We start from the raw sequence: 288358 nt of genomic DNA, 5'->3' as shown, positions 1-288358 counted from the left end.
CAGTGATGTTGTGGAGATGGAACTGGACTCTCTCATGGTGGTGTCTGAAAAGAGGATGCTGTCTAAGTTGCATGCCATCTTGGTCAATGTCTTCCATCCACTACATAATGTACTGGGTGGGCACAGGAGTACATTCAGCCAGAGACTCATTCCTCCAAGATGCAGCACAGAGCGTCATAGGAAGTCATTCCTGCCTGTGGCGATCAAACTTTACAACTCCTCCCTTGGATGGTCAGACACCCTGAGCCGATAGACTGGTCCTGGACTTTTTTCATAATTTACTGGCATAATTTACATATTACTATTTAACTATTTATTACTATTTTTCTATTACTGTTTATTATTTCCATGCCTATTACTATTTACTAATAGTAGTATTACCATTACTATTTATTATTTATGGTACAACTGTAATGAAAACCAATTTCCCCCGGGATCAATAAAGTACGACTATGACTATGACTTTGCGGCTTGACTCCTCCGAAGCCTCTCCGACGCAATCAGCAGCATGATCCGAACTAAGTCAAGCTCCTTCAGTTTCTCCGCCATGAGCAACCCGCTGATGGGGTTCACCTGTAGTACTTCAAGTTCTTAATGTCTAGTAGGATCTTGTGATCATAAAAAAGTGTTTAAAAAAGGACCGCAGAAACCCCACAGAAGCTACTGCGATCAAACGCACTGCCATCGTACCAAAAGTACCATCTTACCATCTTTATTATAGACTTGTTGCATTGTCATTTCTTGTTTTGCCTCACATTCAAAAGAAGTAGAAAGCAGTAAATAGTGGGCATGCTATGGTGGTACTGGAAGCAAGGTGACACTGCAGTCTGTCTCCAACACATCCTCAGATTTTGCAGGATGTCAATGCAAAACAATGCATTTGACTGTGTGCTTCATTGTATATGTGACAAATAATCAAACCTTTGACCTTTGATCTTATGAAGGCAAGTTGCTAGGTTGAATAATTCCAGGGGAGAGGTTATGTTGTAGTAGAATAGAGACTAGATCTTACCTTTTGGACACTGGGTGAAAGGTTTCTTGTTTGAAGATTAACATTTGATGTGATATTTGGTGGGTTGACATCTCAAATTTCCTTGCTGACAGTTACCATTTTCTTCATGCAGGAATGTTTTTCCTTCACATTTCATGTGTTGTGGCGAGAAGAGAACATATATTCTGTTAGTTGACAAAACTCAAGTAGCTCACATGCAGCTGTTTGGCTGATTTACAGAATTTCAACCCATAACACATTGGATGATTTAATTTACAACTGTGAGCAATACCAAAGCTGCAAAAGTGTTAAATTATCTATTGTCACTAACAGAAAAGAAGTAGTAATTGTTGTGATTGATCACACCGATGCTCTTAATAGCTCTATAATGAATAGTCTTGTCAGGAAGGATTTGCAACTTTACAATGAGCTCGTATTCAGTTAATAAAAGTTCTTACGATTGCATAATTGCCCATTTGCAATTAGGCCTGAAAATAAATGATAGAAAATAAATTCCTTCACATACGGCAATGCACTTTTCGGTTTATTTACCATCAGCTGCCTCCTGTGTAGCTGAACCTGGGCAGTCAGCTTCTCCTGGACAATGTTGCTTTGAACCTGAGCAGTTAAGCTTTGTGCTGGATAAGGTACTAGTTGTAGAAACATAGAAACATAGAAAACCTACAGCACAATACAGGACCTTCGGCCCACAATGCTGTGCCAGATATGTACTTACTTTAGAAATTACTTAGAGCCCTCTAATTTTCTAAGCTCCATGTACCTATCCAAGAGTGTCTTAAAAGATCCTATTGCACCTGCCTCCACCACCATTGCCGGCAGCCCATTCCATTAGATTAGATTAGATTAGAGTCAACTTTATTATCATTGTGCCAAGTACAGATACAAAGCCAATGAAATGCAGTTAGCATCTAACCAGAAATGCAAAGGATAGTGTTATTTACAAAATAACTGCGAATAAGTGCTACAGCACACAAATATAAAAGTACTGAGACAGTACAATATGGGTGCAATACTGCTTAGTGCTGTGACGTCAGGTTCAGCAGAGTCACAGCCTCAGGGAAGAAGCTCTTCCTGAGCCTGCTGGTCCGGGAGCGGAGGCTCCTGTAGCGTCTATCGGATGGGAGGAGATTAAAAAGTCCATGGTTAGGGTGAGATGCATCCTTGATAATGCTTTTTGCCCTGCCCAGGCAGCGTTTATGGTAGATGTTCTCAATGGTGGGCAATTGGGTGCCGATAATCCACTGGGCAGTTCTTACCACATGCTGGAGTGCTTTGCGGTCCGATATGGGACAATTGCCATGCCACACTGAGATGCAGTTGGTGAGTATGCTCTCAATGGTACAGCGGTAAAAGTCCATCAGTATCCTAGGGCAGAGGTGAGCTTTCTTGATGCTCTGCAGGAAATAAAGGCGCTGTTGCGCCTTTTTGATCAGGATGGGGGAGTTCAGGAACCAGGTGAGATCCGTGGAAATGTGGAAACCAAGGAATTTGAAGCTTGATACACACTCCACTACAACTCCGTTGATGTAGATGGGGATGTAGATGCACTCACCATTCTCTGTGTAAAAAACTTATCCTTGACATCTCCTCTGTACCTACTTGCAAGCACCCTAAAACTGTGCCCTCTCATGTTAGCCATTTCAGCCCTGGGAAAATGCCTCTGACTATCCATACAATCAATGCCTCTCATCATCCCATACAGCTAGAAGATGAGAAATTCTGCAAATGCAGGAAATCACACAAGCACAAAATGCTGGAGGAACTCAGCAGGCCAGGCAGCATTTATGGAAAAGAGTAAACAGTTGATGTTTTGGGCCCAGACACTTCATCAGGACTGATGAGATGTGCTAGATTCAGTTTTCCATGAACGCCTTACAACTGATGTGTTAACTCACTGAATAAGTTGAATGGAGTCTTGTTACTAACCTAACTAATTCTGCAATATGATTGGCAGCAAGTATATACTTAAAGACTCTGAAGAGCACTATCTGTTAAATAGATGCAAGAAGTAGTCTTTCTACTAAAGGGTCAGATATTAGGTATATCTCCTGGTCACTCTGAGAGACTGATGATTGATTGAAGAGCAGCAATAGTGTAAGAGAGGAACAGGAGACCAACTGGCTGTATTCTGTCTTGAGAAGCAGTGATTATGGTGGCAGGGGAGGGAAAACCAAGAAAACCAACTGGCTACTGACAGCAGACGGGAGACTAAAGGCACATTTAAAGAATTGAAGGGCCCACTTCCACTTCACCTCACCCATAAGGCTTGATTTCAGGAACCAATACTTCCAGAGTCAGTTACTCCAGATTCCCTTTCACAGCCGTATTTCCGGAGGCTTAAAATCCTGCCTGGTAAACCAGTGATATGATTTGCAAAATGGTGACCACAAGATGTTTGCATATGCATAAGGCAAACATAAAGACAATAGTGTTATGTCAATTCTCCTGCATTAAACCAGGCAACATGGCTAAGTTATTTGCAGCATTGTGACTGAGTTCAACTGACAGACCAGGCTGATGTTATCACTTAACATGCCAAATATGGTCGCAGGTGTCAAAAACTGAAAATTCACTGAAGTTAAAACAAAAATCAATTGGGTTTAGATTGGAAAGAAATCTATAACGAGGAGAAGGAATAACTTCTTTTTCTATTACTGTCTTGGTTTGCAGCAGGGTTATTGGCTGTTCCTGAATTATGAATGACTGACTTATGGAAACCTGTAGATAACAATGAGCTCCCATGATATTATTAAATTCAAACATTCAGCATGTGTACGTATGTCTGTTCTTATGAATTGGTACCCTCTCTTTCCTCAATTTTAATAATTACTATTTCTTCCCCCAAACCATCAGACTCCTCAATACCCAGAGCCTGGCTTGACACCAACCTACTAAACCCTCTACTGTGCCTACTGTTTTGTTTATTATTTATTATTGTTTATTGTAGCACCTACACTGTTTTGTGCACTTAATGCAGTCCTGGATAGGTCTGTACTCTAGTGTAGTTTTTGTGTTTTTTCTTACGTAAATCAGTGTAGTTTTTGTGTTGTTCATGTAGCACCATTGTCCTGGAAAACATTGTCTCATTTTTACTATGTTCTGTACCAGCAGCTATGGTTGAAATGACAATAAAAAGTGACTTGACTTGACTCCTTTCCAGCTTTGTATTTTAGATACTATTCATTATAATATTGGAGGTATGGTCACCACAGTGATTTTTGTCTATTTTCCGAATTGTGGACAAAATCGACTTAAGAAAATCTGTAAAACCAGAACCTGTTTATTGTCTGGAGCTAACCTGTATATACTGTAATAGTAGCAGCCCCATTACATGTTGTTGATGTAGTAGGGCTTCATGATAAAGCCTGCATATGTGGATGCAAGCTGCTTTGTAACGCAGGCAACCATAGCCCAACAAGCAACTTACTGTATGTCAATCTCTCTCAAGTCTCCATGTAAACACTTTCACTCAGCAGAAGTCACAGTTCAACAGTTTTGAACAATTAATTCATCTAAGTTTCTATAGTGAGTTCAGAGGCACAGTGCTTAGTACCAATCATAGCACGTTTACTAATATCAAAATGCTACAGTAAAGAGCCATTAATAAACACTAAAAATTCTGCATTTGCTGGAAATCCAGAGCAATACACACAAAATGTTGTAGGAAGTCAGCTGGTCGGGCAGCATCCATGGAGAGGATCATAAGTCAATGTCTTGGGCTGAGACCATACTGGCCAAAAATGTTCTCAGTTTAGTCTTCTTCATAGATGCTGCATGTGAATCCCTCCAGTATTTTGTGTGTGTTAAACCATTACTATTCTTGCCACAGCTTTTGAAGCACTTAGCCAGGAGGTTTGTGGAACAAAGCAAAAAGTTTTATTGCTGAGTCTTCCTGCTGATCCCTGGCAAGAAAGAAATTTCAGCCAGATCTCAAGGGGAAAGTGCCCTCCCTTATGGCCATTGACAATGGCATAAATGTGCAGGTCCAAGACTGCAATTTAGGGTGAGCCAGATTACAGATTTCAGCACAGTTGTCTCATACACGTGTAGGAGAATTGCTCCCTGAACAATCACATCAAAAGTGGCCTCCTGCAGGAAAACCATTGGAAAGGAAGGGGGCAGATGTCAGAATCAGACGGTGGGGGAGGTGAAGGAATACAAGTTGGCAGGTGATAGGTGGAGACCAGATGATGGGTAAATGGGCGGGGTTGATGGGGGAGAGGGGATGAAGTTAGAAACTGGGAGGGGATGGGTAGAAGTGGTAAAGGGCTGAAGAGGAAGGAATCTATTTGGAGAGGACAGAAGACCATGGAAGAAAGAAACATAGGAGTTGATGGGGAGGTGAGAAGAGGAGAAGGCATGAGGGGTAACCAGAATGGAGAACAGAAAAAGAGAAAAAGAGGAAATTGGAGGAGAAATTACCAGAAGCTGGGAATATTGATGCTCATGCCATCAGGTTGGAGGCTACCCAGAGAGGATATGAGGTTTTGCACCTCTGAAATGAGTCTATCCTCATCATAGCAGTAGAGGAGGCAATGGACAGACATGTGATAATGGGAATAGGAAGTTGAACTGAAATGGGCAGTCAATGGGAATTCCTGCCTTTTGTAACAGAGCATCCTCTTTCTGCTTCTAGCAGCTGTCATCCTTTGCACATCCTGTGCATTTTTACACAGACAGAGGGAACAACCATTCATGTGTTCATGCAGAAGAACTGCAAGTTTGTGTGAAATCCTTAATGCCAAGATAAACCCCTTCATTTAGAGGCACATCACTTCTTGTGGACTTCAGCAAATTTAAATAACCTGAGAAGGCACTGAACATTAGAAAAATCTTAGCAACAGCCAATAGAAATCAAATAGTAACACTTGTTAGTAGTGTGTGTTATCCCTTTAAAAAGTGCTAGTGAGGTGACAGTAGCAGGATGAGGAAGGGAATCCTTTGTAACACATACAAAATGCTGGAGGAATTCATCAGGTCAGGCAGCATCGATGCAAAGGAATAAACAGTTGAAATTTTGGGCTGAGACCCTTCAGCAGACTGGAAAGAAAGGGGGAAGAAGCCTGAATAAAGTGTGGGAAGGGGCATTCTTTGTTTGCTTGGGTACATGTTCAGCTATGCAAGGTTAATGAGAGGTGGGCCTCAGAGACCAAAAAGGGCGACAATGGTGTCAAATCAGCATTGCAATCTACTGACTCGCATATTTTGAAATTAGATAGCAAAGGGTTATATTTTAAGGTTTTTATCTCTGCATGTCAATAAACTGTTAATGGATATGATGCCTTGTCTTCTTCCTCCCATGTTCACATTTCCATTTATCATCCACTCAGAAGAATTTCCACACTTTGTATAATCATCCCTTTTCTTATTTAACTTATCCTCCAACCCATCTAATGACAGAACTTTTCTTCTGCTCTCTCTTCCACTCCACAATTTCTTGGTTTTAAAATTGTCATCAGTTCTATTGACAGGTCATTGAACTGAAACATTATCTTTCTCCCTCAACAGATGCTGCCTTGCCCGCTCAGTATTTTTCTAGTTTTATTTTAAATTTGCAGCTTTTTCTTTTAAGCCATTACCTGTGTTATTTTGAAAACCAGGCTATCAAAGTCTGACTTTTCCTGTTTGAAGCCCAATCAAGTTTCTTTTCTCAAAAAATAGAGATTACATACCTCATTTAAATGATGGGAGGAAAATAATGCTTGCATTTGTGTTCAGTGAAATGTGGTATTACTCTACTCTTGATTAAGTCATGTAAAACCCCATGAAATGAGGAACTTGCTGGCTTTTGAGAATAGCTTGGCTGTATGACAGTAATACCTACTGTGAGTTAGCTGTTTGTGAAAGTTTGTACAAGAATTCACATAGAAATAATTGCAGTGAAACAGATTTTTTTGGTGTTTCTATTTAAAATGCTTGTGGGGTGTTATCAGAGTGCCAGTGATTATGTAGAAAATAAACTTAACCACTCAAAATTGTAGATGGCTTCGGGTTAATTTTTTAAATAAATGTTATTTTGGAAAAAAAAGTAAGTAAATTTAAATAAATAAAGGACGGAATTCTGTTTGTAAACTAGATTATTCTCTCTGCACTGTCTTGTGATGGTCTGTTTTTCAATAATAACCACAGCATAAAACTATTACGTTTCATACACAGAATTGTTTCTGCTGCATATTTAAGGGCTGTATAAATAATCACAGTAAAAATAGAGGATTTTACTGAAGAAAGATAGAATTTGCTGTCAGGGCTTGTGAACAGTGGGCAGTCATGCTTTCTCCTCTACATTGGTGAGACCAGTCGCAAATTGGGGGACTGCTTTGTTGAACACCACTGCTTTACTTGCCTCAAGGGAAACTTCCCCCTTCCTTTCCAGTCCACAAGAAGGGGCTCAGCCCAAAACATCGACTGTTTATTCATTTCCATAGATGTGGCCTGACCTGCTGAGTTCCTCCAGAATTTTGTGTGTGTGTTGCCATGGTTGCTCAATCTGCTTTTAATGTACTATTGACTGAGAAGTAAACACATGAAATAGCATATTGTCAACAATCTATATGGCTTGGGCTTCTAATATAATTGGCAGATTTGTTGTTTATTTCCAGTTCTAAGAACTAGAACCCACGTGATAACTGTAATGGTATTGACAGAAGGATCGGGCTAGGAAATGTGTGGAAATAAAATTTTGTTGCCTTGTCTTATCAACTTTAGTACGTTCCAAGAAACAAAGTGATGCAGTCACTTAGGTAGCTCAGGTTGAAATGTCTATGAAGATTGAAATAGATTATATGCTGTTTTTCAATAGAAAGTTATTTACACTGCATGAATAAAAAGTCCTTGCAAGTTGCCACCATAGCCAACATGACTAAAATGGAGTGTGCAGTTGCATTCTGCCCTCATCAGTGATCCAGAAGCAAATGCAATCAGGTGTTCAGATCCCATCTTTCATAATTTTTTGACAAAACAGCTCTAATGCCATAAGGGGACACATTACATACTAGTCTGATGTCAGGGATGGGTTATAATGGGTGAGCAGTTCATTGGATGTTATTAGTCTCTTTGTTTTCTTGAATGCTCTTCCATATCTTTCTGACCATTCCCACCTTGCTCCTATCTGTAAAGGTGCGTTTAATGGATGCAGCACTGCAGCAATATTTGGGAGAGACCAGTGGTAGTAGTTTACAAGGCCCAAGTAAGACCTGAGTTGTGACACATTTTCCAGTTTGGGTCCTGTAGCACTGCTTCAATCTTCTCCTGTGACATATGGAAACCATGCTTGTCAATGACATGTCCACAGTATGAGATTTCATTCTTGAAAAACTCATATTTCTCTCTCTTTCTGCATAGACCATGCTCATTCAGCCTGTTAAGTATTTTACCAAGATTCTGGAGGAGCTCTTCGTCATTTTTGCCAGTGCTGATGATGTTATTAAGGTAATAATTTGTTCCTGGGATATCTTGGAGTACATGGTCCATTGCTCTTTGCCAAATTGCTGAAGCTGACACAATGCCAAAGGTGAGATGATTGTACTGGAACAGTCCCTTGTGAGTGTTGATGGTGAGAAACTTCCTGCTTGACTCCTCAATCTCCATTTGCAGATAGGCTTCTGACAAATCAACCTTTGAAAACCTCTCCCTGCCTGCCAAAAATATTCATGGCAGCAGATACTGCACAATACGCAACACTGGGTTGATGCTCACCTTGAAATCTCCACGTATGCGAATGGCTCCAACCTGCCCTTTCTTGATCACCAGGACAATGGGCATGGCCCTATCGCACCACTGAATCTTGGAGAGAATTCCAGATGCTCCAGCTCTGCAGTTCAGCATTTGCTTTAGGAAATAATGCGTAAGGCACGGGATGCTCTTTATGGAAGCTTGGTGTTGCATTTTCATCCAGTTCAGTTCTAGCCTTTGTGCCTTCGAGTTTACCAAGCACCTTGAAATTAGCATTAAGAAGCTGTACCAGTCTCTGGTTAGTGCTACCATTTGGGTTGCCATTGCCTGTTGATGTCACACTGCAAGCTTTGTATGCGTGCCAGTCTAGTTGAATTTTTCTCAACCATTCATGTCTGAAAAGTGCTGGTCCTCCAGTTTTCAATACATAAAGCTCTAACTGTTGTGTTTTGGCCTCCATATGTCACATGTACTTTCAGTTTGCCTTTGGAGGCACTCTTTTGCCTGTATAGATCTTTAGCATCACTGAGGTAATCTCTAATTGTATCTTAGAAAACATTCTGTTGTAGTTAGTCTCTGTAATTATGGAGAAAGCTGACCGCATATCCAGCCCCATTTTCAGTTTTACGCCAGTTTTGCTGTGATCCAGATAATCTTGTGATCTACTTCAGTTATACTATGCAGTTCAAGGCATGACAGTTCACTTTTGTCAGAATCTATGTTGTCTGATTCTGTTCTGCATTTTGTAACTTTACGCGTTTGTTGAGTTTTTGTGTTTGAGACTTTTCACCTGGTTGTGCTTTTTGTCTGCCTTGCACATTCACTTTATGTGACCTTGTCTGTGACACATTCTGCAGACTTTTTCTTTGAACCAACAGTCATTTGCATCATGGGAGGATTTGCCACATCGATAACATCTTCGGCTTTTTGCACCATTCAAGGACATTTTATGCATTTAACATTCTAATCTCCTTTTCTGTAGTTCTGCTGCATCCTTTGCTGCAGTCTCTAATGATATTGCAATGATCAATGCTCATTCTAAGGCTAGATCTCTTTCGGATAATAGCCTCTTTTGAGCCTGTCCCTGAATGCATCAGAAAGTCCGACTCTAAAGTCACAGTACTGGGAAAGTTTGAACAGTTCGGCAATGTATTCCAAAATGCTTTCATCTTTTGACTGATTCCTTTTGTAAAATCTACTTATCTCAGCTACTACCAAAGGATTAGGGCTCAGGTGATTTTGCAAAATTGTAACAATTTCATGAAATGTTTTGCTTGCTAGCTTTTCACAGGTTACTAGGTAGTGAAAGAGACTGTACATTCTGTCACCCATTCAGCTAAGAGGTGTAGAGGCTTTCTCTTGCTCCTCCACGTTGTTCATGTTACAAGACAGTTCAACCCTGTCAATATATGGCTCCTAGGTTTAATTAGCACTACCAAATTTGTCAACTTTCCCGACTGAAGCCATCGCTTCTTATTTTCACTTTAAATTCAACTCTTCTTTCACTGTTACTCACGTGTTCCTTTGTTAGCGTCTGTGATGGCTTTCTCATGCTGTTTAACTCTCACTGTTTTGTCTCGTAACTTTCGATGCAGTTCATGATAATTTCTGACGTTCAAGTTTGTACTCGTTACCATTTTTTGTGTCTATGCACATCTACATATATATTAAATAAAAGCACACACTCGGGAGATGGCTATAACTGGTGCATTCACATTGCAGCAAGAGAGAATGAGAGAGCAATGTGCATGTGTAGACAACAGCGCATGTGCAGATAACAGATCAATACACAGTGCCAGGGGGCTGAGTCATTGCTCTAAAAGAAATAGATCCATATATTACATATGCACCTCAGAATATCTGTCCCACCATGCTTAAACTTTTGATTCCTGACTTTGTACGTAGGCTTAACATCTTCCTCTACAACCACTCCACTATCTGTTCTGGTGCTTTGGTTCCCATCTCCCAATTGGTTGCTAATAGGAACAATGCATTCCACTGTATGTTTCGAGGTACATAAAGGGAATGATGAATAAAAGGTATCTGTATCCGATTCTGGTTGTTAGACCATAAGACTATAAGATGTAAGAGCTGAATTAGGCCATTCAGCCCATCAAGTTGCCTCTGCCATTCCATCATGGCTGATCCTAGATCCCACTCAACCCCATATACCAGTCTTCTCTCCATAACCTTTGTTGCCCTGACCAATGAGGAAACTATCAATTTTCACTTTAAATATACCCACAGTTTTGGGCTCCTCAGCTATCTGTGGCAGAGCATTCCACAGATTTACTGCTTTCTGGCTAAAAATGTTCCTCCTTACTTCTGTTCAAAAGAGTTACCCTTCAATTTTGAGGCACCCCTACCACAGGAAACACCTTCTCCATGTCCACCTTATCTAGTCCTTTCAACATTTGGTAGGTTTGAATGAGATCACTCTACATTCTTCTAAATTGCTGTGACTACAGGCCCAAAGCTGCCAACCGCTACTCACATGTTAACCCCTTCATTCCTGGATTCATCTTTATGAACCTTCTCTGGACTCTCTCCAATGACAACACATCCTTCCTGAGATATGGGGCCCAAAACTATTGACAATACTCCAGGTGCGGCTTGACTAGCGTCTTATAAAGCCTCAGAATTATCTTCTTGTTTTTATATTCTCTTCCCCTTGAGATGAATGTCAACATTGCAGCTGCCTTCTTTACCACAGAGTCAATCAGCAAACTAACCTTCTGTGTGTCTCTCTGGGGTTTGAGGCCCACCTGGCTTAACTCACCTGTTGAAGCGAGGTGCCCGGGTGTGGCCACTGTTGCACGCAAACAACTACTTGGAGCTACAGGTGAGAGCTGAGTTACCAAAGATAAGCAAGCTGTCCCAGAATGAAAATGACAAACCCTTTCACCAGAGGTTCTACCCCTCCTTGGACACCCATGCACCCCGAAATATGGAAAATACATATAGTGGAACAACAATAAATGAATGAAAGGGAAAATGGATGAAAAGAAAATATCTGTAGTTTTCATGCTATTATCTTGTGCCACAATAATCCATGAGGTTTTCTTCTTGAATCAATAATATCTTAAAATGCAGATATTTTCTTATGATCATCCCACTTTTAACCTTTTCAGATGTTTATGTACAGAAATCCTCGAATTGTCATCTGAATATGGCAAAATAAAATGGTTACAACATTACATTGAAAATATTTAGCTCCTGTCAACTAATAATGATACTATTTACACAGGAATCATCTGCTATTTCCAAGAAAGGGAAGGAAACATTCAATGATAAATAGTGAACAGTCACAGTGTCTCACTAAGGGTGGAAGACAGATCCATCACATCCTATTTTTAGTTTCATAGAAATGAAGCTGCTGTTTCTCTTTCAATTTAAAATAGTCTTTCTGGAAATAGACATGAAGACCCATCTGTACATTCTTGTTAGTAAAGGTTAAAAAAGGCAAACTCTATTATCTTCAGGGAAACGTTTCTATTAATTTGGTCCAGCTTAGCTCCTGAAAGTAAGTGAAGGGTAAACGTTTCAATTGTCCCCATTTGCTTTTATATTTGAATAAATATTGATAGATATGGAAGGGATGCTGCACTTTCCGAATGCTCATTAAAGATATCACAATGACAATTTGAACTCAATAAAGTGGCTCACATTTTTAAAAATACACTGGAGTATTTTCCATCACATTAGTATTGCAGCAAGATCGCTTTTTTCAGGATGTGAGTGAAAGGAATGCAGAATGAGGAAAATGATATAAGGCATAAAACTCATTTAGAAAGTAAAAGGTTTTCCATTGAAAATAATTACTCAGAAGACAAAGACTGATTTTGACAAGAAACACAAAAGGCTGGCTTTCTCAATCCTGTTTTCCAGTTAACAGCTTTTGCAATGCTGGCTTTCTATGAAGAAAAGCATTGACACAAAGTGCAGACACATTATCGAAATTGCTGCTGCATAATGGGAAGTTTGTATGCTCTTTTATTCTGTTTGGATAGTAAATAGAGACACAGACGTACATTGATATACAAAGCAGATGCCACAAGTATTTGGAATATCACAATGCATGGGTCAATTCTTTTTCTAAAATTCCAAATTTTTATTCAATATTATTGGAACTTCACATTAGCGAGGAAGTAAGCCATCAGAATCAAGTTTGATGTTACTGGCATATGCTATGACATATGTTGTTTTAAGGTAGCAGTGCATTGCAATACATGTACAGAAAACTAAAATTACAATTATATATGTATGTGTGTGTGTATATATATATATAAACTTTTAATAGTATATAAATTAATAACGTAGTACAAAAACAGAGAAAAAAAGAAAATAAAATTGGGAGGTAGTATACATGAGTTCATTGTCCATTCAGAAATCTGATAATGTGGGGAAGAAGCTATTCCTAAAACAAGGAGTGTGTGTCTTCAGGCTCTTGTACCTCCTCCCTAATGGCAGCACTGAGAAGAGGGCTGATGAGGGTCTTAAATGACAAATGCCACGTCTTTGAGGCATCGCCTTTTGAGGATGTCCTCAATGCTGTGATGACTAGTTCCCACGATGGAGGGTGACGAGTTTGCAATTTTCCGCAGCTTTTTCCGGTCCTGTGCTGTGGCCTCTCCATACCAGAAGATGATGCAACTGGTTAAAATGCTCTCCACAGTACATGTGTAGAAATTTGTGGGTGTCTTTGGTAAAATAACAAGTCTTCTCAAAACTCCTAATGAAATATAGCCGCTGTCTATATAATTTTTTGTAATATTGGGCTTAGGATAGTTCTTAGAGATGTGGACACCCAGGAACTTGAAACAGCTCAACCTTTCCACTGTTCATCCTTCAATAAGGACTGCTTTATGTTTCTTTGACTTCCTCTTCCTGAAGTCCATAGTCATTTACTTTAACTTACTGATATTGTTGGCAAGGTTGTTGTTTTGACACCACACAACCAGTTGATCTATCTCACTCCAGTACGCCTCCTTGTCACCACCTGCAATTCTGCCAATAATAGTTATGTCATCGGAAAATCTTTAGATGATGTTTGAGCCATGCTGAGCCACACAGCCATGGGTGGAAAGAGATCTGAGCAGTGGGCGGGGGTGTTCTTTCCAATATGCACTGATTGTGGTCTCCCAATCAGGAAGTCAAGGATTCAGTTGCAGAGGCCCTGGATTTGGAGCTTGTTGATTAGGACTAAGTGTACAATGGCATTGAACGCTGAGCTGTAATCAATAAACAGTAGCTTGACATAGGTATTGCTATTGTCCTGTTGATCCAAGACAGGGTAGAGAGCCAGCAGGATTATTTCCACTGTAGGCCTATCGTAGCCTCTGGCAAATTGCAGCAGGTCCGGGTCCTTGCTTAAGCAGGAGTTGATTCGGTTCATGATCAACCTCTCAATGCACTTCATCACAGTAGATGTGAGTGCAACTGGGTGATAGTAATTGAAGCAGCTCGCCTTGCTCCTCTTGTGCACTGGAATGATTGTCGCCCATTTGAAGAAGGTGGGGACCTCTGGCTGAAGCAGAGATTGAAGGTGTTAATGAACACTCCAGCTAGTTGGCTGGCACAAGTTGACACTGCCCGATCAGGACCCTGACGCCTTGCAAAGGTTCTCCCTCATGAACGCTGTTCTGACATCAGCCTCCAAGACAGAGATTACAGGGTCAGCAGATGCTGCAGGGATTCACACAGGTGTAGATTTATTCTCCCTTTCAAAGCATGTTTAGCTCATCTGGGGATGCAGCATTACAGCCATTCATGATATTAAGTTTTGTCTCGAAGGAAAAATTTTGCCTGTTTTCCCTTTCTAATTACCTTATGATTTCCAAAAAAAATTGCACCATGTCATATCTAACCCTTTTATTTAGGTTGTTCTTTGATGCTGCTTTTTATAGCCACCACACAGATTCAAGATCATAACAGATCTATGGTACAAGGAAGCTTCCTTTAACAGTTAAGTACTTCAAGATTTGTCATGTTAAAAAGTTACTAGGCAAGAAGTTCAATCGTGCATGACATGATTTTAAAGACTTGCGGTTGATTTTAAAGAGATGTAATTCAAACTTTGATTGACAACTTGGGAGAATGTGACTCCACACAATATATAGTACATTCTTTGGCCTTGCAGCAATTATATTGACTTAGTTTGTGGCTAACTGAAAATAAATCTTCCTGTCCCATCCTTATTGGGCATTTGTAACTTCTGCCGTGATTGATCATATCATCCTCCACCAGCATCCACCTAGAGGGGACTAAGCTCACCAGGATTCATTCTCATCGCTCTAGTCAGAGAGAGAATCCCTGCAAGGATCTGTTATCAGTCCTTTTCTATCACTTATCTACATGCTGCCCATCGGCAATGTCATCCAAAAATAATTTCTCACCCCTCAACTATCTCCCAATTGTTTGCTTGTCTAACATCTAAAAATTGATCAAGTAGAAATTTCCTCCAAGTGAGAAGATCGACATTATGATAAGGAGTTGGTCCTTTGAGCTGCTCCACCATTCATTGAGATTATGGCTAATCTTCTTCCTTAGCAGTACTTTCATGCATTATCCCCATAGCCTGGACTGATTCGATGACTTGTGGTTTGTTGTTTTTATATTCTGTGTTTCTCGCTCTTTTTTTTTGCTGTTTGCTTGATTTGTTATTTTTCTTTTGCATTAGGGGTTTGATGTTTTTCTTTGAATGGGTTCTATGGTTTTCTTTCTTTGTTTTGTGGTTGTCTGTGGGAAGACGAATCTCTGGGCTGCATACATACTTTTGATAATAAATGCACTTTGATCTTTGGGGCGGCGCTAAGGTGGTGCTAGCTGGGGCTATAGCCCCAGCAGAAATTGCTATAGTCCCACCATGGCACCACCAAGAAATTAACTGCAGCTGCTTTGTTTTCTCTGTATAGTTTTGAATACAGCTTGTTTCTCCAGTTGATCTAGTGAAACAGCACCCCCAATTACCATAGCACCCACGTAACAATAAAGTTATAAACTCTGTCAGATCCACCCTACAATTCTGCTTATTTGTTTGTTGTCAGTGTCTTGCCGTTGCTGTCCTCAGATCAGTTAAGCTGATCTAAGATCACTTAAGATGGTGATGTCACTCATTCTCACTCACACGAGAGATTGATAGTATACATCCAGGCGCAGATCTGTGGTCTCGCGAGACTAACGGATGCCACACGCGCACATTGTGCTTTTACAAGCTAGTGTCAGCCTGGCACATGCATTATTTTGGCAGGCGTGAAAAATGGATCAATTTTTAGTCAGAAAACGACCTCATCCAGAGGAATCAGTGGTGTCCCAGCCTGACCATGTCTTAGTTGAAAGTGACATGCAGAAAGAAGTAAGTGGGGATGAGGTCGACAGCAGTTCATCGAAGGAGTGTGAGGGCGAAGCAGAGGAACAAGAAATGGAGCGGGACGTGGATGAAGCTGCTCTTAGTGCGAGTGGAAATACTGTTAGCGATGCTAGCCAGCAGCCTGAGGAAGGACCCAATCGGCCAGCATTGAAAAAGTACCCTTCGTGACAGTTTGGCAATCAGCAAAGGAGTATTCGTGGCTGGTTTGACCTGTACTCCTGGCTGGAATATTCAATCACAAAAGATGCTACATTCTGCTTCGCATGTAGGCATTTCCTGTGTGGAGGACATGGGTTCCATTCTGAGTCTAGCTTCACTGTCACCAGTTACCGCAACTGGCGGAAAGCTACAACAGCTTTCAAAACCCACCATGTACGTGCAGCTCATAAGTTTGTGATGGAGGCATGTGCCGAATTCAGATTGAGAAAACAAGACGGTTCAAGATTGGGAATTATGCTGGATAAAGGACAAGCAAAGATTGTCCAAGAAAATCATGAGTATATGAGAGCAGTGGTTGAGTCTCTATGCTATACTGCGTGCCAAGGCATTGTCCAGCGAGGACATCAGGAGAACGTTGGAACTGGCAATAGGGGAAACTTTGTTGAGTTGCTCAGTGTAATTCGGAAGTTTAATAAGACTGTAGCTAAAAAAAATAGAGGACAATCCTGGAAATGCAAAAAACACCCATCACGATATCCAAAATGAAATTATGGGTATTATTTAAACGCAAACAACAGGAATTCTGCAGATGCTGGAAATTCAAGCAACACACATAAAAGTTGCTGGCGAACGCAGCAGGCCAGGCAGCATCTGTAGGAAGAGGTACAGTCGACGTTTCAGGCCGAGACCCTTCGTCAGGACTAACTGAAGGAAGAGTGAGTAAGGGATTTGAAAGTTGGAGGGGGAGGGGGAGATCCAAAATGATAGGAGAAGACAGAAGGGGGAGGGATGGAGCCAAGAGCTGGACAGGTGATAGGCAAAAGGGATACGAGAGGATCATGGGACAGGAGGTCCGGGAAGAAAGACAAGGGGGGGGGGGACCCAGAGGATGGGCAAGAGGTATATTCAGAAGGACAGAGGGAGAAAAAGGAGAGTGAGAGAAAGAATGTGTGTATAAAAATAAGTAACAGATGGGTACGAGGGGGAGGTGGGGCATTAGCGGAAGTTAGGGAAGTCGAAGTTCATGCCATCAGGTTAGAGGTTACCCAGACGGAATATAAGGTGTTGTTCCTCCAACCTGAGTGTGGCTTCATCTTTACAGTAGAGGAGGCCGTGGATAGACATGTCAGAATGGGAATGGGATGTGGAATTAAAATGTGTGGCCACTGGGAGATCCTGCTTTCTCTGGCGGACAGGGGCTTCCCTTCCTCCACTATCAACTCTGCTCTTAAACGCATCTCCCCCATTTCACGTACATCTGCTCTCACTCCATCCTCCCGCCACCCCACTAGGAATAGGGTTCCCCTGGTCCTCACCTACCACCCCACCAGCCTCCGGGTCCAACATATTTTTCTCCGTAACTTCCGCCACCTCCAACGGGATCCTACCACTAAGCACATCTTTCCCTCCCCCCCTCTCTCTGCATTCCACAGGGATCGCTCCCTACACAACTCCCTTGTCCATTCGTCCCCCCCAACCCTCCCCACTGATCTCCCTCCTGGCACTTATCTGTGTAAGTGGAACAAGTGCTACACATGCCCTTACACTTCCTCCCTTACCACTATTCAGGGCCCCAAACAGTCCTTCCAGGTGAGGCAACACTTCACCTGTGAGTCGGCTGGGGTGATATACTGCGTCCGGTGTTTCCGATGTGGCCTTTTATATATTGGCGAGACCCGATGCAGACTGGGAGACCGCTTTGCTGAACATCTACGCTCTGTCCGCCAGAGAAAGCAGGATCTCCCAGTGGCCACACATTTTAATTCCACATCCCATTCCCATTCTGACATGTCTATCCACGGCCTCCTCTACTGTAAAGATGAAGCCACACTCAGGTTGGAGGAACAACACCTTATATTCCGTCTGGGTAGCCTCCAACCTGATGGCATGAACATGGACTTCTCTAACTTCTGCTAATGCTCCACCTCCCCCTCGTACCCCATCTGTTACTTATTTTTATACACACATTCTTTCTCTCACTCTCCTTTTTCTCCCTCTGTCCCTCTGAATATACCCCTTCCCCATCCTCTGGGTCTCCCCCCCCTTGTCTTTCTTCCTGGACCTCCTGTCCCATGATCCTCCCGTATCCCTTTTGCCTATCACCTGTCCAGCTCTTGGCTCCATCCCTCCCCTTCCTGTCTTCTGCTATCATTTTGGATCTCCCCCTGCCCCTCCATCTTTCAAATCTCTTACTAACTCTTCCCTTAGTTAGTCCTGACGAAGGGTCTCGGCCTGAAACGTTGACTGCATCTCTTCCTACAGATGCTGCCTGGCCTGCTGCGTTCACCAGCAACTTTGATGTGTGTTGTTATGGGTATTATGGCAGATGTGGTCAGACGTCAAATAAGTGCAGAAATCAAGGAGGCTGGATATTTTGCCGTCATGGTGGATGAAAGTAAAGACTTGAGTAAAAAGGAGCAAATATCAGTGGTGGTGCGGTATTTGAATAACGAAACAGTGCTTGAAGAATTCTTGCACTTCACTCCAGCAGAAGGGTTGGACGCAGAGTCGCTTCTTAAAAGCATTGAACAGACACTCGCCCAGTCTGTCATTGATAAGAACGCGTGTATAGGTCAGTATAGGTCCTCATGTGAATGGAATTTCTCTTGCCTCAGACGCGTCCAAAACTACATAAGGAATAGCAGCGGCAATGCTCGGAACAGCAGCTTGGCTCTGTTGGCCATAAACAGCCAGAGGACCAAGGCACTTGACATCCAGAAAATCATTGATTCTTTCACCACCAATCACAACAACAGACGGATTGTGCTTCTCTGAAATCGTTAATGGTGAGTGAAGTTGATTTTTTAAAAATTTGGGCCAAGACTAATGCTGATTATTGTTATTATTATTTTGTGGTGGATACCCCATAGTCCTTATGTTTCCTGCAAATCCTAAAATATTACATTTACTGCTATTAAGCCTACTGGTTTTGCTTAGACTTCCAAGTGGCGATTCTGTTTATTTTTGTTTTATATTCAATTAATTGAGGTATTGCACGGTCAGAGTACGATTTGTCCAACTCCTGGTAAAGCCTTGCATCTGTTGTTTGCCTTATTTGACTTTAATAACGGCGTATCTTTTGGCATTGCTGTCTATGTAATGCGAATAGCAGTGGGTTCGTGTTGTGTTTTTCAGTTCAAAAGCACGCATTTGACGCTGATTGCGGGATTGGTGCATGATTCACATTGTCCGCTGTTGCTCGGATGCTCTGTTTGTTTTTTTTTGTTTATGCTCCATGTAGCCCAGGTTGTCTCCGATGCCGTCGACACTGTAACAGTTCACTTCTATATTAGATCTATCAATTGCTGTTGCTTGTGGATCAACAGAGGCATTTATAGTAGGCACATAATGCTTGAAACTGACTTTTTAACGCCATGCGTCTGGCCTTGCGAATACATATTACCATACAGTGCATCCCTCAGCACCATCACTGAATCATTTTGCCCCTCCGTAGCACTGTTGATCTTTGAACATTAAATCTTCATTTTGAATGAACTCAATGACTGAACACCCAAAACCCTCCCGCAAAAGGAATTCCAAAGATTCACCACCCACTGAATGAAGAAGATTTCAATACTTCCTTGATTTGCATTGTGTTACGTACCTCGTAACTGGGTTGCCAAACCAGCAGAAATGGATCACTCAGTTGGAGTCTGGATTACTAGAACTAAGAAAGTTTTATTAAAGAAACAAGCAACACAGTAATCGAAAGGATAATAAATGCAACAGTTCAGCAATGATAAACACACATGTGCACAGAATTAAGATAACAGGATCAATCAAGCTCTATCGTTGTCTAGGGGTAAATGACCAATTTCAAAGTGACGCAAAGTTCAGTCCAATTTAGTTCAGTTCGCAGTAATCGTTGCTGTGGCGATGGACAATGTGGGGGAAGGAGAGAGAGAACAAGAACGAATGATCATTCAAAACGGCTTCCACACACAGACCTGCGATATTGCTCACAAGCAGCTTTCGGGTGAGTCCTTTGTGATGTCACCTGAGGTCACCGACTGTGACCCCTCCTCCAGATGCGGTCGATCCTCTGCAGTGAACCCGGCACCCAAGCAAGGGCGGACACACACCGGGTTCCCGCTGATCGTACCTTTCCACCCTGTGCGTCTAAGGCTTGGTTCCGCAACCAGCCTTCCAAACGACTCTCGCCGACTTGCGGGGGGGGGGGGGGGCACCGCTTCCAGGGTCTCGTTACCTCGTGGTGTCGTGTGTGTCCTGCCTTAGCGAACCTGTCCCTTTTTATCCCCCTGCTGGGGTATCACTTGTCCATCACTTCAAACAGTCCAGGGTTCAAAGGGGGAGCCGCTCTAGACAGCTCTCCTTCCCCTTCATTACACATCTCCAATTGCTGCTCCATTGTTTTCCTTATCTCTCCCTCTCCTGAAGAGAGGTGGCAGACCAACTGCTGATACCCCCGGTGCCAGCACAGGACAGCTACATCTTAATCTATGTGTATTCTCGTCACAATTGACAGAGGCTAACTGGTGATTGTTGTGTATGGGTAACTAGTTACAGAACTACTCTCTGTCAGTGACAATAGAGAAGTCAGGGATGTGATGGTTACTATAGGCCAGTGTAGTTCATTGTGAATATTTGAATTCTCTATTTGGCTACTAGATAATCTTTCACATCTCAAACATGAAGGTTAGTGGCAAATCTGATACTGGATTTTAATTTACAGTAATTTTATGTCTTTGCATTTCATTGCTGATGCAAAATATTACATTATCTGAAATAATAAACCTGATTAGATTCAGACATGTCAAGTTCAAAATCTGATCCATTGCAATTAATAGTTTGTTCCTCCTCCAGCTTAACTCTCACTTTGGCACAGTGCTGTGCAGGGTGAAGACCCAACCATCATTACAGACTTACACTTGTGCAGACATTAGAGTTAAGCAGCTATCAGTCCCATCAGGTACATAAATGTCTTATTTGATGAGACAGCTAGTTATCATGTCTGCTACTGCTGATCAGTTGCTATCCAGAGGATACGAAAGCCAGGTTTTTGGTATTCCCTCACCCGGAGGCTTCCCTCCCAGATGAGCTCATTATCCATTATGCTTGCTTTGACAGTCAAACCCATGGAGGAACCTACACAAACTCCCACAGCTCCAGATGACTCTGTGATTTCAGTCTCAGAGGGCATCCTTCAGAGGAGTGAACCCACAGAAAGCATCTGGCTGAGGTGGAGTACCCGGCCAAGCACCAAAGAGCTGTGCTGATCAGCTGACTGGAGTATTCACTGATATCTTTAACCTCTTGCTTCGGTATCCTGGGATACCCAACCACTTCAAGCAGGCTTCGATTATATCAGTGTCTGAGAAGAAAGTGATAAACTGTCTCAATGACAATCATCCACCAGGAGCACTTACATCCACTGTGATGAAGTGCTTTGAGAGGTTACTGATGAGATATATCAGCACCTGCCTGAGGTGTGACTTGGATCTACACCAATTTGCCTACCGTCATAATCGGTCAACAGCAGATGTCATTTTATTAGCTATTCACTCAACCCTGGAACATCTGGACAGTGAAGATACATACTTCAGGATGCTCTTCATTGACTACAGCTCGGCATTCAATACTATCACACCCTCAAAGTTAATTAGTAAGCTCCGAGTCCTAGGTATCATTGCCTCCTTGTGCAACTGGATCTGTGATACTCACTTGAGGATTCCAGTCAGTTTGGATTGGTAACAACATCTCCTCCATAATCACCATCAGCACCAGTGCACCACAAGGCTGCATGCTTAGACCCCCGCTCTATTTGTTTTATACTTATGACTGTCAGGCTAAGCACAACTCCGATGCCATATTTCAATTTGCTAACTTTACGACTGTGTTTGGCCGAATCATAGGTGAAGATTGAAAATTTGGCTGTGTGGTGTCACAACAACAAATTCTCTCTCAATGTCAGCAAAACCACAGAGCTGATTTTTAATTACAGGAGGAGGAAACTGGAGGTCCATGAGCTAGTACTCATCAGGGGATCAAAGGTGGAGAGGGTAGGCAACTTTAAATTCCTTGGCATTATCGTTTCAGAGGATCTGTTCTGAGCCCAGCACATACTGTAAGTACCATTACAAAGAAAGCATGGCAGCTTTAAATTCCTTTGCATTTTCATTTCAGAGGATCTGTCCAGGGTGTCAGCACATAAGTGTCATTACAAAGAAGATACGGCAGCGCATCTTCTTTCTTAGAAGTTTGTGAAGATTTGGCATGTCATCTAAAACTTTGACAAACTTTTATAGATGTGGGGTGGAGAATATTATGACTGGATGCAGTACAGTCAAGTTTAGAAACACCCAATTCCTTTGAATGGAAAAGCCTTAAAAATGCAGTGGATACAGCCCAGTACATCACAGGTAAAGCCCTCCCCACCATTGAGCACATCTGCAAGTTATGCTGTCACAGGAAATCAGCATCTATTAAGAATCCTCACCATTCTATCTGATGTTCTGCACACATGACGATAAATGTATTAACATCTTCTTCATTTATGACCATTAGTAACAGTCACAATCCCAGTCCAAATAAAAAAATATCCTTGTGTACATATGACGAAAACAACTTCCTGACAAGTTCTTCCTGTCACATGACCGATAACACTAAGTGCATAAGATTTAGTTGTACTTGTTAACAAACTATCACATCACTGTTTAAACAGTATTGCACATGTCACAAAGCAATAATAAACTAAGTAGAATGATTATCACCATCCTTAACCGATTCCAAAGTTCTCGCTGTCTTCTGTGTCACCTTAGAAAGAGTACGCTGAGAATAATTACATGTTCATCTGATATATAATCAATTAATCTTAATCTTTTAACTTTAAATTTTAAGGTCACTTTTTTGCTCTGATTCGAGCTATAGACAATGCTTTTTTTTACATGTTAGCAAACATTAGCAGTAGACAATTGGTTTACTTTTGTGATAAAGAAAAGAAAGCTACGTTGCATCCGGAGTTTCTCCAGTTAGCGTACAATTTCCCTCCGCGTCTCTCTGACGTAGTGGGGAATCGCGTACGAGGCAAGTTACAGCAGTGGTTTGCCATTGCCTTCTGCTGAGTGAGTTTCCAAAGAGATCACCAGCTCGTAACCCAGCACGGATGGAAAGCGTGTGCCGGGACCTTTCGTCCCGAAGTCCGACGCTGATGTCACTACGCCACCAGCCGGTCCACTTCTGTGATAATGGAAAATAAATGGGGTTGGAGCTAATGGTTTCCAGAGTTGCCCTTAATGTGCTCTGGAGCTTAGTTGGGTGCAATTGGTAGTTGGAGTGCGAGTAGGAGGTCACCTAAGCAAATGTATATTGCTTTAATTAGATCTGTCTTTGATTATGGATGTGTGTGTATAAGGCAGCCTCACCAGTGACCTTAAATTTCACGTTCAAGCATTCAGATTACATTGTGGTACTATTAAATTGTCCCCAATTTTAACATTTCTGGTAGAAGTAGGTGAATTGGAAGGAGCTAAGATGGCTCCACAGGGTGACTTCTTTGAGTTCATCTGTGAAACAGCTTAAATTCCTCTCTTTAATGTCTCTTCCTTCCTTTTCAAGGAGGCTGGGATTCTGTGGGAGTCCGTGATCTATAACTGCACTCAAACTGTTGTCTTCACAGTGGTGGGTTCCACTCTGAGTTCGCCGAGTAGCGTAGCATTTTCGATAGCTCCAAGAGTGGCTTGGAAGGCGTGTACCTTTGAGGCCCAATTTGGGGCCTCCAGTGGATTCCAGTCATCAAACTGCTGCACGACACCTCAGCAGAAGTAATAAACAAACAGTGCAGCGAGATTTTGGTAGAAAACCTGGGAAAACTTCTCTGCGTCTGTGAGGAGTGTCGAGTTGGCTTGCTGAGAAGGAAATTAACATGCTTGAGGTAGAAAAGAATGATCAATGTGGAAATAATGGGGAAATCATTTAAGAATAATGGAATGCTGCAATGGATTGATTGCAGGATATGTCTAGACCAACGGTCCCCAACCACCGGGCCGCGGACCAGTACCGGGCCGCAGAGCATGCGCTACCGGGCTGCGAGGAAGCGATATGACTTGGTCAGCTGCACCTTTCCTCATTCCCTGTCACGGCCACTGATCAGCCATTATGCATGGGAGGTCATGACCTGCGCGTCATCCGTGTCAGGACGGGAAGGCGATTAACTCCTCGAGCTTGCAAATGACGATGGGCTGGAAAGTATGATTGACATAACATCTCTGTCAGCATTTTGGATCAAAGTCAAGGCTAAATATCCTGAGATAGCCACGAAAGCACTGAAAACGTTGCTTTCATTTCCAACATTTTTCTGCTAAGCGGAGTTTTCTGCAATGAATTCAACGAAAACTAAATTGCGGAATAGACTGGACATAAGGAACCCCCTTCGAGTATCACTGTCTCCCATCACCCCTCGATAGGACGGTGTTGTTGCAGGGAAACAAGCCCAGGGCTCCCACTGATTCAGCGATATTGGTGTGTTGCAATGATTTTATATATTCATACGGGGATAATATGTGCTGTGCGTTTAATATCCAAATATTACTTAAAATGTTATGATGCTATTGACTTATAAGTGACCTATATAACCATATAACAATTACAGCACGGAAACAGGCCATCTCGGCCCTTCTAGTCCGTGCCGAACGCTACTCTCACCTAGTCCCACCGACCTGCACTCAGTCCATAACCCTCCATTCCTTTCCTATCCATATACCGATCCAATTTTTCTTTAAACGATCATATCGAACCTGCTTCTGCTACTTCTACTGAAAGTTCGTTCAACACTTCAAGCTCCCCTGATCATTGACTTAACATTATATCTATGCGAGGAAAATATGCGCTGTGTGTTTAACACTAAATTCGTTAGATAAACCCTTTTAGAAACCAAATTGAGTGTATTACCCACTTAACACCTATATTCCGGTAGTGATTAACACCCAACCCCACGAACAGAATCGCCAAAAACGATTTGCTTGGGAGGGAGACAGAGAGGAATCAGCAGGTCACGACGCGCATGCGCATTGGTGCACGCGCAAGGCCTCATGGTCATTGTAGTCTTTTGGGTAAACAACGCAATTGACTGCTACTCTTGTTCGTTGGCAACCCTACCCCTCCCCCCCCCCCACCACCCCCAGTCGGCCGGTCCGCAAGAATATTGTCAATGTTAAACCGGTCCGCAGTTGAAAAAAGGTTGGAGACCCCTGGTCTAGACAATGGAAAAGTGGTCACTATTTTCTGTACCTACCATGTGAGCCTAACTTATTTACAAGTATCTTTACAACGCCATTTGATTAGTAATAAAACATCTTGTTTATTTCACCTTTTGGGGCCAATTAGATTTCTATATTATAAAGCTTAAAAACTGTTGTTGGCAAACAGAAGTATGTTAATAATACTGCATTTCAAAAGTCTCAGCATATTTAAGGGAACATTGTGTGCCCACAAACTTTACAGAATCACCTCAAACATTCCAACTACCCTAAGTGTGGCACAGTTTGTATAGAACCCCTAAATTACTTAATTTGAAATACTTCAGGCCTCTGTTTTGAATTGAGAGAATCCTGCTTTTATATATTGGTTTCCCTATTTCTGTACAGTCAGCATCTCCTTATCCATCTCTGCACTTTATTCATTGAGCTGGAATGCCTTGGAAAAATGAGTTTTTCCATGGACATGGTACCAAATGCAAGGAAAAGGTTAACTCACTGATAATTTTCTTTCTTTTTCCATTCTTCAAGAATGCAAGCTAGTCATCATAATTCTGATCAAAGGTTATCAAACAAAAACGTTAAATCTGCTTCTTTCTCCAATATGGGCAGAGGCGAGGGAAAGTCGTGGTGAGGCTCGTCCACCAAATCCGAGATCAAGGGAAGATCTGAGGTTTGAACAATCTCAGCGCCAGGCCGATTTGAAAAGGTTAGGTACGGGCTAAAATGTGACACTAAGGTCCAGGCCCAGAGCATATCAAACCAACAGAGCTTGGGTCCTAAAGCAAGCAACAACTTGATGTTTGAATGATTTAAACGCAGGGCCTGCTTGAAAAGACAGGGTGTTGGGACCAGAGGCGAGGGTCAAGTCATTTCTGCTCGCTGCTCTGCAGTGTTTACTCAGCTCTGCTCTGAACTGAGGTGGTGGCCTGCTCTGGCTGCTATGATGCCTGGCTTCATGTCTGCAGATTCACTTTCATTCTGGGTGCTGTTTGTTCCTTTGGTTGTTTGTGATGTTTGTTTTTTTCTCTCTGCATGTTGGGTGTTTGACGGCCTAGATTTTTAATGGGTTCTTTTGGGTTTCTTTACTTTGGTGGCTGCCTGTAAGGAGACAACTCTCAAGGTCGTATAATGTATACAAACTTAGATAATATGTACTTTGAACTTTTGACCTTTGAGTATACAAACAGAGAATTCTGCTGTGCTTGGCCAGCTGCTGGGCATCCTCTATTTATATATTAGCCCAGTTGGTAGCTCAATCATTGTGGAAAGACAACAAAGAGTGGATGTGATTTCCATTCATATGGTAGCTAAGACCATCAATCTAGAGATATGATTTTGACCTGATAATAACCTCTTCCCCACTGTTATTAGACTTCTGAACCAGTCACATCTTTCATCCCCAACTTCCTTAAGCTTCTGCCACATTTTCGTACTCTTAATTCTACCCCTCTTCATTATTCTGATATTGTGATTTTAGCATTTCATTTTGCACTTCTTCAGTCTGCACCACCATATTTACACCATTCTACCTTTCAGCGTTCACTGCTGCTTTTATTATTCCCATGTAAAGTCTTTAGTCTGTAAGCTTCTTGAGAGCAAGGAATTTCATTGCACCGTGGTGTGTATGACAATGATATAATCTAACTTCACTAGGACAGATGGACAATTTAAATTAAATAAAAATCCAGAAATTAAAAAATATCATCTAGGTAATGTTGACCATGAAATGACTGGACTATTTAGAAAGTTAGTCTGGTACGGAAACAGTCTGCAGAACAGGAAATCTGCCATCTTTTCATGATTTGACCTATAGGTGACTCCAGACTGACTTATGCGATTGATTCTTAACTTTTTCTTTAGTTCAGGGAAATAATTATATAGCTGTAATATTACCAGTGAATCTCATGTCCCATTAACAATTTAAATTTAAAAATAACTCCACTATTTTGTCCGATATTCTGATGGCATTGGATTTGCTAACCACAAATTTCTAAACTCAATCAATGAATTTAAGCCCATTTCGATATAAATAGCCCTGGTTACTCTCACTAAAGGAAGATTATACCATAACTACCCAACCTTCAAAGTCTAGTTCACTTCCCTGTTTATCCTCCACTGTGAATTTAGCTGCCGATACCACACATAAGCAATGGGTCCCCTTCCCTGCCAAGGAGAAGATACTTCCAGCTAACAAAGTTGTTTAAATTCAGTTCATTTATTTTCAGTGAAAATGTATAAAACCAAACAACATTTTTAAAATATATTTAAATCTTACAGGGGACTTTTATCTTATAAAATACTTCCAAATTACACACAAAGTATTTTCCAAAACACAAACCATTTCCTATAAGCTAAAAAGATATACCCACAAGCTGCAGACAAACAAGTCATTATTGCAGGAATTGAAGGCAGAGGAATGGATTATAGTTCACCCCGTTTCTGTCATACTTCTTGATGTTCCTGAACTATTCCTAAAAAGCATAACTGCTAGCTAAATTTATTTTTTTTTTTGCCACTTGGGTGATTTCACACATGTGATGTTCTTTCAGATACCTTTTCACACAGGAGTCTAGAAGCTTCTGGAGACAGAGATCCCAGGTGCCCACAATTAATGCTGTAAAACTTATTCTTTGAGCAAACAAACTTTCAATCTTATAAGTAAACCATCTATTGATATTCCATATGATTGTCTCCATCTGACCTTCTGTAAGTTTCCTTAAACTAAACAACTTAGCCTTCTTTGTCCATTTTGAAACAAACCCAATTAAGTAACCAATTGTCTTATAATGTACCTCTTGAGCAATAAGAGAAATGCTGCAAACCAACATCCGGTGTTCTATAGAGAGTGCATCCAATTGCCAAGCTGTCCTTTTAACTTCAAACTGAATACTGCTTGCCATCTACATTAAGAACTGAAGACTGGCTCCTGTTTGTGACCAGAAGCTAAACAAATTATATTAGTTGGAAGTTTAACTTGTTTAAGAACAATACTATGATCTTTAGAAATGTCAGCTGCTGTGTTTAGAAAGCCGAGCTTGGCAAAAGGCAAGACTTTTGGCCCAAAGACAATGAATATCCATCACAATTTTAAGATAGAAAATACTGAAAACACTCAGCAGATCAGATGGTGGGAGAAAACTTTCAAATTCTAATGAAAGCTTATTGACCTGAATGTGAAATGCAGATGTGCCCTGTGGTCCTGGTGATAGATCCACAGTTGCATTCGACTTATACAACTGCATGTCTGCTGACAGAGTGCTGGTATTGCAGTTGTGGTTGAAACGTAGAGGGCGCTGTGAATGGGAACTAGGCCCCAGAAGTAGCAAAAGTCTTATTTAATTATTAGAAGTATCATTATTAATTCTTGTAATGTATAAAAACACAGCCTTCTCTTTTGATAAAGTTCACTTACTTTCTTGAGAAAGGCCAGTGACCCTGTTCGAGTGATGCTGCAGCTCTGGTATGTTTCCTGTTGAAGGAGGCAGATAGAGGTGTTTCCAGCCCCTCAGCTTAATAGGCTATGAAATATCCCTGGAATCACCGATAAGTCTGCATTTGATCTCAGGTGCATTCAATATGTTGAGGTCCACAATTGACTAACACACGGCAGCTGGCCGCCTGTTCTTTATGGAAACCATCAATCCAGCCTGTTCATGTTGCTTCCATCACCACAGATACTGCCTGGTAACCTAAGAGTTTCTAGCACTACTGATTTTATTTCAGATTTCCAGCATCTGCAGTATTTTGCTGGGCTAAATGAGTCACAGTTTTAACATTCGATCTATGTTCCTTAACAGCCTTCCATCAAACCACAGAAAATAAAATGATTCCAAATGTGATCCAGTGAAGAAAATTATCTGACTCCAGCTTCAGGGTCAATGTAATTTCTGCACTTGTCCTATAACAGGGAATAGTTAAGTTCACTTCAGTTTAAACTTTGCCTTTGAAACAAGCAAAGTCTAAATCAACATGTCAATTTAAATGCAAATCATGGTGGTGTGTTTCAATTGTAATGGAATGGCTGCACTGAGCTAAATACTACACACTGTGCATTTAATAAGACCCCCTTCTTCCCATGAATGTCAGCCAGTTCTTATGAAACTCTTGGTCCATGGGATAGGGAATATTTTTTTGTTGAAAAAAAGAAAGAATGTTCTTTCTTGCAGAATAAACAAGGGCATCATTCACTGATCACAGGAAGCCAAGCAATGTGAAGGATTTGTGAGAAATCTTTGAAAATGATCTTGACAATTGAACAATGAAGAATTGTTGCAAAAAGATGCACTTGTTCAAAAGCTGTTTTCGCCCCTTAGCCAAAATGAGGCCAAACAGGAAACAGACCATCATTCAGATGTTTTGTTGCAATGATTGGTACACTGACAGATGTGGGTCATTCAGAAGACTGGCTCGAACCTGTAGCTGCTGGCACATACGGAATATCCAACTGTGGAGAGTGACACTGGGATTGGTGAAACAGTGGCACCATAACTGTGAGCTAACACTGATACCATCAGAGTTTACTGAAAGCAGGTTATTAGAGTACTGGAAATTACTTCCTTATGCATGGAAACCCTATGTTGCTCTTTACTTACATCTCAAAATTAAATAGAACAGAAAAACAATTCCACTTGTTTACTATGCATTTCAGTAGAAATTGGAAGAGGTCAACCACAATCCAATGTACCCAAAAGTGAGCAATATATTGCGACTGAATATCTTCTACAAAGGCAGATCAATTCAGTTCAGCTTGTAACGCACATTTCATTTCTAACAATAATCGATACAGATAATGTCAATACTCTAAGGTCACATTTACAATTTAGGAACTGTTCATGTGCCATATGAAATGTGCTGGATATTGAGTTTCTAGGATGAGTTACTAGTGGGCATCTCACTTAGGTGTTTCAAGTCTGAATATGATTTCTATGGAGCGTGGGTTATCAATTAAATGCTTAATATACAAAAATACTATTTTATGATATTTACAGTATATAATATGACATTTATACAATAGCTTCACAGAGGCAATAGTTAAATAGGTTTATAACATTCATACTTATATTTATGCATAACTTTCTTGATTAATTCTCTATAAGTTCAGTTGTAACAAGGTCAAAGGGTTTAAGTCACTGGATATTAGTGGACTGGAAACTTGAAATATTGCCATTTCTTTATTTGAACCTTTATTTGAAAATTTCTTTTTCATTTAGAGACATCTAAAATAATAGAACTATGTTAATTTAAAAAACATTGAAATAATCAAACAGTATGACTGAACAAGAAAGAACATTGCATTACTTTCAGCCAGACCAAAAGCAATAATAAGTTGGAGTTATAATGAAAAGAAAAATAGTCAGATGCAGTTTAGAACAGCTTTGTAGCTTTTCCAAAAATCAGTAGAGATGTAATTAAAGGATGCATCTAAAAGTTTTCAGCAACCACATGAACCAATGATGTATGCACAACAGAGAGCTGAGATCAAATCATACAGGTCTTGAATCTCTATCATTATTCAGGCCTGTACTTCATTTAGATGTGCACAATGAATACACAGAATAAAGTATGACTTTTCAGCCTGCTTTTCCAGTTATAACTTTGTAAACTTTGTATAAAGAAAGCCTTGTTATTTGCTGAATTGAACTTGACATTTGATTTACTTGGAAACGTTAACAGAAGAAATCAACCCTTGGATAACAGTCCAGGAAATGTCTGAGCGTATTGGCCATAGTCACATACTAACTCCTTAACTTGCAAACAAATTTGCAAAAGTTAGTACAGCCAGAGACCAACACTGCCTTATAAATCCAGCACTTGTAAACTGGTAAATTGGTAAACTGTATAATTATTGTAATGACTATTGCTTCTTTCAGTTAGTCCTGACGAAGGGTCTCGGCCCAAAACGTCGACTGTGCTTCTTCCTATGGATGCTGTCTGGCATGCTGCATTCCATCAGCATTTTGTGTGTGTTGCTTGAATTTCCAGTATCTGCAGATTTCCTTGTGAATTATTGCAATGTACCGAGTCTTGCATACTGTTCATTCAGATCAATTCATTTCAACAGTGTTTTGAATTAGTACAAGATAAAACAATAACAGTTTTCAGAATAAAGTGTTGTAGTTACAAAGAAAGTGAAGTACAGGTAGACAATAGGATGCAAAGTCATAACGAGGTAGATTGTGCGGTCAAGAGTCCATTGTATTGTAACAGAGTACTATTCAATAGTCTTATAACAGTGATATAAAAGCTATCTTTGAGTCTGGCAGTATGTTCCTACAGGTGTTTATGCAGTCTGTGGCCACTTCTGTATCTTCTGTACCTAATAAAGTGGCCATAGAGTGAATCTTGGTTGTCTTCTGCTGCTGTAGCCTATCCATTTCAAGTTTCGAACTATTGTGCATTCAGAGGTACTCTTCTACATGCCATTGTTGTAATGTGTAGTCATTTGAATTAATGTCACCTTCCTGTTAGCTTGAACCAGTCTATCTATTTCCTCTGACCTCTCCCATTAACAAAATGTTTTCACCCACAGAACTACTCCTCACTGGATTTTCTTCTCTTTTTCTTTTTTTGCAGCATTCTCTGTCTCTAGATTGTTGTGTGTGAAAATCCCAGCAGATCAGCAGTTTATGAGCTACTCAAACCACCCCATTTGGCACCAACAATCATTCACGGTCACATTTGTTCACCATTCTGATGTTTGGTCTGGACAACAGCTAAACCTCTTGACTATGCCTGCATGCTTTCATCTGATGTGCTGAGTTGTGTTGACAACTCTACAGCTTCTTGCAGTTTTGTTCAGAGCAGTTGCCATACCAAGAGTTTACACATCCAAATAAAATGCTTTCTATAGTGCATCTATAAAAAACTGGTAAGGGTTAATGGGAACATGCAAATTTCTTTAGCTTCCTGACCAAGTAGAGGTGCTGGTGAGCTTTCCTGGCCATAACATCAATGTGGTTGGACTAGGATACATTTTTGTGATGTTCCCTCCTAGGAACTTGAAGCACTCAAACCTCTTGACGTCAGCACCATTGACATGTACACAAACCCACTCCTGAAGTCAATACCCAGCTCTTTTGTTTTGCTGACACTGAAGGAAATGTTGTCATGACACCATGTTGCCAAGCTCTCTATCTCCCTCCTGTACTCTGACTCGTTATTTGAGGTATAACCCACCATGGACGCAGCTACTAGATGAATGTAAGGCAGTAGTTTATCTCAGTTACAGAGTGTAACACTAGTTTGCTCATTGGGAGTCTTCTGTCTGAATTTGAAGATTTCCCACATCCACAATGCCCGTGCAATATTGCCTTGGAATCTTTGCCTGTAAAATGGAATGATGCATGTTTTTACCTTGGTTGAATCACATACAGTAAAACCTTGCTAATCTGTAATTCCAATGTTCAGAAATCTTGCTTTTTTCGGCATCTGGTTTCTCTCAGGTCCCTTTCCCATGGTTACTTCATGCACAGCAGGGATCTATTTCCCCATTCACCTTCCACACACAGAGCCCTGATTCAAAACTGCAGACAAACACAAGTGGGCCCCATTCCCACACTCCTTTTAATCTCACTAGTGTCCTGTTCATGTGCTTTCCTTAAAACCATCCGATTCACTAGAAAACACACAACAGTGTAATGTCTAAAAATTATGAACTAAAAGTGAGTTGGTTTACTAATAGTCCAGAAAATCTGTTGGTCTGTCACTGAAACATTTCTGAGGGTGATGGATTATTAGAGTTTTACTGTACCATGATTTCACAGCGAGATCGTCAGTATGATATCAGTCCATCATGACCTTTTGATTCTGCAAGAAATGGTCCTAATATGTTTTATGAAATTATTGGCAATTGATCATAGTTGAGTACGGATTAAAATCTGTTTCTGAGCAGTTAGCGTAGTGTTTGTTATTCATGAACAAGTAATAAATTCCTTAGACTTCCTGGGCAATTGAAAAAAAGGCAACCACTAAAGTACAAGTACATGCAAGATGAAAGACACTTGAACATATAGTTTTAAGATCAAAGGCAGAAAATGTACCTGTTCTGTCTTCAAACGCTGCTGGTCATTGTTTCCAACTAGTCAAAGTTGTCTTCCAGACAAAAGATGCCTGGAATTCATACAGAACTAACAGAGATGGATACTCACCAGATAATAAGCAGATGGTGGTGAAGTACAGGACTGTAGTTCAACTCAGTTCTAAAGTGTAAAGTCAGTTTGATCTTTTGGAAGTGGTGGGCTGATTATTTCGTGCATCCAAGTTGCCAGTGCGTCCATAGTGATGAAGCAACAAAACATTTTGCACTAACATATGGAGATTCAAAGTTAAAACATTATAGCATGAGCAATGCATAAACTTGAAACATGAAAAGAAAAATAGTAGAAGATCTGATTGAAAAATGAAAGCAAGATGAAATGCATACATGAAATGAGGTGTAAAATGAAAATATGAAGTTTTGGGGTTCTGATTAATATATTTCTGCGCTTCTAATCACAACAGAGTTCAGTATCATAAGCAGGCTCTTGCTGTTTTAAACCAAGTTTAGTATGTACAGGATTTACTGGACTATTGCCTGCATAAATTTTCAGTTACCTTTGCTGTGTGCAATCATAACAATACCCCACAAGGTGGATATCATGCGTGAGCCATTTGCGGCATACCTCATCTCTATTCTCTCCAGCTCTACCGCATAACCTTTGCTCATGGCATTTAATAGGTCATCCAATCCTCATCTACTTGCAACTTCATACCTTTATTGTTATGTCTGCTTTGGTGATAACTGACGTTCCTCAACCACACACCTCATCATAATGCCTGAGTCTCCTGGTTCCGTCACTTTTGTTCAGTTAGAAACAAGAGCTTTACCTTTGATCCATGTTGGACTTTACCTTTTGAATCACTTTAAAACATTTCAATAGGTGTGTCATTTAAAATATCTGGCTTGGAAATTAGATTGCAAGGAGCTATTGAATGAAATCTAACGAGACGGATAATGCACTAATCACAGGATGAAACATGATAATGACAATTTCCAGGTTGTTTTACATCAGTTGAGAAATTCAGCTGGATGTTTCCCAACATGGGTCTAGCTCCTACGTCTGATGTGTTCTCTGTATCAGATGCCCATCAAATGACATCGTTCTCTCTGCAACACCCCTATTGGTGGAACATTGCAAGGCAAACTAGACCATGAGGCTTTCACTATACAGTCTGAAACTGAAACCCTGCCAAGATAAGTACCATTCTTACCTTTTATATTTTGGGATCATCTCCTACCAATCACCTTAATTCTATCAATCTTCTTTAAAGTCCATAAGTCGCACAGGCATTTCGGCTTCTCCATCACCACCTTTAGACTTCCATCTATTTCCCTTGTACAGCCAAAAGCTCTGGAATTAGGATTCAATTTCCTACCCATCCCCATTTACCACTTGTCATTTACCTGATCCCTGAAATGTAGGCCATCACATTTCCCCAACTCAAACCACAACCTAATCTTGGTAACTTAGAAGGCTGCCAGTGTAACTGCAGGCCCAATACATGGCCCTAGCCCTGGTCCTGGGTGGTATATTTTTATTCAATGCCTGGTTAGTGGTGCCTGGCCTTGAATATTGACCAGCCAGTATTCACTGGAATGCTCGACCAATGTTGTGTTGAAATGGAGGTAGCAGTGAATGACAATAAAGCAGTAGATGACTGAAAGATGTTAAACTCCAATGATAAGGTAGTAAAGAAGGCATATGGCATGTTTGCCTTTATTAGTCAAGGCACTGAGTTCAAAAGTCAGGAGGTAACGTTGCAGCTTTGTAAAACTCCAGTTAGGCCGCATTTGGAATGTTACATACCGTTCTGGTCACCCCATCTTAGGAAGGATTTTGATGCTTCGGAGAGGGTGAAAAAGTGGTTTACCAGTTATTTATCTAGCCCAATATCATATTTCTGTTTTTTTTTCTATTTCCCTCAATTTCCTTAGATCTGGGATATTCAGTTATAATCTTTTTTTTCGACCACTGGACAAATACATGTGCTAACATTCAATGAGATTGTCATTGCCAACTCCTTCACCATTGACATGCTGGGAATTATCACTGAACAGAAAGACACAGGAGCATCTACTGTACCTAAATGTCGGAGCTATTAAAACAGATCATGAATTAGGCATGAAATCCTTAGCTTTTTCCACTGTTCACAGGGCACCACTCCAGAATGTGATTAAATGCTTTTTATTCGCCTGAATAATTACAGTTCCGAAAACTGTTAAGAAGTTTGAAGCCATCCAAAACAAAGCAGATTGCTTAATTAACCACCCTCCACGTGGGACATGGTGACTGCAATGTGCACCACTTAGTGGATACAATGCTCCCCTGACAGCATCTCTCAAACGCTGGGATGTCTACTAGCAAGAAGGACAAAAAAGGGCAAAGGAGGAATAGGAACATCACCTCCAGCAGGTAACCATTCAACTATATATCACTGGCATATTCACCTGAATCTAATATTCATTATTGGTGGGTCTAGATCTTAGAACTTGCTCTCTGGTTTCCTTACACTTCTCGATAATGTGCTGGTTGGTAAATGACTACTATAAATTTTGGATGGCTAAAGAATTGGGAAGAGTTGATGGACATGTGAGAGAGAATAAATTAATGAGAGAAAGGAAATAAATGAGTGAATGGGATTGGTGGAAATGCTCTGAACATTGGCGAAAGGAGAATGGAAACACCGTCATCAAAAGGAAACATGGAAACAGCCCTAATAGAAGACCTTCATCAGAAGGATTGAAGAAGATTCACCTCCATCTTTTGAGGTTTACCAGGACTGGACAATAAATCTTGATCTTGTTAGCTATGCCTCAAAAAAAAGGGAAAAAATATTCTAGCATTATAGCCAATAAAAGCTGAAAGAATTAATTTTAGAATGTTAATTTTATAAAAGGTATTTAATAATGTTTGTGGTTGTGGTTGAAGCACACTGCTTTTACTGTAATGAAGTCTAGAAAATACAGGAGCTCTGATCAAAGGTAAATAATTGATTCAGATATCAGATTGAAAAGGCTTGGAGCCCGCAATAAGGAATAATAATCAAGAAGAAGCTATTCAGATATACCTAGCAGCACTGATTCTTCATTTGTCCATTTACTGTATCTGTACTAAGTGCATTCAAACTGAATTTTCATCAATTAAGTGCCACGTTGCCACAATAACAAGCTTCACGTCAATACCCGCCTTTAAAGTAAATTGGCAGTGAAATCCTATATGGGTTGCTTGATTACTCCTGCTCATCACTCATAAATTAGACAAGAGACTGAAGGATGCCCCACAGCATTTCAAGCCCTTTGAACTTCATGACCAGTAATGTATTTTGATAGCTTGCTGCACAGGCTTCCTTTGTTTATCATACTTCCCTATCAACATTTTAATGGTTCTGTCTCAGTTTAATGCACGTGGATTCATTTACTTAAAAGGTATTGTAATCTGCATCAACATGATACTAATTCACCTGTTTTGACTTTGTACTCGAGAGTTGTTAACCAGCAAACTGCGTAAATGAGGAAAGTCAGCGTGGATCAACACCAGCTGTTTTGAGTGCAAAACAGCCTAAAGCACCAGTCACATGCTGAGGTCTGGAAATAAGAGCTCCTCAGACAGGATATAGATCCCATCTGAGTCTCCCTGGTTGGTTGTCCTCTGTCTCCTATCACTACTATATCATGTTAGTCAGGACAAATTTCATCCCTGACGTCCTGGCATAATGTCACTACTACAAAAACAGTGCTTATCATAATGCAGCACACCACCAGTCCAGATTATAAACTTTAATCACTATTAAGATTCAAATTCACAACTTTCTGACTTTACAGGTACAAACACTGCCAGATGAGCCATTTTATTCAGAATGCTATTGCTTTTTCTAGCTTTCCTAGCAACATGGCTTGAGTTAATGTTTTGCTTATGAGTTCAGAATGGATAATTAGTACTTTAATTCATTATTGTTGTCCCAGATTTTCCTTTGCACTTGGTTAATGGTGACCAGACTCTGGAATGATGGGACCACCACACTCCATAGCGATCAATATAATTCAAGAGTGCTTCAGGTGCCTGATGAAAAAATCTGCTTGGTGTGTCTCCTAGCTTCAGGCAACACAAATGTCCACCAACTGACACAGTTTGCATGCTATCACTTCTCCAACTCCTTAATCCAGGAATAGCAAGGACACAGATACTTCCTAGTATCTCTCCTTTGTACTCCTTTCTGCAATCCTATCCATATAGCAAACAGCATAGCCTGATGAGACAGACTGCATCCTAGCCAGTTCTCCAGCACTTCCAATGAAAATTGGTGCTCGGACAAGAAACCTCAGATCAAGTCCACTGAAACTACATGAAAGATAGAGATACAAGAGAACGCCAATTCTGGAATCAGAATCAATAAGCAATCCCCTGAGGAATCCAGCATGTCGAACAGCATGTGTAGAGGATGAGAAGTTGTCAATGTTTTGGGTCACAACCCTGCATCAGGGCTAAGTGAGGAGAGGGGAAATAACCGAGAAAAGGAGAAGAGGGGGAATGGTGAGACAGGGGCCAGAAGCAATTGGTCCCTGATGTGCGTGAAGGATAATGGATAGTTTTCTCCAGGTAAGAGTGGGCGTGTGTCACAGATTGGAGACAGAGGTAAATGGGTCGTAGAAAGAGGCAGACAAAAAAATGAATGGAGAAGCAGATAAAACCAGAGGGGGCAGGGAGAATGACGATTGAGATATTTAGGCTACGTCCACACTAGACCGGATAAATCCGTAACCGAAGCTTTTTCATTTCATTTTGACCCTCCATCCACACTGAAACGGCGTTTTCCTCCCACGAAAACGGAGCTTTTCTAAAACACTCTCCCGAGTGTTTAAATATGAAAACTCTGGTTGGGCGTTGTAGTGTGTACGGGATAACCGGAGGTTTTAAAAAACCTGTCGTCCCTTTCATCAGTGAAGAGACTATGGCTGTAGGAAATGTTTCCAGGGTGACCCCTCTGTGGGAGTGGGGAAGATATTGGTGGGGCCACCCGGGGGTCTGTGTGTCCATATGTGTCTCTATTGTAGTGGCTGTAAGGCTGCTATTGTGGTGGTGAAAAGTACTCGGGGGGGGGGAGCCATCATATTCCTCATCATTGCAAATCCCTCTGCAACAGAGTTAGTCAGTTTTTCAATGTTTGTCGTCGGCCGGGTCATACTGTCCGTGAACTCCCTGTCGGTTGCCTCCATACGCTCCACTATTTGTTTTTCCTGTTTTAAGTCCTCCTGCGCGAGAGCCAACAGCTGTCCATCATTTGACAATTTCCTTTTAAGTTTTTCTAGACTGTAACTGGACAAACACACACCAAGTATACCGTTTCCTCTTCACTTGTTTTCTGTAGATGTGTCCTGCGCATGCCTAGTAGGAGGAGATTCGCCCAAATACCCATTTTAATGTAGACTGAGGTATTTTCAAAAACGCCTGGTGTGGACGCCTATCGTTTTTACGCAATACCAGTGTTTTCAAAATTATCTGGTCCAGTGTGGGCATAGCCTTAAGCCCAATTTATACTACTGCGTCAAATGTACGCCGTAGGTACCGCGTGCCCTATGCTGTAGGGGGACATGCACCTCCCCAAACATGTAACTCACGTGTCGCGTGACGCAGACCGCAACAACTGTGATTAGTCCTCTTGGTAGCATCGCATTTCCTCCTACACATTTCTGGTTGCTTTTTCTCCGCCATGTCTGTATGCTGATGCGAAATAAATGGTTGGAGATGATGAACTAAATTGTCAAATCTACCTGCCGACATCCGAAAATATTTGAAATGCATTTCCTCGTCCATGCCTCTCATGAAGAAACTCAACACAGTGGCATAGAAATCCCACCGCCAACTAGTGTTTTGGCAATGAATTGCAGAGCGACGCAGGCACAACTACGCATGCTTGCTACGGTGTACGGCTACGCAAAAGTATAAATCAGGCCTATGGCGTAGCCTGTACGCGCAAGTATAAATCAGCCTTTAGGAGGGTGCTGAGCAGAAACACAAAGGTTACCAGGGCTGGAATATGCTAAGGAAGAAGATAATAATGGGGACTATTAGAGAAGACGCGAAGGGCAGATAGAATGAGAACTAGATAAAGGAGTTTAGATTCGATTAGATTAGATTCAACTTTATTGTCATTGTGCCTAGTACAGATACAAAGCAAATGAAATGCAGTTAGTATCTGGCCAGAAATGCAAAGAATAGTGTTATTTACAAAATAGCTGCGAATAATAAGTAAGTGCTGCAGCACACAAATATAAAAGTACTGAGACAGTACAATATGGGTGCAATACTGCTTAGCGCTGTGATGTGAGGTTCAACAGGGTTACAGCCTCAGGGAAGAAGCTCTTCCTGTGCCTGCTGGTGCGGGAGCGGAGGCTCCTGTAACGCCTACCGGATGGGAGGAGAGTAAAAAGTCCATGGTTAGGGTGAGATGCATCCTTGATAATGCTTTTCCCCCTGCCCAGGCAGCGTTTATGGTAGATGTTCTCAATGGTGGGCAATTGGGTGCCAATAATCCGCTGGGCAGTTTTCACCACATGCTGGAATGCTTTGTGGTCTGATACGGGACAATTGCCATGCCACACTGAGGTGTAGTTGGTGAGTATACTCTCAATGGTACAGCGGTAAAAGTCCGTCAGTATTCTGGGACAGAGGTGAGCTTTCTTGATGCTCCGCAGGAAATAAAGGTACTGTTATGCTTTTTTGATCAAGATGGCAGAGTTCAGGGACCAGGTGAGAACCTCGGAAATGTGGACACCAAGGAATTTGAAGCTGACACATATTCCACTACAGCTCCATTGAATGTAGCTTCTAGCATGCCTGAAGTCCACAATGATCTCCTTGGTCTTCTGGGTGTTAAGGGCCAGGTTGTTGTTGGCACACCACGTGGCCAGGTGCTGGACCTCGTCCCTGTAGGCCGTCTCGTCAACCCCTCTGATCAGGCAAACCACCGTGGTGTCGTCTGCGAACTTGATTATGGAACTCCCTTCAGGACAAGTTTACCTTCAGGACAAACTCTTTATTACCAGCTGACGACAAGAGGGGAGTCACTTGTCCTGAAATAAATGCTCCCCAATCCAAGGTTTTCATTATCCTTATACTACTCCTTATCTACTTCCTCTCCCAATATATCCAGTTCACCCTGACTGTATGTACATAGGCTGAGGTCAGCCTTTTGCAATGTCAAATTTTAGTACCAACTGTATATACTATGTAAGCGGTGTGCAGTTCTGCTTTTACCTTCTAGGTGAAATGGAAGGCTTCTGTCCTGGAGTTAGGCTAGTAGCCAGGCTGGATTTCACTAAAGATAAAAGATTAGATTTATTTGTCACATGGATATCAAAACATACGATGAATAATATCTTTGGCATTAATCAAATCAGTGAGTATTGTGCTGAGCTGCACATAGTTTTATGACCCTAACCATGGGAAGAAACCCAAACACCCAGTGGAAATCCATGCGGTCATGGGGAGAATGTATAAACTTACAGACAGTGTCAGGAATCGAACCCCAATCTTACAGCTAGCGTTGTAAAGTGTGGATCTAACTGCTACATTATAGTTCACCTTAGCCTACAGTTTGTGCCTCAGGCCAGTAGAGCATTTTACAGGCTTTCACTGCCTAGTGCGAACCCTGCAGGGCCTCTCTTATCCCTCCACTGCATGTTCATTCGCTGCCTCTCACTCTGCTGTGCTATAGAGCCAAGGACTCACTATTCCCTACTATGAGTTTACTATTCCCTGCTATATGCAGCTGGGATATCAGGATGGTCAATGAGGACAGAGTGTAGATGTTCTGCATATCAATTGCCCAATCATTGCTTGCTCTCCCCTTCCCCTACCTCTCTGCATCTGCCTCCTTTATCTCTGGCTTCATCCATCTTCTAATCACTAATTACCTTTGGCCCCCGTCTCATCTCTCTCCCTCTACATTTTCACAGGCTATCTCGTCTCTCCATTCTTATAGTCCCAATGCAGGGATTTGACCCGAATGTCGACAGTTTCTCTTCTCCCTCAACAGATGCGGCTCAGACCACTGAATTCCTCTGCGGATTGTTTGTTGCTACTGCAAAGATATTTCAATTGTCACCTGCTAGCAATGCTTCCAAATATTTAGTTCACAAGATGGAAATTAATAAACTGTCAAATAGTCACTGATAGAAGCTGCATCATTTCCAGGGATCACAGCTTGGTATCTTTACAACATATCTGGTAATTGAATGGAATAAAGTTCCATTCTGTAATCTTTCTCCAAACAAGTAGAATAAATTGTTTCTTGGAATTACCCTACAGCAACAATCTAATGGAGCTGCATTTGTGATGAAGGTCACTGGAACATTTTTCTTGTTAAAATTACTTTTCTTTTTAGAAGCATTTATATAAATCGGAGATGAAATGAAAGCATATGTGCCTTTATGTAAGAATGCAGATGTGTTCACTCTTTTACTAACTTTGCAATTACATTGCAGCACTAATGTCAAAGCAGATGCTGTCAAAATAAATTCTATGCAAGCTGATTTAAATTCAGGTATATTGACACAGTGGCGTAGCTGGTACTTGTGCAACCTCATGCAGAAGAGATCTGAGGTTAATCCTGACCTCATGTTCCATCCATATGGAGATTGCATGCTTACTCTGTGGCCTTCATCTGCAGGCTCTGGTTTCCTCATAAATTCCAAGGACATGGGTTGGGAGCATAATTGACCACTGAAATTGCTCCTGGTGTGTAAGTGCATGGTAGGATTTCGAGGGAGTCGAACAGAATGTGAGGGGAATAAAGAAAGTGATCATCACATGATTAATAACGTGGACAGGAGGAAATCTGCAGATGCTGGAATTTCAAGCAACACACATCAAAGTTGCTGGTGAACGCAGCAGGCCAGGCAGCACCTCTAGGAAGAGGTACAGTTGACGTTTCGGGCCAAGACCCTTTGTCAGGACTAACTGAAAGAAGAGCTAGTAAGAGATTTGAAAGTGGGAGGGGGAGGGGGAGATCCGAAATGATAGGAGAAGACAGGAGGGGGAGGGATGGAGCCAAGAGCTGGACAGGTGATTGGCAAAAGGGATATGAGAGGAGGCCTAGGGAGAAAGAAAAGGGGGAGGGGGGAAGCCCAGAGGATGGGCAAGTAGTCAGAGGGACAGAGTGAGAAAGAAGAGAGAGAGAAGAAAAGAATGTGTGTATATAAATAAATAACGGATGGGGTACGAGGGGGAAATGGGGCATTAGTGGAAGTTTGAGAAGTCAATGTTCATGCCACATGATTAATGTTGTTGATGGTCAGTGCAGACTCAAAGGGGCCAAAGGGTCTGTTTTATGCTTCACCTTTGTATGACCCAGTTACTATATACTTCCTAAGGAGTTTGTGGAGGTTTGGCATGACATCTAAAACGTTGGCAAACTTCTGTAGACGTGTAGTAGAGACTTGCTGAAGCACAGCCTGGTATGGAAACACCAATGCTCTTGAATGGAAAATCCTACAAAAAAGTAGTGGATTCAGCCCAGTAGATCACGAGTAAAGCCCTCTTAATCAATGAGCACATCTACATGAAACACTGTCGTAGGAAAGCAGCATCCATCATGAGGGATCCCCACCAACCAGATCATGCTGTCTTCCCAGTGGTACCATTAGGTAAAAGGCACAGATGCCTCAGGACTCACAATACCAGGTTCAGGAACAGTTACTACCCCTCAACCATCAGGATCTTGAACAAAAGAGGGTAACTATACTCAATTTCACTTGCCCTATCATTGAAATGTTCCCATAACCAATGAACACATTTTCAAGGACTCTTCATCTCATACTCTCATAATTTGTTGATATTTATTTATATTTTTATTTGCATAGTTTATTGTCTTCTGCACGCTGGTTGATCTTTCGTTGATCCTGTTATAGTTACTATTCCATGGATTTGTTGAGTATGCCCACAAGAAAATGTATCTTAGGGTTGCATGTGGTGACATAAATGTAATTTGATAATCAATGTTACACTGAACATTAATGTTTACATATTAGCATTGGACCTTGATTTTTAGGATTTTTTTAATTGTCTTCATTAGCGTGACACACTGATATACCTGCTGCTCCAGCGACCATACCCTTGAACCTAACGTTCAATGCTCTCCATTGGATTTCACCTGTGTCCATTAATTTCTTTTTAAATCTTAACGATGTGTAAGTTGTTGGGTTACTGGTCCACTGTAAATTGTCTGGAGCTTGGTTCTACATGGTAGAATCAGAATCAGTTTATTATCACTGACATACGTTGTGAAATTTGTTGTTCTGTAGCAGCAGAACAGTTCAAGATATGAAAAAAATACTAAGGGGAAAATGGGGAATTGAGAAGTAGCATTCATGAGTTCCCGGAACGAATGAATGGTTAATTAAGGGGATGTGGTCAGTGAATGAGAAATATGAGAAGGGTGGGGCAAATTTAGAAGGTTAGGGTAAGGGGATGGGGCATAAGAAATAAAAGTGGGAAGAGTATAAATGGATGTTTAATAATTGGTGTATATTTGATGGGCCAATGGGTCTGTTTTTGTGTTGCAATGAATTCTCGTAAAATATATGCTCACCTAATATGCCCTTTAATCTGTTGTGGTAGCTCACATGAATGTGAAAGATCACATTGTATGAATCAAAAGATCCCTTGGTGTCATTCTTTCCACTTCTACACCCACTAATGTTGAAATCATCACTAATATTTCTTTTCATTGCTTGTTGGACTCTATTGTTTGCAATTGCTCTCTGCTCCACTTGCTCAATCATAAATAATTTAAATAATATACCTACAAATTAAGAATGATTTAAGCAGGTTACCCTGGCATGCTTTTGTTTATTGTCACACAAGCATTCATAAATATATGGGAATATGCCTTGCAGAAGAATTTAATTGTCAGCCAGGCAAACTCAGACTTTATTCATCATGTATTTTATTATTGCAGGTTAACAGCTGCGAATTTATCAGTAAGGGGGAAGGTTTCAATGGGAGATGTCAACAAGCAATTGTTTGGTTATAGAAAAAGATCATTTGAAGCTACTATCAGTGTTTACTATTTTTTAAAATAAATGCACTTCAAAGATAATAAGTGCCCTGAGAAATTAGCAGACTTTCTTTTTCATTTTACATGTGGTTTGCTGTTGTCATTGAGTTTAATTTGTGGATAATTGGTGCTTTCAAACACTTCAGCTTTATACACTACAGTAAAAATATCTTCTGATGTTGAATCACTGAAGGAACATTCCTTCAGTGGAACATCACTGAAGTAACATCAATTATAACAAGCAGGAAAATGCACTCAGTAGTCACTTTATTAGGTACAAGAGAAGACCTGGTTTGGTCTTCTGCTGCTGTAGCCCATCTACTTTAAGGTTTGATGAGCTGGGCATTTGGAATTGCTGTTCTGTACACCAACGTTGTAACACATGGTTATTTAAGTTGCTGTTGCCTTCCTGTCAGCTTGAACAAGTCTGGGCATTGTCCTCTGATCTCTCTCATTATCAAAGCATTTTCACCCACAGAACTGCCACTCACTGGCTGTTTTTTTTTGTTTTTCACAGTCTTCTCCATAGAGACTGTTGTGTGCGAAAATCCTAGGAGGTCAGCAGTTTTTGAGATACTCAAACCACCCCGTCTGGCACCAACAATCATTCCATGGTCAACGTCACTTTGATCACATTTCTTCCCAATTCCGAAATTTGGTCTGAACAATAACTGAACCTTTTGACTATGTCTGCATGTTTTTATGCATTCTTCTGTTGCCACCTGATTGGCTGATTAGATATTTGTATGAACAAGCCTATGAACATGTGCACCTAATAAGTGATAGATAGATAGATAGACAGACATACTTTATTGATCCTAAGGGAAATTGGGTTTCGTTACAGTTGCACCAACCAAGAATAGAGTATAAATATAGCAATATAAAACCATAAATAATTAAATAATAATATGTAAGTTATGCCAGATGGAATGACTTCCTATGACGCTCAGTGTTGCATCTCGGTGGAATGAATCTCTGGCTGAATGTACTCGTGCGCCCAACCAGTACATTATGTAGTGGATGGGAGACACTGTCCAAGATGGCATGCGACTTGGACAGCATCCTCTTTTCAGACACCACCGTCAGAGAGTCCAGTTCCATCCCTGCAACATCACTGGCCTTACGAAGTGCAGCTAGAGATTACAGGTATGAGCATAATTGTAAATCAAAATTGCTTTAGAAATTGCTTGTAATTAAGTCTGGTTGATTTTCACTATAAAGATTTATATAAAACTTCTGATTGTTCAGTGGTCCTACCTTTTACTTCCATTGATATGAAGAAAAATACATGGAAATAAATGATTCATGTTATGACCATGAGATGAAGCTATTCGTAATGTAAACAGGTTATTGAAGCAAGTGATGTCAGCAGTGAGAAATAACACCCGGCTTACTGTTTATTGCAGTTAAATGAAACCTAGATTAAAAAAAACATGATTGATTTGATGCAGACAAAAATTCTTGTTATCAATATAGCCTAAGTCCAGTTTCAAAAGGACAAGGGTGCATATTCAACTTCAAATAGATATCACATGCACTGAAGACTCAGAGTGACTTAAATGCTTTCATTCAGGACAACCTAGTACAACAGAAAAGAGCTGATGACATAACTGGAAAGGCAATTGTTCTATCTTCCATTTCAGATTACTGTGACATATAGCTATTCTGAATAGCACTTGATGTTGTAAATCAGTGTTGTTATTGCCATGAGGTATGACATACCTTTATGTTGAAATACACGATGGCTGTAAAATCCATTTGACAAAGTTCTCTGATCAAGCAGGGATATTTATTGAACAAAGTCTGAATTCCCATTGCACAACTTCTTTCACCTTCACCTACCTGGGCTGATAATTATCACAACATTTGCTTCAGAAAGATAACCGAATAGAAGACTGGTCCTATTCAGGCCTTTTATTCTTTGCAATACACCCTCGTGGTACCACATCTCAACTACCCACTGATTGTAATCCCCAAACACTTGGGGGTACAACTTCCAATCATCAGAATGTTTAATCCCTGATTGCCACTGAATTGTATCAGATCAATTGTGAGAATATGGCAAGTGTGCATGTGGGCGATTGAGCACGCGGTAAAATGATGCGGCCTCCTACACACAGGAGGCCCTCTCTTTCAGGTATGGGCTTTCCAATTGTGCATCTTTTCCATCTCAGTGAGCCTGATTCATTGCTCCCTGACTGTAAATTGCCCAGTCTGTACCATTACTAAAATGACTCAGTAAAAATGTTTAATCATGCTATTCCTTGTTCTTGCTCCGTGCATACATGACTGCAACAAAATTCAAAGACCATTGCCCCCCAGTTGTCTGATTTGCTGGTGCCAAGTGGCCAGAATTTTCATAGGCTAACTGCCTAACAGAAGCCTACATTGCTATTCCTGTTTCCTCAGCCTGGTCTCCATCAGTTAATGTGAATTATCACTGTTCCTGAATCCATTGTCAGCTTCAATTCCATGAAATTCAACCCTGCCAACTCATCTTCAGCCCTAAACATCTACTGTCCAACATAAACTCTTATTCATCCACCCTAATGTCAGTAGATGGTCCACCGACTGCTAGCATCTCTGACCACCAAGCCAGCCCTTGAAACTACAAGGTACATCTCCTTTCACATGGTCCATACTATGCAAAAAATATGTGTAATTCCAGTAAATCGTTCAATACTATAATTTCAAGTCAACATATTTATCTTCCAAATCCAAGACCTGGGATTCAACATCTCCCTTTGCAACTGGATTCTTGTCTTCCTGACCTATACACCACGATCAGCAAGAAGTAGCAGCAACATCTCTGCCTGAATTATCCTCAACACTCATGCACTGCAAATGTGTTATCAGCCCCCTACTCTTCTCCCTTTACACACATGACTACATGACCTGATTGGGCTCTAACTCAATCAGTACACATAGGAGATAGAGACACTATCAGCATGCTATCATGTCAACAGCAAAGCAAAAGAGTTGGTCATTGATTACAGGAAATGGAGGGTTGTACAGTACACTCTCTTCTGTTTACATCAACAGCACTCAGCTTGAGAAGGTTGACAGTTTCAAATTCCTAGGAGTGGACATCATCAACTACCTGTTCTGGTCCAATCACATGGACATCATGGCCAAGAAAGTACCTTATTCAACAGAAGGCTATAGAAATTTGGCTTCTTCTTTGATCCTCACCAGTTTTTACAGATGCACCACAGAAAGGATTCTGTCTGGATGTATCACTATGTGTACGGCAATTGCTCTGCACAAAACTGAAGAAACCTGCAGGGAATTGTTGATATAACTCAGCTCATCATGGAAACCAACCTCCCCTCAGTGAATTCTGTCTACACTTCTCAGGGCCTCAGTAAAGCACTAAAAATAATCAAAGACCTTGTCCACCACAGACATTCTCTCTTCTTCCCTATGCCAGAAACCAGAAGATACAGACATGAAAACATGCACCACTGTGCTGAAGAACAGCTTCTAACCTGCAGTTATTATATTACTGAACAGTCCTCTAGTAAGACAAGATGACCTCACAATCCACCATATTATGTCTTTGCACCTTATTGTCGCCTGCAGTCCACTTTCTCTGTTACTTTATTCAGCATTGTTTTGTTGGTTTCCTTTGTACTACCCCAATGTGCAGATATGAAGAAATCATCTGTATGGATAATATGCATAGTGAAATCTTTCACTATACCTTGGAACCTGTAACAATAATAAACTAATTTACTGAATCCTTATTAAAACAATCATTGAAACACTGTTATAAAGAGAGAGCTATGAATGGTGCAGGGTAAGATTTAGAATTAACTCAGACTTGAAAAAAAACAAGATGACATAAATGACTTCCCAGAGAGAAATCACGAACAGTAGTACTAGAAATGGAACTCCTATGGTTGAGCACTGAGTGCTCAGCTCAAGGCCTTTAGGTATAGACTTTTCACGAAGGAATGTGGCAGGCAGTAATTGACAGTCTGAGTCTTAAAAGGACAGCAGCAGCTAACCATACTCCTGGGAATTGGAGCCTCGAAACCTGGCTGTCTTCCGTTGTTCAGTCGAGACCATGACAGCTGTACAATGACCACACACATTACCTATAACACTAAACTATAATGTCATCAAAGCTCAAGTTAGCTTCCACCTGTGTGAGCCAATGCTGATCACTCACAAATCTGTGTCCCCTGCTTGATGCTGAAATTACCACAAATTTCTCCTTGGCTTTAGATATGCAAGTCAACTAATTGCAATCCAAGTCCATGCTTTCCGAGTTTGCTCCCAAGGATGTTATGTTTTCACCTATTAGAACATTTAAAAAATCTGAGTTCACTGTTCTCTGCATGGGATGTAAAAGTTAAAGCTGAATTAAAGGTCATTAACCTTTGTTGATGCCAAAAGACCTCATTAGGTTTCCCTCTTCATGTCATCTGGTCATGATCAACTTCCAGCCTTGCAATCCACCTACAGGGTAAAATCATTCAAACATCCAGAAAACACAATGAAGAGTTTTGCTATTGAACATCTGATGTTAATGTGAGAAGCTTAAGTGCCTCAAATTTTATTATTTAAGTTCACATTTCCATTCATACAATATCTGATCAGAAAGTAAAAGCATTCAACAAAGGAAGTAATGTGGGAGGGCAACTTCTCACGCTCAATTGTTGGCCACTATCTTCAGAGAAGCTATATGTTTGGGATCGGAATTGGTCTACTCTTGTCACATGCACTGAGATACAGTGAAACCCTTGTCATGCACACTATTCATGCAGATTAAATCATTACACAGTCCATTGGGGTGGAACAAGGTAAAACAGTAACAGAATGCAGAATAAAGTGTAATAGCTGCCAAGAAAGTTCAATACAGGTAAACCGTGTTGTGACTGTAACTAATTCACTGGAGAAGCTGGAGAAGTTGTGGATATGAAAGTCAATATTGACCACAACAATAGACATTCTCTTGGAGATCCTCACAGTAGAGTCTCACAAATGAGAATACATCACATTCTTATGTCCTTAAGGCAAAGGTAATAGTAGGTGACTCAATACAATTTAATAGTTACAATGACATTGCTTACTTTAATGCTTTGGGTTGACAAATGGTTCCTTTGAGGTACATAGTTACAATGAAGTCGGAGGCATCCTAGCTGTCTAGAAATGGTGAGGGTCGACTATGAATGTTGCATCCTAGCTGTCTAGAGATGCAAGCCTGGGCAGTACAATATGGAGAGCAAACTGCGCCCATGTAGCACGCTCCCTCTCTCCAACCACCTGATGAACCCAAAGGAACAGCAGAGAATGATATAGTTTGGCAACAGCAGCGTCGCAGGAGTTGCAAGTCAACATTGAACTCAGTGTAGGCCTGCTTTCGGGACTCCAGCTCTGGAGTTTCCCTTCGAGTGTCATGGTTCCGTTTGGCTGTTCCCCTTTAACGCTCCTTTCTCCCTGATTATGCCCTAATTCCAGTCATTAGATTTCCAATTGCTGCTAGTTTACTTAATTATAGTACACCTGGTTTTCATCAGAGACTGTGAAATAAGTACGATGGTGTCACTATCACAGGTTGCCAGTCTGTTGGTCTATTCTCGTGTGATACTTCATTCTCTTGTCTAATTAGAACCGTTAGTTCTAAGTTTAGTTCCAAGTTCAGCTCTAGTTACAAGATAGTCCTTGTAAATCCTGTGTCCTTGTCAAGATTCTTCTGGTTTGCTGTTCTACGTTCACATCTATGCCAGCATACCCAACTCAGCCGATGTGCCGGTGTCCTGCACTTGGGTTCTCCTCAGTCACCCTGTGCAACATTGGGTTTCCTCCTGAAGCCTTCCCTATGAGTGGGTATAGTGCAAGACAACAGAGGTTTGAGATCAGAGTTTTCCTTCCCCAAGATGAGCCATCAACCACAGCTGAGAGCCCCACCTGCCCAAAATATTTCCTTTCCCTATTTAAATTGGAAGCACATTGTAATTGAAAAGACACCTCTGAAGGTTCAAATGCCTTTGCTGGGAGAAACTAATTAATGCAGATATTCCAAAAAATTCTGGTGATAGAGAGCCACATGCCCAACTATTGATAGAGCTAAGTGATAGTATAAGCCTGGTTTGCAAGCTTGCTTGAACTTGTTTACAATGGAGCAAATTACTTCAACCCATAGTTGCCTGCCTGGATTGATGCAGGTCAATTAATACAACCCTATTGTTTTAACATTTGGCTGCTGCTTAAGCAAACATCTCATGGTCACCATTTGAGAAGAGAAGAGGGAGAAATTGCCTCTAAACTCACGAGAGAGCATAGGCCATCCACTTCTTGCTGTTAATGTTTCTGTAGCAGGCAATTTTTTTTTTTTAACGAGGTCGAGTTGCTAGCTTGACGCTCAACCCAGCACGGATGGAAAGCATACCAAAGGAGCCGGCTGGGTTCGAACTCAGAAGCCTTCACTCTGAAGTCCAGCGCTGATGCCACTATGCCACCAGCCGACCAATGGTCACCATTTGGCATACCATATATCTTAGTCTGTGCATGCATCTCATTTCAGTTTCCTGCTTGCCATTTAGGATTTACTTTCAGAACTGAAGACTAGTTCTTGCTTGGATTAATATCTGCTATATTCACATAACTCTGGAATACTTGCTAATGAGGTAGATTGAGAGGTCAAAAGAACACCTTATCATTTTAGGGAACCATTCAATAGTCTTAAGGAAGCATTATAATGTGCAGAGATCAGTACATCAATGAACTAGACCCCTAGTTTGTATGGTACAAGTAATCAAGTGTACATTTCTCAGTTGGGTACAGCCTACAATATGACAATTAAATTTCTCAATATTGGAGCAAAACCTATTCTCAAGAAAGTTGCTTTGCCACGTGTATCTTTGACAGTGTCCACATTTTCCTGATGATATGTTATCTTAATAATATATGGATTCTATTATAATACTTAGAATAGGATCTGGCAAAGTTTTGGGTGAATTGGAATAACTGACAGGTTAAGTTAGTTATTTAGTTAAATATTGCTTCATTTTACAAATGGAAGAGGTTTCAAAAATCAAATGTGAAGTAGCCAAATTTATTTAGATTCAATATTATTCACAGTTCTAGGTCATCTTACAATCCACTCATACTAGTTGGTCCAGAGAATATCTTTGTTTTGTAGTACTTAAAGTATATAAGGGAATCTTACATTTATAGCAACTTATAATGCAGCATTAAAATGTTCTGAGTTAAACAACTCAATAGTAAATGCTGATTATATGGCAAGTTTAAAGGAAAAAATGGAGATGGCAGATCAGTGAAGTCTAGAGATGGAATTACTGAGGCCTGCATTGTTGTTAACGATGGGGTTAACTGCTGGTGTTTGGGGAAGTTTGGATATATTGGAGAATTCAGGCAGCTTGAAAAGAGTTCTCCAATATTTCCATTCTTTCCCAAAGAAAGACTTAACTACATGGTGATAAAGAAGAGTATAAAGAAAGATTGCTTTGGGGTTTGATGATAAAACTCTGGTTAGGCCACACTTGTAGTACTGTGTCCAATTCTGGTCGCCTCACTATAGGAAGGATGCGGAAGCATTGGAAAGGGTACAGAGGAGATCTACCAGGATGCTGCCTGGTTTAGAGAGTATACATTATGATCAGAGATTAAGGGAGCTAGGGAGACATGATAGAGGTATACAAGATATAAGAGGAATAGATAGAGTGGATAACCAGTTCCTCTTCCCCAGGGCACCACTGCTCAATACAAGAGGACATGGCTTTAAGGTAAGGTGTGGGAAGTTCAAGGGGTATATTAGAGGAAGGCTTTTTACTCAGAGAGTGGTTGGTGCGTGGAATACACTGCCTGAGTTAGTGGTGGAGGCAGATACATTAGTGAAATTTAAGAAACTACTAGACAGGTATATGGAGGAATTTAAGGTGGGGGGTTATATAGGAGGCATAGTTTGAGGGTCAGCACAACATTGTGGGCTGAAGGGCCTGTACTGTGCTGTACTATTCTATGTTCTATAACAATGTGCACATTTTGGACCGGGAGGACAGGTGCTTTGAAAGAGGGGTTAAAGAAGCTATCTTTGACAAACTGGAAAACCCATCCCAGAACAAAAGGGGTGGGGTACAACATCACCTATCAGCTACTTACAGTGTCATCCTAACATCTCTACCCAAGTGTCTCCACAAGAGTTCAGACCTCCATTCATGCAAAGATAAGACTAATGACCCTTTCATTACTTCTACGACTCTTAATGGCTGACAGGTGATTGCTATACCCTTAAACAACACAGAGTTTATAAGCCGGAAATCTACCCACCATGGATCAGAACTGAAGAAGCTGCTTGGATGAGTAGTGAAATGTTTTCTGGATAACACAGCAAGCCCAGTTGTCTTGATTCACTGCTGCTTAATATATGATGACCTAGATGATTGAGTTCCTTCATAGACATATTGGGGTTCTAATATTTTTCCTGTCATCCATTCTTTGGGGTTTTTCTTCTGTTTTGTGGATGTCTACAGAGAGTAAGAATTTCAGGTTATATGTTGTACACATTTTCTGATATTAAATGGAACCATTGAGCAATTGAAAGGTTTCTATATTCTCCATGACAGATGCAAAGACAAGGACCCTAACATTAACACTAATACATTCGTACAGGCCTAGTGAACATTAAATACTTTCCAGTGGTTAGCTGGAGGATGCTAAAAGCTGTTTAGGACTGAATTTGAAACAAATAATTTAACAGCATAATCAATGGAAGTATGAAGAAATTAGAACAGTGCAGTGTGAATATCAGCAATATTCTCTTAGCAAAGACCACAGCTCATAAATGATGTTACCACGTGGAAGTGTATATGAATTTTAAGAGGATATGTCAATGATCCTGAAGTTGAAGTGTTAGGAGTTTGCAGAAGATATTATTTCCTGAAATTTCCTGCCTCTTCATCATCTTCAAACAAGAACTGTAGAAAGACAATGATGGTCAACATGCCAATGTCACAGATGCAGTCTCAGGACATGGGGTCTTGGATGAGGAGCATTTTGTTCATGGTGTTTTTTGTTAAGTATATTTTTTTATTTAAAATGCATTATTGCATGAATCTTTGGAATTCTTTAATGCAGTGACCTGCAAATGTTGATGTCAGAATTCACATAGAAAAAAACAAACTGTATTTTGTTTTAAGTGGACATGTTAAAACCTGCATAAAGAAAATAATTGTCTGAATTGTTCTTGGTATAACCCATATCTTGGTTACAATCAAGTACCTTGCTTCTGACAGCTTCATGAGCATTTTTGGCTGCATGGTTCCTGACAATCTCGAGACAGCACACAATTTCTGATAACATTCAGAAATACTGCAAAAGATGTAAATAATTTAAACCACTTCATTTAATGGTTGTTAATTAATTAAAGACATAAATTAAAGAAGGAAACACAAACACAAAATGTAGCTAAACTAACCTTATTAATGACTATCAGTGACCTTATTAAAATGAATGTGGTTATGGCACCTTCAGCTATGGAGGCAGATGGAAAATGTATCTAGCCCCTCAGCTAAGTTCATTCATGACTTGATTCAGTGATGACTCTGGGGCAGAGTGAGAGGTTAGATGTGTTTGCCATTTAACCTCCATCACATTCCATACTTCTGTGACGCAATGTGCAAGCGTGGGAATTGTGATGGTACTGATTACAACCTGAAGAGTCTCAACCTAAGACGTTAATTGTTCATTTCCCTCCAAAAATGCTGGCTGACCCACCGAGTTGCATCAAGTGTCTTATGTTTTTTTAAAAATTTCGCTGATTGTCCTCCTCTAAACCACTGCAAAGTGTAAATGTGATCCGAGCCAATAAATCATTATCAGCAAATGGAAGAAAAAAAGCCAGATTGTAACAGCAAGCTCTCCAGAGGTAAAAGTACACTGATAATATGAAAATAAAGCTTTGAGATATTATTATAAAGTACACAGTTTTGAATCTGATAACAATTATTTTCAGTTATATAGAAGTATTTGAGAAGATAATGTGAGGGTAAAATCAATTCTTGTCTCAGCATTACTAATGTGATATAGGATGAGAAAACTTAACTAAAATGGGCTTGTTTTCCATTTCATCCATAGAATATTGAAAATCAGCACATGTCTAACAGTACAGAAATATGTGCATATTATGAATGCTGCCTGGCATATATAGTACTCATCAGGTTTTGAGAAATGTTTCATCCATTACATGTAAGGAACTTTTGCACAGGCAACTGTTTTATACAATTTTTAAAATATTAGCCATGGCCATGTTATAATAAGATACTTTATTATGTATTAAATTAATTACAGAAAATTACACAACTTCTATTGCAAACAGAGCACTATGTAGATTATCAGCTGAAGAAATTTTAGAAATAAAGGCATTACAACTATTATCCTAATTGTATTTTCAATACTTTATTGAACAATTTTTTTCTACCTTATTGGTTTATTGATGCCTATTCCAAGAAAACCTTTTTACATAACCCTTGGAATTTATATTCTTATTGATAACCTGCCCTTCACAAAGTGGTGTATGCAAAGAATTAATTATATTTACCTGCAAATGAGGTGCTTACTGCTTTTCTATACGTTGTAAGGTAATGTATTTCTTCTGTCTTGTTTTGGAAGAAAAAATAAATGATATCATTGATTTACAATTAAATGAAAATATGAAAAAAGGAATTCTTCAAACATCATTCAGACCAAATCCTCAACCAACTATGAATAAAATCTGTGAAGGATAAATTAGCTTTCTTGGGAACATCTTTGGAAAATAAATCATTTATCTTAACTGGATTTAAATCTCCATGTTATATTAGGTTTACATAAATCTGATCAAAGACTGGAACTCAAGACTAGACTGCTGAAACAAATAAAACCACTGGGCATGTCTGGGCATTTAAACCACTTCAGAAAAAAAATCTTCCTGTCTTTTTTCTCTTTCAAGAGTTTATAAGCTTGAAAGATTGGTTCCCAGGCAAAGAGACAAAGCTTAGTGGCAGCACTCTCACCTTGAGGCCATAAATTGAGGTTACTACAACAATGTAGAATTGAGGGAATGCTGCATTGTCATTGTTACGATCTGCCTGCTTAAATGGACGTAAAAAAATCCCATGGCAATATTTAAGGAAGAGCAGATGGGTTCTGCTGGTACCCTGGCTGACATTTACCTGCCCATTTGTGAGAGACTAGTTACATTGTGCATTCGGCCCATCAGCTCAGTGAACGGGACTCAATCTGTGAGTGCAGTAGAAAGTCCGATGTGCCACCATCTGATCTCCAACGATCCTGTACTTCAATGTGGTGCACAGTTGCAAAAATGCAAAGGCTAACAATCGGTGCAATCTAGACCTTTATGATAATCTGGCTTTACAGGGAGCTGGCATGCAATCAATGGGCCAACTGATCTCCTTCAGTGCTGTAATCTTTCTGAGATTTAAGCACAACATTTTGCAAGGAGTGAGAATATAAAAGAACACTCATAAATGATCTGTGATTGATTAGATAATATGGAAACTTAAAGCCAGGAAACAGTTCCTTCAGCCAACCACATCCACATCCACACCAACCAGTGAGCACCCACTCTGTATTAATCCCATTTTCCAGCGTTTAACCCATAGCCTTCTTACGCCTTGGTAATTCAGATGTTTTTTTTAGACACTTAAATGCTTAAGCAAGGCTGCTTTCGCCACTCTCTCAGCCACGTATTCCAGGCACTCACTGAGTTTTTCTCACCAATCACTGAGAAGAAGGTCCCTCACTGACCTCATCTAAGTCAAATTCAAAATATATTTATTATCAAAGTACATACAATAGGTCTCACCATATACTACCTGAAGATTCATTTTCTTGCAGGCACTTACAGGAAAATAAAGAAGTACGATAGAATTGGTGAAAAACTGTACATTAATAAAGATTGACAAACAATCAATGTGCGAAACAAGAGAAATTGTGCAAAATAAAACGTATATATAAATAAATGATACTGGAAGTATGAGTAGCAGGTCCTTGAAAGTGTGCCTCTTAGCCCTCATCCTAAATCCGTGTCCTTTAGGTAAGAACAGAGATTAAGGGTTAATTTCAGTCATTCTTCATGGAAGTTAAATCTTATAAAATCACCAAAAGAGCATATAAACACATCAGTGTGTGGTAAGTTAATGATGGCTTAGGTCATAAGCCTGCCACTTTAAAAAGAATTACCTGCAGGCTTTAGGCACTGTGGACACACTTTCAGCCTTGCACATTGTGTCATGACAGAGTGCAAAATGGAAAATAGCAGCTAAATCCAGGAACAAGGTGGGCCTGTGCTTTCAGTAGGAATCAGAACCTGTGGTCATCAGGTTGGAGCCAGCAGGAGGGCTAATGTTTGGGGTTGTGGAAGAGAACCTGGAAGTCGAGGGGTTCTGGACAGTAGTCTGGCAAGGGGAAAGTTTGGATGAAAGAACATGCTTGATATTCAGGATCAGGAGAGTGAGAGGATTAGGTTCTAAGGCTAATGGTGGCAAATGTAGAGGTGCACATAGAGTTAGTAGTGAGTGTTTGTGAATTTAAAAAAACAGCTGATTTTAGTTAAGGCTTTTTTTTCCATTTTTTTGTACTAAAATTGAATTTTAAATAATTTTGGTAGTACACTGTAACAAATAAAGTTTATGGTCTTCTCTGTGGATTGTCACCTTGTCGTGGTGGAGAAGCTTGTGTGGTCCTGTGATCCCGAGAGCAATGCTGTCTGGAGCTATGCTCCTGGTAAGGGTCACCCATGGCGGTAAGGTCGAGGGTGAGGTCCCTGACAAAGAACAATCCAATCAAGACCTCAACGGTGGAACAGACGGACGAAGTTACTTCGAACTCAACGGCTGTGAAGGCGAATGAAGGATGTGACAAATCCATCAGCTCCAATTGTCGTGGCTTCCATGCCTTTGGAATCAGTTGGTTGATTTGTGAAGTATCGTGTGCTTCTTGGAGTGCAACATCAAGCACACATTAAACAAATACACGCACAGGTGACTTCACTTTGTGGGGCACTTCTTCAGAATGAAGACCAGCATCCTCGACCTTGAGGGATAGCCACGACGACAATGAAAGTTTATGGTTTAGTGTCTAGATTTGGTTGCAGGTACAGTGGTGGAAATAGGCAGTTAAGAGTGCAGTCTTAAACAGCTGAGTGAATAAATTAAAGAAGGCTTTCATGAGCTGATTTCTCACCACTTGGCTGGGTCTAATTGAAGGAAACCTCTTGTAAAATTACATTACAACGGACCAACCACCAAGTTTAAAAGTTAATTTGGTTGAGAGTACCTAATGACAGGATAAAGCTCAAATTCAATCAAGCAAGGATTATATTTATTGCACTTATGGTAGCCATGAATATAAAATGTGGCAGATAAAACTTTATCAACCAGCTAAACATTATTTTAAACTAACATAATTAAATCCCAATAAGCAGGAATGTTACAAAGTAAGCTTAATTCTTTACTGTTATCATAGTTTAAAACAGGCGACTTTTGAGTGCTGAGTGCAAGTTAAGTGCAACAAAACTTTCACATCATTATCTCTGACTAAATAATAATTATGCTCTTTGGGTGGTAAACTGCCAAGATTTTTTACTCTGTCCTGTGATATTTCTAAGTCAATTCCTTATGCTGGCACAATATTTTGGAAAGAGATTCTGAGTTACAAAAGACAATGAAAACAATGTAATTTATTCATTATTCATCTCAAATCTAAACCACAAGAATTCCCAGATTTCTTACATTTTATCTTCAGAGAAAATAGTAATTTCCTATCACCGTTATTTCAAAAAAAAAGCATCAACTTCTACACATTACGCAGGTGAAGGATTTTCCAATTTCTTTTCCAACTAACCTTTATTTTATTTATCATTACTAAAGCAATTTGACAGATAAATGATGATTTAATTCACCGCTTGATTAGTTGTGTCCTCCATTTTGAAGCTGAATATGTTGTTTGGAATTTATTTGAAATAAGTTTTCCAAGGATTCAATACACAAATCATCTGCATCTCTTGTCCTAAAGAACTCAAGTCAATTTGTGCGTATTTTGTAGATATCAATTGATCTAGTTACAGTATTTGCATTGGCTGATAGACCAGACATTGATTCTTTTATAAGGTCTTAGTAAGTGCAAGATAATGGCAGTACAAAGAGGAGAGCAGAAAAACTAACACCTTTGAATTTAATATTGACTGCATATGACATCAAGACACCCTGACAAAGTTGAAGTCGAAGTTTAAAGTTCAAAATAAATTTTATTATTGAAGTACCTATATATCACCTTATACAACACAGAATAATTTTCTTGTGGGTGTACTCGACAAATATATAGAATAGTAAGTCAATAGGCATTATGGGGAAAACACTCAATAGTTGGAGTCATACCTCACATAAAGGAAGAGGAAGGTGGTTGTTGGAAGTCCACCATCCCATTTCTAGGACGTCACTGCAGAAGTTCTTCAGCAGTGTCCCATGCACAACCATCTTCAGTCACGGGGAGTATGTACAAACACCTGACAGACAGCAGAGGGAACTTATCAAAATAGGCCCATTTACCCATAATTTGTCCTAAGCCTTCTGTGTCGTGGAGATTCATGTGGTTCTCTAGATGCTTCCATGTGTGAGTGTGTTAATATTTTGAAATGGTTTTTTGATACATTTAAAAGTTTTAGTGAAATACAATACTTTACAAGAGTCTTAGGCACATGTATATAGCTAAGGTGCCTAAGACTTTTGCACAGTGCTGCATTTATTCCTTGATGGTGTCTAAGTGTTTCTGAACATTTGTCAAAGAAATTCACATTCAATTTAAACAACAGCTTTGACAGTCGTGAAGTTTGGGGAAGGGGACAATGGTTGTGACACCTGACAAGTGCGAAGGGTAGAGCCAGCCAGTTACACTCACTGAAGCCCTGTCTCCTGTCCAGTATACTGGGGGCCAGCTTTCCACAGAAGTTAACACCTGCAAAGCGTCTGCTTCATGGGCAGTAACAAGGTGAGCTCAGGTAACAGGCTGGTCAGCAGAAAATCCTCATTGTCCAGTATAACATTTGACCAGAAGTTGCATTCTCTATTTTTCTAATGGAATATTTCATTTATCACTACCGATAGTATTATAGCTCTGGAGATCTCTTTTGAAAATAAAGGAGTTACAAATTGGTTGTAGCGTTACCTTTAAAATTTGTTACCAAGCCAGCAACATAAACTGAATAGTGCAATCTCAGTGGAAAATGCTTTCCTGAGCTGATGAGAGTGGAGATAAGCCAGAAAGCATATTAAGGAAGTAGTGTCTGTTATGATAAATCTGGAGGCATTAACTGGCTTCCGACCAAGTACCAGAAGAAAATGATCCCAGACCAAATAGTAGAAAGAATTTGGCAAATGAGATCAAGTTAAATGGCAGGACATTAGTTCTGGAATATTCCATAATCAATATATTCATAGATAGTACATCACAAATGGACTGACTTTATCACTAATTGGCATGTAATTGAGCTTTCTTTGTAGGATCTATTCATATATTGCAAAACATGTAAGGTTAAGAGTGACCATGTGTAAATAACCAACTTAATTGCCGAGCATGAGCTCAGATTTCAAACTGATTGAAATAAGTCAATGAGTTTTGAAGCTCACTCAAAGCAGCCAAACCCTTCCAAACTGGCCAGCCTGAGATTTCAGAATCAGCATCAAAATCAGGTTTAATGTCACCAGAACATCTCGTGAAATTTGTTAACAGTGGCAGCAGTACAATGCAATACATGATGATATAGAAAAAAATAAGTAAATCAATTAGAATAAGTAAGAATATATATGTACTCTGTGTGTGTGTGTGTGTGTGTGTGTGTGTGTATAGTATGTGTATATTAAATAGTTAAATGTAAAATAGTGCAAAAACAGAAATAGTAAAAAAGTGAGATGTTCATGGGTTTAATGTCCACTTGGGGATCTGATAGCAGAGGGGAAGAAGCTGTTCTTGAGTTGCTGAGTGTGTGCCTTCAGTTCCTCCTTCCTGACTGAAACAATAAGAAGAGGGCATGTCCAGGGTGATTGCGGTCCTTAATAATGGACACTGCCTTTCTGAGGCATCGTTCCTTGAAAGATGCCTTGGATACTACAGAGCCTAGTACCAATGATGGAGTTAACTAGTTTGCAACTTTCTGTAGCTTCTTTTGATGCTGTGCAGTAGACCCCACAACCCATACTAGACAGTGATGCAGCCTGTCAGAATGTTCTCCATGTTACATCTGTAACATTTGATTGCTTTCTTAGACTGGGAGTCACTTGCTGTATAATGACTATAACAGTTTGCATGAGACATCCTTGAATGTTTCTTACTCTATAATCAGTATCAGAATCAGCATTAGACTCACCAGCGTTTGTCATGAAATTTGTTGTCTTTCCAGCAGCAGTACAATGCAATACATAATAAAAACTGTGAATTACAGTAAGTACATATATCTTAAATAGTGCAATTAAATATGTATTGCAAAAATATTTTTCTTTAAAGTAGTGAGGTAGTATTCATGGGTTCAATTTCCATTCAGAAATCCGATGGCAGAGGAGATGAAGCTTTTTCTGAATCATTGAGTGCATGCCTTTAGGCTCCTGTACCTCCGTCCTGATGGTAGCAGTGAGAGCAGGCCATGTCCTGGATGATGGGGATCCTTACTGATGGACGCCATTGCTCCCTGAAGATGTCCTGGATACTACAGAGGTTAGTGTCCATGATGGAGTGAACTAAGTTTGTAACTCTCTGTAGCCTATTTCAATCCTGTGTAGTAGCACTCCCACCCATACCTGGTGATGATGCAGCCAGTTTGAATACTCTCTACGGTACATCTGTAGAAATTTGTAAGTGTCTTTGGTGACATACCAAATCCCCTCAAACTAAGAATAAAATATTGCAGATGTTGTGCCTTGTTTGTAGCTGCATTGATATGTTGAGTCCAGGATTAATCCTCAGAGATATTGACACCCAAGAACCTGAAATTGCTCTCTCTCTTTCCACCTCTGATCCCTCTAGGAGAACTGATGTGTGATCCCTCGTCTTACCTCTTGTGAAGACCACAATCAGTTCTTTGGCCTTACTGACATTGAGTGCAAGGTTGCTGCTGTGACACCATTCAGCTAGCAGATATATCTTGTACCTGTATGCCCCCTCATCACCAACTGAAATTCTGCCAACAATAGTTGTAACATCAACATAAAAATTGAAATATTCAATCAATTTAAAGAGTTTGTGAAATTCAGATCACTGGAATAAGTTAAGCATATCAGTACATCCTCAATTCATGGATATTACTGTTTTCATTTCTATTTGTCAGGCCACTGATTATCTAATGTATTTCTCTGGCAAGGAACTTGTCTCACTGGTGCAGTGGGAAATTTGAAAGAGTAGTAATTCCTGGCTTGTGCCAGCAGTACAATCTCAAAAAACAACCTCATTAAATTTAATAGGAGAATATTCCACCCAGCCATTCAAATACATAACATTTGAAATTTATCTCCATTTTTGAAAAAAATGTATTTGTCATGAATAGAAAATTGCACTTTTAAAACAAGTGATACAATGTATTTCCTCATTCCATTGGGAAATATGGAATTGGGTCATTAGCTTTCTAGCAGAGACTTCATTGCTTTGGACTGTCTTGATGCAAGGAGGGACACTAAAGCAATCCTCTTTCTTCACAGCCATTTTCATTGTTAAGTCATACTTTTTTTCAGAAGAACTAAACAAATTATAAAATATCCTTACTAATATTTTCATAGAAGTTGACAAGTGAATGAACCGTGGATATGACACTTTGTTACCAGAACTGTTTGGAAAACTGGGATCCCTCTATGGTTCTGATTCTGATTTCATAGGCTCAAAGTTCTGAACTCAGACAATATGATTCCTTTACTTATGAATTTATTATGTATACTATACTTCCAAGATAATCTAACCCCACTGGAGGTCAGAGATGAAAAAAAGTTTTAACTTTTGCAATGCATGCCTCTCTCACTTCTTCACACTGTTCTCACAGAATAGTAGAGCCATTGCCTTGCAGTGTTAGAGTTTGGTCCTGATCTCTGTGAGGTTAACATGGCACCCTGTGGGTTTCCTCTGACTAGTTGATTCTGGGGTGAGGCAGGTGGGATGTTGATAAGCATTATGCAATCCAGTGTGTAGGTGAGTGGCAGGATCTGTTGGGGAGGAGGGAAGTGGCGGATGGTGTGATGAGGAGTTTGTGTTAATGTGTGGAGAATAAACAGAATTAAAGTAGCATTTAGCATAAATCAAAGACCCCCACTATCCAGGCCACGTTTTCTTCTCTTGACTACCATTGGACAAGTGGTACGAAAGACTTAGGTCCCGCATAACCAGATTCAGGAACGGTTACAGCCTATGTTCCCTCTAAGCTGTGCGCGCACACACATTTTTCAACCAGTGCACAAATGTGCGTATGAAAGTGATGTCTTTGATGAACTGACTGCACTGTGCAAGATTCTGCAAAAGAGTGGCCTGACACCGATTGATTCACTTCATTTTGCGCGAGGCAAAATTAACAAGATAAGAAAGCAGTATCTGGGAGACAATGTTTCATGGAGTGACAAAGTTAAAGTTTTGCTAAGCCAACAACGTGAAGAACATGTCACAGTAGATACAAGTTCGCTGTTGACTTTTATAAATAGTCTTTGTGTTCATTTGGGAGAAAGGTTTCCTGAAAATGAGGTACAAGAATGGTCAGCTTTTGATTTCTCTGCAATTGCAGATTGAGACTTCACATTTGGCGATGAACAAGTTAATGCCTTATGTCTAAAATATCATGATTTTCTAGCTGAAAATACTGTAATAGTTAGACAGTTTAATAATCTCAAATTTTCCGTGCAAGAAAAAATTAAATACAAACTTTGCTTAAATGGTGGCATTTGTACTTCAAAGTAAACAGTTTTGCCACCTTGCACAGTTGATGGACATTGGGGGAAACTTTCCTGCGTCTAGTGCAGACTGTGAGCAAGGTTTTAGCTTAATGAATCAACTCAAAAACAAGCTGAGAAACTGTTTAGGCGAATGTCATTTGGATATGTTAATGAGAATCAAAAGCTATCAATTGGATGGAAGTTCTATTAGTCTAGATAGAGTTTATAAAGAATGGGTAAATGCCAAAGACAGGAAAGAGAAAAAATAACTGAGTGACTTAAATATGTATGTTATTTTGTTGTTATTCTGTGCAGATTTATTTCAAATATTGTGTAAACCTACATAAACTGTGCCATGTGTGCATTCTGTGCTCACATACTTTTGTCACAGGAAAAAAATTTGCACAACATAAGATTTTTGTGCACACTGGCTACTAAAAATTAGAGGGAACATTGGTTACAACCCGACAACCATCAGACTCCTGAACTGGCATGGATAACTTTACTAAGCACAACTCCGAATTGATTCTACAATCTACAGACTCACTTTCAGAGACATTTTTACAACTCATATTCTCAGTATTTTTTTTTATTTGCACAGTTTGTCTTCTTTTGCACATAGTTATTTATCAGTCCTTGTTTCCTGCAAGAAAATGAATCTCAGGGTAGTATGTGGTAACAAAAAAGTATTTTGACAATCTGTTTATTTTAAACGTTGTGATGAGACTAGAATACGGAGTCCATGTGGGCACATCAGTGCAGTTGAAGGCAATCTGTCCAAGATACTTTATGTTCTCAGTGAAATCAGGAGAGCTGAAATTGCTTCTTTATTAACACATCTCCTGAGTGAACTTACTGAAACTCCAGTGAACAGCAAATTGGGAGATATTTCAGCAATCTAATGAATCTCTTTGGAGTGACTGATTTGTGAGGGTTGTTCATAGTTACTGTGAAGTTTGCCTTCATTAAAAGAACAGGAATGAGAGGGATGGTAATGAATGTCATGCATCTCTAAGATGTGAAAGTTTCAGGTAGGATGTGATGTTCCTGACCATATATTTGCCTTCTGCCCACCATTGGAGTAACCAGGACTTCCAGATAGATGGTGCTACTGAATGCGTGTGATAATTCACTGGTAGTTCAAATGGCAAGAAATTTGACTGAAAACATCACTAAAAACACCTTTTCTGAGGTAAATTATGTTAAATTATCAATGCATACAGTGAGGGGGTGAGGTGCGTTTGGGAGCTGAGCCGGGCTGATGCGTTGCAGAATCGATGCAGATGGAGTGAACCATTCAGAAAGGTGAAATCGGGGCTGGGGCAGATAAGTTCCAATGCCCATACAACTAGCCTGGGTGTGAGATTGGATCACTCTGGGCAACGAGAGGAGAAGTTGGGGCAGAGGCAGAGGAGTTCTGATGCCTTTACAACCAGCTTGGGTGCGAAGTTGGATGGCTCTAGGTGCCGAGCTAATTTGAAGAGATTGAGAATGATTTTGGGTTCTGTGGCGAAATTTGGGACCAGAGCAAGTTGCTGGGGGTGTGGTCTAGGCCCCAAACCTTCACAGTGGCCGAGTCTTAGTGCGAGGCATGATGCACTGTTTAGGCAATTTAAATGTCGGCCTAGATCTGAGGCGAGAGCCGATTTCACTCACTCTCTGTGATGTTCAGTCCCCCCTCCAGGGTGCCGGAGCCTTTTGCTGTTCTGTTGTTTGGTCAATTTAAGCACCAGCCCTGATGGACTGAAAAGACAGGGTGTTGGAATTCAAGGCGAGAACCAATTTCACTCACTCTCCACGATGGTCACTCCTCTCTCCCTGGCACTAAGGCTACGAAGACAGTCCTGGCTGCAGTACTCTGTACCCACTAATATGATGAACTGATAAGCAAGGCTTTGGGCCTACTCTGGGCTGCTCCTGGGTTCGGATCTGAGGACTCAATTTGGTTCAGATGTTGTTGCTCGTTTCAAAAGTTTGCATGATTTGTGTTTTTCTCCCCTTTTCTCTTGCGCATCAGGTATTAGTCTTTTATTTTAATTCTTCTAAATTTTTAAAGTAAATTCTTTGATAATAAATGTACTTTGAATTGAATTGAATGTAATTAAACCCCTTGTAGTTTAATGTTAACAGCACTCACCATCCAGGCACCACTGAGTATACATTTCAGCAGTCAAATGCAGAAAAGGAATGCTCCTGGATCTCTGGAAGGTGTTTGAGCAGCTTACAGCCAGTTCTAAAGCTAACCCAGTGTCAGCAGCACATCTCTTTAAGTGGCGTGAAAAGAATTGAACAAACACGATAAACTCTGAGTTTGAGTGAGGCGCTCCCATAGTGTTCTGGTGTGGTGATTTCATCTGAGATTAATAGCAGCATGGGCACAAGGGACATTGGGTGAATACTGCAATCATTTGGAACGTGTCAGGCCCAGAGAAATGTCATATGCTCCCGTGTAAATCACAGCTAGATGTGTCCAATCCAAGCTCACGATTGGTGCACATTCTTCTTGAAGGCATAGTTAGTGTGATTTACTCTGAGTAAAACTGGGTTGAGCGATATACTACTGAAAACGTAGTGGTATACAATCCAGTTTTTGTTCCAGCTCTGATGAAGTACCTTGACCTGCGATGTCAACTATATATTTTCCTCCATAGATACTGTCTGACTTGTTGAGTTTTGTGTGTTGCTCCAGATTTCCAGCATTTGCAGTCTTTCTTGTGTCTTTATTTTGACTAATATCGGATTATTAGCCAAACCTTATACTTGAGGGCTGATTAATATTAAATGGCATTAATTGATACTTAGGCTAGTGATAGGTGCATTATGACTTCTTAACTGTTGATGGCATCATTGAGCTTCATTGTAGGCTGAAGGAGCTCATAATATTTTGCCTGTACACATTGCAGTGTTGCAGATACATAACCATTTGCCTATAGAGATGCAGCACACTTAATGTTGGCCTGCTATTGTTAGACATTGTTTTCTGTTATTTGTACTTCTTTGTGCACATTTTCTCGGATGTGTAAGATCCAACTGATCAAAAACTTTTTTGTTGCCAAAGCTTTTTTATGGTCACTCACCAGTGATCCCGTGAAGTGTACTCTTCTTTCAGACAGCTGTCTGGGACTTGTACACTTGTGGCATGAACACTCAGTGTGCAGCAGTGAGAAACCCTGCAGAAAATCTGGTACTCTCTGTAGGACTGTCCTGTTGAAATTGATACAGATAGTTTTAAGCAGCAGTAATTGGAAGAGCAAAAACATTACTGTAATGTAATGTCTTGGCAGATGCTTCTTCACACTTAACGCCTGAAAAATATGAATGTGAACTTTAAATGTTAATGGCATCTAACCCTCGTCAGGTTGTTATGAGCATGTTTTTCTGATTGTGGGTCTCTCAGAGGTGTTGTGAAAGTACGTTTTAAGTCACCTGCCAAATTAATAAATCTTGCCCAATAGTCTTAAAAATTGAAAACCTGGTGGTAAGAGTGACATACAAAAATTTACAGATCGAAGTTCAAAAGTTCAAAGTTGAAAGTACATTTATTATCAAAGAATGTATACTAAATACAACCTTGAGACTCATCTCCTTACAGGCAGTTACAAGACAAAGAAGAACATCAAACACCTAATGTGCAGAATAAAACAAATCATTCAAACAGTAAAAGTAAGCAGATGAAGTTCCCAAAAGTGAGTCCGCAGCCACAAAGACAGTCACAGCCGATCTAGGAGCTAGCTCGGTAGTTGCAGGGGCCACAGCCTCAGTTCAGCACAGAGATGAGGAAACCTCACGAACAGTGAGCTGAACACTTGTCTGCCCCACTTCCCCGGGCCCGACATGCTGACGTTTTCTATCTGGCCCGGTGCTTAGATCAGCCAAACAGCAGGTCATTCTTTGCTCTCAGACCTGGGCCCTGCCGCTGCGATATGCCATCAGGCTTGGGACCCGCCACCTCGACTCAGCACCTACCTAACTTTTCCAATTTTGCCTGTCACTTAAGTCAGTCAAACATCATTTTTTCCCTCACTCTTGGGCCCAGGCCCTGCCTCCTTGACTCTGCCATGCTGCGCCTCAGTTCTGCTGCTTCGAATCAGCTCCATGTCCCCTCCAACTATGGCCTGCGCTCAGTCCCGGGCCTTGCCATATCGATTCGGCCTGTATACACCACGCTGCAACCATCGTGCACCTTTGAGACTCCAATTCACACTGCAAAAATGCCGGGTCGTACAGGTGGTTCAAAAACTCAGCTCCAAAAGGGAAGTTACAGGTTATTGATTGCAGTGATTGTTCCATTCTCAATCTGTTCTCTACATTGCGAGATTGGCCAAGTCATTGTTCTGACTAACTTTACCATAAAAAAATGGGATGAAGCTCAATTTATGTCCTGTCAACACGAGCATTAATGTTATTATGTGCCCATGCAATTTTCCTTTGCATTGTGGTTACTACAACTACATATCTTCCCATTCCGTTCCTTGCATTGTCTCCACCCACCACTTACCATTCTCTCTTTAGTCTCTTATCCACACTGAGGTCTGGTGTTCAATACAATTTCTGACTATCAATGTGGAATGCTATTAGTTTTCAAATTCTCATTAATTTTGCCTCGGTTGGAGAGCAACAGAGAGATACCTTGCATTGAGAAACACACGGAGAGTGCTGGAGGAACTCAGTCGGTTGAAATGTTAACTACTTATTTCTTTCCACAGGTGCTGCCTGTTCTGCTCCTCCAACACTTTGTGTGTATTGTTCAAGATTTCTGGCATCTGCAGAACCTCTTGTGTTCGTGATTTGAATAGAGGAAGATTTTTCATTTGGAAGTCCACACACACAGGAAAAGAAAAATGCAAGTGTCAACTTATTGTGGAGTGGAAGCTGTTCTTTTAATCAGAAAGTATATCATTAGACGCACAGGTGTAGGGATGGCTCACAGAGATGATCCATTGACCATAACTTCCTTGCTGAAAAGGATCAATTCAAGACCTGCAGATATTCACTGCCAGATTCATGATACTTCTTGACAGTTAACAAAGTTATTTTCGTAAGACTGATAAAGTGGCAGGTTCTTCATCATACACATCTTTCTGTAGAATGCCTGGCTGAATTGCCGACCTAAATCTTCTGCAGTAGAGCACATTTTCATTCCCAGGTTCCAACAAGGTGCTATTTGAATTATCCGTCTCACCCTACTCTGGTTGACCACTGGTGATCCCACCCGTACGTCAACCTGAAAGTTATGCATAGGCTATAGATCAGTTGGAAATCTGTGCGGAGAAAATGCCAATGGAGTTTAATCAGGATAAATCTGAAAATTAGCATTCTGAGAGGTCAGGTGTAAAAGGAAAGTATATAATAAATGGCGGGACCCTTATGAGCATTAATACACAGAGGGATGTTGGGATACAGGTCCACAGCTCCTTGAAAGTGATAACATATGCAGGTAGGGTGGTAAAGAAGACATAAGGCATGTCTGCCTTTATGGATCAGGTTACTGAGTATAAAACTTGGAAAATCATGTTGCAAATATCTTTGTCTCGGCCTCATTTGGAGTGCAGTGTGCAGTTCTGATCACTCCTTTAGAGGAAGGATGTAAAGGCCTTAGAGAGGGTGACTTGCATGGATGTTGCTTGGATTAGAGTCTATTAGCTGTAAGAAGAGGCTGCATAAACTTGGGTTGCTTTTATAGGCTGAGGGATGACTTGATAGAAGTTTATAAAATAATGAGAGACATAGATGAGGAACAAGTGTCAAATGCTAATGAGAGGGGGAATATTTAAAGTAAGTTTATGAGGCAAGTTTTTCATAGAGTGGTAGGTGTCTGCAAAATGTTTCTGGGGGAGTGGATAGGATTGCATTCCTTAAGAGGCATTTAGACAAGCACAGAAACAGGTGGGAACTGAAGGGCTATTGGCCATTTGCAGGTAGATAGGGTCAGTTTACATTTGTATCATAGACAGCACAGATATAGTGGGCTGAAGGGCCATTTCCTTTGCTGTATTCTTCTTTGTTCTATGTTCCTTGTCAGTTTTTGAGCTGTGGCGCAAGTGACATCAGATCTTCATTTTCACTGCCTTCTTGTTTCTCGTTGGTTCTTGTGTATCTGATGTGAAGGAAGATTTATTGGATGTAGAAAGAAGTGGAGAGTTGGTCTTGGTCTGTTTGAATCATGAGCATCAGAGTCTGACAGGCAGAAAGAGACCAGCTGGTCCAGCAAGCCCACCTGATATCCATAATGCCTGGAGCACCATGGCTAGACACTTCCTATCCCTCAGCAGCCAGGCTCTCGTGGGACAAACATAAGCAATCAAAAGTACAAGCATTGCAACAAAAAAGGGAAAGCAAATCTAAAAGGTTCTTCTTCCACTCCTACTGCTGACTGAAACAGCCTATAGGATTCATTTATTATGATCTTACAGTAAGATCAGTGAATTATTGGTTTAAACATGGTGCTAATATCATAATGTCAGCATCATCGCTTACAATGGCAAAAATGCTTAAGGTGCACAAGCTTAAACTCATTATACCTGTATATAGGAACCTATGCACTTGATGTGTCACTCCCCAAAGGAAACATAAGAAATGTGGTTTTCCTATAAATCTGTCTATTTAATTCCAACCAAATTTTGCTCTAAACTGATAAGATTAATTTTGTTTGTGGTACAAAGCGTTTCTCTCACATCTCTGAATGAAATGAATGCAGTTTTTTTCTTCCCTTTAAGCAGGAACTTTGGCTGAAACCCAATTTAGCTTGCCGCTTATTAATTGTCACAGTGAGAGACACACCCTTCTGGGAACATTACCATTTTTATCCCAGTTAAATGAGTTTCATTTGAGAAGATCAATTAGTTGGTGTAGTCAGCTTTGCCAGATGTGTCCCTAATAAGCAATGTCTCTCTGGACTATCAACGCTAAATTTCCTGCATTAAATAGTATTTGTAAAGAAACTGTAGTCCACCTGGAAAACAGTTAGCAGAGAATATCTACTGAGTTGTTCAATTATCACATTGAATAAAAGAAAGCAAAGATATTGATTTTGGATTGATATTGATTTTGTATTCTTGTGTTGCTGGTGGATGAAATCAATCCTATCTTCAATTCTTTTCATGTCTATACACCTTAGCATTTCAGGATTTTTAATGCTAATCTAGTCCTTAGGGATTGAATTCTGTCCTTCTGACATTTTAAATTGATATTATTCATAGTGGAGTTGCTATTTTGTCCTCTTGTGCTGTTCAAACTCATTGCCTATTAATCGCTGTTGTGCAAAATGTCTTGGTTTTGTCTATTTTATTTGCAAATTTACACTTCATTGACAAACAAGGTTAATCACTGATTGTAACACAGCATGCTTCATTGGCTTTTGTGCATTAGGAGCTGGGTAAACTCTTGTGACCTATTATACGTTACTCAGAGACACTTGGCCATTGACTGGATTTTACCTGTTGGATGCAGCAGTGCTGTTCATGCATGGAACTGTTTGTGAAAGCAAGTGGCTCACAAGAATAGAGCTAAGGAGACTATTAAGCATTATTTATTAGTTCCTGGCATACAGGGAGGTATAGGAGCTTTGGAGGTACCTTTGATATCTCCTTTCTTGGTTTTCCTCTCTTTATGCTTCCCAGAATCCTTCCTCATCCTCCTGTGTGGAAACTGGACTGTGGCAGAATGAAAGGCTCTACGATGAGTAGTTAAAACATTTCAAGGTGTCACCGGCATCAGACTCTCCGCCAGCAAGGGCACATATACAGGAAGGTGCTGGAGGAAGGCCTGCAGTATGATGAAGCATCCCACCCACCCTGCTCATGAGCTGTTTCTCCCAGTCCCATGAGGGAAGAGGCTATGCAGCATCCACACCTAGACCACCAGCATCCGAAATGGTTACTTCTCCCAAGTCGGCAGGCTGACCAATACCTCCACCCATTAACCCACCCCACCACACCCCTCACAACCACTACCTTATCATTTCCTCTCAGAGTCATGTTAAGTCCCAATACTCCAGTACCTAGCATCACTTTATGTACATACAATCAATCTATGTATATAAACTATTCTTATGTATTTATATTTATTGTGTTTTTATATATGCTGCATTGAATCTAGAGTAACAATTAACTTATTCTCCTTTACTCTTGTGCACTGATGAATGACAATGAACAATGCTGAATATTAAGTCATCTTTCTACTCTGGTTAGTCTGGGAATTATTTCTTCCCTCTGCCCACTGGTCACTTAGCTGTTCTCATCTGTGATAAAAACAGCTGGAGTAAGTAGCAACCTCATCACCCTTGACCCCACAGATGCTGCTTAACCTGTTGAGCTCCTCCAACAAATTATTTGTTGCTCCAGATCCCAGCATCTGCAGTCTCTGCTGCAGCCCTACCTTGTGTTGAATTCCCCCTCTAGTCCCACATACATCAAACTTTTTACGGATTAAATATTGTCCCAAAGCTTTAGAGGGTGGGATTTGATGGCAATGATTTTGTTAAATATTCTTGATTACTTGGTTGGTATAATATGGTGGAACTCCAATGTATCCTCCAGGTAATGATATGATTAACTGGCATCTCTGATATCACCTTATGGACCATGAATATGATACCAGGATTGGGTGTAATCAGATGTTTAGATGTAAGAGGGAAATATTGAGGTAGTCAAGTTTCAGGATGAGACAGCAAGTGTGGTCAGCATCTTTTGGAGTTAGTGACTGCAGTATGTGTATTGTTTCACTGTCTTATCATTGTGTAGATCGATTCTGTAGAGTGGGTGTCAAGCCATACAGATTCACTGTGGCAGTCAGTAAAGACATCTTACAGTTCATCATTTAAAAAATTAATCATAGAAATAACCTTGCCTCCCGACACATGTGATTTAATGTAACTCACTGTGTTACATTTACAATCTGTCTTAATAAAAGCATACTTTGTGATTGTTCTCCACAGGGACAATGAACAGTTCTGATGTTCAGTCAACCCAGCAACCATCATGCATCACCTATTGATTGGTGTCTGAGTGAAACTGGTAATGGCAGGGTGACAGCATAAGTAGGGAGGATAGAACAGTGGGGGAAAATAATTTGACAAAAAATAAAATATATATTTGTAATTTTGTCTGCAGTTCTACAGCCATATAATAATTTTCATAATGTTTGATAGAATGTAAAGGGGGAGTAAAGAGAAATACATTCAGTGGTCACTTTATTAGGTGGTGTACCTAATAAAATGGGCACTGAGTGCATGCCCGTTTTCTTCTGTTGCTCTAGCCCATTTACTTCAAGGTTTGATGCATTGTGCATTCAGAGATGCTCTTCTGCACACAATTGTTGTAATGTGTGGTTATTTGAGCTACTGATGCCTTCCTGTCAGCTTAAACCAGTCTGACCATTCTCTTCCAACTTCTCTCATTAAGAAGGCACTTCTGCCCACAAAACTACCAATCACTGGGTGTTTTTTTTGTTGCTTTTTTTCACTATTCTCTGTAAACTGAAGAGATAGCTGTGCATGAAAACCCCAGGAGATCAACATTTTCTGAGATACTCAAAGCACCCAGTCTGGCACCAACAATCATTCCACGGTCAAAACCACTTAGATCAGATTTTTTCCCCATTTTGATGTTTGATCTGAGCAGCAATTGAACTTCTTCACCATGTCTGCATGCTTTTATACATTGAGTTGCTGCAACATCATTGGCTGATTAGATTTTGTATTAATAAGCAGGTGTCCCTAATGAAGTGGCCACTGAGTGTATATTATACTGATAACTGCAGTCACTTTAATGTAGATGTACAATAAGTGGATTGGGTGTTGTGCAATGAACCATATTTAATTAGGGACTTTAAGGTAATGTACTCTTCAGAGACAGTTACCATAATAAGATAGAAATCACCCTGCAGTTTGAGGGATAAAAGATTAAGCTAGATGTTTCAGTAGTACAGTGGACCAAAGGGAATTAGAGAAGCTTAAAGAGGAGCTGGCCAAAGTTGATTGGCAAAGGACACTAGTAGGGATGACACCAGAACAACAATGGTTGGTATTCCTGGGGGAAATTTGGAAGGCGCAGGGTAGATACATCCCAAAGATGAAGATGAGGCAACTGTGGCTGACAAGGGATGCCAGGGACAGCATAAAAGCAAAAAAAAGGGCATATATAATACCAAAAAATAGTGGGAAGTTAGAGGATTAGGAAACTTTAACAAATCTAAAAAGGCAACAAAAAAAAACATAAGGGGAAAAGATGAAATATGAAGGTACACTATCCAGTAATATAAAAGAAGATACAGGTACCGAACATTTTTTCAGACATCTAAAGAGTAAAAGAGAGGCGAGTGTGGATATTGGACCGCAGGAAAATGACACTGAAGACGTAGTCATGGGGGAGGGGGGCAAAGAAATAATGAATAAACTTATGACTATTTTGTGTCAGTCTTCACTGCGGAAGACACTAGCAGTATTCCAGAAATTCAGGAGTGTCAGGGGGTAGAAGTGAGTGCAGTTGTTATTACAAAGGAGAAGGTGCTTGGGAAGCTGAAAGGTCTGAAGGTAGATATGTCACCTGGATCAGATGGACTGCAGTCCAGAGTTAGTTCTGAAAGAGGTTGTGGAGGCATTAGTAATGATTTTTCAAGAATTGCGAGATTCTTGAATGGTTCCAGAAGGCTGGAAAATTACAAATGTTGCTCCTCTCTTTAAGAAGGGAGGGAGGCAGAAGAAAGGAAATTATAGGCCAGTTAGCTTGACTTCAGTGGTTGGTAACATGTTGGGATCCATTGTTAATCAATGGTTCAATGGTAATTTAGTATCAGAGAATGCATACAGTATACTACTTGGCTTAGCTGATGATGTCCACATCTTGTAAATAAATAAATAAAAACAAATTCTTACTCTTCACAGACATCCATGAAACTGAAGAAAAACCCAGAAGAATTAATGACAGAAAACGTTAGAACCCCCAACGCCCTCTCCCTCCTCCCATATGCAAGCAGCAGCTAATGCATCAAACCCTCCCCACCATGCAAGCAATAGCAAACCCCCCCCCGCCCCAGAGACCATGATCTAGAGTCCATCAAAGAAACTATTGACCATTCCAATACTTTGACATCTCACAGGCTCTTTCTCTTACTAATGAGGGAGAGAGAGGTATTGTTCCTGCCCCAGAGCGGAGGCCAGCAGTTTACTGTTTTTTTTGTTACAATCTGCAATGTCGCTTAGTTCGACAGCAGTGTACACTACTGTCTTGATGTTTCAATCTTCCGCAGTGCTTCAGTCGGCAACACTGATGAGGAATTGAGTCGTCTAAAGCCCTTATCTTTCTGACTGCTCCTGGAGATGCTGAAAACACAAGGCCGCTCGGTCAGATCCGAGAGGAGAACCCACTGCCGTGAAGAACTGCAGTAGATCATTGACACTGACAGGACCCCAGTCCCCTTGAAAAGGAAAGAAAAAACATTAAGGTGAAGAAATTGAACTGCTTTGTGGATGAACTGGAAGAAGTCGCCCTCTGGCTCCATCTTTAGCTCCTTTCTGAGGTTTCAGGGTGCTTGGACGCACATGATAAAGTAGTCGAAAGTCAATATGGTTTCCTTAAGGGGGAATCTTACCTGACAAATCTGTTGGAATTCTTTGAGGAAATAGCAGGTAAGATAGACAAAGGAGAATCAATGGATGTTGTTTACTTCGACTTTCAGAAAGCCTTTGACAAACTGCCACACATGAAGCTGCTAAACAAGAGAGAAGTCCATGGTATTACAGGAAAGATATGAGCATGGGTGGAACATTGGCTGATTAGCAGGAGGCAAAGAGTGGGAATGAAGGAGGACTTTTCTGGTTGGCTGCCAGTGACTAGTGATGTTCCACATGGGTTGGTATTGGAACCACCTCTTTTCATGTTATATGTCAATGATTTCAATGATGAAATTGATGACTTTGTGGCCAAGTTTGCAGATGATACAAATGCAGTGGGAGGGACAGGTAGTGTTAAGGAAGCAGAGAGTATGTAGAAGGACAGACAGATTGGGAGAATAGGAAAAGAATTGGCAGATGGAATATAGTGTAGGGAATTGTTTGGTTTTGCCCTTTGATAGACGGAGTATCTAAAAAGGGAGAAAAGGGATTCAAAAATCTGAGTTTCCAAGGGACTTTGGAGTCCTTGTGCAGGATTCCCTAAAGATTAACTTTCAAGTTGAGCCAGTGGTAAGGAAGCCAAATGCAATGATAACTTTCATTTTGAGAGAACTATAATATAAGAGCAAGGATATGATGCAGAGGCTTTAAAAGGCATTGGTCAGACTGCACAGAGTATTGTGAGCAGTTTTAGGTCTCTTATCTAAAAAAAGATGTGCTGGCATTGGAGACAGCCCAAAGGAGGTTCACGAGAATGATTCCTGGAATAAAAGGGTTAATGTATGAGGCGTGTTTGTTGCCCCTGGTCCTATAGAAGAATGAAAGCGGGGCAGGGGGGGAGCTCTTATTGAAATCTATCGAATATTGAAAGGCTTAGATAGAGTGGGTGTGGAGAGGAAGTTTCCTATATGGAGTAAGTCTAGGACCAGAGGGCACAGCCTTAGAATAGAAGGATGTCAATTTAGAACAGAATGAAACTTGTCTCAATTTTCTCGTATCTTTGTAATTATTTTCCTTTTAAGTACTGATCCAATTCCATTTTTAAACCAGAATTGAATCTGTGTCCAATACTTTGTCAACCAATGCTTTCCAGATGTTAACAGCTCTTGTGGGTAAAAACAATTTTCATTTTACCTTTGTTTTTCTTAAAATGAGTCCTATTCTTCTCAACAGTTGCATTGTTATAAATAGTTAACCTCTATGTATTTAGCTACAGTCTCTCATTATTTTGATCTTATCTTTTTGCCTTCCGTGCTCAAAGGAGATCAATTCAAGTTTTGAGTCTTTTCCTGTTACTTTAAGTCTTCTGTCCCTAGAAACATTCTCTTAAATCTTGTCGGCAATCCCTCCAAGACTTTTACATTTTTCTTATAGGCCAGTGACCAGTATTGGATGCAAGTTTCCAGCTTATAAGCATCAGGGGAATGCTTTTATGGCTTTTGTATTAATGAAGCAGCCATAAACATTATATTAGAGTGAGATCCTGTGACTGATGAATTCAGCAAATACATGATAGTTGTAAGACATGTTGGTATTATAAGTCTGAGGTGTCTGTTACTAACTTGAGTGAAACACTGGGTGTTAATATCACCCTCTGGGCTTGTAATAACAATAATGTCTTATCAAAATAATGTTATTATTATTACAAACAGAATTGAGATTCTATGTGTAAATTGACTTCCAGTAAATTTTGTTTTGCTGGATGGCAGTCTTGCACTATCAGTATAGTGACAGTGCTCCCCTTAAAGTTACCACTTCTCATATCATTGTCATAATTTTTACGTGCACCCTGTGACTTTATAACCCCAGGTTATATGATCTCAATTAGCTGGTTAGCAATGGAGATATGGTCAGTCTTGAGACATTTCACTGATGAAGAGGTTAGATTATTTGACAGAATAAGTAACACTGACAACTAATCTTCGACAAAATTAAATCTTGCTTTCATTTTAAAGATTGTGGCTGGGAATGTTCCTGTGTGAATCTTCAGATTAATAGCTAAATGACTGAATGAGAAATGCAAAACTACTTTCAGGATTTCTGGGGATTCATTGGGAGAACCCCTAAGAAATTCTAAATGCTTGTTTCATTAACTTGTTATAGATTTCTAATCCCACCACCATGATCTGAAAGGGACAATAATTCAAAGTATTGATGCAGGAACACAAACTCTCTGCTGTCTGAGCCAGGCAGCAAAGTAAGTGCCAGAATATCACTGATGACTGAGCATTGAATCACAATGAGAATCAAGTTTCTTATCGCTGACACATGCGTGAATTCTGTTCTTTTGCAGCAACAGTGCATAAAATAAACTATAAACTATAATAAGAAGTATGTTTTTAAAATTAAATAAGTACTGCAAAAAGAGAGAAAAATAGTTAGGTAATATTCTTGGCTTCATGGTCTATTCAGAAATTTGATGGGGGAGGGGAAAGAGCTGCTCCTCAGCATTGTGTGTGTGTCTTCAGACTCCTGGACCTCCTCTGTGAAGGTAGTAATGAGGAATGGGCCAGCCCTGGGTGGTGGGATTACTTGATGAACAGGGCCTTTTTGAGGCATCACCTTTTGAATTTGTCCTCGATGGTGGGGAGGCTAGTGCTTGTGCTGGAGCTGGCAGGGTTTGCAACCTTCTGCAGCTTTTATCGATCCTGTGCAACATCGCCTTCTTACCATTCGGTGATGCAATCGCGGTACATCTGTAGATATTTGCTACAGTCTTTAGTAACATACCAAATTTCCTCAAAATCCTAATGAAGTATAGCCACGGGAGTGCCCTCTTCATAATTGCATCAATATGTTGGACCCAGAGTGGATATTGAGAGATGTTGATGTTGGAAGGAAAACAAACAATAATAACTACTGCTTTTGCTTTGGGTGAATTCGAGCTTTAGAGTGACCATTTATAGAAAATTCATAAGAACAGTTTGGCTCAAAGCTAATCATTCCGTAGACTAGTAATCTGTGGAAATTCACAAGGCAGGCAAACATTTGAAGGATAAAACATTGACGATGAGATATTGGTATTGCGGTACATAGAAACATTTCACATGAACAAGAATAAGGCAAAGTCAGTTCAGAGTGGAAAGGAAGGAACTGGACTTTATTAGTTTTCTGAACAACAACTCTGATTAGTATGCTGCCACAAATTTGTTAAAATATTCCCAGACCCTTCACAGGACTATCAAACAAAATATGGCACAAAGATGATCAGCATCTTAAGTGAAGAGAGAGAAGTAGTTTTGCTGTGATGCTCAGCAAGAACATTTCACTGCCTAGGATGCAGGCTGAAGGGAAGGTTGTCAGTAGTGTAGCAGGGGTTCTAAAGAGACCGAAGTTAGGGAAGTACAGAAACACTGATGTGATGCAGGGCTAGAGGAAGCTCTCAAAGTGGAAAGATATTCAGCCAGGCAGAGATTTGTATTTTATTTTGAAGTTTTTAAAGTTGGGTCATTTCTGGATTAAATGTCAATGAAGAGTAATGAGCCCAGGGATGATTGGTAATAAGAGCTGGTGTGATCAAGGATCTGTGGGGCAAGCTTTTGTAAGACCATCAAACCAGAAGACATAAGACACAGGAGCAGAGTTTGGCTGTTCAGCCCATTAAATCTACTCTGCCATTCAATTGTGGCTGATCTATTATCCCTCTCAACCCCATTCTCCTGTCTTCTCCCCATAATCTTTGACACTCTTCTTACAAGAACCTCTGCTTTAAATATACCCAATGAAAGCCTCCACACCTGTCTGTGACAATGAATTCCACAGATTTACCACACTCTGGATAAAGATATTCCTCCTCATCTCTGTTCCAAAGGGGTGTCCCTCTATTCTGAGGCTGGGCCCTCTGGTCCTAGGCACCCCATTATAGGAAACATCTTCTCCATGTCCATAATATCTAGGCCTTTCAATATTCAATAAGTTTCAATGAGAGCCCCCCAATTCTTATAAACTCCAGCAGAGGTCAGGCCTAGAGCCATCAAGCACTGTTCAAACATTGACATCATTGGCTGGACACCAGATTCTTGGAAAAATCAATACAAGAGGCAAAATAGGCATGGCTGGCAGTTTAGCATGTTATGAGCCATGACAGAGATGGGATCAGGTCATGCTCTTGAGGTGAAAGTAAGCAGAAATACTCCATTGAAAGACTTAACAACTCCAGTTTTAAAGGCAATATCCAAATGTAACATCTCTGCTGACGCTTAAATGCTGCAGTATTTCCGTACCTCTTAAAGACAATTGCTGATAATTTTGCTGCTTGCATTCCAGAATTACGCATAGTCAGTCTAAGCATATTTCCTCCCCTCACAAAATCAGCTGCCAACAACAGGAAGACTTTGGTTTTGATCGTAACTCCTTCTGACACCAAAAAAGAGGAAGGACCAATTCTCAGAAAGTCTGACAGTGAAAATCTAAAATGAAGGCAAGGCAGGTTTATTTGTATAGCACTTTTCAAACACAAGGCAGTTCAAAGCACTTTACATAAAACAGGATATAAAAATCAAACATCAAATTTCAGACAATATAAGGAGCATCCATTATTAAGGACCTCCAGCACCCAGGGGCATGCCCTTTTCTCACAGTTGCCATCAGGAGGGAGGTACAGAAGCCTGAAGGCACACACTCAGTGATTCAGGAACAGCTTCTTCCCCTCTGCCATCCGATTCCTAAGTGGACATTGAAGCTTTGGATGCTACCTCACCTCTTTAATATACAGTATTTCTGTTTTTGCATTTTTAAAATCTATTCAATATACATAATTGATTTACTTGTTTATTTATTATTATGTTTTATTTTATTTATTATTATCATTATTTCTTTTTTCTTCCCTCTCTGCTAGATTATGTATTGCATTGAACTACTGCTGCTAAGTTAACAAATTTCAGGTAACAGCCAGTGAAAATAAACCTGATTCTGATTTGATTCTGATGAAGTCACACAAAAATTAGATATGATAAATAGAAGTTACAGTGCAGGAGAATCTAATTAAAAACTACAACGAAAAGAAAAGTTTAAGCCTCAATTTAAAAGAGCTTAAAGTTACCGGACAGACTTCAGATCCTCTGGAAGTTATACCAGATATGTGGAGCATAGTAACTAAAATCTGCTTCACCAAGTTTGGCTTTGACTCCGGGAACAGTAAGCAGACCTTCCCCAGACAACCTGAGAGCTCGAAAAGGTCCATAATGAAGCAAGATTTTGGAGATGTATTTTGGCCCTAGACCATTCAGTGCTTTATAAACCAGCAGTGACATTTTGAAGTCAGTCCTGTGACAGGCAGGAGGCCAGTGTAGTGATTTGATAACTGGAGTGATACATACTACTTTCTTGGTCTTAGTGAGGACTCCAGCAGCAACGTTCTGAATGAGCTGCAGGTACCTGAGGGATTTTTTACAGAGACCTATGAAAACACCTTCTCAGTAATGAAGCCTACTAAAAATAAAAACATGGACGAGTTTTGCTAGATCTTGCTGAGACTTAATCCCTTTAACTCTCGCTATATTTTTAAGATGGTAGTAGGCAGACTTTGTAATTGTCAATGCAGCAGTTAAAATTTAAGTCAGAGTCCATCACAACACCAAGGTTTCTGGCTTGGTTTGTGGACTGTAACAACAGAGATTCTAAGTGACCACTGACTTTTAATCATTCTTTTTTGGCACCAAAAATAATTATTTCAGTTTTCCCTTTGTTTAACTGGAGGAAATTTTGGCACATCCAGTCAGTGGTTTGTTCAATACAGTTTTTTAGTGATTGTATAGGCAGATTGGGCTCGTCAGCCATGGTTGGCAGCTCATCAAGGACAAGGAAAACTCTGATCTCAAGCCTCCGCTACCTTGCTGCTATACCCACTCATGGAGAAGGCTTTGGGAGTAAACCCCGAGGGAAAAATCCAGAACTGGACTCCCTAGGGCAGTCCTACATTGAGTTCAATGCTGACTGGTAGCTCCTGCAATGCTGCTGGTACCAAACTGTACTGGTCTCTGCCTTTGGGTTCATCAGTTGCACGGAGAGGGGAAGCTTGCTACATGGGCAACAGCTTGCTCCTCCGTGTCGTACCACCCAGGCTTGTGTATCTAGACAGCTAGGACACAATATCTATGGTCAACTCTGACCCACGGAGGCCCTCACCTCACCTCACGTGGGACCATCGTCACTTGATGATACTGTAATATAAATCTGAGTGTCAACCGTGTAATTATGGTAAGATATTTTGTTGTTTACCATTATTTGAGCTAGAGGGAGTATGGATATGTTAAATAGGAGAAGCCTAGAATGGATCCCTGAGGCACATCTGCATAGCATTTTTGCTTGGTCAGGTACGTAGCTACCAATCGACACAAAATAGTCCCTGTCCTGTAAGTATGACTTAAACCACTTTAGGACTGTACTGAAAAGTCCCACCCAGTTTTCTAGCCTGTCTAGTAATACACCATGATCAGCTGTGTCAAAAGCAGCACTGAGATCCAGTAGAACCAAAATTGAAAACAGAAACGGAGATGACATCTGTTGCAATGAGCGGCTGAGGAAGCGGAAGAAGTGGACCCAAGAGCAGGACACAGGCACGGAGACTTGACATGGAGATGAATTTGGACGTGACTTGGACTCGGAACTTGACTTGGACTTGACTAGACCTGGACACGAAGCCTTGACTTGGACTGGACACTTGGAGCCTTGGACTAGGACTCAGAGCCTTGACTTGGACTGGGACTCGGAGCCAACAAAACAAAACAACCACAGACCTCTCACATCCCAGCTCAGAGCAGCAGCAAAATGGCTGGACCCACTCAGCAGGAAACGAGGCGACAAAAACAAACAACGACAGACAAAACGTATTTGGACACGGAGAAGTTCATAAAGGGGTCCTTTATTCTTGGCGGCTCGGAACATTCATCGCCGCCCAGGCTACAGTGACGGACTGGCCTCTTGACTCGAAGCTGGAACAGCGGATGACAGGCTCTCGGCTCGACCCAGGAGCTGCGACCGGTAGGCTCTCGATTCGACTCATTGTCGGCAGCCTGGAACGAGCATAGTCAACTTGCTGAGGTGACAAACCAGCACCGAGTAGATGTAAGCCGACGCTTTAATGCTGACCCATTCGAATAAGGATCAGGTGCCCTAATCAAGGAGCTCAGTGGAACATGGGGAAAAGGAAATTAACTGAAACAAGGAGTCAACGGACCGGACCGTGACAACATCATGCTGGAGGTGGTACTGAAAGTACTGTTGGATGATCTGTTGGAGTAAAAATAATAGTGGAGTGGAAGAAAGGATGGGACAAGAAAAATGAAGCAGAAGAACTGAAATAGAATAGGTATCCTCAATGGGAAACATATAGTCAAAGTGCAGGGATGGAATGTAGCAAATATGCTGATAAAGAGAAATTACTTGGTTTGAATGGATCTCTGCTGGTAATCTTCACAGCCATCTGTTACCTTTACAGAAGCATACTCAGAATTGTTCCTTCCAATTTGAAATCACTTGCCTACTCTAGGGGAAAACACTACCCTTGTGAATCCAATTGTAATAGTACACTTAAGTCTCCCAGAACTGATGCTTCACAGCCCACTTCATGTAGCACATTAATCATGAAAACTTTTCGATGCATAAACAGCGTTTTTTGTAAGTGAGACGTTACATGCTGCAACATGTGCTTCATGCTTTCAAGGATACTTTGTGTACTTCGCTGCATATTTTGAGTAGTGGGTATTGCTATATTGGTAATTAGGTTTATTATTGTCACATGTACTGAGGGGTGGTGACCCTACCAAGAGCCAAAGCACAAGATCCTGTCTCCTGCCAACATAGCTCTCCAGGTTATCGAGGCACACAAGCCTCTAAACCCTATGACAAGGTAGTGGTACTCTTGAAGACCTCATCCTTCTAGATAGTAAATTATTGTTTATACATTCACAGGATGTCACAAGTACCCAAACCAACAGCTCTAAAAATGAGTGGCTTGCTGGTCAGTTGTTGTTGGACCCAGATTTCTATATAAGCAAGATACAGGTCAAGATGACAGCATTCCTTCTCTAGAGAACAGTAGCAAATTGAATGCTTTTCTTTAAAAACAACTCAGTAGCTTAATGAACATCGCGTTCTTCACTGGATGGCACATGTGTGAAGTAGGCTCAGTTAAGCTATGTTCATCCAGGGTCAGCTGCTCCAGCCTTCCTGTCCTCTTAACACAATCATACAGGAGTTCTGGGCAGACAGTAATCTGGAAATAAATCAGTCATTAGTTGGTACGAATTTGTGGTTTTTTTCTGAAGTGGGAAGGAGCAAAGCTGTTCCTCTAAGCTCTACTGTAAAAAAGTTCAAACTTGGCATTCCATTGGCAGCCTGACTGATTTCCAAGTGCAAGCAAACATATCTATTCAGGTTATGTAAATAAATTCATAATCATGTGATTAAGCATGCAAATATTATTTCATACTCCAGTTGTTTCACTTGTGTATATGTGATCTAATTGTTTAGGGCTCAATCTGTTGCGCTCAAATTACAGGATGACTGGCTACTTGGATGGATATTGAAGGATCATTATAATGATATTAAATTGTGATTGATTGCTTGTCTACATAATCTGTAATTCTTGCTGAGCACATGAAATCTAAGGAGTGGATATATCCGTTTATAAAGTAAAGAGCTGAATTGAAGCACATAGATGACAAAATGCTGCTGACTGAAGAGACATTCAGATTTCAATTTTAACTCTCCAATAGACAGGGCAGACTACTGGCAGGAAGAATGGTGGCCAGTAGAGAGTGACTGATGGCTATTTTTGCAGGAAGTTCTTCAATCTCATCACCACTTTGTCATATTAAATTCTTGTTTCCGAACCAATTAGGCTGATTGGGTGCAGTGATAACAGGCATGGGTATGCACCCACTTTCCTCTTGGTATTTGAAGGCATGTTGCAAAAGGGGTTAGCTCCAGGAATTGTTAGCGGTCAAGGCCCAGAGGTCAAAGTCCTGAAGTTGAAGACTCCAGAGGTCAAAGCTTAGTGTCTGGAATCATCTAGATCAGTGATCCCAGAGGTCAGAGGCTGTGCACTTGTGAGAACAAGGTCTGGAAATCAAAGGCCCGAGGCGGCCTGTCCTGGGGTTGGAAGCCTGACCGTATGTGCGGGTGGGAAAAGGGCTTGCTTTGCTGTCTAATTTAGTTTCCATGTTTTTGTTGTTGTTGTTCTTGTTGCTTGTATGTTGGCTGTGTGATGTTCTGCTGAACATTGTGGGCATGCTATGCTGGCATGGAATGTGCGGCGATGTTTGTGGCCTGCCGCCAGCACATCCTTAACTTGTGTTGGATGTTAACGCAGACAGCATGTTTCACGGTATGTTCAGATGTACATATGATAAAATAAATCTAGTCTAATTTACAGACCAATCAATTGACCAAATGGACAGGAGACAAGCCAAGGTAGTACCTGTAGGAGAAAGGATGAAATCAATGGTGAATAGAAAAAGTATTATCCATGAACATTGATTTCTTGGTCTTCCCCTGTACTGATTCCACTTTAAGTAGAGCTATTTCACGCAAGCTAAACCAGGCAGTTTCTATTCCATGGCTCCACATGAACAACAACCTCTTTTGGATCAAGTAAAATGGTGCCTGCAATCACAATGGATTTCATCAGTTAGGGCCAATTCTATGAGGTGATTTTAAATAATGTTATCGATTGATGGAACAGAGTCTCATTTGTCTGGGCAACACTATCAATCGAAGAGTTGCCTCATTTCTAGATTTGACTCATTTGTAAGGAAATGCAGACTGCAAATGTTACTGCTGTTAATAGAAGGCAGGTCGTTACTACTTTGGTGAGCCTAAGATTTGACAAGCTAATTATTGATTTAAAAGTATTTGAAAGCAACTTGCTGGAGACTGGAACTTCCCTCTCGACAATACTGTAGGAGCATCTTTATTATGCTGGCTGCAACAGTTTGCGAAGGCAGCTCGCTGCTTGTTGCTGGAGAAAAATTATGAAAGGATCATAAATGGGCAACAAATGGTAGAGTTTTCAAAGATAATCAGTGAAGTATCTCTAATCAAAGGAGCAAATTGTTTTCATTCCCATTCATACAACTGAGCCTCAGTACTACCAACCCGTCACCGATAGAGCAGGGTGAGGCATGTCAAGTCATACTGGATATTAGCAGTGGAAGAAAAAGCTGAATCATGTCTGGATGAGTAGTAAGGTTCTTCAGCCTGACTGCAAGGCAAGAAAAAGCTCAACACAACAACTGCCGTAATTCTCTGCACAGTCTGGAACACTGCAGTTTACGTTCAAACATTCACAGCACCAGTCTCCACTCCAAGAATATATAAAGATATTTCTTTCTCCTTACAGCTACATCCTGAACATCTGTTACTGACTTCACAGTTCACCCACTTGCCCACATGTCCTCCATCTTGCCCATTCTAAGTTGCCACCCAGAACTTGAAAATCTCACAACCACTGCACCCCCCATATCACCTGCTTGTGAAACTCACACAAAATGTGAGGTAACATTGCATTGTTCAATTTAAATAGTGGATCCAGCCATTGACCAGAATTTATTGCACCTCATTAATTGCTATTGAGAAAGCTGCAGTTAACCAGTTTTAAAAAAAAAGCTCGCACTCCATATTGTGAAGCTAACTCCACCATGCTCATAGGAGTGGAGTACCAGGATTCTTCCCAAGTACCAATAAAGGAATGGCACCTACAGTTTCAGGTCAGCATACTGTAAGACCTGTGAGGTAGGGGGTCATTTAGAATTGGTGGTGTTCCCATGTGTCTGTCAACATTGTCACTCCAGGCTTCAGAGACCGCAGGCTTTGGGGGGAGTTGCCGAAAAGGTCTGGTCAAGTTGCTACTGCTAATCTTGGAGACAGACCTCTGCTATCCTACCCCAACAGAATTTGAGGAAATTTTACTCACATCTTAATTTAATGAGAGTGTGTTGCTAGAAAATAAAGTCAGCAAATGACACAGTTGGCTCAAGGAAACAGCTTAACTATTTTATATATACATATATAATTATTGTGATTCAGGTTTTTTCTATATTTGTCATGTATTGCATTGTACTGCTACAGCAAAGTTAACACATTTCATCACATATGCCGGAGATATTAAACCTGATTCTGATTCTGATCCTTTTCCAGACAATAACCAGATGAAGATTTAAAAAATGATCATTCAGCTTTGTAAGAGCCATGCATCTGTTCTCAATCCACATTGTATTCTGTGTTGCGTTTTTAAGATGTTTATTAAGGGAACTAGTCACATGAGTGGGGGTGCGGTAAAAGTGAAGGGAATAAATTACGTATTCGTGCTTTATTCTGGACAGTGTGAAGCTGGGAGGCCGACGGATGTCACATCTTTTGCTGACAGCTCGATTACGTTAAAATTCATCCCCCTCATGCCTCCCCACCGATCTCCCTCCCGGCACTTATCCTTGTAAGCAGAACAAGTGCTACACATGCCCTTACACTTCCTCCCTTACCACCATTCAGGGCCCCAGACAGTCCTTCCAGGTGAGGCAATACTTCATCTGTGAGTCGGCTGGGGTGATATACTGCGTCCGGTGCTCCTGATGTGGCCTTCTGTATACTGGCGAGACCCGACGCAGACTGGGAGACCGTTTCGCTGAACACCTACACTTTGTCCGCCAGAGAAAGCAGGATCTCCCAGTGGAGACGCATTTTAATTCCACGTCCGATTCCCATTCTGATATTTCTATCCACGGCCTCCTCTACTGTAAAGATGAAGCCACACTCAGGTTGGAGGAACAACACCTTATATTCCGTCTGGGTAGCCTCCAACCTGATGGCATGAACATTGACTTCTCTAACTTCCGCTAATGCCCCACCTCCCCCTCGTACCCCATCCGTTATTTATTTATTATATATATATATATATATATTCTTTTTCTCTCCTTTTTCTCCCTCTGTCCCTCTCACTATACTCCCTACCCATCCTCTGGGCTTCCCCGCTCCCCCTTTCTTTCTCCCTAGGCCTTCCGTCCCATGATCCTCTCATATCCCTTTTGCCAATCACCTGTCCAGCTCTTGGTTCCATCCCTCCCCCTCCTGTCTTCTCCTATCATTTTGGATCTCCCCCTCCCCCTCCAACTTTCAAATCTCTTACTAGCTCTTCTTTCAGTTAGTCCTGACGAAGGGTCTCGGCCCGAAACGTCGATTGTACCTCTTCCTATAGATGCTGCCTGGCCTGCTGCGTTCACCAGCATTTTGTGTGTGTTACGCTAGAATTTGCCTAGTTTCGTCACTCCAAGATTGTATGTTTGCTAATTGCTAATAAAGGATCGAATACATATCTTTGACTTTGGACCAATCATTACTGGAGCTGAGGGTGGGTCATGCAAGCGTAACAAGTCCTTGGGGTTGCCGCAGTGACAATTGTTTTGGTTAGATTTGGCTGCTGCAAGCTTATTGTGTCTGCGTGAGTCATGACACACCCATTGTATTCTTCCCACACATTATCCTCAACTACCCCCATGCATATTTCTGTCTTGCAAAGAGATATTAAATAATTTCTATTTATACCTTTGTTTTAACTTTCTCAGAGGATATTATTAACTTCAAATCCACATTCCCTTCTTAGTCATGAGGTGTGCCTGTCAAGCTAGTACAGTAGGTATTCACATGAACTATTAAAGGCACCGCAGTTGGATTCTAAAAGCCAGTGACAAAATCACTGAACAGACTGACTACGGGATTTATCACTGCAATCAGGCCATATGCCAATTTGGAATGATAGTAAGAGGCCATCAAAGACAGATGTCAAGCTTTATCCTTCATAAATTATTTCATGATAAATTACTCATGGTTGCTCTGTGTAGCTGGGTTCACAACTGACACTGTGAGAAGAAAACCATCCGGACTGGATAATATGAATTTAATTGTGAGTACCAAAACATGTATGTTTTGTGCTCATATTATTCATAAAAACATTTTACCATGAATTTATGACCGAGCTGTAACAGTTGACAATGAAATTCATTAAGTTTCTATTCATCCATTGCCACTTAGCTCCAGGAATACTTCACCTCCTGGAAATGTGTAAGCCATGGCTGTGAAATGAGCCAAGAGTTGTTTTACTGAAGGCCAACCACTGCCAAGTCCTATTTTGCATAAGGCCCACAGCATTTTGTGCAGTGGAACAAGCCTCGCGAGACTCGTGATTCATGTAATAAGCAAGACTTTGCTCCATCCTTTAGAAAACTGGTTAGGAAGTTTGCTGGTTGTCACAGTGAGTGAGAATCTGGTGTGGGGTGGGAAGGATTGGAGCATCAGTAATGGTGGCTGGAATCAGATCTGCAAGGTTTAGTTTGGTGGCAAGTTTGAGGGGACAGGTCATTATCAATTACTGGGTGGGTCACGAATTAGAGTGCAGGATGTTCAGAGTCACAATTAATCTGAGTGGTGGGTGCTCAAGGAAGAGCCAAAATGGGAATAGCTGTTTTACCTATATGGATCTTTGCTGAAAAATGTTCTGAATCTTAGATTGGTTCAGGCTAGTCTCATTTAATTTTCATCAAAGCATGCTTCAGATTCATAGAACAATACACACAAAATATTAGAACATAGAACGTAGAAAACCTACAGCACAATACAGGCCCTTTGGCCCACATAGCTGTGCCGAACATATCCTTACCTTAGAAATTACCTAGGGTTACCCATAGCCCTCTATTTTCCTAAACTTCATGTACCTTGTACTGGAGGAACTCAGCAAATTAGCCAGCATTTATGGGGGTGGGGAAATAAACTGTTGATATTTTGGGCTGAGACCCTTTATCAGAACTGGAAAAGAAGGGAGTAGAGGCTAGAATAAGAAGGTGTGGGGGAGGGGAAGATGTACAAGGTGGTAGTTAGGAGATGAAACCAGATGAGTGGGATGGTGGGTGGGTAGGTGACGGGAGATGAAATAAGAAGCTGGGATCTGATAGATGGAAAAGGTAAAGGGTTAAGAGCAGAGAGTAGACTATGGGGGAAAGGGTTGGAGGAGGGGCACAGAGAGAGGTGGGAGACAGATGAGGAGAAGAGTGGGGTGAGAGGAATGGCAGAATGGGGAATGGAACATAGGTTTCATAGTGACTCACTTCGGCAATGGCCACAGCACACACACTGAAAATTAAATTTGTAGAAGTGGCACCCAAGTTTGCACAGCATCACATCTTTGTAGCTCCTTCATTATTTGGCCACATGCAGAGGAACTGATTTGATGTTCCTCATAGTAAACCTCCAATCTTTTGTTAGCTATCATTTTATGTAAGAAATTTACATAAGTAATTCAAATGTAAGTAATTGACACCATGAGATAGGATTTTAAAGGCCCAAGTGCCTTGCAGTCTTAACTTCCTTTCCAAATTACTCCTAAATCCAAGCTCCATAACAAAATTTCACTACATTCCTTGAGGAATATAATATATGAAAATTGCTATTCACAAACCTTATTTCTACAACTCATCTGAGAAAAGACTGATGGATAATTCTATTTTTATGAAGTAGTTACTGAACCTAATTTTAATTTGTCAGATTTCTCATTCAATTATGACTTACTTTTTTGTAAGTTCTGTTGTTTTTTAATGTAAACTGAGAGAGCATCAAAATCACATTATCATAGACAGACCTCAGCAAGCACTAAAGTTACACAGCAATGAACAAAGTCCTTCAGTTCACAAGCTACCAAAATCCTCTGCAGTTTTTTGGCAGTCATTTAACTTGTGGGTGCTTCTGAATACAAATTGATTTAATTGGAAATGCAATCCATGCTTATGTGTGCACATAACACACATTCACAGAACACAATGGTACAGTATGTATCATTTTCCCAAATGCAAGTTTAAATTTCACTTACAACATAGAAGTCACACTGGTTCCAGGAGATGCATACCAGCAGTGCAATCCAATCGGTGTCTTTACTCCTTCCTTAATTCCCTGTCTTCTATTCTTTCTCATAAGTCCATCAAGATGCCCTTTGATCCTTATACCACTTACCTATACTAAAGGGGTAATTCATAGTAGTCATTTCCATTTTTCCTATTTCGGTACGACATAGAAGGAGGCTTTTTGGCCCTTTGAGTCTGTGTTGGCTTTCAGAGCAATCTGTTTGCCCAACTAATCCTCAATGTCACCTGTTCTCCCCACACTCCCATCAACACCCACCAGATTTTACCAGTCACATATGCATGAGAGATAATTACCTGTGCTCAATTAATCTAGAAACTTGCAAGTGCTTAGAATATGGGTGAAAACCAGAGCTCCTGGATGAAGCAACTGTAGTCAACTCTATACAGATAGCAGCTGAGGACTGAACCTAGTTTAGGAAATCAATGAGGAAGCAGCCACTGTACTGCCCATAGTGGGTACCAGAATCTCGATTAATCTATTAGCACATCTTTGAGATTTAGAACATAGAATAGTACAGCACAGTACAGGCCCTTCGGCCCACAATGTTGTGCTGACCCTCAAACCCTGCCTCCCATATAACCCCCCCACTTAAAATTCCTCCACATACCTGTCTAGTAGTCTCCTAAACTTCACGAGTGTATCTGCCTCCACCTCTAACTCAGGCAGTGCATTCCATGCACCAACCACTTTCTGAGTGAAAAACCTTCCTCTAATATCCCCCTTGAACTTCCCGCCCCTTACCTTAAAGCCATGTCCTATTGTATTGAGCAGTGGAGCCCTGGGGAAGATGCACTGGCTATCCATTCTATCTATTCCTCTTATTATCTTGTACACCAGGCAACATTCTGGTAAATCTCCTCTGTACCCTTTCCAATGCTTCCACATCCTTCCTCTAGTGAGATGACCAGAACTGGACACAGTACTCCAAGTGTGACCTAACCAGAGTTTTATAGAGCTGCATCATTACATCGCGACTCTTAAACTCTATCCCTCGACTTATGAAAGCTAACACCCCATAAGCTTTCTTAACTATCCTATCTACTTGTGAGACAACTTTCAGGGATCTGTGGACATGTACCCCGAGATCCCTCTGCTCCTCCACACTACCAAGTATCCTGCCATTTACTTTGTACTCTGCCTTGGAGTTTGTCCTTCCAAAGTGTACCACCTCACACTTCTCCGGGTTGAACTCCATCAACCACTTCTCAGCCCACTCCTGCATCCTATCAATGTCTCTCTGCAATCTTTGACAATCCTGTACACTATCTACAACACCACCAACCTTTGTGTCGTCTGCAAACTTGCCAACCCACCCTTCTACCCCCACATCCAGGCCGTTAATAAAAATCACGAAAAGTAGAGGTCCCAGAACAGATCCTTGTGGGACACCCCTAGTCACAATCCTCCAGTTTGAATGTACTCCCTCCACCATGACCTTCTGCCTTCTGCAGGCAAGCCAATTCTGAATCCAGCTGGCCAAACGTCCCTGGATCCCATGCCTTCTGACTTTCTGAATAAGCCTACCATGTGGAACCTTGTCAAATGCCTTACTAAAATCCATATAGATCACATCCACTGCACTACCCACATCTATATGCCTGGTCACCTCCTCAAAGAACTCTATCAGGCTTGTTAGACACAATCTGCCCTTCACAAAGCCATGCTGACTGTCCCTGATTAGACCATGATTCTCTAAATGCCTATAGATCCTATCTCTAAGAATCTTTTCCAACAGCTTTCCCATCACAGACGTAAGGCTCACTGGTCTATAATTACCCGGACTATCCCTACTACCTTTTTTGAACAAGGGGACAACATTCGCCTCCCTCCAGTCCTCCGGTGCCATTCCCGTGGACAACGAGGACATAAAGATCCTAGCCAGAGGCTCAGCAATCTCTTCCCTCACCTCATAGAGCAGCCTGGAGAATATTCTGTCAGGCCCCAGGGACTTATCCATCCTAATGTATTTTAACAACTCCAACACATCCTCTCCCTTAATATCAACAAGCTCCAGAACATCAACCTCACCCATATTGTCCTCACCACCATCAAGTTCCCTCTCATTGGTGAATACCGAAGAGAAGTATTCATTGAGGACCTCGCTCACTTCCACAGCCTCCAGGCACATCTTCCCACCTTTATCTCTAATCGTTCCTACCTTCTCTCCTGTCATCCTTTTGTTCTTCACATAATTGAAGAATGCCTTGTGGTTTTCCTTTTCCCTACTCGCCAAGGCTTTCTCATGCCCTCTTCTTGCTCTTCTCAGCCCCTTCTTAAGCTCCTTTCTTGCTTCCCTATATTCCTCAATAGACCCATCTGATCCTTGCTTCCTAAACCTCATGTATGCTGCCTTCTTCCACCTGATTAGATTTTCCACCTCACTTGTCACCCATGGTTCCTTCACCCTACCATTCTTTATCCTTCTCACCGGGACAAATTTATTCTTAACATCCCGCAAGAGTTCTTTAAACATCGACCATATGTCCGTAGTACATTTCCCTGCAAAAACATCATCCCAATTCACACCCGCAAGTTCTAGCCTTATAGCCTCATAATTTGCCCTTCCCCAATTAAAAATTTTCCTGTCCTCTCTGATTCTATCATTTTCCATGATAATGCTAAAGGCCAGGGAGTGGTGGTCACTGTCCCCCAGATGCTCACCCACTGAGAGATCTGTGACCTGACCCGGTTCATTACCTCGTACTAGATCTAGTATGGCATTCCCCCTAGTCGGCCTGTCCACGTACTGTGACAGGAATCTGTCCTGGACACACTTAACAAACTCTGCCCCATCTAAACCCTTGGAACTAATCAGGTGCCAATCAATATTAGGGAGGTTAAAGTCACCCATGATAACAACCCTGTTATCTTTGCACCGTTCCAAAATCTGCCTCCCAATCTGCTCCTCTGTATCTCTGCAGCTACCAGGTGGCCTATGGAATACCCCCAATAGAGTAACTGCTCCCTTCCTGTTCCTGACTTCCACCCATACTGACTCAAAAAAGGAAGCAAATGGAATAATCAGAAGAAACCCATACGGTCACAGTGAGAATGTGTAAACCCCACTCAGTCAGCACATGGATTCATGATCAAATCCAGCTTCCAAGTGTTGTGGAACAGCACCGCCAACTCGTCACGGTGGCTATCCCTCAAGGTCGACGATGATGGTCTTTGTTCTGAAGAAGTGGCCTACAGAGTGAAGATGCCTGTGTGTGTATTTGTTTAATGTGTACTTGATGTTGCACTCCCAGAAGCACATGATACTTCACAAATCAACAACTGATTCTAATGGCATGGAAACCACGACGATTGGAGCTGATGGATTTGTTGCAGCCTTCATCCGGCTTCATTGAGTTCGAAGTAACTTCATCCACCTGTTCCACCGTTGAGGTCTTGGTTGGATTGTTCTTTGTCAGGGACCTCACCCTCGACCTTACCACCATGGGTGACCATTCCAGGGTCATAGCTCCAGATGGCATCGCTCTCGGGATCACAGGACCACACAAGCTTCTCCACCACGACAAGCTGACAATCCACTGCCAACTGCTGTATCACCGTATGTTGTTTAAAAAGATTATTTAACAACAATGCTTTGACTACTTGCCTGGAGACTGGATTTTTCATGCTATTGTTAATGCACTAATTACTCATTATTAGCAGCATTAATACTGAAGTGGTCATCATGCAAATGTAAAAAAAAACTGGGACAGCCTTGATTTAAGAGACTGATGTAATGGTTTACTCCCATTAAGAAGTTTTAAAGCTTTGCCTGAATATTTCACAGATACTTTTACTCATTGGGCCTGTATATTTCATAGACACTGTTGCTCACTGGACAGGCAGCAACAGCAGCATTCATCTACTGACTCCTGGGAAATGAGCCGATGTTATTAAAGGCCTCTCTCTCCATTGCAGCTGAGATTGAAAATCCCATGTTGAAGTACAGAGACAAGAGGTGATAACGCTGTAATGACAAGGCCTACAAAAGAGAACAAAGAAGCCAACAGAAGTGGTGGGGTTACAGCCCAGTCCATCACAAGCAAAGCCCTTCCACCATTAGATCAGATTATGAGGACACGCAGTCCTCTTTTATTGTCACTTAGTAATGCATGCAGTAAGAAATGATACAATGTTCCTCCAGTGTGATATCACAGAAACACATGACAACCGACTTAAAAACTAACAAAAAACACATAATTATAACACATAGTTACAACAGTGCAAAGCAATACCGTAATTTGATAAGAACAGACCATGGCACGGTAAAAGTCGCAAAGTCTCTCGAAAGTCCCATCATCTCACGCAGACGGTGAACCTCCAGTGCCGCCAACTTGCCAATGCAGCATCCCAGAAGCATCCGACCACAGTCCGACTCTGAATCCATCCGAAAACTCCGAGCCTCTGACCAGCTCTCCGACACCGAGCAGCGAGCACCATCCCTGCTGAGCACTTCGACCCCGGCCCCAGCAACAGGCAATAGGCAAAGCCGAGGATTTGGGGCCTTTGTCTCCGGAGATTCTCGATCGCACAGTAGCAGCGGCAGCGAAGCAGGCACTTCAGGAGTTTCTCCAGGTGTTCCTCTGTGCTTCTCACAGCTGTCTCCATCAAATCCTGATTGTGCACGGCCCCCTAGTTACACATACGGTATTCATTCGGAACGGCCGGCGCGCTGCATCTCGCCGCCATCTTCTCCTCCCTCCCTATTAGGCACATCTACAGTGACCACTGCTACAAGAAGTATCAGAATCAGGCTGAAACATGATGTGAAATTAGTAGTTTGGAGGCAGCAGTATCTAATAATAAAAGCTATAAGTTACAATAAGAAGTATATATATATAAAAAAATTAAATTAAGTAGTGCAAAAAGGGAGGAAAATATACTGTGGTTGCATTCTTGGGTTCATTGTCCACTCAGAAATCTGATGGCAGAGGGGAAGGAGCTGTTACTGAAGTATTGAGTGTGTATCTTCAGGATCCTGTACCTCCTCCTTGATGGTTGCAATGAGAAGAGAGCATGTCGTGGGTGATGGGTATCCTGAACGATGGATGCCCCCTTTTTGAGGCAGACCTTGCAGGAATTGGTGAAACTTGCCAAGTAGAGCCCACATAGGCCATTTGGTCATGGACTAAAATGTCTAGGTGGCATAGTTACAGGTAAGGGATACTTCAGGCTCCTTCACGTGTTAACACGTCTGATTCACAGTGAACTTAATATACATTGGACTCAGCACAAGTCTCCAACAAGTTTTGCCCTCAATTAAATTGCTACTACAAACATACGTGTTCAAAATAATTACACTTAACATGGTTAATTTAAAACAACACCAATCCAATTTTAAGTATATCAAGCCTTACAAGGTTAAGTATGCAGAATGTAATATTTTCCACAAAAAAGCCCACATACAAAGCATTATTTCAGTGAATTATCTGTGCCATTCCCAATAGACACCAACTAAAAATAACATCCTCTCTTTCATTAGGATAGCTGTCAAATACAGAATGAGCAAAAGCTTCCAAAAATATTAAGGCATAGAATCACTAATATATTCATTCAAGAATTATACAATATATAGAATTAATAAATGTATAGAATTTTTAAAAACAATTAAAAATGATCTTTAAGCAACTTTGTGCTGAGGTGATGAGACTTGAGCAGGATATTTAAAGAGGAATGTCTTTGAAAAGATGCTTTCTTTGTTACTTGAAACCAATGACTAAGTGTATCTCTATGGGAGGCACCTTAGCAACAGATAATACCAATAAACTCTACAAAGGAATTGTAAGAATGAAATAATGTGTGCTTGGATAAATTCAGATTAATTGTCGCTGTGGTCTTTCAAAAAGCTCATAGGCTAGATGATTTTTATAGTACAGTGAGTTGTGATCTGGAATGCACTGCTTGAAAGGGTGATGAGAGCTTTTTCTATCACTTTCAAAAGAAACTGCATAAGTACTTGCATTTGAAAATTAGGGGCATAGTAAAAGGAGAGGGAATTGGTGCTAATAAGACTCCTTCAAATAACTCATGTAAAAATGATGAATTGAATGCCTTCTTCTGTGCTGCGATATAATCAACTGTTTGGACCCTATGCTCCTCTGCATGCCTTTGAGTTAAATTTTCAGGATTTCGATAAGCATCATCTTCTCTTATCTTTAATCCCTAAAGATGCTACCTAAAAAGAGTTGGCTTAAGAAAAACATCCCTATCATTTCCTTTATTTTTTGAAAAGATCTACGGTAGGGTAGCAGTTAACATGATGCTATTACAGCTCGAGGCATCAGAGCTTGGAGTTCAATTCCAATGCCAGTTGAAAGAAGTTCGTCCGATTTCCCCATTACTACGTGGGTTTCCTTCAGCTGGTCCGGTTTCCTCCCACATTCCAAAGATGTGTCAATTGGTAGGTAAGTTAGTCATTGTAAAGTGTCTTGTGATTACACTAGCGTTAAATAGGTGGGTTGCTGGACTGTGTGGTTTGCTGGACAGGTAGGGTCTGTTCCATGCTGTATCTCTGAATGAAACAAAATTTTAAAAAAGTGACAAACAGAAATGTCTTCATGTTCCACTGTTAACTCACCGAAGCGGTTTAACAGAATGATGGTGACAATAATAGCAGAATATAGCCCTCAGTGACGAAATCGGATGATTGTAGAATAAATTAAGATGAACAGAAGTTTATATTGAATGCACCTTTGGCAAGAAATTTCTTTAAAAGTAATACAGCTTCAAATTATGTATCACTTTATATCTATTGAATTATGAATTGGAATCTTGAATCTATCGTAACAAAATCAAATCTGCAATTAAATATTTTATTTACTGAATGGCAATTCAGTAAAAACTGCAATTAAATATTTTATTTACTGAATGGCAATTCAGTAAAAACTGCAATTAAATATTTTATTTACTGAATGATACAGAGTGGAGTAGTACACACTTAACAGCCCTTCAAGGAGCACCACCACAGCAACCCCCCGATAACCCTGAATTAATCCTTATAATCAATTTATAATGACTAATTAACCTACTCAATGTGTCTTTGGACTGTGGGAAGAACATAGAACATAGAATAGTACAGCACAGTACAGGCCCTTCGGCCCACAATGTGCCGACCCTCAAACCCTGCCTCCCATATAAGCCCCCACCTTAAATTCCTCCATATACCTGTCTAGTAGTCTCTTAAATTTCACTAGTGTATCTGCCTCCACCACTGGCTCAGGCAGTGCATTCCACGCACCAACCACTCTCTGAGTGAAAAACCTTCCTCTAGTATCCCCCTTGGACCTCCCACCCCTTACCTTAAAGCCATGCCCTCTTGTATTGAGCAGTGGTGCCCTGGGGAAGAGGCGCTGGCTATCCACTCTATCTATTCCTCTTATTATCTTGTACACCTCTATCATGTCTCCTCTCATCCTCCTTCTCTCCAAAGAGTAAAGTCCTAGCTCCCTTAATCTCTGATCATAATGCATACTTTCTAAACCAGGCAGCATCCTGGTAAATCTCCTCTGTACCCTTTCCAATGCTTCCATATCCTTCCTATAGTGAGGTGACCAGAACTGGACACAATACTCCAAGTGTGGCCTAACCAGAGTTTTATAGAGCTGCATCATTACATCGCGACTCTTAAACTCTATCGCTCGACTTATGAAAGCTAACACCCCATAAGCTTTCTTAACTACCCTATCCACCTGTGAGGCAACTTTCAGGGATCTGTGGACATGTACCCCGAGATCCCTCTGCTCCTCCACACTACCAAGTATCCTGCCATTTACTTTGTACTCTGCCTTGGAGTTTGTCCTTCCAAAGTGTACCACCTCACACTCCTCCGGGTTGAACTCCATCTGCCACTTCTCAGCCCACTCCTGCATCCTATCAATGTCTCTCTGCAATCTTTGACAATCCTCTACACTATCTACAACACCACCAACCTTTGTGTCGTCTGCAAACTTGCCAACCCACCCTTCTACCCCAACATCCAGGTCGTTAATAAAAATCAAGAAAAGTAGAGGTCCCAGAACAGATCCTTGTGGGACACCACTAGTCACAATCCTCCAATCTGAATGTACTCCCTCCACCACCACCCTCTGCCTTCTGCAGGCAAGCCAATTCTGAATCCACCTGGCCAAACTTCCCTGGATCCCATGCCTTCTAACTTTTTGAATAAGCCTACCATGTGGAACCTTGTCAAATGCCTTACTAAAATCCATATAGATCACATCCACTGCACTACCCTCATCTATATGCCTGGTCACCTCCTCAAAGAACTCTATCAGGCTCGTTAGACATGATCTCCCTTTCACAGAGCCATGCTGACTGTCCCGGATCAGACCATGATTCTCTAAATGCCTATAGATCCTATCTCTAAGAATCTTTTCCAACAGCTTTCCCACCACAGACGTAAGGCTCACTGGTCTATAATTACCCGGACTATCCTTACTACCTTTTTGAACAAGGGGACAACATTCGCCTCCCTCCAATCCTCCAGTACCATTTCCGTGGACAACGAGGACATAAAGATCCTAGCCAGAGGCTCAGCATTCTCTTCTCTCGCCTCGTGAAGCAGCCTGGGGAATATTCCGTCAGGCCCCGGGAACTTATCCGTCCTAATGTATTTTAGCAACTCCAACACCTCCTCTCCCTTAATATCAACATGCTCCAGAACATCAACCTCACCCATATTGTCCTCACCATCATCAAGTTCCCTCTCATTGGTGAATACCAAAGAGAAGTATTCATTGAGGACCTCGCTCACTTCCACAGCCTCCAGGCACATCTTCCCACCTTTATCTCTAATCGTTCCTACCTTCTCTCCTGTCATCCTTTTGTTCTTCACATAATTGAAGAATGCCTTGCGGTTTTCCTTTACCCTACTCACCAAGGCCTTCCAATGCGCCCCTCTTGCTCTTCTCAGCCCCTTCTTAAGCTCCTTTCTTGCTTCCCTATATTCCTCAATAGACCCATCTGATCCTTGCTTCTTAAACCTCATGTATGCTGCCTTCTTCCACCTGACTAGATTTTCCACCTCACTTGTCACCCATGGTTCTTTCACCCTACCATTCTTTATCTTCCTCACCGGGACAAATTTATCCCTAACATCCCGCAAGAGATCTCCAAACATCGACCACATGTCCATAGTACATTTCCCTGCAAAAACATCATCCCAATTCACACCCACAAGTTCTAGCCTTATAGCATCATAATTTGCCTCTCCCCAGTTAAAAATTTTCCAGTCCTCTCTGATTCTATCCTTTTCCATGATAATGCTAAAGGCCAGGGAGTGGTGGTCACTGTCCCCCAGATGCTCACCCACTGAGAGATCTGTGACCTGACCCGGTTCATTACCTAGTACCAGATCTAGTATGGCATTCCCCTGGTCGAAACCAGAGCACCTGAGGAAAACTCCATGCATTCCATGGGGAGGACATACAAATTCCTTACAGAGGATATCAGGATCAAACTCCAAACTTTGATGCCCCGAGCTGTAATAGTGTCATGCAAATCGCTACGCTACTGTGCATACATTTAAAGCTCTATTTTATGTCAATGACATAGCCAGACAAAATGGAAATGATTGAGTAATTTCTCTATTCAGCTGGCAGATCACGCTATTTAAAGTGACAGAATGATAGAACATAATTTATGTATAACTATCTTCAACTCAATTCATTTTTCTGGAAAAGTGCTTTCATTGGGAGAACTTGCTGTGGTATATCTTTTCTTCAAGCTTTAGATGAATTCTATTTTCTGACTAGGAACATAGAAATATAGAAAACCTGCAGCACAATATAGGCCCACAATGCTGTGCCAAACATGTACTTACTTAGAAGTTACCTAAGGTTACCCATAGACCTCTATTTTCCTAAGACCCATGTACTTGACCAGGTGTCTCTTAAAAGACCCTATCCTATCTGCCTCCACCGCTGTTGATTAAAGATTAAACAGGATTGGGAAAAGGAACTCCATTTGACTTTTATGACCGAGGATTGGATGCAGATTTTGAAGTTGGTTAACTCTTCTTCAGTTTGTGCCAGCCACTCATTGATCCAATTTACAATTGTACATCGTTATCATTTGACGAAGGAGAGACTTTCTAAAATCTTTTCTAATGTTGATAGTTATTGTGATAGATGTAAAACTGAGATAGCTATACTGACACATATGTTTTGGTCTTGTTCTATATTGGAACAGTTCTGGAAGTCAGTTTTTTCAACAATTTCAAAAGCACTTAAAATTAACCTCCAATCTAATAAATTAACTGTGCTTTTTGGAATAATTCCTCAAAATATTCATGATATTTCTGTGTCTGACCAACATGTTATCGCATTTGTTACATTGATAGCTAGGAGGGCCATTTTGTTGAAGTGGAAGGATACATCAGCTCCCACATTGTCACAATGGTTCTCTCAAGTGATGCTATGTCTTAGTTTGGAGAAAATTAGAAGTCGAACCTTTGAACCTTTATTTGATTTTGAGAAAAGATGGGGCTCATTTGTTCGTTATTATCATTTGAGCTAATTGATAGATTTTTTCCATGATCTAAATGTAAATTTTTTGGTATATTTTCTTTTCATGCAAGTGGTTTGATGTTTATTCTTAAAAGCTTTTTGTATGACGCATGGCTCCGGGGTTGTACACCTAATGGGTTTTTTTCACTCTTTTTCTGCTTAGTAGGTTTTTTTTGTTATTACAAATTCTTTCTCAATCTTTAAGATAATGTCTTCTTTGAGACATTGTAAGTGTTGTTACGTCAATGTACTCATGTTATTCCTTTTGTATAATATAACAATAAAAAGATTTGAAAGGAAAGAGGACTTATACAAAAGTCTGATGGTTTTCAGAAGTGCGTCACTGCAGAATGGCCTTTCATCAGACCAATTATGATGAGTCAATGCATATGCACTAATCTTCCAGTGCATGAAAGTATATTGACACGTAAAAGAGCACACAAGGTCAAATTGGCTAAAGAGAAAGGGGAAAAAAAACAGAAACTGTTTCATGACAAGACTGCGAAAAGCCTCCCAGTTCTGAAGCTTGGAGATCAAGTGCAAATCAGAGATCATGGGTTTCGTCACATGGTCCATACAAGGATATGTCCAAGGGGAAATTGCTCCACATTCTTACCAGATCCAGACAGAGCGAGGAACACCTCTGAGAAGGAACGGTGTGGATCTATGACCACAACATCCAACCCATCGGTGTGACGCGACACCTGTCAGTACACCAACTGGGCCAGCAGAGGAGAAAGATAAACCTGCTGTTCAGAGTTCCCAGAAAGATACTAATATTAACCCAGCAAATTAAAGCTATACATCTGTGGAGACAAATAGCAGACTAAAAAGGATCATCAAACTACCTCAGAGACTGAAAACAACAGGAATTCTGCAGATGTTGGAAATTCAAGCAACACACATCAAAGTTGCTGGTGAACGCAGCAGGCCAAGCAGCATCTGTAGGAAGAGGTGCAGTCGACGTTTCAGGCCGAGACCCTTCGTCAGGACTAACTGAAGGAAGAGTGAGTAAGGGATTTGAAAGTTGGAGGGGGAGGGGGAGATCCAAAATGATAGGAGAAGACAGGAGGGGGGGGGATGGAGCCAAGAGCTGGACAGGTGATAGGCAAAAGGGGATACGAGTGGATCATGGGACAGGAGGTCCGGGAAGAAAGACGGGGGTGGGGGACCCAGAGGATGGGCAAGAGGTATATTCAGAGGGACAGAGGGAGAAAAAGGAGAGTGAGAGAAAGAATGTGTGCATAAAAATGAGTAACAGATGGGGTACGAGGGGGAGGTGGGGCCTTAGTGGAAGTTAGAGAAGTCGATGTTCATGCCATCGGGTTGGAGGCTACCCAGACAGAATATAAGGTGTTGTTCCTCCAACCTGAGTGTGGCTTCATCTTTACAGTAGAGGAGGCCGTGGATAGACATGTCAGAATGGGAATGGGATGTGGAATTAAAATGTGTGGCCACTGGGAGATCCTGCTTTCTCTGGCGGACAGAGCGTAGATGTTCAGCAAAGCGGTCTCCCAGTCTGCGTCGGGTCTCACCAATATATAAAAGGCCACATCGGGAGCACCGGACGCAGTATATCACCCCAGTCGACTCACAGGTGAAGTGTTGCCTCACCTGGAAAGACTGTCTGGGGCCCTGAATGGTGGTAAGGGAGGAAGTGTAAGGGCATGTGTAGCACTTGTTCCACTTACACGGATAAGTGCCAGGAGGGAGATCAGTGGGGAGGGATGGGGGGGATGAATGAACAAGGGAGTTGTGTAGGGAGCGATCCCTGCGGAATGTAGAGAGAGGCGGGGAGGGAAAGATGTGCTTAGTGGTGGGATCCCGTTGGAGGTGGCGGAAGTTACGGAGAATAATATGTTGGACCCGGAGGCTGGTGGGGTGGTAGGTGAGGACCAGGGGAACTCTATTCCTAGTGGGGTGGCGGGAGGATGGAGTGAGAGCAGATGTACGTGAAATGGGGGAGATGCGTTTAAGAGCAGAGTTGATAGTGGAGGAAGGGAAGCCCCTTTCTTTAAAAAAGGAAGACATCTCCCTCGTCCTAGAATGAAAAGCCTCATCCTGAGAGTAGATGCGGCGGAGACGGAGGAATTGCAAGAAGGGGATGGCGTTTTTGCAAGAGACAGGGTGAGAAGAGGAATAGTCCAGATAGCTGTGAGCAAGAGACAGGGTGAGAAGAGGAATAGTCCAGATAGCTGTGAGGCAAGAGACAGGGTGAGAAAAGGAATAGTCCAGATAGCTGTGAGTCAAGAGACAGGGTGAGAAGAGGAATAGTCCAGATAGCTGTGAGGCAAGAGACAGAGTGAGAAGAGGAATAGTCCAGATAGCTGTGAGGCAAGAGACAGGGTGAGAAGAGGAATATTCCAGATAGCTGTGAGGCAAGAGACAGAGTGAGAAGAGGAATAGTCCAGATAGCTGTGAGGCAAGAGACAGGGTGAGAAGGGGAATAGTCCAGATAGCTGTGAGACAAGAGACAGGGTGAGAAGAGGAATAGTCCAGATAGCTGCGAGGCAAGAGACAGGGTGAGAAGAGGAATAGTCCAGATAGCTGTGAGGCAAGAGACAGGGTGAGAAGAGGAATAGTCCAGATAGCTGTGAGGCAAGAGACAGGGTGAGAAGAGGAATAGTTCAGATAGCTGTGAGACAAGAGACAGGGTGAGAAGAGGAATATTCCAGATAGCTGTGAGGCAAGAGACAGGGTGAGAAGAGGAATAGTCCAGATAGCTGTGAGACAAGAGACAGAGACTGAATGAGAGTTTTTGAGTGAATAAAGGACTGTATTTGTTCATTGCAATTGAAGTTAATGTAAATATTTTTGTTGGAAAGCAATAATATTTCTGGCAGGTTTATGAATACAATGTTTGTTTTTTTTCTTTAAAGAGGAAAGATGTCTTGTTATGTGTGTATATAATAAAGAACTGCAGCTCCCAGTGTGCAATTTGGAACCAGAAGTGATGTTGGTAAGCGGGTCTGAAGTCATTTTCTGTAAATAATAATGTGTTAGTTTTACCCACACTGTTTGCCTTTATTAAGAACAAACATAACAGTATATGGTTATATACAGTATATGTACTTCGATAATAAATTCACTTTGAACTTTGAACCTTGAACATCCAGAGATGGCTGGTGGTCCCGTTCTTATTGGTTCTGCACTGTAGCTGGCCTGAGGTGTGGAAATTTTCACCAGAGCCCACAATGGATGGTTGGATGGAGGTGGAGAAAAATTTCATCACAACACTTGTGTATGGCTAATGGAGTGGAATAAGACATTGGACATTTGATATTATACATGGGATGGTGGATGAAAATATTAAGACGGTGATTTATGTGAGGGAATATTCTGGGGTATGGAAATTTGCAGATAGGGAGACCAGGGCAATAGTCTGCAGTGATGGATGTTCAGGATATGAATGGCAGATTGGATGGTCAAGAAGTAACTGGAAGATAAGGACTAATTCCACAAAGTTGGAACCTATTATTGAAGTTGGAGTAATGCATTCTAATATACAGTGGTGTTAGAAAGTTTGTTAACCCTAAAACTAGATAAAGAGAACCCAATTAAATAAATAACATGAAAACATTATACTTGTTCTTTTATTTATTGAGAAAAATGATCTGATCTTACAAATATTTGTTGGAAAATGTATGTGAACCTTTGGGGTAATGCCTTCTACAAAAGCTATTTGGAGTCAGGTGCTCCAATCATTGAGATGAGATTGGAGTTGTGGGTTGTAGAAATGCTCTGCCCTAAAGAAAAGACACACAAAGTCAGGTTACTGACTGAGCCTGTTCTTCTCAAAAAAGATCTGTTTATGTGCACCAATCAACTTTCAGAGGACCTTAGAAGAAGATTGTAAAGATGCATGAAGCTGGAAAAGGCTTGAAAAGCATTTCTAAAGACCTGAGTGTTCATCAGTCCACAGTAAGAGAAAATGCTACAAACAGAGGAAACTCAGTACTGTTGCTACTCTCACTAGGAGTAGGGATCCTGCAAGAGCATAATGTGTAATACTGAAGGAGGTGTAAAAGAACCAATGGTAACAGCAAAAGAACTGCAGTAATCTTGAGAACTTACTAAAGTCTCTGTTCATATGTCCACTACATAAAAAAACACCGGACCAGGAAGGTGTTCAAGGAAGGGCACCACAGAAGAAACCATTGCTCTCCAAAAAAAAAACATTGTGCATGTCTCAAGTTTGCAAAAGACCACCTGGATGTTCCACAGTGCTACGGGGACAATGTTCTGGGGACAGATGAGACAAAAGTTGAACTTTTTGGCAAAAATACATTTGCTATGTTTGGCAGAAAAAAGACACAACGCACCAACGCCAAAACCTCATCCAAACTGTGTAGTGCCCCCACCCCACTCTACTTCACAATTCCCCATACCCTTTTCCCTCTCTCACCTTACCTCCTTTCCTGTCCAGTGCCTCCCTCTGGTGCTCCTCCCCCTTTTCTTTCTTCCATGGTCTTCTGTTCTGTCCTGTCAGACTTCCCCTTCTCCAGCCCTGTATCTCTTTCACCAATAAACTTCACAGCTCTTTACTTCATCCCTCCCCCTCCCTGTTTCACCTAGCACCTTAAGTTTCTCTCTCCTCTCCCCCATCTTTTAAATCTATTCCTCATCTTTTTTTCTCCAGTTCTGCTGAGAGCCTCGACCCAAAATGTCGACTGTACTTTTTTCCATAGGTGCTGCCTGGCCTGCTGAGTTCCATAAGACCATAAGACCATAAGACAAAGGAGCAGAAGTAGGCCATTCGGCCCATTGAGTCTGCTCCGCCATTTTACCATGAGCTGATCCATTTTATCCTATTTAGTCCCACTGCCCCGCCTTCTCACCATAACCTTTGATGCCCTGGCTACTCAGATACCTATCAATCTCTGCCTTAAATACACCCAATGACTTGGCCTCCACTGCCGCCCGTGGCAACAAATTCCATAGATTCACCACCCTCTGACTAAAAAAATTTTTTCGCATTTCTGTTCTGAAAGGGCGCCCTTCAATCCTGAAGTCATGCCCTCTCGTACTAGACTCCTCCATCATGGGAAGCAACTTTGCCACATCCACTTTGTCCATGCCTTTTAACATTCAAAATGTTTCCATGAGGTCTCCACTCATTCTTCTAAACTCCAAGGAATACAGTCCAAGAGCGGACAAATGTTCCTCATATGTTAACCCTCTCATTCCCGGAATCATTCTAGTGAATCTTCTCTGTACCCTCTCCAACGTCAGCACATCCTTTCTTAAATAAGGAGACCAAAACTGCCCACAGTACTCCAAGTGAGGTCTCACCAGCGCCTTATACAGCCTCAACATCACATCCCTGCTCCTATACTCTATTCCTCTAGAAATGAATGCCAACAATGCATTCGCCTTCTTCACTACCGACTCAACCTGGAGGTTAACTTTAAGGGAATCCTGTACGAGGACTCCCAAGTTCCTCCAGCATTTTGTGTGTGTTGCTTGGGTTTCCAATATCTGCAGATTTTCTCTTATTTGTGATGTGTAATATTGAATCATTTTTCTCAATAAATAAATGAACAAGTATAATATTTTTGTATTATTTATTTAATTGGGTTCTCTTTATCTAGTTTTAGGCCTTATGTGAGATCTGATCATATTTTGGGTCATATTTATGCAGAAATAGGGAAAATTCTATTGGGTTTACAAACTTTCTAGCACCACTGTAAATACAAATTTACTGATTTACCAAATAGCGGTCTAGTTGGTCTTGCATAAGGAAGACACGGTTGTCCTAGTGATACGCAATGATGTTTGCTCCCAGGATAATGAGTTCCAAGTTCCCATGCAATGTTCCATTGGTACTGTTGCAAGGGAATTATGTCATTTAATGCACCTATGACGAAAAGATGCACGGAAATCTCAGTCAAATATTTAGAGTGACACAATAGGGCCCTGTTGCATTTCACATTATATGTAATTTCACTTCCATAACAATGAGGAAAGGAAAAAATATATTCAATTGCACTTTTCTAGTCAGGGATTCATAAAACACAGAAACAAGCCCTCTGGCCCACTGAGTCCATGATACCAGTAAGCACTCCAGTTAGACCCACCCTATACTTATCCTCTTTTCCACTTAATTCTCCACGTATCTCTATCAACATACCCAGATTCAACCACCCTCCCCAACGCACTCAGAGAAATTTGTTGCAAACATCTCACCTATCTGAAGGTCTTTGGGGTGTGGGAAGAAATTGGAAGACCCAGGAACCCATGCACTCACAATGAGAATGTGCAAGCTCCACACAGAAAGTAATAGAAGTTGAGATTGAACATGGGTCACTGGAGTAAGGAGGCAGCAGTTCCACCAACTGTACCATGGTAACACGTTGACATTTTATGAAGTCCAGAAACTATAAAAATGGTTTCAAGGTTGATCAGTCAATAAATGGAGCAACTGTTTCACAATGGACTGTGCTAACAGCAGAGGAACCAGGTACTACCAGCGAGGCACGGTAGTGTGGTGGTTAGCAAAATGCTGGCTCATTTATGGTCACTATGTGAACGGAGTTTGTATGTTCTCCCTGTAACCCTGTGTGTTTCCTCCAGGTGCTCCAGTTTCCTCTCATATTCCAAAGATGTATCAGTTGGTAGGTTAATTGGTCATTGTAAATTGTCCTGTGCTTAAGCTAGGGTTAAAATTGGTGTGTGGTGGGGGGGGGGTTGCTGGGTGGTGTGGATCAAGGAAGGAAAGCAAGGATCAAAGGGCTGGAAGTACCTATTCTCAATAAATAATAAATAAAACTATTGAGCTCCAGCAATTTGAATTGGAATGGTTATTATTTAAATATTAAGAAAGAGAAATATTTGATCACAATCTAATTTCTGGCAGTTAACAAATGAGGATGGAGATAGAGTGTTAAGATTGGCCCATAGTTAATTTGCCAATGCTCAGAAATTAAAGATTTATAACAAAACCATAAAAAGGCATAAACAATACATTCACCATAGTGGAGAAAAATATCCTGCTTTCCTGTGATGTATTTGAGATCAGACATTACCATTAAGATGAGTTCAATTAACTGTGGTTGCTCTGTAAATTCACACAGCACCAAGTGAAGACTGTAGGAAGGAACATTAAATAGCACTCACTGAGAGCAAGAAACCCTGGTTTGGCACAGTAATGCCTCCAAAAGTACCTCCATCAATGATTTGGAAAGGTATTGAGGGTAATTAAAGTATTGTACATTAGCTTGTTCTAACTTAGCACATTTATTCAATAATGAAGCAGGGATTTATAAGCCTAAGTTGTTAAAATAGGATTCTATGAATATAAAAGTTAACTATATTGATATCTGTTTATATCTGTGCAGTATCAAATAATGAGTGATGGCTTTAATGAGAATTTGAATAATGCAATGTTTAATGAATAAATCAATAGAAATTCTCTGGTGTGAAAGCAATGAAAAGATTATTATTTTCACACATGGTGACTCCGCCGTCGACCTTTGATAGTCTCCTATTAATATTCCAAACTGCAAGAACCAGCTGTGGAAAATAACTCATAAATCCTCTGAAGAACAATAGAAAGCTGTTGTGTAGGGGTGTGGCAGTAAAGATAAGAAGGATTTTAGGAACAAAATACGTCTGTTTAGTCTGCTGTATTAGTGCCACTTGCTTTGACGTGTGCCATTGCAGTGCTTGGGAGAGAAAGTAACAGTGAGGAGAGGCAAGGGAGGAAAGCAAGGATTGACAAAAAGACAGCCCAAGGGACTTTTGTTTATGTTTCAAGGTCATAGAGTCAAGTCAAGTCAAGTTACTTTTTATTGTCATTTCGACCATAAACTACTGGTACAGTACACAGTAAAAACGAAACAACGTTCCTCCAGGACCATGGTGCTACATGAAACAACACAAAACTACACTAGAATAAGTGAGACAACACAAGGCTACACTAGACTATGTAAGACAACACAAAAACTACATTAGACTACAGACCTACACAGGACTACATAAAGTGCACAAAACAGGGCAGTACAATAAAAAATAAAGACAATAGGCACAGCAGAGGACAAATTACAATATAATAATAAATGATGTAGATGTCAGTCTAGATTCTGGGTATTAAGGAGTCTGATGGTTTGGGGAAGAAACTGTTGCACAGTCTGGTCGCGAGAGCCCGAATGCTTCGGTACCTTTTGCCAGATGACAGGAGGGAGAAGAGTTTGTATGAGGGGTGCGTGGAGTCCTTCACAATGCTGTCAAAGAGTCTTACAGCATAGAAACAAGCTCTTTGTCCCACTGAGTTTGTATCAACCACTACATACCCTTTTATACTATTCCCATTATATTCCCCCCACATTCCCATCAATTACCTACAGAATAAACCACTCGCCAATACACTAGGGACATTTTATAGAGGCCAATCAACCCACCAAACCTCATGTCCTTGGGACCAGGGAGGAAGCAAGACCAGCTGGGAGTAAATCCAGGTAGATGCAGGAAGATGTGCAAATTACATTGAAGGTGAGCATCAAACCCAGGTTGCTGGAGTTTTGGGAAAGGGATTTTACTAATTGGACCACCATGCTGCCTGTGTCCATATCTTCTTACCCCATTCCAGATGCTGCTACCCAAGCAGATGTTTTGGATACAACCCACCCACTCTCCCCATAAACACATTTCCTATGCCACCAAGTTGCAGGCTCGGTGAGCCCACCTCGCCTCAGAATATGTAAAAATGGAACAAATCATCCTTGGCTCTGAAGGTATCTACATGATGGGATACTGGTGTTGGATAGATGGGCACAATAGGCAAGAGGTTCAACTAAAAACATTACTAATAACATCTTTTCTGAAGCAAATTGTGGTGAGCAAACACTGCAGGTGGAGGTGAGGCTGGTTTGGCGGATCAGCTGTGCGAGGGCATTGTGAGAAGCAATGTGTTCGAGCTGGGGTCGCAGAGGGAGTTCATATCGCTGTTGCTGTGGAATGAGTGACTTGGAGAAGAGTCGATGCAGAAGAGTTTCGATGCCCGTCCACTTAACCTGGGTGTGAGGTTGGATCGATACAAGCGCTGAGCCGATTTGGTTAGATCGAGAATGGCTCTGGGCTGTGCGGCCCAAGCATACTGTGGCACCTCGATCTGGGTCCTAGAGCGAGGCACCACCTGGTGCTTGGACAATTTAAACACAGGCAAAGATAGACTGGAAGCCTGACTGTCGGGAATGGAGGTGAGGGTCGGGCTGACTTCCTTTGCTCTTCCACCAATTTTCACTCTTACTTTGCGGCTCTGGGGCTTTGAACTGATCTGATCTGCCTGCTGTGCATTTTTGTCCTGCTGGTGTGATGAGCTGGGATCAAGGCTCATTGGGTGGTAGGTAAAGACAAGGGGAACTCTATCCCTATTATGGCAGAAGGAAGATAGGATGTAGGTGGAAGTCCGGGAAATGGGTATGACACCAATGAGGGCAGCATGGATGGTAGAGGAAGGGAAACCCCTTTCTTTGAAGAAGGAGGACATCTCAGATTTAATACATTGTGTTATCATGTGCATTGAAGTGAGATTCTGGGAGCTAGTTTCATTAAAATTGAGATCAAACCATATATGACGCTGCAAATGTTGCATCAATTACAACAGAAGAAACATTTGTAATCTCATAGCTTATTATCATAAATGAAACGTTAGTGCATCTAGATCTAGGGGTAACAGTCTCTAAATAAAGGGATGTCTATTTGGGCAGATGAGAAGGGTAGTGAATCTCCAGAGGGCAGTGAATCCTTAGAATTCTCTACCCAGGAGAGCAATGATGCTCAGTTGCAGAGTATATTGAAAACAGAGATTGATAGATTTCCAGTCTTGGTAGAACCAAGGGTGAATGGCTTAGTACAGGAAAGTGACATTGAAGCAATTGATCAGCCATGAATCAGTGGTTCACTTTTTTTTACATTTTTATTGCACAGAATGAATAATCACTTAGAAATGCAATATTATTTATGGATTTTCAGGAGCTATTTACAGGCTAAATAGTCTTTGAGGAAATAATCAATTGCATTTCTAACACTTAAAAAGACAGTGTAAATCACTGACAAAGTATTTCAGGATGGGTTAGGAGCTGGGCTTCACCATCCAGCATGCAAAATATCAAAACTCTACAGGAATAACTGTTCTACATGAACATCTCAATACTTTTGCAATATCTCTGGCGATGCTGCTATTTAAATATTCAAATGCTTCAATTTGTTCTGCTTATTATCAGAGACTGTATACAGTATGCAACCTGAAGCTCTTGCCGTCGCAGACATCCATGAGAAACAGCACCCAAAAGAATGAACAAGAGAAAAGCATTAGCACCCCAAAGCCCCCTTTCCCCTTCTCCCACACAAGCAGCAGCAACATCAATGCATCAACTCCCCCCTCCCCTCCGCCCATCTCAGCGAAAGCCTCAGTGCCCACCACCCACAACAGCAAAGCCCCCAAAGAGAGACCATCATCTGCAGTCAGCAGAAACTATTGTTTACCCGACAGTTTGACATGCCACGAGCTCTCTCTTTCACTAACAAGGGACAGAGAGTTATCGCCCATTTTCACAGTGAAGGGAGAGACTGGCCTTCTCTGTTACAATATTGCAGTCTGCCATGTCGCTTTTTATTCTGAGATTCTTCAATTCGAGAATTGGCAGCAAACTCTCCCCACATCGAGAGAGGGAGAGAGAAAGAGAAAGCAATCACTCGACCGCTGAGACCTTTGTCCACATCATCTGCTGCCATGAAATCCCGATGTTTCATCTCCCGTGACACCTCAGTTGTCAACACCAGCCTGGAATTGGTCATCTTAGAGCCCCACCCTGGAGGTGCCATCTTCCAAGTCACGCCTGGAGAATATCAGAACACGGTCGACCGGCGAGCTCCTTAAAAAAATGCCACTTAAGTGCCACTTGCAGAACAGAACCTCAGTAGAACCCCAACCACCTTGAAAAGGAAAAGCAGGGGCATTAAAGAGAGTAACTTAAGCTGCTTCTGCAGATGAGATCGAAGAGGCAGCCACTCGACACCATCTTCATAGTTCAAAGTTCAAAATAAAATTTATTATTAGTCTACATACCTGTTACCATATACCACCCTGAGATTCTTTTTCTGAGGGCATACTTAGCAACCTATAGAACTGTAAACATCAGCAATGATAAACTGTAAACAAACTATGCAAGTGCAGATATAAATAAATAGCAATAAATAATGAGCATGAAATAACAATATAACAAGGTCATTAAATGAGTGTACTTATCCCCTTTTGTTCAAGACCCTGATGCTTGAGGGGTAGTAACTGTCTTTGAACCTGGTTGTGCAAGTTCTGAGGCATTTGTACCTTCTACCTGATGTCAGCAGCGAGAAAAGAACATGAACTGGGTGGAGGGGATTGCTGATAATGGAGGCTTGCTTTTCTACGGCAGCGGTCCCCAACCGCTGGGCCGCGGACCGATACCGGGCCGCAAAGCATGTGCTACCGGGCCATGAGGAAACGATATGATTTGGCGATATGAAACGATATGAGCCTCAGCTGCACCTTTCCTCATTCCCTGTCACGAACTCTGTTGAGCTTGAACGCACGCGAGGTCATTACCCGCGCATCATCCATGTCAGCGCAGGAAGGAGATCAACTCTTTGAGCTTGCAAACGATGGCGGGCTGAAAAGTATGTTTGACATAACATCTCTGCCGGCATTCTGGATCAAAGTCAAGGCTAAATATCCTGAGATAGCCACGAAAGCACTGAAAACGTTGCTTCTACTTCCAACATATCTCTGCAATGAATGCAACGAAAACTAAATTGCAGAATAGATTGGACATAAGGAACCCCCTTCGAGTATCGCTGTCTCCCATCACCCTTCGATGGGACCATCTTGTTGCAGGGAAACAAGCCCAGGGCTCCCACTGATTCAGCGATATTGGTGTGTTGCAATGATTTTATATGTTCATACGGGGAAAATATGTGCTGTGTGTTTAATATCCAAATGTTACTTAAAATGTTATGGTGCTATTGACTTATATAACCATATAACCATATAACAATTACAGCACGGAACAGGCTATCTCAACCCTTCGTCCGTGCCGAATGCTTACTCTCACCTAGTCCCACCGACCTGCACTCATCCATAACACTCCATTCCTTTCCTGTCCATATGCCTACCCAATTTTTCTTTAAATGATAATGTCAAACCTGCTTCTACCACTTCTACTGGAAGTTCGTTCAACACTTACTTCAACCTCCCCTGTCCTCCCCTAATAATTGACTTATCACTATATTCACGCAAGGAAAATATGCGCCGTGTTTAATATTAAATTCGTTAGATAAACCGTTTTAGTAATGAAATTGAGTGTATTAGCCACTTATCACCTATATTCCAGTCATGATTAACACTCCCCCCCGAACAGAATTGTTAAAAACGATTTGTAGAAAAAAATCGGCACGTACACGCATGCACACACAGGTGCCGCGCAAGGCTTCATGGTCATGGTAGTCTTTCTCGGGGTAAACACAACGTATTTGACTACTCCTCTTGTTCATTGGCAACCCTACCCCCCAACCCCTGGGTTGGCCGGTCCGCAAGAATATTGTCAATAATAAACCGGTCCGTGGTGCAAAAAAGGTTGGGGACCCCTGTTCTATGGCAACAGTTCATGTAGATTTGCTCAGTGTTTGGGAGGGCTTTATCTGTGAGGTACTGGACTGAATCCATTACCTTTTGTAGGATTTTCCACTCAAAGACATTGGTGTTCCCATACCTGGCTGTAATGCAGCCAGTCAGCACACTTTCCACCACACATCTGCAGAGGTCTGCCAAGGTTTTCAATGACATGGTGAACCTCCACAGACTCCCGTGGAAGTAAAGATACTGTCATGCTTTCTTTGCAGTAATATTTATATGATGGGTCCAGGACAGGTCCTCTCAGATAGTGACACCAAGGAATTTAAAGTTCATGACCTTCTCCATCTCTGTTCCTCCATGGACATCTGGTTCTCTCTTCTGAAGTCTCCAATCACTTCCTTGGTCTCATTGACATTGAGTGAGAGGTTGTTGTCATTACACCACTCAGCCAAGTTTTCAATCTCCCTCCTGGGTGCTGATTCATCACCCCCTTTGATACAGCCCACAAAAGCAAACTTGTATATGGTGTTGGAGCTGTATTTAGCCATACAGTTATAGGTGTAAATCAAATAGAGCAGGGGGCTAAGTACATATCCCTGTGGTGCTCCTGTGCTGAACGAGATTGTGGAGGATGGACAATAGGTGCTTGGTGAAGCGGTTTCCAAATCCATGTCGGGTCTCACTGATACACAGGAGGCTAAACTGGGAGTTTGGACTCCTGACCCGACATAGATTGGTAGACTGCTTCACTGAGTACCTATACTCTGTCCGCCAAAAAAAAAACAGGATCTCCCAGCGGCCACCCATTTTAATTCCACCTCCCATTCCTCTTCTGACGTGTTAGTCCATGGCCTCCTCCACTGTTGTGATGAGGGCACACTCAGGCTGGAGGAGCAACATCGCACATTCTGTCTGGGTAGCCACCAACTTGATGGCATGAACATTGATTTCTCGAACTCTTGGTAATGCCCCCCTTCACTATTCCCCATTCCCATTTCCATCTCACACTGTATCTCCTTACCTGCCCGTCACCTTCCTCTGGTGCTCCTCCCCCTTTCCTTTCTTCGATGGCCTTAAGTCCTCTCCTATCAGATTCTCCCTTCTCCAGCCCTGCTTCTCTTTCACCAACCAACTTTCCAGCTTTTTATTTCACCCCTCCCCTCCCTGTTTCACCTATCACCCTGTGTTTCTTTCTACCCTCCCCCCACCTTCTAACTCTTCATTTTTTTCCCAGTCCTGACGAAGTGTCTCGGTCCGAAATATTGGCTGTACTCTTTTCCAGAGATGCTGCCTGGCCTGCTGAGTTCCTCCAGCATTTTGTGTGTGTGGCTTGGATTTCCAGCACTGCTGATTTTCTCATGATTGTAAATAATAAAAGGAATATTTTGGTGAACTTTGTATGTTGCTCTCCCATATATATTTTTTTGCAATTTTAAGGAACTCCATCAGGTTGTTCAACAGGTGAATATTTAATTTTGCTTATTCTTAAAACATAAATTAAAGGAATGTCAGTGTACAGTTTAATTCGTATATTTTCAGTTTCTCCCTTTTAATGTGAATTTAACAAAGGTGAGACTTAGTTTAACATATACAAGTCAACATGTTGTGATTTTGGAAAGAATACAAAATTGTATGTCTGCACATAGAAGTAATAAAAATACAGATGTATTTAAAGATTGAGCATTCTTGTTTTACACAGACGTTAGCCTCACCTCATTGATAAGTTGTTAGTTGTTTACTAGTTCCAAAATAAAAGTATATAAAATCTCAGAAAAATGAATCGGTTTATTGTTTCGTGTTCCATCTTAATGTGACTAAAAGGTTATGTGCATACAACCGTGGACTCAGCCCATTTGCTTATATTCTGTGTTTACCATTTGCAAATTCTCACATGATATTTAGGGGACATTTCTTGTTGCTGATGACACCTTGTTGATGGCTTGATGTGCTTTGGAAATATCTTTGTTTTGCTTCATCAATGTTTGTAGGGAAACTTTGTTGTTATAGTTAACCCTCTTTACTATGGTTTGAAACAAACATCTGACATAGCCAAAAGCTGGCCTGAACATGTTGATAATATCTTGGGCTAGGCCTCTACAAACTCTTGCTTCATTTAGCACAGAAAGGAGCCATTCAGTTGTAGTGCACGCTACAGGTCCATGAGAGAGTAACCTGTTAGTCTCAATTTCCTACTCTTTATCCCTCATCTTCTGACCCTCTGCTCCCCCACAACTTGCAAATTTCCTCATTTTAATATTTATCCAAATCCTTTGGAAACTACCTTTGAATCAGCTTTTACCATCTGCTCAGTTGATGCATTGCACATCCTATCAACTCACTAGAAATACATAATTTCTGAAATCCTCACTTATTTGGCAATTATTTTAAGTCCATTTTGATCATTGGTCCTCTAGCCACTTGAAACAGTTCCTTCTTCTCAACTCTATTGCAAACAATAAAGGAAACCTTTTAAAATCATTTATATTTATTTGTGAGCTTGTAATTAAAGTAATGGGACATTTTGCCACTTTTTTCATGTAATTCCTTTTGCATTTAATGGTTCTCTGCCCTGCTTTTCTCCTTTCCTTTCCTGAAATGGACATTGTTTGGAGCAAGTATCATTACAGAATATTGCCAAGTATCTGCTCTTTACGTGTAAGCCTGGACAGCATATTATTTGAATATGGAGCTAATGTAGTCTCCTCAGATCCACTTCTGCAGCCTTTTCTCCTGGAACTGAGCACTGCATTCTCAACAGGAATTAATCAAGGTCTTGCACAATAAGGACATAATGTTGTACGTTGTTTTGATTGGAAGTGTTTCCAAAGAGTTTGATGCTTTGGTGTATAGGGCAGGAACAAAAGTGGGTCTATCAATGTTCACTTTTGTGACGGAGAAAATTCCAACATCTGGCATCCAGATATCGATAGTTAAACTCAAAAATCAGGGAGTTATATTGTGATTTGTTCTGCTCTGCCAGAGGTCCTGCACCACCAGGATTTGGTTGAGAGGGTTATTGTTCAAATACTTTAAACAAATAGCTTCAGTAAGCTCCTGTATTCAATTGAGAATGGGAAATTATGATTCATTGCAAATAAAAAAGCTGGAGATCTGAAATAAGAACAGAAATTGAGCAGTGGCCAATAGGAGAGATTGCAAGCCTGAGAAGATGCAGTTCACACGGGTTCATCAATTGTGCAGAAAAGGCAGCAACTCGCGGCAGCTCGGAGATTTGAGCACTGGCCAATCAGCATTTGAGGTTGATTGGCAAGAACAAAATAAAGTAAGGCAGGGGCAAGTGGAGCAGCCAGTGTCATGGTGATCGTCAATGGAATGGACGAAGTTAATGTGGGGATTTTGAGGCTTTAGTTTGTCGAGGTTTCAGCAAAAAGAGGCTTCAGTCAGAGAAGGCAAAAAAAAAAAGCAGTAACTAGATTTCCCCTCCTCACCAGTTTATTGATCTTTTTTTACAGTTGCTCAGTTAGAACAGTAGGTACGTCAGGCAGGATAGTGGAATGCTTCTCTTGCGGGATGTGCGAAGGCAGGGAGACCTCCAGTGCCCCTGATGACTACACCCACGAGAAGAGCATCCAGCAGCAGCATCTAACACTCTGCATTAAGGAGTCAGAGCTGAAACTGCGTGATCTCCGGGTCACTTGGGGGCTGAGGGGGTGATAGACAGGACATATAGAGAGGTAATTACACCCAAGGTGCATGGCACTGGAAATAGGCTGACAGTCAGGAAGGAGAAAGGTGTTAAGCAGCAAGTGCGGAGTACCCCTGTGGCCATTCCCCTTAACAACAGGTGTATCACTTTAGACACTGCTTGGGGTGCCAACCTAGCAGAGGAAAGGCACAATGGTCAGATCTCTGGCACTGAGTCTCACTCTACAACTTGGAAGGGAAGCAGGGAGAAGCAGTGAACTGTGGTGATTGGGGATTCATTAGTCAGGGTAACAGAAAGGAGGTTTGGTGGACGAGAACAAAATTCTCAGATTGTATGTTGCCTCCTGGGTGCCAGGGTTTGGGACATCTTGGATCAAGTCCTTAATGTTCTTAAGTGGGAGGGTGAACAGCCAGAAGGTCCATGCAGGTACCAATAACATTGGTCAGAAGAGTGATGAGGTTCTGCAAAGTGAGCTCAAGGAGTTAGGTGCTAAGTTAAAGGGCAGTACCTCCAAAGTTGTGATCTCAGGATTACTACCTGTGCCATGTGCTAATGATGCCAGAAACAGGAAGATTACACAGTCTAACATGTGAATAACAGTTTTCTGTAGAAGGGAGGGCAAAAGGTTTTTGGATCATTGGTCTCTCTTCCAGGGAAGGTGGGACCTGTACAGAAGAGGTGGTTTGCATCTGAAGTGGGGGTACTAATATCTAGCGGGAAGATTTGCTAGTGCGGCACAGGGGGGGTTTAAACTAATGTTGCTTGAGGATGGGAACCAGAGTACCAGAACAGTTAATGGAGAGGTTGTGGAGACAAATGTTGGTAAGACCTCAGGCAAAGTTAGGAATCAAAAAGTTGTGCATAGTGGATTAATGTCCTGAGCTGTATATATTTCAATGCAAGAAGTATCATAGGAAAGGCAGATGAGCTCGGGGCATGGATCAGCAACAGGAATTATGATACTGTAGCTGCTGGTGAGATTTGTTTGCAGGAGAAACCGGACTGGCAAGTCAATATTCCAGGGTTCGGTTGTTTTAGACGCAATAGAGCAGGAGGGATAAAAGGAGGAGGGGTGGCGTTACTAGTCAGGGAAAATGTTGTGGCAGAAATCAGTCAGGACAGAACGGAGAACTTGTCTAGTGAGAGGTTATGGGTGGATCTAAGAAATAAGAGAAGTATGACCACGTTAATGGGGCTATATTACAGACTACCCAACAGTCCAAGGGATTTAGAGGAACAAGTTTGCAGGGAGACTGCAGACTGTTGCAGGAAATACAAGGTTGTTATAGTAGGTGATTTTAACTTTCCACGTATAGAATGGGACTCCCATACTGTTAAAGGACTAGATAGGATAGAGTTTGTCAAATGTGTTCAGGAAAGTTTCCTTCATCAGTACATAGAAGTCCCAATAAGGGTGTGCGCGATACTTGATCTGCTGTTAGGGAATGAGACAGGACAGGTGACAGAAGTTTGAGTAGGGGAACACTTTGCATCAAGTGGTCACAATGCAATTATTTCAAAGTAAATATGCAAAAAGATAGGTCTGCTCTGCGGGCTAAGATTCTAAATTAGAGTAAGGCCAATTTTGATGGTATCAGAAAGGATTTAGCAGGTGTGGATTGGGACAGGCTTTTTTTCTAGCAAAGTTTTACTTGGTAAGTGGGAGACCTTCAAAAGTGAAATTTTGAGAGTGCGAAGCTTGTACGTGCCTGTTAAAATAAAAGGTAAAGATACCAGGTGTAGGGGCCTTGGTTTTCAAAAGATATTGAGGTCCTGGTTAAGCAGAAAAAGGAAGTTCATAGCAGGTATAGGCAGGTAGGAACAAATGAGGTGCTTATGGAGTATAAGAAAGCAAGAGAACACTTAGAAAGAAATCAGGAGGGCCAAAAGAAAACACTAGGTTGTCCTTGCAGACAAGGTAATAGAGAATCCTTTGGGATTCTACAGATATGTTAACAGCAAAAGGATTGCAAGGGACAAAATTGGTCTCCAAGAAGATCAGAATGGTAACCCTTGTGTGGAGCCAAAAGATGCCGGAGATTTTAAATAATTTTTTTGCATCTGTACTTACTCAAGGGATGGACACAGAGTCTATAGATGTGAGGCAAAGCAGCATCAACTTCATGGACCACAAAGAGATTACAGAGGAGGAGGTGTTTGCTGGCCTGGGGCAAATCAGGGCCTGACAAGAAATAGCCAGGGCACTAGTGGAGATATATAAATATCTCTTGCAACAGGTGAGGTACAAGAGGATTGAAGGATAGCCACTGTTGTTCCACTGTTTAAAAAACGTCTCTGAGGTTGCGTGGGATTACCATTAGAGACCCTGGGTTGAGGGTGAAAGGTAGAAGGTTCAAGTGGAACATGAGGGGAAACTTCTTCATTCAGCGGGTTGTGACAGTTTGGAACGAGCTGCCAGCACAAGTGGTACATGCAAGCTCAACTTCAATGTTTAAGAGAAGTTTGGATAGGTACATTGAGGGTAGGGGTATGGAGAGCTATGACCACAGTGCAGGTTGATGAGAGTAGGCAACTTAAATGATTTGGCATGAACAGAAGGGTTGAAGGACTTCTTTCTCTGCAGTATTTTTCTATGACTCCATGATTCTATGACGAATTCTGGAAGCACTCAGCAGGCCACGTAACATCTGCAGAAAGAGAAACAATTAATGTTCTGAGAAAGAGAGAATAGAGAAAGGGAGCAAACAAAACAATTTGCAGATACATTTACATGGGAAAAGATGTACAGTGGCTGGTGGGGCAAGAAAAGCGGGTGAGAGAGTTGGCATGGGAGTAATCCCTCCAGAACTGTTAATATCCTGTTTTTAAAGAGACGGATAACAACCACTTACAGTATGGTTGATATCTTATTTTAAGTTTTATTTAATTCGGTTATGGACGCTGGGTGTTTCTAGCAAAGCCTGTATTTATTCCCCTGCTATAATTACTACTGTAAGTAAACCCACTGCAGTACTTCAAGTGACAGTATAGTGCTTTTGGACTTTGTCCCAATGACAATGAATGAATGGCATTGCATTTCCAAGTCATCACACTGTGTATTTGTGGGGAAGGTACGATTCACACCTGCTGGTGCCCTCGATATTTTAGGTAATGTACTTTTGAAGAAGCCTGTCTGAGTTACTGAGATACATCCTATGGATGGTTCCACCTGCACTTTTAGTTGGAAATTCAAGGTAGTAAATGTTCCTGATGGTATTGGGTTTGGTTGGATTTATGTGGACAAGTCAAGAGTGTTTCTGGATCTGGATGGAGATTTGAATCTATCTGTTGCATAGTTCAGTGAGAATGTCATTATTGGAGCTCATACATCCTTACATTATTCCCATTCTCCTTGAATATCTTCCTGTACCAAGGTCAGAGAGACTTTTCCTTCTCCTCCCTTTCACTTAAACTTTTCTTTGTGTTTTTTCATCTCTTGCCTCTCAAAGTCCAAACTTACACTCCCGTCATGAGAAGTGGAAGTGGGTAAGGCCAGTGAACAGGACTCCGGTGAGGCTGTATAAGCCAGTCCCCTGTACAGTGGATGCAATGGATTTCAGAAGTGTTAATGAACTTCAACCATACCACCGACCTCAGAGGACGATGGAAGTGGGAGTTTATCAATGGCTTATGCTCCATTTAAGAGCTAAGGGCCCAGGTAAGTCCCATAGGTTGCACTAGCTGGTTTATGCAGTAGCCTTGAATGAAGCATAAGTTTCATTAGCTCTTTCTATCCTACTCCCTCAAGACTTTAGTATCTTGTACTACTGTCGAAAGCTTATTGAATGATAGTGACAGGCAAACAAAAACATCCACCAATTAATGAGTAAGATATGGATAATCGCTTGAAATATTGATGGTCAAAGGCCCTGGAAGAAATGGGTAATCTTGCTATTTTCTAGCCATTGCAAAGTGCAGAGGCCTCAGCTGGAGACATTGCCTTACAAAATTACAGATTTGGCTTCAAAGCAGAGTGGCATGCTATTTGATGCGATGATCTATTTGTTTAATTTACATCATGTTCCATTGCACAGGTGCTACATCTAACCTACATGATGGACAACAAAATTTGCCCACAAATTTGCATGTGCTTCACTGATACTACTTCAGAATCCCAAATGTTTACTCAATATCCTAACATGTTGTCATTTCCAAACTCAGTTTTGACTCCACTCTATCTACATAACCACTGTGAACTGAATGGCATTTCCTTGCCTAAGCAATGGCTGTCTTCTTATAACCAATCCAGATGGCAAATGGTTTGAATAACTGTCCTTGGAATATGTAAACAGAACCTCAGTTCTATGAAATTTCCACTTTCTTGTCTTGTTTAATTTTGCCTCCATTTTTCATACTGTAGCTTTATTGGTTCAGAGGCCTGATGCAGTTCTCAGCAATTCCTCCATCTTGGTATCATAGAATTCAGTAAGAACAAAGGCAATTTTCCACATTGCCAAATGTAAATCAACCATAATAATTTCCTGTCCTTCTATCAGTAACTTGTGAATATTTTGAAATATTATTAGAAACACGTACTGCATGTCTGTGCCACTTTAAAATAACTGTAAGCATGAGAAATTCTGCAGATGCTGGAAATCGAAAGCAACACAGACAAAATGCTGGAGGAATTCAGCAGTTCAGGTAGCATCCATGGAAATAAATAAACAATCAACATCGTGGGCAGGGACTCTTCTTCAGGATTGGAAAGGGAAGGGGAAGACACCAGAATAAAATGTGGGGGCGAGGGGAAGGAGGATAGCAAGAAGGTGACAGGTGAATCCAGGTGGGTAGGAAAGGTAAAGGGCTGGAGAGGAAGGAATCTGATAGTAGAGGACATGGACCATAGGAGAGAAGGAAAGAGGAGGAGACCCAGGGGAAGGTTAAGACTTGTGAAAGGAGATAAGGGGCCCGAGTGGAGAATAGAACAGGGAGGGGGAGAGAAAAAATATTTTTATCAGAACAAGAAATTGATATTTATAGTTGGAGGCTACCCAGACAGTTGTTGCTCCTCCACCTTGAGCGTGGCCTCATCATAGCAGAAGAGGAGGCAATGGACCAGCGTGTTGAAATGGAAATCAGAATAAAAATGTTTAGCTATCGGCTATCACTTTAGACGGATGGAGCAGTGTCCCAATTTACGACGTGTCACACCGACATAGAGGTGGCTCCATCAGGAGCACCGGATGCAATAGACGACACCAGCAGATTTGCACGTGGAGTGCTGCTTCATCCAGAAACATGGCTGTAGCACTTTGCAGGGATAAATGCTGGGAGGGATGAACAGACAAGGGAATCACGGAGGGGGACGATCCCTGCGGAGAGTGGGGAGAGAGGAAGAAGTGGTAGGATCCCTTTAGAAGTTGTGGAAGCTGTGGAAAAGTATTTCATGTTGGCTCACTGAGTGGCAGATAAGAACAGGAGAAGTCTATCACTGTTAAGGCAGCGGGAATATGGGGTGAGTACGATGTTTGGAAATGGAGGAGTGTGAGTGAGGCAGCATCAATGGTGGAGGAAGGGAAAACTCATTCTATGAAGAAGGAGGACATCTTTGATGTACTGGAAAGGTAAGCCACATCCTGGAAACAGAACCCTAGGGGGAAAAAATTAACTGGCTTCTGGTAGCATGCTTCCAAAGTTCAAAGTTCAAAGTAAATTTATTGTCAAAGTACATATATGTCACAATTTACGACAGTGAGATTGATTTTCTTGTGAGTGTAACACTCAGGGCTATCAGCTTGTGTTTATCTAAGGGAAATCCCGTCCGCCCGCCAAACGGTGTCTCACCTTCGCCTAGTTGCTGTGTAATGCACCCTGGTTCAAACTCACACATCAAATATCAGACAGCACACAATGTACGATTTACAGATTACACTTTATAGATCTTACTGGAACTATGTAATTAATAGAGATACAATATAAAAGGAAAGTAGAAGGCTGCAAACTTATCAGAGTTCAACTACTTCGTGCACAACCATTGGAGCTCAATTAACGGGGTCTTCTTTCCACCATTCAATCTCCTCCGACCTCCTCAACCTGCCGCCTGGGACCAACCACGGTGGTCGACCAGAGAGCGCCCAGCATGTCCTTCCTCTTTGGTTCTCCTCCCAAAAAGCCCGCCAAACCGTACTGTCCCCCAGCCACATGAGACCGAATATCACCCACAAAAAGAATAACATGGATTCTCTTTGCTTCGTTCCCTCCCTTATCAATAATATAACCCAAACAAGCAGGGAAAGAGAGAACTCCATACATCACAGTTATTATTACAGAAAAGCCATTTTATATAACATACAAAGAAGCCATTTTGGAAACCTCAGCAGCCAGTGTAACCAAGACCCAGTTACGTGAGCATACTTTATAAATCTATAATAGCATAATAACCATATCATGCTATTCAAGGGTTTCAAAAGTTGCAATGGTACATTTAATGTCTGAGAAATGTATACAATATACATCATGAAATACTTTTTCTTTGCAACTATCCTCGAAAAAAGATGAGTGCCCCCAAAGAATGAATGGCAGTTAAATGTCAGAGTCAAAGACCGCCCCCCCCAGCTCCTCCTCCCATGTGTAACCAGCAGCAAAGTAATGATTCCCCCCCACCAGCAAAAAAAGCATCAACACCCACCATCGAGCACTCAAGTGTGCAGCAAAGCATCAGCAAAGACACAGACTTGCAGTACCCCAAAGACTACTTGTTCACCCGGGTATTTGACATACCACAGGCTCTCTCTCTCTCCCTAATAAGGGAGAAGGAGGTGTCTCTGTTTCACAGTGAGAGGGGAGACATAACAAGTAACTCTCTGATTTATGATGTTAAAAGTCCGTTGCATTGCTTTTATCGAGCTCTGTGCCCAAAGAACTTAGGTCTCTGGGCACACAGCCAGCAGCCAGTTCGCTGAATCTGATCTCCTGTCTCCCACAACACAACGGATTCCTGCAGAGACACTGACCTTTGGCCCACCAGTCTCCAGAGCCACGAGATCTCGGACCCCCGACGGTGAGCAAACCTCTTAGGCCGCATCCTTGGCATATCAAATTATGGCCAGCCGAGAAACCCCAAGAGTGGGTCCCATTCCACAAAGAACTGAAGTCAGCATGTAAACATAGAGTTGTTTCCCAAGATGCAAGCGAAGGAGTCACCGTTAAGCACCATTGTCTCCTCCTAAGCTCCTCCTCTATTCAATGAAAGACTGCACCAACTTGGGCATTCAGTCAGTGTGCAAAAGACAGTAAACTGTACAAATACAAAACAAAATAAATAGTAATAATAAATAAATAAGCAATAAATATTGTGGACATAAGATGTGTGGACACGTGGCCAAGTGGTTAAGGCATTGGACTAGCGACCTGAAGGTCGTGAGTTCGAGCCCCGGCCGAGGGAATGTGTTGTGTCGTTGAGTAAGGCACTTAATCACAGATTGCTCTGCAACGACACTGGTGCCAAGCTGTATGGTCCTAATGCCCTTCCCTTGGACAACATTGGTGTCGTGGAGAGGGGAGAATTGCAGCATGGGCAACTGCTGGTCTTCCATACAACCTTGCCCAGGCCTGCGCCCTGGAGAGTGAAGACTTTCCAGGCACAGATCCATGGTCTCGCAAGACTAACAGATGCCTTTAATTTTAATTTAATTAAGACGAAGAATCTTTGAAAGTGAGTCCATTGGTTGTGGGACTATTTCAATGATCGGGCAAGTGAAGTTGAGTGAAGTTACTACTGAGTACTTTCACTACTGAAAACAACCAGACCTTAAAATCTAAAGGAACGTTCAAGATGTTTTCCATTCAATCACACCCCAGTTTCTCTCAGCAAGTAACGTCTTCATAAATTTTTAGCAAAATTTTAAATTGTACAACAGAACAGCTATGTGTATTGTAGTACTGCCAGTACCTCCAGTTGAACTCTGTCTTTTTGTGTGTTTCCCCCTAGTTGCCAGTCTGTTGTTTTGGATTGCCATGTGCTCCTGTCCCCTCTCCTGCTCTACTCCAGCCCCTGCATTACTGAGTACTCCGTCTCTCATCTGCTTCTCATTATTACCTGTATTGCTGCCCCCTGTGTCTCATTGTGCTCCACCTATCATCTGCCTCTCTGTTTATTGCTCAGTGTATTTCAGTCCTGTGTTTTCACCTGTTTGTTCCCAGATTGTGCCAGTGAATTTTCCTCAGCCTTTCCAGCATTTGTATCTGTACTCTGTCTGTTTCCTGATTCTGGTTTTTGGATTTCCCTGGATGTTTTGATCTCTGCGTGAACTTTGACACCAACTTTGTTGCCCCTCTGGATTTGTTACTCAGTAAACATCACAGTGCGCACAGTACTTTGTCTGTAATTGGGTCCCTGCTTCAGCATCCTTAGAAGTATTGATAAGTGTGTGACACTGTCCAAATGTTATTTTGATCCTACCATGTCCTTGTATCACCTACTGCACTTGTTGAGGGAGAATAGGATGTGGCTCAGTGGGAAGCATAATGAATAACTTGATAACTAACTGGACAAGCTGAGGGACAGGAATGTTTTATTGATCAGGCATTCAAGAAGTTAATAAACTTAGACAACAGAAAGCTGCAATTTTTAGGACAACTAATAGTGAAGCATCACATCCTCTTATTTACAATGGGCAGTGTACAACTCTGCATGAACTGTCTTCAGCTTTTCTAAGATGAACATAGCATTATTCTGTTCACTGCTTATTTAAATGTTAATATTCTTCTTTGAATTAGGAACACACACTTGCCTTGAAGTTCAGATTTCAGCACTTAGATGGCAGTTCCTTTTGAGGTCTGGTGGTTTTTGAGTAGGGCAAAGATGCTACAAGAAGCCATTTAATTATTGTTTACGGCGGGGGAGGGAAGAGATTTCTTCTTACAGCACATTTATCTGCCTCATTGTCTCAAAGTGCCTTGCACTGATGAATTTGATTCAAGAATTTTTCACAGTTGGTATGCAAGAAATGCAGTATCCATTTTGCATGCAAGTTAAAATTATAATGTCAATGAGATAAATTTATTTTAATAATGTTAATAAAGGGTAAATATTGGACACTTCACCCGAGAAAACCCTTTGCTCTTCTTCAGTATAGTGCCAAGATATTTCAGATCCACCTGAGAGAACAGAGGAGCTTTAAATCTCATTGCAAAGGTACTAACTCTATCAGTCCTGTATTCCTCTGGGGCTGCACTGAGATGTAGCCAAAATTATTTGTGCTCAAATCTCCAAAGTGGAACTTCAACTTACAACCTTAACATTCAGAGATGGCAGTCCTATTGAACCATGACTTTCAAATAAATATTTGTATTTAATCATGTGGTTCAATCTCTGAAAAAACAGTAAAATGTCAACATTGATGATGTATTATCTTCATACCAGGTGCAACCTTCTGGACCTCTGTGATAACAAAACATAAAATTCAACACCATTGACCTCCAAAATCTCACCATTGTCTCTAGGCCATATTCATTATAAACATTAATCTTTATTCTATTCACCCCAACCCCTCCCTCAATTTAAAATATTATACTACATTTCAGATTGAAAATCAAATATTGCTGGCCCCATCTGTTGTGTTTCAGGGCTTCACAGAGTATTTTAATCGTATTATGAACCCAGCTGCGATGTTAAATTGCTAAGTTAGCTCAATTCTCACCACTTTTTCCACAGTTTATGCTCAGAATTAGGAAGCATTTATTGTGCACTTAAAAGTTAGCCAAAGCATCTCACGTACGAACTGGCTGTGAGAAAATGTAAACTTTCATTCTCCTGGTAAGGTCTCATAAATGGCATTGAAGGTTGTATTCAACTATCTCTTTTTCTCTGCATGGAATGCTGCTTGTACCTGTGGAAAGGGTGGGCTCAATCAGTAACATAACTTATTCAATGGTGAATCTGTGGAATTCGTTGTCGCAGGCGGGTGTGGTGGAAGAGTCATTGGGTGTACTTAAGGCAGAGATCGATAGAGTCGATTAGTCAGGGCATGAATGGATATATGTGGAAGGCAGGATATTGGGGCTGAGAAGGAAAATGAATCAGCCATGATAAAATGGTGGAGCAGACTCAATGGGCCAAATTGACCTACTTCTGCTCTTACATCTTATGGTTTTAAGGTCTTACTTCCAGGCAACTATATTAAAAAAAACTAAGAAAATGCATTGCACATTTTCTTCTCTAGTAACACTCCATTATTTGTATGTACAACACTTGACTCCTATGGCCTACCCTGTTCCAGGCTCAATCACTAGAGTCTCTCTTAGAAATCATATTTTTTTTTTGACTCAGGTGAAGTTGAGAATGCTGAGTCAATTCTGTTTATAGTCTCCTGAACATATGCATAAAACAATTTTCCTGCTTGCTGACTGAGAAGAAATAAAATTCAACTTGAGTATCTAATGAAACTCCCAATTATCTGGTTACATTATCTGAGAAAAATCTCACTTACTTCCTACTGCAAGAAAATAAGCAATGTTGCTCCAATTTGAATCTCTTGCTACAATAATCTCTGATCAAAGGTTGAAACACTACCATTAGTGACTGAGTTTTTTTAAAATGTTAATGTTAGTATTTGGCCTGTCCCAAATGATAAATGATTGAATTCTACATGTAATTAATGCATTGGAATATTTGTTAAATTTATGTTAGGGGTATTAGTAAATAGCTATATCAATCTTTGAACAACAGCAATCATCCATAGAATGAGTTGAATGAGACTGGTTTGAATTTGTTATCTTCAACTTACCTTAAGACTCCTTTAATGGTTTAGTTTTGAACTCACTGCCAGCTATAGGCTAATGCAGGAAAATAAAACTATTTAATTTTGGACTAATTTCTTCTAAAAATGTGCACTGCTGTGGCTGGAAACTAATGAAGCTGTCACATTTAGCTATGCAGCGACATGAGATCATTATCCAGTGTTACGGCAACCGTTAGATGCAGAGTTTAGGGGAAAAGACATGATTGGATATCAGTGTTGTAAAATCCCCCAGGGTGTTGACTTCAGCATACTGAATGCACTTTCCTGTCAAGGATGGCTGGGCATGAGAGGTTTTGCAAGGGAGATTTATCAGAATAGTATCAGTGATAGCTTTCAGGATATGAAAAAGACCAAAGAAGTTAGGATTTCTCTGGTCTGAGCAAAGAACATAAGAGGGATTCTAATAAGGAGACCAAAATCATGAATAATAATGGTCTCCTCTTATTTGATTAGATAGGGACAAACTTTCCTTGGTCAAATGGTCATGCCACACATACGTTATTTGGTAATGATGCAGGGGAGGAATTTATGATTTTTAAATGATAAGACTTGAGTTATTAATGACAAAAGAAGGTGAAGAATGTTCAATGGTATCTTCGAAAAGGAATAGGAAAGAAGAAATTTGCAGGGCACTGAGATCGAGGTGTGAGTGAGGGTCCAATGGGATGAGGTATACACATAATGGGTCAAATAGTCACCCTCCTTAAACCAGGTTAGGATTCTCCTCACTGCTGGCATATCAGAATAGTACATTTGTGCTGAACCAGCAACGTCAGCACCAGAAATGAGAAATGATCAGAATAGGTCTTCCTGGCTTCCAGTCAAACTAAATTCAATCAAGAGTAAAAATGTGGTTGCTGATGGTTTTGTGAGACCTTTGTCTCAAAAACTAATATGAGAGCAGTCTGTGCGACTTTCACCATATCTGGGGTTATTTGACTCAATAAGGATTGGGGAAGATATTGTGCAAACAAGCAGGGGCACTGCTTATCAGCTTTTACGGAACAAGTCTGGATGTTTTAAAGCTCACACGCTTACACTTGTACAACACAGTCAGGTATTGCTTGAGTTGTCCTAGGAATCAAGGGCTAATCCCTGGTTAGTGGTCACTGTGAAATGAGCTCTGGTTTATCTTCTCTGCTGCTTACAGAAGAGCTGCAGTCAACAGCAAACCAAACAGAGTGAGGCATTCTCTTACTGACAGGAGCAATTGCTGTCAAACAAGTGCCTGATGCTCACAGCTGCCCCCAAATGTTTTATCGACATTTTTTGTGGCAAACTCCAATTATCGCGTGTCTGAAACAACATGCCAGCCTCTGTGGGGCTTCTAGGATCTTTGCAAACAAGGAGAAAAACTGTCTTTCCAATTAAGCCCTACTGAGACAAATAGGCTACTAAATTGGAAGTGGGGATTGTGATGGGCAATTAATCCATGCCTACTAGTCTGCATTTTATTCTCCCTACAATTTCTACCACTCACCTACACATAAGGAGCAATTAATAGAAGCTAATGAACCGAGCAACATGCAGATCTTTGAGAAGTGGGAGGAAACTGGAGCACCTGGTGAAAACCCTGGCAGGCAAGGGGAACATATATAAACTCCAGACACACAGCACTGGAGATCAGGGTTGATCCCAAGTCACTGGAGCAACTCTAATGACAACACCATGAGATTGGTGCTACATTTCAGAATCAGAACCAGGTTTATTATCATCGGCACGTGACGTGAAATTTGTTAACTTAGCAGCAGCAGTACAATGCAATACATAATATAGAAGAAAAAACACAAAATAAAATAATAATAATAATAAATAAATACATTACAGTATACCTATATTGAATAGATTAAAAATTGTGCAAAAAACAGAAATGCTATATATTAAAAAAAGTGAGGTAGTGTCCAAGGGATCAATATCCATTTAGGAATCGGATGGCGGAGGGGAAGAAGCTGTTCCTGAATCACTGAGTGTGTGCCTTCAGGCTTCTATACCTCCTAGCTGATGGCAACAGTGAGAAAAGGGCATGCCCTGCGTGCTGGAGGTCCTTAATAATGGATGCTGCCTTTCTGAGACACTGCTCCTTGAAGATGTCCTGGGTACTTTGTAGGCTAGTACCCAAGATGGAGCTGACTAAATTTACAATCCTCTGCAGCTTCTTTCAGTCTGTCACTCACAATTTTGTCCCCTTGCTGATGTGTCCAGCAATGAAAGCAGGATTAAGAATTAGCTGAGAGCCAAATGGAATAATGCAGTGCTGAATCATGAACATTATGTAACCAGAAGGGGAGACAAGAATGGGTAAATTACACCATCTTAGTGGAAGTCAAAGACAATGGCTTTTGTGCTGTCATTAATGAGTAGGAAAGTTTGGATTCATCTACAGTTTAGGCTCAGAGAAGAAAGTAGATAACTGTGCTGGTTATCGAATCCGAATAGGAGATTAAGCTAGGTTGTTTGAGCAGACAAGATATCAAAGCCGGTAGAAAATTGCATCATGATTGAACAGAGAACATTGATTTTTAAAGGGAAATTGTGTGATTAATCTATTGGAGTTCTTTAGGATGTAACTAGTAACATGCAATGAATGCAATGTATAAACGAGTATGTGGATTTTTAGCTTTTCAGAAAATCCAAAACAAGAGGTTACTGAACAAGTTTAGAGCATGTAGCACTGTGAATAATTCAGAGTTGGTTATGTTACGTACCCCGTAACTGGGTTGCCAAACCAGCAGAAATGGAACACTCGTTGGAGTCTGGATTACTAGGAACTAATAAAGTTTTATTAAAGAAACACATAATACAGTACTCTAATCGTAAGGATATAAATGTAACAGGTTAGCAATGATAATACACACCTATACACCGAACTAGTGTAATAGGAATCAACCAAGCTCTATCGCAGTCTAGGGGTAAAATGATCAGTCTTGCAGTGACGCAGAGTTCATTTCAGCCTTGTGCAGTTCGCAGTAATCGCTGTTGTACCGTTGGAGGGCAGGAGATGCAATTTGGTTCAGGCAGACCTTTGATGTCTTCGCAGTTGGTTTCAGGCAGACCCTTTTTGATGTCTTCTATCCCGCTGTGGTCACTGACTGTGACCCCTCCATTCCGGATACGATTGTTCTTCCACGGTGAACCCGACACCCAGGCAAGGGTGGACACACACACCAGGTTCCCACCAATCGTGCCTTTACACCCTGTGAGCCTATGGTCGGTTCCTGTGAACCGGACCTCCAAACTCCCACCACTTGTGGGGCACACTACTCTTTCCAGAGTCTTGTTGTCTCGTGGTCTCGTGGTGTCCTGTGCCTTAGCGAACCTGTTCTTTTTATCCCCCTGCTGAGGTATCACCTGTCCATCAAACTTCAAACAGTTCAGGTTCAAAGCAACCGGTCTGTCAATATTCTGAATTGTGTTTCTTTTCCGTTAATCCCTCTCTCCTCTCTTATTAGCATTTTGAATGTTTCTCCATTGTCTCTTTTATCTCTCTCATTAGCATCAATCGTCCGATAGCTTGGTTTGGCATCACACCTCTACCCTTCAAAGGATTTTTACCAGGGTAAAAATCATGGACATGAATGCACATTATTAGATACACACTAATATACAGGGTCATCAGCTATTCGGCTAATGCAGAGAACTTTAAGTTTCGACACCTTGACAGACAGTCAGCAATCGCATTGTCCGTTCCTTTTATATGTTTTATTTTAATATCAAATTCCTGTAAGACCAGGCTCCAATTTAGTAATCTTTTGTTTTTATCCTTCATAGTGGCCAAAAACACTAATGGGTTGTGATCAGTGTAAATTATCAATGGTTTCCATGCAGGACAAATATAAATCTCAAAATGTAATGCTAGTATGATTGCCAGTAATTCCTTCTCCACGGTGGAATAATTTCTCTGATGGACATTAAATTTCTTGGAAAAATAAGCCACAGTGTGGTCAATCTCCTCTTTGTCTGTCTGTAACAGCACCGCCCCGGCTGCTTCGTCGCTAGCATCTCTTGTTAGGGAGAAGGGTTTTGAAAAGTCAGGCGCACTCAGCACAGGATGGTGACACAGAATCGCCTTCAGACTCTCGAAGGCCTGTTGATAAAGGTTGTCCCACACAAACTTCGCATTCTTTGGCAAGAGCTTAGTAAGAGGGGGGGTAATATCCGCAAAGTTTTTGCAAAACTTCAGATAGCACCCCACCATCCCCAAGAACCTTCTCAGGGCTCTCTTCTCTGTCGGGATGGGGACTTCAGAGATAGCCCGCACCTTAGCCTGCATTGGCGCCAGCTGCCCCTGTCCTACCACAAATCCCAGATAAGTGAGCTTCGCGTGGCCGAACTCACTTTTTGCCAGGTTCACTGTCAGGTTGGCTGCAGACAGCCATTTAAACAGTTCCTCTACCGCCACAATGTGCTCCTCCCACGTGTCACTCCAGACCACTAAATCGTCAATATACGCTTCTGTGTTCTTTAACCCTTTTATCACTGAATTAATTATCCTTTGGAAGGTCTCTGGGGCATTTTTCATGCCAAAAGGTAGAACATTATACTCGTATAAACCGGAGGGAGTGACAAATGCTGAGATTTCTCTAGCTCGGTCGGTTAAAGGAACACATCAGTACCCTTTTAGCAAATCGATCTTTGTGATGTGTTTAGCTCTCCCCACTTTATCGATGCAATCGTCTACCCTTGGGATGGGATACGCATCAGCTTTTGTGATGGTGTTCACTTTTCTGTAATCTGTACAGAATCATATGCTCCCATTGACTTTCGGTACAACCACACAGGGAGATGCCCATTCCGATTTGGATGGCCTAATAATATCTGCGGCTAGCATGTGTTCAATTTCTTTCTCCACTGGCTTGCCTTTCTCCAAGTTTGTCCTATAGGGGTGTTGTTTAATAGGCTGGTCTGAGGTGACAACAACATCATGCACCGTCCCTTTGCATCGCCTCAGGACATCGGTCCTGCATGCCGGTTAATTAGCTTTATCAGCGTCTCGCTCTGTTCGGGGGTTAAGTGAGAGACCTTATCAGCAAAATTGGCCAAAACAATAGAGTTCTCCAATCTGGTTGGTACCATATTTATCTTTTCAAGATGGGTTTTCCCCTTATCATTTGACACCCCAGCCTCATAAATTTTCGTGATAACACCAACTAGATCTGCTTTCTGATCGTGGCAAGCTTTTAACATGTTAATGTGTACCAATTGTGTGGGCTTATGCCCGTCCGACGTTTCAATAACGTAATTCAAACAGTCTATCTTTTTAATCACTTTGTACGGACCATGGAATCTTGCCTCGAGGGGGTTGGTTACCACTGGGAACAGAACTAAGACCCAATCGCCCACTTGAAACACTTGTTCGCGGGTATGCCTATCATACCATTGTTTCATTTTAGTTTGGGAGTGTCGTAGATTTTCTTTGGTAAGGTCACAGATCCTTTTAGGCCTCTCACAAAATTTTAAAACATGATCAATCACATTGACTTGGACTGCCGGACTGGATTATTGCTCTTTCAGTAAGGTCAGGGAGCCTCTGGGCTGATGACCGAAGACGAGCTCAAATGGGCTGAACCCCAATGACTCCTGAACCGTGTCCCTTATGGCAAATAGCAGAAGAAGCAAGGCATCATCTCAGCCCCTAGCGTTCTCTTGACAGTAAATTTTAATCATGGTCTTTAATGTTGCGTGGTATCTTTCCAACGCCCCTTGGGGCTCTGGGTGGTACGCAGAGGCCAAAATCTGCTTTGCTCCCATCTCATCCAACATTCGCTGGAAGGTGTGAGATGTGAAGACACTCCCCTGATCTGAGCCCCACCGTAGTGAAAAATTTCACAAGCGCCTTTACCACTGCGGGAGCCTTGACGCTTGCCAGGGAAACAGCCTCCGGAAACCTGGTGGCGGCGCACATCATAGTCATCACATATTCTCGCCCACTCGCAGTTCTGGGCAGGGGACTGACAAAATCCACAATTATTCGGGAAAAAGGTTCCCCGAAAGTTGGTATCGGTCGAAGGAGTGCTTTAGGCAGGACCTGATTCGGCTTTCCTACCACCTGACATAAATGACATCGCCTACAATATTCAACAATATCCTTCCTCATGTTCGGCCAGTAAAACTCTTTCATAATTCTATTGACTGTCTTCCCCACCCCAAAATGCCCACCGAGGGATATCTTGTGGGCAGGTTAAAAATCTCGTCCTTATAAATTTTTGGCACTACCACCTGGTGCACCACCCCCCATTCCTCATCTGTGGGCACGGTACTTGGTCTCCATTTCCTCATTAGTACTCCCTCCTTCACATAATAGCCCACTGACTCCCTTTTTAATTCTGCTTCGGAGAGAGCTGTCTCCGTCAAAACCATCAGCTCCTCGTCTTGTTCCTGTGCCTGTATAAATTCCTTCCTCGCTAATGATAAGTCTACCTCAACTCCCTCACTTCCTTCCGCTCCACTATGCTCCTTCTTCTCACTCCTGGTACAAGGCTGGTAAAAACGTCTCAGCTAAATCTACATTCGCTTCGGCAGCCTTTCTGGACATGCGCCGAGTCACTGCTCAAATGGGCTAAACCTGTGAGTCCATGGGCGGGGCCTCAATCCTGGCAGGCTTGCTTGTCAGCTTTACTGCTCGGTACACATCTCCACCTGCAAGGCCATTACTGAGTAAGACCTCCACATCTTCCAGCAGTAGTTCGGGCCTCACCCCTATATTGACTGGTCTGGAGACCAAGTCGCTTTTTAGGTGTATCTTGTGCAAAGGTACTGCTTCATTCCCTTTCCCAATGCCTTTTATCACACTGACCTCTCCAGTCTCGGTCTCTGAACTAAAGTCTAACACACTCCTTAAGATCAATGACTGATGAGCCCCAGTGTCTCTCCAGATCCTTACGGGAACTGGGTTTGACCCCTCCTTCACCGACACCAATCCGACCGAAATAAACTTCTTGCGCCCTTCCTGAACTCTATCAGACCTCTTCTCCCCTAGCGGTTTGTTTACCGGCTCAATACAACCAGTCCGAGTCATCGTTTTTCCTTTCCCCGTCTCCTTCTTTGGGGCAAAGCATTTGGACGCAAAGTGACCGGCTTTCCCACAATTATAGCATACGACCCCAGGAGACTTCCTACCAAACTGCTCCCTGTCTTCCTTATCCTTCTCACTAGTCCCTGGCTTACTTTCTGGCTTTTCCGGTGGACTCTCTCCGCCCTCTCGACTACCCTTCTGGTAGCTTTTACTCGGGGTAAACTTTTCTTTGTGTGTTAACGCATACTCATCCGCTAACTTAGCAGTTGCGGCTAAGGTTTCTACTTCTTTCTCATCTAGATAGGGCCTCATACCTTCAGGGACACAACCTTTAAATTGCTCAATCAGTATTAGCTGTAGCAGTCTGTCACAATCCCCATTGACCCCTTTCGAGGCGCACCAACACTCACAATACGTCTGCATCTCACGGGCAAACTCTAAATACATGCGGCCCCACTGCTTCCTCACATTCTGGAACCTTTGCCGGTATGCCTCCGGGACCAACTCATAAATCCTGAGTATAGCCTCTTTCATTACATCACACCTCTGGGCATCTTCGGCAGATAATGCCAAGTAAGTTTGCTGAGCCTTCCCTTTAAGTACGAAGCAAAACAGCCCACTTATCCCTTGGCCAGTCCTGACTTGCAGCGACTTTTTCAAAATGTAGAAAGTACTGATCAACATCGGCCTCCTCAAATGGGGGAACCAGCCTAACCTCCAGGGTCGCCCTGAACCCTCCACCTTGGTTCAGCATGTGGCCCTGCTCTAGCGTCATCCTTAACTTTTCCAGCTCAAATTCCCTTTCCTTCTGCTTCTCTCTCTCTTCACGTTCTAACTGCCTCTCTCTCTCTTCTCGTTCCAGCTGCTTTATTTTCTCTTCCCGTTCTAACTGCCTCTCTCTCTCTTCTCGTTCCAGCTGCTTTATTTTCTCTTCTTGTTCTAACTGCCTCTCTCTCTCTTCTCGTTCCAGCTGCTTTATTTTCTCTTCCCGTTCTAACTGCCTGTCTCTCTCTTCTCGTTCCAGCTGCTTTACCCAGAACTCGTGCTCGAGTCTCAACTCTTCCATCTGCAGCTGCACTGCTTCTCCACCAGGTTTGCTCATAGATACCGCCTCCAGCTCCCTTTGCGGAAACACACCTTTAGATACATAATGCTCAGTGGTAGCTCTGTGCATCTCCGTTCTCCTCATTGTCGGCTTCCCCTTAAAAAGATTCAACCGTTTGGCAACAGTGGCCAATTCTGATTTCCTGGCATCCTCTAATGCCTCCAAGGTTGGTGCCTTTAGAAATTCCTCCATCTCCATTTCTGCTGTTTGCCCTTTCTTTCTTTCAGAAATTTTAACCCAATCAATTTACCCAGTCCCAAATTTGGCATTGAAAATCCTGGATGAGATCCCCACTTATGCTATGTACCCAGTAACTGGGTTGCCAGGCCAGCAGAAATGGAACACTCATTGGAGTCTGGATTACTAGGAACTAATAAAGTTTTATTAAAGAAACTAATAATACAGTACTCTAATCGTAAAGATATAAATGTAACAGGTTAGCAATAATAATACACACCTATACACAGAACTAGGGTAATAGGAATCAACCAAGCTCTATCGCAGTCTAGGGGTAAAATGATCAGTCTTACAGTGATGCAGAGTTCATTTCAGCTTAGTGCAGTTCGCAGTAATCGCTGTTGTACCGTTGGAGAGAGAGAGAGGGAAAGAGAGGGGGGATGCAATTTGGTTCAGGCAGACCTTTGATGTCTTCGCAGTTGGTTTCAGGCAGACGCTTTTTGATGTCTTCTATCCCGCTGTGGTCACCAACTGTGACCCTTCCGTTCCGGATACAATTGTTCTTCCGTGGTGAACCCGGCACCCAGGCAAGGGCGGACACACACCGCAAGTTCCCACCGATCGTACGTTTACACCCTGTGAGCCTATGGTCGGTTCCTGCGAACCGGACCTCCAAACTCCTACCACTTGTGGGGGCACACCGCTCTTTCCAGGGTCTCGTTGTCTCATGGTCTCGTGGTGTCCCGTACCTTAGCGAACCTGCTCTTTTTATCCCCCTGCTGGGGTATCACCTGTCCATCAAACTTCAAACAGTTCAGGTTCAAAGCAACTGGTCTGACAATATTCTGAATTGTGTTTCTTTTCCTTTAATCCCTCTCTCCTCTCTTATTAGCATTTTGAATGTTTCTCCATTGTCTCTCTTATCTCTCTCATTAGCATCAGTCGTCCGATAGCTTGGTTTGGCATCACAGTTAACTGATAGAAAGTAATGAATATTTGTATTTGTCTACCTTTCAGGTTTGCAGTCTGTAATTAGTGGAGTATCACAGGAAATATTATCTGGACTTAACTCTTTCAAAGTACATTTATTGTCAAAATATGTTTAAATTATACAACCTTTAGGTTTGTTTGTTTACAGGCAGCCACAAAGCAAGGAACCTGAAAAAACCCAATTTTAAAAAGAAGACCAACACCCAATCTGTACAGAGAGAGAGAAAAAACAGTAAATCATGCAAAAAGTAAAAGGAGGCAATAGCATTCAGAATGAAGTTGAGTCCATAGACCTGGAACCAGAGGAGCTGGAGTAGGCCAATAGCCTACTATACCATACTATACTGTATCGGTGATTTGGCTGAGGATACCAGATGCCATATTTCCAAGATTATTGACAAAATCCAAATGCAAATTTTATTAAGAGCGAGGCTGCAAAGACATTTCAGGAGGATGTTCCGAAGTTGAATATGTTGGTACTAACATGACACATAAGGCACAGTGTGGGAAAATATGAAAAATGGAAAACTGAAACTCTGTATATCTTTAAAATACTGAACGATTGAATTGTAAGATACAAAGGAAACTGACTATCCTTATTCATAAGTTATTAAAAGCTAACATGCAGGTACAGCGGGTGACATAGCAAGCAAATTATATATTGACCATAAGACTATTAGACATAGGAACAGAATCAGGCCATTTATCCCATCTAGTCTGCTCCATCATTCGATTATAGCTGATTTATTTTCCCTCTCAACTTCATTCTCCCCCTGCCTTTTCTCCATGACCTTTGTTATGTTTAATAATTGCACCTATTAACTTCTGCCTTAAATATACTAATGCTTGGCCTCCACATCCATTTGCAGCAATGAATTTCACAGATACACCACCCTCTGGCTGAATAAATTACTCTTTATCTCTGTTCTAAAGGGATGTAATTATATTTTAGGGCTGTGTCTTCTAGTCCTAGACACCCCCACCATTGTAAACATCGTTTTGCATGACTGCTGTACCTAGGCCTATCAATAGTCTATAGATACCAATGAGATCCATTCTTCTAAACCTCAGGAAATACAGGCCCAGAGCCATCAAATGCTCCTAATGTGTTAACCCTTTCATTCCTGGAACCATTCTCATAAACCTCCTCTGGATCTTCTCCAATGCCAGCGTATCCTTTTTTAAATTATGGGCCCACCCCTGACTGCTCGCAATAATCCAAATGTGTTATAAAGCCTCAGTATTACAAATTTGCTTTTATATTCAAGTCCTCTTGAAATGAATACTAACATTGCATTCGCATTGCCACATACTCAACCTGCAAATTAAACTTTGGAGAATCCTGCCCAAGGACTCCCAAGTCCCTTTGCATCTCCAATTACTGAATTTGAGACTGTTTAGAAAGCACTCTATGCCTTTATTCTTTCTGCCAACGTGCATAACCATACAGTTCCCTACACCGCATTTCATCTGCCACTTCTGTGGCCATTATCCCAATCTGTCTAAGTTCTTTTGCCAATGCACTGCTTCCTCACCACAATCCGTCCTTCCACCTAGCTTCATATCATGCGCAAATTTGGCAACAAAGCCATCAATTCCATCATCTGGATCATTAACCTGTAATGTGAAAAGCAGCAGACCCAAAACTGACACCTGCAGAATACTAATAGTAACTGACCATCAACCAAACACCCTCCCACCCCCACTTCATTCCCACGCCTTGCCTTCTTCCAGTCAGTCATGCTGGTATCTTTCCTGTAATACCATGGGCTGCTTACTAGCCTCACGTGTGGTATCTTGTCAAAGGCCTTCTGAAAAACTAAGGAAACAACATCCACCGACTCTCTTTTGTCTATTCTGCCTGTTTTTTCCTCAAAGTATTGCAACAGATTTGTCAGGTAAGAATCCCCCTTAAAGAAACCATGCTGACTTTAGCCTATTTTATCACGTGCCTCCAAGTACCCCGAAATCTCAGCTTTAATAATGGACTCTAAGACCCTGACAATCACTGAAGTCAGGCTAACTGGCCTATAATGTATTGTCTTTTGCCTCCCCTCTTAAAGAGTGGAGAGACAATTGCAATTTTCCAGTTCTCTACCATTGTTGTTGACCTTTATCACTTGCGGATTTGAAGACATGATTTGACCCTACAATTCTATATAATCTCGGCGCGTCTTTGTCTACAATGCTGTGTGCAGTTTTGGTCTACCTACCTAAAGAAGGATGTAGCTGCTCTTGAGGGAGTGCAGTGAAGGTTGGCTGACTGATTTCTGATCTGTGGCTCAATTTTAGACTAATGCTAATTTTGAGTATGCTAGGCTTCTATTCTCAATAGTTTAGAAGAACAAGGAACATAGAAACATAGAAAACCTACAGCACAATACAGGCCCTTCAGCCTACAAGGCTGTGCCGAACGTATCCTTACCTTAGAACTACTTAGGCTTACCCATAGCCCTCTATTTTTCTAAGCTCCATGTACATATCCAGGAGTCTCTTAAGAAACCCTATCGTTTCCACCTCCAATAACCGCTGCCAGCAGCCCATTCACACTCACCACTCTCTCCATAAAAAACTTACCCCTGACATCTCCTCTGTACCTACTTCCAAGCACGTTAAAACTATGCCCTCTTGTGCTAGCCATTTCAGCCCTGGGAGAAAAAGCCTCTGACTATCCGCATGATAAATGCCTCTCATTATCTTGTACACTTCTATCAGGTCACCTCTCATTCTCCACTGCTCCAAGGAGAAAAGGCCGAGTACACTCAATCTATTCTCATAAGGCATGCTCCCCAATCTAGGCAACATCCTTGTAAATCAACTCTGCACCCTTTCTATGGTTTCCACATCCTTCCTGTAGTGAGGTGACCAGAACTGAGCACAGTACTCCAAGTGGGGTCTGACCAGGGTCCCATATAGCTGCAACATTACCTCTTGGCTCTTAAACTCAATCCCATGGTTGATGAAGGCCAATGCACCGTATTCCTTCTTAAACAGAGTCAACCTGCGTAGCAGCTTTGTGTGTCCTATGGACTCGGACCCCAAGATCCCTCAGATCCTCCACACTGCCAAGTGTCTTACCATTAATGCTATATTTTGCCATCATATTTGACCTACCAAAATGAACCACATCACACTTATCTGGGTTGAACTCCATCTGCCACTTCTCAACCCAGTTTTGCATCCTATCAATGTCCCGCTGTTAACTCTGACAGACCTCCACACTATCCACAACACCCCCAACCTTTGTGTCATCAGCAAATTTACTAACCCATCCCTCCACTTCATCATCGAGGTCATCTATCAAAATCATAAAGAGTAGGGGGTCCCAGAACAGAGCCCTGAGGCACACCACTGGTCACTGACCTCCATGCAGAATATGACCTGTCTACAGCCACTCTTTGCTTTCTGTGGGACCTCATGAAGATATACAAAGTAGTAGAGCAATATAGATGCAGGAAACATGCTTCCCTAGATAAAGGAGTCTAAAATTTGAGAACCTATTTTAAAAATAAAGTGCAAGTCATTTTTTTACTGAAGTGAAGATGTGCACCCATGGAATTCTCTTCCCAAGAGAGCTGAGGAACTTTAAATATTGAGTTCATCCAGCACTGAGATCAATAGATTTCCAAATATTAGATTTCAAGAATATAAGGATGAAATAATGGTGTTGGAGTAAAAGATTTACAAAGATCTTATTGAATACTGGAGAAGACTCAAGGGGGTTGAACAGCTTTGTCCTGCTCCTGTCTCCAATGCGCTCCTTCATGCTCATAGAGAAGCTATTATTCATGTTAATGCATAAGGTGTAAATGGACACAATTGGGAATAGAAGAAGGATGGAAAATGAATGTGTCCCAGATAACTGCAAAGTCAAAGTCTTGTTTATTGTCATATATCTTACTTACGGCACCATTATAGTATCCGATGCACAACATTCATAGGAAAATCATAGGTCAGCTCAAAGAATTGTTGAAGGTGTGTTCACTAATATGTAATAGGTAGAAATAGAAACAAGCAAGAGGTAGATACAGAAGTGGATGGATTAATTGTGATTTTCATGTATTGGGAAAGACAAATTAACATCAGTATAACCTTATGGGTTGTACACTCAGTGGTCACTTTATTAGGTACTCCTTTACACCTGCTCATTAATATAAGTAGCTATTTTGCCAGTCATGGCAGGAACTCAATGCGTAAAAGCACACAGACATGCTCAAGCAATTCAGTTGTTCAGACTTGAAGAAATGTGATCCAAATTATTTTGAGAGTGGTAAGATTGTTGGTGCCAGACGGGGTGGTTTGAGTTTCTCAGAAACTGATGAACTCCTGGGGCCTTCATGCAAAACAGCCTCTAGAGTTTACAAAGAATGGTGCCAAGAACAAAAAAAAAATCCAGTAAATGGCAGGTCTGTGGGTGAAAATGCCTTGTTAATGAGAGAGGTCAGGGGAGAATGGTCAGGCTGGTTCAAGCTGACAGGAAGGCGACAGTAACTCAAGTGACCATGAATTACAACAGTAGTGTGCAGAAGAGCATCTCTGAATGGACAACATGCCAAACCTTGAAGTTCATGGGCTATAGCAGCAGAAGACCATGAGCATACACACAGTGGCCACTTTATTAGGTACACGATAAATAACCTGGCCACTGAGTGAATTTGAGGACAGTTGCTATTCTTTTCCCAGTAACGTAAATAAAGAAGAAATTTGTCAAAGGAATTAAAATAATGATAGACAGCAAGGTGTTGTTGGAGATAGGTGTTGATGAGAAAGGTTGGAAAGGATTAAAAAATACCGAGTGTAACCTTTATGAAGAAAATGACAAGAGGATCTGTTTTTTCAAAGACAGAAGTGCCTGATGAAAATGACAAGAGCGCTGATAATATTAGAAGGCATTTGGTTGCAGAAATGTTTGCTGGAAGATTTGATTTTGAAAGGGTCAAGTAAGTGATAACTTAGAGGGAACGAACACAGCAATATAAAATGAAAATCTTAGCAAGTTGTGGGTAGGATTGAAATGACAAGTAAAAACTGAGCTATGGATACAAAAAAAAATCATAAACTCTTCATACATAGCACTGGAGGGGAAGAGTGGATCTGAGTTCAAGTTGTTTAAGGGTTCAAGGATTTAGTTGCTTAAAATAAGAAATTCTTACTCTTTTTTCTTTTATATTCATGTACGGATTTACATCAATTTCCTTCACTTCCAGTGTTCATTGTCCAAAATAATTTCAATGACAACTGGTTCGACCACCTTAAAGGTAAACTAGAAATCCCTTATTCCAATGAATGTTGGTGAATCCTCTTTACTTCTGTACTCAGATAAAATCTGTTGATATCACTATTCAGACAAATGTAAAAGTGCTTAAATTTTGTTCTGAAATATTGAGTTGTGTGGAGTCTCTACAAACAGTGAGTCATTGATAGCTATACTGGCTATACTAGGTGAAATGAGATGAAAAAAAATATACATTATAAGTATTCAATCATAATTTCTTTGTAGAGCTTTCTGGATTTTAGGACATCTGTTTAGGCATCCATGAACTAATTTATGTGCGACTACCAAAATCAGAAGCAAAATATGAAACTGCCTTCACAATTAATAAACAAATTACTAATTTTGTTGTGCTTACTTTTTCATTTCATGTCACACAATTTTTGTAAACTTTGGCAGGTTATTATGAGATTAAGGTGATTACCTTAAAGTGGCAATTGTGAATTTTTTCCCTCAGATTTCCTAAGAGCAGATTTGATCAATATTGAGAACAAGGAAAATTATGTTCTGTGAGTTTTAGAAGAGTATCTTGCATCTCATGTTTATCAGATATGAGCAATTCTTTCTATCTTTGATAAAAAGAAGAAAAAACACTTCAAGATTAGTCAGCATCACAGTACAATTATATGATGACTATAAGGGAAAAATATGCCCCATTGCTTCACAAAGGCATAATCAACGTGAATCCAAGTGAATGTTATATCAGTGAAGAAGATATTAGGAAAATATAGGCTTGCTGAAAGAAATGGTTTTGTGGGAGGATCTTAAAGCTGGAATGGGCAAAGAAGCCCATTAGAGAATGAATTGTAGAATTTTTTTCAAATATTGGTCAGTGAAAATATTAGGATGAAAAACTCAAACAAGGATTAATTTCAGTACTGACAGAGAAAAATGGATAGAGAAGCAGTTAATGTTTCAGGATTGTATCTGTCATCAGAGACAAACAGTTGGTCTAGATTGCAAAGAAAGTAAGGGAATGCAATGGATGAAACAAGGGCAATTTCTTTGACAATATTAATTCATGTAGTCATTAATGTCCAATTTAGGCTCGTTTGTCTGTATAATATGTTGCTAATGTGGTAAGGTCTGTTTAACGTTGTGTATTCTGGCTTGTTCTGACATGATGTCTAGAGAGGTGATGAACTTAGACAAGAAGAAAAGTACGTAATGCTTCAGAAGGCAGGATAAAACGAAGCATATAAGGAGTATAAAGGATCCAGAAAAGAATTAAAGAAAGGGATTAGAAAAGCCAGAGGGGCCATGAAAAGTCCTTGGCAAGTAGGGTTAAAGTGAATCCCAAGGCATTTTATACAGTATATACATCAAAAGCAAGAGGATAACTTGAGAGAGGGTAGGGCCATTCAAGAATGTAGGTGGGAACATTTGCTTAGATACGGAGAATGTGAGTGAGGTACTGAATGAGTATTCTGCTTCAGTATTTACCAAGGAAAAGGATATAGAGGACGAGGAGATCAATGTTGAGTGTATAAATACATAAGGGTATTTAGAGTTCAAGGAGGAGGATGTGTTGGGTTTCCTAATGAGTATTAAGGTGGTTGTTCCTATGGACTGTTGGGATTTACCCTAGGTTATTGAAGGAGGCAAGAGATGAGATTGCTGCGGCCTTGACCGGTATCCTCCTGTCCTCTCTAGGCACAGGCAAGGTCCTGGAGGACTGATGAGTGGATAATGTTGTGCCTCTAAGAAGGGAACAAGGGAAAATCCTGGGAACTATAGATCAGTGAGTCTCTCATGCTGGAGAAACTTTTCAGGGATAGAATATATGAGCATTTGGAAACTTATGGCCTAATTAGAGAGAGCCAGCATGGCTTTGTGCGGGAAGGTTGTGTCTTACCAATTTGATTGGATTTTTTGACAAGGTGATAAGAGATTTTAATGAAGGTAGGGCACTGGATGTTTTCTACATGGATTTTAGAAAGGTGCTTGATGAACTCCCTCATAGGAATCTAATCCAGAAGATTAAGATGCATGAGGTCCATGGCAAATTGGCTGCTTGGATTCAGAAATGACTTGCGCATTGAAGACTGAAGGCAGTGGTTGAAGTAACTTATTTGAGTTAAAGGTCCATAATTAGTGGTGCTCCACAGATATCTGTGCTGGGACCTCTGCTATTTGTGATGTATGGATGACCTGGATGAAAATGTAGATAGGTGGGTGAGTAAGTTTGCGGATGGTACCAAGATTGATGGAGCTATAGATTGTGTAGAAGACTGGCAAAGCATACAGTGTGATATGGATCAGTTACTGAGTTGCTCCAACATTTTTCATGTGTGCGCAAAATTTCCAGCATCTAATGAATCTCTTATGAATTTGCTGGAGGAACTTCATCCTGAAACATTGACAGTTCCTTTCCACCCACAGATGCTGCTCAACTCATTGAGTTTCTTCGGCAGATAGTTTGTTACACCAGATTCAAAAATATACATTTGCATTCTGTTGTGTCTTGTTGCTGGAGCTAATACTTGGGCCCACACAAAAGCCCAGAGCTATTGTGTACTTTTGATCTGAAGAAACTGAGCCAAGATGAAGATAAACTCAATCCGGTGAATTAATGTGGAAGGAGATAAATTTAGTTGCAAGATGATGGAATTCAAGTCATCCCAAACTTCCCAATATTTAATGGAGGCCATCTTGCTAACTTCAAGAATAGATGTTAGACCAGCATATAGAAACACCACTGCATAACTTAGAAAATGTATTTGACTTCTGCATTATACTGTACAATTGGCAAAGAGGAATGAGCATGTGTTTCGTGATCCGCAGTGTGGCCAGTGACTTCAGCAATCTAAGAGGTGAGTTTTTTTTTAAGAGTAGCCCCCACATTTAGATCTGCTTAGGCCAATGATCACAGGATCACTGAATATGAAAGGACACGGTGGAGATCTGAACTGATAGATATAAAAGTGTGGTGTTTGTGTATTTGTGTAAGGTGCCAGCTGCCAGACAGCACTGGGTAGTTGGTCGAGACAGAATCACCAGTAGAGAGAGGTGGTTACAGACTATTCAGAGTGCCAGAGGGTGCATGCTTACTTGTTGAATAGACAACGGTTAAGTGTAGCATGGTTACTGAGAAAACCCAGGCAGTGTGGGAGGTACCATTCAGGACACAAGAGGGTGCATGTATACTCGTTCAGGGAATTGTTTGTGTGTGTCTGACTGTGAGTGTGAAAACCTGACAATCAGAGCCTAAGATGGTGATAGTGCAGAAATATTTAACTTTCTACATAAAAAGGATACAGCAATATCCTGGGTGCAGCTATGAAGAGGAGAGAACTCATAGAGTATATATTTCATAAACCTGAGAAAGCTGAACAGGGATTGGACAAAGATGGGTAAGTTAAGACCTGGAGCCCAGAGGAACGTTTGTAGTGGTGGAATAGCCAAAGAGGAAGGGAGATAAAGCAGCAGTCATGTATATTTAGTTCAAGTTTTATTATCATTCAACCATACATGAATACCCATGAATACAGCCAAACAAAACAGCCTTCCTCTGGGGCCAAGGGGCAAAACACATCAACAGTTATACACAGCACAAGGCACATATCGCACATATAAGGTAGCAAGTAAACACACAGTCACACACAAAAAATACAGCCCAAGTCCTTGAGTGACATGTCCTGAAAATTAATGGTGCTTTGGTGTTATCGGCAAGAAAAAACAGTTCTCAGCAGTCCAGAGATGAATGTACCTATGCACACACACACTATCCAGCTTGTCCTTCCACAAATTGAACACTGGGGGGCAGCACTGATGGGATGGCCAGCCCCCAACCATGCTACACGGCCTCTGGCATCTCCTCTCCTAAACTGCCGCAACAGGCAAACCCACGGCTTGAGGCTTAGTCCTCACTACAACCAAGGCAATGCAGCTCCCCCGCCGTCTGTAATCCCCATTAAACAAGGGAAAGTGACTTGCAGCATTTTACAATACCAATATGCAAGAGAGAACTAAGTGTCAGGAATCCTATAGTCTGGAAGTTGTAGAGTCACAGAGGAAAGGGATGAATGCAGGGAACGGCGTAACCTTTTACAAGTAGAGCGGGACAGATTGAAGGAACAGTTAGAAAGAGAGAGCGAGAAAAAGAGGGAAAGAGAGAGAGAGAGAGAGAGAGAGAGAGAGAGAGAGAGAGAGAGAGAGAGAGAGAAGATTTGGGGATAGCAGTGGGCTCAACCTACTCTGCAATAATATCATGGGCTGTGAAGATGCAGAGAACTTGATCTGTGTGCCAACAACCAGGACACCCAGCAAGGGAGTGCCAGAACGGATGTAGAAAGGTGAAGGATATGATTCATTACAGTTGTGGCTTCTCAGGCCATGGTTGGAGGCAGTATCCTGAAAAGAGAGGGAGGCATGAGAATCACTCACCAAAACAGGCAGAAACCATGGCGGTGCCCTCTCTGTCCGATCTGACTGCAGACTAGATCGTAGAGCTGGTGAGGACAGCATGCAGGTCAGGCAAACAGCAGGTGATAGCCCCCATGGCGAGCACTGGTGTCCCATGGATATACACAACAGCATTATTAGGGGGCCAGTATTGCGATGTGGACACAGGGGCATCAGTACCATTAACAGATCTAACCCATGCCCATGACTGGAGAGGCAATTAATATGACAAGTGCAGGAGGTGAAACAATGAGTGTAGAGAGAAGTCAGCCCCGGGTACTTGAGACTGAGCGAGTGCAACTTTTTTCAGATTTCTGGGTGTGACCAAACAATAAGGTTACTGTCCTAGGGATAGACACATTGAGTGTGATTCTAGATTCGGGAAACAGAGAAATAACATGGACAAGACAGGCAAGCAAATGTGTGATCCCCAGAGCAGACATTATGGCCCATGGAGAGACAGCAGCCCCATGCAGGGACAGGACACAGGACATTGCTTTTGAATCATGTCAGGAGGTCAGAAGGGTAGGGGCACAATGTCACTAAGAGCTGTTAGAAACAGCACAGCTACCTGCAGAGGTCGCAGAGGGAGAGAAACGAGCAGAAATGGAATGAGTGTGCAGATCACAGGGCAAAGAGTGCAACAGATAAAGATGAGACAACAGGATTGCAAGCCTGGAGGAAGAAATTACTGGAGCCAATTTAGTAAGCTCACACGGAGATCTGTGAAACCAGGCTAACACATTGAGGGACAGAGCAAAACAGCAGCAACATGTTGTTGATCAGAGAGAGCCTGAGGGAGAGAAGACAGTCTGCCCACAGCCAGGTGACCAAATTATAGTAAGAGAATTGCCTGAAACGGCAAGGTTCACTCCCAGGTGGATAGGACTACGGGTGTTACTCCAGGCAAATAACACTAGTGTTTGTGCACAGACCCGGTGTGGTAGCCAGTGGAAATACTGGACTCAGGCTAAACCAGATGATTCACTTTCTTGTCTCCCTCGCAGACAGAACAGGGGATCAAGTCCACCCAGTATCAGTGTCGTTACAGAGAATCTAAATGACGCACACCAGCCTGCTGTGTCACAGCTGACCACACCTGACAAAAGTAGACCCACAGATGAAAGAGAGCGGAAATGCAAATGCAGAAGTCAGAGGGAGCGCGTGTCAGTGAACTGTGAATTAAGTTTAAAGTATAACGGTAACTATACTTTGTAATGAAGGCTGGTTTCTGGAGGTGGATGATTAGTTGATCAGAATAGAACGATATTGGGAAAATAGATGGGAAGGGATCAAAATTAAGGCAAACATAAAGTTCCACAACCTCAATGATAAAGAGAGAAGAAATCACACACAGCGTCGGAAGGCAGCCACCCCAGCTGTATGGGGAATGAACACAAATAAGCTGGGCTCTTTCTATGGTAGGGCCAGCAATTGAAAGGACAGTCCAGGAGGAGGTGCCACTGTGCCAAGGCCCTTGCAGATATTTAAGCGGAGAGCAGAGACCACTCCAAACCCTCCTGCAGGTTGATCAAAAAGACCAGTTGTCAAGATCATTCTGTTAATCTTAGATCGTGGCCTGGAATTTGAACAAGTTTACCTTGCTGCGACCGTGCGTCCAGCATAACTATTGATAGTTTTAGCAAGAGACTGAAGGGGTGATGAGGATGTGATTAATTTCTGGAACTTTCTATCGCCATCTCTGTACAGTCTTGTTAGATAACTTAGATGTAGGTACACATAGGTTAGTAATTGGAGAACAGATCCACAGTGAAGGGCATTCTTCGCTACCCCACTTAATCCAATCCACTTTAAAGTTTGGCCTTCCTGGGACAGATTTCTGTCCAGTAGCCAAGATAATAGTATGTTAGGAGTATTCTGGAGTTTCTTGCATACAGCAGATATTAATTCAAACAAGAACCAGACCTTAGTTATATAAATGTAAATAAATTCAGGAAGCTTACAATTAGCCTCCAGTTCTTTTGTAAATTGCAGTTAAAAGTACAGACTGTTCCACAGACTAAGAGACTGCATATGCAAGAGCCAAATACTAAATCAATAGGATTTTGTTAACTGGATTGCATCAAACCAAGATGTAGGTACAGAACAGGGGAATTCTGATGCCTGTCCAACTAACCCAGGTACAAGGATGGATTGCTCTAAGCACCAAGCCGAATTGGAGAGATCACAAATGGCTTCTTTGGCAGTGAAATCCTGGTCCGAAGCAAGACATTGGGTAGTGTGTTCAAGGCCTGGAGCGATTCGACACGGCGAGGCCTGGGTCCTAATACAATCTGCTGTTGGACAATCTAAATGTCGGCCCATATAGACTGGAAAGGCAGGGTGTTGAGAGTCGGGCGAGATTAGATTGCTCTGGGTGCCGAGCTAATTTGGAGAGGTCGAGAACAGCTCCTTTAGCAGCAAGATCTAGGCCCAGACGGATTCACTGACGTTGGGGCTGGGTCCTAATGCAAAATTCAGACAATGTAAATGTTGGCCCAGATAGTCTGGGGGCTTCTCTCTCCGTGACATTATGGCTGTGAGACTGCCCCCAGTTGCTGTGTTTCATGTCGACAAACTTTATGACAATTTGCCCCACTAATATGATGAATTGAATACTGAGACTTTGGGCCTACTCTAGGCCACTCTGGGGATTTGGATCTATGGAGACTGCCTATAAGCAAAAAAGTCTCAAGGTTGTATCATTTTTACACGCTTTGATAATAAATGCACTTTGAACTTTGAACTTTGAATCTAAGCACTATGGCTAAATTATTTGCACCATTGTGAGTCAAGTGCCAGCTGGCACACCAGGCTGATGTTGCCTCTTAGCATGCGAAACATGTATAGGTACAGTTTAGGCAATCATATACCTGGTTTTGTGTACCATATTTGTTTACACTGAAACAGCCCTGACAACATTAATTTTGGGTATCTGGCTCTCTGTCATCAAAAGGCTTTAGAATATTTGTGATAATTAATTTCTCTCAAAGACATTTGGACCTTCAGAGATGTCTTAACAATTACAATCTGCATCCACTATGTATCTCAAAGGAACCATTTGTCAACCCAAAGAATTGAAGTAACCCATGCGAATGTAACTATTGCAATTGGATTGAATCACTCACTGTTACCTTTGATCTTAAGGATATAAAAATGTGACGTACTTTTAACTACCAAGTGTCTCCATGAGAAAGCCTGCTTGTTGTGCTGAATAAAGACTTCTTTATCACCAGCTGAGATGTTCATCAAGGTCGTGGTTCCGTCTTAGTTGATTTTTAGGTTTGTAGTGATGGTTTTGGGGGCAGGGGAGTTAAGGGGCAGGTTAGGGTTTAGGGACAGAGATGAGGGAAGTTAGAGTGCTCTGTGGTAGAAGGCCAGTGATCCCTGCTATGTTGAGTAGGTCCAAAATATAAAGCTGATCAAAATTAGAACAAGGGAGCCCAAGAGATGCATGACTCAGTTTTGTTTTTACTTTAAAGGAGGCATGACTTATGATGTGATGACGTGATAACATATGCCATTCACGTACTTTTACATATAACCTGTCGTGAATTAAGTGAACAACAAAGAATACTTAATCAAACAATCCCGTATATTTACAATATTACTCAAATATTATTGAAATATAAATATACAACACTCCTCCCTAGTTAGCTATGAACTCCAACTCAGTACAGAATGCATCTCAACTCAAATATGTATATCTCTCTAGTCATCTTATATATACTGAACAGTATACTATATAATACAACAACTATGTAGACTTCCACAGTGTAGTAAATTTTAAATTATTCCTTTCAGGCGTAATGATTTAATTGCTGTGGAAGATATCTTCCTCTTATGGTATAATATCTTTCCTGACAAGTGGGATCACTCTGCTCGACAGGTGAGACTTGTGGCTGTGAAACAATCTCAGTTTCTGAGGCCTCCTCTGTGGGAGTTGTTGGAGTTGTCTCTGGGACTGAAGAAGGTGGTTCAGACAGCTCTGGACACCTTTCTCCAAGATGCTCCATCAGCATTTCCATGTTTAGTTGTCCTCTTGGTTCTGATCTTGTAATTGTGTTCTCCAAGAAACAGAGTCCAGTTTGTGCTGTTAGTGGACCACTCTTCTGTGGATTGACAATGGATACCAGTGGCTGATGATCAGTAACGAGGGTAAACTCCCTCCAATACAAGTACTGGTTGGAGCGTTTTACAACCCAAACTAGACTCAAGGACTCTCTGTCAATCTGAGTGTAATTTTTCTCTGCAGTGGTAAGGGAAATTAATGCAAAGGCTATGGGGCATTTGCATCCATCACCCGTAACATCTGACATGATTGCACCAATACCATAAGGCGAGGCACCACAAGCAAGCTTCACTGAACGATGTGGATCATAATGTGTGAGTACAGTGTCTGGTATCTCCATTTCTTTTACTTTTTGGAAAGCCACCTCACACTGCTTTGTCCATTGCCATTTCTTCCTGAACAGTGGTAATGTGTTCAAGGAGTGAAGCATAGTTGAAAAAACTCACACTTCTTGTATCATGCTCTGAGCCCATAATCTTCTAGTCTTTTTAACACTGTCCTGAGATTTTGGATATGGCCCTTATCATCCTTACTGATAACAATGATGCCATCCAGATAACACTGAGAGCCTGACAGCCTTGCAACACTTGGTCAATAGCTTTCTGCCAGAGTGCAGTTGCAGATGCTTCCCCAAAAATTAGCGATAAAGCTCTTTTGGAGTGTTTGTGATAAGAAACACTTTACACTCCTTTTCAATTTCCAGGATGGAGTAGGCCTCAGCTAAGTCCATTTTACTGAGGTGTTTCCCTCCAGAAAGGATGTAAAGATATCTTCTATCCTGTGCAGAGGAAATTGATTTACTTTCAGGACAGGGTTGATGGTGACCTTAAAATCAGTATAGATCCTGACAAACCTCTTCTTCTTAGCTACTGAAACTAATGGCATTGCCTATGGGCTACACTCAGCCTTGGAAAGAATTCCTTCATCTTCCATGCAATCTAGCTCACTGGCTATTTTATAATAGATAGTGTAAGAAACCAGGCTGGTTTTGCATAACTTGTATGTGGCATTTTCATTTAATACTGTTCTATACTTGATATGTTTGAGTTTTCAATACCATCCTTAAATACTACTGTGGCATCATCCAGTACCTTTATTAATTCACTTTTAGTTGACTCTATAGCAGGGAATGTGGCATGCAAATGGTGGATGGATTTCCAATCAAGTTGTAGTTGTCTCAGCCAATCACATCCCCACAACGTTGGCCCTGATGATTTTACCAGTTACAAGTCAATTATGTGCCTTGTTGGTCATTGTGTTTCATTGCTACGAATATTGTTCCCGCAGGAGTTATCTCCTCTCGGGGCACATATGTCTAAGGATAAATTAGCTCGTTATTATTCTCATATAAATCCTATATGTGATAGATGTCACTCTGAGAGAGCTTCTTTAACTCATATGTTTTGGTAACATCCTCTTTTAAAAAAATACTGAAAAGATATCTTTGATATTATTTCAACTGTTTTGAGTATTGATTTACAACCCCACTCTATTACTGCAATTTTTGGTTTACTCATGATAGAATCAAATCTTTTGACATCTTCAGCTTATCAGATGATTGCATTTCTTGCACTAATGGCCAGAAGATCCATTTTGCTGAATTGGAAAGAGATCAATCTCCCCACCACATTTCATTGGGTCTCTCAAACTATGTTGTATTTAAACTTAGAAAAAAAATAGAAGTGTTATTTATGATCCCTCTATTAAATTTGAAAAGACTTGGACATTTATTCAATATTTCCATATGATGTAATTTGATCTTTTCCGAACCTATTTTATTTCTTTTTAGTATATGTTGAGGGGAGCGGAGTTAATGACACTAATGGTTCTTTTTTTTATGTTTCAGAACAGCCCATGTCTTTTTTGTCTGTAGTTTAGTTGATAGTCTTGTTAGTTTAGTTTTTTTTGGGGGGGCAGTATATATATTTTTTCCTTTTTTCCTTTTTCATGTTAATTTGTTTACATATAGTATTTGTATCCTGTATGATTGGGAGGTTTAATATCCATGTGCTAACTGGGTTTATATTTATATATGATAATTACAACAATGTAATCCCAATAATTTTGTATGATTATTACGTTATGTTAATCTTTATCATTACAATACTAATAAAAAGATTGAAAAAGATGAAAAAAGTTATCTCTTCTCCAGTAGAAGTTCTAAGTTGGATATCTGCATGCTTCATTTCAGATTCTTTGAAATGCCATTCACATTCATTTTGTAGAATGACTGAAACAGCCGAGCCAGGGCCCAATTCCATTTTAATGAAATTGCCGTTCACTTCTGGCATAAGCCATTTTGATTGTCTCCTGTCCGTTTTCATATTGTAAATCTTAAGGCTACTTAGTCCTGTATCACTCTCATCATTATCAATTATTTTCATCAACAACATGCAGATCAGTGCTCTTTTTGAAAGTGCTACTTGACTTTTTAAAATCTTTTTCTTTTGCCCATGCAGTCCATTTATTTTTGTCTGTCCAACATGCTCTTTGTACAAGTCCTAAATTGTTGCATTTTCTGTCAGTTTCACATTTAAACCTGCATTGGTCTGATGGATGTGAGTCCTTGCCACAAAATTTCAGCCAGACAAAATTTCTGTTTGTACATTACAATTTTGTTCACACTCACTTTCATTCCTGACTGCAACTAATTTGCATATCTCTCTGCTGTTTGATGCAGCTACTTCAGCTCCTCTTTTAAATGCAAGTTGTGCATCAGTTAGGAGCTGCTTTTGAATGCTTTCTTGTAAGATTTCACAAACTAAATGATTTCTCAGTGAATCACTAAGCCCATCACTGAACTGACCATGCTCAGACAATTTCTTCAATTCAGCCACATATGCTGAAATAGATTCCCCTTCCTTTTCATTCTGCTTATGAAACCTAAAGTGCTCTGGAATCAACAATAGTTTTGGTTCAAAATTTTCAGCAAAGCTCATTTCAGCTAGTTTTGTTGGAGCAGTTAAACTTTTAAGAAAAACTGTATGCCTTTAAATCCAATGCACTCAGCAAGATCGGCATTTGCTTTTCATTGGCTAGTTCATTGACTTCAAAATACTGCTCAATTCGTTCAACCAGTTGCTCTGGTTATCTTTTGTGCTATCAAATGCAACTATCATTCTGATGTAGCCAGCCATTTCTCCTCTTTTTTTATTTATGATTATCATCAACCAATACTCTGTATTTTTAAACCCATGAATTCATCCATTTTCTGCCCTTTTTTTAACCTGACTGTTTCTCCAGCAAAGACAAAAAAAGTGCTGTGATTTTTTTACTCAAAAGTCCCACAGCTATTTCTTTTTGACTCAAGAGTCTCACTACTCATTTTTTAACATGAATGTGTTGCTGCACTTCAGCAGGTAGCTAGCTATCTCAGGTTTCTTTAAAAGTTCCATGTTGCCACTGTTATGTTTTGTAACTCCAAAACATAAAACATGCTGAAATAAAAACAAGGGAACATGAGAGATGCTTGTCTTCATTTTGTTTTTACTTTAAGTGAGGCACACCCTTATGACATGGTGGCATGATGACATAATCCACTCACATATTTTAGTATATAACCCGTAATTAATTATGTAAGCAAGCAATGCTTAATCAAACAATATATTTACAATATTAGTCAAATATTACTGAAATATTAAATACACAAAAATTCCCATGAATCAATGTTGGGTCGCCAGGTAATGAGTATATAAACCAATAATCCCCATGGTTAATGACGGAGGTCAGCAGGTCCTGTGGATGAGGGTTGGTGAACCCCCAGGTCAGCATGTCCAGAGGTCAGACACCTGATGTCTGCGAGTTTTTGAGTCTGGACCATGTATGACCATCATCCCCCCTCTCCCCTACCACCCAGGATGCTAAGTGCCATGGTTGGAGGCCCAGACAAACCCCGAGTTTGAGGCCTGGAGTTCAAACTCCTATGACATGCAAGTCTTGGGGTCAAATCTGAAAGTGGAAGATTGGAGTCAGCCAGTATGGGACTCATTGTCTGATGGAGTGAAACCATATTGAAAAACCATAAGAGCTTCTGAAGTAAATTTTATAGTAATTGAGCTTTGCTCATAGATTCTCGTCTCTGGTAGTAATTATTGTCAAAATCTCAAAAAATGGCAAAATCCTTCTCAATTAATTAAAAGCAAACAATACTGGGAACTGATTAGTTCTGAGTTCAATTGTACAGTTTGTTTTAGGTAAAAACATGTTTCTGGTAAGTCAACATCAAAAGGACAACATAGGTCACCCAAGGAAAAGACACTATGGGCTACAACTGCAAGACAGATGGTATCTGTGAACTCTAGATAAACTACACAGGAATGCATTTCTCAGAATGATGAGGCAATTTCTAAAAATAACCGGTACATGTCCTGACAATTATTTTTATAAGTCTGTACTTTCTCATTGTTCTCTAGAAATTCCATTGAAAATCTTTCCACATGATTTTTTTTTATATTTGTTTAGTGAGAGTAATCATTATAGAACAATGACATTAGGGTTCATTCTTCAACACTGTGTGCAAAGCAATATCTATCAGTTTCTCCTCTGCAGATAAAACTATTCCTATAACCCATTTGTTTTCAATGGAGGCACCTTAATAATACAACTCTAAATGTCTAGGATGACTATAAAAAGTAAAATCATATAAATTTCTAAATAGTTCTTTTCCTGTTTTATCCTCCCTTATTGTTGGTATTTCTCCGTTTACTGTTCTATTAATTTGGAGAGTTCGTTCTCCCGCAATCTCCATAGATGCCTGTAAAACCACTGTTTGGTTTACAGCCAAGAAGCAAGCATAAACATCATGGAAAAGAAGAAATGAAATGCTTCCCGCTCACCCTATGTAGAAACAGTTCCCTGTAATCAAAGAATTTCCAGCCAAACCTTCTGAAATATATCCTCCACAGATACATAAGTTCAAATTTTGGTCAAAATTAGGATTTCAATTTAGCTACTGTACCTCTGGCAAAATTGAATATACTTAAAATGTAGTTAGCACAACCACATTTGGTAGATTTTATTATTATATTGATCTACCTCAAGGGAAATAAAAATGTATGAAAGCTTCATAAGTAACTGCTATTCTATTCCAACATATTAACTCAGACTTCCAGCTCGCATAGCATTTCCCTCTTCTGCTCATTGTACATTTAATTCATCTTCTCCTATCTACAGCTTCTCAGAAATACCTTTTGCAATTTTCTAGCCATTATCAGTGGCTCTACTGCCACTGTCATTCCAAGAATCCTGCACTCCCCCTGCATTTTATTTTCCCTCACCCTAGCTTCCTTTCTTTGTAACAAAACTCTTTCTGTCTTTCCTCAGTTTTGTTTAAAGATTATTCATCTGAAATGTTACATTCTCCCCTTTCCACAAATGTTGCCCGGAGTTGAATACTTCCAGCCTTCTTTCTGTTTTATTATATGTAATGTAGTTTATTGAAGGTAGGTTCTTTAAGGTTGTTATAGCCGGGGGTGATAATGGGGACAAGCTCCCACTACTTATTAAACGCTCTCAATGGTGCGTGCACATAACCTCTGACAACTAAGTCCAGCTCCTGGCCTTCATGTGTGACAGAGAAGGGGCAAAGGCGGGTTACTGGTGCCATAAAGCTAGTCACTTTGGGCAGATGGGGCTCATCAGCTGTGGTTGGCAGCTCATCTAGGAGAAGGAAAACTCTGATCTCAAAGCTCTGTTGCCTTGTGGCTATATCCAATCATGGGGAAGGCATCAGTAGTAAATCCCGAGGGGAAAAAACATTGAGATCAATGCTGACTGGCAATTTCTATGAAATTTCTGGTACAAATTGTAATGGGCTCCGCCCAGGCTTGCATATCTGGACAGCTAGGATGCAAACTCTGACCGACGGAGACCCTCACCTTACCCTCACTACCGAAGGTACAAGAGGTGGAGGGGACACCCAGGGTTACAAACGACCTGACTTAATCTAGTTTGACATAAATTCTCCTACATCTGTGCAACAGTTTTGATGTTGATGGGTTAGGATGGACAATAGTTTTTGATGGTCTTATACATCATGGTCCCAGGGCGCTTGCTGTTGCACGGTGGGTGGTGGGAGGGCTGATGCTTGCTGAAGTAAGGGGGGAAGGAGAGGGTGAAGGATCAATGCTTTTGCTGCTGCTTGTGCATGGGAGGAAGCAGGGGAGCTTTGTGTTCTGTCTTTCAATCTTTTTTTCTCTCACTTTTACTGCCTGCGAAGAGTAAGGATTTCAGTTGTATAGTGTATATGTTCTCCGATATTAAATTGAACCAATTGTTCAATGGTTCAATAATTGCATTTAATATCAGAGAATACATACAGTATAAAAACCTGAAATCCTTGCTCTTTGCAGACACCCACGAATCAGGGGAAAACTCTCAACATTTTTAGGGTTCAAACGTTCTAGGGGAGGAGCTAAAGACTTTTTCAAGTTCATCTGCATAGCATAAGCTGCCTAGATTTTCTCTGATTTTGTCTGTATTCTTTCTATCTTGGTACACATGACACTAATAAGCCAATAACCATTGAAGTTTTTAGGCATTTTCCAAGCTGGTATGAGTAAAATGATTCAGTATACTGTATATTCTAACAGTTTAATTATGGCTAGTGTTAGGTATTATTCAATAAAATGAAAGAAAATGCAAGTTTATGTAGAGTGATAGATGTGGGTGGCTAAAAAAAAATGAACTTGCAGCGAAATTGGTTTCCATACAGTTCTCAGTAATGGCCACTACTTGGAGACTTCCCATATAAGCAAAGTCCTGCAAGTGCACACCTCACATAACATCGCATGGTCCTAAAACTCATCCTACACAATTGAGAAAGCTTATCAACATGCCCACTTTGCACATTAGTTCTTGCGGACTTCGAGAGATGGGGAGTAGCGAGCATCCTAACATGTTGCATCACTGTGTGGTAAGGAAACAGCATTGCGGCGGACGAGGGAGGGCGGGCTTTACAATGGGTAGTCACAGCTGCCCAACGCATTTCCAGCACCAGCCCACATGGCATTAATGACATCTACACAGAAAGGTGCCAGAGAAAAGCTAACAATATCACAAAGGATGCCACTCACCCTGTTCATGGACTGTCTGCCCTACTCCTGTTTGGGAGGGGTTACGCAGCATCCAAGACAGGACCAGCAGACTTAAAAACAGCTTCTTTCCCCAGGCAGTAAGGCTGATCAACATCCCCACCCACTAACCCACCCCTCCACACTCCTCACCACCACTACTTAATCATTTCCTATCAGTGACAGCTTATGTACAGACACTTCTGTGCCTAGCATCAATTTATGGACATACAATCTATGTATATAAGCTATCTTATGATTTTTTAAATTATTATTTTCTTTATCTTGGTGTGTTATAATATGCCGCACCAGATCTGGAGTAACAATTGTATCATTCTCCTTTGCACTTGTGTACTGGAAATGACATTACACAATCTTGAATCTTGGATATGTAGAAGTCGCCACCAAGTTGGACAGCAGTGCTGTGCAGCAGGGGCAGATTTGTAGAAGACATTAACTTGTGAGCATAAAGGCCATCCTCATTTCAGCAAATACTGTAAGTCAACTATGGCTTGAAACTCGGCCTCCAAATGCTCATAGTTGCAAGGGTCATCTGCACACTGTAGCTGAGACTCAGCTGATATGAAATCCATCTTCTCTAGGTTGAACCATCTCCCATCTGTTCTGACAACCAGATCTCCTCTCATAGAATTTTGTTTGGAGGCATTGTGCAACATTGCAGCTAGGAAAAAAAGAATATGTAGCTGTTACTTGGAAATTATGTGTCTAAAAATACAAATGATTCACAACAGAGAATGAGGATGTGCAAGTTTACTTTTTGAATTGTTTAAGGTACAGCCATAAAGGCTCACATGTTCATCACGCAACAGTGAATTGCAGTTTATCTTTACTATTCCTTTTTCATCTCCTTACATTAGGCAGAGAATAATAAACTTGGTTATTTTGTGCTTTTGCTAAGATAAGTTTAATACTCAAAAGAATGAAAATTCAAAAGAAACAGTTGCCGGAAATGTGAAATAAATACAGAAAGTGCTGAAAATGAATAGCAGGTCAGCAGCATCCATGGAAAGAGAAATATTTAGGATTTCAGGTCCAGGTCAGCGTCCTGCCTGCCCTTCTCTGTCTTTCTAGCACTGTTTTTATTCAAATACCAAATATGTGACCAGAATCATTAACCAAAGGCTTGGCCAAAATTCAGCAGAATTTTTTGCATTCAAAGTTATGGATTCCAGAGGGGGAACCCAAATATATGACCCCTGGGCACCTGCTCCGCTCTACACCAAAGATAGAAACCTTGTGCAATGCCTACAACCATCTCTCCCCCACAATCTCTCAGATGCTTATTACCAACACTTTACTCATGTTCATTGGAATTCAGTTGAATCATCTTTTGCCTTTCTTCATTCCATTGTATCATCAGGGAGAACAGAGTCTCTTTGAAGAGTATGAAGTAAATTCAAGATCTGAGCTTCGAGTGATCTAATGTTTCAACTCACTGGCTGATGTCACCCTCCACTAATTACACTTCTTGCATCTATGAATTTCAATTGAATTTCTACTTGGAATCACTCACTTGCATTTTACATTAATGTGGCTGAGAATGGATGGACATACAACACATAATTCTAGTAATAAAATTAATGAAATCTGCATTACTCGCCGTCATTCTTTTTTCTGTTAATCAGCAGTGTAAATGCAAGGTCAAACATGATAAATCACAATTATAAATAACCATTCATTGTTAACCATTGAAAAAATGAACTCTCTTGACTTCATGGTACTTCGAAATCATGTAGCACAGGGAATGATGATTTTCAAGCAAAAAGAGGCTTGTATCCGTAAAATGCTTGCTCCAATTTTCAAAAAATTCTCAAAGTACATGAAAGACAATTGATTACTTTGCCACGAGTAGCCATTGTCATGTTAGCAGATCCATCAGACATTTTAAACACAGCACAAAGCTACAAAGCAACAATAATATAAATGGTGGTCTCAATTTGTACATGGAGGAACAGTAGCCAGGACAACACGAGAATGCTCAGATCTCCTCTGAATTCTTTCTTTGTTTCAGTGGCTGTCTCTGGGAAGAAGAATCTCAGGGTTGTACACTGCAAACATACTTTGATAATAAATGTACTTCGATTTTTTGAGTACTTTGAGTAACGTCACAAGATTTTGAAAAATGGATATGGCTTTACCTGATGTTTCATCAGACATCAAATAACTTTGATATATCTCTGGGTTCAGTGGAATTGGATTTAAACCTTGGACAGATCATCAAGTCTCCATAAGGTGTCAGTAATATTAAAACTATAATATAAACCTATAGCAAAGGAAAAAATTGCCCTCATAATGCACTTTTTTAATTGGACTTTCTACATTTTCCATTTGAAGGAGGTGTAATATTAAGACTGCCAACAGACAAACTTTCCTCCCTGACTTTCCTACAAAACATCAAAGGATAGAAATTGCCACTAGTATTAAGATGAAAGGTATATGCTCCTCTAGAAAGGGTTTATTTGGATGAAGAAAGAAAATTACTAAAACCTTGCCCTGAACTCTCTCCAACAGCCAAGAAAAGCAAAAGGCTAATTTGAAAGATGGTAAAAAACAAGCGTACAATTTACCCTGACAAGAATATTGTGCTATTCACATGAAAGGATCCATCCGTGTCTGACAGTGGAAGGAATTTGATCAAAGGCTTTTAAGGAGCAAGATGTGACATAGCAGGAATTGGATACTAATAGACATTAGCAGAGAACAGGTGAACAATCAAATTACTAGAGGTATATACACATAGTCGGTAACCACTTTATTATGTACCCAAGAAAGTGGCCACTGAGTATGTTCTTGTGTTCTTGGTATTCTGCTGCTGTAGCCCATCTACTTCAAGGTCGGAAGTGTTGTGCATTCAGAGATGCTCTTCTGCACACCACTGTTGTTATGTGTTGTAATTTGAATTACTATTGCCTTCCCATCATCTTGAATCTGTCAGGCCATTCTCCTCTGACCTCTTTCAATATCAAGGCACTTTAGCCCATAAAACTGCCTCTCACTGGATGTTTTTGGTTTCTCAGACCATTCCCTGTAAACTCTAGAGACCATTGTATGTGAAAATCCCAAGAGATCGGCAGTTTCTGAGGTACTCAAACCACCCTGAAGGGCACCAACAATTATTCCATGGCCAAAATCACATAGATCATATTTCTTCCCTATTCTGATGTTTGGTCTGAACAACAATTGAACCTCTTGACCACGCCTGCATGCTTTTATGCATTGAGTTGACTGACACATGATTGGCTGATTAGATATTTGCATTAATAAGCAGATGTACATATGTACCTAACAAGGGGAGGGAGGGAACGTTGACTCAGGCCATGAGTGGCCTGCATCGGGCATTTTCATGCCTTACAAGACGTAGATTGGAAGTCTGTGTGGGACGCCACTCCTCGCGCAGACTAGAGCGATGTGTGATTAAGTGCCTTGCTCAAGGACACAAACACGCTGCCCCAGCTGAGGCTCAAACTAGCGACCTTGAGATCACTAGACAAACGCCTTAACCACTTGGCCATGTGCCTACACAATAACATAGTGGCCACTAAGTGTCAACTACATCCTTTATCCATCCTTTTGTTACATCCTGAGATAACTCTAGTAACTCAAGTATGAAAGATGGTTGCCCTTCAAAACAAAATGGTTGATAGTTTGACTGTCTGGTTAACTTCTATATTTCTTACCATTAACTTAATAATGGTACAACATATTTTCAAGTGCATGTGAGACCAATAGGCCTTCAGTTTCCTGTATGTAGTTCACATTCCTTTACTTTTCTTCCTAGTGCTGTCTGATAGTTCCTCCCTTATACATACAAACGCATGCGTACGCATACATACACACACACACACACACACACACACACACACACACACACACACACACACACACACACACACACACACACACACACACAATACCTCTCTGGTTCGTTGACATTTACTTTGATACTCCATGATCCTGTTTCATTGATCTGAACAAAGGTGAGATGCTACACTTAAAAATATTCACCCTTTAGGATTTAAAGTTCAAAGTACATTTATTATCAAAGTATGTATGTTATATACAACCTTGAGGTTTGTTTCCTTACAGGCAGCAGCACAAAAAAAAAAGAAATCCAGTAGAACCCTTTAAATAAAAGGAAAGGTATGTCGCATCCGGAGTTTCTCCGGTTAGCGGATGATTTCCCTCCACGCCTCTCTGACATAGTGGGGAACTGCGTACAAGGCAAGTTACGGCAGTGGCTTCTGCCTTCTGCCGGGTGAGTTTCCAAAGAGATCACCAGCTCCTACCCCAGCATGGATGGAAAGCGTGCAGGGGAGCCGGCTGGATTTGAACTCGGGACCTTTCGTCCTGAAGTCCGACACTGATGCCACTACACCACCAACCGGGTCTCTTTAAATAAAATACAATCAAAAACTCAACATGCAAAAATGGAGAGCTAAACGCCAGCCCATCCCTTGCCTCCGGCCCCGACAACCTGACCTTTTCAATCTGGTCCAGAGCTCAAAATGCCGAAACATCGGCTCGTTCTTTGCTCTTGGACTTGGACCCTGCTGCATCAATGCACTTTCGAGCTCGGGCCCTGCTGCCTCGATTTGGCCCATGCCTGACACTTCCAACTTGGTTTGGCACTTAAATCGGCCAAACATCGGCTCATCCCTTGCTCCCAGGCCCAGGCCACCTCGATTCTGCTTCACCTCACCTCAGATCTGCTGCTTTGAATCTGCCCTAAGTCAGCTACTGCAATGTCCAGAGATTGGCTCAATCCTCAGTCTTGGGCCTAGGCCCCTCTGTGTCAATTCAGCCCATACACACCATGCTGCAACTGTTCTGCTCCTTCAAGACATATATTCACACCGCAAGAATGACAGGTTGCACAGGTGGTTCAAAAGCTCAACTCTGAAAGGTAAGTTATTAGGCTACTAATCGCAATGGTCGTTGTCAAGAAAAAGCATGATTGATATAGTAGATTTGTTTGCTGCCAGTAAGGCATCGCTGTGTTTCACTAGCAGCATCTGAGGTTGCCGGTCAGGTAATGGTAAATGTACCCCGGATGAGCCCCCATCTGTTGTGCTTGTGAACTGAATTACCGGAACTCAAACTGGAAGATATAAGCAGCCCTACTAGAAGGTATTTCTGTTCTCCCCTCTTTTAACAGAAAATTGATGTTTATACCTTAAACACAACTATAAATGATTAACTACATGGCAAAATTAACTCGATGGCAAAATTACCAACTTAACCTTAACACTGAGTGTAGATAGATAACTTTTGCAGAATCTCATATTGGCAATGGAAGCACATTCCAATTGGCAGAACCTGTTTGGATATGCAAATACTGATGACTGTTCCAAGGGGTTTAGAGCACTAACAACAAACAATCAACTTATAATGCTATTGTTATAGAGTTGGGTGATGGCTTCTTGGATATAAAAACACCCAGAGTATTAAATTGCAAAGCATCATATGTCCCGAACTATGTACTAAGTATCTTTAATGATGTATGGTACATGAGATACTAATGAATGGTTTCCCTGATCTCATCATGAGGGTTTTATTGAGTGTCAATTAACACGAACAATCTGCAGTCTCTCCCTGCATTGTTTTAATAATATAGTATCAGTATTGTAATATGGAATCAGTGAACCATCATAACCAATGATTAGTTTTTAAGTGTGTGAAGTCAAGTTGTGGACAGTTTTGTTTTGAAAATGAGTTCTATTAAATTAATGCCTGCCATCCAAAAAATTCCAAAACTCCAAAATAATCTGAAATACTCTCTCCCTGGTCCAGTAAAGTTAACGGGAAAACAAATCCATATTTATTATGCAGTTCACTTATCTTTGTGTTTTTATTCAAAAATTTGCTGGAATTAACCCTCAATATGAATATGAACATTTGAGATTTTCCTAGGCCAGCTCAATATCTTTCAGTAAAGTGGGGGCTTGGATTGTCTGTGTTGCTTGTTAATAAAAATATTTGCTGTGGTTACCAATGATAAAATAACTGCACTAATTCAAAAATTCCTACAACTTTTAAAGTGACTCAGAAGGCTTTCCAATTCTTTGGCTGTTTTAGCACATTTGAAAACAGGAGGGGAAGAGTGGCCAGGCAAAATTGAATTGAGATGAAACCATATGTGGAGGAACAAAGTGGAGACAGGGAAGATAGCTGCTTGAATTCTCTGTTTCATGGCTGATGCCTAGGATGTTAATCTATATCAAATGCATGCCAGATGTGTTGTCAGTTTTGGCATTTGGTGTAACCTGCAGTTCATTAGGCTGTAGTTCAGGATCTTTACATTAAGCCATGGCCAGAAGCTGTGATGTGGTTGTGGTGGAGTTTGACTGAAGATCAGTACACAAAACTCTGGCACTGCTTCCAGCATGAACAGGAGCTTATCAAAATACTCTCCTTGGAGCAATTTAAGAGAAACACTCTTTAGCTTGTGTTTGTCATTTGGAAAATAACAGCAGGGGTCATGGTCCTAGTATGATACAGCCTCCACCTGCTTGTCACATCCCCACTTTTTTTCTCCTTCAAACATAACACCATAAGATGTAGGAGAAGTGTTAAGACATCTGGCCCATAGAGTCTGCTCTGCTATTCCATCATGTCTTTCTCAATCCCATTCGCCTGCCTTCTCGCTGTAACCTTTGATGCCTTTACTAATCAGCAACCTATCTGCCTCTGCTTTAAATATACCCAATGATTCAGCCTCCACAGCTGAAGGTGGCAAAGAATTGCACAGATTCACCATGCTCTGGCTAAAGAAATTCCTCCTCATCTCTATTCTAAAGAGACAATCTTGTAATCTGAGGTTGTGTCTTCTGGTCCTAGACTTCCTCACTATAGGAAACATCTTCTCCGCATCCACTCTAGTTAGGCTTTACAATATTCGGTAAGCTTCTCCTCACTTTTCTAAACTCTGTCGAGCTCATTCTCAGAGCCCTCAAACGCTCCTTCTATGTTAACTAATTCATTCCTGGGATCATTCTTGTGAAGCTCCTCTGGACTCTCTCCAATGCCAGCACTGAGAAAAAGGGCACAAAACCACTCATAATACATGAAGTGCAGAGTATTCACTATGAAATATAGAGAACAGAGTCTCTATGGTACCAAGTTCTATGTTCAAACAAAGCTAGCAGTGCTAAAACCTACAAGTCATTTCCACAATAGACAGTCCACATAGATTGTACGGGAAAATAATTCAATGCTTGAAAATCAGTCTTCTTGAGCAAATAAGCATAACTAAACAACATGGATACTTATATTATTTGGGTGAACTGATGAATGCTCCCTAATATATTCACTCTGGCATTATTTGGTGTTTCAGTTAGTATTCCTGCTGTTCCATCACTGATATATTATTTTCATCAGTTCAACTGTAAATAACTTCTGCTTCTACTTTTGTTGGTTATGTCCAATTACACTTATTTTTATAATATTAGTTACAAACACTTTGCCTGTTACATATGATTTAAAGGCTTCAAAATAATATATTCCAACTGCTTGTTCACCAGTGTTTGTTGTAATTTCATGGGATTTGGTGCTCATTGTTTCGTAGTGGTTAAATCAAGACCCCATATAACTCTCAGCTTGAATTTCTGGAGTGTTTTTCTCATCAGCTCCCAATTTTGTCTGTAACGGGGGAGCAATGGAATCCTCAGGAACATGGCTCTAATGTACTTTTCTGAGACACTAACCAATCTCCTGTTGAGGAAGGCTTAAGACTGAAATCACCTCTGAGGAATTATAGGAAGTATTGTTAACAAATGTAACAGAAATCCTGAAGAACCAATGAGAAATCCTGCAGCTTTCTTGTTAAGTCAGAGATGATGATCCAAGATTTCTGTTGGCATTTGTTGGCTAGAAATGTGTATTGTGTGGAGTCATTAAAGTCACATATAACATTTATATGCATCATTTTATGCAACTCAATTTACTGACCTCAGCATACCATTATATTTTAATGCAGCACACACAAAATGCTGGAGGAACTCTGCAGGCCAGGTGTCATCAATGGAAATAAATAAATAGTCAACATTTTGGGCTGAGATCCTTCTTCAAGTCTTGGCCTGAAATATCAAGTATTTATTCGTTTCCATAGATGCTTATTTGCCGATTTTTCCAGCATTTCGTATGTGTTGCTTTGGATTTCCAGCATCTGCGGACTTTCTTGTGTTTATAAAATTTTGATTGTGGATTCATACTGGTGGTTTCAATAAAACAATGCTAGTAAATAAACACAATCTTCAGGTGCACAACTCCCAAACAGGAAGTACAGCTGTTAAGCATAAGCAGAACTGAGCTTTCAAGAGCAGTTTGCCAAGCATCTGACTCTACATAGAGATTGTGGATCTTGGCTTGGATAGCCCTTCCTGAGAATCTCTTCAAGTTACGAAAGAAATCCTCCGACTTTGCCTTAGGTATATTTTAGAGTTCAAAAATGTATTTTAAATTTTAGTTGAGTAATTTAAAATGAAGATTTTATAAATTAATTATGTCAAAAAATACAAGTATTCTACTAAACTTGGCTATGATCTTTCAGGAATTGGATCAAAATCTTCCACCTGCAGTCTTAATGTCTAAATAATAAAAAATAAACATATAAAGCTGGTAAAGATGAAATGGCATAACTCCATAATGTAGCTGTAGTGCCAAATAGGAAAAAGATAAGTAATCTGAAACATACTACAAGTTGGCTTCCCAGTGACTGTTCTTCAGGACATTGGCTTGTGCCTGCAATTCCCAGCAGGATAACTTTCTCAAATCAGTTGCAATAAACAGCAAAAGTGTGTGAGGTGTTGAAGGGCTTCTCATTGCAAAATGACAGATTGTCTAAGAAGGAAAACTTACAGTATAAGTGGAGTAAATAACAAAAAAATGTGCAGGCAGAAACAGCACAAAGCCTGATCAATAATAACGTAGCAACTGGAAATTCAGTTGAATTTGTACTATTGGTCCTCAGTTTCCTCCATGTACTCTCAATTTGTCTTACTTCCTATGCGTTGTGCATTAATTGGCCTTTGCAATTTGTCCTTGCTATAAAGGTGAACAGTAGAATCTGTGAAAGATTGAGAATATGTGGAATATAACTGGATTGGTTTACATGGCTGTTGATGGTTGTTTCAGACATGGTGGGCTGAAGACTCTGTTTGTGTACTGTCTGACTTGAAGACAATATTAAAAATAGATCAATCAGGATTGAAACTGTAAACAATCATTTCACACAAAGACGGAGAAGAATTAGCTTTCAGTTAGAAGAGGAAATTAAATATATGAAATTAAAACAGAAAATTAATAATTTCCTTCAGCCATGATGCAATCGATCTGAATTTTGCAGTCAGCTTTAAAAGGGGAGGAAGTCTGCTGCCCACAAAGATTGATTCTCTTTGTGGCATCAACTTCCCCTTTACCAATGCTGGTAGCTAGCAGGCTTCACTGAAGTGAATGTCTGAGTTATATCAGTTATTATCTCATCACGTTGCTTGAGCAAATACTTCCAGTGAAGAATTCTTACTTAACTTTTAGCTAATATTTTAACCATCTGACTAAGTAAAGTTTGGAATAAATACACAAACCAGAGTAACATTATGAACAAAGATTGTATAAATGAAATTAAAATGATTCTTTTAACATCCATTGTATTCTGCAATATTATTTCTATGAGGATATCACAATCCACTTGTGTAATTACCCAAAATTGTTAGTTAGCAGTGAACAGCCCTTGCTAAGCATGAACCCCACCAAAAAAATCAAAATTCTCAATTAAACTTAAGAGATTCTACAAATACTGAAAACCTTGTATAACACATACAGTTCTGGAGAAAATTAGCAAGTCAGGCAGCATTTACGGAAGGGGATAAACAACTAGGGTTCAGGCTGAGACCTTGGCCCAAAATGTCACCAGTTTATTCCTCTCCATAGATGCTGATTGACTTCTAAATCTTTATTTACCTTGTTCTGATCTCCAGAAATCAATGTGCATGCTCAATAGAAACTTACAGTTCAACTGCAAAAACTCTGTCTGATCTTCCATTTGCAATTACTGACAAGCAAAACAAGCTTTGTTCTTGAAATGACTTTGACAGTGTGATGAACCTTAACCCAAGCTCACCTGCTACCAAATCTTCCAAAATACATTGGAAAGTTTTTATGATTCAAGAATATTTCAAAAATATTTTTTAAAACCATACTCTCAAACTGTTTAAAAACATTAAAATAACTATGACATTATAAAATATTTAAAGAAGTGCAAATAATATTTTAAAATCTGAAAATACACACAATTTCTTTAATCCCTACAGCTATTCCTCCCCAATGGGATCAATTCAGGGAAATTTTTAGATTTAATTTTGCAGTATAATTCCTGAGGAAGAAAACAAACTTATGCCTGCAGATGGACAACATATTGGGACCACCATTAGAGTGAAATCAGGAAATGCCAAAAATCCTGTAGCAACTGAATGTGTCTAAACCGACCATGAAAGCCTCAAACTTCCACATGGAACAAATGCATTGTTATGAACTCTGCGGCTTGCTGTAGAGCTTTGGGCTTCCAGGTTTCTCAAACACCTGTATTTACTAATTGTTATCTTAACTAGAGCTGTTAAGCCCATGTGTTTTTGGTTTAATCATGTCAAGTTAATTGTGACTGGCACAGGTTTCCTATACTCTTTGATTATTTAAAGGGGAATCTAGTACTGGTAGAAATGGAAGACCCCATGTGCCATCTAGGCACTAAGGATGGCAAGGGCAAGGGCAAGGGCAAGGGCAAGCATTGGTGCAGAGTCCTTGTGCTTGTGGAGAATAGTTTGGCCTTGTGGTATTGCTTGGCTGTGCATCCAAAGCTCTTTTTGCAACCTATGTATAACCTTTTGTTTTCTTCTCTAATGACAGTCTGCAATTCCTCAGTTGTTGCCAGTGCTCGTGGTGACAGAGTCTACCTTTCCATTTCTTCTCATCTGGGTCCAGTCTTGCCAGCTTATGCTGTAACATGCCCACAATGTCAGCCCAACATTATATTGTTAGAGGCGTCATTTGCTTAGCTTCTAAAAGCTTAAATGGCATTAAAACCTCATTTAGTCCTAATGCAATACTAAAATATTTTAGGGGATTTTCATAAAAGGCTTGAACTATTTATAAATTTAACTGATTTACATTAATTAAACTGAAGAGGAGAGTTAAGTTGTGCTGCTTATAGTGGAGATTTGAGTCACTATAAGGGGCTTTGAGACTTGTATGTTAAGCTACACTTATACAGAAATCTTCAACCTGCTCCTGGTTTCAAAGTATAATGTTATTGAATATTTTGCTGTTAATAGAATTGAAGAATCCTGGTTATCAAATGTAGTATCAAGAGCTGAATGATCATTATTTCCTTTATTTTCCAATGTTGTTGTAATATGTCACTGTTTAAAACAAGGTTAAAAATTAATCTATGTCAATGTATCATCAGAATCCTAAAAGTGTGCTATATTTACTTACAAATTTTATATTGGTGATAAAAAATACAGTAATATTTCATAAAGACTTAAATATTTTTATTCTGCCTCCACATATAGTTTTATATTTTGCTTTGGTTAGCTGTTCTTGAATTATGCAATGGTTTATATTATTCATATTTTGATTTCAGCCGGTAATTTGTTAATATATGACTTTTAATCCAATTATAGTTAATTTTTTTCCTTCAGCTTGAACCATCATGTGTGCAAAGGAAAATCTGTGTGCGGATGCTGACGTGAAATGAAACTTTAAATAGACTGAAACTTCTCTCTAACTGGAATGAGGAAGAATTTGTCCGATTATTGGAAAAACCTTTTCTCTTCTAATTAACAAGGCAAAAAAATGAAGTGAAAATTGGAGGTCAGCTAATGTTAAAGGCAACAGTCACTGGGGGAATTCCTGTCAGTTCATTGAGAAAAATCTGATATTTTTCTATACAATCCATCTGAAGCTTCAGTTTTATTTGCATACCAATGCAACGTTTATTCAAAGCCTTCAATGCAAATTAGAAATCCAATTCAGTGAGTGAGGCAACTCAGGGAAACTACTCAAATTCTAATTCTAAAACTGAACATTCAAGTATCAGAGGTAAATCTTATGAATGTAAAGTAGATGATCATAGGTTAATTACTACTTACGCACATGGTATTGTTCGCACTACCCAGACTGGGACCCACCTGAATGAATTTTGTAACTTTTTGACTGTCTCATTACTCTGTTTAATCTTGAGCACTCATGAAAAAGCAAGATCCCTGATTTGCTTTTTAACAATTATCAGAAGGTGATGACAGCACTAATAGTTTTCCTTGAAAACATATTTTGCAGGCTACCAAATTTCATGCCAATTTCAAGATAAGCAGTAAACCTACTCTAGGTAAATGGACCGCAGGCACTTATTTCTTATTTGTGATGACTTTATCATTATTTCTCCAATAATTCAATTGCTATATTCAATGTAACATGATGCCTGTGGGCTTCTTAAAGGCAGTTGTCTCTGTGGACTAAGGGGAAGGATTACATTTTCCTTTATTCTCCCTTAGCTTACATTGCTGTTTATTGTTCTGAAAGCAGGCTTACGTTCTCAGTGTGAGAGATCTGAGTTTTACAATATCTTGCCTCAGGAGGGAACCCTACAAGTTGTTCAGTTGTATTCAGAATCAGAATCTGAATTAGGTTTAATATCACCAGCATATGCCCTGAAATTTGTTAACACAGTGGCAGAAGTACAATGCAATACATGATAATATAGAAAAAAAAGTAAATCAATTACAGTAAATATGTTATTTATATATGTTAAATTAAAAATAGTGCAAACACAAATAATATTTTTAAAAAGGGAGGTAGTGTTCATGGGTTCAATGTCCATTTAGGAATCGGATGGCAGAGGGGAAGAAGCTATTCGTGAATTGCTGAGTGTGCACCTTTAGGCTTCTACATCTCCTTCCTGACAGTAACAATGAGAAGAGGGCTTGTCCTGGGTGATGGGGTTCTTAATAAAAATTTTAACTGAAAATGCAGAGCTGAAGGGCTAATGAGCTACCAGACTTTGTGCCCGGTCCTTGCAAAATTAGAACCAAACATCATTCTAAGTAAAGCAGCATGCAATGAATTTCTTGAAGCTTCCATTATTCAGGCAATGCTTTCATATCTGTAACATTTACATAATTTGGTAGTCCACTGCTCTTTAACAAACTGCATATGCAGCATGAAATAAAGCTTTTAAAAAGCTTTATGGAGTGTAATGTTACTTGTGTCCCAGGAGAAGATTCCATTGTGTGGAGCAAGTAGCAGAGAGCTCATGAAATATTTAAATTATATTGTCAGAAGAATAAGGAAGGGGGGAACGATCTTGCACTGATGAAAGCAAGGTCTTTGACAGATTCAATTATTTGGCTAATTTTCCACATGTGCCTTTGTTAAGCACTCTGTGATTACATGCCACCGATACTTAATCACAGGCTCAAATCATTTGCATATGATGAAAGAAACTTCAGTTCTGAGGGAAATCCCCAAAACACAGAAGTGACTATTATAACAATTATTCAAATAATAAATGATTATAGTTCAAGGTTATTTGGTGATGAAATTTGTCATCTTGGCTGATGATGCAGTTGTGTTTATAGCCTGCAGGTGGTGCTTGAACTCTTTAAATGGGCAACTTGTGCATCTTAGAGAAAAGCAGTTAATGCTCGGAATACTCAACAGGCCTGGCTACATCTGAAGGAAGAGAAGCAGAGGTAATGTTTCAGGTTGAAGACTCTTACAACTGGGAAGGAGAGTAGAAAAGCTTTTCCAGACTTAATATTGAAATCCACAACTTCAGCTAACTCTATTTCTCTGTCTTCATCAGTCCTCTGCTTGTGGTATTAGCTCTGCTTGTTATTCTTTTCGCTTTCTCTGTCAAAGTGGAGCAGACCACCAGCCTGACCAGCCAGCTATGCCTTTCTGCTCTGCATTTTGCAACTCCTGAATTTTTTTTTTGTCTATGTTCATCTGTCAGTTTTTCTCACTCTCCAACTGCTCACGTTCACCCTTTAACCTTGTTTACTAATTATTCCCATGGCCACTCCAGATTTATGCTATCAGAGACATGCCCCTCCATCACCCTCCCTGCAGATTGATGAGTTTTTCTGCTCTCCTTCCCAATACTGACAAAGGGTCTTTGTCTTGAAACATAAACTCTGTTTCCATACAACTTGAGCAGCTGAGTACTTAAAGCATTTCCTGTTTCTTCAGCACCCTTATTTTGAAAGATAGCTTTATTAATCACATCAACATCAAAACATATAGTGACATGCATCATTTCCTGTCAACCCGGGGTAGCCCACAAGCATTGTCATGCTTCCTCCACCCACATAGAGTTCCCGCAACTTACTAACCCTAACCACTACTCTTGGAATGAGGAAGGAAAATGAAACACCTGGAGGAAAGCCACACGTGGAGAACGTACAAAATTCTTATAGACAGTGTTGGGAATTGGATGCTGATCAGTGATTTCTGGCACTGTAAAGCAATCGCGCAAAATGCTGTGCTACCATACTGCCTGTCATATTTTTTAGATTCCTGTAAATTCTTCTTGCTCATGCATCTATCTGCTGTACCTGAGCATGACATGCACAGCATGGAATGTCAGCAGAGCAGTTAATGTTGTCTGACTTGTGGTAGTACTTCCAATAAGCACAGCAGGCCTAAAAGAGCAGCATCAGCCCTTTAGTTTCGTTGAATGGATCTGGGTGATTTGCAGACCATCACGCAGAAACATGCCAATTATGATCCAATCTGGCTTGTGGTAACAATCCCGCTGCATCAAGATAAATACATTGTGGGCAAATGTATTAAGATTATCTTCAGAACTTACACCAAAGCAATTGTTAACTAATATCTAACTGCTCCAAGATAACTAGTTGAGCCACAGCTGGTTCAACAGCAACACAGAATGGGAGTCACTCTGACTGTGACAATCATCAGGCTCCTAAACTAGTGTAGATAACTTCCCTCACCTCAACACTGAACTGATTCCTCAAACTATAGTCTCATTTTCAAGGACTTTACGCCTCATGTTCTCAATATTATTTATTTACTATTTATGTATTATTATTATTATTTTTTGTATTTGCACAGTTTGTCTTTTGTACATTGGTTGTCAGTCTTTCTTTGTGTGTAATTCTTCATTAATTCTGTGGAATTTCATTGTTGTACTGTGTATGCCCTCAAGAAATTGAATGCCAGGATAGTAGTATAGTTTGATATTTTGCGAACCAACCACTAAGTAACACAATAAAATTGGAAAGATCCATGGTTTTAGTGGATAGGTAGTTCAAAGTTCAAAGTAAATTTATTGTCGAAGTACATTTATGTCACCATATGCATTCCTGAGATTTATTTTCTTGTGGACATATGCAATAATTCTATAGAATAATAACTATATCATGATCAAAGAAAAATTGCCCAATTAGGTAGGAGAAGAAGGTAAGAACATAAAACATCTCATGTTGTATCTGTACCCAATAAAAACATTGATCAGCATTTACATAACATTTTTTGTAAAATTAATTTGAGTACTTTGAGTACTGCATGCATATGTTGTTACTTTATAATCACAAAAATTCCTGAAGTCATTGCTTTTAACCTTAGTAATTAGACTAAACTTGAAGTGTTGAGTGAGCTGGGGCTTTTGTCTTTGGCGTGAAGGAGGATACGAGGTGGTATAAAATGATAAGAGGTATAAATTAAGTGGATGGCCATTGCATTTATTCCAGAACAGTAATGGCTGATACCAGAGAAAGTACTTTTAAGGTGAGTGGGGAGAAAGTTCAGAGGAGACGTCAGAAGTAGTTTTTTTTTATTATTCAAGAGAGTGGTAAATGCCTGTACACACTGCCAGGGGTGGTGGTAGAGGCTGATCTATGATTAGATTAGATTAGATTAGATTATTAGATTATGAGGACACTCAGTTCTCGTCCATTGTCACCTAGAAATGTATGCATTAAGAAATGATACAATGTTCCTCCAGTATGATATCACAAGAACACAGGACAGTCCAAGACTAAAACTGACAAAAAACACATAATTATAACATATAGTTACAACAGTGCAAATCAATACCGTAATTTGATAAAGAGCAGACCATAGGCACGGTAAAAAAAAAGTCTCAAAGTCCTGATAGCCTATCCTCTCCCGCAGATGGTAGAAAGGAGAAACTTTCCCTGCCATGAACCTCCAGCGCCGCAAACTTGCTGATGCAGCACCCTGGAAGCACCTGACCACAGCCAACTCTGAGTCCATCCGAAAACTTTGAGCCTCCGACCAGCCCTCCGACACCGAGTACCATCTCTGCCGAGAGCTTTGACTCCATTCTGGCCACCGAGCAACAAGCAAAGCCGAGGACTCGTGACCTTCCCCTCCGGAGATTCTGGATCACACAGTAGCAGCGGCAGCGAAACAGGCATTTCAGAAGTTTCACCAGATGTTCCTCCGTGCTCTCACGTCTGTCTCCATCAAATCAGGATTGTGCACGGCACCCTACTTGACAGATAATAGATATCATTCACCGGAGTGGCCGCTGCACGGCATGTCGCGCCGCCATCTTCTCCTCTTCTATAGTGATGTTTAAGAAACCCCTAGACAGATGGATGAAAGAAAATTGAGGTGTTTTTAGGATTTGACTTTCTATCATCAGGCAGGAGACTCCAATGCTTAAAAACAAGAATGACCAGGATGGAACACAGTTTCTTTCCTCAGGTCATTAGGCTTCTGGACTCCCTTCCGCATCATATTTGAAGTGTCACTGGCTAACCTATTCCGTAATTTACAGTATTTCATTCATGCACATTATTTATACGTGATTCATCTGTGGATTTTATCCTTACCTTCATAAGTTATCGTCTGTTTTGTGTGTATGTGTTCTACAGTGTTTTACACACTGGTTTGGAGAAACATTGTCTTGTCTCTTTATACATTATATGATTATATACATGTATATAGTTAAATGACAATAAACTTGGCTTGGAAGAGTTAGAATGATCATGGAATAGGTTTAAAGTTTGGCACAACATCATTGGCCGAAGTGTCCATACTGTGCTGTACTGTTCTATGTTAAACTTATGCCATTACTGAATTAATAGAGCAAAGATATTTTGTGCACTGCTAAGACTGGTGTTAAGCTTAGACTCTCAGTATAACTAAGTCCAGAGTGAAAATAGGCATGTCTTCTCAGAAAATGTACAAACGTACATAACTGTTTCCTTAGCCACCACTGAAGTATTGTGAAATGTTTTATTATATTCTAAAATGTTATTTCTCATGTGTTCTGAGAAGGATTTAATACATAATTTAGGAAAAGCTTCTGTGCAGATATAGTAAGTCCTTAGAAAAGCTAACAGAAGGGGAGAGAATTGGTCACCTTAAGGGTCAGTGTGGTTGTCTATGTGAGGAGCCACGGGAAATATGCAAGGTCCTAAATTTCAAGGAAGCTAAGTGTTCAGCGAAGAGAGCTGCAAAGTCCTGAAACATTTTCATATTATAAGAGAGAGGACATATAGGCTTGAGGTGCACAAAGGAGAATTATTCCCCAGAGGATTAATAAATGTATTCCAGGACATTGTCGGAACAAGTAAAATAAAATTGCAAAGTAATTTTCTGGCAGAGATTTTTGTATCCTACTTGGCCAAGGGTTGAGGTACAAGAAGACTGGAGAATGGCTATTGTTTTACCTTAGTTTTGGAATGGTTGCATGGACAACGCTGGGAGCTATAGGCCTGTAAGTCTAATATCAGTGGTGTGATTGTTACTGGATAGGATTTTGAGAGTTAGAACGAATCTGCATTTGGAAAGGCAAGGACGGATTAGGCATTGGCAACAAGGATTTGTGCAGTCTCATGAATTTGTTTGAGTTCACAAGACTTTAAAACTGGTTCATGGATTGGAAAGGTTCAGAGGGAATTGGGCCAAATTCAGTTAATTGAACCAGTTCAGAAAGGCACTTGGTCAGTACAGACAAGTTGGGATGAAGCACCCATTTCCATGATATGTATCTCTATGATACTGTGACTCTGGGGACAGAAATAGGAAAATAGGGAGGGTATGCTTCAGTAACATAGGCACTGGAGTATACAATGTATGTACAGTATTGGTTTCTTTACAAAAGGGATGAGTGTTGGAAGCAGTTCAGAGAAGGTTTATTAACATACTTGGAATGGTAGTGTTATTTTTTGAGGATGGCTGGACAGGTTAACTTGCATCTGCTGGACTTGTAGAAAGAGGAAAAGCACACAAGTGAAATATGTATGTTCTTGAGAGCTCTTGCTAGAATGGATGTTTCTCATGTGAAAAGGAGTTAAAATTAAGGGTCACCATTTAAAATAAAGAGTCGTCCAATTAAAACAGGTGAATTTTTTTTTCCTCTCAATATGCTGTGAACCTTTAGAACTCTCTTTCTTATGGGACAATGGAAGTTTTGAATATTTTTAAAGCTAGATAGATAGTTGATGAACTAGGCTTGAAAGATTATTGCAAGTAAGTAGAATGATATGATTTTACTTGAGCAAGCCCGAGGAGCTACATATACTGGCCGTATCCTAATTTGTACGTACTTGGCCTTGTTAAAGAGAAATTGCAAGTGTATTCATTTTTTGTTGTTTCATTATCAGGTCAACTTAAATTTCCACTACATCGTCCACAGGGAGTCACACTCCAGTGGTTTAGTGTGTCGGAGAGTAATACATGATGCTATCTCAGTGAGAGCAGCTGGGTAGATTTACAGAATGGTGCAATGTGGACTATGAATCTAGGATAAGAACCTCTGAGTTAGTTGACCCTGGAGTTTTCAGAGATCAATAACAAAGTCTCAAATGTTTCTCATCAACTTAAAATTATTTTCTAGTTCATGTGAAACAGCAGTTACTGGAATTTTTCATTGCAAGTAAGCATTGAAAGAGTGTGGGTGGGTGAGAATGTGTGCAGGTGACTCACAATTGTTTTGTACATTACCAGTGGATCACAAATCCTTTCATTTACTTGATGCTTTTGGTATTTGTCATTTTATTATGTCAAATTCTCAAATGTCACTGTGGAAGTATTGAGCGAGGCAACCGACATGTAAGGACAGAGGGGAACTTCCTGGCTGAGTGGTCACAGAGCCTCCACATCACCAGATGACCCTGTAATTTCTAGTCAAGAGGTTGAGTGTGTGCCTTTAGACTTCTGTACCTCCGTCCTGATGGTAGTGATGAGAACAAGGCATGGCCTGGGTGATGGGGGCTCCTTAATGATGGATGCTGCCTTTTTGAAGCATCGCTCCTTAAAAATGTGCTGGGTACTTCGGAAGCTAGTGCCCATGATGGAGCTCACTAAGTTTACAACTCTCTGCAGCTTATTTTGATCTTGTGCAGTAGCCACCACCCTGCCCCCCTCACCACCCCCCACCCCCCGTACCAGAGGGTTATGCAGCCAGTTAGAATGCTCTCCACGGTACATCTGTAGAAATTTGCAAGTGTCTTTGGTGATATATCAAATCTCCTCAAACTCCTACTAATAAAATATAGCTGCTATTGTGCCTTGTTTGTAGCTGTATCGATATGTTGGGTCCAGGGTAGATCCTCAGAGATATTGGCGCCCAGGAACTTGAAATTGCTCACTCTTTCCACTTCTGATCCCTTTTTGAGGTTTGGTGTGTGTTTCCTCATCTTACCCTTCCTGAAGTCCAAAATCAACTCTTTGGTCTTACTGACATTTTTTGCAAGGTTGCTGCTGTGATATTACTCAACTAGTTGATATATCTTGCTTCAGCTTGCCCTCTTATTACCATCTGGAATTCTGTCAACAATAGTTGTATCGTCAGCAAATTTACAGATGGCATTTTAGCTAGCGGCATAGTCATGGGTGTAGAGAGAGTAGAGCTGCGGGATAAGCACACATCCCTGAGGTGCGCCACTGTTTGTCAGCGAGGTGGAGATGTTATTTCGGATGTGCACAGATTCGTGGTATTCCAGTTAGGAAGTTGGGGATCCAGTTGCAGAGGGAGGTACAGAGGTCCAGGTTCTGGAGCTTTTCTATCAGAACTGTGGAAATGATTGTGTTAAATGCTGAGTTGTAGTCAATAAATAGCATCCAGGTGATCAAAGGCCACGTGAAGAGCGAATGAGATCACATCTGAGTGGACCTATTGTGGTGATAGGGAAATTGCAGTAGATCCAGGTCCTTGCTGAGGCAGGAGTTAATTCTAGCCATAACCAATCACTCAAAACACTTAATCACGATAGGTGTGAGTGCGACTGGATGATAGTTTTGAAGGCAGCCTCTCCCTTCTCTTCATGGGCACTGGTATAATTGTTGCCTTTTTGAAGCAGGTGGAAACTTCTGTCTGTAGCAATCAGAGATTGAAAATGAGAGATTAAACCACCCTGTGGCACTTATAATGAAGTGTATTGAGAGCTTGGTTATGGCACAAATCAGCTCCTAATTCGAAGATTAGCTGGATCCAATTTGATGGCCGAATGTGATTTCACTCTGCTCTGGATTACCTGGACAGCAGGGGGGTGTACATCAGGCTGCTGGTCATTGACCACAGCTTGAAGTTCAACACAGTTATCCTATCCAAACTCATCATCAAAATCCCTGGGTCTCGGTGCCACCCTCTGCAAATGGATACTCAACATTCTCATCAACAGACTTGTGTCAGTGAGGATTGGTAACATCTCCTTCTCGCCGACCATTAACAGAGGTGCATCTCTGGACCGGGTGCTTAACTCTCTGCCCTGCCCTCCATATACACACGACAGCATGGCTAAGCATATCTCCAATGCCATCTTCTAATTCACCAACTACACTACAGTTATTAGACAGATCAGATGCAGTGATGAATCAACCTTTAGCTGAGCAAGGTAGGACACCTGGATGAGTGGTGTAGCAGAAGCAATCTCACACAATGTCAACAAAACTAAAGGATTGATCGTTGACTTCAGAAAGGGGAAGGAGGGCAAATGTGAGCCAAATTTGGAGGTGGAGAGAGTCAGCAGCTTTTAATTCCCGATCATAACATATTGAATGACCTGCCCTGGGCCCAGCACATAGATACAATCATAAGAAATTTGTGTCAGCGACTCTATTTCTTAGGAGGTTAAGAAGGTTCAGCTTATCATTGAACAACCTAACTTTGACAGATGAACTGTGGAAAGTATCCTGACTGGCTGTCTGGTGCAGCCATTGGAACACGTAGGAATGTAAGAGGCTGAAGAGCATAGGGGACTCTGCCCAATACATCGTTGCACATCCCTCTCCACCACTGGTAGTATCTACGGGAAGCTTCACCAATGGCAGCATCTTCAAGAAGTCAACTACTATTATCAGAGATCCCTACCATCAGGACAGTGCCATCTTTTCACAGCCACAATAAGGCAGGGGGTACAGAAGCCTGGAGAACCAAACGAGCAGGTTTGAGGGCAGCCACTTACCTTCAACTATCTGGTTATCAGAATCAGATTTAATATCACCAGCACATGCCATCAAATTTGTTAACTTTGCGGCAGCAGTACGATGAAGTATGTGATAAATACAGGGAAGAAAATGAGTTACATTATATATAAATATGTCTCTTCAATAGTTAAGTTAAAATAAGTATTGCAAAAAAACAGAAATAATAAAGTTGTGAGGTAGTGTTCATGGGTTCAGTGTCTATTTAGAAGTTGGATGGCAAAGAGGATGTAGCTGTTACTGAACCACTGAGTGAGTGCCTTTAGGCTTATGTACCTCCTTCCTGATGGTACCAGTGAGAAGAGGGCATCACCTGGGTGGTGGGGATCCTTAATGATGGATGCCACCTTCCTAAGGCTCCTTGAAGATGTCTTGGATACTACAGTCATGCTACAGTCATTGGTTATTGAACCAACTGGAAAAACTCATTCCTATGGCTTAGCAGCTCTCTAGAACCCTTTGGCCATTTTGCTGCACTGAGATTGACTTTTCTTTTTTTTCTACTTGTTCAAGGAATGCTGCCACAAGAAAACAGTATCCATCATCAAGGACTGCCATCATTTTTGAAATGAGAAAAAATACATCCTAAAATACTTGAATACATTTAAGGTAATTTAATTTCTTCGTAAATATTCCCTTCAGCTTTGTCCTAATTGCTGATTTTACCTATTCATCTGAATGGGACTGCCCTGATGCAATGAGTAAAATTTGCCACAGGCTCAGTGAGCTGCAGTTCCAGCTACAGAGCTGTGAAATCTACAGGAGTCCTTGAGGAATCTACCAATACTTACAAATAAAAACTACCCAGTACAGATTGAACATGTGAGTTCTGATTAAAGTCATTGATCAGAAGCAGTTATGTTGTTTTTTTTCTCCCACAGATATGGCCTGATTAATATGTACTTGCAGCGTTATTTGTTTTTAATCTGAAAGATCCCTTTACTATTTTGAAACTCAAGCCACAGCTGGGCAATGGTGCTTTCCCTAAGAAATATTAGCAGGTTAATGACTGGTCTTGCCACTGGGGTGAAAAATCAGTTCCAGGAACACACCATGTTGCCGGTCCACCACAACTGATTGCTTATAACCAATGCTGGTCCAAAACCCTTAGAACTTATGAGTAAACACACCTACATATGAGGTGTGACTAAATACACCCACAAGTGACCTACTAAACATATTGCAAACAGAACACTTACTGTTTGGCTGTATTATTAATTTACCAGAAAAAAATTAGTTAACCAGAGAAAAAGAAACTATGAACTCATGTGCGGATTCTTTGCCTTCCTGCCAAAACATCGGTGCTTTACTGTTTTCTCAACAAACCTGCATTATTTTTTCTCAAGCCACAGTGGGCAAGAGAACCTCCACAGAAATGCCAGGTGACACCAACACTGGAGATATAATGGACAGTGACAAAGTTTGTTAAAAGTTAGAATAGGGAATGTGGGCCAGAGAATGGCAGATGGAATTTAACTTAGACTTGAGCGAAGTTTCAAAGGTACAGTTAATGTCAGAGAAATGTATACAATATACATCCTGCAATGCTTTTTCTTCGCAACCATCCACGAAAACAGAGGAGTGCCCCAAAGAATGAACAACAGTTAAATATTAGAGCTCCAAATTCCCCCCACCCAAGCTCCCCTCTCTCCCGTGCATAAGCGGCAGCAAGCAACAATACCCCCCTCCCCCCACCGGCAAAAAAAAGCATCGGCGCCCACCACCGAACACTCAAGCGTGAGCAAGGCAAGAGTAAAGACACAGACTTGCAGTACTCCAAAGACTACATTATTCATCTGGCATGCGACATACCACAGTCTCTCTCTCTCCCTAATAAGGGAGAAAGAGGTGTCTCTGTTTCACAGTGAGAGAGGAAACATAATGAACAGCTCATTCGTTTATAGAAACATAGAAACATAGAAAATAGGTGCAGGAGTAGGCCATTCGGCCCTTCGAGCCTGCACCGCCATTTATTATGATCATGGCTGATCATCCAACTCAGAACCCTGCCCCAGCCTTCCCTCCATACCACCTGACCCCCGTAGCCACAAGGGCCATATCTAACTCCCTCTTAAATATAGTCAATGAACTGGCCTCAACTGCTTCCTGTGGCAGAGAATTCCACAGATTCACCACTCTCTGTGTGAAGAAGTTTTTCCTAATCTCAGTCCTAAAAGGCTTCCCCTCTATCCTCAAACTGTGGCCCCTCGTTCTGGACTTCCCCAACATTGGGAACAATCTTCCTGCATCTAGCCTGTCCAATCCCTTTAGGATCTTATACGTTTCAATCAGATCCCCCCTCAATCTTCTAAATTCCAACGAGTACAAGCCCAGTTCATCCAGTCTTTCTTCATATGAAAGTCCTGCCATCCCAGGAATCAATCTGGTGAACCTTCTTTGTACTCCCTCTATGGCAAGGATGTCTTTCCTCAGATTAGGGGACCAAAACTGCACACAATACTCCAGGTGTGGTCTCACCAAGGCCTTGTACAACTGCAGTAGTACCTCCCTGCTCCTGTACTCGAATCCTCTCGCTATAAATGCCAACATACCATTCGCCTTTTTCACTGCCTGCTGTACCTGCATGCCTACTTTCAATGACTGTTGTATAATGACACCCAGGTCTCGTTGCACCTCCCCTTTTCCTAATCGGCCACCATTCAGATAATAATCTGTTTTCCTATTTTTGCCACCAAAGTGGATAAATTCACATTTATCCACATTAAATTGCATCTGCCATGAATTTGCCCACTTACTCAACCTATCCAAGACACCCTGCATCCTCTTAGCATCCTCCTCATAGCTAACACTGCCCCCCAGCTTCGTGTCATCCGCAAACTTGGAGATGCTGCATTTAATTCCCTCATCCAAGTCATTAATATATGTTGTAAACAGCTGGGGTCCCAGCACTGAGCCTTGCGGTACCCCACTAGTCACCGCCTGCCATTCTGAAAAGGTCCCGTTTATTCCCACTCTTTGCTTCCTGTCTGCTAACCAACTCTCCACCCACACCAATACCTTACCCCCAATACCGTGTGCTATAAGTTTGCACACTAACCTCCTGTGTGGGACCTTGTCAAAAGCCTTTTGAAAATCCAAATATACCACATCCACAGGTTCTCCCCTATCCACTCTACTAGTTACATCCTCAAAAAATTCTATGAGATTTGTCAGACATGATTTTCCTTTCACAAATCCATGCTGACTTTGTCCGATCATTTCTCCACTTTCCAAATGTGCTGTTATCACATCCTTGATAACTGACTCCAGCAGTTTCCCCACCACCGACGTTAGGCTAACCGGTCTATAATTCCCCGGTTTCCCTCTCCCTCCTTTTTTAAAAAGTGGAGTTACATTAGCCACCCTCCAATCCTCAGGAACTAGTCCAGAATCTAACGAGTTTTGAAAAATTATCACTAATGCATCCACTATTTCTTGGGCTACTTCTTTAAGCACTCTGGGATGCAGACCATCTGGCCCGGGGGATTTATCTGCCTTCAATCCCTTCAATTTACCTAACACCACTTCCCTACTAACATTATGATGTCAAAAGTCCGTTGTGACGCTTTTTTCAAGCTCTGTGTCCAAAGATCTTAAGTCTGTGGGCACACAGCTGTAGATCTTCCAACTCCCCCGACGACACACGGATCTCCTGCCATGACACCGACCTTTGATCTGTCCATTTCCAGAGCCCTGAGATCCTAGGCCTCCAAAGTCGAGCCAAACTCTTAGGCCGAGCCCTTAGCGTGCTGAACAACAGCCAGTTATGAAACCTGGAGAGCGGGTCCCATTCCCACAAAGAACCGTAGTCAGCATGTCACTCCAGGTCAGGGCCTTCAAAAGAACCCTGAAAGGGAAAAATAAATATATTAAAGATGGAAGTAGAGCTGTTTCCAAAGATGCAAGCAAAGAAGTCACCGATGGCGCCATTAACCCTCCTAAGTTCCACCTCCTAAGTTATGCTTTTTGGTATGTAAAACCAAGGCGGGATAGACACAAGGAATGCAGGTTCCTGGACAGTGCTGCTAAAAAGAGAGATCTTCGGTTATGAGTATATACAGATAGGTGGTGAATAAAGCAAACACATGCTTGCCTTCATCAGCTGAGGCATTGAGGACAAGAGTTGGGACATCAATTACATTCGTACAAAATGTTGGTCAGGCTGCACTGTATTGTGTACAGTTCAGATCGCTATGCCACAGGGATGATGTGTTAAAGCAAGTGAGGACAGAGAGAAAAAAAATCAGAACAATGTTGTCTGGGCTTGATTAATAAGGGGAGATCGGTTCGGCTGGGCCTGCTTTTTGTGGAATACAGCAGGCTGAGAGGTGACATGATAGAGGTATATAAAATTATGAGAGGCATTGATAGGGTGGGTAGCCAGTGTCTACTTCCCATATCTAAAGATATAGAGCATAGTTTTAAGGTGAGAAGGAAGAGATTAAATACAATCTGAAGGGTGATTTTTTTTATATATACAGAGTGGTTGATATCCAATATGAGCTGCTAGAGGAAGAGGTGGAGACAAGAAAGGTAACAATATTTAAAAGAGACCTGAGTAGGTACTTAAATGAATAAGGCAGGAAGAAATATGGAATTAATATGGGCAAGATAATCTTGACAATTGTTATAGCACTCAATGGGCTGAAGGTCCTTTTTTCAGGCTATACGTCTCTGTGGCAGAATACCCTTCACATGAAGTTTAGATGTTCTATATTCAATTAATTTACTGAAAAATGACTGAAGCTGAAACTCTTAAATAAATTTCCAACTACACCCGCAGTGTTCATTCGAAATAACCGAAAAATGTAAGTTGATATTACCTGATAAACAAAGCCTTATTTGCTTCTGTCACGGTTATAGAGTTTCTACATTTTTATAATCTGCTCACACAAGCTAATTGTGATAAAAAATGCTATTAAATCTGTAAGAATGTATGTGTTCCTGCTATTTTAATATAAATTCCAAGCGTGAATTTATGATGTGAAGAAATAGTGAAGGAAATAGATAGCTAATGTTGTGAATATAGAATTATCAGGATGTAGCTGCTACTGAAATTCACATGGGAGCAATTTCATTTAAGTTGACTAGATTTCATTTTAAATTGTTATTATGTTGGCAATATGCTGCATGATATTAGTTTTAAAATGCTCAATGTGCCTTTTTCTCTTTCATTTTACTTAAAAAAAACATGAATGGTAAACATGGTTCAACTTAAAAGAAAAAGACTGGCACATATTACTCCAGGGCTTGGATAGTGATGTTTTTTAATTGGCAATATTCCACGCACTCCTCTCAACATCCCACAACCTATGAAACACCTTAGGAAATTTTACCATGCATTTAAAAAAAACACCAGTTTATATATTCACACTTGCACAGAGCTCTTTATAAGAGAAATGTGATGAGTGGATGTACAAAAAGGTTAGTTCAAGGAGATTGAAATTTTTCCATGGTTGCTTGCACTAAATTTTTCCTCCTCTTCTCAAATGTTGTTCCAAAATACAAAACATCCCAAATCATCACCATATCAAGCATTTATCATCTATGGCCAATGGTGAATTTCTGTCTCATGGTGTTTAAGAGTAGGTGGCTGAAAAACATCTGTAACTGTTTACAGAAGCTAACATGTAACATGCTTTTCCAAACTGAACAGATTGGTGTTTTTGGCTGGTAAATCACAAATGACGTTTATAAAATAAGGCTCTATAAAAATTCAAACCCTTCATGCTGAAATGCACCATCTTATCTGGACAAACAAAAGTGATGATTCTTTAATGTTCTTGTGGATTTATGGTTCATTATCTTAGGGAAAAAGATACAGTAAGTTCTGAACAATAATAAGATAAATGCAAAAAATATCAGCATTGATGCAATATTTTTATATTTTATAAGATGGTTTTGTTTCAATTTTTATTACTAACTCGGGACTGGATTTTGCATGAGGCGACTAGTAATGGGTGGTTAAATCCATTTTAGCCCCTCTTTAGAGTTTGCCATTACAAATGGATTATGCCTATAACATCATTTAAATGTTCATCTGTGACTTATGAGGTAGGGTGCATGGTATGTGTTGAGACAGGGATTGGTGGCAAAATGGGATAAAATTTGGATGAGTTCCAAATTATTCACTGACAGTTCAGCTCCATGCAAAAATAATTAAACCTGAAGCAGAGTAATGCAAACAAAATGATGGAGGAACAGAGCAGGTCAGGTAGCATCTACAGAGAGGAATGAAGAAGTGATGTTTCAGTCCAAGGCCCTTCATCAGGATCGAAACATTGGCTCTTCACTCCTCTCCAAAGATGCTGACTGACCTGATGAGTTCCTTTAGCATTTTATCTGTGTTACTCTGGATTTCCAGCATCTGCAGAATCTCTTGCATTTAAATCCTAAGCAGAATCTCCATTGCAGCCAGCAACATGCCTAGCCAAAGATGAATATCCTGATGTAAACTGCTTTGCTCCCCTGAATCTTGTAATGAAATGACCTTCAGCTCTTGTTGACAGAACATCAGAAGACGTTAACCAATAACTCTACTTGGAAGGTTCGTATTTAACTTCAGTAGACAAGCAACCTCCTGAGATATACTTGGTTTGAGCTTTCAAGCCTTCGGATATCTCAGGTATAATATCCATTGGCAATTCTCTCTAACCACTGCTGGTGCCATTTAACCATAAAAAATGTGCCTTTTCCCTAATTTCTTCTTTATTCTGACACCATAGAATTCTTTGAGTCAATAGAAGAGATTTATTTTGTTGTATTTATATCATACAACAGTTCTAAAGTAATTCTTGTCTGTAAGCCCTTGCATCGGGCCAAAACATGTTTGAACCAGGTACTTAAACTGTAAAGAGGCAGTAAGAAAGCGAACAACCAATAAATGAGAGACAGGTTTATCACCAGCATATCCAGACAATAGGTTTAGCATCCTACATTACAATAGAGGCTACTCTTCAGAACAAGGGTTCCCAGCTCTTTTTATGTCATGGACCCCTACCATTAACTGAGTCTGTGGACCCCAGGCTGGGAACCCCTGCTTTAGAAGTATGAATTTCATTAGCTGTAGAGTGCCTTGAGATGCCCCTGATATGGTGAAATGTATTGAACGGATGCAGGTTCATTTCACACAGGTTTTGTGAATTACCCACTTTGAGTGCAACTCTTGCAATCAATGCTTTTTTGCTAGGAAGAAGGTACGAAAAAAAAGCATAGTCAATTGAGCTGCATCGATTGATATATACTTGGACAAAAAAATAGTATAAATTCCCCATGGACTATTTGTTTTGAAAGCTAAATATAGACTAGACATGGGTGAATAGCCTATACATGAAAGTTCAAAGGCTCGTTATTTCAAAAATAGAGAAAATACCACAACCAAGTATAATACATCATATGACTGACTAAATGTGACTTGCTAAATTTATCAGTTACATAACAAGGGTCCTTTTTTTTTTAGTTACAAATTACTTTTCACTGTATGGAAAAGTTGCACTGTAAACATTGCACAGCTCTGTAGAATTCCTTTGTTTTTTTCAACCCTAAGTACTAAAATCTGACTGAACTTGGCGATAATTAGCACCTTACCAATAAACTAGTCAACTCAAGATTTACCTACTTATAAAAAGAAAGGAAGAGTTAATGCATCCTCTAAAACGCAAGCCCAATTTTAACATGAATTAGCCAATATAATAACTCGCATTTCGATAGTTCTACTGAGATTGAATGCTCCAGAGTGATTTACCTGAGAGCACTAACACTAGACAGCAGACAGGACAGATTAACAAGGAAGGTAGTAGAAGCTCATTGACAAATGCTGTAGATCATATTGACAAACTATTGCTGCATCAAGTGATTTAACCATCTCCTTCTCTGACATTCTGACAACAAGGATACAAATTACAACTTTATTTCTTGGAAGGTAATTTCCCAATCAATGCTTAACTATTCACCTCTATTCAAGCAACATTCCAGTGCTTCATTCCAGCTCTGGTCTAATTCTATATCAATATACTATATACAAGTATATACACATATAATAATAAGAGATGCTGGAAATGGTTTAATAAGCTTTTACTGCACCAGAAACAAAGTACATCATCACATTGAAGTGATGCTTCTGGTTTTCGTGCCTATTATACTGATCATCAGGTATAGCATGACAGAAGAGAGTTGCTTCTGTGCTATACAGTATTTTTTGTGTTGCTACCATTGCAGGCAAAATCAGTATTTATTGCCATATTTAAAAGTTGTATTAATTATCCATCCTTGTGTTCAAAAGGATGCATTCTATTGTCCAGCCAGATGGCTTGCTTGCTGCCCTAGCCATTACATGATCAAAACAATCAAGCATTCGGAGATCTCATGGGTGTCCTTAACTGAGAGGGAGAAGCAGAACCTTGAGGAAAGTGTCTTTAGGCCAAAGGACACCTCTGTGTCTGTAGCATTTCCTTGTGCACTTTTGGTTTTCTCCGAATGCTTGATTGTTTTGATCATTGTGCTGCAGTCATTAATATTTTTTCATCTGCCTTTGCTGCTGTTTATGAACTGGCTACAGCCAGCTCTGAGTTACAGACAGATTTTGCACCAGTGATTTGAGTCTGTGCACAACTGCATATCAAGTAAATAAAAGCACACACTTGTGAGATGGCTTTGACTAGTATATTCACATTGCAGGAAAGAGAGGGAGAGGGAGAACAATGCACATGCTTAGTCAACAGATCAATATGTAACATTAAGGAGGGGTCATTGGTCTAAAAGAAATAGATCCATACATTACCCCTCCTCCCCCTTTAGATTAATGCAACGTAAATCTCTATATGTACAAACATTCAATTTCCCTTTCTTTAACCCATATCCAATATAAACGTGCTTTCACAGTAACAGTCTACAACTAACATCACAGTTCTAAAGGTTCAGTCTTTTGGGTGATGCTCTGTTTCTTTCAAGATAGCGCCTCCGTACCTGTGGAGTGGGATCAGGTTTGGCAGGTGTCTTTTCAACGATAGTCTTCTCATTGCACCTCTGCACCTGTAGAGTGACATTGGGTTTGGTAGGTGTCTTGTCCAAGACAACATTCTCAGTTTCCCGTGGCACGTTGCTGTCAGCGACATGATCATCACTGAGAGACAAGACCTGTATTGTGTCTATCTTGTTGGATGCAATCAACTTAGGTGTGTACTTTGGTTGAGCATCCTGTATCTGGTCTACATCACACCTCCGTGTGTGATCTCCAACATCCACTGTGTATATCAGTGGCCCATTTCTTGTAGCTATCCCACCAGGTGTCCACTTGTCTTCTTGGTCATCACGCGCTAGGAATTCCTGTTCAATTTCAAAGCTACTTGCTACTTCACTTGGCAACTGGCTGAACTGTTTATTCTGCACTTCCTTCCATTGATCTGGTTTCAGGAGGTCTATGTGAGCTCTCAGGTTCCTACTCATGAACAACATTGCAGGTGTTTGATTTGTCATTGCATGAACAGAGTTCCAATACACCAAAAAGAAGTTGTCCACCTTGTGCTGTAGAGGAATGTCCTCCTTGTCCATTGCTTTAATGGACTTCTTGGAGGTCTCGATAAACCTTTCAGCTAGCCCACTTGTTGCTGTGGTGAGGAGTTGACTTGAAGTGTCTGATGCCATTTTTCTTCATGAAGAATTGGAATTCTTCTGCCATGTTTTGTGGTCTGTTGTCACTCACAATTTGTTCGGGTATGCCGTTTCTGATGAAGATAGTCCTAAGGACAGAGGCAGTCTTTGCTGAGGTGGTTGACTTCATTGGTATTACCTCCAGTCACTTCGAATGAGCATCCAGAGCAATCAGAAACATGGAGTCCATGAATGGCCCAGCAAAGTCAATATGTACTCTTTGCCTTGGTGACAACGGCCACTTCCACGGGTATAACAGTGTCTGTGGGGGTGCAATTTGATCTTTTTGGCATCCCAAATGGCTAAAGGTAAGTCTTCAATCTGTTTATCTATTTCTGGCTATCACACATAGCTCCGGGTGAGAACCTTCATCTTGCTGTACCCAGGTATCCTCCATGCAGATTTTCTAATACTCTGGAGTGTAGTTTACAGGGAAGCACAACTAGGATCCACACATCAGAGTTCTTTGATATATTGATAGTTGGTCTTGTCTCACTGAGAACTCTGGAAACAGAAGGTTACCATGAGCTGGCCATTCTTACAAAGTAATTTCATAGACTTTTAACAATGTTGGGTCATTCCTTATTTCCCATTGTATTTCGGAATTTGTTACTAGCAACTTGTCCACCAAGTGAGTCACTGTATGGAGATTTTTCTTCAATTGCCAATAGTGGAAGACATAACAAGCCATTGGCATTGTTACGTTGTTTGGTACCTTTGAACTCAATGTCACCAGAGTGGTCTCCTAGGAATAGTGTCCAACGTCGCAATCGGGTAGCAGTCATCACTGGAATCCCCTTCCTGGATTGATAATGGACACAATGGGCTGGTGATCTCTCACTAAAGTAAATTTTTTTCTGTCGAAGTAGTGGTGGACCTTCTTTACTTCCCATACTAGACTGATGGCCTCTCAGTCGATCTGTGTGTAGTTGCTTTCTGTGCTTGAAACTTATTAGTCTCTTTCAGATGTTATTGGTCTCTTTGTTTCTTTGGATGCTCTTTCACATCTTTCTGACCATTTCCACTTTGCTCCTGTCTGTAACAGTGCGTTCAATCTATGTAACACTGAAGCATGTTTGGGAGAAACCGATGGTAGTAGTTTTACAAGGCCCAAGTATTACCTGAGTTGTGACACATTTTCCAGTTTGGGTGCCTGTAGCACTGCTTCAATCTTCTCTTGTGACTTAGGTAAGTACTGCTTGTCAATGACATGTCCACAACATGTGATTTCATGCTTGAAAAACTCACATTTCTCTCTCTTTGCGCACAGACTATGCCGACTCAGCTTGATACACACTTTACCAAGGTTCTGGAGAAGCTCTTCATCATTTTTGTGTAAGGAGGTTTCAACTTTTAGATTACTGCAGAGGCTAATTAAAATGGCGTCTTTCTTATGTTAATCTGGGGAATGCGGCTTTGTTGTGTTAAACGTTGAGAAAGTTTGCGCTAGCAGCTTGTTTTTCTTTAGAGTGTGATAAGAGAGTGCTTTTAACCAATTGGGATAGCTGTTATGGTTTTGGTGTATTTGAAGATACTGTATGCGCGGGTTTTGGGGCAGAAGGCAGGAGAGCGAGACAGAGGATGGACGAGGTGCTGTGATGTTCACTTAATGGGGTCAGACCCCGAGGAGGGCGTTCGGCGAGGAGACGGAGATGGACTGTTGTGGAGCGTCTGGTGGACCACCGTTGTTGGTCCCAGGCAGCCGGTCGAGGTGGTCCGAGGGGTCGCAGGGTGAAGAAGAAGGTCCTTGAGCTCCAACTGTTTGTGCACGAAGAGATTGAACTTTGATAAGTGTGGCGCCTTTTATTTTCCTTTTATATTTTATTCTATCTTAATTACATAGTTCCAGTAATATCTATAAACTGTAAATCATTTAATCGTATCTGGTGTATTTTCGGTTATTTGGGCGGGGTGGGGTACATCACACAGCATCCACACAAACGAATTATCCAGTTTGGTGGAGCCGAGGCTGTTTCCCTAGACGACAGTGAGCCGAGCGACCCTGAGGGTGGCCGGGGCGGTTACATTTGCTAGTCATGATGAAGTCGTCAACATTCTGTTCCTGAGATATCTTGGAGCATTTGGTCCATTGCTCTTTGCCAAATTGCTGGAGCTGATGCGATGCCAAAGATGAGACAATAAATCTGCGGAAGTCCCTTGTGAGTGTAGATTGTGAGGAACTCCCTGCTTGACTCCCCAATCCCCATTTAGAGATAGGCCTGTGACAAATCAATCTTTGAAAACCTCCTCCCACCTGCCAAAGATGCAAAAATGTCTTATATTCATGGCAGGGGATACTGCACAGTATGTAGCACTGAGTTGATGCTCAATTTTAAATCCCCACATATGTGAACAGCTCTGGCCTTCCCTTTCTTAATCACTGGGTCAATGGGCATGGCCCAATTGCTCCACTCAAACTTGTAGAGAATTCCAGATGCCTCCAAGCTCTGGAGTTCAGTATCCACCTTAGGACATAAAGCGTAAGGCACTGGATGTGCTTTCTGGAATCTTGGTATTACTGTTTCATCCAGTTCAATTCTGTCCGTCATGCCCGTAAGCTTACCTATACCATTCTGAAACAGCTTCTCATTAGCATTAAGCTGCTGTGCCAGTCTCTGGTTAGTGCAACCACTGGGGCTGAAGTTGCCTGTTGATGCCACACGGAGAGCTTTGACTGAGTGCCAGTTGGGTTGGATTTTTCTCAACTATTCATGCCTGAAAAGTGCTGGCCCTCCACTTTACAATACATAAAGTTCTATCTTCTGTGTCTGGCCTCCATACGTCGCATTCACCATCTGTTTGCCTTTGGGAGACTCTTTTTCACCTGTGTAGGCCTTTAGCATCACTGAGGTCTTCTCTAATGGTACCTTAGAAAACAGTCTGTTGTAGTCAGGCTTTGGAATTATGGACAAAACTGATCCTGTATCCAGCTCCATTTTTAGTTTTACATCAGACACATCTCTTGTGATCCATATACTATGCAGTTCAAGGCCAGACAGTAAACCTTCATCAGACTCTGTCTATTTCTGTTTTATGTTTAGTAATTTTATGCATTTGCTTAGTTTTGTGTTCGAGACTTTTCACTCGGTTATGCTTTTTATCTGTCTTGCACACTCTTTCTATGTGACCTCGTCTGTGACACATTCTGCATACTTTTTCTTTGAATCAACAGTCATTTGCATCACGGGGGGATATGCAACATCAATAACATCTTTGGCTTTTTTGCATCATTCAGGGACTCTTTGTGTATTTCACATTCTAACCTTTTCTGTAGTTCTGCTGCAGTCCCTAACGATATTTCAATGATCAATTCCCATTCTAAGGTTAGGTCTATTTCTGATAATAGCCTCTTTTGAGTGCTTTGACTATGCATCCCACATAGAACATCAGAAAGTCCATCTCTAAAGTCACAGTACTGGGAAAGTTTGTAGAATTCTTCAATGTATTCAGAAATGTCTTCATCTTTTGACTGGTTCCTTCTGTAAAATCTAAATCTCTCAACTATAGCCAGCAGTTTAGGTCTCAAATTATTTTGTAAAATTGTAAGAATTTCATCGAACGTCTTGCTTGCTGGCTTTTCAGGGGTTACTTGGTTGTGTAAAAGACTGAACGTACCTGCATGCTTTAAGCTAAGAAGTGTAGGGGCTTTCTTTCACTCGTCCACATTGTTCGCATTACAGTATGGTTCATCCCTCTCGATATACAATTCATAGCCTTTATTAGTGCTATCAAATTTATCAACTTTCCCGACTGAAGCCATCGCCACATTATCTTCACTTTAAGTTCAGCGCGTCTTTCACTGTTACTCACACGTTCCTTTGTTAGCGTCTGTGATGGCCTTCTCATGCTGTTGACCTCTTGCTGTTTCATCCTGTAACTGTCAATGCAGTTGGTGATATTCTCTGACATTCATGTTCATACTCATTGCCAATTTGTTGTGTCTGTACAAATACCTATCAATTAGATAATTTGATCACGCAGGAGATGCTGTTAACTGGTGTAGTCACATTGTAGCAAGAGAGAGAAAACAATGTGCATGTGTAGACAACAGTGCATGCGCAGACAGCAGATCAGTATGTAGTACTGGGGGTGAGGAGGGGCCATTGCTCTAAAAGAAATAGATCCATACATTACAGTGGTGTTTCGTCCATGAGAAACCAATCAAGTCAAAATAAAAAGGACATACTGTGTGTGTTGACAGAGCACTGCATGCCACAATTTCACCAATAGGAGGAGTGGAAACCAACCAACATAAAGCCTGTTAAAGACCTTAGGCAGCTGGCTAAGTTACAGCTCTGGGCATTGCCAACAGTTAAATACGTCAAGCATATTGAACCGTTTTTTTCAAGGAATATTATTAAGGTACTAACAATTGTGCTTCTGGTTTATCAGTTGTGTAAGTAAGAAGATGCATCATTTGGGAAAAGGAATCACAAAACACAAAACCTCTATCAGAAATGTCTCAGTACTGAATCCTGTTGGATTAATCTGGACACATGTTTCAATATGAATATAAAGACTTTGTTCTACAGACTTTATGAATTGTCTGCAAAGAGCTAATGCAGTATATATAAAATGGATTGAGGAAAATCACATGAGGACATTCTATATTACAGTTCATACTTTGGAGACATTTAGTTTCATTTTTACAGTACTTGGTGTTCCTGGTGAGACTGTACCAGCAAATTATCTGTGATTACAGTAATTTCAGCATGAACAATTTGTAAAAATAAACGGCACCAAATATCACTTCACATTGTCTGGTCTCAAACGGGAAATCTGACAGAGAACTCTTGGAGGAAAAGAAGCATTCTCAAAGCAAGTCAGGGAAAACAACAAATATGACAATAAGGCATCAACTTTTGGACATTTTTCTGAACAAAGGATTGCTGCTTTGTTCTATTATTATGTATCCTCCTAGACCAGGGGTTCCCAACCTGGGGTCCACGATCCCCTTGCTTAATGATATTGGTCCATGGCATAAAAAAGGTTGGGAACCCTTGCTCTAGAGAAAAGATGATTCTTAGAAGATATAGGGTACATCTGAGCTTGATTCCCACAATCCTGTAAGGGAAGGTGAAAGAAAGGCAATTTAGACAAAGCAAACATCACAACATTTGTTTTAAGGAAAAGTTCAGCCTACGCATTAAGGTTAGTATTACGAAGCTAGCACTCAGCTGTGAGAAAGCAGGATACCAGAGAGATTGTGGAGATATACTTTTCAAGAATTATCTCTGATGAGGTGATGAAAGATTCAGAAATCTTAATTTTGACTGCTTGATCTAACACGTTACTGAAGAAAATAACAAGGGAATTTGTAAGCTTGAATTTGCTTCTAAAGTGTGATCTTTTGCAGATGAAGAAGAGTCAACACAGAAGATCACAATGACCGTCAAGAATTGACACCTTCCCAAACCCAGATGTGGATGATGTACAAATAGCATCTGAAAGGCTTTTAAAGGCAACATAGGCAACACTAAAATGGTTAAAGAAAACAAAACAAAATTCAGAACCTAATCTAATATTTAAACCTTTAGAGTCTTAGAGAGTCACAGAGTACTACGGACAGAAACAGGCTCTTTGGCTTATCTAGTCAGTGCAGCCTGGTCCTCTGCTCAGTCCCATCTGCTTGCACCTGGACCACATCTCTGCATACATTTCTCATCCATGTACCTATCCAAACTTCTCATAAATATTACAATTGACCTTGCATCTAGTACTTCTGCTGGCAGATCTTTCCATACTTGTTCCTGCCACTGAGTGAAGAAGTTCCCATCAGATTCCCTTTGAATCGTTTACCTTTCGCCCTAAATCTGTGATTTCTAGATCTAGTCTCACCAAAAGTGAGGGGAAAAATTCCTACAAGACCCTACTTATATCCCTGATAATTTTGTGTACCTTGATAATATTTCCCCTCATTCTCTTGTGCTTCAGCGAAACATGTCTTAAGTCTATTCAATTTTTTCCTGTAACTCAGGTCTTCAGGTCCTAGCAACATCCTTGTAAATTTTCTCTGCAATCATCCAAATGTATTGATATCTTTCCTGTATGTAGGTGATGAGAACTGCATACAATATTCCAAATGTGGTCTCACCAACATCTTATACTACTTTAACATAATATCCCAACTCCTGTATTCAATGTCCTGATATACAAAGACTAATGTGCCAAAAGCTCTCTTTATGACGCTTTGAATCGATCAAGGTAGCTAAAGTAGATTATTTTTTCTTTCCTTCCTATGCAGTATATCTAAATCAGTGGTGATACACTTCCTAAAATGTGTGTGCATGTGAACATTCTAAGTACTTTCCAAATACACTGGACACACATTTTAGATTTCTCTGTGTTTTTTGCACACTTAGCATGCAAATTCTCTGAAAACCCACAATGATAAATACACTACACAGCTGAACTTCTATTAAAAAAACATTTGCGGGGAATGAAGCAAAGAAACATTCATGAGCTGAAAACTCATGATGCGAAATTGATTCTGTAAGCGGAAAAGGCAAAAACCAAGGGGAAAAGTATAAAAATAACATACTTTGTCCACATCACAATATTATACAATAAATCATGTTCACATTTTTGATAGCTTACGACTTTTATAACAGGAGGAAACTATTAAATTATTTATAGTGACCTTGTTAGAAGTCAATTCAGAAAGTCTTGTGATTTGAGTCATTTTTGATTTGTTGTGCAATGGTTTTCATTTCATATGATTCTTCACATTTGTTATATTGGCTCAAGTTTACTAAAGCACATAGATTATTTTTGCTTCTTACTTTTACAGACCTGTGAGGAATATAATCCACATAGAAAATGAAATAAACTTTGGATAAAGATAATATTGAAATGACAACAATCTTTTTTTTAATATTGACTTTGTTCCTTTCTTAAGCTGGCAGGAGATTTACCTTGGTCAGTGATGAAACCTCAACTCAATTCTTCCTTCAGCAGGGAATGAGCATTGAATGGGAGATATTAAGCTTCAGACAAACCTCTGTGCAAACATTCAAGCTCCTCTTCTTTTGGATGTTTTGATTAATTAAATCATTTCAAAATGATGTTTTTAGGCATGAATGAAGAGGCAGAAATGGAGCCATGGTGTGGTTCTTTAGCTCACTCCCACCCCAGAGTCAGTGACAAAAGTGTCAAATGCCACTCCAGTAACCTAAACAAAAAATCTGAGCCGGTGTAATATTAGACTTAGTTTTATGTAGTTATATGTACTGACTTCCTGACAAGGCACAAGACCAGACACTATCTGCAGTTAGATGCACATTAAAAATTTCATTGCACTGGCTATTCACCCTGCGTAGCATTGACAGGGTGGATGAGGAGAAAATGTTCACTCTTGTGATAGGATCAAGGACCAGGTGTCACTAATTAAAAATGAGATGGTGCCTCTTCACAACAGAAGTGAGATGATATTTTTCTCCCTGAAGCTGGGAGCCTTTGTATCTTTCATCATGGAAACAAAGATTTTTGGATATTTTTAAAGCAGAGGATAAAGGTTTACCAGAGGTAGAGGGAATGGGAAGTTGAAGTCACAATCACATCATCCATGATCTTATGAAATGCTGGAGCTGGCTTGAGGGATTGAATGAACAAGTCTTGCTCCTTATTCAAGACTTTGTACAATGATTTGAAGAAGATTATTCTGGAATTTTGAGCAATATTGTTATTCAAATAAAAGCCAAATAAGGATCAGATGATTGACTTTTGATGTATGGTATTTAATGGGAGCTTTCTGTGTGCAATACCTGCCAAATGATTTGGTTGAAGGAAGCATAGAAACATAGAAAACCTACAGCACAATACAGGCCCTTTGGCCCACAAAGTTGTGCCGAACATGACCCTACCTTAGAAATTACTAGGCTTCCCTATAGCCCTCTATTTTACTGAACTCCATGAACCTATCTAAAAGTCTCTTAAAAGACCTTATCGTATCCACCTCCACCAATGTTGCTGGCAGCCCATTCCACGCACTCACCACCCTCTGCATAAAAATCTTACTCCTGACATCTCCTCTGTACCTGCTCCCCAGCACCTTAAACCTGTGTCCTCTTGTGGCAACCATTTCAGCCCTGGGAAAAAGCCTCTGATTATCCACATGATCAATGCCTCTCACCATCTTATACACTTCTATCAGGTCACCTCTCATTCTCCGTCGCTCCAAGGAGAAAAGGCCGAGTTCACTCAACTTATTCTCATAAGGCATGCTCCCCAATCCAGGCAACATCCTTGTAAATCTCCTCTGCACCCTTTCTATGGCTTCCACATCCTTCCTGTAGTGAGGTGACCAGAACTGAGCACAGTACTCCAAGTGAGGTCTGACCAGGGTCCTATATAGTTGCAACATTACCTCTCGATTCCTAAATTCAAGTCCACGATTGATGAAGGCCAATACACCGTACGCCTTCTTAACCACAGAGTCAATCTGCGCAGCTAGTAATGAGCTAGTAAGAGATTTGAAAGTGGGAGGGGGAGGGGGAGATCCAAAATGATAGGAGAGGACAGGAGGGGGAGGGATGGAGCCAAGAGCTGGACAGGTGATTGGCAAAAAGGGGTATGAGAGGATCATGGGACAGGAGACCCAGAGAGAAGGAAAAGGGGGGGGGGAGGGGAATCCCAGAGGATGGGCAAGGGGTATAGTCAGAGGGACAGAGGGAGAAAAAGGAGAGAGAGAGAAAGAATGTGTGTATATAAATAACAGATGAGGTACGAGGGGGAGCTGGGGCATTAGCGGAAGTTAGAGAAACTTCCGCTAATGCCCCACCTCCCCCTCGTACCCCATCTGTTATTTATTTATATACACACATTCTTTCTCTCACTCTCCTTTTTCTTCCTCTGTCCCTCTCACTATACCCCTTGCCCATCCTCTGGGCTGCCCTCCCCACCTTTTCTTTCTCCCTGGGCCTCCTGTCCCATGATCCTCTCATAGCCCTTTTGCCAATCACCTGTCCAGCTCTTGGCTCCATCCCTCCCCCTCCTGTCTTCTCCTATCGTTTTGGATCTCCCCCTCCCCCTCCCACTTTCAAATCTCTTACTAGTTCTTTCTTCAGTTAGTCCTGACGAAGGGTCTCGGCCTGAAATGTCGACTGTACCTCTTCCTAGAGATGCTGCCTGGCCTGCTGCGTTCACCAGCAACTTTGATGTGTGTTGCTTGAATTTGCAGCATCTGCAGAATTCCTCGTGTTGGAGTATTATGAGCAGTTTTGGGCTCCTTATTTAAAAAAGGATGTAATGACATTGGAGAGGGTTCAAAGGAGGTTCACAAAAGTGAATCCAGGATTAAAAGGTTTGTCATATGAGAAGCATTTGATGGCTCTGGACTCTACCTACTGTAATTCAGAGTAATGAGGGGTGACTCATTGAAATCTATTGAATGTTGAAAGGTCTCGAAAGAGTGGATGTGGAGAGGATGTTTCCTAAGGTGGGAGAGTCTAAGACCAGAGGACACAGCCTCAGAATAGAGGGACATCTTTTTAGAACAGAGATGTGGAGGAATTTCTTTAGCCAGAGATTAGTGAATCTGTGGAATTCATTGACATAGGTGACTGTGGAGGCCAAGGCAGAAGTCTTATTTAAGGCAGAGGTTAATAGATTCTTGATTTGTCAGGATATGAAGGGAAATGGGGAGAAGGCAGAAGAGAGTTCTCTAGGTTCATTTTGGTAACAGCTTACATTCCACCTCAGGCCAAAACCAAGCAGGCTTTAGATGATTTGAGCAATGGGATCAACATGCACGAAACAGCACACTCTAATGCCTTCACCATCGTTTTGGGAGATTTTAACCAGGCCAGTCTGGAAAAATCACAAAGTAACTACCATCAACATATCACATGTAATATCAGAGGAAACAACACACTAGACCACTGTGACACCACTATCAAGAATGCCTACTGTGCTATTCCACACCCTCACTTTGGGAAGTCAGATCACCTGTCTGTACTTCTACTCCCTGAGTATAAGCAGAGACTGAAGACTGCAGCATCAGTAGTGAGGGCCAAGAAGGCAAGGACAAGAGAAGCACAGGAGCACCTACAGGACTGCTTTGAATCGGTGGACTGGACTGTATTCAGGGATTCATCTTCGAACCTGGATGAGTATGCTGCAGTTGTTGCCGACTTCATTAAAACCTGTGTGGATGAGTGTGTGCCCACAGAGACTTACTGTACATTCCCAAACCAAAAGCTGTGGATGAACCAGGAGGTACTTTGTCTGCTGAAGGCTAGATCTGTGGCATTCAAGTCTGGCGACCCAGGCCTGTACCAGAAAACCACGTATGATTTGCGAAGGGCTATTTCAAGGGTGAAGAAACAATTTTGAATGAGCTTGGAGACGACATCGGATGCACAGCAACTCTGGCAGGGTCTGCAAGACATTACCTCCTACAAAGTGAAACCCAGTAGTATGAATGGCAGCGATGCTTCACTACCAGATGAACTCAGTGCCTTCTATGCTCACTTTGAAAGGGAGAACACAGCTACAGCTGTAAAGACCCCTGCCTCACCTGAAGATCCTGTGACCTCCATCTCAGAGGCTGACGTTAGGCTGTCTTTAAAGAGCGTGAACCCTCGCAATGTGTAAGGTCCTGATGGAGCACCTGGTAAGGCTCTGAAAACTTGTGCCAACCAACTAGCAGGAGTACTCAAGGAAATTTTCAACCTCTCACTGTTAAGGGTGGAAGTTCCCACTTGCTTCAAAAAGGCAACAATTATACCAGTGCCTACGAAAAATAATGTGAGCTGCCTTAATGACTATCGCCCAGTAGCACTCACATTGACAGTGATGAAGTGCTTTGAGAGGTTGGTTATGACTAGACTGAACTCCTGCCTCAGTAAGGATCTGGACCCACTGCAGTTTGCCTGTCGCCATGATGTCAACAGCAGACGCAATCTCAATGTCTCTCCACACGGCTTTAGACCACCTGGACAACACAAATACCTATGTCAGGATGCTGTTCATCGAATATAGCTCAGCATTTAATACCATCATTCCCACAATCCTGATTGAAAAGTTGCAGAACCTAGGGCTCTGTACCTCCCTCTACAATTGGATCCTCGACTTCCTAACTGGTAGAGCACAATCTGTGTGGATTGGAGATAACATACCCTCCTCGCTGACAATTAACACTGGCGCACATCAGGGGTGTGTGCTTAGCCCACTGCTCTACCCTTCATATACACTTGACTGTGTGGCTAGGCATAGCTCAAATACAATCTATCAGTTTGTTGACGATGTAAGACGAAAGAGCTGATTGTGGACTTCAGGAAGGGTAAGACGAAGGGACACATACTGACAGCCTCTCCACAGTACAACTATGGAAGTTTTTGAGTGTATTTGTTGACATGCCAAATCTCTTCTAACTCCTAATGAAATATAGCCGATGTCTTGCCTTCTTTATAACTACATCGATATGTTGGGACCAGGTTAGATCCTCAGAGATCTTGACACCAAGGAACTTCTGATCCCTCTATGAGGATTGGTATGTGTTCCTTCGTCTTACCCTTCCTGAAGTCCACAATCAGCTCTTTCGTCTTACTGACATTGAGTGCCAGGTTGTTGCTGCAGTACCACTCCACTAGTTGGCATATCTCACTCCTGTACGTCCTCTCGTCACCACCTGAGATTTTACCAACATAGGGTGCATAGTCAGCAAATTTATTGATGGTATTTGAGCTATGCCTAGCCACACAGTCATGTGTATGCAGAGAGTAGGTCAGTGGGCTAAGCACACACCCCTGAGGTGTGCCAGTGTTGATTGTCAGCGAGGAGGATATGTTATCACCAATGCATTCTGACAGGCTGCATCACTGTTTGGTATGGGGAGGGGGCTACTGCACCGAACTGAACAAAACTGCAGAGGATTGTAAGTCTAGTCAGCTCCATCTTGGGTACTAGCTGACAAAGTACGCAGGATATCTTCAGGGAGCAGTGTCTCAGAAAGGCAGCATCCATTATTAAGGACCTCCCTCACCCTTTTCTCACTGTTACTATCAGGTAGGAGGTACAGAAGCCTAAAGGGACACACTTGGTGATTCGGGAACAGCTTCTTCCCCTCTGCCATCCAATTCCTAAATGGACATTGAACCGTTGGACACTACCTCACTTTTTTTAAATTTACAGTATTTCTGTTTTTTCGCATATTTTTAAAATATTTATTCAACATACATACACTGTAATTGATTTACTTGTTTATTCATTATTATTATTTTAATTTTTTTTCTCTTCTAGATTATGTATTGCATTGAACTGCTGCTGCTAAGTTAACAAATTTCACATCCCATGCCAGTGAAAATAAACCTGATTCTGATTCTGATTGGGGTTACGAGGGAAAATGGATCAGCCATGAGCAGAATCAATGGGACAAATGGCTTAATTCTGCTCCTATATTCTATGTACTTGTTCAGTATGTGCTTTGTAATGTCCTCAGCTTATGTGAAAAGAACTGGTACAAAGGAGTGAAAACTGGTGCTATGCAAAAGAAAATTCTAATTAAGAACAACAATGTAATCAGGAATACAAGTATGATTATAAATGCCCTGGAGGAGGACAGTGAACTTATAAACAGATGAGCTTCACTCTCAGTTGTTAAAACAAAGACAGGAATACCTGTGAAGCTGCAGCCATGACCAAACAGGGTGGCACTGGTATGACACACACCCACCCGTGCCATCTGCCGAAGTTTGGGCATTCTAACTCCCTAGAGTATGAATAGCTGGTGCCACCCCTTTAAAGATTTAGGACAGTCCTGCTAATTGGCAATTATATTTTGGGCACCAAAGATTGAACATTTAAGGAGTACCTGAATTGAGGTTCAGTGCTGTACCATAAGCATACTCGTGATTTCATCTGGTGTCTGTTTTGTGCTCAGATTCTCGGTCCAGTTTGAAACCGTGTCTCGATCCTGACTGCGGATACTCCAGCATTTGGGTCCAAGCCATTCTTGTTAAGGACTCTTGTCACACTATGATTGAGCCAGTATGGACCCAGCAGAATACCAAAGTCTTTCATCCACTGTGACCAGCCACAGCAAAGTTATGTCCTGACGAGCCTGGAGGTACCTCCAGGTAGCCATGGGTCAACTTTTGTAAGGAAGAGGCCGGAGTCACTTGGGATGACCAGTTGGTACCACTTCAGACCAGTACATTTTACAATTCCGGAGAGATTCAGCAGTCACCGAGTTCTTGCCACGGCTTCCTTGTCCAGTGCTCATTAGTGCTGAGGTCCAGCAGTCCCAGTTCCCTTTGGAGCTTGGAAGGGTGCCCTTCACTCTCTTCTGACTGGGAGAGCCCTGGCCTGGCTCACTGCGCATTGGGAATGCAGGTCAGAGATTTGCTTGGACTCAAAGGAATTCTTGGCCGTCATGAACAGGAAGGGAGCAGTTACTCTACTGGGGGTATTCTATTGGCTCCCTGGTAGCAGCAGAGATACAGAGGAGCAGATTGGGAGGCAGATTTTGGAAAGGTGCAAAAATAACAGGGTTGTTATCATGGGTGACTTTAACTTCCCTAATATTGATTGGCACCTGATTAGTTCCAAGGGTTTAGATGGGGCAGAATTTGTTAAGTGTGTCCAGGATGGATTCCTGTCACAGTATGTGGACAGGCCGACCAGGGGAATGCCATACTAGATCTAGTACGAGGTAATGAACCGGGTCAGGTCACAGATCTCTCAGTGGGTGAGCATCTGGGGGACAGTGACCACCGCTCCCTGGCCTTTATGATTATCATGGAAAAGGATAGAATCAAAGAGGACAGGAAAATTTTTAATTGGGGAAAGACAAATTATGAGGCTATAAGGCTAGAACTTGCGGGTGTGAATTGGGATGATGTTTTTGCAGGGAAATGTACTATGGACATGTGGTCGATGTTTAGAGATCTCTTGCGGGATGTAAGGGATAAATTTGTCCCGGTGAGGAGAATAAAGAATGGTAGGGTGAAGGAACTATGGGTGACAAGTGAGGTGGAAAATCTAGTGAGGAGGAAGAAGGCAGCATACATGAGGCTTAAGAAGCAAGGATCAGCTGGGTCTATTGAGGAATATAGGGAAGCAAGAAAGGAGCTTAAGAAGGGGCTGAGAAGAGCAAGAAGGGGGCATGAGAAGGCCTTGGCGAGTAGGGTAAAGGAAAACCCTCAATTATGTGAAGAAAAAAAGGATGACAGGAGTGAAGGTAGGACTGATTAGAGATAAAGGTGGGAAGATGTGCCTGGAGGCTGTGGAAGTGAGCGAGGTCCTCAATGAATACTTCTCTTTGGTATTCACCAATGAGAGGGAACTTGATGATGATGAGAACAATATGAGTGAGGTTGATGTTATGGAGCATGCTGATATTAAGGGAGAAGAGGTGTTGGAGTTGTTAGAATACATTAGGACAGATAAGTCCCCGGGGCCTGACGGAATATTCCCCAGGCTGCTCCACGAGGCGAGAGAAGAGATTGCTGAGCCTCTGGCTAGGATCTTTATGTCCTCGTTGTCCACGGGAATGGTACCGGAGGATTGGAGGGAGGCGAATGTTGTTCCCTTGTTCAAAAAAGGTAGTAGGGATAGTCCGGGTAATTATAGACAGTGAGCCTTAAGTCTGTGGTGGGAAAGCTGTTGGAAAAGATTCTTAGAGATAGGATCTACAGGCATTTAGAGAATCATGGTCTGATCAGGGACAGTCAGCATGGCTCTGTGAAGGGCAGATCGTGTCTAGCAAGCCTGATAGAGTTCTTTGAGGAGGTGACCAGGCATATAGATGAGGGTAGTGCAGTGGATGTGATCTATATGGATTTTAGTAAGGGATTTGACAAGGTTCCACACGGTAGACTTATTCAGAAAGTTAGAAGGCATGGGATCCAGGGAAGTTTGGCCAGGTGGATTCAGAATTGGCTTGCCTGCAGAAGGCAGAGGGTGGTGGTGGAAGGAGTACGTTCAGATTGGAGGATTGTGACTAGTGGTGTCCCACAAGGATCTGTTCTGGGACCTCTACTTTTCGTGATTTTTATTAACGGCCTGGATGTGGGGGTAGAAGGGTGGGTTGGCAAGTTTGCAGATGACACAAAGGTTGGTGGTGTTGTAGATAGTGTAGAGGATTGTCAAAGATTGCAGAGAGACATTGATAGGATGCAGAAGTGGGCTGAGAAGTGGCAGATGGAGTTCAACGTGGAGAAGTGTGAGGTGGTACACTTTGGAAGGACAAACTCCAAGGCAGAGTACAAAGTAAATGGCAGGATACTTAGTAGTGTGGAGGAGCAGAGGGATCTCGGGGTACATGTCCACAGATCCGTGAAAGTTGCCTCACAGGTGGATAGGGTAGCTAAGAAAGCTTATGGGGTGTTAGCTTTCATAAGTCGAGGGATAGAGTTTAAGAGTTGCGATGTAATGATGCAGCTCTATAAAACTCTGGTTAGGCCACACTTGGAGTATTGTGTCCAGTTCTGGTCACCTCACTATAGGAAGGATGTGGAAGCATTGGAAAGGGTACAGAGGAGATTTACCAGGATGCTGCCTGGTTTAGAAAGTATGCATTATGATCAGAGATTAAGTGAGCTAGGGCTTTACTCTTTGGGGAGAAGGAGGATGAGAGGAGACATGATAGAGGTGTACAAGATAATAAGAGGAATAGATAGGGTCGATAGCCAGTGCCTCTTCCCCAGGGCACCACTGCTCAATACAAGAGGACATGGCTTTAAGGCAAGGGGTGGGAAGTTCAAGGGGGATATTAGAGGAAGGTTTTTTACTCAGAGAGTGGTTGGTGCGTGGAATGCACTGCCTGAGTCAGTGGTGGAGGCAGATACACTAGTGAAGTTTAAGAGACTACTAGACAGGTATATGGGGGAATCTAAGGTGGGGGCTTATATGGGAGGCAGGGTTTGAGGGTTGGCACAACATTGTGGGCCGAAGGGCCTGTACTGTGCTGTACTATTCTATGTTCTATGTTCTATGAGGGAGATGTTTCATCACCCCACCGGAGCAAGCCGAGCCTCAGACTGCCTGTAGAAAGTTTGAAGGGGGAAGCGGTCAAGGGCTGCCTACGCGATTGAATATCGGACCTTGGCCCAGGGAAGTGGTTGGGACTGGGAGGCCCTGGCTACGCTGTACTGCCACAGACTCCAAGATAATTTGAAGGATGTCCTCACCTTGGGAGAGCCAGCTGAGAAATTAGTAGTTCTCATCAACCAGTCCATCCACCTCGATATTGTTTGGTGGAGTGTAAGTTGGATTACATCATGAGGTCAAGGAGGGCTAGCCTGAGCCCAGACTCAAAGCATTATTGTTCTACTCCCCAACCCCAGCCACTTGGGGAACTACCAACACTGTCCAATGTCGGGAGGACTGTGACGGTGGCCGTTACTACGCCCAATCCAATGGACTCCGGTTTTCTGCTGAAGGTGGAGTTTACCTGAGGTAAGAATCTGAGGCAGGTAAAGGCTTTTGTGGACTCTGGAGCAGTGGGTTATTTCTTTGACAGGGGAACCGCCTGTTAGCTTGACAGAGCACGGAGAAGTTTGAGTCAGTCCTTTCCTGCAACTGTCTTGGACGTCTGCTCATTAGGTTTTGGGTAGATCCAGCAACAGACTGTAGTGTGGCAGATGAGGAGGGGGGATCTTGTGGAAGACATTAGTTTCTACATTATTGAAAGTTTTTCCAGAAACCTCAGCTCAGTGGTGGCTCCACTGATGGCACTAAACAAGTAATCCACGGGCCCTTCTTTTTGGACTGCCGAGGCGGAGGCTGCCTTTGCAGAGCCCAAACGGTGGTTCATGACAGCTCCCATTATGGTTGCACCTGACCTGGACCTTCCTTTCATCATGGAATTGGATGCCTTGGACATTGGAGTGGGTGCAGTGTTGTCTCAATGGACACTTCAGACAATAAATTGCACCCATGTGTATTCTTTTCCAGGAGACTATTCCCGGCAGAAGTGAATTACAACATTGGGAATAATGAGCTATTCATGGTCGTTGGCTCTGGAGGAATAGCATCACTGGCTCGGGGGGGCAATGGACTCTTTTATCATATGGATGGACCATAAGACCCTGTCTTATATTCAGGAGGCCAAGAGATTGAATTCCAGGCAACCCAGGTGGTCGCTTTTCTTTAACCATTTTAATTTCATCCTGACCTATCAACTGGGATCTAAGAACCAGAAGCCAGATGCCCTGTCCCATCGGTTCTATGAACCCAAATGGGAAAAGCAGCCCAACATCATTTTGCTCCAAGTCAAAGTGATAACACCAATTTGTAGGGGGATCGACACACCTGTTTGTAGGGCCCAGGTGCAAGAGTAGAGTCCTAAGTATGGTCTTCCTTTCCAGAAACTAGGAACTAGGCTAGTTCCATTAGCCTCAGGTTCTCCAATTGGGACATGCATCAAGATTGACATCTTACCCAGGGATTACCAGGACCCTTGAGAAGATATCGGTGGCCTGGAGTGGCGAGGGAGGTCCATCAATACATGCTGGCATGCAAGATGTACACCCAACTTCAAGGGCTCCTTCACCCTCTGCTTGTTCCAGAAAGACCATGAGCTCATATCTCCATGGATTTTGTCATGGGTCTTCCTCCTTCCAAGGGGAAGACTGTTATCATGGTAATTGTGGATTGTTTTTTGAAGGCCTGCTAATTCATCGCCTTGGACAGACCTCCATCTGTGGTGGAGATGGCCGAGATTGTCCTGCAGCAGGTCTTCAGAGTCCACGGTTTTCTTGCGGACATTGTGTCAGATCGCGGTCCGCAATTCGCATCATGTGTCTGGCAGGCGTTTTGCAAACTGACTGGGGCAATAGCAAGTCTTTCCTCTGCAGTTCACCCACAGTCCAACAGCCTGATGGAATGAGTAAACCAGGATATGAAATGTACCCTATGATGTGTGGCCTCTGAAAGACTGAATGAATGGAGCGACCATTTGATGGGGGCAGAGGTCACCTACAACACTTTACAGCATTCGGTGCACAGGATCTCTCCTTTTGAATGCCAATTTGGGTATTCTCCGCCACTCTTCCCTGAGCTGGAGGCAGAGTTTGGGATTCCTGCGGCTGAAGATCTCATCTGGCACTGCAAGGAGAGACGGACTAAGGCAAGGGAGATTCTGTTAGCTTCTACCTGGAAGGCTGAAGTAAAGGCTAACCGCAAGAGAAGACAGGGACCAGTTTGGCAGCCTGGGCAACAGATTTGGCTGTTGGCTCAGGATTTGCCTCTTCAAGTAGAGTGCAGGAAATTGGCGCCCAAGTTCTTCAGGGCTCCCAGAAAAGTAAACACAGTAGCGTACACCTCGTACTCCTCAAGACCCTCAAGATCCCACCTTCCACATTTCCAAGTGCACATCAGACCATTAGCCCCAGCACCATCAGCCCGGCCGCCACCCAGGTTTGTTGATGGGGAGAAGGATTTCACCGTAAGAAGAATTTTGGACTCACATACTGTTCGAGAAGTTCAGCAATATCTCATGGACTGGCAAGGATTCCGACCGGGGGAGAGGTGCTGAGTGCCTGAAAGAGACATCTTGGATCCGGCTCTTATCCACGACTACAATCATCGGCTCTCTGAGCAACCAGGACTGTCAGGAGTCGGCCACAGGGGACAGTGTCCTGTTACAACCTGCACCTATCCATGCCAACTTCCGAGGTTTAGGCGCTCTAACTCCTTGGAGTACGGGTAGCTTGAGCGGCCCCTTTGAAGATTCAAGACAGTCTTGCTAATTGGCAATCGTGTTTAGGGCACCAAGAATTAAGCATTTAAGGAGCTCCTGAACTGAGGTTCGATGCTTAATGGTAAGCCTACTTGTAATTTCGTCTAGTGTTTGTTTTGTGCTCAGATTCTTGATTCAGTTTGAAACTGTGTCTCAGTCTTTACAGTGGGTACTCCAGCATTTGGGTCCAAGCCATTCTTGTCAAGGACTCCCATCACAGGCACAGCAGCATAGTGATTAGTGTAATGCTTTACAGCAGCTAGGTGTAAGATCAAGGCTCAATTCCTGCCACTGCCTGTAAAGAGCTTGTATGTTCCTCTTGGTGCTCTGGTTTCCTCCCACATTCGAAAGACATATGGATTAGGATTAGTAAATTGCTGGCATGCTATGTTGGTACCAGAAGCATGGTGACGCGCGTAGGTTTCTCCCAGTATATCCTTGAACTGTGTTGCTCATTGCTGTTTTGGTGTACATGTGACAAGTAAAGCTAATGATAATCTTAAAATGCATAGAAGTAGGTAAAAACATGTGTATTAACAGTACCACAGAAATAAAGCTTTACACTGTTATATCATAGTCATGTGCAACTCCGAAAAGTTCACCTTCAAAACTGAAGAAATGTTTGCAAATATTTGCAGTAAACCGTTACGGTAAGAGATTAAGGATATTATATCCATAAGGTAAACCAGATATGTAAGCATAAGGTAATGAATTTGTAGCTGGGAAACTAGAGGCTCTTATTAACAAAGTTAAATAGGGATTTGGCCAAAGAGCAGCAGCATCTGAAAAATAATAATTCAAGCCACAATAGTAGTTAAATGAGAATAAAACCTTCAAGGAAAAGGTCTGCTTAGAATAGATCGAGCTGTTGACTGGAACCACATAATCTCAAGTTAAACTGGAAGCCCATGGGCCCAGATGCATTGAGATTTTTAACAGCAGAGGCATCTAGAAGTGAACTGACAATTCAGTAACTGGTTGAGATGACATATAAACATCCAGATTTTCTTCAAATGTGTTGTTCTTTATATTTAAAAAAATGTTCTTCAATGTTCCAAGGGGGAGCTTCCCTGGATTCCAACAATGTGATCACTGTAAAACCCACATGAATGGAACACAAGCTGCTGGAATGTTGTTTTTGCCTTTCAGAAGGACCTCACCTGCATTTGTGAGATAAACGTGATCTAAAGTACTTCCAATGCACACCAGCAATCACTTTATAAGCTACACACATTAACAATATTTAAGATCTTAGAAGACTCAAGGAATAGTGAAACATAAGAAGACAGAAAAGCAAAAGTTTAACAAATTCATCAAATCTACTTCGCTAATTTTTTTTTAGAATTCTAATTCAAACAAAGTGAACATTGTTAGACATATATTAAACTATGTCTCTGGTGATATGTCAACCTATTAGTTGGGTTTTGTGTAAGGCACTGCCTTCTAGTCACAGCAGAGATTGCTTGAGGTACACTCCAATCCCAATGCTCTTCTTGCGTCCCCATTAACTCACAAACCCGATCTGATTCTTCCCCCTACCCACCTACACTAGGGACAACTTAAGGCCAATTAATCTTTCAACCAGTACAACTTTGGTCTGGAAGTCGGAACACAAAGAAAAACTCATATAGTCACAAGGAAAACATGTGCACTCTGTACAAACAGCACATTTTCTTCTTAATTGGTTGATATTTTGGATGCAAACTATCATCTTTAAATTCCTAGGTGCAACTATTTCAGAGGACCTGTCCTGGCCCCAACATCTAAATGCAATTGCAAAGAAAGCACAGCAGCACCTCTACTTCCTTAGGAGTATGCAGAGATCTGGCATGTCATCTAAAACTTTGACAAACTTCTATAGGTATGTAGTGGAGAGTGTATTGACTGGCTACATTTCAGCCTGGTATGGAAATACCAATGCCCTTGAATGGAAAATCTTACAAATTAGTTAACTCTTCCCAGTACATCACAAGCAATGTTCCCTCTAATTTTTGGTAGTCAGTGTGTGCAAAGATCTTATGTTGTGCAAATTTTTTTTCCTGTGACAAAAGTATGTGCGCACTGAATGCACGCATGGCACAGTTTATGTAGGTTTGCAAAATATTTGACATAAAACTGCACAGAATAACAACAAGATAACATACGTATTTAAGTCACTCAGTTATTTTTTCTCTCTCCTGTCTTTGGCATTTGCCCATTCTTTGTAAATTCTATCTAGACTAATAGAACTTCCATCCAATTGATAGCTTTTGATTTTCATTAACGTATCCAAATGACATTCACCTAAACGGTTTCTTAGCTTGGTGTTGGGTTGATTCATTAGGCTAAAACCTCGCTCACAGTCTGCACTAGACACAAAAAAGGTTCCCCCAATGTCCATCAACTGTGCAAGGTTGCAAAACTGTTTATTTTGAAGTACAAATGCCACCATTTGATCAAAGTTTGAAATCAGTTTGGATTTAATTTTTTCTTGCACGGAAAATTTGAAATCATTAAACTGTCTAACTATTACAGTATTTTCAGCTAGAAAATCATGATATTTTAGACATAAGGCATTAACTTGTTCATCGCCAAATGTGAAGTCTCAATCTGCAATTGTGGAGAAATCAAAAGCTGACCGTTCTTGTACCTCATTTTCAGGAAACCTTTCTTCTAAATGAACACAAAGACTATTTATAAAAGTCAAGAGTGAACTTGTATCTACTGTGATGTTTTCTTCACGTTGTTGGCTTAGCAAAACTTTAAGTTTATGATATGAATACTGTCCGCCAAAGATTGCTGCCGACGTGATGCAGCTGTACAAACTGGAACAGGAAAGGTGAGGTGACGTAAATTAATGACGCGCATTGTGGTATTTGAAAAAATGACTAACTAGTCAACAGAAGCATTTAGCTAAAAGATTATTTTCAATAAGTACAATTGTTAATTACTACATTATTTTAGGTAACTAACCTTTTGTATGCACATTAATTTCCTTTGTGCGCTGGTTGAAAAACGTGTGCATGCGCACACGTGCACAGCTTAGAGGGAACATACAAACGTACATCACAAGTAAAGCCCTTCCAACCACTGAGTATATCTACATGGAACGCTGTCGTAGGAAAGCAGCATCCATCATCAGAGATCCTTACTACTCAGGCCATACTCCTTTCTCACTGCTGCCATCAGGTAGAAGGTACAAGAGCCTCAGGACTCACACTACCAGGTTCAGGAACAGTTACTACCTCACAACCATCAGGCTCTTGAACTAAAGGGAATAACTACACGCACTTGCCCATCCATTGAGATGTTCCCACAACCAATAATCTCACTTTTAAGGTCACTTTATCTTGTTACTCATATTCTCAATATTTATTGCTATTTATTTATATTTTCATTTGCACAGTTTGTTGTCTTCTGGTTTGTATGTGGTGGCATATATGTACTCTGATAATAAACTTTCCTTTGAACTTTCTTTATCCCTCAAAAAACTTGGAACCCATCATGTGGAATTGGCAATGACATATCAATTAACGATCTGCACTGTGACATTATATCTTGCACACAGCCTTGATGGTCAGAATCATGGGATGTTCATCAGTTTTTGTCTTTTCAGCATATTGAGCCTTTTTTGAGCAAATTAAGTCTGAGCTGCATACTGCAATCAATGGGTTTTTCAATCAGCTCATGCCTTGGAGTTGCTTGGGGCCATGCACTGCATGGGAGTTGATCAGATTCATGATTGACTTGAGGAGTATCCAGATGCGCAGGTGAGAACCATGCTCACTAACACATCCACACTTGTGCTTCCCACGGCTAACTTCCATGACAACCCTCATTGTAGGTATTCTATGACTGTCATGAGGACAACAAGATAATGATGCAGCAATTTAAAGCAGAATTTGCATTAGATTTACTATCACTGTCTTAAATGAGATTTTTCCTAAGGATCTGTGCGGGCATTAACGCTATATGCAGTCAGTTTATGTAACAAAATAAAGTGATATGCAAATTCTAGACAAATACATTATTTTCTTTTTAAGTTTGCATTCTGGGTACATAGCTAAGTACAAGTTCACAATGTTTCACAGATGTATAATTCAGTTGACATTAGGAGCAAAGAGTCTTATATGAAGTCAAATCATTTTAAAAGGGTTATCAACCTCCTCATTCTCTGCTTTATAGTTACTATAATGTACTTTTAAATCTTACTTCAATACTTAGTAGCAAATGTGCAGGCATACACCAGGAACCTCAAACCTATTGCTCAGTGATTTTAATTGCGTGTCCCCAGAATTTTAAAGCAACAATTATATTTTCATTATTGATAGACAGCTGCTGTTAGCAGGGGCAACATGTATGCCTTTTCATTTTTACCATATAAGACAGGTTGAAGGATGCTGGACCAAAGCCAAAAACATACTGCTGTGTGCCTCCGGGTATACTGTATAACAATTTCAATTGATAGAAAAGAATGCAGAATTTTGCTGTATTGCCATATGCAGACCAAATATCTTGTATAGTTTTTGTGTGAATGCATTCTCATTAGAACTATAATTGAAAGTAAGTTATTGTTCCCAGAACATTAAGGGGAACAGATAGTCAGGTTTATTATGCTTTTTAACACAGCTCCCAGTGAAATATTTAACTCTGTGTATACAGATGTCCAGCTATCAAAGAATCATTGTTTTATTGTAATGTTTATGAAAACACTCTTCTAATTGATCAAACAGTGTCCGTGGAACAAGAAAACAGTCCATACTGTCCATCCAAAAGCTTTTGCCACAAGTGTCTTTAGGTCTAGAAATTCAAAGGGAGAGTTTTTCCTTCAGTGCATCTCATGGAAGAATTGAAGTCCTTAAATCATGTCAATTATACTCTTACTCATTTTGGTGCACAATAACTGCAGGGAATTTTGAAAACCTCATGAACCAGTTGAAATAAACCCAGGCTAAATGATACCATGTATGTGTGCCTTCAACGGGAGGTGATTCATCATTCAGGAACACTACTTAGAGAAATGAAAAGGCAGTTTCAGGATGGAGGAGACACAAGAGACTGCAGATGGTGGAAACAGGAGCAAGAAATAAACTATGGAGGAACTCAGCTAGTCAGACTGAGTACCTCCAACATTTTGTATATGTTGATCTGGATTTCCAACATCTGCAGAATATATTGTATCAGTCAAGTAGTATTTGTGGAGGGAAATTGACAGTCAATGTTTTGGAACTGTTTAGATGACGTGTCTCGACCATTTGATGGAAAGATCCAGCTACATTCAAGGATAGACGACCGTTATATTTGAGCACAAATTTGTTTGAGCCAGAACCTACCTCATCCACAGAGTGATTACATGAGTCCTCACAGCTTCTTGAGAAACGTCTTCTTTCGTTGCCACCTCTCAAGTTCCTTTTCCCTCTTCTACCTATTGTTGCAGTGCAACGAGTGAGATCTGCCTCTCCAATATTGCAAAGCTGTAGAAGATTCATCAGAGAATGACAAAGTGAAGACCTGTTCTGGGGCCCTTTGCAGGGCACTCTCTGTTAGCATTAAGAAAAGGAATCAGATTGTGAGGACCTCAATGGCAGTGTTGAGTAAACTCCTTGTGCCTGTGGTTTTAACCTACTCTCTCCAACATGAATGTGGTCATTGACTCAAGGACAAACAGAACTATCTAATCTAAATACAATAATCAGAAGTAATTTGATGCAGTATAGAGATTGGATAAATAAAACCGGAAGGGATAGCTCCAGAGGATGATTTCATTCAGTATACTTAGAATGGTTTTTTCAGACAGAATGGTTAAGTATGTTGCAAAATACAAAGGACTAGAAGTACTCAATTTGTCAAGTAGCTGGGTGGATGGGAGAAAGGGTGACAGGAATTATTGATGTTTTGTGTTGAAAGCCTTTATTAGTATTGAGAGTGGAGAGAGAAGATGCCCAGAAGAAAGAGAAAGGGAGTGGGGAGTGGAAAGGCTGGGGCCAAGGAGAGTGTATGATAAAGGGCAGATGGAATTGAATGGGATAAGGGGAAGGGTGGTGTTGGAAGGTAGAGGCAGATGAATGATATATAGGTGGGAGCAGTCTTGGAAAGAAAGGGCAAATAAAGACATGGTCCAGGAAAGGATGAAGGTGGAGACAGCTGTTGGAGAATTAAAAGCAGGAATGATAAAAGGCGACTAGTATCTTGATAAGTAAGGAAAATGTAATGGGAAACATTAGAGAGCTGAAGTGAAGATGGAACCAGATGGGATTCAGGGAGAAAACAGAATTGTTGGCTGTAGGTGGATGGGGATTGAAGGGGAGTATGGGAAAGTGAATAAAGATGAGAGGACTGGGGATAGAATGGAAGGGGAAGGGAGGTGAGAGGGAGAGAGTTCCAAATGGGAATGGAAAGAGGAGTTTTGCTCCAGATTCTAGGATTTACAGTCTCTTATGTCTCCAGTATAGGTGTGGTATTCTGTAATGAGCTGGAATTAATTAATAATATCATTGTAATGATACCTTAGGAAAGATACATCATAGCATGCTAAATTTCAAATACAGATTTAGAGTAAGAATCTTTAGTCTGAAGCTAATGTGATAAATTGAAGTAAAAATAATTACATTGATGTAGTGCAGTATTAGTGAAAGTGACTGGGAAAATTGAAAGTTCAAAGTTCAAACTAAACTTATTGTCAAAGATATATATGCCACCATATACAACTCTCGGATTCATTTTCTTGTTGGCATACTCAACGAATTAATAGATAAATAACTATAACAGAATCAATGAAAGACAGCACCAACTTTGGCATTCAACCCGTGTGCAAAATACCACAAACTCTGCAAATAGTAAAAAAAAGAAATAATATAAATAAATACATAAATAATTAAGCAATAAATACCAAGAACATGCAATGAAGAATCTTTGAAAGTCAGTCCATTGGTTGTGTGAACATTTCAATGATGAAGCAAGTGAAGTTGAGTGAAGTTAGCCCCTTTGGTTTTTGAGCCTGATGGTTGAGGGGTAATAATTGTTCCTGAACCTGGTGGTGGTGAGTCCCAAGGCTCCTATACCTTCTTCCTGATGGCAGCAGTGAGAAGGGAGCATGACCTGGGTAAAGGGGGTCCCTGATAATGAATGCTGCTTTCCTGTGACATAAAGAAGGTTTAAAATGGAGGAGCAGCAGTGGTGGACACTGCTGGGTCTCGAAGCTTTTGTGATCCAATGGTTCTTTGGAAGTTAAGAATGTGGCATAAAACTTACTGCTTACAATCGTTTATTAAGTGTTACAAGTACAAGGAACAGAAAAGGAGAGTAGTAAGAAGCATGCTAAGAAGTAAAGAGAAAAGAGCAAACAGGAGGGTAGCCAGGGAAAAGAGAAAGACAAAGCTATCACTACAGATAACTGAAGGTTCCATTGAAATTTGTGCAGATAACATTTAAGCAATCAAATAACCAGATTCAAGTAATGTGATACCCAACACTGAATCAAAGCAAAATACAGAGACAACTGTAACCATTGAAAAACTCACTGAACAATTCCAGGTATACTGTTCAGATGATTATATAATAATGCAAGCAAACTTGAGAAAGTTAAACTACAAGAAAAAAATAACAATTCTACAGCCCAGTCCAACAATAGATAAGGGCGCCTTACAAAATTCTCATCAACAATATTTTCCAGTGAGAAAGAAGAAATTAGTGGGATGGATCCACACTCTATAGTGAATTAAGGAGCATAAGGTTGTTGTCAGAAGGAAGGAAACAGCAATACTTTTGCAAAGAATTATGGCAGCCAGAGCATTAGAGAATGTTAGGAACTCAGTAAAAGATGACAAAAGATTAGAACAGAGAGGAAGAAAATACAATATGAAAATAAACTAGCATATAAATATAAAACTAGATAGTAAGGGCTTCTACAGATAGAAGGAGAACACCTGAATATAAGTATTGGCTGCTTTGAAACAAGACTAGAAAATTGATCATGAGAATAAGGTATTGGCAGAAATTCTAAATAACTATTTTGAGTCAGTCTTCATGATAAAAGGCATTAAAATCATTCCAATAATGAGAGACAATTAAGAGATTATAGGAAGGAAGGAACTTAAAACCAGATGAAAAGGACTAATAAAGTCAATTAAAATGACTAAAGACTGACAGATCCCCAGGATTGGATGCCTGTATCCTTTGGTTTTAAAAGAAGTGGTTGCCTATATAATGGATATATTGGTTGCAATCCACCAAAATTTCCTGAATTCTAGAGAGGCCCCTGAGGATTGGAAAACCACAAATATAACACAGCTAAAAAGAGTACATATGAAAGCAGGAAGATATAGGCCAATTGGTCTCAGGTTGCCTTTGAAAAAAAAAATATGAGCAATGCATTGCAGATTGAATATAATGTGGGAAAATGTGGGATTGTTCACTTGCAAGAAAGAATGAAAAATAAATTCTCCTTTTAGCAAACTGAGAATACAATGGAGACACAAGTGGCTGCAAATGCTGGAACCTGGAGCAACAAGCAATCTGTCGAGGAGCTCAATGGGTTGGGCAGCATCTGTGGGAAGAAAGGAAATGTTGATATTTGGGGTCTGCATCAGGCCTGGCAAAGGCTCCTCAATGTATGCTGACTTCAAAGAAGTTTCAACATCTCTCCATTGTTGATGAAGGGTTAATAAAGGTGTTCTGAACACTATGTACTGTACTGACCTTGCCTCCATTTTGAACAATCATGAGGTCATACTGCATCTTGCAAAATGGTACAATTTTTCACAGAAGTTTCTGAGCAGTTTCTGTTATCCACCTGTTAATGTTGCAGTAACAGAGCTCAGAGTTTCAGCAGCCTAGTGTCAGGTGATGTGGATGACAAGGCCTGCCTATTGAAATCGATTGAAATTGATTGAATGTTAGTGAAACATATAGCAGACTCAATGCAGAGAGAATTTTCCATAGAAGGCCATATTTGGATGGTACACAGCCCCTCTCAACTGATGGGGTCAAAAGCTTTTGCAAGGTCAAAAAGGCCTAAGGTCAAAAAACATAGTTGCAATTCTCCTGGAGTTGGGACTTGATTTACTGTAGATCATGATCAAAGTGTGTTCAGATAGAAGAAATCCGCATTGTGATTCAGCTCTCCAGCTGCTGAACAAAGACAGTCGACAAGCTCCCTGACAGTGATTTTCCCTGTGTCAGACAGACAGACTGTAACTGACAAAAAGATGATGTAGCTGGGGTTAAGAAGATGGTAAAGGCATTGCAAAATAACAAAAGGTGTATCTCAAAAAGTGTAAGTGGGAAGTGGCTAATATTTGAAGTTACCAGGAAGGTGACGTAAAAAATGTGTGAATACATTTCAGAGACAGTCATCACAATTCCCTGACCTTTCCCATAACCTTTGACCGAGATAGGAGCAGACAGTATGGGGTAGTATTTAATTTGGGGATGGCAAATTATGATGCTGTCAGGCAGGAAGTTGGGAGCATCAATTCAGGGAAATGTACAACAGAAATGTGGAGAGTGTATTGTGAGCATTTGCATGGGGTTTTGGATAGGTTTGTTCCATTGATGCAGGGAAAGGATGGTAGGGTGAAGGAACAATCATTGACAAGAGAAATAGAACATCTAGTCAAGTGGAAGAAAGAAGCAAGGATCAGATAGGGCTCTTAAGAATTATAAGGTAGCCAAGAAGTAACTTATGTATTCTGTTCGGTGTTTTGTAATTTTTATAATTGACAGATGAGAAAGTGGAAGGGTGGGTTAGTAAGTTTGCAGATGACACAAAGGTTGGCGGTTTTGTGGATAGTATAAGTTGTCATAGATTACAATGGAAATTTTGATAAGATGCAAAGCTGGGTTGAGAAATGACAGTTGGAGTTCAGTCCAGAGAAGTTTGAAATGATACACTTTGGAAGATCGAACTTGAAGGTGGAGTACCAAGTTAATAATAGGATTGTTAGCAGTGTTGAGGAACAGAATGATCTTGGGTTCCAAGCCCGTAGTTCCCTCAATGTTGCCACACAAGTCAATAGGGTGGTCAAGAAGGCATATGACATATGGATCTTCATTAGTCAGGAGATTGAGTTCAAGAGGTTTGAGGTAATATTGCAGTTCTATAAAACGCTGTTTGGACCACACTTGGAGTGTTGTGTTCAGATCTAGTTTTCTCATTGTAGGAGGGTGTGGAAGCTTTAGTGAAGACGCGGAGGATATTTGGTAGGATGTTGACTAGATTAGAGAATGTGCCTTATGAGGAAATGTTGAGTGAACTAGAGATTTTTCTCTTTTGAGCGAAGGAGGATGAGAGGAAACTTGACTGACATATATAAGGTTAAAGGAGGCATATAAAGAGTGGACAGGCTCTGCTCTTTTCCCTAGGCTGCAATGACTAATACTAGAGGGCATAATTGTAATGTGATTGGAGAAAAATATACAGAGAGCATTGGAGGAAGGATTTTTACAGAGAATGGTAGGTGAGTGGAATGCATTGCCAGGCAGTAGTGGTAGAGGCAGATTCACTAAAGTCATTTGCGGGTCTCTGATAGATATAAGAAAGAAAAATAGAAGGCTATGTGGGAGGGAAAAGTGAAATTGATCTTAGAAAAGGTTAAAAAATTAGCAGAACATTGTAGATCAAAAGGCACATACAGTCCTGTTCTGTTCCATGTTTTAATACCAGAAATATGAAATATAAAGACAGGAATTACTGAATTCAAACTTGAACACTCAACCCTAAAACACCAGTCAGAAATGAACTCCGTCAATTTGAAATCTAATTCAATCACTTAAAGTGGGACCTTACTGCTTCTGGACTGTCTACTTCCAACCAAATCCAAGGGTAGGCTCAAGTCAAAGCTTAGATGCATTAACTCTTCACAGATTTGATTTCTGCTGGTTCAGCAAACTTAAACCCAGCATTTCATTTATGAATCGGTTAAAAAGTTGGTAAAATTCTCCAAAATAATGGTAGACAGCGCTCAAAGAAATAACATACAGGCGTGCAATTTTAAAAGATACAATTTGAAACCTCTGCAGGTTTTTCAAAACTGGCACCACTGAGATCTGAGATAAGCTTCAGTAAGCTTTATCTATCTTGGTTATATAAGATGCCTTGAAGAAGCAGTTGAGAGTTATAGCTGAACTGTACAAATTGTTGGAGCAAAATATATCAAACTAACCATCGTCTTTTTTTGGTGTTGCAAGATGAGTCATGCCAAAAAAAGTTAACATTCTCAGCTTGTCTACATGCCAAAGTAGTTTTTTTTACAATAACTCCAGTTACTTAGAAATTGCCATACAATGTTAGATCTTAAAAAGATCAATCCATCATGTTGTAATATTAAAGGAATGCAGAAGGCTCATTGACATCACACTGAGAAATTTACATCACATCGACACATGCCCTTCACACTAAAACATAACTTCTTGGATTTCAAAAGCCATTCTATGTTTCCAATTTTATTATCTCCCAGATAAATAATGGTGATATTCAACTGGAATAATATGTCAGTGCTATTAAGATGTCATTTATATGCATAATGGAAAATGATACTGAGAAAAAAAGAATATATTTTTTATTATTAACCTTTGGACTTTCCCAAAAAGTGAGTCAGATTACATCTACAAACCTTTGAGAAAGGGTTCTCCTTAAGTTTGTAGTAAATGGTATATCCATTTATATATTAGCACATTTTTCATGTATGCATTCACAGAAGGCTAATCAGGAATTTGTTTTTTTTTGGTTGTCAGCTACAATGCTAGATTATAACTTAATTCATTAGGTTTGGACTGGACTGTCCTCCTCTCAAGCTGATTGTCCCAAAACACAGAGATACAAGAGGCTGGAGATGCTGGAATATGAAAAAAAACATATTTTTCTGCTGGAAAAACTCAGCAGGATTCCTTGGGCAGAAAGGAATTGCTGACGTTTTGGGTCAAATCCATATAGCAGGAGTGAGAGTAGAAAGGTGAGAGAGCCAGAATAAAGAGGGGAAGGGGAGTGGTGAGAAAGGATTCCAAAGTGATTGACGGACTGAGGTTCAGGGATTCTGACAAAGGGTCTTGGCCCGAAATGTCCAATGTTTATTCCCCTCCATAGATGCTGCCTGACCTGCTGAGTTCATCCGGCATTTTGTGTGCGTTGCTTTGGATTTCAAGAATCTGTAAAAGCTCTTGTGTTTCGTTTGGAACATTCATATGTTGTGTTTCCTTATATAGTTTCAATGGGATGGAGAATGCGCCACATCCCCATAATTGGTTTCACTAACCACAAATTGAAGCTAAATTGTGCATAATTTTTATTTCTAGAAGACTGATTCGCATTTTAGTTCATCTATAATTATGCTATCGATAGTTACCCCAAAGTGATCCCTAACATCTTCCTTTCTTCTGTGGTTGATGGTGCCTGATCTTGCACCTCCTTTGTATTCTCATACTTCTGCTCTCACCCTGCCTGCTCCCAAACAGACAGAGATAGAATTTCTCTTGACCTTACCTTTCCTCCTTTGAGTGTCTGCATGCAGTATATCCCCCCTTCTCCTCTTTATACTGGCCTTCTCACCTCTACAGTCTCAGTGCTGACACAAGGTTTTGGCCCAAAATGTCAACAAATCCTATCATCCCCCCCAGATGCTGCTTGACCAGCTGAATTCTTCTAAGCAGGTTGTTAGCTGGAACCAGTAGCTCTTTTGTATTACACAAGTCAATCACTTTCCACCCTGGAAACAGGCACTTAATTTTCATGTTCATTGTGCTGAATAAAAGAAGCTACATACTGACACTGGACTTGAATCATTCAGTTTTGCCCTCTCTCACACACCAGCATACAGACCATTGTGCTCCTCTAAAGAGAAAAGGTATACCCAGCAAGAGTACACGCATTTCTAATTTTAAGGTTTTCAGAATTGTCAGCAGCCACCGAAGCCAAAGTATGAGCGACAACAATATTATCCCATAACATTCCCCAATATAGTGAGTCACCCTTTTGTGCAAAAAAAAAAAAGCTCATAGTGTCTTTTACTTTATATGGAAATTTTAATAAACCATTTGACAACTGTTATACCATCAGGCTTTTAAATGTCTGGGAATGCATTTATGAGTCAGAGTTAAGATCCGCCCAAGCTTCCTTTTGTTTCATTATGTGCCACCTGAATTAATAGTAATTTATTTTATCTCTGTTCCATTTCTGTTAGCACATCAAACTGTCTTTTACATCAGACAACAGTAGCCTTCTGGCTTCAATAAAAATTGTAACATAAGGAGGAGAAAAATTGTGTTCAGAAAATTGGGAAATAAAAATATAATTTTAAGACAGCTGTAATAGAAGGAATTAATTAATTGTGCTGTCAGACAATGACATCATGTCCTAAGACTTATTTTGTAGACCTCCAAACAGAACCAAACTTTATTTGATAGGTTTAAGAGTGCATGCTTTATTTCAAACACCAGCATTCACAACTGACTGTTTTTTCTGTAGGGGGCTCTAAAGCACTTCATAAAATATGAATGCTCAACACCTAGACACAGACCTCATTAGACAAATCCACAAAGTTGATCTGGTCACCAAGGTATCAACCCCAGGGCAGGTCCTTGCAGAAAATTAACACTTAACATTACAACATTACAAGAGATTATGAAGCCAAGGATAGGATCCAGAGTGCATGAAGTCTGTCAGTGACAGGAAATCACACCAGTGTTCCACTGACTGACTTTTTGTGGAATTGGTTGTTTTTTTTCAGGGATCAGATAGCTGTTAACAAATTTCCTAATGCTTTTTGGTTCCTGTCTGGTCAGTGTTTAGGTTGGCTTCACAAGACCATTTCCTTCCATTACTGACAAGGTCAAAGGGCAAAAGACTGATCACAATGGTCTCAATCACTTAAAACTGAGAAAAGACTAAAAAAAATTGTGGAACATGGGTACATTAAAAAATGAGTTCTGGCCTTATAATGGATCAAAAGGAAACACATGCACTTCAGAATCAGAATCACATTTATTATCACTGACAAATGTCATGAAATTTGCTGTTTTGTTGCAGCAGCACAGTGCAGTACATACAAATTAATCTAAATTATACTTAGTGATTTCAGCTTGTTTATAAGCCAAATCATTATTCTTTACCTTACCAAATTTTATATCAGAGTGTGCTTTGTATCTTGGAGGAGTGTTATGTGCAAGCTTTCCTCTGATTTATTTTTTGTTGAATAAGGCAACAGTGCAATTTTATATAAAATTATTTATTTTCAATTTTTTAATATTTATTTCAAATTGGCAATATAATAGAACATAATAAATGAAGCAGCACAAAATAAATTGGCAAAAATTTCTATTTACTGGGTGCTAAGTACTGGGAACTAACATGTCAATTGTATGACTAACATTATCTTCTGCTGCAAAGATGTTCTTATCAGAAATCACCATCTGTGCTGTTGGTCAACATCTCCCCGAACATTTGTTTCTTAAGGGGTCAACATCGCTAAACCACATGATGCCACCTAGTTGGGAATTTGTTTCCAGCAAATATCGCACATGTTCAGGTGAAATGTTGATTGTCAAATTGGTGAGAGGTAAATTTATTACAGTCAGTGCCTTGTTAGTGAAATTGCCCATAATTCTGTCAGCACATCTCTCACATGATTAATTAAGAATTGTATACATTTTAATAGATTGCACCTTGATTAAACATTCACACTTTGTACAATGAGTTGTTGTTGTTCCATGTACACAGTAAAACATCTGAGTTGAGAATACTAACATATTTTGAGGCAGGTGTGAACAAAAGGACGTTATAAAAATACATACCAGTTATCTGAGCTTGGCAAAAAATAATTTATCTTTAAAGGATCTATGAAGACAGTTTAAATTATTCTTCTGGAGATACATTTTAATAAAATTATTTTTATAATTCTTTATTACATCACTTATTATACAAATATCAGAAACTTGTAATTAACTGACAAGACATTATAAACATAACAATTGTCTGAAACCATGTCCATGCTGGCAAAAAAAAATTGGTTTTAGGTTAATCCTGTTTCCTAGCTCAATTGTCCTAGCTCTTCAGGTTCTTATCATAAACATAATAGATTCTGCAGATGCCGAAAATCCAGAGCAACAATTACAAAATGCTGGAGGAACTCAGCAGGTCAGGCAGCACCTATGGAGAGGAATAAACAGTTGATGTTTCAGGCCAGGACCCTTCACCTGGACTGGAAAGGAAAGGGAAAGAATGCAGAAAGTAGTGGATTGGAAGAAGTTTAAGCTGGCAGGTGATAGGTGAAACCAGGTGAGGATCAGGTCTATGGGTGAGAGAGGAGGATGAAGTTCGAAGCTGGGAAGTGATAGTTGAAGACGTATAGGCTGAAGAAGAAGGAATCTGAGAGGAGAGGAGAGGCTGAGTAGACCAAGCCTACAATCACCAGAATTTTGAAGAAGGAGATGGGATCTATTGACATTTATAATTCTTTGAGAAGTTTGAACTGTCTGTACACATGGACTGGGGAATTCCAAACTATGGTCACAGTTTTAGAAGGAGAAATTCCACTTAGGAACCTTGACTCTTTGGGGTTATTGACTTTTTATTTCAAAATAGTTTGTGATAGATATTGTGGAAGTCAAGAAGTTATGGGCACACAGCAGCGATATGGTGGAAGTGCATGCAAATTGGATTGAGCTAGAAGATCAACCACAACCTTGATGAATGGTGAGCAGGCTTCTGAGTAACACACACAAAATGGTCAAGGATTTCTCCAGGTCAGGTTGCATCTATGGAGAGGAATGAAGAGTTGATGCTTCAGGCTGAGACCCTGCATCAGGACTGTGTTATCTTGACCTATTTCTGCTTCTTTCAAATATTCTGATGTTTTTCAGGCTGCTGATCTTTCTGATGACCAGTTGCACTGTGTCTAAAATCATTTGTTTAAAAGCACCCCGGTAGGATTTCTTGTTCAACACCTTTGTTTCTTTCATTCTTTGTTGTGCAGGCTTCTTATGCAAGGAGAGGAAACCTTACTGTTGGGGTCCAGTGTTTGGTCAGGAAGCCAAAGAATCTTCGAAATGAGAGTGTGTGTGGCGAGTGGGCAATAATGTATCAATATTCAGAGATTTTTTTTCACCATTGATTTTCTCTTGCATTTCTTCTTAGGTATTTATTGTATGGAAAATTCATATTTGGTTCTTTGTGCTAAAAATGTACAAGACCATTAGCAGCCAGCTTCAATTCAGTTCCCAGATTTTTGGATCCTTTGACTTCAGTGGATGTGACTGTGCTAGAAGTGAGGAAAATTGGTGCCTAGTGACCAATTAAGCATTATTCCTACCAGCATCACTAATAAAATAAATTCCATTGGGTATGTTCAGTCTTAAAATAAAACAAGGCATCTTGTTAGTGTGATCAGACTAAAGGCAATTCTGATCAGCCTGGTTGGTTAGTTATCATTTGTTGATTTGATTGAAGGCAAAAGCAATGTGATTGAGAGATGACTATATATTATTAATTTGTTCATATAGGATCAGCAATGGAATAGGTTATTGTAGCACTTGAGAAAGTTACCAGCAGGTTATAATTGAACAATCTACTGAGCAAGATAATTCATTCAGAACCACAGTTTTACATAGAAAGCACAGAACTCTACAGGGATTGCCATCCCACCCTTGGAATATACTAGTAAATCCTTACAACAATTAAACAATTCTGATCCAAAACAAAAACGCGAAAATATTTTAAGACTCTGGATATTTTAATCCTTTATACCAATCATTTGCAGCTTATAGAAAGCCAAAAACATAAATCATAGGATTTGTTTATTTTGCTACCTGTAAATGCCTCTCACTACTCTAGGTGTTCATCACTTGTAACTTACTAAAGGTAATACACATGCAGAGTTGAGACACAAGAAAGATGGCAGTTGCTGAAAAAATGGAGCACCATACAAAATGCTGGAGGAACTCAGCAGGTCAGGCAGCATCTATGAAGGGAAATGGACAGTTGATGTTTCAGATCAAGAGTCATCAGGAGGAGGAAAGAAGCCAGTATAGGGGGGTAGGAGGGAGGGGCTGGAACAAGAAATGGTGGGCGACAGGTGAGTCCAGGTGAGGAGGTAGTGGAAGTGATGTAAGAACATGAGAGGTGATAGGTGGAAGTAACAAAAAGCTGAAGAAGATGAACGTCATAGGAGAAAGTGAACCATGGAATAAAGGAGAGGAGTTGTGGAGAGGTACCGGAAGGAGTAATGTGTTGGCGATCAGTGATGTGTGGATGATTTCTTCAACTTCCATAACCTTTGCTCCTCTTTTGCTTTCCCTCTTCCACTCCATACAAAGCATGTTAAAAACAGATTACAGTGGACTATATGTTCTATTTAATCATCTTGAGCACCTTTTAACCAAAATATAATCAGTAAATGGTGTAAAACAGGAATAATTTTTAATTAAATGATCAAAAAGAATCCTATTTTTACACTCTGCAAATTGTTCAAATGCAAATGTTAGGTGATCTTTTTTACCTACATATTTCGCTACAGAAAGAGTCCATTTGGCCCAGAAAGTCCATGTCAGAATTCAAGGGAGAAGTCCCACAGGTTTTATCCCCCCGATCTTACTTCTTTATAACTTTTCAATTTCTTTCTCTCAAATACCTATGAACTCCCCCTTGTTTCTTTTTACCACTTTTCCGCATAGTCATAGTCATAGTCATACTTTATTGATCCCGGCTGAAATTGGATTTCATTACAGTTGCACCAACCAAGAATAGAGTATAAATATAGCAAAATAAAACCATAAAGGGATGACTTACAGAGATCAATTACCTCAACATTTGTGTTTCAAAAGAGTAAAATAGCCCTTCATCTCAGTTAAAGACCAGTCTCAAAATACAAACATACTATAAGATGAATAGTTTAAATCAATTTCTTAAATATGCTTATCAAATAACCAGCCTGGAATTCTTTCCTCATAGTTTATTCACGGCAATGTTTAAAAGTTATTTTTGTCCTCAAATGATTATCTGAAAGTGATGGATGATACTCTGTTCTGTCCAGTGAATGGGAAACCACCCTTATCATCATGCCGTTAATACGCATTGGTGAGGTTTGCTGTTTCACTAATCTTGCCTGTCTCGAGCAACAGAGTTTCTGAAATGGAAAATGAGTTTACAGTTTAGAAACCGGTCAAGAATAGAGGTATTACAGAGAGACAATGAAATTAACTAATATAAATCAGCAAATAATTAAAAGGCAATGAGAAATTAACAAACCCAGGACTATTTATTAAATACAAATGTCTAGTACATCTGTTGAGACTGGTGTAAAAGCTAAGCATGTGGATAATATTCAGTTCTTGTGCATCAACTTAAAACTTGACACGCTGCGAACGTCCAAATCATGAGTCACAACCTGAATTTTAAAATTATTCTCTCTCCTTCCACCTTTGCTTTTCATACTCCTGCCATTGGTAACAAAGTGATGCAGTCCTGCTGTTAGTGTGATTCAAATGAGGAGAAAAAGTTAAATGCAAGAATTGGGATTTACTCAGTGTGCATGTATTCCTTTTCTATCATTATCCTACAAAGGGATCATTTTAAACCCACTGAGTGATTGCAGTTAAAAAAATCCCCTCAGTGACCGACCCTCCCTGAAGCTAATCAAGTCCCCTGATGGAATTTAAATGCGGCACAGCTGACTTGTAATGAGTATTAAAGGAAAAAAACATTTCTATGGGAGTTGAAGGCAAGTGTAGTGTTACGAGACAGATTTGAAATATTAGACTTTAAATTCACTGCAAAATGACTGAACTCAGAGTGAAATCCAGGCAACTATAACATGAAACACAATGTCAAAGCATTCAAACTTAAATATCTTCTTTCAGTTTTGTGTGACTTTCACTTTTAATTATTTAATCTTCTCTGCAGTCCATTCCTTGAAAATGCAAGTCTGCCCATAAGGTTCTGCATTATGAACAGAACATCACTGATGGAAATACTATATTTCTGTGGAATAACAAAGTTTTGTACCCTGATTTTGTATTTACAAGATTTTTGTCCTTTTACATCTATTGAACCTTTTAAATTCACTAACTGCCACATACCCATACCGGAGTACAATATGGCTTCAGAATTGTGAAGTAATTTAATCTTATTTTTGCTTACCTACATTTTAAGTTATATATTTAAAAAGCATACATGATGATGTATAATTATTTTCAAAAACATTAGTTTCACAGAATGAGTCAATGAAAGTTATGCACTCTAAATTTTGCCATTCCCTTTTCAGAACATCCTCTTTATCTACATTTGTTTAGAAGGATAATCATCTTCAGAAGAACTTATCACTTATGCAATATGCATTACTTTCCTCTGATTTCCCCTAAAGAGCCCCATCATAGTGGGCTGTAATGTACTTGTTAGTTAACAGTGCTACTTAAAAGGTCACATTTGAATGCGAGCCTTGGATGCAGGCTGAGGTGAAGTGCATATACTTTACCTATCCTCTGATAATCAGATCACGACCTAGTTTCATCCCACTTCCTTGCAAATAGTTATATTTACAGTGATTGCTTATGACTGGTATTATTTGCAGTAATTGGGTTGAGAGACATGAATGGTAGTGGACAACCTTTGGGCCATGGGAAGCTTGACAGGATATAAATCCTTTGGGGTCTAGGAAACGTTTGATCTTTCCTCTGCAGGCTGCTGATTTCACACTGAAAGAATGTCTGGACTCCAGGGTTCCGCCCACCCACAGAATCATTAGGGATGTGGTGTAGAGTTCCATACAAATCACCACAGGGGTTGTTCATCAGGTCAGAAGCCTCGGAAATGTAATGGGAAGTTTTTCCAAAGTTTAAAATTTATGTTTTAGATAAATTTACACTCCCCGTTTAAAAATCACAATCTTGAGAGACAAGTAATCACTTTTTGTTTACATTCTCTGTATTGCTTTAACACACTATTGTTATGAAAATATTTTTGATAATTTATTTTTAAATTCTTACAAGCTTTTGTTTCACTTATACAGTACAGATCAATTAAGCAAAGTCTCATCAATGACTTACTTTGATAAAAGCAAATATAGTTTTCTGAATTTTAATTATTATTTTTAGAAATACAGTTTTTATTCATAAATTAATCAAATGTATTGTTCAATTTGTTATTGTCCAGTTATAAATGACAGTTAAACATTTTCTGTCCCATTGAAACTACATAGAGAAACACAATAGCTGAATGTTCCTAAATATAAGGGATTCTGTAGATGCTGGAAATCTAGAGCAACACATACAAATTCTTCATAAGATGCAACAACAAGATGAAAACATTTAATCAACATACATTTTGCCATTTCAAAAAAATGCCTTTAGATATTTGAACTCTTGAAAATAAAATGCACTTTTGTAAGAGCTAACGTCTCACAGTTTGACCTTCGGTCTACTTGTGTGAGTGAAAGGTTTTGTTCCCCATTTTATGCCAGATCAATCTTTTGACATCTGAAGAAGGGAGGATCTGCTGCTGGGGAGGGCTTTGTGGAGGCGCATTGGCAAATTTACTGCCGTGTTAACTGCGCTACCACCAACACAGCTGGCAACTGAAAGCAGCAAATTGACAGTGAAAGTTTCTCACCCAGGTGGAATATTCAATGCTTAATGTGAAAATGTTGGAAAGAACAACTGAAAGATAAAATAAATTCATACCCTACTTCAGATCCCTCACTTCAGCATGACTGCAATGGGTTAGAATTCTTGTTTCCAACCGGTGCATCAGAGGTAGAATTAAAATCCAACCTGAATACAGGCCTGATACTCAACTTGAACCCTCGCATTTATAATTGCTCAACTTGAAATGACCCATTACTGGAAAAATAGGAATCTTAATCATCTAATTCACATTCTGGAAATTTGAGGCAAATCACTCTGACCTTGATAAAGTACTTAGCTGGTCCAGCATGGCACGCTCCACCTGAGGCTGACTGTTTATACCTGACTTGTACTGAACCTGTCACAGAGACTCAGATCATGTTAGGCTTGGGTTTGCATAGCCAGTCTCTAGTACAGAGACTGAAAACCAGTTCTCCAAGTAAATGTCAAACTGGATATAGCCGTGCACATAGGTCCACGAAGTTTATTGAAAGCATTTTTATTATGTTATATGTTGTGATGTAAAATGAGATGCCATTTATTTTGAGCAATCCATGATACAAATCGAAACTTGTTTGTGATGAAGGCCACCCGTGAGGGGCTGCAGCAAATGAACTGATATCCAGCTGCTTAAATAATTAAGATTTAATAAGCAGAATAGTATACACACTGTATAAAGAATAATTAATAAGCAACGAAGTCCCCTTTCTTAAAAAAATGGTGTGAAATTCATTGCACTTAATACATAATTAAAACAATTTTGAGAGGAAGCGAAGAATATCTATCTACGGCACTACCAAGAAAGTTTTAAAATTGAGCAGCTTAATGGAGATGTGTATGCAAATAGATATACTTGATGTAAAGGCAGGACAAGCAGAGATTAATGTATAAAATAGGTGACCCCATAATTTAAGCATACATGTTACATAAGCTGTTTTCTCACAGCTCAATGAGAATTCCCAAGGTCCTTTCATGCTGCACTGTGAAGCAAATCCTGTTTCATGGCCAGTGGCTCTCAAAAGACAATGCAGACAGCATTCTGTCTGGAGGCTGCCACTCTGTGTGTGAATGGCAGTCATCTTTACAAGTTACCAAGCAGCATCTGTTTAAAGGATCATTCACTGCTTCAACTCAGCACTTGCAGACTCTGAAGACAAAGAACTTCTGAAAAGAAGGTCAAGGATTCCTTGAAGTCTGCCCATACAATTTTTTTGTTTTGTCTGGAAGAAGCTGAATGGAATTGTGAAGGGGAGGAACACCATGAGGATCAGCTAGAGATTCCCATTTGTCACCCCTTTTTCTAATATATGTCATCAGAAGAAAGAGTTGGAAATACTTGAGGAGCTTCAAAAGAATTTAATTAACATTTAAATACAGAAATTGTTTTTGTTTTATAAGCCTTTGATGAATTGTACTGACCATTTCAGCACTCACATTTTAAATTCCGGAGGTAAATTTGAAAAGCCTTCAAAATCAGGTGTGGGGATGGTGATGTGTCATTAACCTGTGCTCATTTATTGCAAAGCAGGCAGAATGCCAGTGTTGTGCTGCCTGCTCATTTCAATGTGTCCAGGACAAGCAGTTGAAATCTGTTGGCTACTCATCTGGTCTCAGTGTGAAGATTTATAGTTTGGAGCCTATGAGATCTCCACTGATTATCTGGTGGTATGCAACATTTTGTTGGATAGATTGCAAACATCATTAGAGGACACGCTGATATTTGTCTTCCTTATATACCATGGCTTCAATGGTTAGATGTAGGTCTGACAGTAGATATCCTTGGACTTAAAACCCATTGAAGTCAAAGGCTGAATTTAAATGGCTGTTGATGACTCGTATATTTTGAAATATTTCAACAAGAAAGCATATTGTAGTCAATTTTTCAAAAGGAAAATTATGCATCACTCTGACACAGTTTATATAGTATATACAGGTCAGTTTAAATAATCCTATCAGATTCCTTCTTCTTCAGCCCTTTACCATTTCCATCCATCACCTCCCAGCTTCTTCCTTTATTACACCTTCGCCATCACCAGGCTTCACCTATCGCCTTCCAGCTTGTACTCCCTTCCCCCTTGCAATTTCTTATTCTCACTTCTTCTCCTTTTCTTTCCAGTCGTGATGAAGGGTCTTGGCCTGAAACATCTACTGTTTGTTCCTTTCCATAGTTGCTGCCTCTCCTGCTGAGTTCCTCCAGGACTTTGTGTATGTTACTCTAGTTTAGATAGTTCATTTCTTCTCTGGACAAATAGTATTATGCCCTGGGCTTGACTATTTACAATGGAACTGATAGCAGGTGGGATGGATATGGATTAGGATAACTGCTGCCAACAAAAATTGACACCTGAAGCACTAGGAAGAAGCAGTCCAAAATATATTTCATAAAATTGCTGTCTTCATTAATGAGTATATAGTAGGGTGATGGTGGAACTTGTGTATTTAATATTTCAGTAATACTCTAAATATATCATTTGATTAAGCATTTTTGTTTGTGTATATAATTCATTATGGGATATATATAGAAGTATGTGAATGGCATATGTCATTCAGTCACCACGTCATATGTGAGCACCTCGTTAATGGAAAACGATGCTATGTAGACAAATTATCCTGGGTTCCTGTGTTTTTTTTCAGTTAGAAAATATAACAGGACTGACAGTTTGTTAGTGGAAAAAAAATTCACCAATTTATGAAGTTCAAACAATCTAAGGTTTATTTGATGATGTGAGAAGGATAGATTTCCAGGTCTCTCAAATTAAGAATTAGGCATGGAAATTTTTGGGGAGGGATCAAGCTCAACAACTGACAAGAATTACTCTGTATGAGGTTATTAATTCCAGCATACAGGCTCTAACAGATGTCCCTCCATTACCACCATCATATCTAGACCTTGGTAAGCTTTTTGAAATACAGTACACATATTGTCGAAGTACATATCACCATATACTACCCTGAGATACATTTTCTTGTGTGCCATCACAGTAGAACAAAAAAAAATAGAATCAATGAAAAATTTGGGGGAACAATGCTGAGGAAATATCTAGAATGTTACTAAGAGATTACGTCACATTCTTTCAGAGTATTTAATGAATTAGTTTTTAAGATGATACGTCGTTTCATGTATACACATTAAGAGAATGGTGGTTAACTTACCGACTGGTAATCAAATTTAAATCCTATCATGGCAGCTGGGAAAGGTAATTTAATTGGGATTTATTAAAAAAGGATACCTCAGTATTGGTAATTATGAGATCTTTTATACAAATCTTTCTAGATAATGCTGCCACAAAAACATTAACAATACCAATGATGTAATTTCAACATTTCCGATTCAATATGTACTCAAATTTTCTAAAGTTACTGCTTGGGAAAATGCTGATTATTGCAAATGTGTTCTATGATAGATTTTTTTTACAATAATAGAGGGAAAATATTTATGTAGGAAGCCACAATTGCATCAATTAAGAAAAGACTCAAGGAAACACTGTGAATGACTTGACTTAGTAGAAGTAAAAGTTCATTAGAAAAAAAGGTCTGCTTTGGAATAGGAAGTGGAACCTAAATGATTCAATCAGTTTTAAAGACCTTGCCTCCAGATTGTTACTGTACATAAATTATGCATTTGTTGTGCTATGATTGGCTGTCAAATAGGCAGTAATTATCCTAAGGAGATCACGCATTAAGAATATTACTGTAAGAATACAATGCAGAAGTAATGTTCTGGTGATCTGCCTACTCAAGGCTTCAGTACAGTCTTAAAACTCAGTTTGGGACCTTAATCAATAATTGGGTCATTTAATCAGATTAACCTTTCGTCCATTCCCTGCTCCAATGCCATCAACAAGGCAGCTGAAAGGTAAAGCAATGGCACAGTCAACATGGGCTGCAAAAACTACAAATGAAAAGCAAGACATCTTCATGTCATGTTCGCTGAAGTCTTTTCTGTCAGGCATAACATTCTTATTTAGAGAATTTAAAGTTGTTGGTATGTATTTACAAAATCATCTGTGTCCAGGGGATGAACTAGTCATTCCCAAAAAAGAGGCTTCTGATAGAAATATGTGATCACTGCCATGTTTTTCATCATTTAAATGTCAATAGAAGGATTCTCTAGACATTGAATTCATTTTCTTCTGTTGAAATGGAGAAAGTGGTATGTGCATTTCCACAACTTGTAGAGAATTTTATTGGTTTGTTTAAACTTCTCAAGTTCCAGCTTTTCAATCTTTTCGATGACATGAATTTGTAAGTACGTTTGATCAAACAATATTTTAATAAAATCAACTGTATTTGGAATTAAAAATGTCCTCAAAGGAGAGGATTAACCAAAAAAGAAAACAGAATGTCTTAACTTGTCCCGGAAGTCCATACAATGCACAAATAGTTTGTGTGGAAAAAAATCCCAAGATCAGCCACAATAATGAATTGTAAGATAGTTCCAAGGGAATGAATTCCCTGATCCTGCTTCTTGGACTTATGGCATGAAGAAAGAAAATGATGGAAACGTTAGCAGGTCAAAGAAAAACAGAGTTAATGCTTCAACTCCATGACAGCTGTAAGTTACAAAAATAGGTTTGGGGGCACAGAGGACAACCTGTGGTTGGGTGGGGCCAGACAAGAGAAAATCTATAGACGCAAACACAAGGAAATCTGCAGATGCTGGAATTTCAAGCAACACACATAAAAGTTGCTGGTGAACGCAGCAGGCCAGGCAGCATCTATAGGAAGAGGTACAGTCGACGTTTCCTCCTTTGCCATGATCCTTTCACCAGCAACTTTTATGAAAATCTACAGATGCTGGAAATCCAAGCAACGCACACAAAGTGCTGGAGGAACTCAGCAGGTCAAGCAGCATCTATGGAAAAGAGTACAGTCGACGGTTTGGGCCAAGACTCTTCAGCAGGATCTGAAGGGTCTCACCCCAAAATATCAACTGTGCTCTTTTCCATAGATGCTGTATGGCAGCTGAGTTCCTCCAGCATTTTTCTGGGTGAGGCCAGGCTGCCATGGGTGGGGAAAGTGGGTGATTGATGGGTTTATGGGAATTATTCAGGCTTAGGGGCAAAAATATTGTGAAAAACGGATCAAGAAGCCATGCCCCTTTAAGTTGATAGTAATAGAGAGAAACTTGTTTCTTACTTCCACAAAAGGTGTCATAACTGCTGAGTGTTTCCAGCACTTATCATATTCATTTCAGGTATTAATTTGAATGGGTTTTTTTGTTTTTTATTCCTTGTGTCCTCCTGTCCTAGACCTTTCTCTCTGTATCTCTAAATATAGAGAGAATGCCAATTGCGTATTTAAACTGAGTACAGCTGAGACAAAATTGTGTGAGCAATCAGAGAATGAAAATGCTGGTGTGGAATCACAAATTGCTTGTTTTGATCAAATGAAAATGTGGAAATGAAAACCCATTTATAATATTTTGTATTATTACAAAAAGACGTGTTAACCAAATTAAGTAAATTCAACCCAAACTATTGAACCCAGAATGTTACTACACAGCACAGGCCCTTCATCCCACAATGTTGTACTGACACTTTGTCCTACTCCATGATCAATCTAATCTTACCCTTCTACAAAGCCAATAACCCTCCATTTTTCTCTACATCCATGTGCTTCTCTTAGAGTCTCTTAAATATCCCTGTTGTAACAGAGCTCATCACCACCTCTGGCAGTGCATGCCAGGCAGCATACTCCATTTAAAAACACTACTTCTGACATCTCCCCTGAGCTTTCTTCAGTCACCCAAAACTGATGTCCTTTGGTATTGGTCATTGTTACCCTGGGAATAAAGGGCAATGGCTGCCCAATCTGTATATACCTGTCTTAATCTTATACACATCAATCAGGTTGCCTCTTATCATTCTTCATTCCAAAGAGAAAACTATTACTCCACTCAATATTTCCTTATACTCTACTCTACTCCAGGTGACATTCTACTAGATCTCCTCTGTACCCCCTCTAAAGCTTCCATATCCTTTCTCTAAGGGGGTGACCAGAACTGAACATTATACTCCAAGTGTGTTTACTGAATTTAGTTTTTTTACAGCTGCAACACATCCTCACGGCTCCTGAACTCAATCCCCTAATTAATGAAGACCGACACACCATATGCCTTTTTCCTACCCTATTGACTTGTGAGGCAACACTTGCCTTGGAACCCAAGACTCCTCTGTTCCTCAGCACTGCTGAGAATCCTACCATTAACGCTGTATTCCACCTTTGTTTGATCTTCCAAAGTGTATCACCTCACCCTTGCTTTTCATTTTAATTTGTACGCTGAGAAGTAAAACAGTCAAATATTTCAATCTTGAAAAAAGATCTAGCGCTTTCATTCTTGACTCACAGACAAAAGCAATAACTTGTCTTTTGAAAAATTGAGGAAGCAGACTTGAAGAAGACATAATTTTGGATGTCGCCAGTTAGAGGTATGCAATGCTCCAGCCTTTGAGTCATGCAATGGTATAATCACATTGTTGTGTATTTAATATTTCAATAATATTTGAGTAATCCTGTATATGTACATATATATGTTGTTTTATTAAGCATTCTTATTCACTTAAATAATTCATTATGGGTTATATGTATAAATACGTGAAGTGCATATGTCATCATGACACCATGTGAAACATACGCGCCACACTTAAAAGTAAACACAAAGTTAGACCCAGACTCTCATGTCTTACTTGAATTAGTTTAATTGTAAGTTACAAAACATAGCACACATATTATATTGTGAAAGTTGACTATATTTGACAACTTTGAACCCTCGTGGCAGACCAAAATTTGTAACAATAATCAAATCCCTCACAATAGCACTAACCCTGGAACTAAATGGTGATGGTGGACAAAAACAGTGCCAAAATAATTCACAACTGTATCTCATAGTCATTAAAAATTCAACACCTCATGGTACTCTGATCGGCTTTATTGAGTTTTCCTACAGTTGCTGCTGAAGAATGTCAAATGCATTTGCCAGATGTATCACTTTAGCAATAATTGGCCAAGAATCTGACGATCACATTTTATTGAGGCATCTGCCGAAACATGTTGAAAGTTTCTACTACACAATTTCATTTTAGAACCAAATATCTTTACACTGTTGTTAGAAATAACATGTTAAAATTAAAGCCTTGGTGTCCAGCATTGGAATTGTTTGTAAATAAGTGGTTATTGGCAGGCAAGTGCAATACTTCTCTCAAGATTAGTGTGGATTTAAATGCAGAATTCTGTAATACTGGTGTCATACAATGTGGAAACAGGACATTAGGCACAATGACCGGAGGCACTGATGGCCAGAGTAGGAAAGTGCAAATGATAGTTAAAAGAAAGGGAAAATTCCTTGGAAAGTTTCAGCAAACATCCTTAGTTAAAGATGATAGGATGCTGCCTGGCCTGCTGAGTTCCTCCAGCATTTTGTGTGTGTTGCATAGGATGCTCATAAATCAGATCTTTAAAATCAAATTAATTCAGAAATGCTTTGACAGAGAAGGAAGTAACTGAATCTATCGTGCTCCTCGTAGAGAGGACTACTTAAACCGAATACCCTGCTTTTCTCCCTATGGACCGACACAATTATTTTCCATAAACTGCCAAAATAATTTCCTTGAGATCTTTGATTAACCACATTTTAGTTAGTTACTGAACATGACTGATTAACATTATACTGCTGCCATTCCTGTCATAGTTTTGCACTCATGTTGAATTTGCGTTTCATCTGTTAATTCTATAGTCTTTTTGTTTCATTCATCCAAATTTAATAATTAGGCACATACTTTAGGCAACATTTTGATATTTTGGACACTAAATCCTGAGGGGCTGCATGTCATTCCTTTTGCTGCTTCCTGCTTGTTCTAAATAAAATAATTTAAGAACTGTTTTATAAATGTTGAGTCAGATTAAAGTAAACAATCTAAATTAGGAGAACTGAGTCCCTTTAAACCCATGATTTAAATCACCTGATGGAAAACCTTTTGAAATTCAAGAAGTAATGGATCCTTATAATAAAATTATGATGTTCAAAGGCTTAATCCATAAAGACCTACTCCCAATTTAAAATCCTCTCTCTATTTAACTCATAGTGCCTGACAAGGAACATAACTTAAGCAATTAAGTTTATGGTACTGGTTTGGGTTGTTAAATTTTTCAGTCTTTGGTTTTACAGTCCCTCTGGCTGCTCGAAATGTAAGAACATGCAGGACTTCCTTTAAGGTTAAAACCTTCATTGCTGTCTGAACATTGAATGATATAGAGCAGAAGGAGATGATTCGGTCCCATTTATCTGTGCTGGCTCTTTATAAGGCCAATTCAATTAGATGCACAATTCCCTCCTTTCCCTTTAGCCTTTTGTTTTATTTTTGCTTTTGTTACCTTTTTAAGAAGTTATCCATCACTCGAACCCTGATTCTAAGAGGCTGGGCTCATGAAGTTCAGTTTAAGCTTAATCACGGAGGGTGGAGCTTAGGATGATGGCACCTTTCAATTACCTCTTTGCTTCCATCTTCGGAAACAGCTCTATTTCTATCTTTATAATCTCTTTTTTTACCTTTTCAAGGTTCTTTTGAAAACCCTGACCTGGAGTTACATGCTGACTTTGATTCTTTGCGGAAATTGGACCCGCTGTCAGGGTCTCATGACCGGCCGCTTTTCGATATGTCAAGGGCACAGCCTGGAAGACTAGTGTGTCTTCAGGGTGCCAGATTTTCGTGGTTCTGGAGGCGGGCAGACTCAGGCCAGTGCCACTGCCTAGTGCATTGTGGCAAATGGAAGATCCAAAGAAGTGGGCTGGCTGCTGGCTGTGTGCCCAGAACACGAGTCCTTCAGGCACAGAACTTGGAAAAAGCCACGCAACAGACTTTTAACACCATAAATCGACGAATTGTCTTGTGATGTCTCCCCTCTCGCTGTGAAACGGGGACATCTCTTTTTCCCTTATTGGGGAGAGAGAGGGAGAGAGAGCACCTGCGGTATGTCGAACTACCGGGTGAATGAGTAGGCTTTGGGGTACTGCAAGTCTGTGTCTTCATTGATGCTTTGTGGCACGCTTGAGTGCTCGGTGGGGGGTGCCGATGCTTTTATTTTGCTGGTGGGGGAAGGGGGATCCTTGCTTTGCTGCTGTTTACACGTGGGAGGGGGCTTTGGGGTGCTAACATTTAACTGTCTTTCATTCTTTGGGGCACTTATCAGTTTTCGTGGATGTTTGCGAAGAAAAATAATTTCAGGATGTATATTGTATACCTTTCTCTGACATTAAATGTACCTATTGAAACCAATTGAGATAAGATCTGTTTCAATGTTTAAGGCCTGGGCCATTGACAGGTCTTGCTTGCATTATAGAACTTTGATACCAGTGATGTTGAAATGAGTCTTGTACATAATCAGACATCTCTCCGCTTGTCCTGTGGTCTCTGTCTGCATACACGCGGTATGAAAGACCTAAACAATTTCAAAAGTGTGCCACTGCCACAAAATGTACATAATTTCATTCAGCAGAGAGATTTAACAGGTTGAACTTGTAAATTAATACCGCAAATTATGTTTTTGCCTTGTTGAAACTTCATGCACTAAATTCAGATTAGAGCACCTTTAAACCTTTCACTTCTATCACCTGATGGTAAACCAGTTTGAAGTTTGTGAAATACATCCTCAAATTGAAGTCAGTAGTTAAACTGAATGCCGGACAACCAAAGAACCAATGATGAATCAAATCCCTTAAGATTGACTTACATAAACACACATTCCTTACTAGTGACAGAAACCCAGAATGCAGGATATGCCAGAGGGTATGTCTGTCTCATCAGTAACCTGTGGAAGACCCTTTGTTGGAGAGATATCGGAAAGCTGTGGAATGAGTATGATTGAGCATACCTAGGTATCCATATCTCATTAACTTGGAGTACCTCCAGGGCGCATGCATGGTTGTTTGAAGTGATTGACACCTACAGAATTGAAACCTTTTGATGCATTCATCAATCAGAATAATCATTTGAATAAAAAAGGAATTTTCTCTGAATATCAAAGAAGATAGAAACGGACAGTTCATGCTAACCTTGCCACTGATACATATAAAATCCTATATTCCACTGAATATAAAACCTTAATATTTGATCAGTTAACAAAATACTGGACACAACATTGTGTGCAGTGGAATAATGGAATCTAGGAATACAGATCCATAATTTCTTGAAAGTGGTGTCGCAGGTAGATAGGGCCATAAAGAGAGCTTTTGGTACATTGGTCTTTATAAATCAAAGCATTGAGTGCATGGGACAGGATGTTATGCTGAAGTTGTATAAGATACTAGTGAGGCTGTATTTGGAATATTGTATGCAGTTTTGGTCACCTACCTATAGGAAAGATGCCAGTAAGCTTGAAAAAAATTGCAAAGGGATGTTGCCGGCTCTTGAGGACCTGAGTTATAGGGAAATGTTGAATAGATTAGGATTCTATTCCCTGGAGCATAGTAGGATGAGGGGAGACCTTATAGAGGTAATCAAATTTATGGGGGGGTGGGGTAGAAATAAGGTAAATACGTGCAGGCTTTCTTCCTTGAGTCTGGGTGAGACTAGTACCAGAGGTCATAGTCTAAGGTGAAAAGTGTAATATTTAAGGAAAACCTGTAGGGAGGACATCTTCACTGAGAGGGCATTGTTAGTGGAAGTAGTGGATGCGGGTTCAACTGCAACAGTTAAGTGAAGTTTGGATAGGTACATGATGGAGAGGTATGGAAGGCTATGGTCCAGGTACAGGTAGATGGGACGAAGCAGAAAAACAGGTCTGCACAGACTAGGTAGGGCAAAGGTCCTTTTTCTGTGCTGTAGTGCTCTATTGCACTATGACTCTTCGGAGGAACTCAGCACTTCATATAACTCTAGAGGGAAATGGACAGTCAATGTTTTGGGTTAAAGTCCATTAATTGCACTCCACAGTTGCTGCCAGTTCCACTGAGGCATTTGATCCAGCATTTTTATGTTCCTGTATTTATAGGTACATTCCAATCATTAACTCTTTTCTATCCTCCCATTGGGCAGAAGATACGAAAGCTTGATCATCACCAGGCTTAAAGACCATAAGACAATGAGACCTAGGGGTTTATTTAGGCCTTTCGGCCCATCGAGTCTGCTCTGCCATTCCATTATGGCTGATTTGTTCTCCCTCTCAACCTCAGTCTCCTGCCTTCTCCCGGTGATTTTGACATGTTGATTAACCAAGAAACTATCATCCTCTACCTTAAGTATACCCAATAACTTGACCTGCACAACCTTCTGAGGCAAAGAAATCCACAGAGTCACCATCCTCTGGCTAAAGAGATTTTTCCTCATATCTGTTCTAAATGGGCATCCCTATATTTTGAGGCTGTGTCCTCTGATCCTAGGGTCCCTCACTATAGGAAACATCCTTTCCACATCTACTCTATCTAGATCGTTCACTATTCATCCATGATTTGGAGATGCCCTCAAGATCATACCGCCAATCTCTAACTGCACTACAAAATCAGCTACCTTATTCCATATACTGCATGCATTCAAATATAACACTTTCACTCCTGCATTCATCACCCTTTTTGATTTCCCCCCCTTGTTACATTTTAATTTATCACACTGACTACAATTTTGTCCTCTCATCTGCCTGTCCTTCCTCACAGTGCCACTGCACACTGCATTTACTTGTACACCAAATGCTTCATCCTCAGCCCTATCACTTTGGTTCCCATCCCCCTGCCAAATTAGTTTAAACCCTCCCCAACATATCTCGCAAACCAGCCCACAAAGTTATTGGTCCCCCTTGTGGTCAGCTGTAACCCATCCTTTTTGTACAGGTCACACCTTCCCCAGAAGAGATCCCAATGACCTAGATATCTGAATCCCTGCACCCTGTGCTGATTCTGCAGCCATGCATTCATCTGCCAAATCAACCTATACTTACCCTCACTTGCACATAGCACAGGCTGCAATCCAGAGATTTGGCCAAGCTCTTTTTAAACCTCGTGGTATGTCACCAATGAATAACCTCTTGCGCTGCTGATCAAATTTGCAGATGACATGACATTGATTGGCCTTATTTCTAGCGGTGACTAGACAACCTACAGGGAAGAGGTTAACACCCTGACACAGTGGTGCCAAGATAACAACCTCTCCCTCAATGTCTAAAAAACCAAAGAACTGATCATGGAGGAATGGAGTCCTGCTCCTCCAGATCAACATCACAGTTTTAAGGTGCTTGGAAGTAGGTACAGAGGAGATGTCAGGGATAAGTTGTTTATGCAGAGAGTGGCGAGTGCATGGGATGGGCTGCCGGTGATGGTGGTGGACACGGATATGATAGGGTCTTTTAAGAGACTGTTGGATAGGTACATGGAGCTTAGAAAAATAGAGGGCTATGGGTAACCCTAGGTAATTTCTAAAGTAAGTACAGGTTCAGCACAGCATTGTAGGCCGAAGGGCCTGTATTGTGCTGTAGGTTTTCTAAGCTTCTAGGACTGCCACCCACTGAGAAAGAAATCTTCTGCCCCTCTATTACAAGTCTCCTGAATGGGCCCCTTATACGATAAAGAAGGAGACTTACCTTACAATCTACCAAGGCCATTATTATCTACCTGCTCTACACTATCTAAAGGGCACTTAACCTCAGTCAGCGAATTGCTGAGTTTCTGTCCCCAGAACGCCCTGAGAGGATTTTACATTGGGTGAGGTTGTGCATGAATCCTCTTCTGTGATCAAAGCTGAGAGCTTTTTTTTAAACGTTCTTGATATGCAAGGTACTTTTGAGGGCATTTTTAATAATTTTAAAGTTAATTATTTAACACGCTTTTAATAGTTTTTAAATGTCTTGACATTTTAAAGCTATTATTCAGTGTGATAAATAATTAACATTCAAAAATATTTAAAATATTCTCAAATAAAAGAAAATAAAATTGATTCACAAACCATTTAAACACATAGAAATAATTGATGATGTTATGATATGTAGAGAAAAATGTAACTTTCATTTTCCTCCAAATCTTCAGACCAGGAAATCTCATTCAAACAAATGGGGATTAGCAAACTTATTCCAGTCTGCCTGGAATTAGAATTCTCAATGTGCAGACCATTTAGATCTTGTGAATGGACTGCATTTGGAGTCTAGGATCAGAGTAGAGTGGCAAATGTACCAGTATCTGCTACTCAGCTCCACCCAGTCTGACAGTGTGACTATGTCCGGGATATGCTTTCCTTAAAGTGGCTGAACTCCTCTTGCTTTCCTCTATAACACTTATCCTATATTGTGAAATTTGACATTCATGTAAAAATTCAATGGGTCACCTAAATCAATAAAAAAATGACCATTGAAATTTTAGATAAATGCCAAATTTCAGAAATAAACTGCAGTATGGCTATTATATGCAATAATATTTTGCATCAGTCCTGTACTACATATAATTGGGAACATTTAATATTGGGAGTAATAGAAGGAAGCATGTTGTGTTTCTTACTTTAACTTACTCAGCATGGGTTAAGTTCCTGCCTTATTAACTGGAATGCATGACTGGTGAGCCTGATATTGATAAAATGATTGATGGAATGCATTGAACCTAACATTTAAAAAGCAGAACTCCTTCATCTGGTAACTTTAGGTTTTATGGCAGGCAAAATCAGAGCTAATGTTGTGTTTCATCCAAGTTTTTCATTTCCATGCAGGAAATTTGTGCGTAATCCTATATGACTAAGCAAGAAGTACTTTCTCCCAAACTGTACACTGTGATTAAACATGAAACATGACATTTCCTCCTTAAAATAGTAAGGCTTAAGAATATGGAAATCAATCTAACCCAAATGAAAATATCCTCAAGTAGCCATGGTTACGTAACTTTTCAGCTTGTTCCCAGTACATGGAATTTTTGAATTAAATGAAAACAATTTTAGAAATGGAAGTAATATGGTAACATTCTCAAATTACCATTATACTTTCAAATGCTCCAAATTATGGAGTGGAATTTTGTGGTTATTTATCTGATTTCTCTTTTGAATAAGTACTTCAGATTATTTGTTTGTACCAATTATAGAGGGAATTCGTACAGGATAATGATTTGCGATAGTCTCAAGGGAGGCTAAAAAATAAATAGAATTTGCTTTAAAATAATTATTTCGCATTTTAATTTGTTTTAATGAATGTATTATATTCTGATATTTTTAAATTTTAATACTTCTCACGTGATTCTGTATGGTAGTGAAAGACGATGTTCACAAAATTCCAATTTTGCTGATAGTTTTTACAGCCAGTGGGCTGGAGGGAGGGTTTTTCTGCTTTGAAGACCATTCTTGGAGCGTAGCCAAGAGTTTACACTAGGAGAGTGCTGGCCATTACTAGGGCATGATCTGTTCTCATGGTGAAAGAGTGAGTGGGAACTTGTCTGAGTGGTCCATAAGTTTGTAAGACTTTAGACATAGGAGCAAAATTAAGCCATTTGGCCCAATGGGTCTGCTCTGTAACTTAATCATAGCTGATTTATTTTCCCTCTCACCCTCACTTTCCTGCCTTCTGTCCATAACCTTTGAAGCCTTCACTAAGTAAGAACCTATCAACCTCCGCTTTAAATATTCTCAATGACTTAACCTTGACAGCTGTCTGTGGCAATAAATTCCATAAATTCACCATCCTCTGGCTAAAGAAAATCCTCCTCATCTCTGTTCTAAAGTGACATCTTCTATGCTTTCTGGTTCTAGACACTCCCACTATTGGAAACATTCTCTCTGTGTTCATTCTATCCAGTCGTTTCAGAATTTGGAGGATTTCAATTGGATCCCCCCTCCTCCCTCATTCTTCTGAACTTCAGCAATTACAAGTCCAGGGCCATCAAATGTTCCTCGTACATTATTGCTCCTGGGGTCACTCTCATAAACCTTCTCTGGACCCCCTCCAATGTCAGCACATTCTTTCTTAGCTATGTGGCCCAAAACTGCTCACAATACTCCAAATGCAGTCTGACCAAAGTCTTGTAAAGCCTAAGCATTATATCCTTGCTTTTATATTCTAGTTCTCTCAACATAAATGGTAACATTACATTTGCCTTCCTAACAACTGACTCAGCCTGCAAGTTAATTATTAGGGAATCCTGCACTTGGACTCCCAAGCCCCTTAGCATCTCCAACTTATGAATTTGCTTCCCAGTTAGGAGGTAGTCTACACCTTTACTCCTTCTACAAAAGTGCACGATCATACAATTTCCTACACTGTATTCCATCTGCTATTTTGCTATCCTTCAAATATGTCCAAGTCTTTTTGCAGACCCCCTATCTCCTGAATATTACCTGCACCTCCACCTATCCTTATATTGTCTGCAAACAAAGCCATCAATTCTATCATCCAGATCATTGACATATACCGTGAAAAGTTGCAGACCTAACACTGACCCCAGCAGATCACCACTAGTCTCTGGCAGTCAAACAGAAAAGGCCCCTTTTATTCCCATGCTTTGCCTTCTGTCAGTCAGCTAATCTTCTGTCCATGGTTTTATCTTTCCTGTAATATTATGAGCTCTTATCTTGTTTAGCAGCTTCATGTGCAGCACCTTGTTAAAGGCCTTCTGAAAATCCAAGTAAACAACATCCACTTGACAGGGGGGATGTGGAGAGGATATTTCCTCTTGTGGGAGAACTTCGAACCTGAGTGGTTGCCCGGCTCAGACAGAGATAAGGTGAATTTTACTTTTCTCGTAGGGAGCTGTGAGTTTGGAGCTCTTTCCCACAAAGGAGGCAGAAACAAATTCTTTGAATAGTGATAAAACAGAAGTATATTCTTGATAAGCAACAGAGTGAGGCAGACTTGAGTTTAGAAACAGATCAGTCACAATATTATTAAATAACTGAACAGGCTCGAGGACTGAGTGGCCTGCTCCATTGATTCCCATATATTGATTGATACAGATCAGTTCCATTGCAAGTAGAATAGTCAGTTCATTTATATCTTCTGAAGGTGCTGGATTCATGCAAAGGGTTTTGATCTGTGCTTCTTATAGCCGTCGTTGTCATCGTCGTGGCTATCCCTCGAGGTTGAGGATGATGGTCTTCGTTCTGTTGATCTGCTTATGGGCTCTCAAGTGACTTACGAATCCAATCTTGGCTTTGAAAGTTCTTCCACATTCAGGACAGGTAGTTCCAGATGGCAGATCGTGCTTTGGTTGTTGCTGCCTTTCTTTCCATTTTCTTCTCTTTTCTTCTAATTCTGCACATCTGTTGGCTTTGAAAGTTGCTGTTCCTTCTCGGATGATGGCTTGCCAGAGTTTCCTGTCCTTGACATTGGTGTCCCGATTGTTGATGTCGATGTTACATTTCTTCATGTTGGCTTTTAAGACGTCTTTGAATCTCTTCTGTTGTCTGCCTCTTTTACGTTTGCCTTCTTTAAGCTGGGAGTAGAAGATTTGTTTCGGCAGGCATTCCTCTTTCATCCGAACAACATGACCGCTCCATTTTAGCTGGTTCTTGATGACATAGGCTTCAATGCTTGTTGTTTTTGCTTCATTTAGCACACTGACGTTGGTTCTTCTATCTTCCCAGCTGATAATTAACATGTTTCGAAGACAGCGTTGATGGAACTTTTCAAGTGCCTTCAGATGTCGTCGGTATGTTGTCCAGGTTTCTGATGCATACAGGAGCATTGTGATTACCACTGCTTTGTACACTAACATTTTGGTATCTGTTCAGATGTCACGATCATGAAAGATTCTTGTTTGGAGACATTCAAAAGCTGTTCCAGCGCATTTAAGATGATGTTGGATCCCATCATTAAGGTTGTCACCTTGTCGCGGAGGGGAGGCTTGTGTGGTCCTGAGATTCCCAGAGCGATGCTGTCTGGAGCTATGCTCCATGGCAGTAAGGTCGAAGATGAGGTCCCTGACGAAGAACAATCCAACCAAGACCTTAACGGTGGAACAGGCAGACAAAGTTACTTTAAACCCAATGGCTGTGAAGATGGATGAAGGCTGCAACAAATCCATCAGCTCTAATCGTCATGGTTTCCATGCCACTAGAATCAGTTGGTTGATTTATGAAGTATTGTGTGCTTCTTGGAGTGCAATATCAAGTACACGTTAAACAAGTACATGCACAGGCGTCTCCAATGTTGACCTTCTTATAGTAAAATGACCCTAAATCCTGGTTAACTAATGGGATAGATCTGCAGCTTATCCAAGAAGGTTATCAGCCTGTCCTGAGATAAACAATGAGGCCCAAAAGCAAGTGTGCAATTCTTTCAAAGCAACTGAAGATCTGTCTCTAATTTAACCAGGATTCAGTGTTATATTAATGTCAAAGGCACAAACTGGAAAGATGAAAATCATTCAGACGAAGACAAGAATCCCAGAAGGTATAAATGAACAGAACATTTTCTCCCACAAGAACAATATTCTCCCCAATTTCACCCTGTCAAGAGTCCCAGGATCTCATGTGTTGCAATCTAGGTGCCTTTCATTCTTCTGAACTCCAGAGGACACAAGCCAACTCTGTCCAGGCTAACCTCGGCAGACAACCAACATCGTATGTGGGTATGACGTCAATCGTAAAAGTTTTAATCAAATTTCCACCCTGGCTCTTTGAATGATAATCTAAACCTAAAAGAGAATACTTAAAAAAAGCCACTTTGAGTAGAGTATATATTTCTCTGAAATGTTAAATATCAAAGAAGATATAAAAGGAAGGTACAAGAGACTGCAGTTGCTGGAATCTGGAGCAAAACACGAACTGTTGAAGGAACTCAATGGGTCCAGCAGGATATTGACCCAAAATGTCGAGCCTCCCTTTGCCTCCACAGGCTCTGCTTGGCCTGCTGACTTCCTCCAATGGTTTGTTTTTTTGCTAATTATTTGTCAAGATGTTTACGCTGAAATGGACCAGCATGTTTTTATCTGGATAAGTCCACAGTGGCCTGTGCATTTGCAAGTACCCATGAGAATATCTTTGTATTTATAAAAAAAAATTCCTCAGTTATTCTCAGTTGCACTTTTCTACAGAGGAAAGGTTGCAAATCCCATGCCAGCCACCCACCCAGATCATTGAAAAAATAACTTTAAAATGTGCAGGGACAGAGGAAATTAGACCACAGTGGATTGCTCCTACTTAAAAGGAAACAGTAGCACAGATGGATTGTGCTAAGTGAGTCCCAATGTTATACCATTTCTGCCATGCTTTCAGTCAGTGGGGAAATAGATTGATCGTAAGGATGTTAAAACTTCTGAAAACTTGGAACATTTTGGAGAAATTTTCCCTTGTTGAGAAAGTCAATGGATAGTGGTTAACAACACAATTCTTTTTTTATATATTGATAAATGATCAACAATGCTAAAAAATAATCTAACAGGAGAGAGATAAAAAGAACATAATTGAGGCTTATATTGACTGAGACCAGTCTTGAAAATCTTCTTCAATGAATCATATCTATTAATAAAATGAAATTTGAGTGCAGTTCCAATAACTTGAATTGCTCCCCTTTCAACAGTTATTTGTGACAGTGCAACCATTTTAAACTTAATCTGCCAGTCAGGGAACTGATATGATCACCTTCATACTGATTTTACATCCCACCTGAATTCATTCTGCGTTGAGAGTAAGCTTGGCTGGGGTGAGGAAATAACATCCTATTGCTCTTATGCGTTTTCATCGATGAGTTAGATTATTAAAATATTCAACATCTCTCTTCTTACTTGCATCATTAGTCATCCCTTGGAATCAAGGATTCCATTGTGGTTCTATGGGTTCTGAAGTGACTGGCAAGCCTAATGGGAACCCACAAATTTTCCCACAGATGGGGCAGGAGTGCTTGAAGGAATGGGTAGATGGTGCACTGAAGCAGCTGCTGATGTTGGTCCTGATGTGTGGAGATTAGAGTCTCAGTCAACCCAGATGCTCTTCTCCAGTTCAATTGATCATGGGGCAGAGATTCTCAGGAGTCAGTGCATATAACACACTTCTTCAATAGACTGTGTAATAAACATCTTTGCACCCATCACAATCAGAACATCTGAAACATGAATATCATCTGAATTTTGCTTTGTAAGTGTAAAATATACAAATACTCCAGTATATGAACTACATTATTCTATTATTTCATCATACGATCCCATACTTCCAAACATTGTCTCCATTTTCAAACACATTTATGTTCCAGAAAGGTTAACTAGTCTTATCTGTCTCTCTCTCTCTCCCCCTGTCATATTTATTTTATTTAACCGTCCAGTTTTTTTTTCCCTTGCCTCGGATTCTTCACTCACCATGCTTTCAGCGGATTTTATTTTTGGTCACCCACATTACACAATGGTACACCGCCAGCGTTGCACGCGGACTTTTCTTGCTGAAGGGAACAAAAGCAATGCATATTGCATTGCATGAGGTCTTGTCACCTTGTTGCCTGTTGGCATGTTTGTGGTAATGCGAAGCTGGGTTGCCATGAATAACACACACAAGATAGAGAGGTGAGGAAAAAAACATAGCTGTTTATTTTCCTTGTAAATCATCTACCCACTGACGAGTGGACATCTTAGGACCTCCATAACTTCTGCCCAAGCTTGTGATGATGGTCATCATCAACCATTGTTCTTCGAGACAGACAACCATCATCGAATCCAACCAACCATCAACCCAGAATGCCTTCCCACATCACATTCAGTAAATAAGACACAGGGGAGCTTAACAGCAACCCGTAAGGGTCAAAATATATATGAATACATAACACTTTGAAAGTGAGTCTGTAGACTATGAACGAAGTTATCCATGCTGGTTCAGGAGCCTATTGGTTGTAGGGTAAGATTTGTTCCTGAACCTGGTGGTGTAGGATCTGAGGCGTCTGTGCGTCCTGCTCAATCGTAGTAGCGAGACGAGAGCATGGCCTGGGGGGGGGAGACTTTGATGATGTAATCTGCTTTCTTGAGGCATTGTTCCATGTAAATGTATTCAATGATGGAAGAGCTTCATCTGTGGTAGGCAAGATTAATCTTCCAAATGTTTAGTGTAAGTCTCATCCTCTTGTGTGTTTTAAGTAACGTGTCAGTTAATAATTGGAGGTTAGCATCCCAGTCAATGCAAATGGACACACCATTACCACTGCTCTGTGACAGAGGAGGGTCATAGTTCTGTTAGATGGGTCAAAGACTTTCTCATTGACCCTTTAGTTCCACACCAGTCACTAACTTGTTGGAGGTGAGGTGGAACATTGACAAGAATAATCAATAAAAGTGGCAGAGCAATTGCATAACCTTGTTTTACGCTGGTTTGCACTAAGAATGGCTCTTTCTACGGGGGCTACAAACAGCAACTGTACTTTGTAATGGTTGGGATTTATATTTGGATCTACCAATGAAATAGTTCCTTCTTTCAAGATATTGTGTGGTTAGATGCAATTCTAATTGGAAAGTCTCAGCATTGTCAACCCCAGATATCTGATACCAGAGAATTCGAATCCAAATATGCAGGCAGAAAATATATTAAACCCACTCACATTCAATCTGAGTGTGCAAACTCCTGATCTAATCATGAATTGTTTCTCAGTATTCTGCTCTAACACACAAAATGCAGTCCGTCTACTATCAAATATCATCAAAAGTTATAGGAAAATGAACATTATATGCAAAACAAAATCAGCTTCAGACAAATGATTTCTGAATTTTCTCATGAATAATGATCTAAATTATTAAAAAGCCTATAAAACAAAAATGAACAAGATCACTATTCTAAAATTCCTGAATGTTGAGGTCTTGATCTGAGTATAATCTTTCCGTCAGTTTAATATTCCTTAATGAATAATATATCCATCAGTATTCATACCTACAATGACTCACCTGTCAAAATATTAGTACTGTTTTATGATGAAAGGTCATATTTTCAAAGCAATATTTAATTTTATTTGTTGTGGAGTAGGACAATATTCTAAATAAAAGATTTTTTGTGAATACTCCAGGGAAGGATATTGAAGCTGGCTGACAGAAAACCCTGCACTTTTGTCACACACTGTTAGAAAAAAGTCAGCAGGCTCAGGTAAAGCAAAACTGACAGACATTGAATTCCCCTCAAGTTTGCCTGAATCATGTATCTTAGGACCATTTTCAGAAAAGCTTAATTTATTTTCTCCCCTCCACACAAAAGCCATCTGAACAAAAATGGAGCAGAAAACACTCACAACACACTGGAGGAACTCAGCAGGTTGGGCAGCATCCGTGGAAACGGTCAATCAACATTTCAGGCCGGAACCCTTCGTCAGGATCCTTGTCACGGGTTCCGGCACGAGACGTTGACTGATCGTTTCCACGGATGCTGCCCGACCTGCTGAGTTCCTCCATCATGTTGTGAATGTTGCTTTGACCCCAGCATCTGCAGAGTATTTTGTGAGCAGAAAATAGCAGCACCAAGTACTTTCAAAGATTGAAACCCAACCCAACCTATTAATGACTTCCAGTCAAGGTGGCACCTGTGTACAATGCTCCTTTGGTTGGCATCTTTTGGATAGATCATGAAATCATATATTTCACTTATTTTATGTCTCTTATATTTGTTTTCCATCTTGAATGAGATTCTGGAACAGGTGGAGCCTGTGCTTTGTAGTTTGGAAATTGTTTAGGTGTTTCAATGCTCTGTGGTCTCCGAGAGGGTTCCGGAAGGCATAGGCAGCATGCGCAATCCTCGAGACGAGAAGACAGTGGGGCATGAGTCCATGTTTGACTCCATTTTGCCAATTAAAGCTTTGATTGCTTGCAGAAAAAAGTGACAAGGGAGATTGAAACATCAAGGCGAATGGGTGAGCACCAGCTGCCAGCCTTTTTATCTCTGGGGGATCACTCTGCTGCCAGGGAGGGGAGACTGCCTTTTGATCGCCGCTGAAATCACTCTGCTACGGAGAGGGAAATGCCTGCCGATGTGCCCAGAGAATGTTATCCAAGGGATTGTCTGACACCATTATCTGTTTCTTCTGTATATTTTTGAGGGATTTAAGGTGTAATAGAACAGGAATTAATAAGGTACCAAGTGTGATGCCTGTAGACCAAACATTACAACCATATAAATATGTGAATTAGAAAAAAAACATGGCATAATGCAGCACAGGCCCTTCAGTCCACCATGTCAATAGGATCAGAAGTAGTCCACTTGGCTCCTCGAGACTGTACCACCTTCAATATGATCTTGGCTGATCAAACGGCAACATCAAGTCTGCAATCCTGACTACCCTATTGCAGCAAATTGGTTGAGAGAAGGGCGAGACGGGCAGCTCAGCGCTCCAGGGTACTGATGCTTCAGGTGTGACAGAGAGGGATGTAAAAAAAAGGTGGAGGAGATGCATTACTGATTAGAGAGAATGTTCCAGTTGGTACTAAGATAAGACATCTTGGAGGGCTCACTAGCAAGACCATATGCTTAGAACTTACGAATAAGAAAGGTCCAATCACTACTATATGGTTAAACTACAGGCCTCCCAATAGCTAGCAAGAGCTAAAGCAACAGATATGTAGGCAGATCATGGAAAAATGTAGCAATGAACGGAGTTATTATGATGAGTGATCTTAATTTTCCCAATATAGACTGGGATTCCCTAGGTACTACATACTTATTTAGGCTGGAATTTCTTAGGTGTTTCCAGTGAGTTTAATGAAACAATATGTAGATAATCCCTTTAGGAACAGGGTAGCACCAGACCAGTAAAGGCGAATTAATCTAACCAAGTGATCAAAGTTACAGTGTGGGAGCATTTCGGGATCAGTCTCCATAATTTGCTAAGTTTTGAGATAGTTCTAGACAGAGATCAAATTGTTCCTTGGGTAAGAGTCTTAGATTCAGGAAAGCTAAATGATACTTGTAAATCTGATTCAAAAAACTCTACATGCTGGAAATCTGCAACAAAACAGAACATATAGAAGACACTGAGTAGACCTGTCAGCTTCTGGAAGTTCTGAAGTAAGATCTATAACCTGTAACATTGACTCTATTTCTCTTACCACTGATACTGCCTGGACTGCTGAGTGTTTCTAAAGTTTCCTAATTTCTGAAACCAAATGGTAAACACTTATTACACACCAGCATATTATTATGTTACTTAGGACTGAGTTATAGGGAAAGGTTGGACAGGTTACAACTTTATTCCTTGGCGCGTAGGAAGCTGAAAGTTGAACTCATAGAGGTGTATAAAATCATGAGAAATATAGATAGGGTGAATGAACTGAGTCTTTTTCCCAGGGGTGGGGAATCAAGAAATAGAGGGCGTAGGTTTAAGGTGATGGGGGAAAGATTTAAACTTGTATGTGGAATGAGTTACCAGAGGAAGTGAGTAAAGCAGGTACAATAATGCATTTGAAAAGATAGGTGGACTGGCACATGGTTTGGAAAGGTTTAGGAGGAAATAGGCTAAGTGTTGCCATGTGGGACTAAATTGGATGGGGCATATTGGTTCAAAGTTCAAAGTAAATTTAGTACCAAAGTATGTCACCACATACAACCCTGAAATCCCTTTTCTTGCAGGCAATCACAGTAAGTACAAGAGACACAGCACAATCGGTGAAAGGTCACACCCAACAGGGCAGAAGACAACCAATATGCAAAAAAAAACAAAACTGTGGAAATACAAGATAGAGGAAAAAAGAAATAATAACAACAACAACAACAATAATAACAAATAAGCAATAAATATTGAAAACATGAGATGAAGAGTCCAGTTTTGGGGTGAGTGAAGTTGAGGGAAGTCCCTGTGGTTTAAGGCCTGATAGTTGAGGTATAATAACTGTTTCTGAACCTGGTTGTGTGGGTCATGAGTCTCTTGTACCTCCTGGAATATCGGGGTCTATGATGATGGATGCCGCTTTCCTGTGACAGCGCTCCATGTAGCTGTGCTCAATGGTGCACCAACTAGGGTGAAGAGCCTGTGTCCATGCTGTATAAATCTTTGATCTCTATAAATTATGTAAGAACTTTTGTATGAATTTTTTCATCTTCCTCTACAATTGGTTAATGTCTTCTATAACAAAAATCATTTTCTGCCCTAATTAAATTTTTCAGCTTCAGTAAATCCTGTGTCATCTTTGCAACAGCTGGCTCACACTGCTTTGAGAATAATGGAACTCAGAGTATTACCATTCAATCCTCTAATGACGAAGACAAGATACCTATGATTTTTGCATATGCACGTCTTTACAATTCTCAGAAAATTGTTTAAACTAATGTTTAATGTGATATAGATTGATTTGGTTGTTATTGTTTTATTTCGGAAGTATGGTATGGTGGTTGTCTCTCGGGAGACTAGACATTGTGCAGTCATCTGTGGATAGGCATGTGGCTTCAGAGGCCAAAGGCCGAAGCACACATGCGGTTGCAGGTTGGACATGGAATGGCGGTTGATAGAACAGATGCATACACAGCTTTGTGGTGTCGGACTCGTGCTGCTGCAAGGTGCTGATTTCGGTCATCCTCAAAGTCAGATGCAGCTTTTCTGGTCAGGACACGTCACGCAGCCCTGTCGGCTGCGGACTCCTCAAGTTGTCGAGGCCGGAGGTCTGCTCATTTGATGAAAGGGTAAAGTACCAATCAGCAACCTGTTGGATTACATCAGTTGATTCAACTTCCAAGTCATAAATAAAAGCTAATCATGTACATGGTGGCTCAGTGATGCAATTAATGGAGTTGTTTCCTCAGATCTCCAGTGGTCTGGATTCAATATTAATCTCCCATTCCATCTGTGTCGAGGTTAGGCATTCTACCTATGGCCATATAGCTTTCTCCTGGATGTTCCCGTTTCCCCCTACATTCCAAAAGACATGCTGATTGGTAGGTTAATGTAAATTGCCCCCAATGTGCATCTAATTGTAGAACCTGGTGGGAGCTAATCAGAAGAGGGAACTCAGTTGTAATCAACAAGCTCCAAAACTTAGGTTTCTGTACTTCCTTCTGCAAGTGGATCTTTGACTTCCTCACTGGAAGACCACAGTCAGAGCAGATCGGAAATAACACCTCCTCCTCACTGGTGTGTGCTTAGCCTACTACTTTACTTTCTCTACACACATGACTAGTGGCTAGGCACAGCTCAAATGCCATCTGTAAATTTGCCATTGTTGGCAGAATTTCAGATAGTTACAAGGAGGCTTACAGGAGCTAAATAGATCAGCTGGTTAAGTTTTGTCGTAACAACAAGCTTGCACTCAATGTCAAAATGACTAAGAAATTGATCGTGAACTTCAGGAGGGAGAAGTTGAGGAAACACACACCAATCAAGGAATCAGCAGTGGAAAGGGTGAGCAGTTTCACGTTCCTGGGTGTCAACATCTCTGAGGATCTATCCTGGGCCCAACATATTGATACAATTACAAAGAAGGCATGACAGTGGTTATAGTTCATTAGGAGACTTGGTATGTTATGAAAGACTCATGCAAGTTTCTACAGATGTACCACAGAGAGCATTCTAACTGTTATATCACTGTCTGGTATTGAGGGGCAACTTAACAGGGTCAGAAAAATCTTCAGACAGTTACATACGGGCACTAGCCTCCCCAGCGTCAAGGATACCTTCCAAATTTAATTATATATATATTTCTTATGGGAATTCATAGCTTTATTATTATTGTGTACTGTATTGCAATATACTGCTGCCGCAAAACAACAAATTTCAAGGCATACAAGAGTGATATTAAACCTGACTCTGATTCTGAATGTTTGGAGAACAAAATAGGATTTGTGTAGCATTAGTAAAAGTGAGCGTTTGATGGATGACATGAATTTGGGAGCCAAAGGACCTTTTTGCATGATATATAATTCTATGGTTCCACAACAACATAAATCTTGAACTGAGCAATTTGCTGCAAAACCTCCTACCCTGCAATTTCCTGTATTTTCCAATGTGAGATTCTGACTTCTTCACCATGAATTAAGCTGTATGAATTATGTGATTTATCCATATAATGAAAAGAAAATACCTGGTGAGTTTTTCTGTGGGAACAAACCCTTTGGAGTACTGCAGTGGACTATTTGTGTAATCTTTGGAGAAGCAGCCAATGTTTCTGGCCATTTCATCCATCTCCTGAAGGATGTTTTCAGCTGAAGGAAAGATGGGAGGCATGGAAACCCCTGGTGAAGATCAGCAGACTTTGCAAGGAATACAATGAAGCAGCAGCAAATAGTATCAGCTTACAAATATGGAGTGTGAAATGAACATCACCTGGCAGACTATGACAGTGCCATATCCTGTTCAGGGTACAGTACTGTCACATTCTATCAAGGAAAGTTGTTTTTCGGTCAATTATAATACATATAGCCAATAGAAACATAGTACAGTGCAATGTGACAGAAATCTATCATTTTTATGTCCTATAATATTAAGAAAATACAGATTTATTTGTTATGTCAGAAGTGTTGTTTCACACAGGAATGATCTTTTTTTATAAATGCTTAGGATCAAGGAAGTAAATAATTCTTGTTGTCTGCAGCAACTTAATAGCAAAGATACAGCCCCCATTTGCAGCAGTATAATCTCAGGGGTTTTGTTTGTACAGCTTAGGATAGAACGTAAATCTTCCATTGGTCCAGTAAAATAGCTCATGGAATGCCAAGAGTTCAGCATTTCTGCATATCTGACTTTGATAGTTCCATTCCTGTTGTAAGTCCTGTTTCATTATATGTTGACTCAAGATATAGCAGCACTGATAACTCTCTTTATTTATTGTGCTCCAGTGCATTAACATTTCCAAAATTTTACAGAAAAAGGTTAAAATTCTAAATCATTTTTGCATAGTGAACTTTAAGCCTAATCATTTCTCCATAGACAATGTTACTGTACAAAAACATGGTTAACAAAAATCTGCTGGCGATTAACAGTGGATTGGAGGATGAACAATAATAATTACAGAAGGACTATAATTTGGAGTGCAGAATATACAACATCATTACATACACATATTAATTAAGCATGATTTTCCTTTCATTGATCCACACACACTGCTCAATCCAATGACTCTTTTCTACTGCTTTTGGTGGAATGTAGACTGCATACTACCAATGGGAATCTCTGTGAAGTTTTATGGATTCTTCTAATGATCACATGTTATAAGGCAGATGCAATGGTTGCAGGCAGCTAGGAAGAGGGCATATTACCAGATTAATAACTGGTTTCCAGTTACAGGGGAGCAGTATGCTGTTGAAAGTATCTTGACTGGTTGCATCATGACCAGGTATGACAATTTCAAGGTGGCATCAAAGATCCCCACCATTAGGGTTATGTTTTCTTCTCATTGTGGCTATTCCTCCCCCTCCTGTTTTCACCTATCACCTTGTGTTTCTTCCTCCCCTCCCTCCAACTTTTAAATCTACTCTTCATCTTCTTTTTCTCCAGTCCTACTGAAGGGACTCAGCCTGAAACGTTGACTGTACTTTTTTCCATAGACGCTGCCTGGCCTGCTGAGTTCCTCCAGCATTTTGTGTGTGTTGCTTGCATTTCCAGCATCATCTGCAGATTTTCTCCTGTTTGTGATTGGATCACACATACACACACACACACACACACACACACACACACACACACACACACTCACTCTTCTTGATGGGAATCTGATGAATAAATTAAATTTGGCTGGATTTTATTTGCATGCTGGGTGAAGAATCTGATCTCAAATTGCTCCCCATCTATTAAGAATTAATTTTTGATTCGTAATAAAAATACAGCTAAAATGATTTACATTTTATTTACTTGATGTCTTTCTCTTTCCAAATTATCATTCATCTTTATGAAATTAAAAGAAAGTAAAAAGCTAAAAATTATCTGTAATTTGTAAACATCTTTTGTTTCCATTTGTTCTCAGAAAAAATGCACTCTTTGTAAGTTTTCTCTGATTAAAAACTTTTTGCTGAAATCAAAGACCATCAGTCCTAATCTACACCAACAGTACCAGGATGGGTCATGTCCAATCTTAAAGACAGGGTTTAAGATTTATAATTAATCATGTGAATAAAATGTATATATATTTACAGCCTGTTTAAAAATGCCATACTCCATTATTTCACAGAAAATCTTATTGATCCCATCATGATTTCCTGAAGCATGTGTGCATTGTTTGAAGGTGGTGAAAGCGGCCTCACCAAAAGGAGAGATAATTGGCCAGTTTCCTTAAATAACCCATCACAGAACAGTCAGGGTGCTGGTTTTCCTTCAAAACTGGCATTTTCTACGTTCTTAATGTATTTTTAGACAATTCAGTGAGCACTGTTCCTGCTATGCCTGGTCCATTCCCAACTCTGTCAGCATAGCTCTGGCATCTACACTTGGAATTAAATGGTTGGTGTCAATCTATCAGAAACAAATTTTTTGCTCTTCTTTTATGCTTGTAACTTTAGAGGACTCCATATTCTGAATCTCCTCCCTGAACCATTGTGAGTTGTTTACCTCATTGATCACTTGAAGACTTGTGTTCTATTCCATGTGTTCACAAGACTTTGAAAAGTCCTTATAGCTGAATATATTTCACTAACTTCTACAATTACAGCGCAATAGATAATTATCAGTGATCAAAATGTGGTATTATACAGAAGAGATTAGAAAATGTATTCCAGCTTCATAAGTTCATTAAACTTCTTTGATTCCTATCTGTCAGTAGACTGAGTAATTTTGATGAGAGCTTCCAATTCCTCACTGGCATTCATGTTGATCGTAACCATTTGACTAGGTGGTGCAAAGCTTACATGGCTTGGAGAGAGTTCCATAAATCAGAGTACATCAGCAGAGCTATATCAGTTGAAGAGGAACTCACCCTTGAAGTTCCTGAACTTAATATCATTTCAGAGTAACATGGGGGAGAATTTAAGCGACAGATATAAACATTGTTATCAATGACTAATAAGATCTGCTGACATGTGAAGATATAATTCATATTCAAATTGGTCAAATATTTTTTGAATAAGTATAATCGTTTCATTGATTAGCATGAACTCAGTTGCTGAGGAGAAAAATGGAAGTGCGTTTCTCTGCAAACTCATCTCTGGATTTTTGCCAAACAAGACAAGTTCAAATGACAGCACATGGCATCTCCTTACACCAGTTAAGACCATAAGATATAGGAGCAGAAGTAGGCCATTTGACCCATTGAGTCTGCTCCGCCATTCCATCATGGGCTGATCCATTTCTTCCAGTCATCCCCACTCCCCTGCCTTTGCCTCATACCCTTTGATGCCCTGGCTAATCAAGAACCTATCTATCTCTGCCTTAAATGCACCCAATGACTTGGCCTCCACAGCCGCTCGTGGCAACAAATTCCACAGATATACCACCCTCTGACTAAAGTAATTTCTCAGTCCTAAATAGGTGTCCTTCGATCCTGAAGTTGTGCCCTCTTGTCCTAGACTCCCCTACCATGGGAAATAACTTTGCCATATCTAATCTGTTCAGACCTCTTAACATCCAGAATGTTTCTTTGAGATCCCTCCTCATTCTCCTGAACTCCAGGGAATACAGCCCAAGAGCTGCCAGATGTACTGAATGAAGTATTTCAAGTTTTCTGATGATCACTGATTTGATACAAGCAGATCAAAGTGCAAATAATCATTGAAAGCTGTACAGTTCATACAAATTAACATGACAGTGCAAAGTGCAGCCACAATACTGGGAAGTGCACAGAAACATACTAAGAGGCCTTAAAACGTTCAAATTCATTTGAACATAATTGAAGGGAGTAGTTGTACAAATCAATAGAGATGGCAGCTTATACAATTAGTAAACAAGCACATTTATAGCTGCTATAGAAGTACCATTGTGTATTTAAAAGTTGTTTTCTAATTTTCTTTGATATACAAGTAAATGAAAATTTGAAAAATTACTGACTGGAATTAAGTCAGTTTACAGTTGCAAAGGGTATAACATTCTTACATTTTAATGCATGCACTTTTGAATCTTAAAACATGGGATTTCTATATGATATTTCATGAAATGGACAAGGTTTTGTTTAGACAGTGAACAAGAATTTTATCTGCCCCAAAAATACAAACGTTTGTATTTCTATCGTCCAAAGAAGATGCAAATAAATTGAAATGCTAAGAACTTTTATAAGACCATATGACATAGGGAGCAGAGTTGGGCCACTGAGATCTTCCGAGTCTACTCCACCATTTGAAGATGGTAGATTCATTTCCCCCTCAACCAGTTTCAAAGAGCATTTGTTATCAAAGTATGGATGCAATATACAACCTTAAAATTCATCTTCCCCACAGACAGCCACGAGAACTAAGAAAACGGAACCTGTCCAAAGAAAAACATCCAACTCCCCCTCCCCCCCCACACAAAAAACCATCAAAAATTGCAAAAATAATCAGAAGCCAAAAACACAATGTAAAACACAAAATCAAAAGAGAGTCCAGGCATAGTCAGTTCAGCTCAGTATTTGTTATCTACAGGCTGCCCCAGTTCTCCTGCCTTCTCCCCATCACCTTTCACGTCCTGATTTACCAATAATCAACCTTCACTTTAAATACGCCCAATGACTTGGCCTCCACAGTTGCCTGTGGCAACAAGTTTCAGATTCACCACCATCTGGTGGAAGAAAGTCCTACTCATCTCTGTCCTAAATGGGTGTCCCTCTGTTCTGAGGTTTGTGTCCTCTGGTCCTCAGCTCCCCGTAGGAAACATCCTCTCCAGATCCACTCTATTGAGGCCTTTCAACATTTAAAATTTTTCTATGAGATACTCCCTTCATTCTTCTAAATTTCAGTGAGTATAGGCCCAAAGCCATCAAATGTTCCTGATAAGTTAATTCTTTCATTCCTGGAATCACTTTCATAAACATTCTTTGAAGCCTCTCCAATGTCAACACATCTTTTCTTAGATAAGGGGCCCAAAACTGCTCACAATACTCCAAGTGAGGCCTCACCAGCGACTTACATTACATCCTTTTTTTTTATATTCTGGTCCTCTGGAAATGAATGTTAACACTCAATTTTCCTTTCAATCTGCAAGTCAACCAGAGGTAAATATGAGGACACTTATACCTCTCTGGTGATAGTTAATTACTTTAATTACCATTCACTGATTTGTCTTCATAGGTCACTAAATTACTTGAAGTTGCTGCACTGAGACTGATCTGATGTACAAATAAACTTTAATTATGTAACAGTCCTAAGTTCAGGTTGGTAACAACTTCCTACAACAAAATCCATTTTACATTTATCAACATTGAGTTATTAAATTAAAATTCACTGGCATCTCTAGATGACTAGATTTATACTTTATTTACACAAATTTGCTTAGTATTATTCATGAATGATGTTAAGTAAGGACCCCTTGAAGCACCTGTAGAACTGCTTGTTTATTTTCCCAGAGAGATATTTTTTACTGTATTACTCTGCTTGTCTTTGTAAAGATGATTTTCCTGCTTCCTATCTAATTTAACTCCTTTAAGTAGTTAAACTCCTTCCTTAAAACCCCTTTAAGGAAGTTCATCTGTTTCCTTTTTTTTTATCAAGAATGTAAACATTACTTCAAGGTCAAGTTTATTTCTATTTTTCTCTTAGGGAAATTGGTAATGATCTAACCTCCGCAAACAACAGTCCTTATGTTTAATCTTGTCGGACTGGATCATGTTGTTAAAGGCTGGCATTTCCACACTGAATCAATCACAATACTTAGCAGAAGTGGCACTTAATTCTAAAAGTGGTAGTGTCAAAGTTACTGGCCACTCCTGGCTGTGATCAGCTAAATGCAACTCTGATTCCTTGTGGATGTCAGAGCATAGTAGGACCCTGGCAACACTCACAACACGCTGGAGGAACTCAGCAGGTTGGGCAGCATCAGTGGAAACATCGACTCCATCGTTTCCACTGATGCTGCCTGACCTGCTGATTTCCTCCAGCGTGTTGTGAGTGTTGCTTTGATCCCAGCATCTGCAGATTATTTTGTGTTTACATAGTAGGACCCTGCTCCAACTCCATGGTGGTTATGCTGAGGAATCTGCCTACTGAGCATTGCAAGAATAGCAAGGCTGTTCACTTCAACAGAGAGGGAGCTGCAAAAGGCAGAAGTAAATATGAGGGCATTTATACTTCTCTGGTAATAGTTAATTTTTTTTCAATTATTTTCAAATAATTAAAAATACTTAATATGGTTTTATTTGTCCTTTCACTAACTTTAAATATGTTTGAATGTTTTAATATGTTACTGTATATTAGAAAAATTCAGAATTATAAACAGGATTAACAACTGGCTAAACCTAGAGATGTGCCTTTGTCTGCTACCAAGATTTTACAAATGTACTGTTGTACATGACAAGATTATGACCTATAAGATTCCACTAATGTGCAGAACTTTACGATTTAGGAAGAGGATTCCTTCATTAGAATGCCAAAGCCTACAACAGGGAATAGGAAAATTTATACTTAATATTCCAGAATCAGCCAGATTGTGTTGGTTTCTGCTGGAAAAGAGGTCTGGTTCATTATCTTTTGTATTACCCACAGTGCATTGGATCTGAAGCTATCATGGGCATTGGCCTCCCCGGCATCGAGGACATCTTGAAAAAGCGATGCCTCAAAGAGATGGCATTCATCATTAAGGACCCCCAGCACCCAGAACATGCCTTTTTCTCATTGCTACCATCAAGAAGGAGGTACAGGAGCCTGAAGGCACACACTCAATGCTTCAGGAACAGCTTCTTCCCCTCAGATTTCTGAGTGGACAATGCCTCATGAACACTACCTTAGTGCTTTTCTCTCTTTTTGCATTACTTATTTAATTTATTTTTTATATTTATACTTATTGTAATTTATAGTATTTTATTGTTATATTTTGCAATGTACTGCTGCCACAAAACAGCAGATTTCAAGATTTATGCTAGTGATATTAAATCTGATTCTGATTAATTTGGTACTAATGCAAACTTTTATTTCAATGCAGAGTCAGACTCAGACAAACTCTGATCCATCACCATCTAATCCATTTAATAGCTTTACATGTTTGATTTATTTAATTAGTTGAATTTAAATTCCACCACTGGTGTGTAGGGATTTGGACTCAAGTTCGCTAAATCCTTGGTTGGATCTCTGGATGCCTAATCCTACAAATGGTGGCCAATAAGTACCATTATCAGTATTGTCGATGATCAGTTTGTTAAATATCTATTCTATGGCAGTCACGAGCTCTTTGATGCTTTCACAGCAAGATAATATGCACTGGATCAACACACACTACAGTAAATTTCATTGCAGCTTTAAATAATTCCAGGAGAACAAAGAGGCATGGCAGACTTTTCTAAATTCTTTATAGTCCTTTTCGCTCTTCAGAACAGAGACTGTAAATGTCTTCAAGTATTTTCATCATAAGAGATGTCAGGTTAACAGGAGATCCACATTCCTGTCCATTTCCTTGACCTTCTTTGATCATCGGCTCCACATTTTACTTCAGGATACATCTAAACTTCAAAATTTAAACAAAAAATTGTTATCAAAATTGTTCTGCCATTTGATTCAGATTCAGACTCGTTAATTGTCATGAACACTGGGGTGCAATGAAATTCTCTGCTCACATGAAGCTTAGAGAGTGAGCAGTGTACATCATAATAATAAAGACAGTGATGAATGCAAAGCAGCTGATTGTGCAAAGATTGCAATCTGAATCAGTGACAAGTGACAATAATGGAATAACTGAGAGAGGGAGAATGAAGAAACTGAAAATGTGGCAGTAAAGAGAGGAAGGAGGTGTGATAGAGGTGATTGGTTCAGAAAGCAAATGGAAGCGTTGCAGAGTTATAGAGAAATATGGCATGAGCACAGGTCTGTGGTAAACCATACATATATATGTTGTAACTGGGTTGCCTGTCTGGACACGCCCCTCTGCTGACTGCTCCTGTGGCTCCTGAATAAAGGCAATTGTGTCATTGTTCCTTCCTCAGTCCAGGACAGATACTCAGCATGGACGTTGGTCCATTTTCTGTTAATAAAAACCTTTCAGTATTTACTCTACTTCCAGTCTTTTGGAGTAATTGGCAGTGCACCAAGGTCCGTCGGCCCAATGAGTCTATACTAAATATGGTGCCCATCCAGCTAAACCCAATTTTCTGCATTTAGCCTATATCCCCCTAAACTCCATCCCTCCATTTACTTTTCCAAGCCCTCCTTAAATGATCCCAAACCACTTCATCTGGCAGCTCATTCTGTGTACTCAATGTCATTTGGGTGAAAAAGTTGCCCCTCAGGTCCCTTTTAAGTCTTTCCACTCTACCCTAAATTTATAGCCTATGGTTTTGATCTACCCTACTCTGGGGAGAAAACTGTTATGATCCACCTTATCTTTGCCCTTCATAATTTTAAACATTTATATAAGATCATTCCCCATTCTCCTACATTCCAAGGAATACAGGCAGAGTGCGGCCAGTCACTCTGGATAACTCTGGCCCTTTGGTTCTGCAAAATCCTCATAATTCTTTTTCTGCATTCCAATTTAATCACATCTCTCCTATAAGAGGGTGGTCAGAACTGTACAGAGAACTACAAGTGCAGCCTCATTAGTGACTTTTATTTATTTAGAGATACAGTACGGAATAGGTCCTTCCAGGTCAAGTGATCTGCACCACCCAGCAATCCAACTATTTAAAGGTAGCCTAATCACAGGACAGTTTACAATGCCCAATTAACCTAACTGGTACACCTTTGGACTGAGGGAGGATACCAGAGCTCCCAGAGGAAGCCCATGGGCGCACGGAAAGGAAGTTCAAGCTTTCTTACAGAGGACATCAAAACTGATAATAAATAAATGTTCTTTGAATCTTTGAATTGAACTCCAAACTCAAACTGTAATAGCACCGTGGTAACCATGGTGCCCCCTATACAACTGCAACATGGCGTTCCACAGTGCCCTGAATGAGGAAGCCCAGTTTCCTAAGTACCTTTTTTCACCAGCCTATGAACTATGCACTTGTATTCTTATACTCTTATGCTTGTACATTCACTCCCTAGAGCCTTACTGTTCATCGTATAAGTGCTACGCTGCTAGACTTCCCAAAATGCATCAACTCACATTTACCTCTATGGAAATCCATTTGCACCCACCTGACCATTTCCCTAACTGATCAAGATCATCTTGTCACCTATGATAACCTTCTTCACAGATCATAATTTGGTGCCATCTGCAAACTTATTGATCAAGCTTTTGTGTATTTACATCAAGTATATGGATATTTAATAAGAAGACTCACAACACTGACTTCTGTGTCACATCAATAGTCACCAACAGCCATTCCAAAAAAACAACTTTTAATCACCATCCTCTGCTTCCTACCTCGGAACCTACTTTGAATCCACCTTCCAGCCAATGGGAATTAACTTTCCAGACCGGCCTATGATGTGGGACCTTGTCAAATGCATGATAAAAATCCAAATAAATAACATCCACTGCCCTAACCTCATCTATCCTTTTAGTTACTTCTTCAAAAAAGCTCTAAAATGTTAGTTAAGCATGGCTCCCATTTTCAAAGCATTGCTGAATCCTTCTAATCAGACCCTGTCTATTGCAGTGTTGGTAGGTCCTGTCCCTCAGAATTCCCTCCAGAAACTTCCCCACAATTAAAACCAGAGGGGAACAAATAGTCTCTTCTGAATGTCTGGGCTTTCAGGCTTTGTGTCTTTCCTCAGAAGGTAGATGGACAGGGTGGCAGGCACCCTTGATGATATTATTAGCCTTCTGGAAACATAATACCATGAAGCCGACTAGATGTTTAATGTATATTGCCTTCTGTATTTTAGTTTTTTAACTTAACCTTAATTAAAGCAATTACCATCTTCCAACACATTGGTTTAATTCTTGGATCTATGTTGTGGCCTTCCCCAGTGTCTTCTAATTTCACTCAACACTTTTATTTTCTCATACCCAAGTTGAAGTTTCAAGACTTTCCATAGAATGGACTTACTTCATACTTTATTGTCGCCAAACAATTGATCCTAGAGCGTACAATCATCACAGCGATATTTGATTCTGCTCCTCATGCTCCCTCGAGTACAAATCGATAATAAATATTAAAAATTTAAATTATAAATCATAAATAGAAAAGGGTAAGTAAGGTCGTGCAAAAAAACCGAGAGGCAGGTCCGGATATTTGGAGGGTACGGCCCAGATCCGGGTCAGGATCCGTTCAGCAGTCTTATCACAGTTGGAAAGAAGCTGTTCCCAAATCTGGCCATACGAGTCTTCAAGCTCCTGAGCCTTCTCCTGGGGGGAAGAGGGACGAAAAGTGTGTTGGCTGGGTGGGTCTTGTCCTTGATTATCCTGGCAGCACTGCTCCGACAGCGTGCGGTGTAAAGTGAGTCCAAGGATGGAAGATTGGTTTGTGTGATGTAAATTACTTTTATAGTAAATTAGTTTATAAACACAAAAAAAATTCTGCAGATGCTGGAAATCCAGAGCAACACACATAAAATGCTGAAGGAACTCAGCAGGCCAGGCAGCAGCTATAGAGAGAAATAAACAGGTGATGTCTCAGGATGATGAGGCTAGTCTTGAAACATCAACCACTTATTCCTCTTCATAGATGCTACCTGATCTGCTGAGTTCCAGCCAGCATTTTGTGCTAAATTATTTTAATTGTTTCCTATTTAAAACCTAATGTTTTGATACAAATTAAGAATATTAAGTATTGATATACATCTAGTTAAAAATGAGGTCTTGTTTTGATATGTTAGCGCCCTAGATTGTAAATAGATAATTTATTTGCCCTTCTTGGCAATCAAAATATAAACAACCTACATCAGACAGTCCTTGAAACTTGTTTCCTGCTGGTTTGGAGTAAATGCTATAACAGGGAAATATTTAAACACTGTGACAGCTGTTAAAGAGAAACTAATTAAAGCTTTCACAAGATAAAATAAAGATAGACATACTGGACGTTTGTTAGAGCCATTTTATTTAAATTAGTAAGATATTAAAGGAGGTAGTCCAACCACAAACAAGTGAAAATCTGCAGATGCTGGAAATCCAAGCAACACACACAAAATACTGAAGGAACTCAGCAGGCCAGGCAGCATCTATGGAAAAGAGTACAGCTGACATTTTGAGCTGAGACCCTTTATCAGGACTGGTGGGAATAAAAGATGAGGAGTCAGAGTAAGAAGGTGGGGCGAGAGGAGGAAGAAACACAAGGTGATAGGTAAAACTGGGAGGAGGAGGGGGGAGTGGTGAAATAAAGAGCTGGGAAGTTGATTGTGAAAGAGATGCAGGGCTGGAGAAGGGAGAATCCGATAGGAGCGGACAGAAGGCCATGGAAGAAAGAAAAGGGGGAGGAACACAAGAGAGAGGTGACGGGCAGACAAGGAGATAAGGTGAGAGAAGGAAATGGGAATGGGGAATGGGGAAGGAAAGTGGGGCATTACCGAAAGTTTGAGAAATCGAAGCTCATGCCATCATGTTGGAGGCTACCCAGACAGAATATAAGGTGTTGCTCCTCCAACCTGAGTGTGGCCTCATTGTGACAGTAGAGGATGCTATGGACTGACATGTCGGAATGGGAATGGGAAGTGGAATTAAAGTGGTGGCCACTGGGAGATCCCACTTTTTCTGGCGAATGGAGCATAGGTGCTCAGCGAAGCTGTCTCGCAATCTACGACAGGTCTCACTGATATATAGCAGGCCACACGGGGTGCACTGGATACAGTAGATGACCCCAAGAGACTTCTAGGTGAATGTCGCCTCACCTGGAAGGACTGTTTGGGGCCTTGAATGGTAGTGAGGGAGGAGGTGTAGGGGCAGGTGTAACAGTTATTCCATTTGCAAGTGTAATGCCCTGATTCATATTCTTTTTGCTGTTATTCTGTGTGTATTTCATTTGGTGCTGTTCTGTGCGAGTTACTTTTATGTTTGGGTTATTGTTGAAGATAAGGGATGAGGAGACGTCTGCCATCCAATTAGGATTGTCGAATGGAAGGAGAGGTTTCTCTGGTGAAGGACACTAGGGTTGGGCTTGCGTTTTTTTTTGTGTGGTTCGAGGGAGATGAAGAGAGAAGATGCCAGAGAGAAGAGGTCGTAGGATTCAACCTGGAGTAGGACCGTGGTTCGATGAAGCCCAGGGTGAGATCGACTGAGGAGTGGTGAAATGAGGAAACAGTGAGCTCCAACTTGTGCACATTAGGCTGTTTCATTAAACTGGGCTCTTTCCTTTTTTTGTTCTTTTCTTTACTCACCCTTCAGTCAAATTAAAAATTATAAAACTAAATCTTTTAATTGTATGTGGTGTCTGTTATTTCATGGCACTCATTTGTAACAGGGTAACAAATTACTCAGCATCCATACAAGCAGGGGGTTTGAGGTGGGCTCGTGCCTCAATCTCATGCGTTTGGCGGGACCAGAGATTGTCTACCCTAGACACATGCAGTCGAGGAAACCAGAGCATTTCACAAGGATAAATGCCAGGAAGGGAGTTCTGTGGGGAGTGAGGAATGGACAAGGGAGTTGCATAAAGAGCGATCCCTATGGAAAGCAGAAAATGGGGGTGAGGGAAAGATGTGTTTGACCATGGGATCCCATTGGAGATGGCAGAATTTATGGAGAATTATGTGCTGGACGAAGAGGCTGGTTGGATGGTAGATGAGGACAAGAGGAACCCTATCCCTACTGGGGTGGTGGGAGGATGGGGTGAAGGCTGACGTGTGCAAAATGGAAATGATATGGTTGAGGGCAGCATTGATGGTGGAGGAAGGGAATCCTTTTTCTTTGAAGAAGGAAGACATTTCATTAGTTCTGGAATGAAAAGCCTCAACCTGTATCTCTTTCACCAATCAACTTCCTAGACTTTTACTTCATCCCTCTCTCCCTCTTGGTTTCACCTATCACCGCGTGTTTCTTCTTCCCTTCCCCCCAGCTTTTTACCCTGACTCCTCATCTTTTTTTCTCTCCAGTCCTGATGAAGGGTCTCGGCTGGAAATGTCGATGGTACTCTATTCCATAGATGCTGTCTGGCCTGCTGAGTTCCTCCAGCATTTTGTGTGTGTGTTACATGAGGTAGTTTGTGGTGTTCTTTATTCTGCAATATTTCACAATGCCAAATTACATGGAGGATATTGTCTAAAGATCCTGAGTATTTTATATATTCATCATAAAACTGCTTAATTATTTGTAATCAGCTTTATCACATGCATTTGTATATTTAGGAGAAGTTTGGATTAAAATGAAATTTGAATTTTTCAGGATCGAGAGAATGCTTTCATTAATTCCCATTTAAACGTTATCTGGGTAGATAGAGAGTTGTGTGGGTAATTTACCATATAAGCAAACCATTCAAGTGACTGACTGGAGTGACCGATGCCAGTGAACCTGAAAAGGTATTGGTCATATATCCAAATTTATAGTAGCATGTGTTAATGATGTCTCCATCTGTGATGGATTCCTGTGTCAGAATAACTGACTGGATCTGGAAATTGACCTCAGTCTTCATTTGTGCAGCATGCAGTGAAGTAAGATGCAATAAATTCCCTTCACTTGATTCTGTGTTGGTCTTCAATTGAACTTGGTTCTTTAATAGACATTTGGACTTCAAAAATAAACTGTATTCCGAAGGACTGAAACAAAACTTCTGTATCACCTCTTTTATTATAAGCTGCCCTTTGTAGTTTATATTCCTTTTTAATTTTTTTCTGTATTAGTTTAGGGAAAGATGATTTTTCACTGCAACTTCAACATTATTAGAAAATAAATTTTCTTAAATTCTAATAGCACACAAATCCAGAGTCATGTATCAACTGAGTGAAGCTACAGTTTCACCCCTGAACACTGATTGGGATTATACACCAGAAATATAGAACAGGCTTTGACTTCAAGCAAAGCAAAACTACAGTAAAAACTCCATTATTCTGACATACTTGGGAATTTGGCAGTGCTAGACCAGCAGATTTTCCAAATTATCAGATATTATTCTATTTATACTCGAATGCATACTTAATTTGCATTTTTTTAGAAAGATGTTACACAGTAGATTAATAAATCTTTCTGTGATCCTGGTAACTGCATATACATGGAGGATGAGTATAAGAAATAAGAGTGCAAGAACCAGGTGCTCATTGTGTGAATTAACGTCTGGGCACTGGGGCTCTGTTGAGTGGATGGAAAATACCACCACACAATGCCCTCTCTCCTTCTCCCCCACTTACACCAAAATTACACCTTTAATTAAGGTTTTTCTTACTTTAGGAGAAAAGGGGCAGTCCGTTCCTTAGAGTGCAAGGGAGTTGTCACAATTACACAAAAACAAAAACACAGGAATTTACATCCTTCTTCACAATCACAAATGTCCACAAATACATTCATTGTAATAAGATCGCAATGACTTTTGCAACCAAAATCAATCAATAACTCACCACTTTTCAGAAACCAGCATCCTCCCCATCCCCCAAAATGAACTCTTCTTCTGAGCCAGCACAGAGCATGTGGCACTACAAACAGGCACCTTTTTTAAAGACGCCCACACATCAGTCAGGTCCCATTAACAAGGCATTGTCATCCACAGAACCACTACACAGTGTATTTTTTTTATTTTTTGCACCATTCCCTGTAAACTCTAGAGTTTGTCTGTCGTGCATGAAAATCCCAAGCAATCAGATACTTAAACCACCCCATCTGGCACCAACAATCATTTCACGGTCAAGATCACGTAGATCACATTTCTGATGTTTGTCCTGAACAAGAATGGAACCTCTTGACCATATCTGCATGCTTTTATGCAATAAATTGCTACCATGAGATTGGCTGATTATATATTTGCATTAGTGAGCAGGTGTACAAGTGTACTGAAATAAAGTGAACACTGACTGTAGTCAAGATGATTGAAGTTTTATATCATCGCATCGAAATTATTGGACAGACGTGTAATATGTTTAAAAGGAAATGGAATTAAGTGCTGGTAAATGGGATTAATATAGCCAGGGCAGAATGGTCAGGAGGGGCAAAAATGTCCAGAGCATCTATTTTTGTTCTCAAAGTCAGAGTCGAAGTCAAAATTGAGTTTGTTGTCATATGCATAAGAATATGTCTGCACAGGTGCAACGGAAACTTATTTGCAGCACCATCACAGGCATCACATAAGTAACATTCACAAGAATAACATAAATTAAATCTATGTTATACACAATTTTTACAGGGAAGCATCCAATTACAACAAAGAACAACAATGTTCATTTTAGTGCAAAGTGATCAGAGGAGTCATAACGTTACACTAATGTTCAGGGTTTTCCTGGTTGGTTCAAGAACCAAATATTTGATGGGAAATGGTTGTTCTTGAACCTATAGGAAACTATCTGTATAAAAATCTGAGTAATTTAATGGCTTGGAAGAATGTAGTAAATGTTGCCAGTTCTAACATAAAAAATGTTATTTTTGTTATCACTGGATAAAAAGATATTATGCATATCAACAAGGCTGTAGACCAACAAGTCCTTTACTTTGCTTCACTTTATACTTTATTGTCGCCAAACAATTGATACTAGAACGTACAATCGTCACAGCGATATTTGATTCTGCGCTTCCCGCTCCCTGGATTACAAATATTAAATATTAAAAATATTTAAAATAGTAAAAATTAGTAAATATTGAAAATCTAAATTATAAATCATAAATAGAAAATAGAAAAATGGAAAGTAAGGTAGTGCAAAAAAAACCAAGAGGCAGGTCCAGATATTTGGAGGGTACAGCCCAGATCCGGGTCAGGATCCGTTCAGCAGATTTTAGACCTGATGTCTTGCATCAGAGTGCCTTAACATGTGGTTGCAGAGATAGTGGTGCATTGGTTGTAATCTACCAAAATTCCCTGAGTTCTGGAGACACCCCAGAGGAAAGGAAGAATGAATTGTAAACATGGTGAAAAGGGAAAGAAGGATTTAATTAGCCAGTTATATTATTGGAAAATGCTAGAATCCATCAGTAAGGAGGGAATGGTAGGACAATTTGGGAACCATAGAACACTCAAGCAGAGTCGATTGACTTTTGACAAATTTTCTAGAGTTCTTTGCAGACATAATAAACAAGATGGATTAAGCAGGACCAGTTCATGTAATGTGTTTGGATATCTAAAGAGCATTTGATGAAGTGCCTCTTAAAAGTATACTATACAAGATACTAGCACACAGGAATGGGGAGATATATTGGCATGGATTGAACAGTAACCAACTCACAGAGAGCAGAAGGTTGTGATAAATAGGTCACTTTTCAATAGGCATCTGTGATCATTTGGATGTCACAAGACCCTGTCCTGGAATCCAAGCTACTTACAATCTATATTTGGTCATGGATTTAAAATCAAAACATATTGTAGCTAAATTTGCTGATGATACAAAGATAAATGGGTTCATGGGTCAGCAACTTGTGAGGAGAAGAGAAAGGACCTGTAGAATAACATAGGTAAGTAAGTTAGCAAAGCATTGCCAGAAAGGGTATAATGTGGAAATATGGAAGGAAGAAAGAAAAGATGTTACTATTTAAATGGAGTGAGACAACAAAAGAAATTGTACAGAGAGATCTGTTGATTGTAGTATGTGAAACAAAAAAATGAGTTAACATGCTGTTGCAGCAAATTATTGGGAAGTTTTAGCCTTTATGCGAGGATACCAAAATAGGGACAATATGTTGCAAATTCATAGTGCACTCATGAGTCTGTATTTGGATCAACGTGTACAGTTTTAGTCTCCTTATTGAAAAAATTATGTGCTTACAATGGTGACAGTCGAGGGAAGGTTCACTTGATCTCTGGAAGAATAATAGGTGAAATAAGATACTGCTGGGGATTGGTAGTTTGAGGACCATTCGAAAATATGATGGTGGAGGGGAAAAAGTTGTTCTTAAAACATTGACTGTGGGTCTTCAGAGTTCTATGCATTCTCCCCAATGGTAGTAATATGAAGTAGGCATGGTGAGGGTCTTCGGTGATGGATGTGACTCAGAATAAGGGGTCACTGATTAAAGCCAGGTAGGAAAGAAATTCTTCTTTCAGAGGGTTATTTCTCTGAGATGTTCTACGCCATGGGATTATTCAATGAAGTCAAGGGGGTATAGAAAGAGAGTGAGGAAAATGATGTTAAGATCAAGATTGCATCAAAATGATCTTATTGAATGGAAGAGTATGTCGGGCAAGAGGTAGCAATTGACTTACTCCTGCTCCTGTTTCTTATGCTCTTATGTCAGCACCTCTAGTTGGTGATTCTTGTCTGCATTCAGAATTTCTATAATATACTGGCTGCCCTATGCTGGGTTGTTCCTAAAAATGTTGCAGCGTAGAGCAGCACTGACCAGTGGTTATGCTGAGAAATACGTCCACTGAACTTACACCAGTTTAGACTCAGCAAGACCAGTAATCCAATTTACTGTAATAAAAGGTTCAAAGGTTCAAACGTCCAATTCAATGTCAGAGAAGTGTATACATTATACATACTGAAATGCTTTTTCTTCGCAAACATCCATGAAAACAGAGAAGTGCCCCAAAGAATGAACGACAGATAAACATAAAAACCCCAAAGTCCCCCCCAGCTCCCCTCCCTTCTGTGCGTAAGCAGCAATCCCCCCTCCCCCACCAGCAAAAAAATAGCAAGCATCAGCACCGTCACCAAGCACTCAAGTGTGAGCAAAGCAATAGCAAAGACAAAGACTTGCAGTTACCCCAAAGACTTTGCGTTACACCCAGCATTCGACATATCACAGGTTATTTCTCTCCCTAATAAGGGAGAAAGAGATGTCTCATTTTTTTCCCCACTGAGTGGGGAGACATAACGAACAACCCGCTGGTTTACGATGTCAAAAGTCCGTTAATTTACTTTTTACGAGCTCTGCGCCTGAAGATCGCAAAGATCCCAGGTCTTCGGGCCCACAGCAGATATCCTGACTGCCCCGACGACACTCCTGACATGACACCAACCCTCGATCCACCCGTCTCCAGAACCCCAAGATCTTAGGCTTCCGAATTTGAGCCGGACTCTCAGGCCGAACCCTTGGCGTGCTGAACAATGGCCAGTCCTGAAACCCCGAGAACGAGGTAATAAGAGGGATATTTGGAATGGAGAATCATATTAATTAGTTTACATATTTGACCTGAGTGCATTAAAGTGCTTGTTAGCATACTTATTTTGAAGTGATTTAATTGATATTGAACTTAACAGATTTTGATGTTAAAATCAAAGATCTTCTGACCAAATATAAATCTCAATGACTGATGATGAAAAGGTGCAGAAAGTGAAATCAGAAGAATGAAGTTGCCAAAGTTCCAAATGATCTGTGCTTGTGATAATTACAAAGTGTTTAACTTTTTATTTAATTAGATCAAACAATTACATTTTTTTTCCAAATATCATGGAAATTATCGGGGTAATTTTATATTGTTGACTTAGCTGCAGAGGCTTGAGTAATATGGTCTAAAAAAACTGACGTTTATCGGGGCTACTGTTTTTACACATTTTAAACAATTCAATCACCAATTTATTGGCAGTGAGTTCGTGACCTAAAGCGAGGCTCGACCTCTCTGGGGAATGATCAAAAGTAACTTATTACATCTCTGGGATGTTGTCATTGAAACTGGTGTCCATGAACTGAGCAACGGCAGGGATGCCTGTTTCCTGTCCACAAGCCTGAAGGGAAGGAAGAAAGTAATAAATATCTGGGACTGGGAAACCTGATTTCTTCATTAGAAGGCAACAAGAAAGCAATGCTGTCTTGAACTCCAATCTTTGGTAATAGGTGACTGATTTTTACTGTGTTTCAACATTAAAGTCACATCAGGAATTTAATTTTGTGATGTGCCTGAGCTTCTGATGGAAGCGAAAAAAAACTCACAGTAAAAAATTCTGAACACTCAAAAATGAATCATAGCTTTCAGTGACCATGATATTTACTTAGATTGAGTTAGTGGATTCATTCTGACACAATGTGACCATTTTGTATCTCAGAACCTATAATCTAGAGAACAAGAACTTACCTCTTCAAATATTTTTAAGTCCGAGAGAATGTTCCACTTGATTTCTCTGCCTCGATTTGATCATGAATAAAACTGAGCACATCTGTCTGTATTTTCAAGAAACATTTCATTAGTTAGTCAAGCAATTAAAGACATGCTGGCTGGTGGTGTAGTGGCATCAGCATGGACTTTGAGGCTAATGGCTCTGGGTTCGAATCCGGCCAGCCCCTTGCATGCTTTCCATCAGTGCAGGGTTGAGCATCAAGCTACCAACACGGCCTCATAAAAAACAGACAAAATGCTAGGGAAATGGAAAAAATAAAATGCCGCCTGATGCGCTACCAGTCGTGAAAAGGGAGAACTATTAAAGGTATCTGTGTGTTGCTTAATATTGATTTCTATAAGGTGATTTATTACAGTCACTTCTTCCAAGTACTCACACACTGACAATCAGCAAAAGCTGAGGAAGCATCATCCTCTGATTCATTGAGAAAAATGATGTTTTATGTTTGCTAATGGAGCTAGCTAACAATCCACTCCACAGGGATAATGTCATTTATTTTAAAGACAGGCAAAACATTTGGACTCTGCTCCCTCACAAATAATGGAGTAAATTAAGATGAATGGTTTCAAAGTCATGTTAATTCAGATGCAAGAGAATAACAGCAGCTGACTCATAACCTGAATCATGAACCGGAATCTACTTCATGACCTCATGCTTTCTAGCTGCTCCACTACAGTGACTGGAAGCTCTTCCTCTTGTCTGGACATCACTCACTGATTTCCTCCCTTTCTGTTGTTTGCTTCCAGCTGAAAAAAAAATGCACTTACAAAAAAACAGTTGTTAGTCAAAAATAAATTTGCCACTCAGACTACTTCAACTGAACATTTTTAAAATAAAATTTCATGCTCCGGAATAGGAATGAGTAGAAATATCATCATGTACCCTAAAGATCATATGAAGTGGACCAGTTCCTGTGATAATGATAAAGGATGGATTGTAATTTTAAAATCTGAAATTTTTGTCTTTAATGTCTCTATTTTGCCTTTTCAGGGTTCTTTTGAAGACCCTGACCTGGAGTTACACGCTGATTTTGCTTTTTTGCAAGAATGGGACTCACTCTTGGGGTCTCATGACTGAGCATTATTCGATATACCAAGGATTCAGCCTAGAAGTTTAGCTCACCTTCAGAGTTTCAGGGTTTCATAGTTCCGGAGGCGGGCAGACACGAGATCAGTGCCTCTGCAGGAAATCGGTGTGCTGTAGAAGACGGAGGATCTCTGGCTGTGTGCCCAGAGACCTGAGTTCTTTGGGTACAGAGCTTGGAAAAAGTGCGCATCAGATTTTTAACATCATAAATCAGCGAGTTGTTTGTTATGTCTCCCCTCTCGCTGTGAAACTGAGACATCTCTTTTTCCCTTATTAAGGAGAGAGAGAGAGAGCCTGTGGTATGTAGAATTACCAGGTGAATGAGTAATCTCTGGGGTGCTGCAAACCTGCATCTTTATTGATGCTTTGCTGCACGCTTGAGTGCTCAGTGGAGAGTGCCAACGCTTTTTTTTTGCCGGTGGGGGAGGGGGGATCATTTCTTTGCTGCTGATTACACATGGGAGGGGGCTTTGTGGTTCTAACATTTAACTGTCATTCATTCTTTGGGGCACTCCTCTACTTTCATGGATGGTTGTGAAGAAAAAGTATTTTAGGATGCATATTGTATACATTTCACTGACATTAAATGTACCTTTAAAACCTCTGAAATGTATGATAGCTTCAAAGCTGGAAAGAGTGAACCTGCATTTCAATCACAATTCAACAATCTTTTATCACACATTATGAAAGGCCAACTACCACTTTCCTGCTTCCCCAGTGGACCCAACAATATAAAGTAGTCAGACATGGACCATCGCATCATACCCAATCCTCATACATACATCTTGTGCAAGCAATAGACGGTCCTGGTGAGGGTATAATTAACAGTGAACATTTGTTTTTCAGGCATATACATATCAACCACGGCAGGTAAACACAGTTTCTTCTGTCTTCTGAATGGGATTTATTTATTTTCTATCTCTGCCTGGACTTGCCTCTTAAAGTTAGTGTGCAATTAGTCTAATCATGTTATTATGTGAATTAAAAGACATAAAAACATATTAAACAAGGTTAAGAAAGGTAGAATTGGATCTATAGTCATTAACAAGAAGTTAGCAACACTTTTAGTGCCTACTCATTCATTATGTATACCTTACATTGCTTGATGCAAAAACACCTGAAAATTGGCATAATTGTCTCCCTCATGATTTTAGTATAAAACATGACAGGTGTGGCATCTGTTATTGTATTAATCCATTCAGCAAGTCCACACAGATGGATTGCGATACTAAAGCAGGATGATTGTGGAATGGTGTTACTGGTGGAGATGTTGGTGCCACTTTGTGTATTCATTTACAGGTGCTTGGGATGCGCATAGTATTGAAAAGTACTCAGAATTCTTACGCAACACTCTCTAAACCAGGCAGAATCCTAGTAAATCTCCTCTGTACCCTTTCCAATTTTCGCATATTTCAGATTTCTTATGTATCTGTACAAATTTCTAAAAGCGCAAATTTGAATTTGAAAGACGTTTGCAAATTGGAAGTATTGTTTTTCCTTGCCTTTGTTTTATTGTATTATCTTCTACCAACTAAACTTGAATCAACAAAGGATGCTTGACAGTTGTGGCAGAGCTTGAATGTTATCACCTCTTATAAAGTTAAATCAAGCGACATAGGTGACAACAGGGCTTCCTTTCCCTTCCAGATGAGCACAATGACTTCTATACTCATTTTAACTACCAAAACATAGAGGAACCATCACAAACTACCACAGCTCCCAATGGTCCTTTGATTTCAGCCTCTGAGGCTGATGTGAAACATATCAACTCATGCCTGAGAAGTGACTTGGATCTTCTCCAATTTGCCTACTGGTACAGCAGGTCCACAATAGATGCCATCTCATTGGCTCTTCAGTCAACCTTGGAGTATCTGGACCGCAAAAATGCATACATCAGAATTCTCTTTATAGACAACAGCTCAACATTCAATAACATCAGCCCCTCAAAACTAATCAATAAGCTTCAAGTCTCTGGCCTCATTAACTCTTTATGTAATTGGATCCTGGATTTCCTCAGTTGCAGACACAAGTCAGTTCGAATTGGGAACAAAATCTGCTCCACAATCTCCGTCAGCAGAGGTGCACCACAGCATTGAAAATCTGGCTGAGTGGTACGATAACAACAACCTGTTACTCATTGTCAGGATGACCAAGGAGTTGATTATGTGACTTTATGAAGAGGGAACTAGAGGTCCACGAGCCACTCTTCATTGGAGGATCAGAGGTGAAGAAAGTTCTCAGGATTTGGGGGCCCATATCAAACTTCTTCAACCACCTAAGGTGAAAGAGGTGTTATTGTGCCTTTTTCAGCACACAGCTGGCATGTGCAGACCACGTGAGATCCTCGGTGATGTGTATGTTGAGAAACTTAAAGCTGTTCACCCTCTCATCTCCAGATCCATTGATGTTAATAGGGGTTAGCCTATCTCCATTCCTCTTGTATTCCATAGCCAACTCCTTTGTTTTTGTGACATTGAGGAAGAGGTTGTTTTCTTGACACCACTGTGTCAGGGTGATGACTTCTTCTCTGTAGGCTACCTCCTTGTTATTTGAGATTAGGTCAATCAGTGTAGTATTGTCAGCAAAGGAAATACAAGAGCCTCAGAATTCACACCATCATGTTCAGGAATAGTTACTACTCCTTAGCCATCAGGCTCTTGATCTAGTGGGGATAATTTCCCTCAACTTCAGTTGCCCCATCATTGAAATGTTCCCAAAACCTATGGACTCACTTTCAATGACTCTTCATCTCATGCTCTTGATATTTATTGCTTATTTATTTATTATTATTATTTCATTCTTTTTGTATTTGCATAGTTTGTTGACTTTTGCACATTAGTTGAACACCTAAGATGGTCGTTCATGGATTCTATTATGGTTATTATTCTATTATTGATTTATTGAGTATGCCCACAAGAAAATGAACCTTGGGGTTGTATATGGTGACATATGTGTACTCTGGCAATAAATTTACTTCGAACTTTGAAATTTGCCAATTAGTGTTCCCAGCAAGAATGAACTAGACAAACAATTACATCTTTATAATCTTTTTGCAAACATTTCTGAAATCTTTATAAGAATATGTCCCAATAACAATCATGGTGCTTATTGTCTTAAATGATAAATTAAATTTGTTCAAAAGCTGTCATTATTAACTTCAGTTTGGCATAATAATCCATAGAAGCCTGGCAATTGTCATATTGGTCCTCCTCAATAACATTTAGTGCCAAATTACTTATAGCTTTTAATGTGGAAAATTCATCAGTTTTTCTTTCTGTTTCAGTCTTGAAATACTGAGCAATATTTGTGTGGAAGCTGCCTTCCTTCAAGATGTCATATGACTCCATTTTAAAGTAATATAATAACTTTTGTACTTTTATGCATTAATGGTTTCTGATACTCCATATTCTGCTGCATTTTAATTGGCAGACTATACTCTTGTATTGCTACTTCCGAAGGGTAGCCTTGATGTCCAAGCTGAAGGTTAATGCTAAGAGTTCCAACCAGAAATGTCAGGTACTCCACACTGTGGTAAAACAAATACTGAACGTGTTTTTTTTAAGATTTCCAGTAAGTTTGTGTCATGTTCAATTGAGCTTCCAAATCTTGTGCTGTGTAATCATAAGCTTTATGTCAAACTTGTTTATATTTACTTGCACTTGGAATAATAAATCATGATGTCATATATGTCAGTTGCATTTAAAATACAATTTTCTTAAATTGCAGACTAAGAGATATGTAAAAATAAGAGACAACATGAACATGTGATATAACAAAAGCAAACAATTTTTGTCATTTTGTCATTGGAACACCAGTGAAATCAATTTTCAAAGGTACATTTAATGTCAGAGAAATGTAGGCAGTATACATCATGAAATTCTTTTTCTTTGCAACCATCCACATAAACAGAGGAGTGCCCCAAAGAGTGATTGACAGTTAAGTGGTAGGACCCCAAAATGCCACCCAGCTCCCCCCTCCCACGTATAAGCAGCAGCAAAGCAACAGACCCCCCTCCCCCACCAGCAGAAAAGCATCGGTGCCCTCCATCGAGCACTCAAGCGTGCAGCAAAGCATCAATAAAGACATAGACTTGCAGTATCCCAAAGACTACTCATTCACCCAGTAATTCAACATACCACAGGCTCTCTCTCTCCCTAATAAAGGAGAAAGAGGTGTCTCCATTTCACCTCAGGAGGGGAGACATAACAAACAACTTGCTAATTTACAATGTTAAGAGTCCATTGCATCGCCTTTTCCAAGCTCTGTGCCCAAAGAACTTGAGTCTCTGGGCACACAGCCAGAGATTTTCTGTCTCCCATGACACACCAATTTCCTGCAGTGGCACCGACCTCAAATCTGACCACCTGCAGAACCTCGGAATCCCAAGACTCCAAAGGCGAGCTAATCTTCTAGGCCGTGTCCTTGGCATGTCGAATAAAGGCCAGTCATGAGATCCCAAGAGCAGGCCCCACTCCTGCAAAGAACCGAAGTTAGTGTGTAACTTCAGGTCGGGGTCTTTAAAAGAACCCTGAAAGTGAAAAATAGAGATATTAAAGATAGAAATAGAGCTGTTTCCAAAGATGTAAGCAAAGGAGTCGCTGTTAGGCGCCATTGTCTCCTTGACAAAAAGATGTATGTGTGGTTTGCAAATTACAATTTCAGAACATTTGATATCATTGAAACAATACACTATAAAGATGTTTACATAAAATATCACATTGACACAAGTTTAAATATTTGGATTCAATACCAGAGTATGCAAAGAGAGAGCATTATGCGATTGTACTTGGAGGAATCCTTCTCTTCATCAATGCATGACACTTCAAGAATCAGAGGTAGGTTTGTTTGTAAATCAGAGTATAGAATGTGTGATATGTGAAATATTGCAACTTCCCTAATGCATCCAAATGCCATTCGGATAAGAGCCTCTTTGCCCAAGAGCTCCGTACTGACTAAGGTCCTCATCTGTGCTAGCTCTTTTTTCATGCATTTGGCTATATTCAACTAAACTTTTCCTATCCTTGTACCTGTCCAATTATCTTTTAAATGTTGTTAATAAACTAAAATTGTTATCTATTAAATATCAGGGTAGTCCTCTCTATAAGTAAAAGAATCAAATTTATTAGCTTTTACTGACTAGAGCTCAAACTTTAATTGAATTGAATTACCAGTATATAAAGCGGCCGAGATTTGTGGGTCCCCTTTTAGTTTCTGACAACTTGATGTAAGATAATAAATCAACTTATAATATAAATCTGTTTTTTAACAATATGATTCATTTTGGGGAAAATAGTTGCAACAAACTAGAATGTACATTTTGTAAGAGCCTGTATATAATTATAAAGGGAAAACCCGCTCACAGAGGAAATATAGATAGAGACTTTTCTCTAAATTACAATTTGGAACAGATAATTGTTGATTAACAGATGGATGCTAAAACAATGGCTATGCTGTGTTGAACTTGATTAAGTAAGAGCATTTCCTCATTTCCTAGCCAAATCCATATATGGGCAAGCTAAAATAAGCACTTCCGTTTGAAATTAATACAATTGTCAAATACTGAGAAGTGTTTCTCTTTTTAAACCACAAGGATCATGTTAAAACACCAGCAGCCCTAAATGGCATTGTTGGGTGGTTAATTGTTGAATTTTTGTGTTTCTACCAAAGATTTGGTCATCTTCCGGTCAAGATGGCACCAGCATACAATGCTTTCTCAGTCAATATTTTCCAGATACCCCACAAAAATGTCTATTTTACTTTTATATCTGATTTTTTTTTTATCTTAAATGTATTTCTGGAACTATTAGAGCCTGTGATTTGCTGATTTACTGACTGGAGATCATTTGAGTGGTCCAGCGCTTCGCTGTCTTCAAGAAGATTCCGAAAAGTAAGCAAGTACTTGGATGGCCTCGAGACAAAGAAACTTTAAAATGGGGCACGAGCAAATGTTCAATTCTATTTAGCCGATTAAAGCATCCATTATGACTGATTAAAGCATCGAGGAAGATTGAGACATCAAGACAAATGCTGAAGGCAAGTGAGAGTTCACACCAACTGCTTTCCTTTTGATCACTGTCGGAGAAGGAAACTGTGAGTGGCCTTTCACTGTGTGGCTTGCTGTGGCAGGCGGGAAGGCCTCTGCGCTCGTGTGGTATTTTTCCCTTCATTGATGAAGAAAGATGCTAACATGGTTCTGTGTTATGGATTGGACTACTGTGTTTATGGACTGTGGACTTTCTCAGACTTATGCTTTTTATATTCTATGCTTTTTGCCCTTTTTTTTCATTTTGTGCGAGGGGAGGGGGTTTGGGATAGTTGATGTTCTTGTTCCATTTTGTGCAGGGACAAGGGTGTTTGAGGTTTGACGATTGGGATTCCGTTTGATGTTTCTCACTGAATGACTTTCACGTTCTTTCGTCGTTTCATGGCTATCTGAAGAAGACAAATCTCCGAAATGTATATATGGATACATCCTTGGATAATGAATTAACCTTTGAACCTTTGATCTTTGACCTTTGAAGAGAAGCAAAGATATATTTTACGTATCCATTAATCATCATTTCTAATCTGCAATTAATTGTCAGATAAACATATGACATTAAATGTAAATTTTTGACTGTTAAGATTACCTCCAATACATTTTTGTGCCCAGATGCAATGATGTGTATCTTTGCCACCTTAAAGATCACCTGCCACATCATAGACATTTATTTTCATAGATGCTCCTGACCTGGTGAGTTCCTCTAGCTCTTTGTGTGTAATGATAGGCATTTAGTGTTTGATAAAACTAGCCACATTAACTTCTGTTCCCATCTACTCATGTTCCATGGTTTCATGTTCCTCCCCCACCCTCCCCCCATTGAGTTTGGAGGAAGTGGGAAGAGCCAAAGGAGAAATTGTTAAGGGTGAGGACAGGTTCTGCCAGATGGACAAGGGTGATGGCAGGGAGCAAATAGCTAGGTGCTTTGTCAAGAAAGAAGCGGAGAGCCTTAAGGCTTTCCCGGTGGGGGACAGAAATGCATAATAACTGGACATCCATGGTAAAATGAGGCAGCCAAGTCCAGTGAATTGTAAGTTGCCGAGGAGATCGAGGGTATGTCAAGTTTTGTGGAAGCAGGTGGGAAAGGACTGAACAAAGGAGAACAGAATGGAGTCAAGGTAGGTGGACTCGAGCTCAATGGGCCAGGAGCAGGCAGAGACATGTGTCTACCCGGACAGTCAGGATTGTGGATCTTGGGCATGTTAAGGGAACTATGAGTTTGGTGGCTGTGAAGGTGAGCTCTCCAGATTTGGTGAGGTTAGTGATGGTGCAGGGGTCAGTTGCCGAATGCTCCAGACTGGGGTCCTTATCAGGGGTAAGTAAGAGGAGGTGTCTGAGAGCCATTATCTTCAGCTCATTGTGGCATCTGTCAAACACCTCCCAGCTTCTGTCACTATTTCCACCCATTCTCTGATTCCTTCTGTCAATCAACTCCTGACCTCGATCCATCTATCACTTAGCAGCTGTTGCCCATCTTCCCTCTACTCCTTCAGTTCTGATAAAGAGCTTTGAGCCGTAATGCTGACTGTCTCTTTCTATGACCAGTTTCTGCCTAACTCACGGAGTTCCTCCTGTAGTTTGTTTTACTTTTTTCTTTAAAAGGTAACCCTTTTGGGCAGTTCAAATCTTTTACTTTGCATGATATAAAGTAGAAGATTATTGAGAATAATTTGAACTGATGCACATTAAAGGTTGAAGCAGATCGTGAAGTCAATTAAAATTCTGAAGAGTATAGTCCCAATGTACCGGTGCTAATGAGGGTGAGTATTCAGGACTGAATACAAATTAAATGGGATGCTTCGTTACAGATGGTTGGGACCTTGAAAGTTGGAACTGTACTCATCCAGACAGTGGAACTATTGTATCACACTCCAGACCAGTCAATTGTGGAAAGACTTCAAGAAACACATTCTCAATTTCACCTCAAGTTCATCAGCAAATTATTTAAATTAACATTCAGTCTTAATCTGAGAGTTATAAAATCTGGATCATTTGGAAATGTGTCAGTGCATGTGTCATTTCTAAAAAAATTGTAACTTTTAACTTTACTTAGATTTTGTAAATACTTCACCTTTCTTTGAATAGCTTTGTGTTTTTGTGATTTCTTAAATAGACAGTTGGAGAGAGTTTGCATTGATCAATATCATTGTCCAATTTGAAATATTGCTTTAAAGGAAGTAGGCTGAAATATGTAAATAACTCATAGTCCCTGTGTAATCCGCTTTTCTATAAGTTCTCATATGAACTTGCTTTATTTAACAAAAGCAAAATAGTGCAGATGCTGGAAAATCTCAAAAGGTCAAGCAGTGTCTGCACAAAGAGATACAAAGATAAAATTTTGTATTGATGATCAGTTCAGTTCAAACTAAAAAGTTGACACTTTTTTCACTGTTAATTTTTTCCGTATTTCCAGCTGTCTTTTTTTTGTTTTCATTCATTAGAAGTTTGATTAAATAAAGAGAGACTGAATGGCTGAACTTATTCAATTGTTCAATTGTTTATTTCAGCGGAACATAACTGAACTAGATTTTTCATGAAGTGAACCATAATAGAACCCAACTCTGGATTCTATCGCATCACCCCGAAAATACAATTAGGCACCTACTCTCATGAATCGTGACTTTGTGCCAGATGAGCATCTGTACTATTGTATTGCCAGGAAAATTGGACCATGATATTTTTATTGTAACTGTTGAATTTTATAGAACTAAATTCTATAAATTGTTCTATAAATCTATAAATTCTATAAATAAGTTCTATAAATTGTTCTATAAATCTATCAATTCTGTATACAAGTTCTATAAATTGTTCTATAAATCTATAAATTCTATAAATAAGTTGTCTCTCAGAACAATAGTACATGGCAATACATAACAATAAAACTCTAAATTGCAATAATTATATGTAAAACAGAAAAAATAAATTATATAAGTAGTGCAAAAAGAGAGGAAAAAATACTGACGGGTTCATGGGTTTATTGTCCATTCAGAAATCTGATGGTGGAGGGGAAAAAGCTGTTCCTGAAATGTTGTGTGCGTCTTCAGGGTCCTGTATCTTCTCCTTGATGGTAGAAGTGAAAAAAGGGGCATGGCCTGGGTGATGGGGGTCTTAATGATGGGCCTGGGTGATGGAGGTCTTAATGATGGAAGCCACCTTTTTGGAGGTGTCCTAGATGCTGAGGAGGCTAGTGCCCAAGATGGAGCTGGAATTGTTTACAGCTCTCTGCAGCTTTTTCCAATCCTGTGTAGTATCCATATTCTGATCTTCCATATGAGGCAGTGATGCAACCAGCTAGAATGCTCTCCATGGTACATCTGTAGAAATTTGCGAGTGTCTTTGGTGACATACCAGTTCTCCTCAAACTCCTAATGAGATATAACCATTGTTGTGCCTTCTTAGTAATTGAATCAATATGTTGGGCCCAGGAAACTGTAAATCCTCAGAGATGTTCTGATCCTCGGGAACTTGAAGCTGATCACTCTTTCCACTTTTGATCCCTCGATAAGGACCAGTGTATGTTCCCTCTACTTACTCTTCCTGGTCCACAATCAATTCTTTGGTCTTAGTGATGTTGAGTGCAAGGTTGTTGCTACAACACCACTCAATCACCTGATCTATCTTGATTCTGTATGTCTCCATATAACCATCTGAAATTTGGACAACAATAGTTGTGTCATCGGCAAATTTATAGATGGAGTTTGGGCTGTGCTGAGCCACACAATTGTGGGTGTAGAGGGAAAGTAGAGCAGTGGGCTAAGCACTGTTATAATCTACTGTACTCTGGCCTGCTGACTGTATAATACTAACATCCAATATGTACTGATCTTTCATAACTTTGCCTTAATCAGTCTTATTCTTGACAACCAATCTTCTTCCTTCAGTCGTCATCATCAGGGCCTCATGCCCCATCACCATCCATCCAATCAAGTTCTGGTAGATTTGGCATGTCATTTAAAACTTTGACAAACTTCTACACTTGCACAGTTGAGAATATCCAGACTAGTTGCATGGAAGCATCAATGGCCAGCAATGGAAAAGTCTACAAAATGTAGTGGATGCAGTCCTCTCAGGCACAGGCAAAGCCCTCCCCACCATAGAGCACATTCACAAGGAGTACTGCCTCAAGAAAGCAGCAGACATCCCACCCTGCAAAAACTCATTCCAGGGAGGTAGCACCATCAATTTGCGGGAAACTCCCGGAACTTCAGGGAGAGGTGGGATGTCTGCAATAGAGTAGCACCTTAGCAGCTAGCCAGCTAGTTTAAGTAACGTTAGCTATGCTAATGAACGAATGACACCTGTTAAACTCAGCTCAACATGTCTTTTACAGTCTTAACCCACCATGGGTGATAGAAAAGTCACTGTTGCAAACAGTGCAGCGAGCAACACTGTCATTATCTTTCACCCTTATTAGGCAGGGGTACACTTTAGGGTAGGCTGGGGTGACGTATGTTTTATATTTTCTTTTTTTTGGAACACCCTGCCATGGCGCACTCTCTCTCTCGTGGTCGCTCTCACTTTTGCACTTGCTCTCTCTCTCTCTCTCTCTCTCTCCTTGTGCTCTCTCTCTCTCGCTCTCTCTCTCTCACTCGCTCTCGTGGGCGGTCTCGCGCTCACTCGCATTCTCTCAAAAAAATTGACTTCCGGGACATTTTATATAATTTGCGGGCATCAGGAAGCCACTATTAATATGCGGAAGACTCCTGGAACTTCTGGGAGAGGTGGGATGCCTGAAGCAGTATCCAACTTCAAGGATCCCATTATCCAGGCCGTGCTCTCTTTTTGCTACAACATTCGGGCAGGAGGTACAGGAGCTTTAAATCGTACATCACCAGGTTCAGGAATAATTATTACTCTATAACCATCAGGCTCTTGAACCAGAATGTGTAACCTCCAATCTGGATTACTCCTCTGCATCGACATGTTTCCCTAATTTTGCCCCAGACTCATTTAAGCATCCTCGTAGGTACTGATTGGACCTTGAAGTTCTTTTTTACCCCAACCCTCTGGTCCAAACTAAGGATCTGAAACTTTGTACAGTACCTCAAATCTATATGGGATGCCACAACAACATACATTTCACAGCATACTGCATTTTCCATCGCAATGAATTTGATGCAGAACAAAATTCGTCGTCAGTTATATGTTTCTCATACATAAAATAGCTTCAAAAATTGGAACTCGGTTTCAGCTCATTATTATCAATAGAACAGATGTTGAGGAATAGAGCACACAAACAAAATAACATCATATATTCAGTGAACACAGCTTTGTTACAAACTAAAGTCAAAAATTTCTCTTCTTGCTGCAATGTTACGCTAAGTTTTTACAAGACGTTGGTGAGGCCAAATTTGGAATATTGTGTGCAGTTCCAGTCACTTACCTACAGGAAAGATAGCAATGAGCTTGAAAGAGTGCAGAGGAAATTTACAAGGATGCTGCAGGGATATGAGGACATGAATTACAGAGAAAGGTTGAATAGCTTAGGATGTTATTCCCTGGAGTGCAGGAGAATGAAGGGACATCATTGAGAGTGGTATACATTGTGTGAATGCATGTAGGCCTTTTCCCCTCAGGTTGAATGAGACTAGAAATAGACATCATATTTTTAAGGTGATACGTGAAGCATTTAAGGGAACCTGAGGTGGAACTTCTTCACTTAGTGTGGTGTGAATGTGGAACTAGCTGCCAGCAGAAGTGGTAGATGTGAGTTCAATTGTAGCATTTAGGATGAGTTTAAATAAGTACATCTATGGGAGGAATATGGGGAGATATAGCCTCGGTGCCGGTAGATGGGACCAGACAGAAAATCAGGTCAGCATGAACTAGGTGAGATAAAGAGCATGTTTCTGTGCTATAGTACTTTACGACTCTATGTTTCTGAAGCACACCCTGGACAACTCATTGGCAGGCCTATCATGTCTATTTTGGGGTTGACATGAAATGAAGCAATATTCCCATCTTAACTATGTACCACTATATTCACTTGACATCTCCCACCTGGCTTCCTAACAGTCCACTTCCACTACTTTATCAGCAGCTGATGACCTGAACACTGTCTGGGAACATCCATGCTACAGGTGACCTCTCATGGTGTTATCTACTTCTGGCACCTTCTATTATGGTGCAGCCAGACTGAGTAGGATGTGTTACTCAACAGGGATTTTTTAAAAAAGTGTGAATCAATAGAAATAAAGATCTAATACCTCATGAAGAAGTACATCACTGCATCCCTCCGCTGGCTTTGAGCTACCATGCCAAGAATAAGCACTGTTGAGCAAATCCAAACAGACTAAGATTATGTGCAGCTAGCAATCACTGTTTTGGCCTCCGTATGAATCATTCTCGAGGCTGTGAAAAGATACTATACAGCTTTTGTTGCACATTGTTCAGGATTATCCTGTTGTCAAACTTGAGGTTATCTGACAACACTGAACACAGCAAATGTAAAGGTTGTTATTTGATTCCAGGTAAATGCCTTCACAAAATATACCATGCTATTTTCTACCACTTGAGATGAAAATTACCACGCCTCTGACACAAACATATTCCCTCTTTGTACCTGTGGCAGAGGCAAAAACGTCTTTGTAAGACAGTCACAATACAGGTGGAACAAAATCACACCAGGCACATTCAGCAGGAAATATCTGCATGAGGTCTTGTCATAGTGAATCTGATTTCACGCCAGAAATTTTTTCCAAGTCTGTACAAAGAGTACTGATTATAAGACACCACTGACTGAAGGTGTGTGCACCTGGCCTTTTTTTTCCCCATTATGCACTCAGGCAAGATGAAAAATGGCACTGAAGTGCATCTGCTCTTCTCAAAAGCTCCACTGAAGTACTGTAAAACAAATATCTTTCATTGCAAAGGACATATTTCCCATTGTACATTTATAAGACAAAATTCATAGCTCAAAATTGATTTTATTTATGTAAAATGGTATCTTTCACAGACTACATTACCAAAACAATCTCAACACAAAAATCTTCAAATAGACTGTTGCTTCTTAATTTGAGTGACTTAAAAGACAGTTGTTTTTGTTGATCCTTTAACTTGTATATCTTTGTACAAGTTTCCTGAATTCAGTTTGATCTCTGAAGACTCCTTTGTGCTTCTAAATATCATACGTACAAAGAAAAAATGTTTGAACACCGGAAGGAAGTTTCTGACTCCAGTTCTCGATTCATGTTTTGGTACACTGACTTTTCAAACAACAAAATCCAAACAGATGTAATGGACAGTCACGTAGTTCAGATCAAAGTAACAAAACTCTTTATGGATCAATGGGGAACAATCTGATAAATTGCAGCAAATTTATTTGCATAGTTAGTTTGTTGTCCTTGAGGAATGTTAGTGATACTGGGTGGGTACCCATTACAACTAAAGCTATTTTTGTTAATATTATGGAATCCATGCAAAATGCAAGAACATTTTCGAAGCTCATCTGCAGGTGAGATTATTAAAATTTGCTCTCAACGTACGTAATTACTGTTTAATTTAATCCCACCTACATCAGCAACTGTAGAAAAGTACATTCACAGTTCAGAAACAAATAATGCTCTAAAATACTTTCACATTCAAGGTTAAACGTTAAAGGTTTTTTTATTATTCTGCAGTACGAGTGTAACGGAGAACAATATGATTGCTACTCCCAATCCAACACAATAAATATAAAGAACCCAATTAAAAAAAATAATAAATATAAATATAAAAGCAATTCTATAAAACACAGTGTACTGTATACACAGACTGATTGTACACTAAGTGACGGTAGATGGTGTATATGTATTGGTGGTGAGTGTGTTAATGGTTGGAGGTGTTGATCAGCTTGATGGCTTGGGCGAAGTAACTGTTTTAGAATCTAGTGGCTCTGGTGTGGATGTTGCATAGCCTCTTCCCTGATGGGAGTGAGCCAAACAGTCCATAAGCAGAAATATTCTGCTCATTGGGGTATGAAGCACACTCTGGAAATAGATGCAATTATAACGCCTTTTGAGAGTAAATGTTAGATGATCTGAGTGAACAGCTGGCGCTTTATTTCTTTAGTTAGAAGCTACTCTGGAACTTCAGTGCGCACACTGTTTGATGCGAAATCACAAACTTACTGATCAATGTGGATTACCGAATCTGTCAACTTGTACTGAAAGCAGGATTCCATGTTGATACTTCCCTGCAGTTACGCTGGGAAAATCAACTCCTAGATCCTGTTCCTAGCCCAACCTAACGGACTGCAGGCTTTGTAACCCTATGAGAATTCTAGGGAATGTTTAAGGAAGAAAAGCAGAAAATAAGTT

This window comes from Mobula birostris, chromosome 14, assembly GCF_030028105.1.
Source record: "Mobula birostris isolate sMobBir1 chromosome 14, sMobBir1.hap1, whole genome shotgun sequence".
Lineage (NCBI taxonomy): Eukaryota > Metazoa > Chordata > Chondrichthyes > Myliobatiformes > Myliobatidae > Mobula > Mobula birostris.
The sequence above is the reverse complement of the archived record's forward strand: the minus strand, read 5'-3'. Positions refer to the sequence as shown.